General features: G+C 32.8%; 4 protein-coding genes across 4 annotated transcripts; 2 read left to right on the top strand and 2 right to left on the bottom strand.

Annotated features, from left to right (window-relative positions):
* The first annotated feature begins 14620 nt into the window (after positions 1-14620).
* Positions 14621-23296, top strand: LOC129224372 (tectonic-3-like). Its single transcript, XM_054858813.1, has 2 exons — positions 14621-15440; positions 22080-23296. The coding sequence occupies exons 1-2, from the start codon at positions 14663-14665 to the stop codon at positions 23294-23296; spliced, it is 1995 nt and encodes a 664-aa protein (XP_054714788.1). The 5' UTR covers positions 14621-14662.
* Positions 23297-26681: 3385 nt separating this feature from the next.
* LOC129225230 (Fanconi anemia core complex-associated protein 24-like) lies at positions 26682-60059 on the bottom strand. Its single transcript, XM_054859805.1, has 5 exons — positions 59817-60059; positions 57585-57724; positions 53206-53358; positions 30961-31105; positions 26682-27173 (listed from the first exon to the last, which is right to left on the bottom strand). The coding sequence occupies exons 1-5, from the start codon at positions 59935-59937 to the stop codon at positions 27076-27078; spliced, it is 657 nt and encodes a 218-aa protein (XP_054715780.1). The 5' UTR covers positions 59938-60059; the 3' UTR covers positions 26682-27075.
* A 6536-nt stretch (positions 60060-66595) lies between these two features.
* Positions 66596-176655, top strand: LOC129224370 (calcineurin-binding protein cabin-1-like). The gene is given in 44 exon segments (XM_054858812.1): positions 66596-66673; positions 76699-76812; positions 78947-79084; positions 83904-84005; positions 84869-84947; positions 89885-90014; positions 90094-90142; positions 93895-93995; positions 94109-94175; positions 97342-97477; positions 98297-98517; positions 98745-98827; positions 103698-103804; positions 104392-104542; positions 105188-105265; positions 105374-105413; positions 106263-106342; positions 106913-107052; positions 107147-107217; positions 112497-112581; positions 122961-123100; positions 123871-123951; positions 124027-124142; positions 126068-126244; positions 126799-126984; positions 132844-133048; positions 133273-133374; positions 133578-133717; positions 137987-138049; positions 139557-139668; positions 139924-140085; positions 140981-141121; positions 141123-141164; positions 141166-141186; positions 142307-142396; positions 147005-147159; positions 147237-147300; positions 147613-148705; positions 160978-161231; positions 166106-166213; positions 167244-167407; positions 171227-171470; positions 172145-172216; positions 174566-176655. Coding segments are annotated over 44 exon segments (6129 nt in total). The 3' UTR covers positions 174713-176655.
* Positions 176656-186636: 9981 nt separating this feature from the next.
* Positions 186637-216742, bottom strand: LOC129225228 (actin-related protein 8-like). The gene is made up of 13 exons (XM_054859803.1): positions 216619-216742; positions 213077-213247; positions 210156-210266; positions 209249-209353; positions 206463-206636; positions 204739-204849; positions 200718-200833; positions 198430-198583; positions 196612-196686; positions 194717-194863; positions 192502-192706; positions 191311-191468; positions 186637-186780 (listed from the first exon to the last, which is right to left on the bottom strand). The coding sequence occupies exons 1-13, from the start codon at positions 216688-216690 to the stop codon at positions 186637-186639; spliced, it is 1743 nt and encodes a 580-aa protein (XP_054715778.1). The 5' UTR covers positions 216691-216742.
* Positions 216743-237866: the final 21124 nt, after the last annotated feature.

Below are 237866 nucleotides of genomic sequence, written 5' to 3'. Positions count from 1 at the left end.
AATACACTCGGAACCAATATTACAAAAGCTTTGAGGCTTTTGTCGTAAGCGAAAGCATTTTAAATGTTGCCTTTTTGATTACCTATTCTTTAAGAAATGCTGATGTGTATGAGAATTTTGTGGGATCCTTATTGCGATGAGGACTTTCCTTGAATTTGTTTTTTTCCTTTTCTTGTGGGGGTGGGGGGGGGGGGAATTTACTTGTACTAGTTCTCATGGGTTTTCGAACTAGTATTATAGAGTAGAGTCCCTACATTTTTAGAGGGCGGAAGGGGTTAAGAGCTATGTATTGGAAAGGAGATCTCTTAATATTCTAATGGAGACTTTTGGGGAATGTCTTTCTTTTTATAATATAGCTTGAGTTCTTGAGTATTAAATGTCCCCATTCACAGGGGGTGCCCACCTGGGGGGAGGATCATGGCATTTTTTAGGGGGTGCTTTTAGGGTTTTTTTTCATTCGGGGGGACTCTTGCTCGGGTTGTTTCTTGCGATTTTGAGGAGTTGCGCCCTTGCCCATCGGGGATGAGCACCCCTGTCATTCAAATGAAGTTTTTCAGGGCTGTCCTTAATTTGATGCGTCGTTTGAATAGGACCGTTGACGTTATTTAGGAAGAAATATAAGTGGAGAGAGAGAGTTTATGGTACACAGGCTGCTTTAATTAGGTTTTTAAGGGGTTAGTTTTAAGTGATATGTTTTATCCTCATTTTAGAGGGACTCTTTTTACTGGGGGGGGGGGGGGTGCTCCGGCCATAGACCCCCAAATGGGTGGCAAGTGAAGGCTCAAGCCCTCCCCCCTTAGAAATCACAGAAGTGTTACCCTAAGGGCAAGGGCGCACCCCTCTCAATATTGCGCTCCTCCCCCCAAATGAGAAAAATACGCCTTCTTATAAATATTTTAATGGCGCAGTCTGCGCCATGACCCCCCCCCCCCCCCAGGTGAGCACCCTCGGAAATCAGAACTTCCATGATTTTAGTACTTTTTAAATGTAGTATTAACATTTCTCTAGCTACTATAATGAATAAGTTATTAGAAATGTAAAATGTTTAATAACTCTAATCTGTACAGAAATCGGTTTCCACGGGGAAAATATATCCTGCTACACCATGGGGAAAATATCTGGGCCCGCTCTTCACAAAATGTTGCATATGAGCGCCCATTTTCCGGGATCACAATGATATATCAATATACTCTGGGGTTAAATGGAGTTAGGACATCGCTCATGAGAAAGATTAGGTACTCTTGATACTATTAAACTGTTTCTTCATTCCAAAATTGTCACTTTTGGGGATTAGGAGGTGTCGACGCCCCCCCCCCCCCCCCCCCACCCCCGTCATAAAAAATTTTTTGGACTAATGTCAACTACTATATTTTATCTTAATGAATATTGGCAAGGTCAACACTATTCCGAAACTGTTGACTTTTTTTGTTCAGCATCATTTTTAGTATTTCTTCAGGAGAGAAATCCGACTCCAACACTGTATGCATATCGCGCGTCAGCATTACGTTAACGTCATATGTTCCTAAGCATGAATCTTGCTTTGTAACCGTGGTTCTAGAGCGACACACAGACAGCACAGCTTATTTGGACGATATAGTTATGAATCCCCTACTGTATATATGCACAATGGGAGAGGGGAGCATGAGTGTCCTCGGTTCCAGGGCTGGATCTGCGTACCTGCAGGACCTGCGGTAGAAGGGGCCCCAACGTCCCAAGAAATTGGGGAAAAAATTGAAAAAAAAAAAAGTTAATTAAATAAATAAAAATAAAAAAAATACACAAAGACTTAATTATGTCACACACATACTACTAAGGGAAGAGCCCTACAGATTTTGGGGCACAAAATTTATAGATCCGGTCTTGCTCAGTTCAAAGTAAAATAAAAAACAGAGCCCCTGGTAAAGAAAAAAATTGGGCCTACCAATACAGGACCACCAGAGCTTGAGTTTTCCTTCAATCGGAGACTACCCTCCTTTAAGACTCAACTGTCCAAAATAACGGGCCTGACCCCCCCCCCCCCACCCCAATGGGCCTATTGTGGCAATTGTCCCTGATAAAAAAAAAAGTACTTTGTGCTGATTAACTAATACAAATACGACGACCAGCCAGCAGGGGCGGATACAGAAAAATCATTTGGAGGGGGTACGGAAAATTGAATAGCCCTCGCCCCACCTTCAATGTTTCATGATAAAGTTTTAATGACTTTATTTCTCCTTTATCTAGGAATCTACTTCGAAGTACATGAATATTTTGCACTAATATACTTTTAATGTGGACCGAAAACATCTTTAATGTTTCAAGCCATTTAAATACTAAACCCAATATAATGTCACCGAGATGCTAGACAATGAGCAAGTTTTACTCAGGAACATTTGCCATTAAGATTATAACACAAGGGCAAGGTTATTAAATAAACCCATACCTCACTTGAGTTTTTTAAATTAATTTATAAAGAAAATCATAACATATAAGTTTTACTGAAGAATTCAGAAACTATTTCTGTGTGAATTTCAAAACAATTGCTGATTTGTTCTTGAAACCATGATACAGTCGAGATAACATAATTGATACTACATGCCGTTTTCCATTAAAAATCATGGTTTTTCCAAGAAACTACCATACGATTTCTTTCATTTTGCATTTTTTGTAAGCTGAAAAAGAATCGCAAATAGGTTCCTGGATCAAAATGACTCTTTTAGGGCGCGCCTACAAATCAAAAAAGAAAAATTAAAAATCAAAATAATTATTGATTCCATCAAAGAAGAATTAGTGGACGAATCGCGATAATACGGTCCCTTGAATTCGAAACTAGTGAGTTAAATGTATTCTGCAAACTCTGAGCCTCTGACCCCAGTAATACTTCCTTAGCAAGCAAATATGCTGTGTGTGTTTTGTGTTCTTTTTAATCAACTACGTAAAAAATGCAAAAGAAAGGTACAATTAAAATGTAATAAATAAAGTAGTGAAATTAATTAATCCTTTGGGGGGGGCGGGGGCAACTCCCAGCCAGTGTAGCGTAGATTAGGGTTGGTGACAAAACCCCTCCTGGAACGTTGGTCCCAAAAAAAAAAAAAAAAAAACCCTCAAAACCATTTATTCCTCGAAAGAAAAAAAGTGCGATTTTTCCGTTTATGTCATAGTTAGTGGGAAAAGCAGATTCTCTATGTCGAATTTGGAGTTTAAGTTAGGGTAGGAAAAAAAAAAAAAAACGCCAAGAATCTTTTCACGGATTAATCGGTAAAATAAATTTAAGTGATTGATATGCTAATTAATGGATGTATCTCAACTCCACATCAAGGAAAATTGATATTCCGTTGAGATTCTTGAGTCATTAAATACAAAATTAATCAAAAAATTTATTTTCCTTTTTTCTTCCCATAATAGAAGAAAACAAATATAAAATATGTATACACAAACCCCAAATATATAATGAGGAAATTAATAAAATATTTATAAACAAATAAAAATTTTATGTTTTAAATTTTAGCGAGACTAATTTTCGTCGTCATGGTTACAAATCGTCTGCATTCAAGGCTTACCTCAAATAGTTTTTGCATAAAGGGGTTTTTTTTGTATAAAATCAAGTATTTTTGGGAAAAACATCTAAAAATACTTGATTCTGGTAAGGATAAAGGTATTTATGAAAAGTGCACGAGTGCAATTTGGTCATATCTTATCTTTATTACCCCATCCTAATTACTAGTTTTTTTTAATGAAAATGCCTCGTTTTACCTAACCTAGAAAACCACTGGTCATGATATGAGTGTGAATTTGTCCTCTACTCCCATTCTGTATGTAGAAACAAGAAACTCAACGAGTAGGGTCCTATCGCATTTCGTGATTTTAAGAAACATAATTTGAATTCAAGACGTCAAAATTCAAATGAATGGCGGGGGCTTTTTTTTTTTTCTCCCAAGTTACAACAATTTATACGTTTTCAAGCAAAATTGAAATCAAAGTTTATGTGTGGTCTTTGTATTACTGTGGGATCTCTTGACCAGAATGTGCTATGCTGCAAATGCTTGAAAAAAAAAAAAATGACAGAATCTTGAAAAAGAGATTAAAGAAACAAAATTTTGAAATCTAAGAAATCATGGCTAAAACTAAAACAAGTGAAAATGTCTGAGGGCTATCAGCTAAAAACAGATAATTATAAATCATGTATTAATTTGAAAAAGAAATTCATATCCTCTCTAATATGCACACTTGAAGGATCCATGAGCAGTGCATGTCTGAAACAATTTCTTTTACTCATCATTTGTCCTAACATAACTGAACCAACACTTATTAGCAATATTAGCAACCAAACTTCAAATGATTAAAATGTTTTTTTTTTTCCACCACACTTCTAAGATTTATATGAAATGGCTAGATGTAGCTGTTAAAAAATACATAGTAGCTAATTCGAGAGGTTGCAGAAAATTTATAACAATCTGGTGAAAACATTAAATATACAGACACATAGATTTGATACAAGAACTTTATTTATAGCTTCCAAAAATATACGCATAGTAGGTAACAATTCAAATGATCAAATCTTTATTTCTTCATGAATGAAACAGAAATATAACTGTTTAACAAATTGGAATTGATCAAAAGATCCTAATTCAAGGGAAATGGAGCAAGCCTCCAAACAATATGGTAAAAACCTTTTAAAAATTAACCAATTCCTCTTAAAGGAATTGTTATGAGGCATGTTATGTCTTCAGATACTTCCACCCTTTTTTGATGACAAGCAGACAAATTACACAAAATACTTTCAATATTTTGTCCCAATGTCTCGTTAGTTCTACCATTATCCTGCATCACACGTTCTCTGTAGGATGCCATTAAAGGTGTCTTAACAAGCTTCTAGGCAAATATCTACAAAAAGGAGAATCCAAGCTTTAAATCTTCAAGAATATGCTCCTACTTAAGTCTTCCATTGAGCTTAAAAACTTACTTTCTGAATTTTCATTTAAACTATTTTACAAAAATTATGGGTGCTATTAACAAAGATGGGGTAAGAGATATCAAGACATGAAAGAAACAGGTGATCTAAAGAAGCTCCAAACATCTCTATATGGAGTAAAATTGGGTAACTTTTTCATCAAGGGTGTGTAAAGAGGTTTCAGAAGGCATAAAAATTACCTAACAAATACACAGTAAAAAATAATTTAGGTTAGCTATGCCAATCACTGTAAATTCAAGAGATCAATGAGCCTGAGCTGTTATCTTTCGCTAACAGCTCAGTTAGCTAAAGTTAACACAGTTCGCTTTTGCTCCTCAGATGTGTAGACAAAATACTACATCGTACAGTTAACTCTCAATCACAAAGTCCTGAAAAACCGGCTGTAACCTTTGAGTTACGGGAAGCAACCACAGCCTTCTCAAGAGTTAGGGACCCAATGAAATCTATGAAAAAAATATTCGAGTTAGAGTCAACTACATAACACAAATCAATGAATAATAAAAAGTTAGAACATAAGAAAAGAATTCATGTACACTTGTTATTTGATGATTTTAAAGTTGAATAATTTCCTCCTTGATTACTTATTACAGATTAAAACTCTTGAAATATCACACACATTCATACTTCTGTTGAATCAGTTATTACTCTTCAGGCTCTGACTAAATTGAAAAGCATCAGGGTTCATACCCTTTAGGCAGAAAAAAATTCAAGCACTTTTCAAGTACTTTTCAAGGTAAAAAATTTTGTTTTCAAGGCAATATCATAAATTTGTACTAAAAATATTGTATGCAGATTTCATTTACTACAAACACATAGAAATAAGGCAATAATACAAAAAAGTATAGGAAAACAAAATTGCTTTTTCTACAACGAGAGACACTTTGATGAAAGATCGATCTACTGCGTTGAAAGTTTTTCTGAAAATGTTTGAAAAGTTTGGTCATAAAGAGAAGCAGATACCAAGAGGTTTGATTTTGAGGTTTTTCAAAGGTTGCAGCAGTCAGAGGTTTGTATATTTTCTAGAATCAGCAAATTAATACTTAAAAAAAACCTTTCATAAGTGCTTTTAACTTTTATGGGAAGAAACTAAAATACCCATGTTCAATGGCATTGCCAGAGAGGAGTTTTTGAAGTCACTCCTCCCCCCCCCCCCCCGGTTTCAACATTTATTTCCAATATCTATACAGTGGTTTATTACAATATAAGGGCGGTTAGGACAAAAACACTACCCAGAAAGTTATTTCAGTTTGCACTATTAAGTTCTAAAAATATTAGGTTTGCAAATCATTTATAAGTATGCAAATCAATTATTCGTATGTATTTATTAGCTGTTCAGCCAATAAGGCATTTCAACTGTCCTCGAGTAAATTTAAAAATTAGGAAGTAAGAAAAGTTTATGAAAGTCCACAGTCCAGTCTCTACACCTCAAAATATACAAAAGCAGCTTAAGCAGTGATAAATACTCTGAATGCAAACTTGAGCCTATTCGGCTTTCATTGATTAACTTGCAATAGACAATAAATGTGCAAGTTCAGATTTATAGAGCCATATTTCGAAATTGAAAAGGTTCACAATAAGTTGACATATATTATGAAAAAGTAGTTTTATTTTGGGAAAAAATGGGTTATTGTTGAAATTAGAATTTAAATTTAGAAAGGCAATAATATTCAGGTGTAATTGTGATTTGTGAGTTCATAAAAAATTACCTGAAAGTTTCAAAGAGCAAAATGGGGCGAGGGGGGGGGGGGACTAATTTTTAAAACTAAGACCCCATTACTTGAATATACATATGTACAACAATAAATTTTGCTATGCATACAATTCATAAAATGGTTTATTAAGTCAAAATATTCTGCATTAAAATACAATGCCCAGTGCCTGTTGATAACCAGCAACAGGTACTGGGCCTAGCTAGGCTGGTACTGGTCAATTTATTAGATCCAAATGAAGATGAATGACCCTCCTTAAGCTATCTACCCCTTTGCTGATTAAAGCCTCTTTCAGTAAGCTCCAAGTACCCACAACCTTAATAAAGTAGTAATTTTGAACATTTGAGGAAAAGGGGAAAATTGGAGATATAGGGAGGTAAAAGCATAAAAACGAACACTACTGGATTTCAAGTGAATAATCATAACACAACCACCCCTGTTATACACCTTATTTATTTTAGCAGACATAAAAAATGATGTACTTATAAATAAAATTGTATAAATCAACTTTATATTTAAAATACAAACTTTAAGTTAATTTGTTAGGTGCTCAACTGCTGAAATTTAAATTTTTTTTAAAAAAATCTGTTATGACCAAAAATTAGGTAAAGATAATCATTCAAAATTGCAAAAATAAATAAGCAAATAATTAAACAAGACCAAGGTAATAAATTCTTTAACTCTTTAGTTATTAAAATAAAATAAGCTAATCTGATGTAGCAGTGTCAAAATAACTACTAATTGCCAAAAATATAAAATATTTACAAAATGCAAAAGGATTGAAATCTCAAACAAGGGAAGCAAATTTTCGCGAATTAAGTTTAATGTTGTCATGTTTCCCATAAAATAAACTTATATTTTACTGAAATTAAACATAAAATATGCTAATCTACGGTAGCAAATATGAAAATAACACCCGATTAGTGAATATATTTAAATATTTTCAAGATGCAAAAAGATTGAAATTTCAAACACGAGAAGCAATTTTTCGCAAAGTCTGAGTTTGTTCGACGTGGCATGTTTCCCATGAAATAAATTTATTTGTTTTTTATTAAAATTAAGCAAAAAATATACTAATCTAAGGTAGCATATGCGAAACTAACATTTGATTAGCCAAAATATTTAAATATTTGCAGGATGCAAAAAGATTGAAATTTCAAACACAAGAGCAATTTTCCGCGAAACCCGAGTAAGTTCAATGTTGTCATGGTTTCCAAATTAATTTCTTTGTTAATTAATGAAATTAAACAAAAAATAAACTAATCTAAGGTACCATATGTCAAAATATCTTTCGGTTGTAAAAAACATCAAAATATTTACAAGATGCAAAAGGATCGAAATCCCAAACACAGAAGCAATTTTTCGCGATGTTGCATACTGAGCACATGTTCAGAAAATTGCAGTGGTGAAATACTTTTTTAAAACTTCTAAGCACAATTCGTTGATTTTTGAGAGAATATAAGCACTAAGAAACTTTTTCAAGGTTTTAAAACTTTTTCAAGGTTTTCAAGCACTTGAAAATGAACTTTTTTTTTTCAAGCACTTTTCAAGGTTTTTCAAGGGCGTACGAACCCTGAGCATAAGCAGAGGAAATGACAGCAAATGAAGCCAAATCTCTCTACTATGTGCCATTTAGAGTTTCTGCATCTGCACATGCGAAATACTTCTTGGACTGCGGGGGAAAAACAACTTAATTTAAAACTTAAATGCACCAATATTACCATGCATTATAATCATACTGGAATAATACACAATGCATTGTTTTTTCTACTTTTTCAAATATCAAATTGCAGTTGGTTCTCTGTTTAACGACATTCTATTGAATGACATTTCATAGTCCCAGATACTCTACTGCAGTTTTAGAAGCATTCTATTTAAGTACGATTTTTTTGTGGTCCCCTGAAAGTCGTTAAATAGAGTCAACAGTATTGTATTTCTCATCTATTTCTAATTAAATTGTTTATTTAATAGTTTTAATAGGTTAATAAGCTGTTTTTTATAGCTTACTCTGTTTAACTTTTTTCGAACACAAATCAATAAACAATCAAAAGTTAGAACACATGGGAAAAAGTTCATGTAGGCTTGTGTCATTTGTCAACTTTTAAAGTCTAAAGTTGTATGATTTTCTACTTGATTACCTCTACAGATGAAAACCCTTGAAACAGGCACGTAGCTAGAACTTTGTTAAGGGGGGGTCCAAGGTTGAGCGAGCTTCAAAAGAGGAAGCATGCTAAAGCAAAATTAGTAGCTCATATTCACGTTAAAAAAATAAATCCAATTAAAACTAATTATTAAAATATGATAATTAACTAAAATTAATTAAATAATTGAAATTGATGGAGCAATTGTTAAAATTAGTAAACAAAAATTTTACATTAAGTGGCAAAGAAATTATTGACAGTTTATAAAATTAACGTTAAACTAAAAGTTATCCCATACTAAGTTTTCCAAACATGGATAGAAAAATTCCATCACATAAGCTTCCTCTGTTCTGATGCTTTGAAAATGAGGGATAGTATAATAATTCCTATTAATAAAAAAGTCACAATAAAAAAAAATCGGAAAACGAAAACTGTTCTAGGGATTACTTGGAAAATGCAGGTGATAATTTAATAAAATATTAAAGCTTTGTAATATATTTCAAAAAAATATGTACAAGTCATTTTATTTGAAAAAATAAAGAAATCTATATCTATCGCGTCGAATGTATAACTGTATGAATGCTAAATAACGTAATTCCGCCACCCTGCCCGATTTGATCAAGATTTCTGGCAAAATTCAACCACACTCTCGACGAAAATATTAGCAAGGTTTCATTTAAAAAGCTTGAACTAGTTCTTTATTTATCTACGTTTATAACATTCTTTTGATAATACGAAATTGAATGAAATTTCTAATTTTATCCGTTCTCTAATTATCATTTCTAACCATCATTTAAAATCTTGAACAAACAATTGTATCTCTTTGATGGACGGAGACTTCCTTTGCTGGAATCATTTTTTTTTTTTTTAAAAGGCGTATTGCCGTTTCTTTTTTTTTTTAATCGTTATTATTATTATTTTTTTTTTGCAACGAATTGGTAAAATAAGCTATCTTAGGATCCGCTATGGTATTATTTTTTCTAATGGGGCTTCGTTAAGAGGCTTTAGCCTTTTCGGACCTAGTGCGAACCACCGATGTGGCATCTAGTTTTTCAAATGCTACCATTAAGGCGCAGATGTGACTGGCACAAGAAATTTTGATGCCGAGTTTCCACCAGATGGAGACACTTGAGCTCTCTTCGATGCGAAACTGCACTAGGGGTTCAATTTTGTCAAGCCAAACGACTACCCGAGAGATCTTTTACCTATCGAGTAATGGAATGTATAATGAATGAAACTAAGCATCTGTGTATTTTTATTTTAACAACATTTTGGAAAAAATGCAAATGATTGCTTTTTATAAATGTTTTTTATAAGGTCATGAATGATTTGAACATTATTGGCGATTTTCCTCTGATGTTTTCAATTTGATGCTTCATTTAAAAGATCAAGAGGAGGCATCGCACCCACCTATCTCACCACCAAACACGAGTTCTGTTTATTCTGCTGATACAAAACAACTTCTGTACTTCAGTCTTTTTCAAATTAAAAATATAATTGTAAACAACTACAGGGAAAATGGCAATATGCTCTATTACGAATTATCGTGACAATATTTGATTATAACCTGGTTACTTTACTGTCTTTATTAGCAGTAAGCAAGTGTCAGAGTCGAAAATTTCATAATTTGGAGTCAAACGTTAAATTTTGATCATTAAGGTAATCTTCGTCCCGTTTGAGATTGTGATAATACCGTAGCATCAACTTAGATACATTTTCAACTATATGCAATGAATAAAGCTAGCCAATTTTTGGAATCAAAACTTATACGTTTCTTATAGCCTCTGTTTGTAAATTTTTTGCTCCTCAGTCATCTGATGTTCCAAAGTCTAAAGACAATCTTTTGTAAAAAATTCTTAGAATGATTGTGGTTAAAAATCCAGTAATGATTTAAATCTACCTTCCAAAATTCAAATAACAATAATAACACTTCTGATTCTCTCATTTTCAAATTGGTATAACTTCCATTTTAGAAGCAATTTTGTAATCATCCTGTATTCTCGAAAGCATATCATATTTTATAACGTAGGTATTGACTTTTTTTTCTTTCTTTTATGTCATGTTAGTGAAACATATTCTATTGCAAAAAATAGCAAAAAATTTTAACTTGAAGAAATTAAGAGTTAAAAAGAAATCTAATATAGAAGTGAAAAACACAAGAAAATTTACCTCGCATTCACCTTTTTTTAATTATTTGCTTGTAACTCAGTAAATAGCAGAAATTTTCACCAATTTATAGTTAAATGCACATGTCCGTTTTTTGTTACATTTAATGCTACCATCGCAATTTACTAATGATGGATGCATAGATGCTTAGTAAATAAATCCTCAGTACAATGGCGGTAAATAACGATTAGATAATTTATTCCAAGGAAGCAAATACAAATATGCTTCTCTTGAAAAACGGAACAACATCGAAGAAAGATTTTTTTCTTCAGTTAAAAATGACTAACCGCTCTTCTCTTGGGACCATAGACTCACAATTCAGTAAGATTTAAAAGTACGAATTTCAAATAACTCCTTTTAAATTACATGTGTTTATATGGCCGAACTTGCAATTTCATAAACTGATCACAGTAAAATATTTGAGTAATTTTCAGTTTCATTCTTCGCTTTATAAAATTTTGATAGAGCGAAAAGTAATTTCGTTGCAACAACTTCAAATTTTATTTATTCACTTATTTTACCTTCAAACAAAAATACTTTTTGGACATTTAATATGTTTCACGGTCATGTTTAAATATTGAGTGGAAAAACATCCGTAAAAATCTAGTTTGTGCTAAAGATAAGACACAAATGTTCAAAAAAAAAAAAAAAAAAAAGCATTTTTCAGGATTACAGTTTAAAAGTTGTAAGCTTTCGGGGAGATAATTAATCTAATATTGTTAAAAATAAACTAAAAGTTTAAATAGGATTATTAATCAAAATATAAAATAAATCTGAAATGAATCATACCAAAAATATAAAGAACAAAAATTAGTTAATTAATAATTAATGTTTATTTTTTTCTCATCCTCAGACACGCGAAATGTGTAGAATTTCTTTTTCGTTGCTGTCTGAACTTAGTTTTTAAATGGGAAAACAAATTAACACATAAAATTGCTCGTATTATTAAGAAAACTTTGAAAGGAAACACTACAACTTACCTAGTTTGCGTAAACTTAATTTTCTTCTGATTACAATTTCGTTCAAGATATGTTTCCTGTAAGTGTGTGGTAGAAAGATACTGTGTGTTAAAACAGAAAATAATAGGAATTTCAATTACTGATTCACCAGGGATGCACCTCACTCTGGCTGTCCTTCGTGCAGCATGTGTCTAGGAAATCAATTCCAAACGGGAAGGGAGTCGAAACAAAAAAAAAAGAAAGAAAGAAAGAAAGAAAACCACCCCAAAGAGACTGGGGAATGTTTGTTGACAATTACTTTGCCGATGGCAATCTGGTGGACTGAGGGAAAGGGGCCGAATTTCAAGGTCACAACCCTGCTGGGTTGAAAGAATACGGAAATTCTTCGTTTTCGGACGCAGTACGCAACACAGTAAAAGACAGGCGGCAACTGGGAAACTGCAGTTATTGCACGAGGTTCTCGTGTTCTGAATTGACTCGGATGCGGGAAAACTGCTGATTAATGGGAATATTTAAGGGGAAAATACCGGGTTTCATAAAATTTCTCTCTTTGGAAAATTTTTGTTGACGTGAGGTGCAACAACCGAGAAAAAGCAGACAATGTTCTTTCGGGAAGGGGGGGGTCCGGACCCCATGGACCCCCCCCTTGGCTACGTCCTTGCTTGAAACATTGTACAGATCCATACTTCTGTTGATTCAGTTGTTACTCTTCAGGCTCAGGCTAAACTGAAAAGTACAAGCAGAGGAAATGACTGACAGTAAATGAAGCCAAATCTCTCTACCATGTACCATTCAGTAAGGAATTCAGTTTCTGAAGCTGCACACCCAAAATACTTCTTTAACTGTGGGGGGAAAAAAACAACTTAATTTAAATCTTAAATGCAACAATATTACAATGCATCACAATGGAATAGTACGCAATGCATGAGTTTTCCCTGTTTTCATAAACAAATTATTATATTTCTGTTGTCTATTACACCAGGTTTCTACTTACTCAGATGAACAATATAGAATAGCATCCAAAAGGAGAACAATTATAATAAATTAATATGAATTTCTGCCTTCTGTGCATAGAAAAAAAATCAAGAATACCAAATATCAAGCGGGGAAACACTTTGCACACAATGCATTTTAACCTGGAGTGCTCGCAGACATATAAGATAAACACACCAGTTGTGATCAGTGCTTCAATAGAGGACACTTCAAGGTTAATACTTTAGAAAATAGGATTACAGGTCTCCCAATGGATTCAAAAGTGCATCAAACATCATTTACACCTCAATACGAAATATTAAATACATTGTAACATTTTACCGGCATCAAATCATATTATCCACATGCAAGGCGGAGTGAAACAACTTTGTAATAGATTAACTAGGTGCATCAATTTTTAAATACATATTTGATTCTTTAATAATTGAAGTTTTCAATACTGTTTTTTTTGGCACTCATCTAGTTCTTTTGTGAAACAAAATAAAATTGTTTAAATTTGCCTTACCAAATTATCCTCCGTTTGTTCATGCGAGTGAAACCATTGCAGCCGCCTAACGTCATAGTTGCCATAAACTCCAGGTCAAAATCACCAACGATTTAGCTGTTATTTACATCCACTCGACAAAATGCTGTCCATCTTAAGATAAAAGTAGCCTCACAAAAACGGGACCAGTAATGCATTGCCATGAAAAGAAAAAAGAAGCTAGGAATATGATACCAACATTACAGTGCAACAAGAATAACACACAGTAAAAGAGCTATAAAAACATTATTGAAAAGATATTACATGACGCAATTAGCATTAAGTATAAAATAATAACCCATAGCTATTTTAATTGCCTGTTGAGCTGTAGGAGCTCTTAGTATAAAAAATGGCAGTTAATGCAATAAATGTATCATCAAACAGAAAGCTGCATTTATGTTGATTAAAAATACACCAAATCGAGGTCCCAAAAACAACTGAAATCTTCTTTGGTGACTAAATACGGTTCATAAAACCAATCATCGGCAAACTTAGGCTCATTAATGAATTCCGACACATTTTGAGCAATGTAGTTATTTATAACCTTATAAAACAGCTAATATATGCAACGTAGTATTATTTTTTAAAGAGGAAGCAACTTGTAAGAAAATTAGATTAAATTTCTTACATGTCAGTTCGGTGTACTGGTCAACACACAAAACTTATACTCACTTGGATTTCCTTTCATTTTTGTCTTCTTTCCTTTTTTTGGCACTCTCGCCCGCCAAAAACATTGGTGTATTTTAATTTTTTCAAATGAAGAAAACTTCGCCCCTACTTCAAAAATCATTTCTCCATAATTACAATAATTAGATCATTAAAATACTATCCATATGGGAAAGAATGCTGAGAAAAGCACGAGGCGCAGCAGTTGCTGCCAAAAAGCAACGCGAACGTGATCGCCAAATATCGAGGACGTCTGAAACCACGCCAAGTTACTTCAAAGGTTGCTAGAAAAATCGAGGAGTAGCAGACACTTCCTTCAAGGACATAAATGAATATCTTTATCATCTAAATTGATTTTTTTGAATAATTTTTAAAGAAAAAGATAATTTCGAAGAAGCACTTTTTTACTGCTGAAAGTAAATAAAAAGGTTCGAAAATAAGTTTTAAATTTTTATTCTTAGTAATGGCAGTTAAACTGCCGTTGTTATAGTAACGCATGCTAGGATGCAAACTCTGTTGTGTCGTTGTTTACTCTGAAAACTATACATTTTAATATGATCTCATCTGACTTGTGTCACAAATTTGCACTCGTTTCAAGTATTCTTGGATTTCTTTGTTATTCTTTAGTTTTAAGCACCAATAACGATGAACAGGAAGAAAATTTTACAGTAGTTGAACCGGAATTCAAGTACGATGAAATTGTATTCAAGCTAAATAATTCATCAGAAAATTACAGTTTTGTTAACGACAGTGCTTTTGAAATCAGCAATATTACTCAAGCTATGCTTATAAATGATAGTGACATTGTAATATCAACCGAATTAGATTCATCTATGAGCTTTGCCGATGATCCTGAATCCTGGGAAAATGAGATTTACAAAAAAATTCCTCGCTTTGTGACTCCAGATGAAGACATCTGTAGTTGCGATTTGTTGGTGAATATTTGTGACATCAACTGCTGCTGCGATCAGGACTGTACGGAGCAGGACATGACCACATTTTCAGAATGTTACTCTCAAAACTTAACCCCTGATAAAAATTATTGTTATCAAAAAGACCTAATTTTAAGAAACAATACTCCTTACAAAATGGAGAAAGATCCTGAAAGTTCTCTCTTTTGTATTGTTCACGATAATTTTAAGGAACATTTACGATTTAAAGACATGCCTATCATCGAATCACACAGAGACTTAAAGCTAATTTTAAAGAACCAGAAAGAAAATAAATTTTCTTGGGACAAAGAAGCTTTAAAAGATGAACCATATGCTGTGGAATGGAGACATGGAAGTTTAATTTATATATCTTCCCCTGCAGTTAATCACCAGTCATGGAGTAAGTACAAATATTAATCAAAACTCTTCATCTGAATTTTGAATCAATGAAAATAATTATAAAAAAGCCTAGGTTGTATTGTTTGTGTCATTATTTTTGTTTGAATAAATTAGAGTGTTTCTTTACAACCTTTTTGTTTTTTTACACAATCAGTTTTTTTTTTAAATCTTTCTTTTTACTAGAGATTGAACAAAGGTTTGGCCACTTCACCAAAGCTTTGTCCTGACCAAATTGTGAGCTGATTCAGCCCATAACAGTAATGTAATTTTTAAATAAAAACATTGTCTTTAAAGTTATGTACTATTTTACCCAGTAATAAAACAGTAAAAATTTATATTTTATTTAAATGTTTGGGTGAGTGAACTAGAAAACCCTAATGATTATGCTTAAAAAATAACATGTGACAAGTTGAGAGGGTAGGTTGTTGAAGCAGACATGCATTAATGGACAGCCCCATACCAGGGCGGCAAAAAAGCAAGCTTTTTCTAAAAAAAAAAGGCCAGGCCGGTCGGCTTTTATTAAAAAAGCCCGTCTTGTTTGGTTTCATAAATATGTACTATATTCTTCATAATAATGACCTCTATACATCTTAATAAGTTAACAAATTTCAACTTTAAGTAATAAAACAATACATTTGCTGAAAGTAAAATGTATAAACTGCAAATAATTTCTGACAAAACCCTTATATTTTTGTTGGTTGATCGATCCTCCACCCGAGCTGATGCCTTTAACACTGAAAATAGCTTCATTGTAACCTTAAAACACTAGTATGCAATAATTTGCCACTTTTCATGCCTTAATGTTTTTTTTTTCTTTTTTTAAACCAAACTTAATGTGTATTTGTAAAACAAAGCTAAATTCTGCATTAATTTAACATCATACAGTGGAGTACCGTTTATAAGTTTCTCTTTTGTACGTTTTTATCAATTACACGTTTTTCAGATTCGTCCCTTCAGAGTCTAATACACATTAACGTTTACTTATTATACGCTTTTTTTTTTCATTTATACGATCTTTTCATACATTCCCTTCAAAAACGTATAAACGGTGCTTCCCTGTATTTTAGATTTCTTCTTTATACTAGATTAGCACCTTAGTACATGTGAAAACAAAAACTAAATGAAATAATAAGTGATTTAAACCAAAAAAATCTGTCATGTTTTTTTCTCTAGGTTAAAATCTGACAGACCTGTTTCAAGTACTTTCTTCTTCCCATAAACAAGTACTTATTAAACCCAAAAAATATTAAACTACCAGTTCCTGCTACTATCCTGCCCAAAGTAAAAATAAAAAACTTATTGCATAGTGATCAGTTGGCTCAATTTTTAGCACAGAGGCAACTATTTATGTTATGCACCTATTAACAATTGTAGATCCATGTCATTTTTGCAGAATTTAAATTCATTCACCAATATGGTCTTGTTGGTTTCCTTATATATTCTTTTATTTATATTCTTTTATAGGAAACAATTTTTTCTAAAAATGTTTTTCACTTTTCTTCAGAAAATAAGAAACAGTTTTGATGATTAAAAGAAAAGGTTTAGGTGCATTTTTATTTAAAGTCTGAGCCAAATGACTGGGATGACAGTAGCAGTGTCATGTGATCTTTTGAATTAAATTAAAATTTCTTTATAATCATTTAAATTCCATTGAACTAGACTGACTTCTTAATATAGAGCAAGGTTTTTTTTTTTTTTTTTTTTTGCAGACTGAACAACAACCAAATTTTTATTCTTGTTTCATGAAATTGATTTAATACAGCAGGAATTGCATTAAGGATGCAAAGATAATTTTCATTTTGATCACATTATGATAAAATACCCAAAACAATTGTTTATCTTTAAAGAAAAAAAAAGCCAGCTTTTTAAGCAGCTTAAACCAAAAAAAGTCGGCCAGCCTGTTTTGGTCCGGCTAAAATCGAACAGCTCTACCCCATATCACAAACCATGTTTAATTCAATTTGGCTTAAAGAGTGAATATTTATTTCATGTTTGTTACTAATTGTTGTTTCTGGTAGGGCTGCCTATTGGTTCCTTACCATTTTCAGACCTAGTGCACAGTAGCATATTTTAGGGGGAGCAGGTGGCCTATGCCCCCCTCCAAAAGGAAGAATTAATTTAACTATTTTATTTATTATTTTTTAATTCACTCCTCTTTTGCATTTTTTTATTATTTTTGTAGTTAATTAAAAAGAACACAAAACACACAGACACACAGCAGATTTTGAATAAAAGCATTTTTGAGAAGACTAAAGAAGTAATACTGGAGTCAGAGGCCTTGAGTGGCAGAATACATTTAACTCACTGGTTTCAAATTCAAGGGAACGTATTGTCGCGATTTGTTCATTAATTCTTCTTTGGAGGAATCAATGATTAACATTTTTTCAAAAAATGTGTAGGCGCACCTAAAAGTCATTTTGATCCAGAAACCATTTGCGAAATAGTAGATTTCTTTTTCAGCTTATCAAAAATGCAAAATGAAAGAAATCATATGGTAGTTTCTTGAAAAAATCATGATTACTAATGGAAACGGCATGTAGTATCAATGTGTTAACTAATCTGTATTATGTCTTTAAATACAAATCCGCAACTGCTTTCAAATTCACACATAAATAGTTTCTGAATTCTTCAATAAAACTTTTGTGTAATGAAGTTAAGTTATGATTTTAATAATCAAATAATATTTTATACTTAAAATATAAATTAATTCATAAAAACTCAAATGAATTATGGGTTTATTTAATAACTTTGCCTTCGTGTTATAAACACTATGACAATGTTTCTAATTAAAACCCCACTCCTTGTATAGCATCTTGTGACATTATATTGGGTTTAGTGACATAGAAACATCTGAAAAAGTGGCATTTAAAATGTTTTCAATTTTAGACTTTTTACTTTCACTGTTTTCAGAGTTTTCTTTTAATTTGTTATGGATTGTACAGCCTGTGACATAAAAATACTAATTAATTAAAATGCTAATAAAGGTTAACTCAAACAAATAATTAATTAACAAAGATCCATTAAACAAGTTGTTTGGTTGGAGCTCTTAGAATATTTTGTAGAAATTTTGAGCGTTTGTATACATTTCTTTCAAATGTGAATGTAAAATTTAAATTTTCTTAGCGACATGCAATTACATTTTCTTGATGAAAGAAAATTTTGACCACTGGTCAAGTAACTAGTGCAATACTTGATACTTCAGAGAAAATGAGGAGTTAAAACACCATTGTTATTGCATCATAGAGCCAAATACTATAGCTTTGTATCATTTTCAGAAATAAGTAATTGATGATTTGAAGACATTCTTTCCTTATCTAGAAAATAATAATGGAAAAAAAAACTACTTTTCCAATGGGTCAGCTGTCCAATATAAGCGTCAAAAGCTTTTGATAAATTTGTCTCACCATGAGCAAGATTTTGAAATGCAATCTGATTGGCATTTTTACATCATATTCCACAGGAAATGACAGATTGATTGGACATTTCTAGAAATGCGAGAAAGGTTTGACTCCGGGTCGGACCCAATGTTTTTTTTTTTTAAATCCATTTCAAAAAAACTCTTAGCCCACTTTTGGGGTTTAAAAAAAAAAAAAAAATGGGCAATTTTAAATAAAATGAATTAAATACTTTCACAATTTAAACTTATTTTTTTGTTCTTCACAAGAGACAGTTAACATAAAAAATTAAATGTATTTTGAACTTTGATAGCCTTTATAAATGCATTGTATTTTACTTTTAGTCAAATCAATGTACTTACTTTCTTAAGTCTTAACAGAATATAAAAAAATATTTTAAAGATTTTAAATGCAACTTGTTTTTTACTATAACTTATTAAGAAATAATTCAAAATACTTTGATTAATTCAAGTCTGATTTTCTGATGGTGAAATGTCTACCATCATTACTTTTTTCTTTGAAACTTAGTTTATTGTGTATTACAGGTCTTGTTATTTTTCATTTAAATCTTAAAAAATGGTCCAGTAACCCAGTACATCGTAAGTTGTATCAAATGGGGGTAATAGGTTTCATGTTTTTTTATTGTATGGGATGTGACCAAGATGCAAAATGCAAAGTTTTCAACCTCTGCAACCTCCCGGAATACTTTTGAAAATCGTCAAAACTGCTGAGTTTTCGTATTTTGCCCATTTTGACCATGAAGGAGCACATTTTTGATAAACATTATTATTTACACATTTAAACTAGATTAAATTTGCTACAATTTGACACCAGAATGGGTTTGTTAGCCCTAATAGTTTTCGAGATACAGCTTTTCAAAGTTTCGCAGTTCTCCAAACTTGGAAATTTTCAAACAATTTCCCTTTTTTTTATTATACATGCAGCTGATACAAAGAAGCTGTGCAACTGGTTCTTTTAAGTACCCTCCATTTCCTAAAGTGGATATTATCATGTCCTTAAACAGTGGACTTGTAGGAGAGAAAAGAGTCAACTGTTACATAGCTAAGGATATTGAGAAGAAAGCAATGTTGAAGATTGTAGGAGAGAATTTCCGAGACTTTTAAATTCAAGCGTAAATCAAAAGTTGTGTCTCTTTCCTCTACTCTTCATACTATTACTATTGGCAATAGGGAAGTGACTATTGACACTTACACTGTTTCACAGGATATGCGTTTTGAAGCAGTCTGACGAAGAATTGAAGAACTTCTTCAGAATAAACAAACTTGCACCATTCCCAATGTCTCTATTCACTCAAGGAGGAATGAGGAAGGGCAATAAGTCCTCTTTCTAAGCAGCTTTCCAACCAGTCAATATTGATGAGTCACGTGGGAAACCTAAATTCGTGGTTGTAGTGTAGATGGTTGTCATCTCCTTCAAAGTGGTGTGACCCAAGCATTCCTCATTGGAGTTAATAGTTGAGTTTAAAATATCTCAAGGTATAGTACAGTTAGTACATAGCTGGGTATTTGATAGTTACCCAATAGAACCTGGCAAAAAAGGCACAAAGGGCTCTGAACGCAATCGCCGAGCTCAAACCCATTGTTCTATGGAGGTTATATTTGAGAAAACAACTACTCCTAATGTTTCTCAAGAAATTTTTTTATCCAGTAATAAAATGAGATTTAGATTCATCTGACTGCTGATGGTGAAATTTGAAGATAAAAACGTAGAAGTTTTTCAGGCTGAAGAAGACGTGGACAGGCTAATAATAACTACAGCTATAAGAAAGGCCTCTGATTTTCAGATCGTGGTTATTGCAGGAGAGGGCATCGACTTACTGGTCTCAGAGGTCCCACACTGCCAGAAATTGCCATATACGTTAATGTCATTGTCCATGATTTGGACGAGCTTCACGACTCGAGATGGATAGGCTGCTTGACTCTTTAGTTAGCCAACTCGCCAGAAATGCTATTGAACAAGTCGAGGAACAATTTCAGGTATACTAACACTCATGTAATTGTTTTCTATTAATACTTTTTAATATGTGGGCCACATTTACATTGGGTCTTCTTGGCCAAGAATCGATAGTGTGGTTGGAAAAAAATTTGCAATGACACTGATAAAAAAAAAAAGGTTATTACATGCTAGTTCTGAAATTGCCATAAATTTTTTGGGATAATCCACAGTTAAATAATTTCATTTCTTTTCAGGATGACCAGGACGAGGGAAATGGCACTGAAGAAGACCACTTGGCAAATTTACTTGGCCATGGTTCATGGGCCCCATATGCAAATTTTTAAGGGGGGATCAGATTTTTTCCCCATAGAAACCGATTTCGGTACATTAAAATTTCACATTTTTAATAACTTATTCATTAATGGCTGGGGAAAAAATATTTTTATATTTCTGCAAAGAAAAAGTACAAAAGCAAGGAAGTTCCGATTTTTAAGGGGGAAGGGTGGGGCTTGAGCCCCTCCCCCCTTCCCACATATGGGCACCCATGCTCTGGTCCTTCGAAAAGGAGGAAACACACCTTTGATTCTTATTCCTCTTTTTTTTTTTAACTATCACTTCTTGAAAACACTAAATACAAATGTATGTAAAATAAATTTTATATTTCAATATCAGTCTTCTGTTTGTAAATAGTGACCCCCCTCACCCACCCGATAAACCTTTCCCCTTCCCTCGACCCCTTCATAATGTTAAATTGAATAAATGTTTACTTAACTAACTCATATCATACAGGTTATTGAAGATATAAAGATAACTGCATGTATGATAAAAAAGGAACTTGATTGAAAATTTTTGAATTTGGAGAATTTTCAAAACTTTGAAAAGCTGTATCTCAAAAACTATTAGAGCTATTAAGCCCATTCTGGCATCAAATTGTAGCAAATTTAATCTAGTTTAAATGTGTAAATGATGATGTTTATCAAAAACGTACTCCTTCATGGTGAAAATGGGGAAAGTCCGAAAATTCAGCAGTTTTGGTGATTTTCAAAAATGTTCCGGGAGGTTGCCCACGTCGAAAACTTGGATTTTGCATCTTGGTCACATCCCATACAAGAAAAAAACATGCAACCTACTACCCCCATTTGATGCAACTTAGGCCCCCCTTTCCAGAACAAGGTTACGGGACTAAAATATTTTGACTCTTTATTTTTTGAGCAAAAATAATTTTAAAAGCAAAAATAATACTTTTTTTGCATTTTACCCCTTCTATAACAATATCTTTTTATTTTCAGGCTTCCCATCTTCCTGTTTTTCAGAGATTTGTGCCTGTAATCAAAGAATATATTATTTGCAAGATTTTACATCCTCCTGCTCAATCATAGTAAATAATTTGGAAGATGAATGTGAAAAAAATCCATCTTTGTCTGCAGATGAATATACTGATTTCTGCATTAAGTCTGATACTACATCTTCAGTAAGTCGAAGCAATCTTGCGGATTTGATTGTGCATACACAAGTAACCAATTCTAGTGATGATCTCAATAATGAATATTCCTCCAATAATTTGTGTGCCAAGAGAAGCTTAAGGAGACCGACAAAAAATAATTCTATGTGTAATAATGTAGTAAACAAGATTGAATTTGTAGTTGAAACTGATAGTGTAGCTGGTGTTACAAAACTTGAAACCAAATTTTATTACATAGATTTAACTAATGATAAAAGAATGTTCACGCAACATTTTAGTGTGAATTTCAAGTGGTTTAATACCAGTGATGTTTCCAAGAGAAGTGGTAATCCAGGATACCAAGTAGGAATGCCCATTCTTGCAGGAACTAATAGTTCTAGCAGTGGTTCTGATGAACCTCACTTTATTACAGTCAACCTTGAAGGCTTAAGTGTCTTGAACAAAGACAGCATCGGTGCATGTAGTGAAACACGGAACATCATCAAATTTGGTATTAATCTCAAATCGAGTTGTTTTTACAAAATAAGAAGCCGAAATTGTAAAATCACCCAGGAAAGCATTTTGAATTCATTATTAGGTCCAAGTGGGAAACAGTTATTTGTTGGAATATTTGGTAATGCAAATGTTTCTAATCCAGAGGACTGGATTGAAGTTTACCATGATCCTGAGGAGAAAATTACAGACAGTGAGGATACATGCTTTTCAAGTTTGGAATTAAAAATTGAAATTGTTTATGCTGCTGTTGGTACTGTAGCAAATCCACAATTTAAAATCCTAGGTGTCGGATATCATTATCAGAAATCTAAGCCAATTGATCTGTCATGCTTTCCTAATTGTTTTGATATTATTGTGTCATCATCCGTCTCCTTTTTTGACATAACTCGTCCAGCTGTGCCTCAATATGCAAAGATACCATCGATTAAAGCTGATTTGCCAAAGGATTTCTTCTACCCATTTTTGTATGGAAAAGGAACAACGTGTAATTATTATAGAATTTTAATCTTTGTACTTGTTTTCATACAGTATTTTCTAGTCCTGAAATAAATACCTTTTTAATACTTTTAAGTTGCTGGTATTTAATGTACATGAAATTGTCTAGGACAACATTAAAAAATAAAGTAATTTGAGATATTCAGTATGTTACCGCCCTATAGCCAGGGCTAAGGCAGAAATACATGAAATACACCACCAGCTCAGTCAATTCCAGCCGAGACTGCAGTCCTCGGCTGGAATTGACTGAGCTGGCGGTGTATTTCATGTAATTTGAGATATTTTCAATGTTTGACTGAAGAAAATGAAAAGCATAGTAGGGTATAAAGAGCAATTCTGCTGTTCAAACAGTATTACTAAAAAGGGAGGAGCAAAAAAAAAAAGGCAATAGAAGTGTAGAAAGTTGGAAATTTCATCATAATGTAGCACAGTTTTAGAGTGGGCTGTGACACCCTTTTTTACCTTGACTTTCCCAGAAGTCCGGTGGTGTAGCATAGGTTTCTGTTGTCCAGGGAAGATACCAAATCCATCCCACGGCCATGCAGTACATTTTTATACAGATAGAATATTTCAAAAAAGAAAACATTCAATAATGGATGTTTTTTTTTTCTTTTTCATTTTTTTAAGATTAAAGTTTTAAAAATGCAATTTGAAACTAACATTGGCAATTTTAAAGAAAGGGCTGGGAGATTCAGGAGTTTCCCTTCCTAAAACCATGTTTAAGTTATCTTTAGAGATGTTAGCCAAGTGGTGAGGTTCCATCCCATAAATTATGTGAAATAGAAGTCATGTAAATGCCATTTGAGGTAATAGTTTGCTAAATTAGGGGAAAAGGGGCAGATAAGCAGCCCTTCTCAGGAAAGTTTTCAAAACGGAAGTGTTGAAAATGCAATTTCAAGTATTCTTTGATGACATCAGGAGGAGGCCAAAGGATCAAGGCTCTCTGATTTCCCTCTGGAACTTTACCAAAGTTGAAGGTCCAAAAAAGCAAAGTTCAAGTTTCTGATCTTTTCAAGGGAGTCATGATGCCTTCTGGATCTATTTTGCTTGGGTGCCACACTGAATTTGCCATCCTCAGAAGTTGCTGCCTGGGATATGAGATTTGGATTGCCTGCCCAAGATCTGGCACTGTCAATAGGAAATAAACCTCATAATAGTTGCATATATTTCCAAAATCATGTTTTTGCAATTTTAATCTTCTCTGGTATCATTAATAAGAATTTTACTCTAGGTTTTTGCTGCCTCTAGCAAAGACCTGCTTAGGGTGAATACCTCCTATTACCCTCTCCTTTTCACTATGAGATCACACCCAGAAAACTATGGTAGCAAACACGTTATTATAAGTACGCCAGACATTCATCTTTTGTTTTGTTACAAGGGGGCACTGCACTCTGCTCACCAACCCCCACGGTACTTCAAGCAGTTCCATTTGAATTGTTTCACGATTCAAACTCTCTGCTTTTGTTCAAATGTAACCCACTCTTGGGCAAACTTTAACTACAAATGATTTTATTGAATAAATGAAAAATATCATGCAACAAATTGTATGACTGCTTCTCCAGTATTATTTCAATCTACTGCAAACTATAGCAATCTACTGCAAACTATAGCATTTGATCTTTTTCAGCATTTGCTTGAAATTTTAGAGGTTGACTAAAATAAGCAGCACTTGTCTATGTCATTACATTTCAAAAATTCCAGTAGCTGCTGTAGCACAATCAGATTTTTATAATATAGTAAGATTAAATAGATTATTTACAAAACTCCTAAATAGATTGTTTTAAAAAAATATGGTAATCTAATTAACATTATGGAGTGTTTGGAGTGTGCATCCACTCTAAACTACTCCTACCGAACTATTAATAAAGCTTTTGGAAGACCATGCTTCATTCAGATGCCATTTGCATTTGAAACAGAAGACAGTAGCCTAACTTTTTGTTAAGAAAAGATGTGAATATTTTAAAAATATTTTTTTAATGGTTTTTTAAACACTTACATGCAACTTTGTTACAAAATGTTGTTTTATCATAGTAAACAGTTAACTCTGCTTATTAAGTTTTTTTTTTTTTGCTTATTAGAAACATTTGATACAGTCGAATCCCGACTTACGTGAGGGATGCATTCCAAGACTCCTCGCGTAAGTCGAAATTTCACGTTGTGGAAAAGTGTTGTGTCACATGATTTTTTTATTAACATACCCAATCATTTTAGGCATTTAAACACGTTTTAAACTATTGTTGACCATTTGTTAACTATATATTACCATTTCTTACATACAAAGCTGAATTTTTACCGTTTTTTTTTTTAAAGTTGCATTATTCAACATAAAATAGTGTTACGATGTACAAAATTAATGATCAATGGGAGAGACAATAAGTTACATTTATAACTTAAAAATTGAAATGATGATTTATCCTGCCCAATCTGACCGTCATTCCAATATATTTTTAAATATAGTAGCTTCGCAATTACTTTTATAAAATTTACATCTATGGTAATACCCCTCTGAGGGGGGGGGGTATTACCATAGGCCATACCATATTACCACCCATCCTGGACTTATACAGATTGCCTTCTCTTGACTTTTAATTATAGTATGAAAGATTCACCCATTCTACCTAATTGTCGTGCTACCTTCGACCCACTTTCTAGTTGTTCAAGCGTATTAAGAATCTTTACCTTTTCTTAAATTGTCACAAACTTTTGTTCATTGTTTCCGTCTTCAAACTTTACATGAAACAGCGTGCCTAGGTGCCACAATATTTCATCACCTTTCATACTTAGAATATAGCCATTGTAAATGAAAAATGAGGAGTGGTGAAACATACACACTAACAATGCTATGTTTATAGTGCGGTATGTGGGAACTTGCGCAGTCAGTGATGCTGAAGGGATGAAAGTACATTCACGAATTAGTGTTTAGTAGTCCATAACAAAACCGAAACTTAGCATCACAATTCCTTTCCAAATATTTTCGAGTTGAGAGCGAAAAATTCGCTTTAGCTCTAAAATTCGTTGTTAAGGAAAAACTCACGTTATAGCCGTTTCGCGTAAGTCGGATCACGTTGTAGCGGGAGTCGACTGTATTCTGGATTACTGTTGCAACAGTAAGTTTGAAAAAACAAGGTTGTACATGAATAGGTTTATTTAGGTTGAAAAGTAAAGATTTTGTAATAATGTCACAATACATCTAATAACAAAATCTTTATCCCATTCTTTTACAATAAAAAGAAAAATTAGAAGAAAAGACAATCGCAAAACTGAACCCCATTAAACATTGCAAATACGAAAACAAACTTTTTACTAAAATCACAATCACGAAAACAAACTATTCTCATATACGAGTACAAAAATAAAATTTTTTCATACTTTTCAAAAGAATGTCTTTCAAATTTCACAGAAAGTTAAAAACAATTGTACATTCAAAACAGCACAGCTATTTAGGTCATTGTAGTCGCTAGTTATTGAAGAATTTTTCAAAGCTTATGGCTACAGTACAATATACAACGGGGAAGCTAATTTTGTATATTTTTTTCTAAAATGTACAGTTACTGCTATTTAGGGCATGAGAGAAAGACATAATAAGAATTCACTTCATTGTTAACCACACAAATGTTCTACGTGGAAGAAATATGGTTTTCCTGTAACCTAAATTTTTATTAAAGTGCAACAATAATTATTTCAAGAATTTATTTTTAAATATGTTACATCAAATGTATAAAACGTTTTAAATGAAGGATCATATGGAAGTCTATTTTTTTCAGAAGAACATTTCATTTATCTTACGAAATATGAAAGTATTTATAATACATTTACTAAAACGTATAAGTTATTTAGCAATTATGAAAAAAATTATAAACTTGTTTGGCACTACTTGCACCAATGATTCTTGACAACTCTTCTTCTTTAGCATTACATATGTTATATAAACCTGTAGAAAGAGGGGGAAAAAGCATTAAACTTTTTTTTTTTAATTGCAGATAAAATCAAAATAAAAGCATTTTTTCTGTTTTTTATTTTTATTTTTGAGAGCTAACAATCAACACAAGAAAGAATAAGTAAAAAAAAGGAAAAAACAAAAATTAAAGGAGGAATGGCAAAAATAACTACATTAAGATAAATTGAAAGAGTTAAATGTTTATCGAATTTCGTGAACACTTTTACTCTGGATTATGCAAGATGTGAAGATGTATACTTATCACACATAAGTTAGAAATGATTGATGTCACTAGTTTCATGTTAAATATGTCTATCCACTAGTTTGCATTGCTGTTTCAAAATTTGTTCATAGTTTAAAATATGAAATTCAGTAATAATTAGAGTACATTAAATGAGCATACACTTTTATTTACAAATGTTCTTTGTAAATATGATCTTTTATTGAGTGAAATATCCTTTTGTAATACATAGTGCATCACATATTAATATATGTAACAATAATGCTTTTTTTATAAGTAGTAAATACAAGCGCGTGAATTAGGTCGTCATGTTTCTGCTTTTCATGATCGGGCATGTTTGCGGTTCCTTCATGTTTCTCGTTCCCAGCGCCATAGCAGTTCTGCGTTCGGGAGTCTCTCAGTACTCGTCGGCTTCCCGATCCGTGCCGAATGCGGTGACGGGAGATGCGCCAAGGCGATGCTAAACTACTGTTAGGCATAAATGCCTGTTAACAACAACAGTAAATAATCCTTATCTCATCACCTCACAACAACAATAGTAAAAGAATATGTTTTTCATTACTTACAATGTATTACCAATCATTCTGCATGACTGGGATAAAAGACGTGTATCAGCACTCATTCATATTGGTCGAATCTACCAAATGTTTTGATTTCACTTTTGTTCACCTTTGGTGGAACTCCATAGTGGATGACGTCACATGGAAACTTCTAGAAGGAATCTGATATCACGTGTGCTTAACAATAGCAGTGGCGAGTGTCCATTCATGTGACTCGGATATGCTAATGATCCTGGGGATATATAAACCACTCGCAGCTTATGTTTCTCCTCTTTGATTATCTCTCATGGTCGAAGGCGGTTGCTTGGTCGGCATTCAACAATATAATCTTCCTAAATATAAAGTTGTAATGTGCATAATTGTACATTTGACCTCCAGTTTTGATGATAGTGATGGCATAAGAAATTTTCATTGAAATTTGGAATTACTTATATTGGAAATGGAAATGTGAAGAACTATGGAATTCGAAGAATATTAGCTGACTGACCTGCTGCTGGTCTTATAAGAATAATACCTTAAATCATATTAGTCCATATTAATTTGACTTGGGGGGGTCCATTTCCAATGTATACATAGTACTAATTAAAGTTTCTCAACAATGTTATTGGAATACTGCCTTTAATTTTAATAGAAAAAATATGGGCTTTTAAAAGAGTTCTTAGATTGTACTACAGAGTTCCCAAAAGGAGATGACTTTTAAAAGGCTTGAATTATATCTACAAGTGTTCATGTAGGGAACCACTGGAATAGTTTGATTAAAGTCTTCAGCAACTGCGACGATGACACCTCTTATAATGTTGTCTTAACCTTTCAGTTCTTTTAGAGTTCTATCCATGGCTTCTATGTTCAAACAGTGGCTCATTGAACATTCGCCATGCATTATAGGGCTGACCTCTTTAGTGTGCTTGTTGATCTTGGCCAGTGGTAAATTTATTAAACTTTTTTCAGTTCCACCGGGTATGCGGATAAACATTACTTTGCGTTCTGGTATAATAGGCGAATCGCTGATCGGTTGCGTGATTAGAAACGTACTTATTCAGTAAGTTGCAATCGTGTATCAGTTTTATTACAGAATCGTTTTCGTTGATTCTCTGTGGCGCTGGCAATCAAAACTCCCCTGTTGACTCTTCGCTTCATATGGTCTTTTCCGTTTTTTTTTTTCTGTCTGTTTTACTCTCTTTGGAATGTGTGATCACAGAGATATTTTTTTGCTGTTTGTCAAAGCTAAAAGATCAAAAATTTGATTTCTTAGTAAAATTGTTACAAAAAGTCCTCTTAAGAATTTCTTAAACTAAATACAACTTATGTGAATTCATTAGCAGATGTTTTTTATTTTGACTTTAGTATGCATATAATACCTGAAATAATGTATGCAAAATTGCAACATTTAGATAAAGCTTTTGATGGTTCTTAAGTTGACCACGAAATTCCTTTTATCTTCCTTAGCATATCACTCTAAGAGGATTTTTTATCAGATATATGTGTTCAAAAAGAATTTGTTTTTACGTATATAAGAACGAAACAGTATGAATATACTGGTAGCAAAGATAACTTATTAGTTTTAAAACTTTGTATAAAGACATATATGCATCATTTATAGCCTATGTCACTCAGTAAAAATGCACCTTTCATGTAGAGAAAGAATTTTTCAAATAGGTTCAGTGGTTTCAAAGACATATAAACATACAAAACCTGTTCTTCTTCTGTCTTTATAATATTAGTATAGATGGAAAAACTTCAAAGGATAGGCCGAAATGCATGCGAAATTTCAACTTTTAGAAGCAGGGATTTATATTATCTACCTCCGTAACTTGAGTTCAAATACTAATTTACTCCAAGCGAATGCATAATGATGCGCATTTTGATGCATAAACATTCTGCGACTCTCAATGGTTCGCAATGGTCAAAGCTAATAGAATGCTATACACCTTATCCTATGCAGCCTCAAATACATGTGAAGGTATTGACGGCTCTTATACCGACATCGTAATTTTATTTTCTTTCACGTGTTTCCATCCCCAGCACTCAGTTCAAAGAGAACATTCGATTATTTTATCATTGCAGGTGCAGGACAATCGGTGATAGATTTTACGCTTATAACAATAAAACGGTAAGAAACATAAACTGGTGGTGAAGACAAACTATTAGTTAAAAAAATTAATATAAATACATATATGCATAATTTATAGCCTATGTCACTTAGTAAGAATGCACTTTTCACATAGTGAAATAATTTTTCAAATAGTTCAATGGTTCCAGAGATTACCTTGAACATATAAACACACAAAAAGCCACCCTCTCTCTTTATAATATTAATATACATTATTAGTAATTAGACTTAAATTAAAAAAACATTACGGGAACAACCCTAGAAACTCCTTTCTGTTCCCCAAACGTTGACAAAACTCTACAAAAACGGCGTTTTCAATACTACAATTCCAAGAAAGAGAGAACATCAGAAGCCCCCCCCCCTCCCTCCCAGTCACTCAAAATAGCCTAAAAAGTCTTCAACTTCCTAAAAAAAAATTGCCCCTGCACTTATAAGCCCAACTCGCCGCCTCTGTTGTAAACAACATTTTGCCAAATTTTCAGTATGTTGTATCACAGCTGCCTGTTTAATACATTAGAAGCAATTAACTATTGATATTCAGCCATTTAGCTTTTCCCGGTGTAATGAGTTAGTCATAAAAAAATCTTCAATTTCAGTTAAAGAAGATTTGTATCACAGGCAGCATGTATTTGTAGTCTTTTAAAGTTTAGCATCTTGATGTTAGGCATTTTACAATTAATATAATATCAATTTATCTTGCAGACTATTTTTGGGGGTTTTAATCTGTGTCGGAGACTGCTGTAAAAAATTCTGCTTCTGGTCATACAAATATCAAAAATAAAGTAATAAAGAGTAAAAAAAAGTGGTTAAACGAAACTAAATGAATATTTTAAATTACCTACATTTATTTCAATCAGAAAGACAACTTACTTTTGTATTTTAAAAGCAATGCTTGAGCTTTAGTTTCCCCAAGTGAAGGAACTGTTAATAAAGTTTTCAAGAGATAAGTTTCAATCGGCGGTGCTCGTCTTTTCATCATAAAAGGAACTGATTTATCTTCACAACCCATTCGAACCTACACAAATTAGAACAAACCCAAATTTCTGAAAATGAACTATAAATACAGTCACACTATGATGTAACATCACAATTGTGTCTGATTCTATGATGGTGTTATATTGAGTTAAGTAGTATACTAAATTAATATATGGATGCTGCACTTGCCAAATCGGTTAACTCCATAAAACAAAAAGTCAAGAAAAGTGATGAAGAAGATAGTGTTACATAGGAGTGAACGGGCCCTCGTGTTACATTTTCTGCCATCGCAGGATCAGAAATGTACTAAAGCAAAAGTTTAATATAAATTCACATTCTAAGCATTGATTAAGCACTATTAAAGCGGGAATGAGGATTTTTTAAAAAGTGGAGTTAATCGTTTTGGCAACTGAGGCATCCATATGTATGGTTGCACATATACATAAAATGGACATGTTGAGAAAAATGATGTAACTAGTCGACCCATGCGGAACTCCGCACTGTGCTTCTAATCGTTTCATAAGGCATTTCGCTCTTTAAAAATTTCAAAGAAAGAATATTATGAAGAAGAACCGAAGAAAATAAACGGAAAAAAGTAAGCGCACAAGAGAAGGCATGTAATTTGAAGACATCAGTAACAAATCCTCGTAAAACACAACGTTGCGAAAATTTGATCATCGCTCACCTTTTGGTTGTACGTATTTTCAATGCAAACATAAATATCATTAAAAATGTGGATGTTTGACTCGTGAAAAAGCAGTAATTTTTCATGAGAAAAAACAGGTTGTGGCAAATACAGTCCTGCCCATGTGAGCATCTGACGGAAAAAAAAGAAACATTAAAGAGATATTTATTGGCAGGGATTCGAACTGGCGCCATTCTGATTAACAGCACGACACTCCAACAAACCTAGCAATTGCACCTTCCTTTTCGAATGCTATTCATTGAAGGAATGCGTAATATAAAACAGGAAAAAAGCTTTTTGCCGGGGGAGGGGGGGGGGGAGATTTTTTTGTCATTGCGAGCATGATACGATTTAAAATTATTCGTAAAACATGGAATTTAAATAAAGAATGAGGAAGATCTCACGTAGCGCGATTGAAACAAACATTCTAGAGAAGTAATAAATTCGATTGAAAATAAGTATTTTTATTTTTGAGTATTGAAAAATTACCCATAGCAGGCTACTTTAATCGTTACGGCTTAAATGTCCGCACATGTTTCTCTTTTATTCAAACACTTAGAATTCAAAACCAAAACCAGAGTTGAACTAATTCTGCTTTTTAAGTGTAATTTTTCGAACGTAGACAAAGTGTTTTTTTTTCAGCCGAAAGCAGAGGAGTAGAAAATGATTTCTTACTAATGAAGTTGATAATAATTTTAATGTTTTATATAGTATTCGAATAAATACTTAAAGGTTAAATGGGTGAAACTCGTAGTTTCAATTTGGCGTAGTATTTTTTCATTTGTACAAAAAATGGAACACTGCTATTAAAAAACCTACATTTCAGCATACAATGAAAATGTTTTTCTGCAAAAAACGATTCCTTTAAGGTAAATCTAATACTTTTTTATGCTTACATTATGCGTAGTGGTTTGGACGGAGTCAAAAATTTCAAAAAAAGAAGAACACACTTCGTTTAACAGTCAACTTATCTGAACGATAACTGTAGCCTGCATAAAGGAGTCGAAACAGCAAGTAGCATTCCTACTGCATTTATTTTATTACGTATGTTATCTGTTGTATGTTATGAGTACATGTAATGCGTAATATTAATGTAAATTTGCTATTATGTCGGGCAGCACGAGTTTGCCATTTAGTTGCCGCACGAGTTAATAGTTTATAGCCGAACGCTCTACGGAAAAAATCTTATATCAATTTAACCGAACAAGCAAGTCCAATGCTTTTAAGCTTTGTTAAAAAAAAAACACAAACACACACACACAGGTTAATTTTAATTTTTCTTCTTGCCCAAAGCAGCACAAAAAGTTGGAAAATTGCATAAGAACTTTACTTTTAAAAAAAATCTGCATAAGTACTACAGACTGCATCAAAGTTTTGCAACAGCAAGGGGCATTTCCGTAAACTTGATCTTTAGACCGTAATTCTATTTTCGTCATTTGTCGGTCTGATAAGTTTTAAAATGGGGGGGGGGGGGGCAGGGGCGGCTCTAGCAGTTTTGCCGCCCCGGACAAATTTCCAAAGTGCCGCCCCTCTCCACGGTAAAAAAAATCAAACATTACAATTTTTGCATTACAAATATAGTCCCTTCTTTTTGGTAATTCCTCTTTTTTTTAAATATAAAACATTCTTTCAAAAAAAAAGATAAGCCCCCACCCCCACCCCCTAAAATGGTCATGCTTGAAAGCAGTTTCGCGTTGTCTTCACGTATTCATCAATTCATCAATCCTAAGTACGACCATGGCTTTCCTGCACTTGGGCTGTGCCACCAGAAAATATTTATAGGGGGGGGGGGTACGCTTAAAAAATACCCGTATCTGCTAGAGAGGTCTGGGGGTTCTCCCTCGGAGAATTTTTTGAAATTATAGTCTTAAGAACGCAGTTTTAGACGCTCTGTGGCGGTTTAGACGGTGGAAAGTTTCAGGGGGTCTTTTTGAGGGGGGAATTTTAAGAAACTGAAGTCTTAAAAACACGATTATAGGCGAAATGTGTTGACTTCAGAGTAAGGGTTGGGTCTTCGATTATTTTTTTTTTTTTAAATAGATTTGAGATGACGTAAACTTTTCACCCCAATTTTTTGACACTGAAGTTCCAAAAGGCAGTTACCGACAAACTTTCATGATTACATGAAAGGGCTCTTTGAATCTCCCCAAGAAACATTCCAAAAGAGAAGTAATAAAAAGCGATGTTTTTAAGCCATTTTCAAGGACTGGGGTGAGGGTTAAAAGGTCTCATCTTAATTTTTTGAAATTATAGTTTTTTCATTTTCAGATTGCATACGGGAGCATCGTCTCAATGTATTAAAAGAGGACTTCGCGCTAAGCACCTCAACAAAGCGTCGTTTTTAGACGATTTGTATGATATTAAAAGCAGGGTGAAACGAGATTTGAAGAGCACTTTAATGATTTTAACTGAGGGAGGAGGCTTCCGAAGCGTAGAATTTTAAGTATTTTCTTATTTTTTGATCGTCTAGTAAAAGTAAAAAGAAAAAAAAGGAGAGGTGGGGGTAAAACAAATATGAAGTGTAGTGTGGGGTGTGATTAACTAAGAAATAATCTGTAACTATAGAAAAATTTAATTTTAAGTTTCTTTTGAAAATAAATTAAGACTTTTTCACGACAATCGATATTTTTTCCAATTAAAATTACTTTGTTTCCCTAAGGAGCATTAATTTCTTCTCTTTAACAGCATGGAACATTTTTTTAAAAATGCTCAATCTAGGAAGGGGGTGGGGGAGAGAGAGGAGTCCTGTGCGCGGGATCCAATTCCGACAACATGCAGAAGTTCAAAAACTGGACCGTCAAATATGTATCATTATTTAAAACGTGGTAAATAATATAGATAAATACCTTTGTGCTGAACAGTAAAGTAACATAAAGTAACAACGTCTAAAAAGCACAAATTCTGCGAATTTGTGCTTTTTAGACGTTGTTATTTTACGTTACTTTAGTGGTATATAATAATTACTTGCTACGCAATTGCAATATCCCACGGCGCCCCTCCCCACGGGAAAAAATAAAAAGGGATAAATTGACAGTAAATACATGCCAATAAACCTTTAATAGATCATGCCAATAAATAAACAGCACAATGAAATGAAATCAAATTTATCAAAGCTGTACATTAAACTAGACAAAAAAAAGGGCACTAAACACCAAATTAACATGTCTTGTATTAAAGACCTCGAAACATAGCTGGATTATCAAATTATTGGAAGAAAAAAACAATTATAGTATTTAATTAATTTAACAATATTTCTTGAGAACAGACAGGATTTTGGAAGTGCTATGCATTACTGACAATTAAAGTGACAGCAAAGCAAAATACTAAAATGGACGAAAAAAATAGAATCGTTATTTTAAAAACATTAACTCATCTTTTTTTTTTAAATAATCATAAAGTAGGAATGCAATTAAACAATTTTTGTATTGGTGCATATTTTCATGACAGCTTAATGAAAATTACTTTCTCGTGTTGTACAAAAGTTTTAGAAGTCAGATTACTGTTTACCGATGTTTCTCTTCTTGTAGTAACTTATAATAAAAGTTCAGTCTGCATCAAGTCTGTTAAATAACTAAAAATGAAAAAGAATACCAGGACAAAGGTTAGAATTCAATGTGTACCGCCCCCCCCTCCTCTAAATTATTACTACTGCGCACCTTAAATAAACACATTTAAAAGGCTTTTTTTCTTACTTTTAATTCTGCAAACTTAGTGATTATTTTTTTTAAATCTATTTGTTCAGCTAACTCATGTTCAATAGCCAATGTAGCTAAACCATTTAACCTATCTTGAAGAGTTGTGGAGCGTAAGAAATTTTTTATTAATTTTAGTTTTGAGAAACTCCTCTCTCCACTTGCCACACTTATTGGCAAAGACAATAAAATTCTCAAACTAATAGCTAAATTTGGTGCGATATCAAGAGTTGAAACTAACGACAAAACTTCAATTGGGCTTTGCCTTTTTCGTAATAAGGTGGAAACTGACACTATTTCGTCTGCTAAGTCCACTGCACTTATGTCTCGTGAATCTCCATCCGTCAACACTAATTCTAAATCTTTGCAGTGTTTAATTAACTCTTCTTTTGGGGTGTCCCTTAAGTCATACACATTGTATAAAAATTTAAAAAAGCTGCTGTGGGTACTCATTAATTCAAACCTACTTTCTAAGGCATTAATTGCCTGATCTATTGTAAAAAAGTAAAACTCTATTTTGAATTTTAATTTCGGATCTTCCACTGGATCATCTCGTGCTTCATACACAAAATGAGTACTTTTTCGTCTTACTCTATGACGAGGTTGTGTCAGCTCAAAATTAGCCGGGATGTCAATCTCTTCAGCCAATTCCGTTGCATCAGAGAGCATTTCCTCGAAAGATGCATCGGATCGCAGATCCTTAAAAAAATCTCCACAGTTTTTTATGAGTTCTATTGCGGATGGAAGGTCATAGTCTATGGTCTGCAATAACTTACTGATTGGATTTATGCCATTTAAAATTTTATACCATATAACTATTGAGCATAGAAATTTAAATTGCTTCAGAGCTTTTAACAATCCTGATGCCTCATCTCTGACAGAGTTGTCGATTTCTATGTTGTCATAGATGCTAAGGAAAGCATCGTAAATTCCCCCTAATTCATACCTTAAGGGTTTTATAGCCTCTACGCGGCTTTCCCATCGAGTTTTACTTAATGGTTTCAAGGTGAACCCTTTTATATGTTGTAGCAATATGCCCCATCGGAAAGTTGATGAGGAAAAAAAAGTATAAATTTTCTGAACAAGATTAAAAAAATTACAGGCCTCTAAGGATGCCTTTGCCATGTCGTTGATAACTAAGTTTAAGGAATGATTGCTGCATGGAACATAGACGGCTCGTGAGTTTAACTCCTTAATTCTGGATTGTACCCCTAATTTACCGCCTCTCATATTCGAACCGTTATCATAGGCTTGTCCCCTCATATCCATTAAATTCAGACCTAATTTTGAAAGTTTTTCGACTAATATATCTGAAAGGTCTTTTCCGGTTGATCTTTCAACTGGAAGAAAACCTAAAAAACCTTTCGTTGATTTTAACGATTATCTGATTTGGGTGCGATTTGTCAATTGATACATATCTTACCATGAATGTCATTTGTTCAATCTTACTGACATCAGGAGTACAATCCAGAATTACGGAGTAATATTTGGCTTGTAAAATTTCACTTACAATATGTGATTTAATATTTTGATGTAAAAGGGAGATTATTTCATTTTGTATAATTTTCCCTAGATAGTGGACTTTAGCTTCCTCCTTTCTAAGTACTTTTCGAACATGCTCCTCCATTACTGGGTCAAACTGAGCAAGTAATTGAATTATTTGTAAAAAATTACCATTATTGGAGTCATAGAGTTTATCACTTTTACCTCGAATTGCTAAACAATTTTGAGCAAGCATTTTCAATGTTGCCACAATGCGCAGAAGAACTTCACTCTAATAATTAGTTTCCGCAGCAATAAGTCTTTGTAAATCACAATCAATCGTTTTAGAGCACTCTAATCGCTGACTGAATTCAACCCACGATTTTAGGCTTAGAACATGATTTCTTGATGTCTCATGTTCTTTTAAAGTTTCTACAAGGTGCTTCCAACTTTTGAAACCTTCTTTGGAGAGAGAGCTACAAGAATAACTAAAAAGCTTGCAACAGAAACAATATACACAGTCTTTTTCAACGGAATAAACTAACCATTTACGCATAACTTTTTCACCATTGTTTAGAGCTCTGACATAGTAATGTGTGCTAAATCTTCGACCAGAGTCATTATAAGGAAAATCATAATTTGTTAACGGTTCGGGTGGACCTTCTTTTACCAAAAAGCATCTATCAGCGTCTGATAAAATTGCTGGCCATGATCCTGGATCTGAATTATTGATTATCATCAGCGTATCTGTATCATTGGATGTTACTGGATCTGGTGTAACTTTTACTGGAGCATCAACTTCTAATGGACTAGAGCAATCCATTAAGGTGTGATCTGCAGCAGTGTCACAATTCGTTAAAATTGTGTGATTAGCAGTAGTGTCACTATCCGTTAAGATAGTGTGATTAGCAGCATCAGTGTCACTATCCATTACGATTGTGTGATCAGCAGCAGTGCCATTATCCATTAAAATTATGTGATCAGCAACATCCTCATCTTGAATGTCTGATTCGGATTCTATTGCTAAATCGTTATCATTTTTTCTTGCGCCTTGCAGATAGTTCAGCAAACTTCCAGCCTGTTTTTGAATGCTGACTTCTTTTTCAAGTCTCTTTCTCTTGTACTGCGCTTCAGATAGCTTTTTGCGACCTCCTGTAGACATTCTAGAAATTCAAGGAGAAAAATTATTTTAACTAGGTAGTGGTTCTTTCACAAATGATGTCACACTTTGAGGGGGAGGTTGGCTTGTTAAATTGTGGGTTTGTGACAAGGAGAAGTGAAATGTTAACAGAAAATATGACATCAAATTCTTTGGCTTGTGAAACAAAAATAAGAACATTTAAAATGTCAGGTTAAGTATTTTTATATTTTTGTTTTGTTTTCTCGTTGATCTTATTTTGTAGCGAAAACGGCGAAAACAATAACAATGCAGATTAGGATTTAAAAATTAATAGCTACATGCTTAAATTGAAAAAAAAAAAGAAACCTCTTTATGAATATTTTGTTATTTTGAAATCAAGATTACGTGGGAAATAATTTGGCTGGTGTGTAAAAATTTCTTCTGGTTAATGAGTTTTTAGCGTTTGTTGGACCCTGCATATCATCAGCGTAATTGTTATGTTCACAAATATGTGTGTAACAATAAAACATAGCTAAAGTTGGGAAATAAAATTTGGAATTTGATGCACGAATTAGTTAGTGTTGGTTTTCACAGCTGGGAAAGTACATATTTATGTAATGTAGCGTGACACATGACGACAAGGTGGAAGGGGAATCAGGTGTGACACTTTGATAAAAGGGGAATGAGAGGGGAGAGCTCACAAATACTGAAAAAGAAAAAGTAGCATTTTTATGGACTGCCTCCAGACAAATTATACGTAGTTTGTTTGTTTATTTTGTAATATTTTATTTTATTTTATTTGTTTATTTATTTGCTTCAGAAATATAAAGGTGTTATTAAGATTTAGACCATTCCATGCATGAATAAAAAGTTAATAGGGGGGTGAAGGTGGGTTAGGATTTAATATAAAAAGAAAGCAATTCTTTTCTAAATATATATTTACTACTCATGTTCGTAAAATAAGTGCACCACGTGAAAAATTTAAACATAAAAAGGTACCTTGCGGTACCTTTCCGTAAGAATTTTAGGATTACCATTTCCTACAAGAGTAATTTTTAACAGCTGAATAATTTGTTACAGAAGAATAAGATTTTTTTTTTCTATAAGGAAAAAAAAAAAAAAAACTCGAAAGAAACAGCCTTAAAAATTAAGAAAAAGAATAGAAAACGTTTAATTTCAAATATTTTATCCTCCATTTCGGTTAAATATACTTTAACGGATAATCTGAATAGTTATTAAAAATTATCGATAAAGAAAATAATAGTCATAAAATACCATGTAAAAAAGAAGCATTCGAAATGAAAGCAACTTTTTTTCATGTGAAACTTTTTTCGAATACTTTGGTAACTATTTTAATTTTAAACACGTAACTGTAACGTTTATTTTCTAGGATGGCAAGAATTTAAAAAAATATCATAAGAAATTTCTTATCGAACGACAAATGACCAATATTAGAGACCGAAAACAGCTAAGGGGGAGGGGGGGGGGGCTACTAAATATTTTATGTTTTAATTTCGAATAAAAATTCTACGCATTTCTATCATAATAAAAAAATTAGTAAAAAATAATTGTCACATAACATGATTTTTGTTCAGAAATATGGCCTGTATTATAATTCCCCCTTCCCTATTTAGTCTTTTTTAGGGCGTTCTTTTTATTTTTCCCCTTACTTTAGTGGATTTATCCGGTTTTAATGCCACTTTGACTATTAAATTGCAAATGTAGAAGGGTCATTCTCCTGTTATACACGGGATATTTGCAGACATTTAAAGTGCAAAAAACAGTTAAAAAGGATGTTAATTCATATTTTTTTGCAATTGGATCATAAATCAAGATTCATTCTGAAATTTCAAATGCTATAGTGCTTCTATCCAATTCTCTTGCCTTTTGGTCAAATACATTAATTAGAAAAATTACAAATTTATTTAATTTGTGTCATGCACGGGACATGTATGAATGTTACTCTATCTCAGCTATAAGAATTCAAAAGTTAAAATAGTAGTTGTGTTTATAATGAAAAAAAAAACTAATACTGGCAATAATATATACCATTTTAAGTGAAAGTTCAATAAAAAGTATTTTACATAATAAATAAATATATATATATATATATATATATATATATATATATATATATATATATATATATATATATATATATATATATATATATATATAATATACTTTAAATTGTTATAATGTAACTAGTATTAGGATGATACGTTATTTAATACTAAAACATCATTGAAATATCTACCTAAATCTCCAAGCAGAAAAAAAAAAGGCTACGGTTCCTGCTATTGCAAAACTTCTTATTTGTTTGAATGTTCCCTGCTTCAAGTGTACGGTAAATTGTCGGGGACACGTGGACTACAATCAACGGAAAGAAAAAATACCATGGAAGATACGGCGCCGCACAATAACTGTTATAAAAGAGAAGTAAAAGTGTGAAGTACCTAACCCTGGTAAAATACAACCCCCGAGTCGGCGAAGCAATTGACAGGAAGAGAGGAAGAGAGCATGGAATAATCAGGGATGAAGAATAGGGCAGTAAAGCACATAGCCTAGGGCCCAGCAGATCCCAGAATCAGGCGAGAGTTCTGGTAATCAGACCCTGACCCCCCACCCATTCAGTCTCGTTTCCCAACCAAAACAGGCAACTGTTGACCATTTGCTGTCGGCGACAGCAATTAAGGTACAATAAACGAAGAGGAAAGAAAACCTTCACGTATTTTTCAGACTCCCAAGCTATTGTGCTCGCAAAATACTCTCATACAAATTTGCTCCTAATGTAAAATGTATTTTAGACATTCGAACCAAAATGCCGCCCCTCAAATTTGCCGCCCCGGACAGGGGTCCGGTTTGTCCGGCGCTAGAGCCGCCCCTGGGGGGGGGGATTCTTTAAGAGATAAGAAAGAAAAATAATCCACAGAAATAATATATAAGATAAGATATTGAAGAGAAGTGTTTTTATTTTTGAAAATTTTTACAATTTGTTATCGCAGGCTGCTTGAACCGTTATGGTTTAGATGGCAGCACGTGTTTGTCAGTTAACAGCACGGTTAAAATACAAAATAATTTGAACTAAGTTCTTTTTTAAGCGTAGCTTTTCAAATGTAGTAAAAATGAGGTATTTGCAAATGTAGTAAAACTTATTTGTTTTTTTCCAAAAAGAAGAAAAATATATATATTACCCTTCAAATTGAGTTAGTAATTTTTTTATTTGTACAAAGAGTCCAAAACTAATTAGAAAAATCTATACTTCAATATACGATTTATTATATTTTTTTGAACAAAAAACAATTCCATTGTAGTCTAAAATCTTAAACCTGATACTTATATTTTCGCTTACATTATGCTTTAATTTTTTTACCGGAGCCAAAGCTTAAAAAAAAACCTTACAATTGAAAATCAATTTAGCTCCATTTTGCATCTAGTTTTCATAACAACAAGGAGCATTTCCATCTCTTTTGTTCTATTCCCACATATTTGTTATTCATTATTATTAAGTGCTCATATAATGCGCGATTTGATTTTTGAATTTATTGAGGCAGACTGTCCGGACGTGGGCCCGAACACTCATTCTCCTGGTTACCAGTCGAATGCTCTGCCGATCAAGTTATTCAGCTCTGTCGGTCACGGTAAAAGTTAAAGTTATAAATTTAACCGAAAACCTCATTCTTTTTCTTAAAAACAGGGGTTTTTTTTGCCTGAAAAAACAATTTTTAGACCGTGGGTCTATTTTTTGTCAGTAGCCTGCACGATAAGATTTAAAATTAGGTTTACATCAAAGAAATTGATCAAGAATTGAGGAAAATCTCGCATAGAAACCAAAAACAGTTAACAGAAATAATATATAAGGATTATTTTTTTCTGAACAAGAAACAATTCTGTTGTAGTCTGAAATCTTAAACCTGTTACTTGTATTTTCGCTTACATTATGCTTTAATTTTCTTACCAGAGCCAAAGCTTTAAAAAAAAAAAAAAAACGTACAATTCAGAAGTAATTTAGCACAAAGTCACATCAAGTTTTCATATCAGCAAGGAGCGTTTCCTTCTCTTTTATTCTATTCCGTCATAGTTGTTATTCACTCAATTAAGTGTTCATGTAGTGCGCAATATTTCTCTAATTTTTTGTTGCAGATTGTACGGACGTGGGCCTGAACACGCATTCTCCTGGTTACGAGGAGAACGCTCTGTCGATCAAGCTATTCAGCTCTGTCTGTCATAGAGCAAATTAAAGTTATAAGTTTAACCGAAAACCTCATTCTGGTTCTTTAAAACAGGTTTTTCGGCTGAAAAAAACAATTTTTAGACCGTGGGTCTATTTTTCTTCAGTAGCTAGCACCATAATCTTTAAAATAAGGTGTAAATCAAAGAAATCAATCAAGAATTGAGGAAAATCTGGCGTAGAAACCAAAAACAGGCTACAGAAATAATATATAAGGATTAAAAGCATACATAGTAAAGCATCATTTATGTGTTATTCAAGGACGCAGTGCAGCGACATATAACTGGAGCATTACTTTTATTGTTACAAGCTTAACCCCAGTTACGCAATTTTATTCAAATACAGGGGTCGGAGTAGTGATTTCAAAACATTTCGGACATTTTTAAGACAAAAATATCAAGGTTTGGTCACTTATATGTAATTTGTAAGCTTGATTTTTTTAGCGGGTGATCGAATGTTTCAAATTCAATCTTAAAAACTGCAATACAATGCATTCAATCTTTTATTCTTCAACACATTATGAAGTAGAAATATTTTATCTTACAATTTGAATCTAAACAGGCAATTTAAAGGAAAATCTTCTAATGAATTTGTCTTAATAATAAGTACACAAATAAACATTTTATCACAGAAATAGACTTTTTTGTCTCCCACTACTTTAGATTTCATGAACTTTAAAAATATGCTTCTAATAAATTTGTGCAAATTTAAGTCACAAAAAATGAACAACTGGGCATTCTTTCTGTAAAAGTAGTACATATTTTTTGAGCAGGTCAAAGGGAAGTGAGACAAAATGTAAGTGTACAAGTGTAAATGGATCTTTCAATGAACTTACAGTTTCTATTATATCTATCTAAATTTTTCTAATTTTAAGAAATAATGTTTAATAACTAAATACTGCTCAATCAGTCTATCACATACAGACCAAAGAGTTAAGCATCTTGTTTAATATGTCATTTAAAAGACCTGATCAGCCAAAGCTTCATCAAGCAATTCAACTTGCAAGGAATGAAAATCTTCCCTCGTAGTTGATGATAGTTTAAACCATTGCTGAATGTCTAATGCAAAATGATCTATGTGGAGCAAAAGTTCCCTTGCGCATAGCATTATGCACAATATGCAAACAATAAGTTCCTCTGTTAACCAGATTAGGGAGCTACATCTTAGCTGACATGGTTTACATGTTTTTCATTTCTTTTCAGGGGGGGGGGGCAGAGGCGTATTTGAATGTGAAGCCACCCTGGGCTTTTGAAACTGTCCGTCCTATAGGGGTGTTGAATTACAGAGTTGGAAACAAAAAATCTTTTTTTTTTTTTTTTTTTTTAATACTTAAAGTGGATTTTTTAAAATTTAAATTGGCTTTTTTATCATTTGAATCAATTTTTTAATAAAATTAGATTAAAATCAAATTTTAAATGCTTTATAATCAATTTTAAGTTAATAAAATTATAATCGCTAATTCTAAGTGATAATAATCTTCTTGAAATTGTTCATTACTTTTTAAATTAATGATATTTTAATTTAATTAGTTTATTAACTTATTTTTATTTTCTAACATTATTCATAAGAATATCAAACTTTAACAACAACAGAAGTTTTCGAAATTTTAGATACTGCAAAATCTAATGTAAAAATAATAATGTACTTTTATACAGTTAGCAATTTCTATTTAAAATTGATTTGAAATACGAAACAGGCAATTACATACGCAGTTAGTATGTAAATATAAAATTGGTTGTTTGTTCAACCAACCAATTGGTAAAAATTGGTAGTTAGTAAATCTCATCTTTCACTGTTAAAAACTTATTCTTACATTATAATAAATCAATACTTTCCCAACAGATTATTATGTTTTGAAATAAATAATCTTAGCATATTTGTTTCAAAAATAAGTTAAAAGAATTCGAAAACATATTTAAAGATTTAAATGAAAAAGAAAAGTTTTGAAGCCTTATCAACAATTTGCAATCTTTACTAATAATAAAGCTGAAAGTCTCTCTGTCTGGAGGATGTCTGGATGTCTGTTGGATGTTTGGATGTCTGTGACGCGCATAGCACCTAAACCGTTTGGCCGATTTTCATGAAATTTGGCACAAAGTTAGTATGTAGCATGGGGGTGTGCACCTCAAAGCGATTTTTCGAAAATTCGATTTTGTTCTTTTTTAATTCCAATTTTAAGAACAAAAATATCCTAAGATGGACGAGTAAATTACGAAATTATCATAATGTGGAACCGTAACATGGGCACAAGAAAATTGGCGATATACGAAATTATCATAGCGTGGAACCGTAACATGGGTACAAACCAATTGGCGAGAAAATTCACCATTCATTATTTGAAAATATACAGACGAACCAAAAGACCTTTTAATTTTTCTATTACGGGCAAAGCGGTGCGGGTACCACTAGTTTAAAATAAACTAAAAAATAATAATGATCAAGCAATCTGTTCTACATGAAATACACCAGTCCAACAGATGCAGCGATTGCACTTTCTGAGATGACATCTATGTTTATGTTTTCAAAACATTGATGTGTCTGTTTTAAAACATTGATGTTTTTACCATCGATGTTAGAGGGTCGATGTTTTTCTACATTGATGTGTGCGTGTTTTGCTTTCAATCATTCACGTCTATCACATAGTAAGGGGTTTCCTCTTTGTTTTCTATAGAAGTAGACTTATATTTGCGTGTTATTAACTTAACAAGATACAACAGTAAATTATCAAATGAAAGAATCCGGTTCGATCAGGTCTTTGTATTTTTTGGGTAATTTCCAGTTTCTTAAACTTTCTCCATGTTCATCTCTGTGCTCTATCACTAAATAAGTAAATAAATAAAAAAGGATTTTATTTTATTATAAGAAGAAATAACGTGGCCGCTCCTATGTAATTATGAAGAAAAAAAAGAGAAAGAAAAATTTTTACCTATAATTTTGATATGAGAAAAAGTGCCACCCCTCCAATCCTGCTGCCCTGGGCTATAGCCCAGTGAGCCCATACTTAAATACGGCACTGGGGGGGGGGGGGGATAAAAAATACTAGATCCTATTTCCCTCCCCTTACTCTTTTCCTGAGAGGACTGCAGCACATTTTCTTCATTATTTTATTTTTTTACCTTTTTTGCAGAAGAGGAATGACTGAAAACAGATAAAACAAACAGCTTTATATTGAGCATATGTTATGGTTACATGCACCCCCATACCCCCCATTTTCTCCAGAAAAAAGGCAGCAGCAAAAGCAAGGGTCTGGCAAGTTTATCCCAAAATATAGACATATCACCATGAAAAGTTTCATTTTTAGGTTGAATTTTCTTTTTCTGTGTGAGTATGGAATCAAATAATGAGAATTTTAGGACAAAAATTGAAATTTTAGGACAAAGTTTCGAATTTTAGGATTTTTAGGACAACTCCTACCCCAGCAAATAGCAAATGCATTTTAAAAAAATTTCTATATTAAAAACAATAGTTGAAGATCTGAAAATGTATTTTTTTCACTTTATTGAAATGCTATTCTGTGATGCATTCAGATGGCTTTGTTTGTAGTAAAAAAATTTCCTTCTCAGATATTAAAAGCTAAATTTCTTTAGATATTATGTAAGCAATGTAAGGTATGAAATGAATAAGCAAAGGTAATTTTATAATCCTACAATTTAAAACCACTTAAGTGCTATGCTTCCCTTTAAATCATGATGCTGATTGTGGTCTTGATCAAATTCTATGAACAGTAACCTAGTTTTAAAGATAAAAAGATAATCAGTTTTTAACTTTTCAAAATCCTTTAGGGACAAAATTGAGTGCCCACTAAGTAAGTCTGAGGAAGAAAATAACTTTTTACATAGTAAAACAGAGGTCCCACTAACTTTGAGAAACCAAATTTATGGACTTCTCCAGGTTTTTGTAAATAAACTTAAAAGCTATGGCTTCCTTCAAAACATAAACAAAAATAAATCATTGAGTATTTTAATATCAGAACTTTAGTCTTACAGTAGAACCTCCTTAACCCATACAGGGTTCGTACTCAATTTCAGAAATAAAATGAAGGAGTTTTGAAGGAGTAAAATGAGATTTTGAAGGAGTACTAATGAACTGTCCCTGAATAATGTCGCTCTTTTATTCATCCTGGTGGTACCAGCACGGCTTTGCCTGTAGTAGAAAATTAAAAGATCATTTGGTTCGCCTGCATAGTAACAAATAACAGATGATGAATTTCTCGCCAATTTTCTATGTCAATATGCTCGTCCCTGTTATGGTAATTTGTTTGTCCATATTATGGTAATTTTTTGCCCACATTATGAAAATTAACTTGATAAAATGCTTTTAAAATTTGAATAGAAAAAAAAATCGAATTTTCGAAAAATCGCTCTGAGATGTTCACCAGTATGTTATGAACACATTTTGTGCCAAATTTCATTAAAATCGGCCGAACGGTCCAGGCTCTATGCGTGCAACAGACAGAGATCCAGAAACACAGACTTTCAGCTTTATTATTAGTAAAGATATTTGATCCTCTTCCCCTTTGTCACAAAGTGTCACACTTCACCTTACTACTCCTCTTGTCACATGTTATAACATACTGTTATAATAACTATGTAATGTCACTTTTTGGTCTCCTCTTTTCCTCTAGTCACAATTTATTGAACCTGTCTCCGCCTCAAGGCATGACATCACTTGTGGATGTGGAGAACCCTTTTTACAATACCATAACTGCTATTTACTACACAATTGTTTTTTTAACACAATCACTTAATACAGTAAATCTACTTAAGTATTTTTAGATATTTAAATAATAATTAAACAAACTGATTTTTGCTGCTGAAAGTGAGATAAAAGCAATAATCATAAAACGTGAAAAAATAACCAAGCACCATTTAAGCATGTTTTACTTCACTTATGAAAGATCTTAGTCATCTAATAATATTTTCACCTTCAACTTTTACCACTTCTATGCTCAATTTGTAAATCACATCTTTATGAAAAAAATAGATATACGAAATTACTACGTCAATTATACCTTTGCCCTTGTGAGGATGTTAAATTGTTGATTGAAGTATTTTAAATCACTGTCACAGAGGAAAATTATATAGTCCTGAACTAAAAAAGGAGTTTTAAAGGAGTTTACGAACCCTGAAAGTCGTCTGAATAAATTAAAGTACGGATTATAAAAAATAACCTATAAATTGAGCTAAGATATATAAACAAACTACTGCACATAGTAAAAATTGAATTTCGAAATCAAGAAAATGAAACATAAAACTGAATAAGAGAAAATAACAAAAACACATTACAAAATAAGGCCTACAAATATACGTTACTTTGCTAACTCGCCTTTCATTTACACAATATGTACATCTAAATGGATTAAGCAAAGTGAGGTTTAATAGATTTCAGATTAAATGAGGGTTTGCTGTTAATTCTTTAATGCTTCTTTCCAGTGAAATGATAAGTGTTTGGGTAAGTACTTGCTTCACATGAGAACATGTATATCAGTAGCGTCACTACAGGGAGGAGGAATCATTTTGCCTTGGGTGTCACCCATTTGGGAGGTAACACCCAAAATAAATTTGCGAGATATAAAAAATTCAATTCTGAAACATTTCTCAAATATTTTAATTTATGTTTATTTTTTGAAGAAATTAGCATCACTATTGGGGGGGGGGGGGGGGGGTTGCATTTGCATTGGATGACACCTTCCTGGAGGGTGGGAGTGGCACCCAATTAGGTCTTATGACTTTGTGAAAAACATAAATACTTCATTTCTGAATCTTTCAAATTATATATTATCCATAAAACGATGCAGCATCACTAATTTTATTTGTGCCCTTCAGAGAAGTTACACACAAAATAGATTTTAGAATTTACAAAATATAGATATACATCAGTTCTAAAATGTCTCATTGTAATTATTTGATCAAGTACAGTAACATCAGTACGGACATCATTTGTTTTTTAAAGTATAAAACAATTTTTTAGTTTCTTTGATACCGGATTTTAAACTTGTGGTATAAGTTTTAGTCACCAATAAGCTATTTTCAAAGCATTTGACAACTCCATTATAAAATGATTTGCCAAGTTTTAAATCCAATATCAATGAAAGTAAAATATTGTTTTCTAAATGAATTGAAGAACACAAGACAGTCTAATGTCATGAGGAACTGCTATGGAACTTGGTACCCAATAGATTTGAAATCTTTTGTTGGTGATTGTCAGTGATAATGCCTATCCCGAACCTCATTTTTACAGAACTAAGCTCCTTTTGTTTTGTTGGGATATCATGTTTTTGAAAAGCTAAATTAAAGGTTATGTTAATATTAAATGTAAAAGCTTGTGCACATACATTGCTCCCTTTTCCTCTCTCTACTTTTACGGACTTTTTCCTTTCATCAGTAATTTCGAAGACATTTTGATAACTGGGGGCTTGGCTGACTTGGAAGAGTGTAAATATTTTAATGAGCAAGTGAAGCCAGTCAGTGTAAAAAATGACTTTTCATATTTTAACAATTCTATAACTATAAGAGGTATATTCATGAAATTTAGGATTATAGATCTTCAATGGAACTTTATTAGACATACAAATTTTCAAGCACATAGATCTAGCAGTTTTTGGGAAATGAAAGTACAGGCGTCCCTCGTATAACACGATACTTCTACAACACGGTTTCGATATTACACGGTACCAAATTTGCGATTATTATAACACACGGTTCGTACTCAATTTCAGAAATAAAATGAAGGAATTTGGAGGAGTATTAAAGGATTGAAATGAGATTTTGAAGGAGTACTAATGGGCTATCCTTAAATGATGTCACTTTTTTTTTTTAAACATGTTTGACCCCCTCCACCTTTGTCACAAAATGTCACACTTGATCTTACTCCTCCTCCTCTCGTCACATCATATTCTTAAAAACATATTGTTATAATAACTGCGTGATGTTACTTTTTGTTACCCTCTCTCTTCCCCTTGTCACAATTTCATGAACTCTTCTCTCCCCTCAAGGCATGACATCACATGTGAATGACTCATTTTACAACATTATAACTGCGATTTGCTAAACAATTGTTTTTTTAACCCAATCACGTAATATTGTACATCTGCTTATGTATTTTTAAATATTTAAATAATAATTAGACAAACTGACTTTTGCCGCTGAGAGTGGAGTGGAGGGAAAAGCAATGATCATTTAACTTGAAAAAATAGTCAAGCACCATTTGAGCACGGTTTACTTCATTTATGAAATGTCTCAGTCATCTAATAATACTTTCACCTGCAACTTTTATAATTTCTATGATCAATTTGTAAATCACATCTGTGTGAGGAAAATAATATACGAAATTACTACATTAAAATTGCCCTTGTAACATAGATAAGTTGTCGATCGAAATATTCCAAGTTACTGTCATAGAGGAATATATATAGCTATATATAGTGGTGGTAAAAAAGTTGCATTATCCGTGCCGCAAAGGAGAGTAATATAATCCCGACTGCATTCAACACAGTCAAGCATCCCATATCCCAGATGATTTGAGGATGTATTTCTGATAAAGGAGTTGGTGGGCTTCACTTTGTGCAAGAACAGTAAACGCTCAGGTGTATATTGGCATTTTGGAGGAAAAATTGCTTCCTACTATCCGGGATCACTTTACTTTAGTTCCAAACGTCATTTTCTAGGATGATTCTGCTCGGGCCATATGGCAAAACTGGTAAGTAACAATTTAAAAACCTTTATCCTGCCATTAGACTCAAATTGACATGGGGTTAAGTAATTTTTTTTTCTCTAAAGTCACACACAGGTTCAGCGTAGCCCAGAAACAGCCCCGATCTACGTAAACAATTATCAGATTCCTGCTGCTAAATGTTTATTTCATAAGTTTTGCAGAATTTCACATACATTCATCGTTAATTGGTCGACCAAAACTTCTTGCATAATCCCATTGTTGTGAAAATGCAAGGGTGATGCAATTTTTTTTACCAGCACTGTAGTCTTGAACTAAGAAAGAAGGAGTTTTAAAGGAGTTCAAACTAAAATGATGGAGTTTGAAGGGCCCTTCAAAATAATTTCCTAAATGAAGGAGTATTGGAGGAGTTTTGAAGGAGCGTACAAACCCTGTAACACAGTTTCGATATTACACGGTACAAAACTTTAATTTATAACTACACAGTTTTGATGTAACACGAATTTTAAAAGCAGAACTTGAATTTTTTGTCCAATACACTGTTAAAAAAAAGTATGAAAACAACTGTAATAAGCTTTAACTTTTTTTTTATGAAACTTTTACGAAAAATTGTCTGTCTTGGGCTCAAAAGTTTGATTTCCCCATATAACACTAACTTTTAACTTTTAAATACATACTTGATTTTTGTCATCAGCAGGGTTGCCAGATTTAAAAACAGTAAATACGGGACAGGCTTCTAGAAGTGAAGGGGGGGGGGGGGTATTTTTGAGGCTGCAGGCAAACCCTGGGTATTTTTAAGGGGTGATTTCCACTGTAGAACGTCTCCTCATGATGAATCTATAAAATTCAATCGTAACAAAGCATTAAACCTTACAAAATGTCGCCGATCAAAGTATAAAAATCGTTTTCATTGTGATTGACGACGCATGCGCATGGATATATTTCCAACATTAGTCAATGAGCAAAGAGGAAGCAATCATTCGGCTCCTCATGATCTGCCGCCAAAACAAAAACAAATTTAAAACGAAAATAATTTTTGTGTTTGCTGCCACAAGATTTTCTTATTGCTCTTTATTTCACTTTTTTTTGTTTTACTTTATTTTTTCTCCCTTAAAATGTCTCGTTTTGTAAAATATTGTTATTAGCCAGAATACGGGACATTAGCCGTCCTGTATGAAAGTTCCCCGGGACGCGGGACAATTTTTTAAATTACGGGACTGTCCCTTGAAATCCGGGACGTCTGGCAACCCTGGTCAACAGTGTTCTAAAAGCAAAAGGGTGAATATTATTTTGTTTCCAATGCATTGTAAGAAAATAACATTAGGATTAAACATAAGCTAAATTTGGAAAACGGTAAATAAAAAATGTAGTCGAAACAAAGTATGAAATAAAATAAATACAATGATTCAATTTATTTTATTTTAAATTTTGTTTTGTTATTGTTGCTCAGATAAACTTTATAGCTATGGAAAAGCTCGGATTTTTTTTTTCTTATACAATGCATTTTGTCCTTTGTACAGAAAGAAAAGCGGATAAGGTTTTTCTTGTTGTGCATAAGTTTTAATTTGAGGTATGTAAAATAATTAAGTTTTATCATTTATAATAACTCTTCTTGTTAAATCAATGGGTCTTGGCTGCCAGTTTTTGTTTGTATGTTCTACTGAGCCAAAATTTCAGCTATTATAAAATTAGCACCTTATGACTCGTTTTCGATATAACATGGTACACATTGCTTGATTTACATTATTTCAAGATCTCCTATAACACGGTTTCGATATAACATGGTACACATTGACATGATTATGATATGTACATGATTAATTAGGTTAAAAAATGAGTAAAAAAACATTTATAAAAAAAGTCTTGAATAACACGGTTTCGATACTACATGGAACCAATTAACCATATTATATGAGGGATACCCCTGTAGCTTGAAATGCTTTGTGTAAGATACACACTTGCAGATGCGTTGCCAGTTTATTTCCTGACTTCTGAACTTGCACGACACACAACCGCATTTCTAAATTTTGCAAGCACATTTTGTTTGAATTTCTGTGCGCTTTTCGTTTATTTTTTATTGTAAATATTACAGATTATTTTCTTGAAACTAATCTTCCCAAACTCTGATGATATTTTTCATAAAATTCAATAACATTTTCAGGATTTGTGTCAAAAAATAATCATGGAATCCCAGCAGCAGAAATAGCAATGCTGTGACATACGTTGCAAATTGTTGACAAAATCTACAAATTTTTTTTAGTTAAAGGAGAGAAAAAAAAAAAAAAACCTGAATTTTTTAAAGAAAAAAAAACTTGAATTTCAGCTAACGAAGATTTGTTACATATTTTCTGAGGTTTAATACAGGTAGCATGTACTTGCAGTTCAGCATCTTATTTTTAAGTATTTCTCAGGGAGGATTTAGGTTCAGCGATTAATCTAATGTTGAATTATCCCGCAGACTATTTCTGAGTTTTGAATTTACCTCGCGTAAAACTGAAGAAAATTTTGCTGCCTGGCATGGAAATTATCACTGATAATGTTACAGTTATGACAAATTTCTCGCAACATCCAAATGCAAGGGTCATTTTTTCATCTTGAATCCTATGTGGATCTGAGAGAGTTGACCATACGAAACAATGTAAATTTGTAATTAAAAAAAAATCAAGCCATTGAACACACAAGTTTATGTGCATACCTGCCCTGGGCAGGTTAAAGACAGTATCCGCAGAAATGAGCTTTAGAGATATTTAAGGAAACGCCTTTTGGATTCAATACTAACAATAAGGAATTGTGAGAATTAGACTTTTTTTTTCTTCGGAAACCAAATAAGCAAGCTTGTACAGTAAAGCTGACATACAATAGATGACAAAGATGCAAAAAAATTTAAAATTTGCAGTTACTGCCTTTTACTTGCCTACAGCCAGGGCTGGATTTAAGGGAGGGCAGGTGGCGCTAATGCCCCAGGGCCTCCACAACAAAGGGGCCCCCACAGTAAAATTTTTACAAACTATCCTAACTTTCACGGGTTGAAAATATCGGATATATACACATATATTAAAATATTCGGGTATATATCAAAGTATCGGATATTTTCGAAAATATGATGACCTTTTCGAACCCTGATTAGGGGCCTGCACTCCTTCGTTGCCCCGGGACCTCCACACTTCCAAATCCGGCCCTGCCTACAGCAGTATAATCATTAGGTGTTACTAATAAAAATTAAATTTTTCAGAAACAATGTTTCAAATTCAAACCATACTATTGCAACTAAAGCATGTGCACATTCTTGAATCCCAGACACAGGAATAATTCCTAATCCAAGCTCCAAAACAGCAAACTGTTGCACAGAACTGAAATGTTGTTCACTAATTTCAGTCCTTTCAATGATTGCTGCACTTTTCTCAAATGCGGCCTAAAACAGGAAATAATATTTAATTTGATTTCAGGAAATACTATAGTATAAGCTTAAATAAAATGTTCAAGCCACTTCAGTAGGGGAACGTGGGGTAAGTGAAATGGTGAAATATTTACTCCGCTTTTAGTACCACTTAACTAGTAATATTTTACCTATGTAGTAGTATATGTAATCTATTCCTGTCACGAAAAAATTACCTCTCAAAATCAACGCATATGATTTTGAGATATACAAGCAATTTTCAAAAATTGATACTCAAATTGTAAAACTTTATTGTAAGTGAGAAATTATTTTGATATTATCAAATGCTAAAGCTCTTGTTACTAACATTTTTAATATTAATTGGGAACTTCTAATATTCGGTACAATATTAATTTAGTTAATGTTTAACTTATTTGTATTTTTATTATCTTTTGCAATGAGTCAAGTACATGAGGCGCAAAGATAAATACAGCCGACTCATGCTACAACGTGATTCCACTTACAAAAAATGGCTAAAACGCGAATCTTTCACGCGTAACAAATTTTAGCATTAACACAAATTTCTAGCCCATAACACAAAATAATTTGGCAGAAAACAGATCAACTCATTAATCTTTCTTCTTCTTCCTCTTCTTCTGACGAGTTGATTTACATGCACGTGTCTCTCTTCCTCATTGATCAATAATTTTGTGCAACCTAAGAATATTTTAGGTGGAATAATAGAACATTTTTAAAATATAAATTCACTTCTTTGTGTAAAAATTGGAACTATATGGTCAAGAAATTATTTTAAAAAGGTTGAGTAGTGTTTACAAATTCCTAAATAATTAGTTATGCTAATAAAAAAAATCTTATACCAACTCTTTTCCACAACTCGAAATTTTGAGTTACGCAATGGGTCTCTGAACGCATCCCTCGCATAAGTCGGGACTCGAGTGTAGTTCATTTCATTACCTCATTCAATCGTTTACTAAATCACTTACGCATTCATTTATTAACAAATTTATTTACATTTCTTCATTTAATAATGCACTTATTAACTTATTCTTTTACTTATTTTCTTAATCCTTCACTATTTTATTCACTCACTTATTTATCCTTATGTATTAATAAATTAATTTATTAGTTTATTGTTTCATTATCTTTTCATTTATTAAATTATCCTTTTATTTGCTCATTATTTTGTTGACAAATATTTTTCACAATCGAAAAAATAATATTTTATTCGAAAAATATTTTTCACTTTGCTCCATCAAAAAAAAAGAACATTTTCCACTTTTTTTGAAGGCACAATTTTACTGCCAAAAATAAAAAACAATATTTCAATGCAAGTTTTATTATAAAATACAATGTTCTTTCTTTATATTGTAATTTTCAAACAAATATCCAATCAGTTAATTTTGAGAAAGCTCAGTCATCTTAACTATTTCACTTTGCTCCATATTCCCCTACTATTTAAAATTAATAAACTGTTCAGTTATTCTTGTTTAATACAGGAGCTCAGTATAGTGAGAAAATTTTAATGGGGGGAAGAAGATGAGGGGGATTTCGTTTGAAAATCCTACATGTAAAGGCACATATGTTGATAGAAAAGTCATTCACATGAAAATGGTAAAAATCATGTCTGAGACTGGAATTTTTTTAATAAATTCTAACAATTACCACCAGTTAACCATATTTTTTTGTTGATTCTTCATTTATTTGTACGTAATGAAGTATCAAGTGTTTGTACATTAGTAATTTATCAAACATTCAAAAATATGTTGATTTGAAACAATAATTAGAATATAATGTGATCCAGCTTCAAATAATTAGGAGTTAAAGTAAGATATAAGATTTTGCTGAAATGCAACAGTCTAAATTATCTGACATATTTTATCTTTTACATAAAATTAAAGCTACAACACAACTTGAGAAAAGAAAAAATATTTCAATATATTCATATATAATAGAGATAGGTTAGGGTGTTGTGGGAAAATTCTAACTCTTCCAAAGGAGCTGTGAATCAGAAAAGCTTGGGACCCCTTGTCATAGAAGTTGTTTTTGTACTACGAACCAAAGTACCCCATGCTCAGGGCACGTTGGTGCTCTTCACAGAGTTCTGTTAAAAAATTAATATAAAAAAAGTTAATGAATTGAACATTTTCAAAAAAAATTGAGGTGGTGTTAAATGAATTTCATGGTGGAAAATCAAACTGCTCATTTAGTTTTTTGACAAGATAAAAAATTAAAAGTAGAAAAGCAGACCAATGTGCACCATCTCCTCCTATTTTTTATTTTGTAGATTTCTGGCATCATAAAATCTTACTTTTAACCACATAGACATTTGTTTTCATAATACTAATAAATACCTTCATTCTAAATCTAATTTTCATTTTTAAATTTATTATTCCAGCAACTTAACACACTTCTGGTTTTCATAAAGCTTACTTTTATAACTGATTTTAAAGCTGCAGCATAAAATAGATTTTTTTTATTTTTTTTTTATTTTAAAGTTAAGAATTCTAATAAAAAAATTTTACATCAAGTAATTGGCAACAGGGTTGTTTGGTTTAAACCATGTTGTTTTAAACCGTGGTTTAAACGAAGTGTTTTTTTTTCTTTGAAACCATGTGGTTTTTTTCAAAAATGTTTTTTTTCTTTGAAACCATGTGGTTTTTTTCAAAAATGTTTTTTTTCTTTTTGAAAAATTTCATTGTTTTCCCCCAAATGTTTTCATAAATTTTACATATTTTGCAAAGAGCAAAATCTAATTAATGCAAAGTAACTAGCAAAGCTTTATAGATAAATTACAGATTCAATAAATTTAGAAACTTACATTTTTTAAGGTAATGCAGGTTTGCTAAATAGTTTTTTTTTTTTTTTTTTAAATCTAAGTAGCTTTCCTATTAGGTACATAAATATACAAGGCAGACTAACTAAGTTTTTCTAAAATTACACCGAGAAAAAATTCAAGTAGCTCTTTTATAATTTTTTTGTTATCATGATTTTTCAGTCTTTTGCATTTCAAAATAGTCCAAAAAGCATATTTCAACCAAAACTTCATATCTAATTTGCATGATTACTTAAGATTTATTGAGATAGATTATGTACCATTAAAGTGATGCATAGTGTAAAAATATCATAACACTAGAATATTTGAATGACAAGAGAAAAAAAATAACTAAAGAAGTATAAGAATTTAGTAGGCATAGAATTGCGCTTATACATGCACACTTATTGCATCCCCGATAGACAATGCAGTCAGGACAAGAAAAGAAAATGTATAAAATTATGAAAACAGAAAACATCCATGTATGCTCTTATTTAAAAAAAAAAAAAAAAAACGCGAAATTTTCATTTTTCAAAGAATTTTTTTTATTCCAATATACTAAAAGAAGTCTCATGATGTATGAATGGTGGAAGAATCAATAAAAAATTAATTTTTATGAGTCATCATTATTAAAATATGTTAAAAAAATATTTCCATACTGAAGCTTTTAATTTTTTTTTTCCTTTGCTAAAAAAATTGTATTCCTAAATGCATTAAACCAGGTCTATAATGGAAAAAACATAATGATTTTCTTAAAATCTACTCGTCCTGTTTCTGTAATTGTTGTCACTGACACATTAGGTTTGATTTTTAAAGTTGTATAGTGTACATCAGACTTATGATTCATTTATAGATACGGCAAAATACTTTCTATGTTTAAGAATGCGTGATTTTAATTTTACTTAAATTTTTTTATTTATAGTAGATAGCTATGATTATGAGAAAATTAATTTGGAAGAATTTATTCATGGTTATTTGTAATAAATAATTTCTGAATATCACAGTAAATTATTTATTTGGTTATTAATATCAAGACCCATTTATGTATTGTAATTTTTAAAAAAATTCAAAGATTTTCAAACAATTTTTTCCTATAGAAATTTCTAAGTATGAAGAAATGAATTTACAAGATTTTACTCTTAATTGATCAATTAATTACAAAGAAATTAAGTACAAATACGAATATTAAACATTCCTCAGCACTCAATGCATAAAATCCTCATGATTTTCCTAAAATAAAATTGTTTTTCTTACAAATAGTAATAAAAACCAAATAAACCCATTTTAAACCAAAAAAAAACCTGGTTTAAAACAAAAAAACTGGTTTTCATACCAACCCTGATTGGCAAGTCATACAATGTTACATACTGAAAGAAGTTCTTTCAATGATCACTAAACTTGTCCAAATTCAGAATTTAAAAAAAATTACTTTTTTTAGCCTGACAAGATTCCTTTTGTACCTAGTTCCAGCAACAAGATTACCTTCAGTCACAAAAACTACACCAAAATCACTGCATGGGAAAAAATCAATAAAATCCATGGAAGCCATAACTTGCACTTGAACTCGACCTATAGAACATGAAATAAGATAAGTGATCATTTTGTAAGACTTACATCGAAAAGTTATTATTAATGCAAAAACAATCAAAACATAGTTAGCAAATTCGCAATAAATTAGCATATGAATGAAATTCTTACTTGCTATAGTTCAGTGCATTAAAAAAATGAAAAACACACATGCACCTAAATGACCATTGTTATCAAGTCATCAATAAATACTGCCATAATGATACATCAATATGGGAAATTTGAAGTCGGAAATATTTTATTAACCTAATCTCCCGATTTTTCATTTATATTTTAAAAGTGGGAGCAAAAATATGTCAATATGTAGGGGTAGGTGTGGCACCTTGGGACACTTTTTAGAAATTTAATTTTCATATCAATTTTCAACAAACTTAACATGTATTTTGGACATTTTTGCTTCAATTAAATTTCATTTTACTCCATTATTTCATAAAATTATATTTTCATAAAACAATTTAAAAGCCATTACACCGTTCCAACCTGCCCTACTAGGTGGAGTAATTTCAGACACTAGCAAAAAAACTTAAATGAATAAAAAAATACTAATCCTAATTGATTAAAAAATCTTTATTTACAAACTTACAGTCAAACAAATTTTATTAAGTTCCATATTTATTTTCCAATTTATTGATATAGCGTCTAAAAAGTTCTTTCACTCAATCCATATGTTTTAGCAGCCTCTCTAATTGAAATCTTATTACTAAGCACATTTTCTACTGCTGTTTCAAGAGCAGAAGCCCTATTCTCAATTTTAGTTCACTTAAACCCTCGTCAACTTTATTAAGTATACAATGAAATAGCCTTTTTCTGTACTGTACACTGGTGGGACAGCATCCCAAACCTGCCCACTTAGATTGCTATTATATATCAACTTTTTAAAAGTTAAGCCTAACAGTACAATACATTTTTTAAACCTTGAAATTATTATCAAAGGAAACATTTTAATTCCTAGATGCTCTGATATAAATTATTTCATTTCCTACTTGGAATTTTTAATAATGAAACTAACCATTAATGTAACTCTGAACCTTTGAAATCAGAGAAAATTAGATTAGTCTTAGTTGTTTGTTAATGTGAGAAATTCCTAAGAACACTGAAGAGTAGATCCTGCTGTCACCTATGATGTCCTGAAAGAACTGATTTCTGTTTACAAAATTAAAGCAGAAATTTATGGAAAATTATTCCCACCCTCCGATACACTAGATGTCGGGGGAAAAAAGTCATTCAGATGTCAAAATCATATTATTTTTGATGAACTTGTAGCTGCAATTTATGCTGTTATTTTGAAAAAAAAAGACGCTATGACTGAAATATTAGTTTGCGTTATCCTCAGTCTGGAGGGAGAGGGGTGCACCCTTGCCCTTGGGGGAGGGGGGGGACACTTCTGCAGAAATAATCTTAATTCTATCATCTCTGCAAATGAAAAAAAAACAACATATTTTTTAGTTTTCTTTTTGTTGAGTACAACATAGTTAGTGGTAATATTCAACTTTATGACCCTAATTACAAATGGAAATATATCATATAATTAAGACCTTCATTAGAAGCATCATGCATAAATTTTGATTCCCCCCTTCCCCCCCCCCAAAAAAAAAAATCAGTGTTATGAACCTTTGGTTATAGCGAAAGCGATTCTCCAAGTCAATCTGTTGAGGGTTCGCTAAAGTGGGATTTGACAGTACAGTAGAACCTTGTTTATTCGGATCAAATTTGCAGAGTTAAGAACAAGGTTTATCTTCACAAAAAAAAAAATTGTTTCAAGTTATGATAGCTGAACTATAAGTGCAGCAAACGTTAGTTTTTTAGTTTTATTGAATGTACAACTCCTGCATAGATCGCGAAACTAATTATAGCAAAAAGCAAAGTATAAAATATCAAGCGTCAGACCGAAAAAACTACTGCAGCTGAACTATAAATGATAAAGTGATTGATTGAATAATATAAATGATAAAGCGGATTGTGCAAAACAATCTTATGTAGTTTTGTTATTATTGTTTTATGCAATAATAAATCTCGAGTTATAATCCGCAGTTAAATTCAATTTTTAGCAACAAATTTCAGTTTTCTTTCTTACGGGAAAGCAGAGATAATAGTTCCGAGTCATTCCATCTATCATTAACAAAAATTTTTCCTGGTGGGACTTCGAACCGTTTAACTATATCTTCTTCCATCTGTTCCTTTACTTCTTCTTCCATTACTGAAATACTTCTAACAAAACTAAACACTCAAGCAAAAACAGCTTAAACTTTCAACAGATTTGAAAGTGTTTTCTATTATTGGTAGGCTTCTAAGTATTCTAAGTATCATAGAGGAAGAGACATCAAACACTTGTGCTACAGTTACAAACTCAATGTTGGGAGTGAGGAATATACTGATAACAACGCAAAACCGTTGGATTTGAAACTAATGGAAACGTTTTTTAAAACAATCAAAGTGAATGGATAATGAGACTTTCGCCTAAATCAAAGAAAATGACTCAAATCAGAAAAAAAAGTGACATTGTTTTGTTTATAATTCGTGCTCGTTGACATCATTGCCAAACTAAAAGTCGTTATATCAATATTCTACGAGACAAGAAAGACAAAGGGACTCTCCTTCGAGGAAACGGCTGCAACGTTTTAAAACTTTTTTTTATTCTTATTTTGAAAAAGAAAGAAAAAACTCACAAAGCACCCATTTATGTAAGAAATTAAATTGTGTCGTTTTATTTTGGTTGCGTTTGACGAATCTCACCGGTCGACCGGTAAGTAACCGGTTACAAACCGCAGCGTTCTATCATCTATCGGTTATCTCACCGGTTACCATTTTCAGCTATTGATTGGTTGATAATTGGAGCAAGTGATCATCAGTTGTCACGTGATTAATTAACCGGTCGCTCCCGGTCGACCTCGTCGAACGCAACCTTTTAAAGGTTTATGGCAGCACTCTTGTTAGTAAACTGACGTTTTGCGAGCATTGAGCTCTATATAGTATCCTGGAGAGAAGCTACAATAGTGGAAACTTGAGCTCGCTTGGCGGGAGAAGGGGTAGAGTGAAAGACTAGATTCGTAAGATTATCGCTGTTTCGCTGGCATTACGATTTTTGCTGATGCACTGTGCGATCGCTGATCTCATTGGATGCAACCAGTGGTGCAATAGCTGCGCTTTTTGGGAGGATGGCAGTTTTGTTTTTCTCTTGAAAGGAAATAATTGATGCAATTGAAACTTAAATGAAGTAGTGTTGTGTTGTGTACCGTATCCTGTTGTAAAACCATAAAGGGTGGACTTGACACTTATATTTTATGTGAAATATGTTACAGTAGTTAGTAGTACAAGTACTTATATTAAATTAAAAAAATAAAATAATCGCGACCTCGATTACCTCAACTCATTTTAAGATGAATCTCGCGGGGAAAAGCGCGCATCTTAAATTCAAATATTTTTTACAAGAAATGAGAAAACAAGCAAAAAGAAAGATAATCACAACTACTGAGTTTTGCTAGTCGTAAAAGCAGAATCATAAGAGAAAATTGAAAATTCCTTACTAAAATCAATTACAAGTGTTTTGTTTGTTAACTCATAAGAATTGACAGTAGATAAGAATTTTAAATGATTAAGCTTTCTACTATTGTGTGCCAATAATGAAATCGTTACCAATCGCGTATATAAAGGCTTACAATTGTTCTTAAAACTTACTTCAGAAAGGTTATTTATACCTTCAGTTCAATATGAATCAAAAGCCCCAAACGAATTCTTTTGTAAGCAGGAAAAATGTGTTCTTTCGATTACTATCAACGGGTCAGTCCGAACACATATAAAATAGAATACTTTTTTTTTTTTTTTTTTGAGTAATCACGAATTGCGTACTATTCTCACTTATTTCCCAAGTTTGATGTTGCTCTGATTTTTCAGATTACCATGACGATGGTTGTTTTTAGCACTTATTTAAGAGCGAAATTTTCGCCTTCATAGTTACAAATCATTACCATGACGATGGTTGTCATTAGTATTTATTTAGAGAGCGAAATTGTCGTCATCATAGTTAGAAATCGTCAGCGGATTGGTTTTATTCATATTTATTTATTTTATTTTTTTTTCAGAGCCCAACTCAATCAGACTTTACATTTAAAAAAGAAGGTTTTTCTGGGTAAAATTACGTTTTTTCAGGCGAAAACACCTGTATGGATGAATTTAAACAGTAAAACTTTATCTGAATTCAAAATTTCCCGATTACTCATTTCCATCAGTTAACACTGATAAGAAATAAAAAATACGTAACGTAATACGCTGTAAATAATCTTTATGATAAATGTACTGGTGGACATCGGCCATAAAATCACAATCTTAATTACTGCATCCTTATCGCTATTTTATTTTTCATGGATATGCTTTGCATTATCTATTCTGGAAAATCATGAGTCATTCTTGAACGGGTGCAGATTTCTTTGCCATTTACATTCCATTTCATCTGTAGAAACATGAACTTCAACGAGTATGGTCCTATCGCAATTCGTGTTTGCGAAAAACTCAAGATGTCAAAATTCGAATGATTTTTTTTTCTCTAAATAACAGAGAACAGCACGGAAAAGGAAACGTAACTAAACTTCCAAGTGTTGCTACCCCCAAAAGTAGGATCAAGGGAAAATTTTAAATCTTTTTCAAAGCCTTTCTTGCTGAAATAAATGAGAAGTATTTTGTTTATTTAACAGAAACTGGCCGAACAGATAAAACTTTTAAATCAATGATCTTTCCCTCGTCACCAATCGCATACATGAATAAAAGCTTAGGATTAAAATGGATGATAAGGCTTATGACTGAAAAGACATCCGAAAAAAGCTTTTGTTGAATGTCTTTTCATCCATAAGCCCATTTCTTTTGCATTGATGAAGGCGTTCCTTGTAACACCGAAACACGTGTCTGCAGTAATCTGCAATTTGTGCTTTCTGACGTTGTTACTTCTTACTTTACTTTTCAGCACAAAGATATTTATTTATCTTATGTCATGGTTTTGAAAAACTGTTAGATTTATCAATGTGGTATATTTTCGTGCTATAATAAGTCACCTTTTACTATGTCTGTAAAGTTAATGTAACAGTTTTAGACACAATGCAGATATTTTAGTTCGATGGGGTCAAATTATGATGACATAGTCATTTCCTTTGCATCAGGTTTGAAAGCAACCTTTTATTTAAATATTGTTCACAGACAGTAGCGTAACTAGGGGTTGGCAGGAGTGGCATATTTTTTTTTACAAATGTATTGAGTTGAAATTTAATTCTTTCTTTCATCTTCATTTTTAGGAACAATTGGAAGTAATTGTACTATTATACATAGCATACAAGAACATGGACTTGATTGAAATAACGAGTTTCAATTCAGTCACAAACCTATTTTAGAAATATAAAAAAATATTTCACAAACAAAAATCCCCCATACGTGCAAGGGCGGACACAGAAATAATTTTTGGGAGGGGCACCGAAAGGTAACCCCCCCCCCCCCCGATACAATTAAAAAATAAAATAAACAATATCATGGGTTTTTTAATAATGTTTTCAAAAAGCCTTTAAGCCAATAAATCTTCTTTAAAGAGCAGAAATATTGTACAGTAAATTATTTCTAACCTGGACACTTATGGAATGGAACAAAAATATTCTGATTGGGGGGGGGGGGGGGTGCACCATAAAGGGGGATTGGATAAAACATTGTCGCCGCAAAAGCAACAGCAGGATATCGTACTATATGGATTCGCCCTCAAAATGTGTTCAAAATACGGGGGTGTTCACATTACGGAGTGTTTAAAGAGAAAGTCAATATTAATTTCTTCCAATGTGGTCGCAAAATCTTTTCTTTTTTTTTTTTTTTTTAATTTTATACCTATAAACTGTTTAACCTTATATAATTTCACCATAATTGTATAAAAATACACGGTATTACTTAGAAACATTTTCATAATGATTAAACCAAGAGGATATTCATACATAATTTGTACTTTTTTCTATCAATGAAGAATGAATGAATAAACGATTTAAAATAATTAATAATAAAGTTGGGAATTTAGACATATTTTTTTTCCAACTATTTCTTTACATTGCAAAAGAAATAGTTCTCAAAAAGATGAAAATATAATGCGATACGTCACAAATCTGTAAAAAAAAACTGGGAATTGTGTAAAAGGAAAATTGATAAGTTCTTTTCTTCAATAAATTCTTTTCTAACGATAAAAAAAAAATCTGTGATTCAAAAATTAGTATGTACCTCATAATTATAGCTAAAAGCTAAATTAAGAGGGTTTTTGTTTTAATGCTTTTGAAAAAAAAAAATTTTTTTTTAATAAATATTATGAAGACAACACAATACTTACAAAATATCTGCTGAATATTTGAGAAAGAAAACCTAAAACTTCCCTGCAGAAAAGAGATAAACATACAAAAACAATATTGTGAATGTGAAAACCCTTGTTTTCGTTTTACTTTAATTTTCGCTAGCTCATCATTATCGCGAAATATTTAAACTTTCTGTTCTATTCACATACAATTCACTAAATTTTTTATCTCGCAAAGTCACCGATACGTTCATTTTCGCAAAAATTACGACTCGTGTAACTGTTTTTACAGAAGGTAAATGGTTAATAAATTGAAATAAATCTGCATTTGTTTAAAAAGTACTGTGTTACTGTGTTAAATAATCCTACATTCTCGATGAAAAATACTAAAATTTTTAATTATACAATTAAAATTTGAATGAACAAATTATCTGTTAATTCTTACTCTTATTAAGCGAAACAAACAAAAAACGAAGGAAAAGAAAAACATATCTCCGAGCGCTCCGAGCGATGGAAGTTCCCTCCCTCTCCTTCTACGTCATCTCACGTCACCCTGAGTCTTGGCAATAATGGTTGCCGAAAAAGAGCCAAATTTTTATTCTTTTACTAAATAAAAGTAAAGAATTGTTTTGTTTAGTGATGTATATATTCAGCAGACCGACAACGTGATGTAGTTAAAAACCGGTCATTTGATAACAAAAAGCAAATGGGTTATTTTTAAATATTTTTTAAAGCTTGCGAACTTCCTCGTAGACTCCAATGCTAAGACCATCTCCTAAGCCTAACGAGGGGAACATTGGCGAGATTCGAAGGTTACACTCTACCCCAATCCGATTCGACCCCATCCGCTCTCCAGGGTTACTATACAGCTCAATGTTTGCGAGCGAAGCTTGATGTCTGCTAAGAAAAATATTAAAATGTATTGTTTGCTGTGCAGTTATAAAAATTATAAGTTTTTAACATGAAAAAAAGCTCACAGTTTTCTTCCTTTTAATTCGGAGTAAAAATGGTGCGCAACTAATTTTTATGAATCTCATAAATCAGTATTAGCTTTTAATGTCATTTTATCTCACATATATACAAATGTAATGCTTCATTATGGAATTGAGTTGTTGCTGTTTTAAATGTGCCTCAAGACTTTAATCTTACGTGCCCAAAAATTTTTACTTCAGTTATTTGTAACATATTGCTTGCGAATCAACAGAACTTTCAGTATTCTTTAAAAAATCTTGTTTTGATTTTTCATCATCTTTTTTGTCCTAGCTTCAAAAAAGGAAAAAAAAAAAAAAAAACATAGTTTTACAAATAAAACTTCAAAAGATTGCAAAATCTTTGCCTTATGTCTATTTTTTTTCCCATTAATGCAAGGAATAAACCATTCAGTTTCAAAATTTGGAAAACTTGAAGTCTCCTTCTTTAATGGTTTTCCATAAAAGATAAAAAGTAAAAGTATAACCGCTTATTTTATATAAGGTCTCCTCCTCCACGGTTTATCTGTGGTAAATGCCCACGAGCATAGTTAGATACCTGTAGTAGAGTTTTAACTTTGTTTAAACGTTTCACTAAAGGTCTGTCCATAAGTGATGTCACCCTTTGTTTCAAAATTTTCGACCCCCTCTCCTCCCTTTTTGTCTAAGTATCACACTTTGCCATACAGATCCCCTCCCTTCTCATGTATCAAGCGATTTTTCATTGTCATATTGTCGTAAAAAATGGTGCCAGATGTGTGACATCTTTGGAGGTGTACGACCCGTAAATGTACCCATTTTGAGAGAAATCAAACACATGCATTAAACTGTTAAACAGCTCTTTTAAATGAATAAATAAAATTGTTTGACTACATCTAAGTCATTCTTTCATTAAAAAAAAAAACTAACAACATTCAACTCTTTTGTATTTTAATTTTAGCTTAAAATATGTTACAACTGAAAACTCAAACATATTTACATTCGATACAGAAAGTTATATGACAGATCGATGATAAATAATCATGTACGTTAAAGCATGAAAACAGTGGTGCCTAACCTGCGAGCCGCCAGCCATACATGGCCCACCAAGCTAATCCATGTAGCTATCAATAAGTTCAATGTTACAAATCAAAAAATATATTCTGGTACCTTCCAAAACAAACCAATCATTTTCATTCAGTATTAAAAATAATTGTTCCAAATTTTCGGCAAAACAGTCAGAAATTTGGATTTAAAAAAAAAAAAAACTCAAATAAAACATGTATTAATGACAACAACAATTCATGATTCTCTCCTCCCCCCCTCCATGTTTTGCCATGTTATCTAAATATACTGAAGTACATTCTCAATTTTATATTATGTTCTTACCTGCAAGATTCATCTTGGTATGAGGTGTAGTCCTCGGGTAAAAAAAGGTTGGACACCTCTCCATTAAAACTATTAAATCATTCATAATTGCAACAGAAAGATTTATTTGTTCAAATTTCTCTTTTACTATTTTTAGGCGTATTCTTTTACAGATTAAGAATGAAGGTTTTCTCATTTTTAAAGTTAATTGTAATTTTATTTCTTTCTCTCTTTCAGATGAAGTTCAGTGCTTTAAATGAATCATCTTTATCAGATGATGATGGAGATCCTGAATTGGCTACTAGAGAAGCACAGGTATTATCGATAAGTATAGTTCTGCACAGTGCTGTAATTGGGGGGAAAATATTTGGGAGAACTCATCTTGCAGTTTGGGGAGACTCACCAGGTGGTTTGAAACCAATTTGCATAATTTTTAACATAAGACAAGAAATTTAACTTGCAGGAAGCCGCTCTCCCCTCCCCCTAACTGAGCCATTGGTAACACATAGTTTAATGCCTCAGGTGGGGGCCGCAATATTGATGTATTGCTGCAATATTGATATAAATTTCTATTTATTGCTCTACAGCTGTATTGTTAGTATCCTGGTTTTATTGTAAACTGACAAACTCAGTTTGCCATACAGAACACCTGCAAGAACTATTGCCTTCAACAGTAATGGGGAGATGTTGAATATTGATAATAATTAGTTGTCCAGGCATATTTATTACCATCCTAACTTTAATATCTTAATGATAAATAGAACATCTAACTTGCAGCAATAATGGAAAAAAATATTTTGCAATCAAACTTGAATCTAATTAATTGCATTTGCATATTATTGCTACATTTATTTTTAATTATGGTTTATTTGACACTTAGTTGATGAAAGAGTAGAAGAAAAAAGTAATTCGTAATTAAAAATGGGAAAATGGTGTTAGCTTTTGGAAACTAATGTTTAGAATATTTCTACAACAAAAATATTATGTACCTACCACGGCTCGAAAATTATTCTGACCAACATGCCCGGGGCATATAAAAATTCCGATTGAGCATGAATCTTTTGCCCTTACATGCCTGGCCAGACATGTAATTTTTTGATCAAATATTTTTTCCTAAAACTTTATAATTTCGTATTATATTCAAAAATTACTGTATCCTTACTTGGAGCTCAAAATTTATTTCAAGCCCTACTGCTAAGATGGTTTGCTGTTTCCCCCAAAGCAGAATACTACTAAATTTGTGATGTATGTCGCAGAACAGACGTCTGAGCTGCAGAACAATTCTGCTCAAATATGAGAGGAAAACTCAAATTTTTTGCAGAAATTCTAGAGATTTCTGTGAAATTTCTGCAGAAACTGCAGATTTTCTGCAAAAATCTTCCAACTCAAGATCGAATATTGCATAAATTCTGCAGATCTGTTTAAATTTGAAGAAAATCTAAAATTCTACAAATAAAGATAATTCGGCGAAAAGCTCGTAAAAAATGTTGAATTTGATAAGTCATCTGCAGGAACTTTAGATTTACTTTGAACTTAATGATTTCTGCAGAATTTGTGCAAAATTCTATCTTGTGTTGGAAGATATTTGTAGAAAATCAGCAGTTTCAGCAGAAATTTCACAAAAGATAAGATTCTGATTTTGCTATCAGTTTTGTTTCCTCTTTTCCATATTTTTCCCCATGATCTTCATCCACTGCAATTTTCTCCATAAATGTATGTTTTGGAAAGATGTCAATATTGAAGCACGTACATCTCCGAAAATTGCGTGTCTCGTTTGAGATCTAAATCCCTTTGCATCTTAAAAATATTTCAATTACTTAGGAAGTTTTTATTGGGAATTCCAAGAAAAATTATCAATTATTTAGGTTTATTTTGATACATTTGGCTTTAATTAAATCCCTATTTTCTTTTATCTTGCAAATCCTTTTTCATTTGATTGGCCGCCATTCTCAAATTGGGAAATGCGCATCTCAAATGCATGTGTTTAAATTAATGGAACCTTGATTAAATAAATGACTCTTCATTAGTCATATTCCAAATTTATCAACAATGATTTTGCATGTTTACTAAATTATCTATGCTTTGAGAGAGCTTATTTTCCTATTTCATATGTAAATAACTTGCCAAGGATATCATTGTCTATCACCATGGAGGAAATAAATAGAAATAATTTCAACCACAGGTATTGTTTTCTGCAAAGGACTCCAATTACACTCTGCAGCTCAAAAGGGCACTAATTAAATTAGACATTGGTACGATAACTTCATTGGATCTAATCTCATAGATCAACAGTTTTGATGTGTTTTATTATATGCTACTCGAACTCAACTCATTTTATTCATTATTTTAGTAATTTATTTATTAACATTATTTTTATTGCTCCTTCATGCTATGTAAGGAGGGGTGCGACATCAATATGGATGTTTTGGAAACATCGATGTTTTTGGACCATCGATGTTTTGGTTTCGATGTTTTTCGATGTTGATGGTTTTGCATTTAATTGAAAATTATCATAAAATGTGCCATAATTTTCTCGCTAGGTAATTAAGTTTACTTATAGAGTTGCCAAAAAACATTTTTTTAACCCATTTTATAAGATCAATTTTTCTATGTAGAAGATGATTTTTGGAAAGATCACTACAAGATAGTTGAAGATTAACTTAAGAGTGAGGAAGAGGGCAAAGCTATTGGAAGAACCTGACACTGGTAGTCTGGTGCCAAAACTTGTAGTCTGTTTCAAGGCTCCATTTCTTAAACTAAAGAAAAATCCTATTCGTTAATACGGTGAAAATTATAATTTTAAAAATTAAGAGCTGATAAAAGTTGCTTTAAAGTATTTGATAGTGATGGCAACTTCTGTTCCATCGGGAAAAGATGTTTCTTTGAGTGGTGGGATAGTCTGCGAAAAGAGAAATGCGTTTCTGGGGGGACAAAGTAAACAAACTTCTTTTTCTCCAAACTGTCAAAACCAATATTCGGGGTTACTTATCGATTTCCCATCAAGTCGTCCCTCTATTACTTACAATTTGTGTTTAATTATTAACTAACAGTACAACACATATTTCTTTCCATTAAAAATAATTGTTGGAATTAATTTTGTATTTTAAAAATAATTAGCACAACTTTTTCTCATCATTCAACTGACTGCTATGATGCATTTTTTCTTGGATTCTTTTTTGATGTAAATTTACTTTGTTTCATTCAGTTTGACACTATTTCCTTATTAATAACTAGTTTGTATTAATCGGTGCTTGTCTTATTACCAATTTTTGTCCTATTATAATACCAAGATGTTACGAAATTATTCTTATATTCATGATTTGAGGTTCAGTATTTTCAATATATTTGTTGGGTATGTATTCTTTTGTATTGCTTAAATTAATGTTGTATATTCAAAAATTATGTTATACATTGATAAAAATATCGATGTTTTTTTTTGTCGATGTATCAATAGCATCGATGTTTTAATTTCTAACAATGATGTTTTGAAACATTGATGTTTTACCATCGATGTCGCACCTCTACTATGTAAAATTAACCAAAAAAACGTGGTTTGACACCTAGGTTCAGATTTTTATAAAAGTGTATCTGATCTTTCTATGCATTTTAGAAAACATATAAAATATTTTTGGAGCAATTCAGTCAGTTTAGGTTCCACAGAAATGCATAGCATCAGTCAGGTTTTAAAAAACTGGGAAAAAAAAAAGGAAAAAAAGAAACCTCCTACATGAAACGATTTTGATTTTGGGCTCCCGATTTGTGGAAAAGGTCACGTTGGTTGCTTGTGTGTACAATGCTTGAAGTACTTGCAGAACAATTTTGGTCAAATGATTTTACGTTGCTGAACATCGTCAAGTATTCTGTAATTATTTATTTAAAAATAATTCGTCTGATTAATGCTGTACTACAAATTCAAATTCTTTAATAACATGGAGTAGGAAAGCTGAGCATGTAAATATTCGGGCATGTATCTTTTAGACAAACATGCCCGGTAGGGCATGTAAACTTTTAAAGATTTTTCTAGCCCTAATACCTACACAATAAGAAAATTCAAGATTCAGATTTGAGCTCCGGTGGCATAGGAGGAAAGGGGACGATCCCTAGGTCGGAATTCTTATCTGAAAGCTAAAATGAAAATACTTGTAATGAAAAGAAATGTTTTTCTTTTTTAATTATATTTTTCATTGTCTAATAAAGTTTATGCATGGCTTGGCTACATATGTGAAATTAAATATAAAATTATGATAATGCATTTTAAAGATTTAGAATAGTCTAATTATAGTCTGGACCCCCCCCCCCCCCACCGCCCTTATGCTTGAGAAAGCTGTTGACATGCTTATGAAGATAGACAAGGCCCGATTAACCCCTGAAGTTAGGGGAAGCGGAATCTTACTTCAGGGTTCTGTACTTTTCCCTTGAGGAATTTTTCTTAAAATTCTGTGCTCATTGAAACAAACTGCACTAAAAGGTATCAATTCCAAAAACTTAAGCTGTTTCTGTTCTTAACTGTAATGGAAGAAGAGTAAGACCCAATATGAGTATGGCATGATCATTGAAGAATTAGTTTCTTTTGCATAATGAAGTAAAACTCGAGCATTATTATGGTAGGGGCAGGTCGGTCATTTAAGGGGGGTCAGGGGGAATAGCTCCTTTTTCCCAGACTTTGAAAAGTTGATTCTTTTTCATGGCTTTTATAGCTTTCCGATTTTGGTGAAAGGATTCAACAGGATGACAAATGTTTTCAATTCTCAACATTCACAATATTTAAACATTTGATAGAACACCAAAAGGATAGTTCAATGCTAGCTAATCGGTTTGAAAGATCATACTTGCAGGCTTGCAAAGTAGCACTTGTCAGCTGAACTACTTTTGCTAATATTGAGTTCAAAGGGAAAATTTTCATTATGTAGGAAGAAATAACTGATACCTAGATGATGATTCAGAGCAATTTTGATTAATATGTACATCTAACTTGGTCCACAAAACTAGACAAGAGAAGGATAGAAAAAGAATATTTCCATGATAGCTGTATTTGATGAATAGGAATGGTTTTATACTATATGAAACTTAAGCACTTTTTTCAATTTATTAGTTTTTACTTTTATTTCTTGATTAGTCATATTTCTTATAGAATTTTGGTCTTTTGTAATTAAAATAAACATTTTTTATTGAATACTGAAAAGTTTCATTGGTGGGACTTATGCCCTTTCTGAAGTAATTGATTCGAATGTATTCTGTTTATCTCTTTGAAATGCTTGGAGAATAATGCATTTCCCAATATGCTTTTGAGTCATTCCGCATCAACTGACTTGATTTTTCGTGGCAATTGCCTTCCATTATACTTTGTAGAACGAGCTTTTCTCATAAATGACAGAGTTTTTCAAGCTCAGTTTTGTATCCTTATCTTGATAAGAAAAAAACTTGTCCTTTCATATGGTACTAAAGAAAAAATATTGAATGTGTCAAATTTGAGCTACAGTGCATTGAAAACAAGACTATTTTTTATGTGAAGTATATTGATAACTTATTTAGATGACAACCTCTTTTACAAAATTAATATTTACTGTCTGCATCTGTAACCCCTTAAAAACAAGCATTTTGATGATAGAATTTCCAAGTACGAGCTTTTTATTTATTGACTTTTTATAAATATAGATTTATGTGGCTTGATTGTCATTAATTTTAATTAGTGATAATTTAGATTGGCATTGACTTTGTATTTTACATTTTATTAAATCAGGTTAATTACTTGTAGCTACAGTCAACTCTCAACTGTAAGTTAACAACTCAAATATAAATGTTTCTTTTTTTACACAAATGCTATTGTTTTTTCCTTTCTGATAAAAATAGATGTTCTTTTTAATTGCTAATAGAATGGAAAAAAATTAAATAACAATTCAAAATTTAAGCTTTGTTTAGTTTTGCTATTGTGAAAATTTCTGCCGCTACAACTTTTTCAAAATCATTAGGGAACCATCCTTGTCAATTATCATAATTATGGATAAGAGATCAGACGTCCTACTGATTAAGTGATAGGAGACTTTCATCAGAAATGAAATCTCTGACCTTGGCGGGGAGGAGGGAAGGGAGAGAAAGAAAAAAAAATTCTGTTTTAATTATTCAAAAAGAAAATTAATGGAAACAATCGTTCTTGCTTGACATTGCTCCAGCTGGTGATACTTTCCGCAAACCTCAGTTTCAAACAATAAATCATTTCTGACCAAACAAAAACCAGCATGACAAGGCTTAATTAGTAACTAATATATCTCTAATTAAAAAGGAAACATTTGTACAAAAAGAAGACATTTAAAAAGACAGAAAATTGTGAAGGATCTGGATAAACTCTTTTGAAAGTGTAATTTTTAGCCTCTGTTGTAATTGAATGTACTTCAACTAATCCTGAAGAGCAAGAATTTACATTAAAAGTTATATATAGATTTAGTCTTATGTTGTTAAAAATCAATTTCACTTACAAGAAGGAAAATGCCAAAATTTTAATTGTTGCTTCAAGCAGTCTTATTTCGACATCTACTTGTTAGAAGTTGATGGTGTTCTTATTTGTTTTGAAGGCGACAGGGAGGCTAGATTTCTGAGATGCCATTTCTGAAAATAGAAACTCCAGAATAGTTTTTTCCTAAACAAACAACTTTTCTGGTGAAACGCTGCCCAGCAGATGATGTAGAATTAAAATCCAAGGTAACATCAAGTTTTAGAAGAGACTATCAAATAATCTGGATAATAAGCAACAATCAGTGAAAAGTTTGCATTGTCACATAGAAATAATAAAGAGAAAAATTACAATATTGCTGAATGTAAAAGACCGAAAGTGTAAACCTGTGATATGAATAGAATTAACAAACTTTCGGATGCTTTTTTGACATTATTACATAAAATGACAACCATGAAATGCTTATTATTTTCATGTATATATAAGAAATAGGTATTTGTGTTAAACCCAACCAACCTAATTTCATGTTGATTAAAAATATGACACAATATATTGGGGAGTTGATTTTTACACCATTTTTCTTCACAATGAATGTAATTTTAATCACTGGTAGCACCCCCTAAATTATGTTCAAATTCTATGAAACTATTTTTTTGTAAAAAGGAAGCAATTAAAGCGGTGCCCCATAAGAAATTCAAAATTTTTTTAAAAGTGCATTATAAGACACACCCTACTGTACAGAGGGGAGTCAAGGGTATGCATTTTTCGGCTCCCTTAGTCATTTCAATATGCTGAAAGAGAGGAAGATTTAGCTTCTGGTTTCGGGGGGGGGGGGGGGGCGGAGGCAAGGAGCCATAATACTCGACTTTAGTACAAACTAACAGAACTGTACGTTATATTCTATTATGTCTAGGAATGGATGGCCGGGGGAAATTTTCAAGATTGTAATTCGAAAAACAGTTTTAGGTGATCTATTGTTAGGAGGGAGCAATTCAGGGTTCATCCCTATAATTTTCAAATCCAAGTACGCAATTCTGAAGCATTTTCCGATTGTGACAAGAGAAGGGGGGGGGGGGGGGATCCGAGGGCTCTGCCCCGGAATTTTTTTAAAATTTTAGTTTAAAAAATATTTTTAAACGATCTATAGTGACGTTTAGGAAAAAGATTTGGAGGCTATCCCGAGAAATTTTTTGAAATTGAAGCCTTAAAAACGTGATTGTTCTTTGTCAAAAGCTAATGCACCATCAGTTTCTTGAAGTTAATACTCCGAAAACGTAATTTTTAAGCCAACCTTCGATGACAGGGGTAGGAGTTTTCAAGGGGCTAGTGCACAGAAAGTTTCATAATTGAAGTACTGAAAACGAAATTAAAGACGTCTTTTGAAGATGTTGGTGAGGGGGGGGGCATTCTTCCGAAGATTTTTCGAAGTTGTAGAAAACGCTGTTTAAGAAGAGTTTTGGAAACGTTTATGGGGAGTTGAGTTTGGAGTCTTCTGCTGGAAACAGAATTGAAATTCCATTAATATAATCTTCAATAATGTTATAGGGGGAGGGGAATTGATGTCATAGGGTTTTCGGGATTGAAAAATTAACAATTTAGTTTTAGAGGATTTTCGGTGATATTAGGAGGAGAACAGATTCAGGGGAGCTCTAGAAGTTTTTATGAATTAAAGTCCAAAAGAAAAATTTATTCAATTTTGAATGATGGGGATAGGAGGGCATTTCTCAGGAGTTATGATGTGAGCACTTTCTTGGGAGTTTTTTGAAATTGCTGTCCTAGTCATGTGTAGGCCATTTTTAACAGTGATGGAGCAAAGGATGGTGTTCGAGAATATTTCCCCAGAATTCTATTAAAACCTAAGTTTCGGAACTCTCTTCCAGGCTACAATCAAACATTTAGAACTTCTGGTGTAAGTATTAAGGTAACCCCCAAAAACTGAAAGTCGATTTTTCAAGTCGCACACCTTCTTATATTTTCCCTTTTAACAAATGTGAAAATAAGTTTCATGTTATTTCATAGGATGAAGGGGGCATTTTTTATCGCAAATTAGCTAACTTGGTTTCTTTAAGGTGGTGGTTAATCAAGATATCATGATAATGATCTACAAAACTATAACCCAACACACAAAAGCAGAAAAAAAACCCTAATATTTCCTGCACTAATTTTATTGATTAGGATTCACTAATGGATAGAGGAGCCCATAAAAACCTGCGCACAGACGCACAAGTCCCTACCTTGACATCGTAAACTGTGCCGCCTCCTAAAATATGCTGCCATAGATGGTAGCACGATGCTTACACCAGAAGCCAGCTGATCAACAAGGAAGCAATCAATATTTTTTAGATTCTTATTTAATTTTACTAAGTGGTTAGTGCATATGTTCCAGTTCAGTCCCACCAAAAGTTCTTACTAATCCCCCTCCATAACACCTAAAAACGCCTGTGTAGAGAGTCTCTTGCTGCTCTCCGCCCCGTTTTACTGACTTCTTTTTTTTAAACATGCAGCTGTTTTTGAAAATAAATGGCTCTATAAGTCAATTTCAATTGCCAGCAAAATAAACGAGAAAGCATGAAATCCCACCTAAACAATTTTGTCATATCTGTTGAGTTAAATTCTCTTAGTTTACTATTGTATTACTTTCTCTTCTTTTTTTTTCTATATTCATATTTTTAATATTTAATACTTAGAGTATTTTCCAAAATTTCTTAGTATAAACCTCGTTTTCCTGCCAATGGCACCACTCGAATTTGCCGCCCCCTGAAGTTTGCGAGCCGGGGACCCCCCCCCCCCCCTCCGCAAATCGGCTCTGTTCGTTTCACAAAGTTCACGTTCATCAAGTTTCACTGATCAGTCATTTAAGGGGTTTTCTCCACTTCCCTTTGTTAAGAGTTTACTTGTGGACAAGAGGTAAAAGCTCAAACTCGGAAAAATACTGGAGCCTATTAACAACTAAAAGTACTTAAAGCTCCCAAAATTTTAGGCCTCCAGTGTGATAAAATTTTCTGCAACTTTTGCCTAAACACGGCAGTTTGTTTCACAAAGCTGAGCTGCCATTTTGGGACGTTTTTTTTTAGTCATCCTAGATTGTCAGAATTTTCATCTCAGAAGCTGAAAATTTTGCATAAATTTGTTTTAAAGGCATGTCTACACCTCTACAAAAGAAATCCGAATTGGAGATGTTCGAGTAGTGACCACTACACCATTAGGTCACTTGTCATCTAAGAATTCAGTTTTCTAGCTAGATTTGCGCAAAGGGGCATTTTATTCAACTTCTCATCAGTTATTATTTGATTAATTTTTGACATAGCAAACAGCAACTTTAAGATATTTTGAACTACTTGAATCAAGACTGGATCCAAAATTCTTTTGAAAACAATTTTATAGTAAGTGAAAATAGCTTGTGACCACATTTGATGAAATGTGTCTTCACTTTTTAAAGCTCTGCTAAATAATTTTGGTGACACTGCCTGAACTAGGGCTGAGCAAGCAAGGGGCACTTGCCCTTGCTGGCAAATTTACCCTAATTCTCCCCCCCCCCTCCTCATCCACTGAAATTCAAGCTTAGGGGGGTTTGAATAGAAACTTAAGGAAGATTGACTGGGTGGCAGTTTTAAGACTTGCTCCTACTCGTAAAAATCGTAGATCCAGCGTTGTTTTACAACCCAATTCTAAGTTTGCAATCTCTTTAAAAATGTATTTATAGGTAACAACTCAAAATGTTAAGCAGTTTTCCAGTCATTTTTGGGTCTCTCAAAGTTTTGAGGGAAAGCTCAAGTTTCCCGAGCCTTTGGACATTAGTGAAAATACCCTAATGTTACAATGAACTGTAATTTTAACTAGCAATATTAACGCAGTATGAACTATGTTTTATTTATTTGTTTTCATTTCGCAGGAAGAAGAAGCTTATGCTTCATATCATTCTGCTCTCCGCAAGCAAAGCGCAGGGGAAGTAGAAGATGCTGAAAGTATATTCAAAGAACTTTTGGAATCTGAATTTCTTGAACAGGTTTTAAACATTTTTTATCTTTTTGAAAGGAATTAGAACCGGAAGCTATACAAACTTCTCTTTTTTTTTTTTTAATAATAGTTTTGTTTTTGATCTATTTTCATTTTAGGATAAAATTTTTACTTAATTTTATGCTTTTCTCATGAGATGTTATAAAAATTTTTTATTAATGCTCATAAATGATTTATTCATTTATTATTATGATTTTCGTTTAAAATTATTATATATAATTTGTAAGATATTTGTTTGTTCTATTTTCATAGAAGGCGTGAAGTGTTAATTATTTAGAAATAGATGCAATCCATATTTTATATTATCTTCCTAATAAAGATATACGTTCAGTATTTGCTGTTTAAAAAAAAATCCTTTCTGCTTCATAACTGCCAATAGCATTCTTCCTTCTAAAGACCAAAAATTATCTAAATTAGTCAAATCATCATTCAATCATAACTTTGGGATAGGATGTGATTTTTGTGAATTTAAGATCTTTGACAGTAGTTTCCAGGTGTTGTTTTATTAAAAAAATTGTAAAAATGTTGAACAAAGTTTTTTTAGTTGGTTACATATATTTATGCAAATGTGTGAAAGAGTATACAGACACATTAAATGGACTACTAGCTGCTAGGGTGGCTAGATTAGCAAACCTTAGTGCCCGGCTCATGAAAACCTCCTGCAGCGGGTTGGTGTACGCTGCCTTTGGAGGTGTACTTTGTGGCTTCTTCATGCCGCCACCTGCTTCAGAGCAGCCTCACTGCCTTTGGCAGCTCGCCAAAACGTAAATTACATTCCTTTACAGGAAAAGAAGAAAAAATTATTGCATCAAAAGTGTGCTTTACTTAAGATATTCGAAACATTATTTTCCCCTATACTCTTATACATCAAAAAACATGCTTCACTTTCCCCACTTGAAAGATTCATTTCCCTTCCACACCTCTAACTTATTTTTTTTTTTTTTTAATGATATTTGTACCTTTAGAACATGGCAAAAAGAAGGGGAAAAAAACTTACCTCCCTATTTTCACCAACTTTTTACAAATTTTACGATGGCCTATTGTTTGTAGACTTGCCGCTAGTCCTCTGAACTGAACAAGCTTGTACATACATAATTGATTATGCTATTTTCTCCATCCTCTGTTTTTAATGTCAGACCTATAAATCCTTGGGATTTAAAACATGTTTTTGATCCAATATGTAAATATAGGGGAGAGTGGCCCAAAGCAGGTAGGCCTTCGTATGCCGCCCCCCCTCCCCCAATGTGTGTTAGCGGCAATGAATACATATGTCGTGTTTACCTGAACCCTCGCCCGTTATTATCAGTCCCAGTGAAGCAGCAGTGAAGTGACATGGTGCAACCAGGCTTAAAATTTAAAAAAGATACTTTTTTTTTAATGAAATTTTGTAACTTGTGATTAGTCGAAGACCAGCTCATTTTTTTTTATTGTCAATAATATTAACTTATTCTGACACTATCCACCTATAAACTATGATGGTCATTCCGTTTTTTTTTTAAATTAATTTATGGCTATAATTATTGAAAAAAAAAAACGTGCTTTTGAGCAAAGCAGGTATAGGATTTAATCATATATTTATTTAAAATTTCTTAACTCATGTGCTGACTCATGTGCTGACTTAGATTTTCTTTTTCAATAGGATAAGTATAACTTTAAAAAGTTATTTTTTAGGATAGCAATTAATTAGTCTATTAAATAACTCAGTTATTTCCTTATGTTTTATAAACAATTGTACTGACTTTAAATAATCATTTATAACTTCGTATTTGATTGGAAAATGTACCAAACCACAATTAGTTAAGTTTACCCACTCTGGGCTCATTGGTAGGGCAAAGCATGTTTTTCACATGTTTGGTAATAAATAAATATTGGGTTTGAAATAATACAAAATTCACTTTTTATTTTGAAGTACAAGAACCCTGCTAGGAAATAAAACCGAAATTGATGCGATTAAAATCCAAAAACTACAATTTTCAAGCGTTCTTTGAAAACCCACCCGCTTTGGGTGACTCTCCCCTATATACTAATTGTGATTGCTATATGTTTATGTCCCAACCCCTGTCAAAGAAAAAGAACTTGTAGGGGAGTCACTGTTTTTTTATATACATATTTATGTGTCTTAGGTACAAGTCAATGAAGATGATGAAGAAGATGGGCCCCTTCGTCCTGCCTTGACGCTGAAATATTTAGTTTACAAAAATCTAGCAACAATTTCTAGTGGGAAAGAGGATTTTAAATCTGCAACTGAATACTATTTAGAGGTAAATTCATAAGATAGTTTTGATGCAGTTTTTAAAATTTGCGATCAACAGCTGTAATATATGCATTAGGGTGGTTCAAAAATACATGTAAAAAAAAAGCTTCTCCTAGATACCAGGACACCCCTCAATATTTTTAGACTTTCTCACTTAGACTATGATTCCAGGCTTAGAAGGCTAAAAATGTACAGTCTTGAGCAAAGGAGAGACCGAGGGGACATGATTCAGTTGTTTAAATTTATTAAAATGAAAGATATTACAGGGCTGAAGTCTAGCACTGAAAACAGGACAAGGGGTCATTGTTTTAAGCTATTTAAATCTCAGGCTAATATGGATGTTAGGAAAAATTATTATTTTAGCAGGGTAGTGGAACCTTGGAACAGTTTACCAGAAGAGGTGGTGATGAGCAAGGGAGTAGATAGTTTTAAGAGGGCCATTGATCTTCACTGGGGATTGTAAATTGACTAGGAACCAGTCTAGCTAGGCCCAGAACCTGTTGCTGGTCGTCACTTTTGTATTTGAATTTGTATTTGGATAGCAATATACTGGAAGAATTTTAGCTTCCTATTTCAACTGAAAGAGGGTGCTCAACCCCCTCCCCCGAACTTCAAAAGTATGGGGAAGGGGGTTAAAAAAAATACTTCAAACTGAAAAAACAATGCTACATCTTATAATATACACTAGAAGTATGCATATACATTGCAATAAAACAAATATTTACAAAAAAACAGCTGGGGAAATTAAATATTTCTCCATTTGTAGCATTTTCTAACGGCTTATATTAAATTAAGGGGTCATTGAGCACCGTCTTAAATTTTGAGTAAGAGGCTAAAACTTTTACAGCATAATACTATTAGTAAGTGTAAAAAAATAGGGGGTGTCCTGGACTCTAGCTGAAAAAAAGCTTTATTGAACCACCCTAATATTCATCGCAATGACAGTGCACTGACTATTGCGAATTTGCAAGGTTTTCTGACAAGTTCTTTATCAACACTTATCAACAGTTAAGATATTTTCATATCTTTATTTTTGATAATACCCAATTTTAATCATTAAATAACTATTAAACATAATACCTTTGTGCATCATAAAAAATAGGAATTAAATCAAATGTCACATTGGCTTTCATTCCCGTCTTTATGTGTTGGCATTTTTAAAAGTTATTTAAGAAAAATACTTAATGAAAAAAAAACTGAATTGAAGCTCGGTTAACGGCACTTCCCTCTTCGGCATGTCCTCTGTTCCCTTATGTTAAACATGACCTTGCCTTGACAGATGACAGAAAGAAGATATCGTGATCAGCAGTCAAACTTTACTCCCCAGTCCCCCGCATTTTACTACAATTTTTGTCTGATGTCCCGACGAGGGCGCCAAAGTGGCCAAAATGCTCATCTTCCACCTTTTTTTTCTTTGGCACTCGCCACAGCTAATAACAAGAATAAAGCTGAAAGAACACTTTCTTGTTATTATTAAATGGTCTCCTATGGGAGAGGGTAGAGGGGGCACTGTTTTAACGTTTTAAGTCAACATTTTTTTTTGAGAAATTTCTTTTAATTTGTCTTTACTTTTATTTATTTATTATATATTTATTTTCTGATTTACCAAAGTGAGGCTGAATTTGGCGCCCCTTGAACATGGAGCACGCATGCGGTGCACGCCTTGCACACCCGCTTTCAGTGGGCCTGCTTTCCAAAACCAGAAGCTGAATTGGACCTTGGTTCCCATATGATTTTTGTTTCTTATCATTCCCTCTAACCTCCCTTCAAATTTGGACCACATATTCTTCAATCATCATGCGTAATTTTAAAACAATAATAAATTATTTCATTGAAGCATTTATCTGAAAATCTTTAATACTATTTTGTACATCAACACAAAAAGTGGGAAAAAGCTAAAATGTTACTTTAACATGACTTATAACTGTGTGCGTGTGTATTCCATTTTAAACACCCTTCACAAAAGTCAGTATTATTAAAAAAATCTAGATATGAATCACAAAAATGGAAAGTCAAAATTTCATCTAGCGATAAACTTGATTGTGCCATGTTACAATAATTATGAAAATTTATGTTTGTGTACCAGCTTAGAATTTCAGCAATAGCTGAAAAATTTTGGAAATTGGTTCAGCTGTTGTTGTATAAGCAACATTAATAAAATCATCGACGGACCATTTGAAAACTTTTATTCACATCTTTAGAACAACAGAAAAAAGCAAAAATTAAATATGGTAACTATGGCAACTAACAGCCTGTGCCATCTCACAAGCAAAGAGGCACTCACAAATAAAGAGGTCTCCCAAGTGGAGAGATATTCAACATTTCCTCCCGCCTTGACACATTTTGGCAAAAAATTGTCAACCCTCTGACTTTAAAGTAACTAATGCACTCTCTTTTCCATCAATATTAAAATTTGCAACATAAAATGAAATTGCACAAAGTTATATACTCAAAATAGTTCAAGTAATACACACAAAATAATATAAAACAGAAGAACAGTCACAAGATTACTCAAGTTTCCAGCCCCAAGACAGCAATTTTTGCCACTGCTCTTTTGAACTCCCCGTGTTGCATCCGAACTTTTACCACTCGAACTTTTTCATCCTCACCAGGGTACACCGAAATAATCCTACCCAGCTGCCATTTTGTGCACGGCAAGGAGTCTTCCTTAATTAGGACCATCAAGCCAAATTTTAAGTTTTCTTTCTCGATCATCCATTTGGACCGCTGCTGTAACCTGTTCAAGTAGTCTTTCTTCCATTTTCGCCAAACACTCTGAACAACCTTTGTAATACGCTGCCATCGACTTAACCTGTTGTCATTCAAGTTCTTCTTAGGCAATATAATAGGGCATTTTTGTTCATAAGGAATGTCTGTTCTTAACAGCCTTCCACCTACTCTCACTATTTCCTTTTTATCCACAAATGGCTTTAAATTACTTAACCCTTCGACGGTTTTCTTGTCAAGAGCTTTCTGAGCGTCTCGAATCAAATGATGCTCCGCGATTCTAAATTCTTCAATACACCTGAACAACACTGACGTCTTTTTAAATTGTTTATGAATCGTAATACATAACACAAAATACGCACAGTTTTAAAATAGTTATTACTGCAGTTCAATACATCATCCAGTACTGATGAGCTTGCAGCAATAATCATCGTAGTATTACTAGACTCCTTTGCAGGAATCTTAATTTCACGGTAAAACTCTTCATTATCGGATTGAACTTCAGTGAATTTAGGTACACTTGTTGAAGATTCAACATCTTGAACTAGAAATTGTGGACCATTCCACCACCGGTTGCTACATATTAGATCCTGTGTTTTGCATCCTCTTGAAATTAAATCTGCAGGATTTTCCGCTGATTTAACATATCCCCACTGTTTTACATCACTAAGAGATTGAATAGTTGACACTCTTGAAGCTACAAATGTTTTTAATTCAGACGGTGATTTCAGAATCCATGAAAGAACAATTAATGTCAGAATAGTAGTACACTGAAAAACGGGGTACTTTTAGAGCTGACATCACTTTATGCATTAGTTTTTCCAAAAGTGTTGTACCACAAAGTTCCAGTCTTGGAATTGTCAAGGTCTTTATGGGCGCCACACGGCTCTTACTACATAGTAAATAGGAGGCAAGTTTACCAGAATGGCTTTGACTCACGGCATAAATAACCGCACCATAGGCAACTTCGGATGCATCCTAAAAACCTTTAAGAATTAAAACTCCAAAATCCTCACTTAATACAAATCTACTGATCTTTATCTCATTAATAAACTCTAGGGACGCTCGAAATTCTTTCCACTCTTTCAGTTTATCTTCAGGTAACTTATCATCCTACAGAGATTTTAAAGCCCAAAGTTTCTGCATAAATACCTTGACAACCTATTCTATTATGGGACCTAAGAGACCTAAAGGGTCAAATATACGTGCAATTACTGAAAGCACCTCTCTTTTCGTAAACTGGTTTTGTTCTGTCATTGATAAGTGAAATTTCAAAGTGTCGCTCTTTGGATCCCATATGAGACCTAATGCTTTAGTTTCTGTTCACAAATATTGACATCTTTAAAATCACAACCTTCTTGTAATTTTGTAGCAAGTTTGGTTAACTGGGCCTTTTGGACTTGTTTCTTTGCCAGCGCTTGTTTTAAGACAGTAATTGGCATGTTTAGACAATTCTATCACTAACCTCAAAGCAGGTAGCACTATTGACTCAAAAAACACTAATTATTATAAATTATCCAGAAATAAGTTGCGTAACAACATTACCATTCGGATTCTCTTGAACTGTAAGCACAATGTTTCGACGCAAATCGGCAAACTCAAACCGAAGTCACTCGAAGATCACACAGCACATAATGAATTTAGAATATTTAACTACTATTCTTGTAATTATCCATAGATCTAGTCCTCCTGGCTCGTAAAGGACCAAAATTATGTTGCACAAGCAACTTTAATAAAATCATCGACGGACCATTTGAAAACTTTTATTCACATCTTTAGAACAACAGAAAAAAGCAAAAATTAAATATGGTAACTATGGCAACTAACAGCCAGCGCCATCTCACAAGCGAAGAGACACTCACAAATGGAGAGGTCTCCCAAGTGGAGAGATATTCAACAGCTGTCAAATGTAAAAAATTAAAAAAAATTTTAAAAAAATCAAAAAAAAAAAAAAATCATAGGAGTTCATTATACCACATACTTTTACATTTGATTGTTTTGTTTGTAATTTCATCTGAAGTGATGCTTGCATTGAAATTGAACAATCAATGCAGGTGCAGTTTCATGTATGTTATACTTATTTCTGTTTCTCTTTAAAGGCCTTGGAAATTGATTCTTCTGATGTAATCATGTGGTATAGAATGGGGAAGTCTTCCATTAACATTGTAAAATATTCTCTTGCCAGACTTTGTTTTTTAGAGGTAAAATACATTTATAAATATTCAGTTTTGTATTAAAAAAACTGAAACACAATAGCAAACCAATGTTTTCAGCTTTTTTATTTTGAAATTTTGAATCATTTTGATAAATTAACATTTAATATTGTGATTATGTTCTTGCTGTTCAGTGGAACTCTGATCCCTCTTTTTAGCAAGCTAAATAGTCAGTTATTCTAATCTTAATTTTCATATACCCAATTAATAAAAGCAATTGTTAAAAATTAAAAAAAAAAATGTTATGAATCATTATTAAACCATTGAGTCAAATCATTGACACCTTTCATTCTTGTGTTAATTTCAACTATGCAGTTTTTAAAACAGAGTCAGGTGCTAAGCAGTGCTGGGCAAGTATGGAAAAATGTATAGAAACTGGACGATTTTGGGTTTATATATTGCATCTATTATTTTGTTTTAAATCTAATAAGTTCTTGTTGAAATATGTGCAAACGTTGCTTACTTTTATCAATGTTGATTTTTTTTTTTATGTTGTATTTTTACCCCTCCCCCTTTTTTTTGTGTGTGTACCTCAGAATGATCTGATAATCCTATGCTATATTAATTGTATCCTGTTTTTGAAAATAATGATACTCTTAAGTACCTTCTTCAGATGTCCCAAAATGTGCAATACAACTACAGTCGACTTTTGATAACTCGAATTCCCAAGGGATCGGCCAAAACGTTCAAGTTATTGATAGTTTGAGTTATGGTTAGTTTCCACAGTAGTCCCAAGTTTGGGACCCGATGAAAACTTCAAGATAAAGGAATATTCGAGTTATGGAGATTTGACTGTCTTTAGTATGCTTTCATACATTTTTTTCATTCATTTATTCTATCTTATTTTACAGGGCTTAAAATGCAACCCAAATCATTGGCCTTGTTTGGACAATGTTATTACCGTCATGTATACACTTAATGATTATGCAAGTAAGTTTTCAATTTCATAATGGGATTTATTGTTATTTATTTATTTAAGTATTTATTTGAGGCAATAAGGCATGTCTTTTTTCCTTGACTAACAAGTTAGCAGTTTTATTTATTTATTTATTTTTGTCATTATTATTATACCAATAGGTTGTCCTAGTTACAAATTCTTTGTGCTCTGTGTTTCCAAAAGTAAAATCTGTGAACAGCAGCAAATTAAAAAAAAAAAAACGAGCTGACGTGTGCATCACATCACCTCTTTCTACTCGAATTTAATGTCATTTTCCCATTACTGGCAATTTTAATGTGATTCAATAGTTTACTCTCTAAATATCACCGACAGTGGCCAAATTGAAACCAAATTTTAAAAAAAATCGCCAAATTTTTTATTAAGTTGACGACCAAAAGACTGCCGATACATCGGCAAGTGTCCACCAAATTGTAACACCATTTAAGTTTACATCGAAATTAACAATGGTTCCCCCCAAAAAAGGACAAAATACCCCTTTAGAAACACCCGAATACAACCAAAGGGGAGGTGCACAACTAGACCCCACTAGGAGTCTACGTACCAAATTTCAACTTTCTAGGACATACCATTCTTGAGTTATGCAACATACAGACATAATAAGAAAACTCATCGTAATTAACTTGGGAATCGTCAAAATGGATATTTCGCGTGTGTATACATTCTTAGGCACTTATCCATGGAGGGTCGAGTCGAAAAAAAAACTCAACATTCATTCAGGGGTGAACAAAATGGAAATTAAGGTTGATTTTTGAGTGAAAATGTTTTTGCGAATACAATACTTCCTTTTTTGTAAAAGGAAGTAAAAAAAAGACAATGAAGAAATTTAAGTATAATTTCTGCCAATATTTAGACTTTTTTAAATTTTTAATAGAGTACTTTATAGTTGAATTATTCATATATTAAAAGTTCTATCACGTTCACAAAAAAAAAAACCTCCTCATTACCTAAATTTTCTACCAATTACTTTTGTGTTTTTTATTTTATGGTGGTCTTGATAATTGATTTTCTTGTTCTTTGAAATTTTTGATCTAAAAGTAATTGTTCTATCTATCGATAAATGCACACACACAACACGCATGTTGGGTCTGCTCACATATGAATTTACTATTATTAATATTATTATAATAGTAAATTCATAGGTGAGCAGACCCAACTAATACTATACTATTACCCTACTAATACTATTATTAATATTATTTATTTATTTATTTATGTATTTATTTATTTTATTTATTTATTTATTTATTTATTTATTTTTTTTTTTGAAAAAAAAAAACTTTTAGACTTTTTTTCAAAGACTACATAGATAAATACAAGGTTTTTCCAGAAAGAAAACGACTGGAAATTGCTGTATTTAGCAGTAAGTTACCAACCCAAAGCCAGGGTGAAGGTATAACTACGTGCAATATTCCAGACAGCCCGGTTATCACAACCTGAGACTGCAGTTTTGCTCTTATTAGAACTCCTCAGTCAGGAATAGTGAATAACCGAGCCGGAAACAGATGTCATCTCGTTGAAGCTGAGAGTGCCTACAAACTGGTAGACGAAGTGAGTTTATCTCACCAACGAGTGTCGGCAGCATGGTTCAGATGAACTCCTGAACTGAAGACAAAGCTTGGGTATTTAAAAGGTGGATAATTTATTACTTGGTGAGATTAATTTTATCTACTAGTTTGTTGACACTCTCAGTGTGATATAGTAATCACATATATTTTCTTAGATTCACGTTTTTATTTCATGTGTTCTGATTTTTTATTTAATGGCGTCGTTTCCGAGTTTTCGGCGGCCATGTTTTCCCTTCTTCCTCCCGTGATGTGTTGTCTCCCGCCTTTTTTGCTCATTGGCCGTAGGCGTGGTCTTGTATGTGATGTCATTTTCCCGCGTTCCCATTCGCTGCGCTAGGTGACGCCGCGTATGGATATCTGTTTTTCACGCGACCGCGTGGGTTTTTAGCTTGATGTCTCATGAAAGTTTTCGTAGAGAGTCGTGTGCTAGCCGTGATATGTGATGGAGCGTTGGGTAGTTAGGAGCGCGGACGCTTCACCTGAGAATGGGTCGGATGCAATGGCGACGACTGCGATGCAAAATCTTGATGCATCTGCATAAAAAATGATGTAAATTGTAAAATAATTGCACAGGAGCCTTAGAGCCCTGTTTCTCTAAAAAAAATGATAGTTTAGTTACGAATGAGATCCTGTATTTAATCAAGATTTTCTAAAAAAAAGATTGAAAAATGTTCGCGTCCACGTGGAAGTAGCTCCGATCATGCACGGATGAAAACCCTTTTTTTTTACTCGATGATCATTGCATATGATCAGAGAAGGCTGGTGATGCACCTGTAGCTGGTGAGACCCAGATAGTGAAAGCGGTACGCGCGGTCGACATGAATTTAGTTCTGATTCCCGCTGCGCCATTTTTTTTTCCTGAGTAATGAGATTTCTCAGTCATCGCCGTGGTATAGCGGCCAGCTCCATGTGGTTTTACATCATCTTCCTCGCTGATGTCTCTAGGATGAGTTCTTTCACTGCAACAGCAGGCCGCGCCTTTTTTTTAGCCTCCCCATGTACAACGCACATCCCTCTGCTGTGACAACGTAATTCCCTGCAATAGACTGGACTGTGAACTTAACTTACCTAAATTTGTCATATTGTAATCTTTTATATTCCCTTCCATGTTTTGATTACGCCGCGAGAGCTCCCTAGGATCTTGATATTCGTCGTGTAAGTGATGATCATCGGAATAAATTTTCACATGTGACGCGAAATGAGTTGTGCTTATTGTGTCTCCACTACATGGGGTAAGTCAAACCTTTTCTCTGTGTTCCACGTAGGCACCAAACATTGAGACGTCCTGGAGTTTTGCGGAAACACTTAAAATACGATCGGCCTAAATTTTTTTTCCTCATTTGTTTTTTTTTATTTAAGTTGGTGGTTTATGTTTCTCTAACAAATTCGAAAGAATTAACCACTTTTCCACCACACTCAGCTTCAATGAGATGATATCTGCCTACGGCTCGGTTATTCACTATTCTGACCTGAGGAGTTCTAATAAGAATGGAACTGTAGTCTCTGGATGTGATAACCGAGCTAATTGGTATATTGTATGTAGAAAATGCTGTGTTAGTTCTCCGGTTGGGGCGTGCATTCACTGAGCTTAGTTCCCTTTTTTATTCATTTCAAACCCAAAAAAAACCTGATGCAGAACTTTAAAACTCTTCCCTTTTTTTCTTTTTTTAAATAATTACATACATCATCTAAAATGTTTGTATGTCGCGTGCCAAAACTTACAATTTTTAGCAATGTTATGATTGTTTTAATATGAAATTGCGCTTCATTGTTCATTCACTGGTGGATCTCCCCTTTTTTATATTGTTGCAAATGTAGTACAACAGTCAGGTTTGGAGGGGGGGGGGCAAACAATGACTTGGTACAAAAACAGCAACTTGATTTTTCATGTTTACATACATGAAAAATCAAGGTGCTGTTGTTGCTAAAAAATCATGTTCAGTTGCTGAAACATCCATCAAATTTGTCACATTATAACTAAGTATAACTATCGTATCATATTGTAAGTGTAATGTTAAGTATGTATTAACATCCAAATGCTATCAAACTGAATAACAAAACCACTGCACGAATGACTGTTTTACCAAGCTACAAAAACTGTGCTCTTCATTTATGCACAGCCATATAACTGACTGAAAATCAAAGAAAACACCTTTCTTTAACTTTGCATAGGAATGCACTAGAAATTTCTGAAACATGTACAATAATCTAATATATGGTCAAAATGTTGCTAAACCCAGTGGTATTTGGCGATTTCACACCAAATTTGGTGCCAAAAAAAAAAGATATTTCTTAAATTTCTCACCAAGCCTTTAACAGACATTAATGTTAAAATTACTTTTACTTACAGTTTAGGCATTATAAACTAAGGTAATTTTGCATGAGAATTAGTGGAGTAAACCTCAAATTTAGAAAAATTAGAGCAACTAATCATGTAAAAACATAAAAAACACCATCTATTCAAAATTTGTAACAAGTCAAAATTTAAAAAATATATATTTATATAAATATTTTTAAAAAGGTCAAGTTTATATGTATTGTTGTGTTTTGTTAAAGGCATAGTAAATTTTTAAGAAAATGTTTACTTTCAAATCAAAGTTTTGGTCAGAATGAGTTTGAAAACAAGATAATCAAGTTTTTCAAAAAAATGTACATTTTTTAATTTTGTTTGTAAGGAGAAAAGGGAGGATGGAAAGGGGGATGAATGACGTAAATTCGTTTCCTGAATATTTATTAAATTGTACTTTTATATCATTCATATGTTACTCTTTTGTAAAAGCTTTAGTATTTATAGTAATAGGGGAAAATGTAAAATATTAACTAGAAGTTATTTATATTCAGTAAGTTACCGCCCTATAGCCAGGGCTAAGGCAGAAATACATGAAATACACCACCAGCTCAGTCAATTCCAGCCAAGGACTGCAGTTTCGTGCTTATTACCATTCATCAGCCTGGCATAGGAGTGACTGAGCTGGAGGTGGAAAACCTCTTAAGAAAGCCAAGAGTGCCAAACGGTAGCTAATACAGAATTAGCACTGACCAGACGAGTGACCGAAACAATGGTTCGGTTCAACTCTAATATTGAAGACAAGGCAGGTATATTCAGTAAGTTACCGCCCGAACCATTGTTTCGGTCACTCGTCTGGTCAGTGCTAATTCTGTATTAGCTACCAGTTTGTTTGGCACTCTAGGCGTCCTTAAGAGATTTTCCACCTCCAGCTCAGTCACTCCTATGCTGGGCTGATGAGTGCTAATAAGCACCAAACTGCAGTCCTCGGCTGGAAATGACTGAGCTGGCGGTGTATTTCATTAGTAGTTATTTATTTCCCTAATTATCATTGCAGATTGTTTGTACTATGTTTCAAAAGCTTTAGAGAAAGAATGCTTTTATTTGAAAGGACTTGCTTTTAGAGATCAAATATACAAAGAAGACCCTAGTTTGAAAGAAGAGTGCGAGAGCTACTTTGCAAACTGGTAATTTCCATTGTACTCAAATTAATTTGGAACCAATCAGCTTAGCCTCATTTTACTCATAAAAATCTTTCTTTTGTAGTGATTCTTCTATAAATTTTACTCATTACGATAAAGAGGAAGCAGAAAAGGTAATTTATGTTCAGTATTTTTATGTTTGCTTCCTAATAAATTTCTGTACTGTGCTACTTTATTATTATTAAGTTTTGCTTGAGCAGCCACACACATATAAACTGTCTAGATTATGGACATTATATTGTTAATATCGTAGTGTGCCATTTCTTCATCTGTAATTTTTGGACTGCAGAATTATACCGGCTTCTGTTGTACATTCAGCGATTTTGAAGCATTATTTTGTACCTACTCGTAATTTGCCTTACACAGCTCCCCACCTTTTTTGCCATAAGAATAAAATTCAAAGTCACTGAAAATTTTTCTTACAAAAGTCATTTTCATGTTATCTGACTTTGTTTTCATGTACCTCACCGTTTTACTATCTTAATATTCAAAATATCTTGATTTTTGCGAGAATAATATAATTGAAACAATAAAAAATAATAATGCTTTAAAACCTGTCTACAACGATGCTGTTGGGACCAAAAAAAATAGTTACAGACAGATTATCGTTATAGACCAGGGGTTCTCAAACTCAGCTAATCTTTCTGATGAAAATACAGTCACGATCTAGCAAATTTTTACTCTGCCGCATCAAAAAATGCTATATTGATATCATGGACAGTTCACGGCACCCCTAGCCTTGGCATGCCAGGGTGCCGTGGCACCCAGTTTGATAACCCCTATTATAGACAGTTTGATAATGTATGCTGATATTTTGCTGGGACCAAGGAAAATATTGTTATAGACAAGTTAATTGTTATAGACAGTATTGTTATGCCACAGGTTTCACTGCATTCAGATACATATATAGGCTGTGGCGGCAAAAAAAAAAAAAAAAGTGAAACATTTTTTAATGCAATTGTGTTAAACATAAATGCATAAACAAAATTTAACAAATAATATAAGTGTAGACTTTAACTTACAAATTTAATTGATTTCAAACTGGCTGCCTCTGCAATGAGGTAAAGGCAAAAGCTTTAATTGAAATTTTCTGCAATTGGCCTCAAGTCTTCTACCTTTAATCTATCCTATTCCTACAAAATTGCTTTAAAGTGCAAACTTTTATAGGCCTTGCACTCAAAAATGGACTATACACATACACTGTGATCCATGGAATTGAGATCTATCGAATAGGATGCCCAGTCTACAGTTGATATGTTTAGAAAATGCACCTTGTAACACTCTTGTATTCTTTTGGCCTTGTGAAATGGCGCAAAGTGTTCACTTTACATTGCCAAAGTGCTTTTTCTCCCATGGAAGTATAAAAAGCTTCTAGAATGTCCCATATGTACATTTTATGGTTCGCGAAAAGCATCTATTTTTTGTAAAATAGACTAGAGGTTTTTTGCCACTTGCACAAACTCCACCCTAGACTAACTTTGGGTTTTGGTGATGTTCAGAAATTGTCCTGAGGTATTTGGAGCGTGTCTTTTGAAAGCCTTAGGATTTTCAGAAACGCTCTCTGTACCTTTTCGTCCCATATCTGAACATCACCTGCCATTGTGATGCTTTTTCAAACAACAGAGAATTGCCAATGCACATTACACAATCGAATAATTTCATTGTTCTTTTCACTGCTTAAACAACTTGAAAATAGCCAACCTTTTGTTTGGGGTTGTAGAAAAACCAAAGAAAAACAACACATAAACTAAAAGATAAGTATAAAATATTTTGTAATTAAAGTAATCGAAGGAATGAACTCACAAATGAAAAGTATTTTAGATAATTTCTATTCTATGATGCAAAAACTTTGTTCTCTTGTCCCACCCTGTGTATACAAATGCATATTTAATATTAATTTCCAAAGTAGATATTACATTAAATTATTAGTAAAAATTTGTTTTTAGACATGGATTGGAAAAAGTTCAGTAGGATTGGATTGCAAATGAGAAAATGTTTAGGGAGCATTGGACTTCATGACTGCAAATTTCTTCCTAACAGTTTCAGCTAAAAATATTGAAGAAACTTCATTGCCGATCCTTTTGACAAAATTTTTTTATTGATTCAGCCCTGGACTATTTATTTGTGTCTTTTTTTTGTGTGTGACAAGCAGCTATAATTTACTCTGTTTTATCTGCACTGATTATCAGGGCCCAACTAAAATTTTTGAAGACACTGGGCACAAAATTCCTTTTGTGTGCTCCTCCCTACCCTGTGCTTATTTTATATGGAGAAGCAGTAAAATATCTTGATGCTTCAGTATTAACATCTATATTACTAAAATCTGTTCGCGTGTGTCTAAAAGTCTGAAGCTCGATCTTCTCGAGAACCGCTGCGAGTCGAGAACCGAACGAGGCACTTTCCAGAGAAAGCAATAAGACCAATGTCGTAACTGTAGGACTTGAATTAGCGTAGATATTAATTAAAACGTTAATTAACATTACGTTATTCAGGCATTTTTATTTATTTCCTGTTGCCATTTTGCTTATGGGTGAGCAAATAAAATTCTAATAATTGTTTTAAAAGGGATTTTTTTGGCTGCTGCCCAGGTCTAAAAACAAAGTTTCCATCTGGAATATTGTTTTAAATTAGTCTAATTTCTCTTTTATTCTGATATATAAATCCTAAAACTACTATTTAAAGCATTTTTTTTTCCATTTATAAGATCTCTATTTGGACATAAGCTTTCTCTATCGTCTGCCCTTTTTTTTTATAGCGAACGTTCTCGACTCTTTTCAGCATATGAAAAGTATTTATTTATTGTTGTGTAAGTTTTTCATTACCAGCCTCTTAGTTTGGTAAATTTAAGATGTGCAACTAATATTTATTTTTTGTTGAACCCTTATTATTTTATATATATATATATATATATATATATATATATATATATATATATATATATATATATATATATATATATATATATATATATATATATATATATATATATATATATATATATATGTGTGTGTGTGTGTTGGGTTATTTTGTTTTCCCTTCACATATGGGTGAGTATCCAAATTATAATAACTCTCTTTTTTCTTCCTGTTTAGCTAAAAGAACACGTGAAATTAAAATTGTTTGGATTTCTTTAATGGAAACAGAGTTGAACAAAAAAATTGCTTTTAATGATTTTAACTAAAGCTTGATTAAAATCTGATGACTTGGTATTAAATTAATGCTTTGTGGTATTTATTAAATCTTAATGCTTTAGTTTCACGTGTTTGAAACTGTTGTCAGAGTACTACAAAAACTTTAACTACTGGACATCTCTCATTTTTTAAGGTAGCCCGTGCAACGCCGGGCATGCAGCTAGTATCTGTACTAAATTTGGTGGTACCTTATATTACAAAAAATTGAAGTGCCATAGTATTACGATAACTAAACATGATAATGTAAGATGTCATCTAATTTTGCCCATTTGCAAAAGCCATTAGTATCAAAATTATGTATGGTATAACTTTAAATTGTTTCTGGATTTATTATTTACATCTTGCTACGGTGCGATATGGAATGAGTCCAAAATCAAAATTTTACCTACAGATTTGGTGCCCCCCAAATGTTGGTGCCCTGGACCCATGCCCCATGTACCCATGCTTTAATCTAGCCCTACTGATGATAAAGCCTATTTTCACCTTCAAAATACTTCATGGCTTAAAAAAGTATTTTAAGTTTTTAAATTTTGGCATAACATTTGTTTTCATTTATTTATTGTACCCTAGTCTTATTTGATTGTTAGCAATCGTTTGTAATGTTCAAATTTTGAAGTGCAGAAAATATGTTAGAATGTGTTGTGCATTTTATGGAGTTAATGTTTTTCTTTTAGTTTATCCAGGAGTGTTTGGACATGAGAGAAAAAAGCCGAAGTTTTTATAAACCCACACCTTCACCAGTATTATCTCTTTCCCTTCCAATTAAGGAATATACGTAAGAGTTTTTTTTTATATTTTTATAACTATCTTATTAAAAAATGCTAATCTTATTAGTTTGAACTTAACATTTTTTGTACTGTTCTTTTATATTTTGTTTTCTTCTTTTAGATGGAAAAATTTAGGTGACAGTCTGATTAATATGTACGATTGTGTAGCTAATGCAACCTCTTCTGTTGTAAGCAATTTTTGTATTTTTGTTCTTGATTTCCATTTCATAAATTTTAAGTTAACTTTTGGTTCTATATGAAATGTTTTTCAATTCTAGTTATTTTTTAATTAAAAAAAAGAAAAGAAAAAAAAACATTTTTTACAAAAATATTTGTTAGAAAATTCTTAAATCTTAGAGTCAAAATTACTTACCAATTTTGTACTGTAAAAGTTAAAAGTTATATAGACACTGTAACTTCCTGAAACTGACTTTAAAAGCAGCACAGGTGACTGTATTTTGGTCTTGCCATAATTTAAGTAATTTTCATGCTTTGCAATCACAACCCTTTAATTGTGCTTGTAATGTTTATGGGAAATATTGTTACTTCTCATATTTACTGACTCACTCATCAGTGTTGCATTGCTTATCAGAGTTGAGTTGCTTATAAGTGTTGAGTCACTCGCCAATGTTTGACAGACCTTATGAATGCTACTATTATGCTTCATGTAATGTAGCTTTAGAAAAAAATTAAAAAATAAAACCTAAAAAATTTAATCTTCTAGTGTGGTTTTTACAGTACTTCAAGTTTATTTGATAAATCTCTTTTGTTTGATTAATTCTGAAACTATTCATAAGATTAGAGTAGTTTGAATAAACAGCAGCTAAGAATTAATTCTTACTCCCAAACTTTATCAACTCTCAAAGATTGTTTTGCTGTTTCCCAATTTATTTTTAAAAGCTAAATTTTCAACAACCTATGATCTTCTATTTTTTAATAAATGTATATTCATATTGCTACGTCATTATTTTTTTTTATAAGTCGTAGCTGTTTATGCAAGTTACTGATGCATGTTCAGATATTGATTTCGGATTGATGCTATTGAGTAACGCTATATAACCAAAAGTATTGGGACACTTTAAAAAATTCACATTATTACAAATTTCTGAAGAAATAAAAGACCAATTGCTTTGTAACTTTTTTCACATAACAGGTGTGTTCCAGTTGTCAATTTCCAATAAAAATTATGTCACCCTTGCTTTTTGGGGGGTCAGTAATAAATTGAAGAAAACAAAAATGTTTTCTGGTCATCATTCATCAGTAAATCGGTCAGAATAAGCTGTAAATTTCAGAAATTGTTTAGCTTACTATTGACAATCATTTTTCATACTTTTGAAAAGGTATCACTGATATTCACGAAAATATAAGCATTTCTTTCAAAACTACAATTTTATTTGAAGGTTTTTGGTTCATAACACGTAAAGTTTTCCGTCAAAGCTTACCAAACTTTCAGAAAGCTTGACAGCATTCAAGAGAAGCATAATGCAAAAATTTGAAACAAATATGTTTAAAATTTGATAAAATATGGACATTTAAAGCAATTAATCTATCACTGCGCATGCGCGAAAGATAGCAATTTATAACTTTTATCATCTAAAAATCATCTAAATTACTCAACTCATAAAAAAAATTCCAGTTCAATATCTCAAAAATTCAGAAAGTTATCAGCAATCTAATGAGTTGAATTTGAATAACTCTTGGATAGGCTAATAATCGCGAGGGATCGTTCGCAAATATGCTGTTTTTATCATGAATCACACTGAACGACTGCAAGGAAACGTTCCAAACTTCCGAACAACCCCTCACAGTATGTCCCCCCCACCCAAGTGTTATTGAAATTCGGCTCTTTAGATCGTCGATAACTTCCTGAATTTTTAAGATATTGAACAGGATTTTTTTTTATAAGTTGAAGAAGTTAGTTGGGTTTTAGATTATGAAAGTTTTAAATTGCTAACCTTCGCACATGCGCAGTGAAAAAATAATTGCTTTAAATGTCCATATTTTCTCACATTTTCAACAATTTAATTTCAAATTTTAGTATTATGCTTCTCTTGCATGCTGTCAAGTTTTCCGAAAGTTTCGTTAGCTTTGATGAAAAACTTTGTGTTATGAGTCAAAAACCTTCAAATAAAATTTAGTTTTGGAAGAAATGCTTGTATTTTTGTGAATATAATGAGTACCTTCTCAAAAGTATAAAAAATGATTGTACATAGTAAGCTAACTAATTTCTGAAATTTACAGCTTATTCTCAGCTATTTACGATGAATGATGACCGAAAAACATGTGTCCCAATACTTTTGGTCATATAGTGTGATGATGAAAATTGTTTCAAATTAATAAAAACTCTATTCAGTTATTTTTAAGTTCTTAAGAGGAGGGGAGGGGGAATCAGGTTGTACGTTTGTCATCATAAAGCAAAAATATACTGTAGCAGTTGAAAATTGTTGGTATTTTAGCAAAAGTCACTAAGCCCAAAAATCCAGTTTTGAGACTTTGTGAATTTCAATTCATTACAAATAATAACAAAGATCATTTTACAGACCCCTTAAGTGTTTCAGTAAATTTATTTGTGCAACTTTTGAATTGTATGACTTATTTACATCATGAAATAACAAACTGAAGTCCAATTCATTTCAGTGATCATCAAATTCTTTGTTGGACTGAATCAGGGATTGATTATTACACAGGCCAATTAGGTCTTTGCCTAAGGTCCTATCTTTATAAGGGTCCCAAATTTTTCAAAAATTTATGCATAGCATTAAAAAATTATGTATGTTTAAGAAAATAGTAAAAAATTAATGATTTATTAATTAGAAGAAAAATGTTTGGATACTTTATTCTCTTATTTGGTTGATTTCATATGAGTAAGAAAGCTTTATTTCTTGAGAATTTCATGCAAAGTTAATTATTGTTACTTTTTTTTCGATGAATTAAACTAACTAATGAAACTAAAAAGACTGAAAAAAGAATTGTCTGGTAAATGGCTCATTTTTTCTTTCGAATATTTGCTAAGCCTAGGAAGAGGGGGGGGGGGGGGGCAATATGCTCTTTACTGTTATTTAAGTTATAAAAGTATTCAGTTGTAAAAGGATATAAAAATCAGTGGTGTTGGTCGGCAAGTGCGTAAAGTGCTGTTGCTCAGGGCTCCATAGTGCTTTATACAAGGGCCTCACAGGCTAACACCGACGCTGCAAAAGAGTTCAACATTATTTGCATTTACTTAAAGTGATAGAATATAGAGGGACTTCCAAAGTATTGTCATCCTCGACCTTCACTTCAACTTGGTTTTAATGACTTTTGTCAGAATGCTGATGGTATTTTAGATTTTAAATAAGTAACAAAAATTTAATCTAGTCTTTTAGCTGTAAAGTGGATTTATCTCAATACGCTGAGAGTAACAAGGTATGTGATAGTAACGGAGAGAAGAGCTCTTTGTCATCACCTGTGTCTTCCTTATCTGAAGCTTGCAGTAGTAATTCTGCCACACACCGTTCCAGCCAACTCAGCCGCCTGGATTACTACAGCTGGCTCCTAAACAGCTGAGTGATGTACAAAATCAGCAAGGACAAAGTGCAGGTATGAATAAAGATTGAACTGTTATTACAGTATGAGGGAACTCCAATTTTAGAATCCTAAAATACGGAAAACCTGAAATCTGTAACTTTTTCCCTTAAATGTTTTACTTTTTTTTTTTTTTGTTTTAAAAGTGTCAGATTGATAACATTTTGCAATTAATTTTTGAAAACACATTACTTTCCGTTCAGCTTTTTTTTTTTTTTTCAGTGCCACGTGTTATGCATAAATAAGCATTTTACTTATTTGTTATTAATTGTGCAACAATCTTTTAACATCCACTTTCTATTCTCAGTAATTCTTTTTTTCTTCTCGTAAGTATGCAATACAATACCTATTGAACAAAAGTACAAAATTGTTTTTAGTAAAAATATGATTTTTTATTGTATCAATCGGCACATTGCATAATAATAAAAAAGCAACATCCACAAACTATACACTGCTGCAAATTATTTCCAAACTTTTTTTCTAACATAATGAAGTATACTTTCCCTTAGATTGATCAAGAAATTAAAGAAATTTAGTGCAAACATTAGCAGAACCAGGAAAAATGTGACAAATACTGCATGACAGGGAAGTTTTCACATGGGTGAGAATCTAAAATCTTGAAAATTCCGAAATCTGGAAAGGTCACAGTCCTGAGCATTCCGGATTTGGGGTCGAACACTGTCTTTATTTTCTTTCTTTATTCAAGTCTATTAATATTAATGACATCTGTCTTTTCCCCCTTCATCAGTTGATACTAGTCAGACAGAAATGGAGGTTGATGAAGTGCCAAATGCTTCTAGTACAAATGTGAGTTCTAATACATACATCTTGACACTGCCACAAGTTGAATCCCAAAATACAGAAGTTACAACTTGCAATGATTCTCCCACGCATGGCAGAAGATCTTCTAAAAGAAAAAGACTTCTCTCAGAACTGAATGATATTGCTGCTAAACGCCGATCTACCAGGGTATGCACTTTTTGTATTTTGATTCTTTCATTAGGTTATGTTCAAGTTCTGAAACGAAATCAACCAACTTTTTTTTTCATGATTGAACATACAATGATAAGTTATTATAGTCTATCTTTGTGGCTTGAGTTTAAACATAAATTCCTTCCCCCAAATCTAATAATCCGTTCATCCAAGTTATGTAAATGATTTTTATCTCGCTTTATGTTACAATATTTCCGTTTCAGGTAAGGAATCCTGCAATTAAAAAACCTCAAGATAATATAAATTACCAAGAGCTTCTTCATAAGTTCCTTCCATCAAAGCTACTGTAAGTTTGTGTTACTTTATTTTTGTTTATTTATTTATATTTTTAAACCTGCTTTTGTAATTTTTCAAAAAGCTTACTGTGTGCAATATCGATCCTGCTGTAATTTTATTAATGTGATCCAAAATTCAAAAAAAAAAAAAAAAAACCTTCCTATATTTTGAATTTATTATGAGACTGCCAAACAGGTTTTTATATTGCTTTCCCCCACAATTTTTGGTCTAATCAGGAAATTTTTCTCCGTATTTTAATTTCAACACCCATGGGTAAAAGTCACGACCTTTTTTTTGCATCCTGAAGAGCAATGGATATTTTTACCATCAGGGTATTCTGCAGTTGTCTTCAAAATGTAGACAAATATTTTGTATTTTTTGTCTACGTTTTGAAGACAACTGCATATTTTCTTTTAAATCCAAATTTTCTAGATTTTCATGTGTGCGCAAGCAAATTACAAAAAATAGTGATTCCCTTATTTTTCCTTATGGGACTAGAACCAATGTAACTTGAGTTCTACAAAACTAAAAATTAAATTTAGATTTGGTTTTTTTTTCAAAACATTATTGAAATTTTGAACATTTGTATAGTTTTGGCAGATTAAAAAGTTATACACGAGCCTTTGGCACTTGTGCAAAATTCAATTTCTTGCTTCATCTTGATATCAAAATATAAAAAAATCCTGTTCGTCTGCCAAGCTACTGCAAAATTTATGTTTTCAGTCATAGAATCAGGGGTCTGGCCAGAGGATATTTAGGTCCATTAACGGACCCTTCACAAAAATCCGATCAACCAAAACGGACCCTTCACAAAAATCCAATCAACCAAAACGGACCTTTCACAAAATCCCCATCAAACAAAATGGACCCTTCACAAAATTCTGATAAACAAGATCGGATCTTTCACAAATTGTTTATTGAAAGAGCAAATCTGAAAGTAAAATAACGCATATTTCTGTGTATAAACCGATAATTTTTTGAACCTTTTTTAAAGTCAAATTAGAGGGATCAGATTATAATATATTAATATTTAATGTAATATATTTAATATTTAATATAATATTGATATTTAATATAATATTTAACATAATATGTATTGATATTTTTTTTCAAAATCGGCTAATTTTGAAAAAAAAAAAAAAAAAAAAAAAAAAATCGGCACTCTTGCGATGCTCCTTCAAGCGATAAATAATTCTAACTGCCAAATAAATATAATGGTTCTTTGTTTTATCACAGCTAATTAGCAGTGGTCCTGTTGTAAGCTTTTCTGAAAAGGCATTGGTAAGCACTTTTCTCCCCTCTCATGATTTAATAAACAATAATATACGTATATCTGCGAAATGAACTTAGAACTGCAAAGGGATAGTAAGGGTGGGGGAAAAAATATGATCGCTTCAGATAGGGTTACCAACTTCAAAATTATCACCACTTAGCGTCTGGCGTTGAACCTTTGTAATGACTTGATTAGAAAATATTCCCATCATTTTACCAGCTTGTCAATATTTGCGTTTTTACGGTGGGTGTGGTGCGATGTTTAATTGTTATTTTGGGAGAAAATTATATGGGTTTTGATTTTTCGATGCTAACAAGGATGATTAACTTTAAATAAACTCTTTTAATTACCGTTTCTTTTTTCTTTAGATGTCTACATTTTGAAATATGCAATCTTTTAACATCCGATATGAGAATCATATTTTGTTCTTTTTTAAAGCTAACATCGCTTTATTAGGATGCAAATAAATGAAAAGTCTTTTTATTTCTGTTAGAACTCTAATTTCAAGTTTTTAAAGCAAAATTCCATTTTCTGTTATTAAGTCAAAAATTAAAATGCTGAATAGATGGTTTATTTTATTTATTTATTTATTTATTTTTTTGCTTCAACTGTGTCCACAGATATTAATGAAATGTTTATCATAGGACTCTAAAATGCAATTTTAAAATAATTTTATCAAAAATATTTCTTTCACAAGCTGTTTTTATACTTTTGATGCCTTCACTTTGAGAATTGCGATCTCTTTGCATCCGCTACGGGAATCCGATTTTTAGAATTTTTGATGATTGTTACGCTTTGTTAAGAGGTAAACAATTAAAATATCTTTTTTTTTTGTTAAAATCACGGAATTTATAAGTTTTAAACGAAATTCTGTGCTTTTTAAGAGTGTCTTGGGTCAAAAAGTTAAATGCTGAACCCTATTCTGAATTTTATTTTATTAATTTATTTTTTTGTTACAATTATTTTAAATACTGTACCGAAATATTTCTAGTATAATTTAACATAATGTAGAATGGTAGATAAATATTGATACTTGAGAGAGCGATGTCCCCCCCCCCCCCCCGCCAAATATCAGACCACTCCAGAATGATTTTCTCGACATAGAAGAGGAAAACACTCAACTTTAAGTTTAATTGATGCAGTTTGTGCCATCTCTACATTCTAAAATTTCGTTTTAGCAAAAAAAAAATTTTTTTTTGCAAAATTATTTGATTTTTCACAAAATTATTTGATTTTTCACAAAATTAATTCATTTTTCACAAAATTATTTGATTTTTCACAAAAAACGGACCCTGTGAAAAATCCTGGACAGACCCCTGAGAATTTCCTTTTTCTCAAAAAAATCTGCATCTACATGTGCTATATTGTTCCACATGAAATTGTGTACCGCATTTTCAGGAATAAGTGCCACGTCGCATACAAGAAAAAAAGTTAAAAGATTGCTAGTGCAGCACATATCACGGGTGCAGCGGATACAGTCTGTTTTTTTTTCAAGTTAAAAAAAATTCTAAGTTTAAAAAAAAAAGTTGAAAACTGCATAATAGATTGCATTACATCGTTTCCTTACATTTTGCGAAATCTTTCGACCTTGGGCGACAAGTAAAGTAAAGAGGGGGGAGGGAAGGTGCATCAGCAATTGCACATGTTTCACTGAGGAGAGAAATGCTGATCCACGTGGGCAAGCAAGCCTTACTGCGCCTGAGCGATAGGGTCAAGAAAGCCTTTAACCTTGGGCAACAAGTAAAACAAAGAGTGGGGAGGGAAGGTAAGTCAGCAATTGCACATGTTTCACTGAGGTGAGAAACGCTGATCCATGTGAGCGAGCAAGCCTTATCCCATTTTAGGAAAGTGGTCAGGGAGAGGAGCATTGTAAGCAAAAGTACTAGTTAGGAAAGGGGGATGGATGTCCAGTTTTGTAAAGGGAATTTACCACCCCCCTCACAAAAGTGGGTTGATCGGGATTGTCAAGCAACCTAATGGAAACTTGTCTCCTAGCTCTAATTTTACTATTCACTCACATCGTCACGTTGCATCTTTTGCTGTCGTTCGTGCTTTCTTTGTTTGTCTTTTTTTAAGGATCTTTTTCACAGAGTCACTTTTGAAATGGCTCTTACGCAATTTAAAAGCAGGGTGGCGACAGACCAGGGAGATCAGGGAAAAGTCAGGAAACTTAATTAATCAAGGAAAAGTCAGGGAAATATCAGGGAATTTTGAAAAAATAACAAAAAATCAGGGAAAATTGATTTTATGAAGAAAAAACTCACTATTACTTGTCCTTCTTTTAATTATTATACTGTTTGAAAAGTTAGTTCAAAATAATTTCAATTACTTTTAGTTCTATCATAAATACACATATGTTTTTAAGAGTAATTTTAATAGTTTCTTAAAATTCTTATGCTAAGTAATTTCTGGAAGTAAAGTTTTTTTTTTTTTTAATTTCTATAATCTTTCCATGTAGAAAAATGTAATATACTGTTTTGTAGGTTTGCCCCCCCCCCCCCCCCCCAAATGACTTAATATGTTTTTTTAACCATTTTATTAAAAAGGTAGCATCTTTTTAAAATATATCTTTACTTCAACAACTTCAAACGTTTAAAATACTGCATTTTATACAAACATACAATGGATTTCAAGTAGAGCATAGAAGAAAAACCATTATCATTGGTAATGTAAATCAGGGAAATTTGGTGAACTTAATCAGGGAAAAGTCAGGGAACTTTTTTTCACAGGTCCTGTTGCCACCCTGTAAAAGCCTTTAAGTTTAAGGTAATAAAGGCAGAAGCAATTGGAAATCTTCTTGCTGCCAGAGAGTTTGGCATTGACAAGAGATATTGAAATCAGAATGGATAAATTAACCATTGAAAGTGATGGCCAATCAAGAGATTCCGAAGGCAAAAGGTGCAAAATGTTTTTTCTTTGAGAACATATTATGAGGCGGCGCTTATTCCCGAAAATACGGTAAGTATTTTTTGAACGAGTATGAACAAAGATAGGGAAAATAGATAATTAAAGAAAACTTTTTGATTTTCATCAACTACAAAAAAAAAAACCCGATTTAAAGCAAAAGTCTTGGATGCTTTTGCATGCTGATTCTGTTAAATTTATCCTGTTTTTTAGTTTATATAAATTTTCTCTTTTTTTTCTTTTTGTCTAATATATACTTATTGTATATTATTATTTATTTATTTTCATATAAATTTTCTCTTTTTTTTCTTTTTGTCTAATATATACTTATTGTATATTATTATTTATTTATTTATTTTCCTTGAACTGACCCATTATAAGTTTTTACTTTGAAATGTTTCCTAGAAGACAAATATTGTTGTTCTTCATTTATATACAGTTGTGTTTCGTGTATGAAACAAATGTTATGTATTGTGTGATGTGTATAAATTTTTAACTTAATAGCTTTGATTGAATTAATATTTCTTGCAGCTGATTTTCATGTTTAAAATTTAATTGATTTCTTGATTTCAAATTTTAAGAGAAAGAAAATGATGTTGTTAATCCAAAAATTCTGTTATTTCTTAATTCATGCTATATGAATAGTTAACAAAAATTTAAATATCTTTGATAACCATCTAATATATATTCTCATTGTTTGTAGTGGTGATGGTAAATTTGATGAACAAGATGATGATAGCGATCCATTATCTCAAGATAAAAGTAATAGTGATCACACATATGGACAATCAGTCGATAGTGAAAAGAAAGGTGATTTTTTGCATGATATTATGGTTAATTATCAATTTTTATAATCAATCTGATCTTACCTCAGGCAGCTAATATTTTGTATTTTCAAATGTTTTTCTCTCTACCTGCTGTTTATCAAGTTTCTGTGAAATAATATTGCATTGGGTTGTAAACTTTAAATACAGTGATCAAAAAACATTCAAAATATTCTCAAGTCTTTTAAAATAACTGTTATGTATCTGTGAATATGCATATTTATTCTAAGATAAATGAACTTAAAAGTATAAGCTACAATGAATATACACATAAAGTCCTTTTTACTGGGTAAGCCCAGTTTTCTTTTTTTTTTCCCCCTTTGTTGATACCCTCTGCTTGCTTTCAGGATTAAACCTTTTGGAATCAGGACAAAATATATGAGGCCCTATATGTTTTTTATTCCCCTGAAGTTTTAGGATAAATAGTCAAGTCTTTTTCTGTAAATCTGAGGAAAGTCTAAAATCAAAAGTGGTCAGTTATTTTAGGAAATATATTGCTGGTTGGTTGTTAGTTTTGTCACTTTTTTTCTCTGTTTTCAAGAAGTTTTCTATAATGTTTCAATTTTGTTTCAGATTCAAAATCTCCTCCAAACTCTTTTGATTTAACTACAACAGAAAAAGCAGATGTGAAAGAGTTTGTCAACAGTTGCATATCCAATTCTGGCGTTATAGATTTATTGTATAAATATGTTACTATTCTTGGATCAAAAAGTAATTTTATATGGTAAGTGAAAAGTTTTGTCTATGAAAATACTAATTACAATATGTATATGCTGCTCAACACTGGATCATGAACACTCAAAGAAAAGCATTGGAAATTATAGGATTGTTGGAAATGTTAAGGATATGCAATTGATCAAAAAATGAAAAGAAAGCATTCAAATCGATTTCATTGATTTATTACCCATTAGGACACATTTTACATAAGTAAAGGCATTAATTCTCTTGGCAGACTATCCGTGAGAGTGTTGATGGTTTCCCACAGAATGCTTTCTGCTTTATGCAGGCCCTGTCGGATGCCCTGGACTTGAAAAATGGATTGGATCTAAAGCTTCTTTTCCCCGACACCTTACCATTGAGACCCTCAATTATTGCAAAGGAATGAGAAAAGAATATTTAACTATGCTGTTTTTTAGATATATGCATGCATGTGCAACATTAATTGATTCATTTTTCATAACTTAACTTAATTTATTTATTAGAAATGACAAGTAGGTTTTTTCATTTTGACACCTAAAAAACGTATACTTGGCATCATTGTGAAACCTGTGTTAAAATTTAAATTTTTAACTCTGTTTACAACTTGCATTGTTTATTGTATTCACTGAGTTGAGTGCTAATATTTATTTTCATTCCTTTGTTATTTCAGGCCGAAGAATCTCATCGAAGTTTTCTGCAACGCATTTACTCGACTTAGACGTCATATCACTATTCCAAACTTATTCAGGTTTGATAATTTTATATATTTAAACCTTTTTATATTTTTAGCTTTTTAAAAATATATGTTCTTTTCCTTTTTGTCAATTATTCTCAATTTAAAATTTTAATCCCCTAGTCATGAAGCTCAATCATCTCGCATTAAAGAAGTTGGAATGGTAAAGATTTCATTATATTCAATGTAAACCAAATCATGTGTGATATTATGAATTCTCTATAACTCTAAATTGTGCGTTTTGAATATTCATTTCAAACATTGTTTGACAACGCAAAGTACACACCTTTTGCTTTAAAGATATTTTGCTTTTGTTGGATTTCCGAAGAAGAAAACCTAAAGTTGAATTTATTTCCTAAACAGCTAGAAAACTGTTGAAGCTAAATCATACTTAGAAATAAATCTTTCTTCTTAGAAAAAATTCTCTTTTGCACAAACATCTATAAATTTTTCTCTATTTTATTTTTGCTTAGGAAAATATCTGAACTAATATTTGTTAAAGCACTCATTGAAAATTTTGTGATGTTTTGTTATGAAAGTTAATTGCTGCATCGTATGACTAACAGTACTCTAAATTGAAATGAATGACAAATTTAGTGGGAACAGTCTTTGCTTTCAAAATTCACAGTCCACATTGACAGTTTTCCCAAATTTTTAACAGCGTTCAGTATATCAGATTTTAAACAGCTTTATCTTTTAAATGAAATTTAAAAAGTTAGTTTTTGAAAAATGCCAGCTATACACAAGAAAATATTAATTTTCAAAGTAGTGCATTAAAAGGCAGTATGAATTAACTAATGAAGTTAAAATTCTAAATACTTTTTTAATAATTAAACCCTGTTATCTTTTAATTGACAAAAAATAAATAAATAAATAAAAACTTACAAATTGCTCTAAAGTGTTTCTATTCTATCATTTGTTCATCTGCATATTTTTCTTTCCCAAAAAATAATTTTGTACTATAAACTTTTGAAAAATTCAAAGTTGCTTCTTCATAAGGTTTGATTTTCAGGCTTTTCTGGTGTACTGTGAATTTAAAGTTGATCAGTGGTTCCTCTCTACAGGGCATTCCATGTCATTTTCTCCAAAGTTGTAAGAAACATTAAATCTATTATGTATATTTTTTATTACTTTTTGTCATTTGTTATTATTATTATTATTACTCTAGAAAGTCGCCCGTCAAGGTATGACGGGCGAAAATTGCTTCTACCCTTCTTAAAAATGTAAAATTTCCGGAAATTTTAAAGTGGTGGGAAAAAACCCGTTTTTTTTTGGGGGGGGGGATTGGAAAAAATGGAACAATTCATTTTTTTATGAATAAAAATAGTGTTTCTTAATAGCTCTGTGTTTCTTGGACCATATAAAGAGTTAAGTGATAAAAAATTTATGCAATCAACACATCTTCTTTTTCTGCTTGACAGAAATAAACATAAAGTTTAATTAGGAAAAAAAATGTTTTATAACCGAGAGCTTTCTTGGTCAAACACCAGAAATAAGGCAAGTCATCATTCAACCAATAGTATTGGGTAAAGAATTGGGTTTTCTCTATTGAATTTTATTTATTTTGTTGTCAAGTGTGGTTATGGTACCTAGAATGAACAGGTTACCTGAGTCTGCCTGTACAATTTTGATGGTGTTAGCTGTATATTTGTTTTTATGTAGACCATCTTCTTGCTCAAGTTTTCAAAGCAGTCCTGGAAATGGGATAGCCAATGATTTTCATGCTGATATGGAATTTCTTGTTCAACTTACTGCTAGAAAAGATATTCTTGATGAAGACTGGATAAATTATAGTGCAAGAGGTATATTCCTTTTCTTCTTGTGGCATACTAATGAAAACTGCTCTATGTATGTAGTTAATATTTTTTACATCATTATTATTTTTTCCTGTTACAGCATTGTGGCTAAGAGCAAAATTTCATTCATTGGAAGGGGAGGTAGATTTAGCAGTGCACTGCATGGGAAAGGTGAAATATTTATCTTTATCTGTTTCTTTTTACATAAGTTGATCATGATAAATTGTATTTTTCATTACAGTATAAATTGTTGTTTAATATTACTGTTAACATTGTTACATTATAAACTGTTGATTAATATTTTATTTCAAGAAAACTATTTTTATGGTCAAAATAGTGCAGACATTTTTTAAAAAGTTCACCTTATTTTATATTTTATTTCATGTATAAAATTAGAAGGAAAATAAAACATTTGAAAAGAATCAGTAACATAGGTTATTGGTATATCCATACTTGAAGTTTAAAAAAATAATAAATAGACAAAACTGAAATTTTCATACAAAAGGAACTAAAAGATTACTGCTGGTACATCTATGAAATGACCATTGGGAAGACTAAAAAAAAAAGAAGGAAGAAAGAAATACAGACAATGATTGGTATTTGTCATTTTCATAACTTTTATATTATCCCGCTTTGGGGGCAAATGCCCCAAAGTGGGATAATATAAAAGTATTTAAGTAAGTAAGAGTATTTAAAGGTAAATAATAATTTTAAAAAAACCCCAGCAAATATCAGAATTGAAAATGTATACAAAAGGGATTCTTAAGGGTTCAGACAGGGAGTAACAAATTAAAAAATAGCGTTATGTGTTTGACACATTGCTGCTCTTTTATTTATTTTTATTTTAGTTATTTATTTATTTATTGATTAATGGTTAATTTTTGTTCTGTTTTATATGTTCGAAGAGCATACTTCTCTTTTATAACGCAGTCTCATTAAATCGACAGAGATGTGAACTGTTTCTCTTTTATGAAGAACTTTAAATAATATTTATATTTATGCAAATGAATTAAACCTTGCATGTTTTCAAATTTAGTGGAGTTCATTTATGGGAGCATAATTATTGTAAGCTTTGAGTTATGTTTTTAAAAGTGATTTTGGGAGTGCTTTAGTTGGCCAAACCATGTGGAGGAATTTCATTTTTTATAGGGTAGATGTCATAGTTAATTGATTTTTGTTTGTGCAAATAAAATCAGTTAAACTTCATTTTATCAAGTAATTTAAAAAGCAAACATTTTGTAGAGGTATTTAAAAACCAATTTATATTAAATTTGCATCATTTTTAGAGTCTTCTTCCTCAAGGACTAGGCATATAGCCTGTTCCGGCTTCTTGATCGCCCCACCACTTCCTGGGCCTACCACGGTCTTGTTTGCCCCTTGGTCTATAATAAAAGGCAGCTCTTGGAAGTCTCCCTCGTGTCATACGTTGAACATGGTTTTCCCAATCGTTACGATATTCCGTAATTTTTTCATTGACGCTGAATATCTATAATGAATTTTTAATTTATTAATCTGTTTTAGAGTAATAAACGAAATATTTCAGAGAACAGCCTTTCCCCCAAATGCTGCACTGGATCTTTAGTAAAAATATCAGTTCATCCTGAACCAATTTTTAATAAGATCCAAAACAGAATTATTTATGTCGTTTATGATACTGACATCTGTGTTCATTTTTCTGGAAAGAGTAGCATCTAGGAAGAGAATTTGACAATAGAAATAATATTCAACGTCCTTTTGGTTAAAGTATGTTGGTAGAATTTCTAGTTCAAGGCTTAATCAGTGGTTTCCAAATGTTTTGTACCCCTGCACTCCCTTTTCTTTCATATAGAAATTTTTCTGTCCGCCCCCCCCCCCTTTTTTGATTTTATAGTTATAATTAGGTTTCATATCTGCTAGTCATATTTTTCAATTTATTTAATGGGATTATAAAAACAGTAACATATTTTACATGAACTAGTTTTTATGCTCCAAACCATGTTTAGTTATTATACTAGCTGCGGGCCCGGCGTTGCAGGGGCTACCTAAAAAATGAAAGAGTGTCATGATGCGCGCGATTAATTTTGCAAAGTTATTCGAAAACCAAAAAGATAACGATTTTAGGGCCGTGGAAGTGGAAGCATCGCAGCCGCTCATAACCTCAGACCAACGACTGCCTTGAATTCCCAAAGAACAAAATTTAAAAGAGACTTACCCGGGGGTTGTGTGTTTGAAGATTATATTAAGCACAAAATTCATTACCATACATTCTTTATTCTATGTTAACTTCTAAGCAGACACGAAGACAGGCACAAGGCGTGATGATCACCAGAACATTTCTTACTTAGTAAAAAAAACAAAAAAACAAACGCGAGAAATACAGACTTAAGAGTTCAAAAAAGAAAAGGCGGAGCTGGCAGGGGTTGCAAAGTTCGTTAAAGGTCAAAAAAAAACGTAGAGTTCTCGCGGAGGGTGGTGAAATATTTAAATTGAAATGGACGGAGGACGGACAGTTCGCTATGAAGATGGTGGGGTGTTATTTAGGGATGGCTTATGGCTAAAATGCCCGTTGCAGGTCGATGTACGTTGAGACGAAAATGGTGCAGGCTGTAATCTCCATGGTGACAATGTTGAGCTCGTCACACGCTTAAAAAGGAATCAGGGTACTTTCGAGGTAATTGCGGATCCATGCCGTCACCTCATGCTCTGTTGATTATCGAAAGCGTAGTTACTTAAGGGAACGATTCAGGTGCACTCTGCGTGCCGCCATCGGACGCCATCATACAAACAGGTGATGGATCTTCTATGCTCTCCTCTTCGGCTGCGACGAAGTAACGATCTTGATTATTATACTTTAAAACATATATAAAAAAATAAGACTTTCACCTCATGTTGAGGTCTTAACAATTTCGCGGCGAGCAACGGCCGTCCCCTGACGCCGTGCACCGATGCTTCATTATCGCCATCGTAGAACAAAAACCGGAGCCGCAAAAATTGCGACCGAGCGGACAGAGAGCAGCAAGTAGAGTGAAGTGGGGTGGAAAAACGAATCGGCAAATGAGCGATCAGATCCGGGTACGCGGCAATGCGCGGGAACCAATGAGTGCGTTTGGCGCCCAAACAACGTTGCTCCGATGCTTCATTATCGCCATCGTAGAACAAAAACCGGAGCCGCAAAAATTGCGACCGAGCGGACAGAGAGCAGCAAGTAGAGTGAAGTGGGGTGGAAAAACGAATCGGCAAATGAGCGATCAGATCCGGGTACGCGGCGATGCGCGGGAACCAATGAGTGCGTTTGGCGCCCAAACAACGAAGGGAAGGGGACGCTACGCCATTTTAATGGCCGACAAGAAGATGCGAAAAATCGGATCGACGCTTGAAAAAATGACAAAAAGCTAAACGATGGGAAAAGTGAATAAGTCACATATTTGATATCTTAAAGTGTGCGAAATTTAACGGGGGAACGCGGGGAAAACGTGGAATGCACAAGAAAATAAAAAAACAACAAAATGGGGGAAGAAAACGATTAAAATGACCGAAAAGATGGGAAAAATGTAAATGGGTGAAAAATGTGATATGCATTATCACAAAGAGATGTCCAGCGGATGTTTTTGTAGTACTCTGACATCAGTTTCAAATGCGTTAAGGAGTAAATATATACACTTAATGCAAAGTTTACAAAACACCAGTAAACCCTATTTTTGGCAAAAATCTCATTAACGGTAATAATAGTTATCAATGGTACAAGTTATGAGTATTTCTAAAATATTTATATATATATGTTCAATAACATTTTTTTTTACACATAACATGACTCACACTGCTTAGTTGATTGCGTGAAACTAGAGCATCAAGACTTAATAAATACCAATAAGAATTACTTTAATACTAAGTCATCAGATTCCAATTAAGGTTTAGTTAATATCATTTAAAAGCAAACTTTTTTTTTGTTCAACTCTGTTTCATTTAAAGAAATCCAAACAATCGTAATTTAAGGGGTTCTTTTAACTAAACAGGAAGGGAAAAGAGAGTTATTATAATCCGAAAACTCACCCATGTGAAGGGAAAAGATCCAACAACACAAACAAAATTAGTGTCACGTATCTCCTAAATTTACCAAAATATGAGGCTGATAATGATAAATTTACACTACAATGAATAAACATAACTAAAGATATAACTTTCACTTGCAGAAAAGAGTTAAGAACGTTGGCTGTAAAAAATAAAAATAAGGGCAGACGATAAATAAAAGTTATGTCCAAATAGAGCAACCGGTTGTTCCGGTTGGTGGTCTTGATGACGTCAGTCCCACTGAAACAATTGTTAAAATGTTATTTATTAACACAAATGTAAAATGGCAACAGAAAAAGATAGAAATCATTGCTTATAACCAGGGCCCGATTTGGAAGTGTGGTGGCCCCGGGGCAACGAAGGAGTGGAGGCCCCTAATCAGAGTTCGAAAAGATCATCATATTTTTAAAATATCTGATACTTTGATATATATATCCCGATATATATGTATATATCCGATATTTTCGATCAGCACTTTCATAGTAAATGCATCCCCTGACCCCTGAAAGTTAGGATATTTTGTAAAAATTTTATTGTGGGGGCCCCTTTGTTGTGGAGGCCCTGGGGCAGTAGCCCCGCCTGCCCTTCCTTAAATCCGGCCCTGCTTAGAACAAAAGAGAAACGAAGCTAGTTTACAACAAATTTCTAAACAAAAAATTGCTTTAAAGAGTATTTTTATGATTTATATATCAGAATAAAAGGTACATTAAACTCATTTAAAATAAAATACTGGATGGAAAAGTTGTTTTAAGATTTGGACTGCAGCCGAAAAATTCCCTTTAAAGCAATTATTAGAATTTTATTATTTGCTCACCCATATGAGAAATGGCAACAGGACAGAAATAAAAATTCCTGAACAACGTTATGTTAATTAATATTTTAATTAATATCTCCGCTAATTAAAGTCATACAATTACGAGATTGATCCTATTGTTTTCCTCGGAACATTTCGAATTGATCCGTACCTCGTTCGACTCTCGACTTGCAGCGATTCTCGAGAAGATCTATCTTCAGATGGATAGACAGTAGTACGGATTGTAATGGGAGTAAATAATTGTACTACATGAGTAACTATACACATTACAGAAAAATAGATGTTAAAGTACAATATTGCGGAAATATTAATACAATACTAATAGGATGGATGAGTTTTGGTTGCAAATTTTATCACACTGTGGTGTCATTGAAAAATTATTGCTATTCACTTTGCGCTCACTTTCCATAGCAATGAAAATGATTTTGCTGACGGGTCCCCCCCCCCCCCCCAATTATAAAATGCTTATCAAACCCGGCTCGACTTACAGGTTAGAAACTTGGTTTAAATGGTGTGTATAAAATATTTTATGTATAAATTAGTGAGTTCTTTACACTACTTCTTTTTTTTTTTCTTTTCTTTTTAATAGCTTAGTAGTGTCTTGTGTGAAGATGAAGAAACTCCAGTGAAAATAACTGTTCAGAATTGCAGCTCTACTAATACCATAACTGCAGGTAAAAATATTATTGTTTTCATATTGCAAAGAATTGAGTGCCATTCATAGAAAAGGATATATGTGGCTCAACATTTATGGGATCAATAAATAATGATAGTCCCCGCTCCTTTTTGATTTTCTTTTAAAATTATGTTTTAAAAGTGCCTTTACATTATAATTAGTTGCTTTATCTTGCTAGTAAAAATAGGACCATGTTCAAATATTTCTGCTGTTTTAAAGTCCATTGAAGAAATGTCAGTGATTGTGTCATACTTATCATGGCCCAAGCACTAAACAAAAGCTCTGAAGTTCTGAAAGCACTTTGAAATTTGAGCACTGACTCATAAAACGGAAGCTGTTTTCTGTGATAAAAAATAAAAATTTAAGTACTCTCTGTGAAGATTAAGTAAGGATATTAGAAAATGTTTCAATATTGAGTTTTCCCTTTTTAGATAAATCAATTTTAACATTATGGATGTCCATGTCGAATATAATCCATATTTTATTAATGATTGCAGATGATCTTAAACTTAATAATAATGGTTGTGTTCCTTTCTGTTATCTTTTCCCATTTAAAAAAACCTCGGCAAAGCTGTAACTATAAAGTTAAATCATTTGCCTTCATTGAAAATTTGAGACACTAACCACATTGTGCAAAATCTCTTATGGTTACTAGACCTGAATAAAAGACTTGACAAAAGTTTGGATTGTCTTGTGTTAGTTTAAGTACATTACCAGAAGATCCAGTGAAATACATGTTGGTGAGTTAGAATTCATATCTAAATTGGATCAAAATTTGCTGTCTACTATTCCCATAGTTAGTTTTAAAAGAGCAGATGCTCACCAGAATTGTTATTTGTAGTTTAAAATAACTTTGTGTAATGTTAACTTTTTTTTTTCTTCTTTTATGCACTGATCATGTTTAGAAATATAGATTACTGACATGAATACTTGTGTGTTTCTACGCAAAAGTGCATTCTATGCCAAGGGTGACTAACAGGTAGAGCGTTGAATGATTCTTAGTTGATCTAAGTGATTTATTGGATTATTTTCTTGCAGCTTATTTATCTGAAACAGTGTTTGCTTTTTTTACACTAGAGGACTCTACCCCCTGCTCGCTAACGCTCACCAACCCCCGAAGATTGCTTCGCAATCTTATTTAATTCGCAAATATTTAAATCGTCAATTAGAAAGAAACAGATTAAAAACGCATTATGAGCTCCCTTTGGATCAAAAAGCACCCCTTCCCCAGGTTTCAAAATAACTTGTACCAACTTGTAGAAGCTAAGGGGCTCCTGAGCATTGCAAAGCTGCAGTTTTGTAAATTTGAAAAGTAGCTTTCATATTTGTGGTCTCTAGTAATATATTTTACTCTTTAACTTGGAGCTTGACTTGAGTTGAGCCTAAGATTTTCCGTTAAAATCGAAACCCTTAAAGTTTGTGAATAAGAAAGAAGAAACATGTGAATCAAAAAGACGTAACTAGGGCAACGCCAAATAAAACATCAATAATTTTAATGAAGATGAAATTATTCAAACTTGATTTTTTACGGCTTGTAACTTTTTTCCTTTGGAGATAGAAGCTAAGATTTTCGACCAAAAGTCGAGTTAGATCTGGAGTAAAAAAAGCCGCTCTTTTCAGTGGTGTCAAAAAAAAAAAAAAAAAACTGTAGGACAAGAACTTCACTTTTTACTGATAGATTTAATGAAGAAAATAGTACCTAAATTTTGACTAAGCCTAAGAAAGTTCAAGCTTAAAACGCAAATAACTCCCGCTGTATTTAAGTTGGAGCATTGAAATAAATTGCATAGAACGCGGGAAATTCTACCCTTTCCAACAATATATTATATTAGTATATGCAAGTAATTTTTCACCCCTTTGATAGGCAATAATAGGCAATTTATGCAAAATTTGAGCTTAAAAAATTAATTACAAAGAAACTAAAAAACTAATTCAAATTTAAAAAAAAATAAACCCCAGGTGCACACCCCCGTGGCTCGAAGTAATTTAGTACAAAATTTCAAGACTGTAGGTGCTATGGGGTGTCCTGGACGCAGGTCTGCCAGAGACTTCCTTCCAGAATTTCTTTGAAGCTTTTATTAACTACTAGCAGTACCAGCACAGCGATGCCTGTGCAAAAAAAATTAAAGAAAATCCGTTGAATTAAAGAAAAATAAATTACATCAAAATTACATTTGCAGTAGCTTTCAAATGTAAAAAACTCCATAATTCGCCAAATTCGCCAAGCGACTTTCTACTTAAAAAGAAAATCAATTAACATATACACAATGAATGACAGTAAAATATTCATAAGCAACAAAGGCAACTTCCTCCAAAATGTTTAAAAAGAAAGTAATTGAAAAATTATCTGGAAAATGGACCTAGTGTTGTAGTAGAAAATTGTCCGGAAATTGGACCTAGTGTTATAGCAATTTCTCGAAAGAGAAGCCTTGATGATTGGCTCAATTAGAATTGCTTATCTCCGGTTCTAATTAAGTGAGAGAAATGGAACAAACACCTTCTTATTCAGAAAAAAAAACCCTTTTCAACGATGTATAATGTTAGGGGGTAGGGGGATTTTTTCAACTACGAATTTGGCGAAATGTGAATTTTTAGCTTAATTAATTAGAAAAAAACTAATTTGAAATTTAGAATTTGGGCTTCGAGGTGCAGACCCCTGGGGTACGTTCGAGTTTTGTGGCAAGTTTCGGAGCTGTAGGTGCTATGGGGGCTTCTGGCCATCGGGTACAAACAAAGAAACAACTTACATATATAGATAAAGAGATAACAAGGGATAAACATTTTTGCTTAAGAGATTCTCAAACTGAAGATCTTTTAAAATTATTGTGTTCGACACACTCCACAATACTGCCTTGTGATGCAAGATGCTCAAATTTTACACCAATTTGTCTCTTTGTATGCATATGTCTCATATTGGGGTCATTTCCGAAATTTTAAAGTTATTTTTTTTCTGAAAGAGCATGCTTAAAAACAAAGGATTTGACCATTTTTTACATAATTTGACAAAGTTTAATATTTTTTAACAATTATTTTAATTGGTGTACAGATTCAATTTCAGTTTTTACTCTTCTGCACATGACATCACAAGTGATGAATTGCTATTCACTGATGCCATTAGTGCTGAGTGCAATATTTAATTCGCTTCATTACTCATACTCATGTGTACTGGCAACAATATGGTTGAGAGCAAGCCTACAGCACAGTATTAAATTCACTTCTTAATTCTCATAATCTGAAAATGCGGTAGAGAGTAAGCATAAGCGAGTGGAGTAGCGCACCCAAGTTCATCACTTGTGAGGTCATAAAGACCACGCCTTATTTGAAAAATCAGACATTAAAAAAGTTAATTAAAAATTGAACATTTTGAAAATAAAAGTTTTTTGCACTCCATGTTGTCTGTTATATTCATTCTACCAACTTCAGTAACTAAAAGTAGTACTTTTAGCTCGTGGAAACAACCCATTGTTATCTTTCATGTTTTATTCAATTAAGTAAACCGCTAAGCTGATATTTTTTATATTTTTCATTTTTGCTTCTCTGCTGATCAATTAGCAAAAAATTTTAAAGTTTTATCATAACACATTGCTAATATGTAAAGTTGATCTTAATGAGCGACACATGGTGGCCACTTCTGTTTTAAGAGATATTCGGTTTGTTTAATAAATTGCAATTTTTAAATATGTTTACTGTTTAAAATTATTTTCTGAGTTAGCTATTAAAAAAAATCTATCTTAAGCAAACAGAGCAAGCTTATATATTTTTTCATAGCAAAAAAGTTGATATGCCTACATCAAATGTTTTGACTTCTTGCTATAAAGTGTCATGATTAAGCCTAAAAAGTGCATGGAATACAAAAAAAGTCTAATAATTATCTATACTAATATTATAAAGAGAGGGAGTGGATTTTTGTGTTTTATATGTTCGAGGTAATCTCCGGAACCACTGCAACTATTTGAAAAATTCTTTCACTACGTAAAAGGTGCATTTTTACTGAGTGACATAAGCTATAATTTACGCATATATGTATTTATACTATTTTTTTTAATCAATAGTTTGTCTTCACTACCAGTTTTTGTTTCCAACTGTTTTGTTCTTATATACCTAAAAAATATCCTCTATTACCCCGCATCCATAATAGCAAAATGATTGACAGTTCTCTTCAAACTGAATGCTGAGGTTTGGGAACACATGAAAGAATTAAATATTAGATGCTTACTTGAGAACTGAAAAAAACTTTACATGTATTTGAGGCTGCGTAGGATAAGGTATATAGCATACTCTTAGCATTGAACATTGCAAACCATCTATACTAATATTATAAAGAGAGGGAGCAGATTTTTGTGTGTTTATATGTTCGAGGTAATATCCAGAACCACTGCAACTATTTGAAAAATTCTTTCACTACATAAAAGGTGCATTTTTACTGAATGACATAAGCTATAATTTATGCATATATGTATTTATACTATTTTTTTTAACCAATAATTTGTCTTCACTACCAGTTCTTTTTCCAACGGTTTTGTTCTTATATACCTAAAAAAACATCCCTGATTACCCTGCATCCGTAATAGCAAAATGATTGGCGGTTTTCTTCAAACTGAATGCTGAGCTTTGGGAACACATGAAAGAAATAAATATCACGATGCCTGCTTGAGAACCGAAAAGAACTTTACATGTGTTTGAGGCTGCAGAGGATAAAGTTTATAGCATACTCTTAGCTTTGAACATTGCAAACCAATTAGAGTCACAGATTGCTAATGCCTCAAAATTTATCTAAACGAATTGTAACTGAGATTTGCTTCGAGCAAATCAGTTTTTGAATTCAAGTAGTGCAGATAGACAATATTAATCCTTACTTCTAAAGGTTGTAATTTGGCGTGTATTTCGGGCTATCTTTTAAGGTTTTTTATTCCTACAAAAATTGAAATAAAAAACATTTGCTAATGAGGTCACTTAAGTACATGTAGTTTAGCAAATTCTAAACTTAAAGAGTAATTGTACATAATTAGTCTACATTCAAAGTCAAGTGTTAAAACAATGACGAACAAAGAACATTTAATAGGAAATAAATTAACAAAGAAGGAAAATAAGTAAAATCATTTGGAGAAATATTCTTCCTTGTCATATTTAGGCATTTAAAACGATATAATTAAAGAATATAGCTCACAAATACAATATCAGGAAGAAATTGTGAAAAAAAAAGGGGGCATTTGAAGAAAACAAGTTCTCTAAAGAAAACGAGTACAAGAGGTTGAAAGGCATTCCAGGATTGAGAAAGACTCAACTCTTAGTTCAATTACAATATTTATCCTATTAGCCAATCGGAATTTTGTCCCAAAAGAGTTCCTATAGAACATTTTGTTGGTCCAACATATTTCAAAAGTCTTTGGACAGTTAAAGCTCCTGCCTACATATCAAGCAGCAAGTTTAGAACTCGATCTCTTAGAGAATGACAAACCTTTGAAACTAACCTTATTTGATACATGTAACTTTCTTACTTCGCTCCTAAGCTCAGAGAATTGTTTATAACTATGTCAACTTTTAGATCCTATTGCTGTATGGCAAACATTTTAAAAAGATTTCTGTGATGACATACTGCAAGGAGAACATCAGCAGAAATACTATGATTGTCATTCAATGTTAAATGACAGACTGAAGAAAAAATCCTAAGCGTTACCGATTACTTCAGCGGAACATTTCGAGATATCACAGGATTTTATTCTCTCTCTGAGAAAAATCAAGTATTTTTGCCAAAAAGCTTCCTGAATTTCTACAAGTTAGACCAATGCATACTTCTCACTGTTGTGAAAAATATTTTGAGCTACCAGTATAAAGGTTCACTGAACGTATTTAATAAGTGTATCGGCATCAGTTCGATTACAGGCAGTCCATACTGACTAAGCTCCTAATAAGAGCCAATAAGTTTCTAGATTCCAAAGCTCTGCAAGAGAGTTAGATTCATGGTACTCGCTTTCAATTTTGTCATTGCTGTAGCCATGGTTGTAAAAAAAGCTTTTGGACCTGTTCTGACGAAGCTGTTACTTTGCACCTATTTAAGATTTAAGATAACACTATTGGCTTTAACCAGGAAGGTTACGGAATTCTTCAGAAATCTTCCAGGATAATTTTAGGAAGGTTACAGAATTTTAGCAGAAAACACTTTTGTTTTTTTGCAAGATACCTTCCTTTCAGAAATTGGGGACATCAGCTGAACATTATTTTCCATTAACGTTTCTGAATTGTTTTTACAGTGTATAAACGAAATTTTAATTTAAGGCAAAATTTGTCAATGAAGTGGTAACTCAATGAGGGACTTTTGTTTGTGCCATTACCACAGAGAATCAGCGAAAACAATTCTATGAAAACAAGATTGGTACATGAAAATCATAATGCCAGTCACTTTTTCTCGGCATATCCGGTAGAACTGGAAAACTTAATAAATGTAACATTAGTCGAAAATCAATCAGTAGGCTTTTGAGATGTTTATTTTATGGAACTGCCGGGACTTTACTTAGTGCTGAAAAACTGATCGTTCCACATTTAGACTACTTTGAATATCTCCTCCTGAAAGTCCCCGCATGTTCCACCAGAAAAAACGGACAACTGGGAGAACTTCTTCAAGAGGATGTCTCATAATGTAGGACAAATGTTCGATGAGCCACCGTTTGGCTATAGAAGGCATTGATAGAACTCTAAAAAGCCAAAAAGGGTCTGACAAAATTATGAGAGGTGTCGTGTTTGTATTTGACGGTCTTTCATTTAACTCTTAATGTGGTGCCCTAGAGAAATGCTTGCAGATATACTTCAAGCCTGATTAAATTCGTCTCCTCTTAGGACACCTTTACAATCTCTGTAGCTTAAGAAAAACTATTAGAGCCCGTTTAAGAGATGGTTGTAAGCATTACTAGAGTCTTACTGCAAGAAGGTAACCTGAAAATACATGGTACAGGGTATCGTATCAAAATAGAGGTGTAGGGAGGAAATTCTCTCTAAATTATTTGATCCTAAATGTTTATCCTGAAACCGAGACTCTTTGTCAAAAAAATTACATGTGGATGTGCGAGAGGACAATAGTTTTTTCAACAACGCTGTGCATCATGCACATGAATTCCTCAACTACCTTAACTCCTCAGGACTTCTCTTCATACTATTTAAATTAAAGACGGTAGCCAAATGAATTCTTTTGCACAACTTTAATTTGCATAATCTATATGCAATGGAATTGGACCCCAATTAAAATCACTACCGAATAATATGATAGAGATTATTGTTCTTACATCACCAGCAGCATATCAGTTTGCTCATTTTGCTTGCATCCCCATGCAAGATTTGCATGCAAGTGCAATGCCACCATGCAAGTGCATCCCCCTGCATAATTGACTTCCCAATTTAAAAGATCACAATTTCCAATGGAAATTTCTTATGCCATCACCATCATCAAATCTGAAGTTCAACCGTACAACTATACGATACTTAGTACAACGTTACATACGGAAAGATTGTATTGTTCACTGGGGATTATATACAGTGAAACCCCTCTATTACGGACACTAACGGGACAAACTTTTTTGTCCGTAAGAGAGGGGTGTCTGCTTTACAGAGGTTTTTTTAATTTAATTAACTTTAGTTATTTGTTTATGTTTTTTGAAATCTTAAATGAAATATGTGTGAATTCTACTCTTTCATATGCAAAGATTTTTTTTTAATTTACTAGTTTTTACCAACATATACATAATAAACAATTATTTTATCAGGTTAAATTCAAATATTACAGTTTTGCACACTCAAAGAGATTTAAATAACAGGTTCACATAAAAATTACATACCTAATTTGTACTTTTAAAAAATTGTTCGATTGATGTCTGTTGATATGTTTTGATCGATGAAAGTCTTTCATTTTCGAAATGTATCTTAAGTTCTTGTACCAAGTGTAGTCCTTTAGGATCGTTGTGTTTAATTGAAAATTCCCTGAGTCCATCTAATACACTTAAAGCTTCGTTAACATTTTTAATTGTTTTAACGTCTTCTTTTACGGACAGTTCATCTTCATCGTCATCCTCAACTGTATGATCTTCGTTAATTTCGCGCACTATGCTTGCAATTTCTGTTTCGCTTTCTTCAGAGAAAACTTGGTCGTCGATGGGAGCATAGTCTTCAGCGGTCACATTTGTGAACCCTGCTTGTTGCATTAACGACTGCAAATCGGATCCATCATTGTCACAATCAACTTCGTTGTCAATTTCCTCTGTGGCAGATCCTTTTTTGAATCCAACGCGATTAAAGCAACTTACTATTGTTTCTTTTTTAACTTCCTTCCATGCGTGCTTAACCCAGCTGATTGCATCTAACACATCAATTGTTTTGGACAATTCGCTACTTGTTTTAGTTTCTTCCATTTTATTGATTAAATGCTTCATAACTAGTTGTCTGTATTGAATTTTAAATGCTTGAATTATCCCAGCATCCATAGGTTGGCATTTCGATGTTGTGTTTGCTGGCAAGAAGACTATTTCTATATTTTTCAAGTGAAAGTCTTTGGGATGGGAGGGCGCGTTGTCCATAAAAATAACAATATGCTTTTTTTCTCTCCCCAACTTCTTATCAAAAGTTACAAGCCAATCAGATATGACACTGGTTGTCATCCACGCTCTTCTATTTGAATACCAGTCTACAGGTAATTTTTTTTATATCCAGTCCTTTAAAACACCGAGGTCTGGCTGCTTTTTCGATGACAACTGGTTTTAATTTTGTGCCATCCATGCTGGCACCCAACAAAACTGTTAAGCGTTCTTTGGAGATTTTGCCACCAGAGCAGTTTTCTTTCCGTAAAGTTAAGGTTTTATCTGGCAGAGCTCTATAAAACAAACCGGTCTCATCAATGTTATAAATGTCACATGGCTCGTAATTTTCAATCAAACTAGGCACTTTCTCAAACCATTTCTCGCAAACGTCAGCATCCACATCCATGGATTCACCACATATTTTTTTAAAAACGATATCATGTCTCGTTCGAAAACGATCTAACCATCCATTGGAAGCTTTGAAATTTTCTATACCCATTTCAGTAGCTGCTTCTTTCGCCTTTTCTTGTAAAATAGGGCCAGAAATCGGAATATTTTTGCTTCTTGCGGACACAAACCATTTAAACACAATTTCATCCACTGCAAGGGCATTACTTTTAGGAAAATCTTTTTTCTTCTCTTGGTTTCCATTTATGAACCATTCTTTCTTAAACTTCTCTTTTCCTTTTAATATACAGCAAATTTGTGTGCGTCCCACACCAAACTTTTCAGCAATGTTCCGTATTCCAATTTTATTTTTTTCTGCGAAATCTATAACTTCAATTTTTTCTTTAAGAGAAAGAGTACGACGCTGACGATGAGTATTCAGAGCCATTTCAATGAGAACGATGAAACAACTGAATGCTTTTACCCTTAAGTTTACTTTATGATATTGCATTGGCTTTACTTTTACTCTCTATAAAATATTTTTGTTAGATGGCGCGTCAACTCGGCTCCACTTAGACACAACACGCCTGCTTGTTAGTCATCTGAAAAGGAACAAGGCAACGGGGGAGGGTGGGGGTATACAGACAGAAACTTGCAGAATAATCATTTTCTTTTTTCTTTTCTTTTATTTTTGACGATTTGATGATGTTTTTTGGAATGAAAAATGCATTTCGGTGTCAAGCTGAAAATTTTTTGCTACGCAGTAGATGCAAAGTAAAATTGCAAAGAAATATTTTTTTTATCTCCGTATAAGCTGGTCGACTTTGCATTAAATGAAGCCTTTCAATGGAGTAGCTATTTAATTCTCAAGTTTTAAATACTGTCCGCAAAAAAGGATATATCAATATAAATGACTTCGAAAAGGGTGTCCGTGTCCGTATTTGAGGGTGTCCGTACGAGAGAGGTTCCTTATACATTAGGTTTAATGTCTCTCTGCCGGGGAATTAAAAACTGTCCGCATAAGAGGGGTGTCCGCATTAAAGGGGTGTCCTTTAGGAGGGGTTTCACTGTATTTGTCTCTCTTGATTAGGAAATGAGGTAAATGAGTTTGTTTGAAATCTCAAAAACCAAGTAAAAAATGTTACTTATTATTAAATTTTAAATTAAAAAGTACCTGCATAATATTTATTTAAGATAGATAGTTTTTTTTTAAGTCGAACAAGGTCAGGACAGGCCGCTAGTGTATGATAAAGTAATATATACAATATTGTTTAAAACTTCTAGATAAAGAAAAAGCAACTAAACATAACAGTATTTTTTTTAAATTCCCTCTTTGTTGCAGCATTATTAGCAATTTGTAATTTGTTTAAAAAAAATGTGTAATGTTATACAAATCTTTCGCTTTATCATGGAATCAATTCTGCTTTAGAAAATGTTCAACAGCAGCTGGAATCACTTCAGAGATGCCAGTCTTTGGAAGAGGTTCAAAGGCTGTATGAACATGGCGACTATGCTGCTGTTGTTGATCTTCTTATAGTTACTTTCCATCAACCACGAACAAAACGAAAGGTAATTTTGTTCAAGTTCTTTGACAACAAATGCATTGTGTTGTTTGAATAGAATTTTGAAACGTAACTTTAAAGAATCTGATGTGACACCACACTACTTCCCTTCACATCTATTAAATAATGCATGGTTTTTTAATGACTAAAAAAAACCAAGCGAACACTTTAATTATTTTATCTTCTAGTTTGTCTGGAACCAATGCAAAAAAAAAAAAAAAAAAAAATTTCAGAGATCAGTTTTCCCAATATCAATGACTTCAATGTAATTCAACGGATAACTCTAAATAACGGCAAATTGAAAACAGATTCAAAAAATATTTTACTCACCAAATTTGTGCAACAAAACTTGGCAACCAAAAGATTGGTGATGTATGTTGTTGCCAAATTATAACATTACTTGAGTTTAAATTGAAATTAACACTGACTTGCCCCAAAAAGGTGTAGAAGAACCCTTTTGGAACACCAGAATGCAGCCAAAAGGGGTAGCATTTAAGTCTCTTTATGTAAAAAAATCTGTAAATCAAAGAGTTAAATTTAAAAAAAAAGCATGCTATGCTTTAGTAAAAGAAAAATATAACATATCGGACGTCTTTTCATCTATAAGCACACTTCTTTTGCATTGAAAAAGGCATTCCTTGTGATGCCGAAACACGTTTATGTCGTTTCCTGCAAAAATGTGTGCCTTATCTATTCAATTCTTGCTTTAGTTCATTGCTGAAAAGCCTTGGTTTTTTATTAATGACCCACCACTTACTTGAACTTTTTCTTTTGCAGCAAAATCTTGAAGGTGTACCTGAAAGACATGCACAATTATTACTTCTTCAAAATTCTCTGTTGAAGCTTGAAAGATATAAAGTAAATACAATTGATTTTTCTTTGTAATATCCATTTTGTATCAAGCTTTATCTAATAAGAATGTTTTCAATATAGGAATGTGTTTACTGGAGTGAGGTTTCATTTAATGAAGCATTGCAACAATTCATGAATGCAACGAAGAACTCCGAATGGTCAGAAACAATGGCTCATTTGTTGTCTGGTTTGGACAAGTAAGAATAATTTTTTTTGTCAGTTTTTATTTACAATCTAGTTATAGATTACACATTTTCTCATATGTTGACGTTTCATCTGCCCCAAATATAAACTGCATATCAGCTTTTTTTTTTTTTTTTTAATTCATAAATACCCCCCTCTCCACTCTCATTTTTTAAAAATGTAAATCAAAGTAAAAATTATGAAAAAAAATCAAGTTTCTATGTATTAGTAAATTTATTACCCAATTAAATATACAACTTTTATCATTAAAAAATTGTGTTGCATTTTTGTTTTGAATTGTTTTTATTGTTGAATTCAATTTATCACATACAACCATTTCGCTTTATGAAATAGTAATCCTATCACTTATAATGAAATATGAAATCAAGTTTTTTAAAAGAATTGTCATGTAGTTCACATTTTTAAGCTCAGTGCTCTTTTTAAAGCTCAAGTTATAAACAGCCAACCGACTTATTCAGGCTGCTCACTTCATTTTTCCTTTTTTTTTTTTTTTTTTGAGTTTTAAACGCTTTAGAGCCTTATAATGACTAGACACATCAAAAATGGGAAAATTATAAAATAAAAACTGAATGAATGAAATTAATTTTGATAATACATAATTTTTGTTGATATTGGCTCTCCTCCATGGCCTCCCCCCAACCTCCTTTTTTTTGTTCATGAAATTTGCTATTTGAATAACATTTCCATAGAACTAATTTTTTGTCTTTTTAAAATCGTATTTATCTTTCGTATGATATTTTGTACACTTTAACAGGCATGTTTTATGTAAATATGTTGAATTGAGGTAATTAATTTGAAAAGCTATTTGATAATTTTTTTATTGATCAGTTTTATGTTAAGCTATACAAAACACATAACTTGTTTAAGGCATTGAATTTCTTCTATGATGTTTTATCAATTATTTGTTCATTTGTAAGTACAAAAAAAAAAAGTTTTGAATGAATCTTTAATAAGCACAAGATAATGCTATTTTTCTGATCCATGAAATTTTGCTTTGAAGATTGTGTAGCAATGTCTGTAGCAATTAACTATATCCAATATAGGAGCACAACCGAAATCCTTTTCAATGGACAGGCATAAACAATCTGAATGCATTATATATATATATATATATATATATATATATATATATATATATATATATATATATATATATATATATATATATGAATGCATTACACATATAGACTTCAAAAGATTTGCTCTTATGGCTCAAGATTATCAGTTCTGTAGTCGCCCTTCCCCTCTGATTATGTCCTTGCGCTGATGTATATATCATATGCCCTAAAAGCAATGGTGCATGGCCTCAGTTATTATGGCGTAACCCCCCCCCCAAAAAAAAAAAGGTGTTTAAAACATCTCCTCTATAACTTTCAATGGCCTAGTGTTCACCGTGACTCCCTCCCCTCTGTCAGCTTGTGCTTCAATTCAGAAAAGGCATCGTAATTAATCCATTCCTTTCATATTCTGACCAATGATAATCTTCCAAGTGTCAAATTGATCAAGTAATATGTAATACAAAGTCACAACATGTGCGAGGTCAATTACTATTATTTGAATCTTCTTGCTTCATTGATTCATTTTCGTATTTTTTTAACTGAAATTTTCAAAACATATTAGCTTATTTTTAAAAATGACATGCTTTGAGATCTATGGATCTTTTTTTCCCCAAATAGTAAGTAACATTCAATTCTGCAACTTTTCTATGCTTTTATGGTAGGAAAAAAAACAATAAAACATGATTCCCTAGTGCAGGTATTGAATGAAGAGTAAAGAGTTAAACTCATTCTTTTTCTTTCTATTTGAATTATATATGTATATATTATTTTGTATTGAACACAAATGAGATTTCTTTTTTTTTTCTTGATATGAAAATAGTATAAAGTGATCTTGCATTAATTAAATCTTTTTATTTCAGCTGTGCAAAATTAAAATCTGAATATCTCAGTGAACTTGAAGAATCAAAGCTTGTCCGACTCACACAAAACTTGATTCTCGTCATTGTAATCCAGATGGAAAATTATGACTTTTCTGCTGATAATGCATCCTTGCTTGTCATCTTACCTTGGATCATATTGTATCGTTTAATTTTAAAGTAAGTTATTCTCCAAATGTATTAGCTATTATTTTACATATTTTTCAGTACTTTAGTATTTTCAATGCCTAGTTTTGAAAAGTGGGGAAAAATAAAAAGTTGTTTCAATTTTAGAATCCACACACAGCCTCGATAATATGTATTAAGCACTCGACAATACAATATGTAAAAGAAACAATGTATGTTTCTTTACGCAGTTTTGTGCAATTTTTTGGTACATTACTTTTGAGTTACTATTGAAAAGTTATATTTCCGAAATCAATTTTCACATCTGTCTGTTGCTAAAGTCTAGTTTTTAACCATGTCTTTTTATTTGTAGTTACATAAGAAATTTTATTTTTGTTCAAACTCTTTTCATATATAGCATGCATATTGTGTAAAACTTCATTTATTTTAAATGAACTTTAAGAAATTTTTAAAATTGTATTTTCATAAATATTCACCACTGTAGATCTATTTTGTTTACAAACATAGTCCTTTTTTTATTCATATGCATGTGTAATTTTTTTCGTACTAAAATTTAGTATTTCTTTATAAATATTATTCACTTTCAGTGAGGAAAAACGGAAGGCGAAAAAAGGATCTTCACCTGAAAAGAAGAGTACCATTGAAAGTGCATCTGCTGGTAATTCTAGCAACAAGGCTGCTGCTGTCAGCAATTTTTTGATTGATTTTGATTTGAGTGCTTCAATGCCATCTTCATTAATGTTGCTCTTTACTGCCCATGAATATTTAGGAAGGTTTGCTATTTCTTTTCCCTCCAAAATAGAAATTAAGGCCATTTAACTACTGCTAAAATTTTAAAATAAAATCCTAATATATTACAATTGAATCCCGACTTACGCGAGGGATGCATTCCAAGACCCCTCGTGTAAGTCGAAATTTCGCGTTGTGGAAATGAGTGTGTGTAATTTTTTTTATAAATATACCTACTGTCTGGGTTTCACGAGAAAAGCTCCCACCATCAAGTCTGAGCCCATCTACTGCCATAGAAACAGAGTTCATTCATTTTCTGCAAGGGTTAGCAGCAAGGCTTTTTGGCGCCATTTCCCCACATGCCTGCTCGCCTTTGTGCAGGCGTACGGTTTTTCCAACATTAAGCTACCCTTGAAAAAATGAGACACGCCTCGTTACTATAGCTGTAGACAGACGCAGACATTTCGGTAGTGGCTTTTCTCGTGATGGTCGGACAGTAGTTATTTTAGACCCTTCCTAACACCACCTCAAACTGTTTTAAACAATTCCGTAATTATTCATCATCGTTTCTTAAGTAAAGAATTGAATTTTTATTTGTATTTTTAAACATGCTGTTTTAATTAACATAAAACACTGTTATGATGCACAAAATCAGTGATCAACGGGAAAGAAAAACATAAAAAAACTCTAGTATGGTACATACAGTATGTAGTAATAATAAAATGATGTACCATAATCATACTGCATAGTAGTAGTAGTAGTAATGATATTTGTAACTTTTTAAAAAATGAAGATGTTGCTGATTTTTGATGCATGATCAAATTGTTATTCAAATGTATTTTTAAATAGTTGCTTCACTAGTTCTTTTATTGCGCTAATGCTTCCATCTACGGCAACACACATCTTCCTGGTTTCTTTACTTCTTAATACATGAGCAGTTTCCATTTTCATAATTTTTGCATTTTGCTTCAACACTACTCGGTGAACTTTCAGGGATATCCTTTTCTTGACTTTAATTCTACATATAAAGGATTCACTCATACCTAATTGTTGTGCTACCTTCAATGAATTTTTTAGCTGTTCAAACGCATGGAGAATCTTTAGCTTTTCTTTAATTATCTGAAACATTCTCTTTTTCTTTCTGTCTTCACAAAGTTTTGATGGAACAGTGCTCTTAGGTGTTATCATATTTCATCAATTTTTGCATTTAATATGAAAAAAAATATGGTAGATGCAGAGTAGTTATTTATATGCATAAACAAAGCTCTGTTCCGACTAGTGCGGTGTGGGAACTTCCGCTGCCGGTGATGCTAAAGGGATGAAGGTCTATTGGTCTATTCCATAAAATAAATATTTTTAGTAGCCAATAATAAAGTCGATGCTTTCACAATGCGATTCGTTTCTGAAATTTTTCGTGTTGCAGTCGAGAATTCGCATTAGGTCTAAAATTATTTACTGGTGAAAAAATCGTTTTATAGCCATTTTGCGTAAGTCGAATCGTGTTGTAGCGGGAGTCGACTGTATATATTTTCACACACTCGAGTAATTCGTGTTTGTAAAATGTCTAAGCTATGGATGCAGAAAAAAAGTACCAAAAAAAAAAAAAAAAATTATTGAGTATTTCATAGGTTTTTCTAATTTGCAAAACTAAAGCAAGCAGAATTGTGTTATCATAGTGTAAGTATGTAATTGTGTTTCAGAATAAAGACAGTCTTATCTGAGCATTTTGTATTTAAACAGTTTGTATTTTCATTTCTCTTTTATTTCCATATGAGATAAAAAGCAATAAACATACACAAACATACGAATTCATAAGCTATAATTTCCTATTTTTTGGCGACCTTAATTATTGTGTTAATATACATAATTGTGGCAATTAATTAAAAAATGCATTTTTTTCAAAAAAATCAGTTTTATTCAAGTTTTTCATGACTACATTTGAAACTAATAATTAATATGACATCTTCGAGACTTAAGAACATCATAGACACGTTTTGGCATAGAATGTACTAGACTGGCACATATAGTTTTAATTTCAACGTCATTTTACTATATGTCAAAAACAGAGCAAATTAGCTTTTCCATCGTAGTACTCTCAAATTTATGAAGACTCTTTTTAACGATAGCCCACAAATTTTCAATCAGATTTAAGTCCGGGGAGTTTCCAGGCTAACCCAGTACAGTAAGTTTGTTTTTAGAGCAGAAATTAAAAATTTCCTTCAATGTGTGACATCGCGCCGTCTTATTCAAAAACGTAATCTTCATTTGACCAAAGTTTAGACATGGTTGGACGCACATTTTGGGTCCAAATCGATTCTTAGCTGACACTGTTCATCATTCCTTCTACGGGAACAAGGGATTATGTCCCTGAAACGCAGAAACAACCCCAAAACATCTTTTTGGGTGGATACTTGGGTGCCTGATTAATTTGGTGCCGACGAAAAGGTTCTCCTTTGATCCTTCTCACGAACCTAGACCTAAATCCCTGAACCACAGAAAATAAAACCTTTTCCCAGTCCTCCTCAGTCCATGTTTTATATTTCCCTGCCCATTCTAACCTTTTTTTTCTTCATACGAGTCGTGAGAAGCTGCTTCTTTATGGTCGACATGCTCTCCACCCGCGTTCTAAAACCCTGTATCTCACTGTTGAAGGTGTAATGTTAACACCAACTGTCACCATGGACTTGTAGAGATCAAAACTAGTTAATTAAGGATTCATAACACTCAATGTAAACTTTTGTCGTCACAAGCCTAAGTTGATCTTTTACCTTCTTATTTTTCAATCCGGTTGGTTCCAACATTTCCTATTGTCTTAAACCACAGCCATATCCTCCCGACAATTGATTTATTCACTCCACATATTTTGCCTATTTCCTCTAACGTTTTAGAAGTGTGTCCTCTAAGTGCAATCACTTTAGCACGTGTTTCAGGGCTGATATCCATAACTCTAATTACTCCCACGGCAAGCGAGCAACTAACACTGCCGATTTCTAGCCACTTGGCGGAAGAATTTATATGCCTGCAACGTACCTGATGCGTACAAACAACCACTAGTTTGAAAATAAGTGTCATTTGAACTTTGAGCTGAATTTGAGTGCTTATTCATTCGCTTACGTGTGATAAAACGAAAAAAATAAAATTTCCCAATTAATTGCCACAATATTGTAGTATGAGACCCCAATTTCGAATTCCCAAAATCCGGAAAACCCAAAATCCTAAACTTTTTTTTAATATTTAAAAAAAAGAAAAAAAATTAAAAATTAATTTTTTTCCTATTTTAAAAGTTTGAAATTATTAACATTCAGCAATTACTTGTTGAAAACAAAGCTTTCAATTCAGCTTTTTTTTTTTAAATCTTTTTCTCGATATCATGTGTTTTATTTAAATAGGTGTTTTGCTGTAATTGTGTAGCAACCTTTTAACATCCAATTTCAGCTAATTATAATTCTGTGTTTCTTCTCATAACAATACAAAGCCTATTGGACAAAGCTACAAAGTTATTTTTAATAAAAATATGATTAATTTGGTGTATCGATCCGCAGATTGCATAATAATGAAAAACAACATCCGTGGACAATATGCCGCTGCAAATTATCTCTGACATTTGTTTTAGCGCAATAAAGTATACTTTCATTCAGATTTATTAAAAACTAAAAGAAATTTAGCACGAATATTAGTGAAACCAGGGAAAATGACAGATATCACACAATAGAAGTGTTTTCACTATTTTTTGAGTCAGAACCCAAAATCCAAAAAATTCTCAAATTCGGAAAGATCATGGTTTTGAGCATCCCAGATTTAGGGTCCCAACCTATAATAAAATCATTATATTAACTTAAGAATAACAAATGGGCAAAGGAGCTCTTAAGTCTGAACCGCAACAGCGTCAGAAGAGCTATTGGCCTCCTTACTGGTCACTGTACCTTGAACCGGCATCTTACTATTATGGGCATCACTGATGACCCAGTTTGTAGAGGCTGTCGCTTTCATGAGGAAACTGTTGCACATATTCTGTGTGATTGTGATACCTTTTCTGCCTATAGGTTTGAACACCTTGGCCGCCACTTACTTGATCCTTGGGAAATCTATGATATTCCCATTACTGATATATGAGCCGCTCAGAAGCCAATGCGGTTAAGTCCAAATCACAAAATTTGAGAAAATTCATGTTTTTTGATGCATTAGTTTTTAAAATTCTTGGTGTATTAATTTAATTAGAAAAGTGTACAAAATCTTTTTTCGAAATGAAAACTCTGCGAAAAAACAAGATATGTTCAGGATGTGTAAATAAAAACGTAAGTATTTATTGAAATAATGACAGCATCTTAAAAATTTTAGGACTTATACCTTTTGGCTAATGAAAAATATAAGAAATTTATGTAAAAATAATAAAATAACATTTATTGTCATAAGTTTTATGTTTATTCATCATAACAAACACCATCTTCTTACGAGTTATTTAAATGTAAATCTTGATCTCCATGTGTTGTCCTTAATGTCCTGTAAAAGTTGTGTTTAATTGGAGGTGTATACTTTAATAAACATAGGATGTCTTTTTTTGTTTCTCTTGAAATTGTTCTGAATATAGATTGAGTTATATTTTTTAAATTCACTGGCCACCTATTTTTTCTTTTTTTTTATATCAATTACATGAAAGGTATCATCCTCGTCAAAATTATGTTTGAACTTAATGCTGCTTGGGTTTGACCTTTCCAATTTTATGCATCTCATACTAAGCCAATTAATTGACTGTTAGTCCACTTGTTGATTTTTTTCTGTTGGTAAGAGCTTCTTCCAATGGTTTTGTGGAAAGAAATTCTTCTGGATTCTGTCCTGAACATGAATCTGAATACATTATAATTTTTTGAAAATCCTTTGCGTACAGTTTAATGTGTTTAGTTAAACACGATGACACTTCTTGTGAACCCCGCGATGCTTGGGTTATAGGCCAAACATACATGTAGCCCTCGTTAGTCTTTAAATCATGGTAACCAAGTTTGTATATAAATAAGTTTCTCTTGTAATAAGCCACTGATGTGGATAGTTTCGGAAATGGTAATGCTTTTTCTAAATCAAAACTAAACACGTATATTTCGTCTGAAGCTCTTAGTCGATCATTAGCCATACTATTCTATTACGGGCAATTTCTGCATTTCGCAAGTGTTTGTATGTTTAACTTCAGCTGCATTTTTTTCTTCATCTATTGTAGATTGTTTTTTATTACCAAATAATCAGATTTTGCACAAGTATCTTTTGAAGGTTGCTTAAATTGTAAGTTAACTTTTGTCGAAAATATATGGTAATAAAACTTTTCCTTTACTGGTACAATTTGCTCTTCATTACATTGTTCGACATACAGGTTATACATTTTTGCAATAGAAAGATCTGAATTCAAGTATCTGCCACTGGATTATGACTTCTTGTACAATGAATTTCTTGTTTTTCAGTGTTGCCAACAAATATCGAAGGAAGAAGAATAATTTAATTTTTATTTCAAAGTTTATGTAAAAAAATATTGATAAAAGGTGGACTCATTCACAATGGCTTCTGAAATTATTATACAATATGTTCAGAAGCTATTAAAAAGAGTGCTGTATAACCATGAAAAAAATAACCAACGAGTAAATCCTTTAATAACTAAAAAGATTGATATTTATTTCGTCAAAATTTCCAAAAATCAGAAAATATCCAAAAATGGACTTAACCACATTGGCTTCTGAGCGGCTCATATGATATTCCACCAGTAGCCTGCTAATCTTTGCTACGGCTACTGGTCTTTTTTATGGTTTTTGTTTGGGGTTTAGTACAATAGACCTCTGGTCGCAGTGCTTGGCTCTGCTGAGCCCCCCTCTCCTTCATTTCATTCATTTCATTCAAGAATAACAAATTGTGTATTCCATTAGACGATCTTGGTGTACATCTGCAGATGGATTACTGCTTTTACATTGCCTTGATGTAATGCTGGCTGAACTCCAAGATTCTCATGGAGAATCTTACTTATACAAGGAAGATTTAGAAACAGGCCTGGAGCAATGCATCTATTGTTTGTATGGACATCCAAATAAGCGAACACGTGCTAAGCATCTTCAAGAACATAATACTAAGCAGGTATGCATTTATTTCAGTGTTCAATACTTTGACAATATTAAGGCTTTAAGAGTCCCACAAAAAATAAGCAATAAAATAAATTAATTAATAATACGGCTATGCTACTTCTATGAATGTTACTTTGAGATCATTATTGTTGGTTTCCTTCCCTTATTAACTGATTCATGTGGAATATTGGACAGTTTTGAATAAATGTATGTATATATATTTATTTTCCTTTTTAGATCCCACTCACTTGGGAAAGAGCTGGTGTAATTTTTCAATATTTTAAGCCTAATATTCTCCCTGAGTTCGACAGTTATAGAACAAGCACAATATCAGCGGAGGTAATTAATAGATTTGGAAATTTTAAGCAAAGATTAATAACATCAGTAATTAGTAATAAGTGAAGCATCAATAAAAATCTTACATATGTTTTTCTTTGCAAACATTAAATGTTTATACTTGTATATTAATATAAATTTGTTTTTATTCATTTTATTGTAAGTTTTAAGAATCCTTGAAAAATTTCATGCACAATTTCTTTTAGCTTGAAAGTCTTTTAAAAAGATTATCAACACTGGTACCATCCGACGAAGATCCAACAACTCGTGTGGATGCTTATACTGCTTACATTGAAGGAGGAACAGATAAATGCCCTGATCCACCATTTAAAGATAAGACCCCAAGGTTGCCAACCTTAAATTGCATATTTATTGCTGCTTTTTGCTACTGAGTCTAGTTTAAAATAAAATTAAATTGTTTTCAGCATCATTTTATTATATCCTTTAAAAAATTGACAAACTCTACCATAGTCCTTCTTGATCTCTTGGCTGCTTTCGACAGAGTCTGGAGGCAGAAACTGATCAACATCCTAAATAAAACAGGCATTACTTCAAATGCTCTAATCTGGATCAATGATTTTCTCAGGAAAAGAAGCTTTAAAGTCAGAGGGTTAATGGTGATTTCTCCACCATTCACCATACCTGGGCTGGAGTTCCTTAGGGCTCCGTACTTAGCCCTCTTCTTTTTCTTCTGTACATGAATACGATAGACCTCCACATCAGTCAAGAAATAAACGTTGCCTGTTATGCCGATGATATCGCAGTCTGGCACACTTATTCAAATCTCGAAGTCTCACAAAGATCTCTTAATATCTGAAGGGCATTGAAATCTGGTTCAAACATCTTAAGCTTAAAATTAATCCAGACAAAACAAACTTTTGCTTCCTCAACAGACAGGAAAAATAGAAGCTCGTTCCATCCTAGTTTAAAGCTATTAGGTTCAGAAATTAGACAAACTTCTAACCCCAAGCATCTTGGACTAACTCTAGATGCAGAGTTAGGATTCTCTAAACACCTTGAAAACATTTCAAATAAAGCATTGAAAAAGCTTAACATCCTCAAAAGATTTTTTTTCTGCTTCCTGGGGATCAAATCCAAAAACTCTCAAAAATACCTACACTGCTATCGTCAGGCCTGTTCTCGAATACGCAGCACCCATATGGGCATCGGCAAGACCTACTGTTAAAGAAAATATCGACAGTGTTCAATACAGAGCCTCTAAAATCATCACTGGGGCTGTTTCTTCAACGAATAACATCAAACTTGAAAAGAAATACGGCCTTGCCCCCTTGGAAAGCAGAAGAAAATTAACAACCATTAAATTTACCAAAAAAATCCAAACCCTTGCTGATCGCCATATCTCAAGTAGAACATTGGTGCGTGGAGTGGAATGTGCAGGCTGAAGATATCCTCAACCCTCCAATTTGATCATGATATGAGGGATGATATCAACCTCCAATATGAGACTTTCAAAATTTCTAAAGAGCCTTACAACATCCTGTGCCCTCTCCCCCAAACTAAAATATATTTAAATCTCTTATGGCCTTTAACCAAGAAAGAATGCACAGCAATAATCAAAGAAAAAAGGGACCATACCATAGAAAAACTCATGACCTCAACTTAAGATCTGACGATTGCCGACACAAATGACTCTTCCAACTCGAATCTGGATAGAGGAGGAGCAGGAGTATTTTTCATCGGACCAGATGGAGCGTAGGAATGCCACGGTATTCCTGTTGGGAAAATCGCCTCAAACTACACATGCGAACTTGTCGCCATCAAAAGCACTCTGGAGATTTATCTTTTTAGGGAGGACCAGAGTTCCAGAGGCATCATCATTTTCTCTGATTGCAGATCAATATTGCAGGCGATCCAGAAGAGCAAATGTCAACTTAGCCATCAGATCATTGAGCTCACAAACAAAATCATTGCTGCCCAAAGATCCTGCATTTTACAATGGATACCGGCTCATGTAAATATTTTTGGTAACAAAAAGGCCGATGAGCTTGCAAAGGCATCCTGTAATTCTCGTCTCCCATCCAACTCCCTAACCCTTGTTGACGGCAACGCTGTTGCTGGCCGAAGACTAATCTGTCAACAAGCTAAAAGAAACTCTATTTTGGATTTGAACTGTGACAGAGCCATATCGACTACTATAACCAGACATAGAACAAATCAACCAAACATAGGACAAATCACTTAAAGGGGATGAGGATTTCTGCGGACGGACAATGTAGTTACACCAATCTTTGTCCTCGTTGCCCAGATGACATCCCACTGTCTCATCAACACATCATCAGCTGTCCAGCAATCCAGGCCAAACTTTTTAACATCGGCTTAGAAGACCCGTTGGACCTACTCTATACAGATAAGCTGTTAAAGTTGCAAAGGTTGTCTACGGCAGCTTTGGAGCCATATCATCATCAGTTGACAAACTTTTTACGTGCAGGAATAGCTCACTAATTAAAATAGCCTATTTGTGCCTGTGAACTGAAAGATTTATATATAAATCAAAGGCTAGACTATTCCTTGTGTCATAATTAACTTACTAGTGATCTAGTATGTAAGTATGATCTGAAGGGGTTTACAGCTTAGTATTCAGTTGAAAAATATATGTTTTAACTTACAATTTTTTTATAATGAATATTTTGCATATTGTACTTCAAAATCAGATTTTCTTTGATAATGTATTGTAGGGGTTTAACAAGGGAGTTGTCCCCTTTCCGCAAACCTTACAAAATTCTGGTTGCACTAGTGAGCACTCAAAGTAAACACCACAACAAGGACGGATCCAGAAATGTTCAAGGAGGGGGTGGTTGATTTTTCAACTTACCTTTTACTATGTATCTGACTAGACATGCTTCCGGGAGGGAGGGGGGAGCTGATGCACAGATAAAGTACAATGATTTGGCCAAGGAGGTCCCTAAACATATTTCTTTCATTTTCCGTTGACAGAAGTAGTGTAAAATTGCATTTTCGAATTTCAATTTCTTAATAATTCCCACTCCTTACCCTTACACTACCTGAGGTGTCTACAATCACGTTTTTAAGACTTATGTTTTGCAAAATGTCCGGGGGAAGGTCATCAAACGCCTTCTCCTAACATCATCAAAGATCATCTAAAATTACTTTTTTAAAACAATAATTCAGAAATTTTTCTGGGAGAAAATTTTTAACCTTATTCCATTCCTTAAAGACATCAAAAATTGTCTATTTGGGTTTTAGTACTTCAATTCGGAAAAATTGCTGGTTCAGACTCTCTCAAGGGAGGGGCAATCGCCCCTCCTACTAATTAATGTTGAATTAAAAAATTACTAATTAATGTACAAATTAGTAATGTAAAAAATTACTAATTAATGTTGAATTAATGTTAACTTTTACTAATTAATGTTGAATTATAGCTAAGATTCAAGCCTTGTTGAACTCCATAAACATTCACTTTTTATTTTTAAAAATTACCAATGGAATAAATCACTTAATCAATTTTGAGGATTTTGTAGATGGTGTTTTTTGGACTATTGTGCTCTAAAATCATCAGTAAACCTTTAAGTGTCACAAACACATACGTTTAATTGATTGTTTGAAAGTATTTTAAGACAGTTTGGAGAGCGAAACAAAAAATAATTTTTGGGTGGGGCTCTAGAAATTGAAAAGTGCACCCCTTCCCCTCTCCCTTGTCCCATGCAATGTTTCATAAAAGGAAAAGATTATTAAGTAAACCCATACCTCATTTGAGTTTTTATAGATTAATTTATATTTTTACCATAAAATATTATGTAATTAAGAAATCATATCTTCATAACATATAAATTATTTAGGAGAACTCGGAAACTATTAGTTTGCAAATTTCAAAGCAGTTTCTGATTTGTTGTTAAAACTATGATACAGTTGAGATAACATTTTCATACTAAGGCTGCTTCCATTAATATTATGTTTGTGCCAAGGAACTACCATGTGATTTCTTTCATTTTGTATTTTTTTAAAAGCTGAAAAAGAAATCTATCATTTCACTAGCTTCCTGAATCAAAATGACTCTTCTAAGTACAGCTACACATGTTATATACATCTTTATGTTACAGAGCAGTCATTTAAGAAGTATAAATGAAATAGTTAAATTAACTTGCCCCTTTGCAAGGGGCCCGGGCCCGCTGCCCCCCCTCCCCGTCTGCCCCAAATCCGCTGCTGACACTATGCCAGTGTAATCAAGGTGTGGTTCAAATTATCTAGTGTAAAAAAAGTCACATATGCTCAGAATTGAAATGACCAACATTATTCTCCACTTTTTAATGTTTGAATCAAATTTAAAATTTAAAAAAAATCCAAGATCTTGCATCAAAAAAATGACTTTGGAATCTTCTAGATCTGAAAACCATTCACTGCAAATTGCACATTTGGCTTTATTTCCAGTTGAAAGAAATCAAAAGAAATTCTTAAAAACATTTGGTCTCTTTCCATGTATGAAAGCATTTTATATCAATATAGCCAATGTTTTAATGCATGAATGGTATTTTTCTGTTAAAAGTAATACAGAAACTACATGTGTGTAAAAATGCATTCTGAAAAACTGTTATGGCTGTCAACTTTATTGTTTTTATTAATTTTTTTTCCCTCCTAGTGCTGTTGTAAAAGACCTGTACTATTTACTTGGTGATTATTATTTCAAGAATAAAGAATTTAGGTTAGTATTTGCTTTTCATGTTCTAAAATATTTCCAAATGTTGCAAAATCTCCAAACGGCAATAAAATTTTCAACACTTTTTTTTTTTATTTTTAATATCTTCAAAAAAATTAAAAAATCAAAATTGCCTTTTGTTGTTAAATGGTTCAAGAATTGTATGTATCAATAAAATTAGTTGTGTTTTTTAGCATTTACTGAAAGTTGACAGTAGGTCTACAATAAAAAAAAAACTATTGAAATGATATTTATTATTTTTGCCTAGACGATTAATTACTTTTTTATAAAAATTCTTTGTTTTAGTTTTGTTAAGATAATGGCACAAAATTTGAGCTGGTTTAGGAAGAAATCGGTCTATCTCATGGTTAAGATACAGTTGAGCCCGCTTATTAGAATATCGGTTAAGGGAATACCTCGCTTAATGCAATAAAATTTCAATGCACCAAATGTTAAAATTCGTTCTTTCGATCCCAGATAATGGAATATCATGCTTATTAGGATAATTTTTCTTAGTAAATTAGCTATTCCATTAAGGGGACTTGACTGTACTAAAAGCAAAAGTGTAGCTGAATCAGTTTTTTTTCCGTTGAACGTTTCGGTGAGAAAAATGCTCCTCTCTCTCTCTCTCATCGGTATATAAATCATAAAAAATGGGCAATGACATATTTACAAAACTTGAGCATTGTCAGCATTTTATTATTGAAAGTGTTGTTTAAAAGTAAAGATATTCAGATCATAAATTAAAAAATCAACAGTATTAAAGCACAAATTGCAAAATGTTGATTTGCTTATTTAGTGTATCTGTTACAAAATGCAATAATATATTGCTTTGTTGAATGGACCAATACTGCAACTACTGAGAGATTTCAATCTGATGTATGTAACGATAGAAATTCTTCAGTATGCGGATAAACCCTACCAAGGAATAGCAATTTTTGCCCTAAAGGCCGAATTCTAATGCATGTGGATCAGCTTTTCAATTTAATGAATATCTTGAGAAAAAGTGTAAGAAACAAAATGCTTCTGATCAAGCTTTTATCAAGTCTTGCAGTAAAAAAGCCTTACGAATGCAAAATGAGTGCTGCAAAAACTTATGTAATAAAATCTTTGGAAAATTATAACATTGCACTCGTTATGACTTAAAAATGCTTTTAAAATACTACACTCTGATTAGTTTAAGGCTCCAGGACTATCTGACAGATAAAAGGCTATTTAAACCATAGTTTATAAAACGTAATTCATTAGACTAAAATACTTTTTGGCATTTTTTTTTTCAATCAAATACAAAATATTATCTAGTATTTTTGATTTTGAATTCTTGCATATAAAGCATTTTTAAATTGCTCTGTAACTAAAATCACTCTATTCAAACAGGTTTCTGTTTCAAATGGGTGATTCTAGTTATTGAACTCACTGTGTATCATATAATTATTAGAAAATTATTTTGTTAAAATGCTTTTGATTGTAAAGTTTTGACCCATATATATTTTAAAATTTGTGTTTTTTTCAGCAAAGCCATACGATTTTACCTCTTCGATATTTGTATTAATCCGGATCGTCAAGATTCTTGGGCTGGTATGGCTTTATCCAGGAGCTCTCAGTTGGACCAAAAACTGAATTCGGTAACTAAGCATTCATATTCCATGGTCACATTATGTTCATTCAAAACAGGTCTGCTTTTCATTTGTATACATTTCTGTAATTATAGCAACATCTGTTCAAAATGTTTTGTTATGAATATTGATTTTTGATAAAGTAACTAAGTTATAATTTTCAATTTCTAAATAGTAATCAATATGTTTATTGTAACTATAGTATTGTATTACTCTGGTTTCATGACTAAAGCTTTTTTTTTAATCTATGCTTTTATCTTTTAGTATGAATTGAGAAATGAGTCAACAATATATCGCAAATCATCTGCTGCATTGAGGTGTTTTGATCATGCTCTAGAATTAGACCCAACAACTACATCTTTATGGATTGAATATGGTTCACTTGCCTATATATTGCATTCTCATGCTTCAAGACAGCTAAAGCAGGTATTATTATTAATGAATTTCAATTAAAAAAAATCAAGAAGTCTGACATTGAGCTTTGAAAGAAGCATCCTCTTTACATAAACCTAATGTATAAGCAAAAGTGAATTTTTATCTAATGTATGTGTGTGCATCCTGATTTTTGCTAGAGCATGTAGAGCCTACACTGTTTAGGGTCCCCCAATCCTGTTATTTGATTTATATGTTTTCCAAAGTTTTAGACAGTTGTTTTAAAAATTATTTGGTGTCAAATAAGATTTGGATTCCAATATTTCACGCTATTATATTTCCTCAAATTAAATATTTTCATTTTCATAATTAATATTATTACTGTATTTTTAAACTTTATTAAAATTCAAAGCTGTACATAATTTAAAACAAAAATAAAAATTAAATTTAAAAAAATAACACTCAAGTGTGAATTTTGGTTAGAAAAGTATTCTTATGCAAAACCATGGAGGTTTAGGAAGTTCCTTCAGGATTTTTTGGAAATATATCCATAAAAAAATGGGTGGTAATGCGGAAATAAATCTTAGAAAGAACTAAAACCCTAAGTGTTCTTACCTCAAAAGATGAGTTCATTTGATTAAAGTGCGTGTAACTAATTTTTAGTGTATTGCACATAAAAATATCCTTTTTTTAATGCCGTGGGGCCAAAAAAAGTCAAAAACTCTGAATGGCTAAGTAGATCTTGTGCATTCAAAAAGCAAAATTATTCTGCTTTGTAAACTTTTTGTTTTGTGTTTGAAAAAAAAGTATGTAAAACCATAGTCTATAGGGATCACTATTTCTTCCCATTAACTGGTTTGTCATGTTGAACATTCTCATATTAAACACTTTTTGCTGTATTTTACTGTTTACAGTTTTTATGCAACGTCTAAAAATGTTACTTTTTTAGGATAGTTTTTGTGATGAGCTCTTTGATTTGCTGAAAAAGAAAAAACTGGAAATGCTTCAAGTGGCAGAAAAGTGTTTTCGAAATGCTAATCACTGTGATGATGGAGGTGAACCTGAAGAGGCATGGTTGCATCACTACATGCTTGGGGAAAATTTGTGAAAAGAAAGGCGAAGGACCAACAGTTTTTTTTGGACCATTACAAAAAAGTAAACGCTCATGTTCAAATTATTCAGTGTATTTGTTCAGTGTTTTTCTAAAAAAAATTGCTTTTTAAACTATTTTTGGTTAGTAAGTTAATTCTTGCTAATATAGAAGAAGTCAGGATTTGCCAATTTTTATCTTTCAATATATATCACGATATGTATCCGATACTTACTTTGAAAATATCATGATATTTTTATATATTTGATAGTTGTTTTTTCAATTATGGTATTTTCAATGTAAAAAATATATTAATCATAGTAATATTGTTCATTTATTATTAAAAATAACCAAAAATTTATGTACTATATTTTTATGATGTATAACACATAATTAATGTAACAAAGTAAAATATAATATTCCTTTTTTACTTGTATTTTATAGTCAGGAAATTAATAGTAGTATAACAATTTTAATTCAAAGTAAAAGTACCTAATTAAATATTAAACAATGCTCAGAAAAATGTCTTATGACTGTGCACCTACTAATGCATATTATTTATTTCTGAATCATATAACTTACATTAGCTAACAGAAAAAAAAAAAAATGTGTAAAACAGCTAATGCTCAATTAAATCCATTAAAATTGATAGAAATGTAAAATGAAATATTATTTATAAATAATGAAAAAAAGCATTAATTTTAAGTCTACGTATTGTAATTATAATATATGAAAATAAAGAGTGATTTGAGGGTGCATTTACTGTTTTGAAGACTGTAGTTTGTGCTGATTGAAAATATCGGATATGTATCAAAATATCCGATATATATCAAAACATCGGATATTTTCGGAAATATCATGATATTTTCAAACTTGGGAAGAAGATTTGGCATTGTTTTCTGAAGAGCATTTTAAAATTAAATACACAATCAGAAAAGCATACAGACAAATTTATAAAATTTGCTTTAGAAATGTTGTTAGTAGTTTTTTTTTTTTCAATAATTATTAAGAGAAGTTTATCAGCATATCAGTAGCTTCATGTTAATCTGTATGTGGTAATGTGTACCTTCAAAATTACCTTAAATATCGAAAAGATATTATGAAAACAGAACACTTTTATGGTAATTTTTTTAAAAAATGGCAAATTTAGATCATTGCAGTCTTTAAAATTTATTTGAATTTTAGGCTCTTATGTATTTACACGAAGATTTTGCAAGATATCCACAAAAAATTTTGTATCATAATCCAGCTGAACTTTCTATTGAAGCTCTAGAGGTATGTGTTTTTCTCTTTTATATAAGTATCTTTAATATTCAAATCTCTACACTGTAAAAATACTTTAAGCAATAGTTTTGAATAAGTATGTTTGATTCTCTTTGTAAAATAAAAAAATGAGAGGGGGCAAAACAATCAGAAAATGCAGGAATATTCCAGTGCTGTGGTAAAGTGATGCAAAATGTTATCTTATTTAACCAGATCATTTTTACTCTCACAAAATGTTGCAAGTACCAAAATAAGCAAACAAATGTTATAAGTTTCTGATATTGAGGTATTCTCTCTTTTTTACTGTTTTTGGCCTTTCATAAAACTGAAGGCAATCGTGTCATTTATTGGAATTCTTAAATATCATAGCCCACTAGCCCAGTCAGGATCAACCTTGAAAGAGAGCAGGATTATAATCAGCAGGGGCCGCCAAGAGCCAAAGCGGGCCCCTCGTCACACCGGATACCCCCCCCCCCCCACACACAAAAAAAATATGAAATTTGACTACTCCGAATAAAAGCCGGGCATTTGGTTTCCGACTGGGCTGACATGGCCTTTTTTTTTGGTCTTGATGATTTTGTACATAAAAAACCATACTGAAGTTGCCTTGAGTATGGCCAATAACCAGAGGTTCTGTGGAAGGTTGAGCCCCCCCCCCCCCCCTTAGTCCCATCTCCTGCTCTTGTCAGGGTCGGATTTAGGGGAGGGCAGACGGGGCTACTGCCCCGGGGCCTCCACAACAAAGGGGCCCCCACAATAAAATTTTTACAAAATATTCTAACTTTCAGGGGTCGAAAATATCAGATATATACATATATATCAAAATATTCGGACATATATCAAAGTATCGGATATTTCAAAAATATGATCTTTTTGAACCCTGATAAGGGGCCTCCACTCCTTTGTTGCCCCGGGGCTCCATACTTCCAAATTCAGCCCTGGCTCTTGTCATAGCCTATTTCTAGTGCAGAATCCTTAACTGATGTGATTTTTTACCAGTACCGACTATTTCAAACAAAACTGTCAGCTGACCCGCAGAGTTTTTTACAAAACAGGATAGACTATTCAAAAGGTATAAGTCAGCAACTACTAGATGTCGTCATTATTCTATTTAATTGAAAAAGACTGACTCATGGGGTTCTGCCCTCGTATTCTTCATATTGAAATGCCCTATTTTAAAACACTTTTTAAGCCTCAATTTTTTTCTTTTCATGTATCCAGCATATGTTTCTGTATTTTGTACATGAGTGAAATTTATTTCTTATATTTACTTTGAGAATATTTTAAAAATTCAGATATTGCCTTTTGAGTGATGTTCAGAAACATTTTTTTTAATAATGTATATGTATATTGTATAATAGGATAGTTAGGATGTTAATAGGATAGGTTATGCATAAAAAAATAGCCAGAAAAAGTGTTCCGCATTTTTTTTTGCTAAACAATATCATTAAAAAAAAATGTATTCACTAAACAGAAACACAAAAAAATAATTGGAAATGCCTATATAAAACAAAATATTACTTTTTTTTTCTATCACTAAAATAATACATTTCTATAAAATTGTGAATAGAATTAATTCTGTTGAAACCTTTTCCAAAGAATTTCTTCTATAAAATCGTCTATAGAGTTTCATAGAAAACTTTTCGAAAGAACTTTCTTATAAAAAATGTTAGATTTTATATTGCCGTGGCAAAGTAAAGAAGAGCATCTTCAAAAATGACGTTTTGAGATATTTGAAGAAACTTGTTTTGAACTCCATACTAACAATGGGAAATGTTAGAATTTGATGTTTTTTTCTTGCTTTATTTTAGTGGAAACCACAGAAAAACTTGTAAAATAAAGCTAAAGTGCAATAGATGACAAATATGAAAAAAAAAAAAAAAAAATGCAGATACTGCTCTTCACCTTTCCAGAGCAGTAAAGAACTCTATAATAATGCTATAATTGAAGTAAATATTCACCTTTTGATAATGGTGTCACCAACTGGCCATTTTTTTCACTCCTATTTTTAGAACGCATCAGTTGTAGATAGAAAATAAACTTCAAATATACTTCGCTTAAATTGTGACAGTATTTCGATCAAGTAGAATTTTTTCTGCTGCAGATCGACATTAACTACTATCATGCCTAACAGAGGAACAATACTGAAAAACTTTGGACAGCTCTTTAAGAGCGTTTTATAGTTGAAAATAAAAATATAACCTGCCTGCTGCAAAAAAAACTATTAAATCATGAAAAAAAAACTAAAATTAGTGTGCGGTAATATGTTTGAGCAACATCGGCTAATTTAATATTTTGGTGCTCATATTTTAGTGAAACAGAAGGATATCTGACTTAACCTAGTGTTGCCCTAAACTAAGATGAATTTTGGAACTTCTGCAATACAAAGTTATGATTTGCACACAAAAGATTTGAATATATAAAAAAATTTCAAACACTCCACTAAATAAAGCCACATTTGGTAATATTAACAAGACCATAAACTCATTTTTAGCCTACTTTCCCAGTAAAAGTCAGAAAAAGAAGAAAAAAGCATGAAAGAAGGCTTAATGCATCTTAAAAATATCCCAAAAAACAAAAAAAACTCAAAAATAAATAAAATAATTAAATAAATATCGAAAAATTAAAAATTGGAAAGTAGGGTATTGAGATGGGGAAAAAATGTCTGTCGGTCTGTCTGTCTGTCTGTCGGTCTGTCTGTCTGTCCCCCCCTAATAACTTTTGAATGAATAGTCCGATTCGAACAAACTTTTTTTTGTTCGAAAGATCTCGGCGAGGACACCTCATTCCCATATTTCACTTTTTGATTTGAACTATTTTTTGTTCAATTTTGAACAGTTCAAAAAAACTTAACATTAGCGCCTACGGGGAAATTCAAGGCAATTCTGAACTGTGAGGCGAATTTGCTTCAAACAAACTTTGTAGGAAAAAGCTTTTGATAAAAAACTTGTATATAAAATATCTTTTTGATTTGAACAATTTTCCGTTCAATTTTGAACTGTTCAAATCCCTTAACATTAGCGCCTACGGGGAAACTGAAAGTCAATGTAGATTCCATACTTGAAGGCGGATTTACTTCTAACAAATTTTGTTAGAAATAGCTCTTGACGCCAAATTCCAGACTCCGACTCCGAGAATTTAGAGGCACCTGACTCCGACTCTGATTCCTGTGCCCGACAATTAATTGGACTCCGACTCCCCGACTTCAACTATGACTTTGTAGCTTTGGCAAAAATTTATGGACAAATGACTAACTCCGATTCTTGGATATTCGACTCCGACTCCTTTATCTCAAAATGAGATTGACTCCGACTCCGCAGCTATGGTTTTAACTGTGAAATACTTATTGTTGATATGACTTGTTTTTATTTTCACGCTAAAGTTTAAATTTAGGTATTCAGTTACTGACCAATAAACTCAAAGTCATTTATGTTTCTACATAAGATATGCGCAGACGATTTTTTTTTTTTGACAAAGAAAATTATTTCTTTAAGTTGACATTTTATTGTTTTTTTTTTTTTTTTTTTTTTTTTTTTGTTTTAGTAATTGCATTAATTCATTTTAAAAAAATGTTTTATGCAACAGGGCAAAAAGAAACGATTTTTTTTTTTTGATATGATGTATTTATTTTAATGAGCTTATTAATTTTACTTATTAATTTTTCATTTTGAAATAGTTTTTTAATCTAAGTGTATTAGCTGCTTTGTTTAAAAGTTGCTGCTATTTTATTTGTTCGTTTTTTTTTTTTTTTTTATGAGTGAGGAATATTTTATTCCTAGAAATCAGCTTAAAGTATTTTAAACGTATGTTTGAAAAAATTTGCAATTTTAGCTATTTTTGAGAATATTGATCAGGTACTAGAAAGTAGTATGGGTATACGGGAAAGTAGGCTCATCTAGTTCTAGACAGAACTTCTTGTTGTTTTTTTGAAGGTATCTTTCTGAGGCGATGATATGCATATAGCTGTGAGTTTTTCTTGAGTTAGCCAGATTTTTTTTTTTTTTTTTTTGTGCATATTATGGCCAAGAATAAAAAATGTAGGATTTCTTTTTTTTTCCTAATGGGAACTGCGTTCTAACGCTATTAAGCCTTTAGCAGACCTAGTGCGACCCCGATACTGCATCTAGTCTTTCATATGCTACCATTAAGGTGCAGGATGTCAATAGCACGGATAATTTCGATACCCAGTTTCGACCAAATGGAGACACCTAGGCCTCTTTTGATGCAAAATTGCAATAGGAATTTAATTTAGCCGAGGGATATTCTAAGCCAAACAAACATCCAAGGGTTTTTTTTACATGCCGCATAACCATACGACATGGGTGCTGATGATTTTCTGATTTTCGAAAATCCATCGACCGGCCATCCCAGGTCATAACCTGAGTCCACAGGCTTAGAAGGCCAGCGTCTAAAAGTCACGCCACCAGCCAGGCAAAAAAGATAAATAAATAAATAAATAAAGTGCTGGAATAAAAAGGCCATTTGTGATTTTATCCAGATGTGAAAACCTTTATTTGCATGAACAAAAAAATTTTAGTTCATATTTTGATGATTTTATTGTGCATGTAATCTAGGCTCTATTAATCTGCTTTTGCACTTTTTTTTTTTTTTTGCATTTAGGTGTATTATAGAGTACATGCAAGCTGTATAAAATTTTTATGGAAGCATGAAAATTCTGGTTTTGACCTCAGTACCTTGAAAATTATTAGAAAATGTTTGAAAGAGGTTTCAAACAGTCCTTTTGCTCATTTTCAAGAGAAGTGCAAAAAAGAATAGTATGTATTTTTCAATGTAATTTTTACTTCAATTTAGCAAAAAGTCATTTTATTACATTTCCTATTTTTGATTTCAGTACATATTCATCATCTGCTTCGGAACCTGATGATAGTGTAGTTCATGTACCTTTAGTTGAACCTGCTGAGAACCCAGCCTTATCAACAGCCAAACCTACAATCCAAGAACAATTTATTGTGTCCCCAATTCATGAATCTGTTATCAAATCCACTTCTGGGGAACCTGTTAAACCTTCTCATGAACTTCTAGTACATCCTGCTACTGAAAGTCATTCTCCAGCCCAGGAAACTGCTCAGAAATCGCTTGAACCTGTAGTGAAATCTTCCATTCTTAAGGGGGAGGAATCCAATCGAGAATCTCTTGACCCAAGCCTCAGTATTCTTTCCTCAGCTCACGAACTCATTATTGATTCTTCAGTCCAGGGAGTGATACAGACTTCTCAAGTAGATCATAATTACTATGGCAGTGAAGTTATTCAAAAATTTAATGGCTGTGGTCAAATTCGTCACAATCGTCCTTCTACGGATTCATCACCTGAATCCCAAGATTGTTCTACAATTATGGAGGTGATTGAATCTCTGGTAGGTGTTGTAGAAGCTCATTTTATTGATGAAGCTAAAGAAATTGCATACCTTAAGAATTCATCTGAGTGTTCAAAAACAACTAAAACTGATTCAGGTGTTGTGTTAGAATTTGTTGCTGAAGAATCGGTATATACATCTAAGTCATTACAAGGCTCTGTGGAAAATTCTGAAGTAAGTTCCTCCGAAAGTAGGGAATTAAATGAAGAAAAGCCAGATGTGGAAATGGTAACCATTGTTGAGGAGAAAGATGAACTGGCTAAGTTGCAACAGTTGGCAATGGAATTGGAAACTAGAACTGCTGCTTTGAAAGATGAAGAAATGAAAAGGAAAGCTGCTGAAGCCAATGAATCGTGTCCTATGAAAAGTAGTGAAATGGAAGTAAATGTCATAAATGGTAAATCTACTCAAGAAAATGAGCTTAGTTCCAACAGTTCTGCTGTAACTGTTGTCCAAGAAAGTAAAAATGAGGAAGTACTAAATGCTTTGTCATCCATTCTTTTTATGTTAGAAGATGCCCAGAAAAGTGTTAAAGATGAGGAAAAAACACAGCTTAGTCAAAATGAAGAGAAAAAATTGCTCATTATTGCTGGGGATAAAATTGGTGATAAAATTACAAAAACTGAAGATGACTTAAGTTCATGTCATACTGTTCCTATGGAAATATCTGGTGAGGAAGATCAAACCCCTGCTGGGGAAAATGAACTTGGCCTTTCTGAATCTGTAGAAAACAATTCTTTGACAAACACTCATAAAAATTCTACAGAAAAAATCGAAAATGTAATTGATGAAACTGGGATTAAAAGCTCTATGAGTGTTCATGAATGTGAAGTGACCTCAAAGAAAGAAATTGATGATACTGCTATGGATACATCTGATAACAACAGCTGCAAAAATGGAAAAGAAAACGAAATTAAATCTGATGATGATGATAAAACTGTCAAAGGTGAGTAAATACGTCATAATTTTCACTATGAAATTTTTTCATTAACCCATTAATGCCGATTTTGAAAAAAAAACAATACCTTTTGATAATTTTATTGGTATTTATTTATTTTATATCTAGTAAGTGCATCATATGTAAATTTAATTTTTCCCGTTGAATTTTCTATCTTTAGTTTTATGGCAGATTTTTCTACCAACTGGTGTTTGTATAGTCTAAGCACATTTTTTATGCAAATTTTACATTTATTGTTTGATTGCAATAATGGTATAGATTATCGATTATAAATATCTAAAATTGTAAAATATTACTTAGACTTACATAATGAGTTTTTTAAATAAATTTTCATTTATTAAAAAAAAAAAAAATTCATAATTTGTAGAATAAAATTTTATGAAATATGAACTTAGAAAAATCTACAACTAAAAAAGTAAAGACATTTAAAAAATAATTAAACTGAATTTCTAAGCAATATAATCATATCGGGATAAATAATGAATCATTGTTTCAAAGATTCTGGTACATTCGCCAATCTTTTATAACACTTTGCATAAATTGCCCAAAATAAAAAGTAACTTCCACATTTTTTTTTTTTTTTTACCAATTTCTAATACTTTATTCATCTACGGATCAAAAAGATCTACCCCACAGATGCACTTGCTATGTGTTTCAATAACTATGACATAAAAAAAAAGATTTTTTTTCACAGAAGCGCCTCATTTACTGCCCGATTCACGTACAGTAAAAATAGGGGTCGGACCCAAACATCCAAAAAAAAGCTAAACCTGGTGCAAATTGTTTATTATCCTCCCAATAAGAACAGGTAAAAAGTCCCACCCCATTGTGCGTCGGGTTTTGGAATGGAGGGCATCTAAAAATTGCCGTTTTGGGTATTTTTCCAGAATTTTTAGAGTAAATTTAAAGTGAGAATAATATGTTATACTAAATTTGAAAGCATGAAATTAAAGGTGTTTGACCCCAAGAGGGATGATATAACTCGCCAATGCTACAGAGCCCCCCTATCCCGGTAAAACGAAGCAGTACCCGAAACCCTCTCCATAAATTTCATATGGAAACATTATGTTATGCTAAGTTAAAGTTAGAAATCGAGTGTGTCCATCCTCCAAGATCGATGGTGCACCTCCTCTCAAAGCTACAGCATCCCCCCTCCGCAAAATAAAATAAATCCTCACCCCCCCCCTTTTATTTCAATTAGAAGTATTATTTCAATCAAATCTATAAAATGCATTAAATCAGGACTGTCCACCTCATAAGAACAGTAGCTCACCTCCCAAAATGAAATTATATACTAAAATACTATCCCGCCCCCTCTGATGGTGCACATTTAACTAAATGGCCAGAAAAATTACGCTGAACTGTGTTTTGCTTTCAAATGATTTCTTCTAAGCTTGTAACAAAAAGTCTTCGTTATCAAGATGTTTTTTGGAATCTAGATCCTCAGCAAAATCGTTATTGTTGCAGATATGTCTAACACAGTTTGTGCATATAATTGAGCACTTCAGTGCACTTTCAGACTTTTCAAACATTCACTATATCCAATGAACCCCTCAGAGCAAGCACACGATTTGAGACACAGAAAGTCTTCTAGAGCAGAAGGCTTGGCTGTTGTAGTAGGACGCACATTATATTTCTGTAGTGCTTTCTTTGCATCCATCAAAAATGACACTAGCTTTCCCATACTTACAAGTTACCTAACCCTGCATTGCTGGCATATTTCCTTGAAGCTTACAGAATATTACCAAAAAAATGATCAAGCAGGTATCTCCTATCTATTACATATGAGGCAGTAAGAAGCAAAGGGATGTAAGTGGCAAATTAAAAATTTGGAGATAAACAGTATAAATGGTTGGTGAACCCCTCCTCTATCTTGGGGCAAGAGATGGTACTAGTAGACCTGGTAGTTGCTTCTATACAGCATGATTTAGAAAAGAAAATCAATGAAAGCCTATCTAGGATTTTATCTTTAAACACGTTTTATTCAAAACTTGAAAATGTCCACTTACATCCCTTTGCTTCTCACTGCCTCATATATGACACCAGCTGTTCATTCTGTGATGGTGGATGAACCTTTTGCTTCAGATAATAGCACTTTAACGATACAAGATTTCTTCCCTTCTGAAACCAGATTCATCGAATACTGATGGAGGATCAGCGCATAACTCGCACCAGAAGTTTTTAACAATTTGTTATTCCATCTTTACAGATAGTAACTACTCTCGTAACAGAAGCTAAAGACATAACTGCTTACCTCCTTTACAAAGAAATGCCACAAAATTGTTTGCCTTCAATATCCTTTGATGCTACTACCCGAACGTTAAAGTTCTCATCGCAACTCACCTTATAATCAGCGACCAATACCACTACCAACCTGAGAGGTAGGAAACTTCTGGGGGCTTTAGAAACGGATTGTAATTTCCAAACTGGGAGACAAAAAGCTGTAAATATTTAGCATTCTATTGTTGTATTGCTCATTGCTCTCATCAAGACTTGTTCTATCGTTGAATCACTACAGGTTCTAGACCACTTGAATTTGTCACTGCGTTGCATCGTTGGATAGCTGATGTTTTAGCTGATGTTTGATATGATCAATTTTTTTTATTGCATAATATACTCAAAAGTTTGAGATAGTGTTGCAAGTATATGTCTGCATATTTAGCATAATTCACATAACCAGCTGCGTAAAAGAGAGGTAGCTCGGTGTTTGCAAATGAGAACCCCCACCGACTTAGAGGATGCAGAATTGCAGCATTGCCCGTCTCACTGTTGGCAATTTTGGTTTGTCCCCTCTTATGATGATGGCAAAAGATTTTAGAAAAGTTGAAGTAAGTTAATCAAGAAGAAGTAGGGAAACTTTGGTCAGTTTGGACTCTTTTTATGCTGCACAGGAATTTTGTTTTCCAGCGCTCTAAACAGTTTAATAGCTTCAAAGACAAATAATTTGGTTACTGAGCTCGCTTAGATCTTTTAGAATTATCATTCTGACATTACCATATCATTGTGTGGCATTTTGTACTTCGGAAAAGTTTAAATCAGGGAAATTTTTTTCGCGAACTTCACTGCAATAGTTGATTTTAGAATGTAAATTCAGGGTCAACCCCCCCCCCCCCAAGCGATGGCGCACCCCTTAAGTGTGACGGAGTATCCATCCAGAATAAAAACCCTCAAAAAAGCAAGAAATAGACCTTGAAAAAACTGCCTTAAAAATTCCAATCACGCAAAGCTGCTCCATAACCCCCCCCCCCCCGCCCATTCGCCCCCCCCCCCCCCCGCCTGTGCACCCCTGTTAATTGGAATTTTTTTCTGTAAGAGTTTATTATTTTACTATTATAGAGTGGTTTCTGCGAGGTTTGAGAATTATTTTTAAGTAATAGAAATTCTATTTCTATTTCTATTTAAGAGTCACAACTGACTACAACTGTATTTATGTCGAGGTCTGCATACTAGTGCCTTGCCTTCATTATTTTATATACCGATAGATGGCAGCACCATCACCGGATCGAACAGTTAATGAGAATTTAGAACTAGTCCAAGAGCTAATAGCTACCTGGTACTAGCACCCCCAGAGGTATCGTTTCACTTGGAGGACATTGAGACCACGAGCATATTTAACGTCGCCCAGTCCCCTTTAATGACGACGGTGGGTCTTCGACCAGCGGGGATCGAACCCGAGCCCCTCCGGCCCCGAGTCCAATGCCCTACCGATCAGGCTACCACGGCCCTGTAATAGAAATTATTTTTATTTAAATAGAGGATTATTTCGTCCCCCCCCCTTTCCCCCAAAACCCGACGCGCAAAGTGCTGGGACTTTTTACCCCTTCTTGCTGGAAGGGTAAGAAGTAATTTGCAACAGGTTTCACTTTTTTTTTTTGGATGTTTGGGTTTGGCCATTTTTTGGCCTAATTTTACTGTACTAATAATGTCCTGAATACTTTATTGCTTGTAACTGTTACAGCAGTACTGCCTCCATTTTACAACATCATCTTCATTGCAGCATTATTACATGTTATTATTGGTTGATTGTGTGTATGTGTTTCTTCATTTCATTGCTTGAACTCAATGGAGCATCTAATTGTATATTCTTTTTCAATGCATAAGTTGAAAGAATACCCCTTTTAGAAAGTTCTTTCCGCACAGGAATACCAGTAAAAAATTGTCCATAATGGCATGATTTTCCTCTGGTACTTAGGTACTTATTAATTTTCCAAAACTCCAAGTAAAATGTCAGTCTAAACCAATTCACCTAGGTGCCGCAATATGGTTCCAAAAAAAATAAAAGTCCGTGTGATGAGAATAATCTCACCCATAGCTTATATCAAAATCAAACAGAATTTCTTCTTTTCAGCTTTTTGCGGTCATGACGTCTGTAATAAAGGATTATCGACTCATCTACACTGACGAATTCTGAGTCTTCTGAATTATTGTAGCTCTGTTGAAAGTTTCAAAAAGGACTTCACAGAAGTAGAAAAAGCTATCATTATCTTGAATTTTTTACTTAAAATATAATTTTTTTAATAAAATTAACAGCAATATTAAAATATATTATTTTAAAAAAAGTATATCCCTTATTTATACAAATTTTATGTCAAGCAGTTCATTTGCCCAAAACAAGACAGAGACTACACATTCACCGGTTGATACAATTTTCAACCATTGAAAGTAAAAGTAAATTTACAACACGAAACAAAGATAAAAACAACTTTTTAAAAGTATATTTAAATAAAATACACTGTTACAATTATGATACAATTTTAAAACCCTCTTGGAATTACTTAAATGTATGCAAAACTTGTATTTTACTTTTTGACGGAAAATTAATGCTGTTTGAGTTACTATTTATTCAAGTTTTAAGCCTGCTGTTAGTCTGTTTCTAAGAAGGATGAAGTAATTTTTTTTTCCATTTCTGTGATTATTTACTATGTAAAATGCATAGCTGTTGGGCTGATAGCACCATGTAACGATGAACTATAGTTTTTTCCCCAGTTGTTATATTTTTGTACCGACCGGCATTAATGGGTCAAAACGCTGCCTCATTTGTCTTTAGAGAGCCTTTTTAGCCTACTTTTTAACAGTGAAAGTCAGAAAAAGAAGAAAAAAGCATGAAAGAAGGCTTAATGCATCTTAAAAATATCGCAAAAAACAAAAAAAAAAGTCATAAATAAAATAATTAAATAAATGTTGAAAAATGAAAAATTGGAAAGTAGGGTATTGAGATGGGGGAAAATGTCTGTCGGTCTGTTTGTCTATCCCCCCCCCCCTAATTTTTGAATGAATAGTCCGATTCGGAAAAACTTTTTTTTGTTCGAAAGATCTTGGCAAGGACACCTCATTCCCATATTTCACTTTTTGATTTGAACTATTTTTTGTTCAATTTTGAACAGTTCAGAAAAACTTAACATTAGCGCCTACGGAGAAATTCAAGGCAATTCCGAACTGTGAGGCGAATTTGCTTCAAACAAACTTTGTAGGAAAAAGCTTTTGATAAAAAACTTATATATAAAATATCTTTTTGATTTGAACAATTTTCCGTTCAATTTTGAACAGTTCAAATCCCTTAACATTAACGCCTAAAGGGAAACTGAAAGTCAATTTAGATTCCGTACTTGAAGGCGGATTTACTTCAAACAAATTTTGTTGGAAATAGCTCTTGATGCCAAATTCCATACTTCGACTCCAAGAATTTAGGGGCACTTGACTCCGACTCCTACGCCCGACAATTAATCGGACTCCAACTCCCCGACTTTGACTCTGACTTCGTAGCTTTGGCAAAAATTTATACACGGAGGACAAATGACTGACTCCGATTCTTAGATATTCAACTCCGACTCCTTTACCCCAAAGTGAGATTGACTCCCACTCCGCAGCTATGGTTTTGACTGTGAAACAATTATTGTTGATCTGACTTGTTTTTATTTTTATGCTAAAGTTTTAATTTAGGTATTCAGTTTTCGGCGAATAAACTCGAAGACATTTATGTTTCTACACAAAGATATGCGCAGACGATTTTTTTTTTTTTTTGACAATGAAAATTATTTCTTTAAGTTGACATTTTATTGTTTTTATTTATTTTGGTAAGTGCATTAATTCATTTAAAAAATTGTTTTTGGCAACAGGGGAAAAAGAAACTTTTTTTTTTTTGATATGATGTATTTATTTTAATGAGCTTATTAATTTTAATTATTATTTTTTCGTTTTGAAAGCTGTTAAAGATTTTTTTAATGGAAAAAAGTGTATTAGCTGCTTTGTTTAAAAGTTGCTGCTATTTTATTTGTTCATTTTTTTTTTCGCATCTAATTTTTTTTAGATAAGTGAATAATATTTTATTCCTAGAAATCAGCTTAAAGTATTTTAAAAATATGTTTGAAAACATTTGCGATTTTAGCTATTTTTGAGAATATTGATCTGGTACTAGAAAGTAGTATGGGTATACAGGGAAATAGGTTCGTCTAATTCTAGACAGAACTTCTTTTTTGTAGCCTAAAATGGTTTAAACTTTTCCAAAATTGGCAGTTGTGAAAAATTCCCCTCCCACTCTTGATTCAAATAATCTTTATAGTAATTGAGCAAAAACAAAGTCTTGTGGAGTATTTGCCCAAGGAATAATAATAGTAAAAGCTGTTATAAAGTTTGTTATTCTGTCTATGACAAAAAATAGTTTTTGGTTTTGAATAACAGGGTGGTGACAGATCAGGGAGATCAGGGAAAAGTCAGGGAACTTTATCAATCAGGGAAAGATCAGGGAATTTTGAAAATTTTTTAAAAAATCAGGGAACATTAATTTTATGAAGAAAAAAATTTTTTTTTTGTTTTACAAAATTAAGTACTCTAATTCCCTACGCATTTTCCGCCAATTATCTGTTCAAAAAATAAAAGTAAAATTAATGAGAAGCGATTATATACTGCCGTATATTTGTGCATCTTTTTTCCTCAACGTCAAAGTATTGAATCTTATTTATTAACCACTGAATGTATTTCCTAAGATTACTTCTGTGTCTGTTAGGTTTTTTATTTTACCTAGCTTGAAATTTCCTTTTATGCTTTCAATGCTACATAAAATAAACAACCATACAGGCAAAGAGGAAGCCTTCATTAATGCCTGAGCTCCTTTGCTTTATTCCATTCTCTGCGAAGTAATTAGCGTACTGTAATCACGATTTCAAGAAGGAATCTTTGGTTTTTGAATTAATACTATAAAAGCTTAAAAGTTATTACTTCTTCATGTTTTTAATTTAATTGCTAAAATTGAACTTTCAATAAAAAAAACTTTGTTTTTTTGCCGTTATACTATTTGTTGTCACCACAGATTATAAAGGTTTTCTTTTCTTCAGACTTAAGTGATTCTTTAATTTTATAACCGAGTTGTATTCTTCTTTTATGTATTTTGAAATTAACTAATTGCTTTTTTTTTTTCTTTTTTTCCCTGCATTTCAAAGTTGTTTGTTACAAAAGCAATCTAAGATTTTTTTTCCCGTTACATCCTGAAATCGTTTGAAATAGAGTTAACTTGTGTACTTAAGTAAATATCTTTATTTTTTTATTGTTAAAATGCTGTATTCATTCATTAAAACCTATGTTCTTGATTAGAGAAAAGCTCCCTGTGAATGGATGTCAAATGGTTTCATCTGTTTTGCATAAATATGTCAATTAGTTATATAAGAATAACTACATTATTTCTATTCTTTCACTATTACTTGTTATTCTTGCAACAATTATTATACTGTTTGAAAACTTAGTTCAAAATAATTTCAAATACTTTTTAGTTCTATCATAAATACGCATATGTTTTTAAGAGTAATTTTCTTAGTTTCTTAAAATTCTTATGCTAAGTGGTTTCTGGAAGAATTTTTTTTTTTTTTTTTAATTTTCTCTAATCTTTCCGTATAGAAAAACTTAATATACTGTTTTGTAGGGGTTTTTTCCCAAAAAAATTGACTTGATATGTTTTTTTTAAACCATTTTATTAAAAAAGTAGCATCTTTTTAAAATACATCTTTAGTTCAACAACTTTACACAACTTAAAACGTTTAAAATACTGCATTTTATACAAACATACAATGGATTTAAAGTAGAGCAAAGAAAGAAAACCATTATTATTGGTAACATAAATCAGGGAAATTTGGTGAACTTAATCAGGGAAAAGTCAGGGAACTTTTTTCACAATTCCTGTCGCCACCTTGAATAAAGCCAGACATAAACTTAGTGGCGAATCTAGGGAGGGCGCGGACCGCCCCGGGCCGCAATTTCACACTTTTTCTTGTGGTCATCTTAGCACTATTGTTTGTTTTTTCTCTTCCTTCGTCCGAAGCTACAGACTAAGGGAGGTGGTAAGTATCAAGTCAAGGGACCATGTTTTTTTTTTCTTTTTGCCGTTAAGGTTAACTATTATGGTGGAAACAATGTTATAACCTTTCGTTATATGATGAAGCTACCACGTGATTTTAAGTAAGTTCCTAGGAAACCACCATATTTTTAATAAAAACCACTGTTTTTAAAAGAAAGTGAGAACAAGAGTAAAAGGAGAAAGGTCTCAAATGGTTGGCGATTCTTGCTCATTTTCAGGATAGCAGTAACTGTATCAACAATTGTTTTGATTAGTCACTGAGTACAAAATTTTCACTAGGACAATGAATTTTATGTTCGTTTTATAAAAAAATTATTCACAACTCGAATAATAATTGCTTGTACTACTGTATTATAGCAACTAATTCCTTTATACAATAAGTTTCACATTTAGTCGTCATTTTAAGGAAAGGTTTTCAATTAGTAAAATGATTTCTAAACAAAGCCTTTCACATTTCGACCTCTATTAGTGAAAATGAGAATAATTCCAATTTGGTAATATAGCACTACCGGATCAAGGGAAGGGGAGAGGGTGAAACTTGCTCGTACCCTGAGTGGCAACTTCCAAGTTTGTCAACATTAGGTGAGTCTCTCAAGCACGGATCCAAAAAGGAGTTATAACTCCCTTTGAGAAACCAAATTGACCGTTAACTTGCGTTTCTAAAACTTTAAATTACGAATATTTCCCCGACCTTTACGCTTCTTCCTACTGTCACAAAGCTTAAAATGCATTTTAAGGACTTTAATTCTGAAAACAATCTGGAGGAGAGCCACTTACCTTCCTTTCATCCCTTAATTTGGCGAAACATAGCCTAAAACAGCATTTTGGGGTGTTCCATTTTCACCCCCTCCCCCTCTTTTTGCTGTCTAAAGTGTGCCAAAGATAACTTTAAAATGTGTTTTGAGGCCGTAGAATTTTGACCTACCGAAGACAGCTTAAAATTGCATTATTAAACCCTGAATAAATGTCACATTTTTCGGAAAGAGCAAACGAATCTTCCAATCCCTTAACGTCACCAAACAGCCCAAAAGTTCAGTTTTAGGGCTTGAGTCTGGAAACATTTCCAAGGGATAACGCCCACCCCATCCTTCACATTTCATCTTTTTGCCTAATATTTAGTTCAATACCAATAAATTCCTGAGGGAGGACAAGCCCTGCCACTTCCTGTATAATGATTGAATATAGTCTAAATTGTATATTTAGGAAACTTCAAACATTTAAATCCCCATCTCATCCAATATCTCAAAAAATAGCTTAAAGTTGGGTTTTTGAAACTTTAACTTTAGGAAAGTCTAAGATAAAGACGCCAGATGTGCATGAAATCACCTAACGTCATCACAGTTGACTCCAAATTTCGTTTTTAAAAATTTCTGTGGAAAGACCACAAATAATTTTTTTCTCATTGGTGAAGAGCTTAAAATGAGCAACAGTTTTGAAACAGATTTTGGGTAGGAAAATTCCTTCCGAACTCTCTCTCTCTCATAACATTGTCTGTCAAATAACGGCTGAAGTCAAGTTTTTAGGACGTTATTTTCAAAAAGTTTCAAGGGGAGACAATAAAACCATCTGACTTTCCAATATTTTGAGAAACATTAGAAAACTTATGCCGTCAAAGATAGCCTACGATTGCATTTTTGAAACTTCTGCGTCGAAAAATTTCCAGAAAGCTCCTGAACGTTCCCTACTCTCTTTAACGTCATCAAAGATATACTAAAATTGATTTCAAGTTTGAAAATATTTCAGGAGTAAAATCCAGTCTTTGTTGGAATTAGGGGAGGCACTTATACAACTAGATACGGCATACATTTACGTGTTTTTCAGTTTTGTTGAAAAGCATTCCGGATAGCGCCCCCGAACCTTCAGCAATATCTTCACATATCCAAAGATAGCCTAAAATTGCTTTTTTAACACTTCAGTTTCAGAAAATTTCATTGAGAAGTCCCGACCCTCTAATGTAAAAGAATGCATAAAACTAATTTTAATTTTGAAAGCAAGAAAAAAAATCTGGAAGGAGCTCCAAGCATTTTTTCTATAAGCGTTACTAAAAATTGCTTAAAATTTCAAATTTTAAGAAGAAAAAAAAAGTATTTTTTCTTGTTTATTAAAATTTTATTAAAATACTTTTGACTCTTTTAAAAAATCAACTATTTCCCATCAAAAAGGGCTGCAAATGGAGGAACCACCGCGGGCGGCAGAAAGTGTAGCTACGCCACTGCATGAACTGAACACTTTTTGTTTTTTTCTCTATTATTTCTCAAACTGTGAGTCACTATTCCCCTGGTAAACTGCTGGTCAAATTTTAGCTGCTTTATTGCTACAATAAATGTGTATGCTTTTTATCCTACTTTCCCAGTGAAAGTCAGAGAAAGAAGAAAAAAAGCATGAAAGAAGGTTTAATGCATCTTGAAAATATTGCGAAAAACAAAAAAAAAAGTTTTAAAAAAATAATTAAATATTGAAAAATTAAAAATTGGAAAGTATCGTATTAAGATGGGGGAAAATGTCTGTTGGTCTGTCCACCCCCCTCCTCAATACCTATTGAGTGAATAGTCCGATTCGAACAAATTTTTTTTTGTTCAAAAGATGTCGACAAAGACACCTCATTCCTATATTTCACTTTTTGATTTGAACTATTTTTGGTTCAATTTTGAACAGTTCAAAAAAAAACTTAACATTTGCGCCTACGGGGAAATTTTAAGCAATTCCGAACGTAGAAGCGAATTTGCTTCAAACAAACTTGTAGGAAAATGCTTTTGATGAAAAACATGTGTATAAAATATCTTTTTGATTTGGACAATTTTCCGTTCAATTTTGAACAGTTCAAATCCCTTAACATTAGCGCCTACGGGGAAACTGAAAGTCAATGTAGGTTCCGCACTTGAAGGCGGATTTACTTCAAACAAATTTTGTTGGAAATAGCTCTTGATGACAAACTCCGACTCTGAGAATTTCGGGGCACCTGACTCCTGTGCCCAAAAATTAGTTGGACTCCGACTCCCAGACTTGGACTCTGACTATGTAGCTTTGGCAAAAATTTATACATGGAAGAAAAATGACTGACCCCAATTCTTGAATATTCGACTCTGACTCCTTTATCCCAAAATAAGTCCGACTCTAACTCCTGAAACATTGGCAGAGTTGCGTAAATGACCGATTCCAACTCCGAGTCTTTGAAGTAAATACTTTCGGCTTCCAAATCTGACTCTTTTATCCCAAAATGAGATGAACTCTGACTCCGCAGCCATGGTTTTAACTGTAAAATAATTATTGTTAGTATGACTTGTTTTTATTTTCACTCTAAAGTATGAATTTATGTATTCAGTTTTAGTCGGATAAACTTAAAGTCCTTTATGTTTCTACATTAAGATATGCGCAGACTTTTTTTTTTGACGATGACGAAAATTATTTCTTTAAGTTGACATTCTATTGTTTTTATTTATTTTGGAAAGTACATTAATTCTTTTTTTTTTTTTTTTTTGGCAACAAGGGAAAAACAAACTTTTTTTTTTGATGTTATGTATTTAGTTTAATGAGCTTATTAATTTTAAAAATTATTATTATTCTTTTTGAAAGTGGATAAAGATTTTTTTTAATGAAAAAAAGTGTATTAGCTGCTTTGTTTAAAAGGTGCTGCTACTTTATTTGTTCGTTTATTTATTTATTTATTTTTTATGCATCTAATTCTTTAGATGAGTGAGACATATTTTATTCCTAGAAATGGGCCTAAAATGTTAAAAAATTATGTTTGAAATTATTTGCAATTTTAGCTGTTTTTGAGAATATTGATAAGATACTAGAAAGTAGATATGGGTTTATGGGAAAGTAGGCTTGTTTAGTTCTAGACTGAATTTCTTGTTATTAAGTCTTACAGAAATATAGTTTTAGATGCTATTTATTTCTTTTTTTTTTTTCAAAGATCCGCCATCTGCCTGCTCTTCATCTTCATCAAAGGAGCAAACAAAAAGCTCGGATATACCTGCAATTAATACCACCAATACTTCAATTACCAAAACACCAACAGCGGATGAATTAAAAAAGAGTCAAGCTGAAATTATGAAACTCATTCCTATGTGCTTAGATTCGATGAGAGAATGCTTACAAAGATTTATTCAGCATTACAAATCATTGTACAGGATGGCTCATTATTATTGTCACTCTACCAAAAATAAGGTAAGTTATATCTTGAAGTGAAGGTTGTTGTTTTTTCGTCTAGTGCTTTGAAAAGTACTAATGGAGTAATGCATTATGGTGTTAATATGTTTATCTTTTCCAGTATAAGTAATAGGTGATATTGGAAATGACAAGTTTTTTTCAAGTACAGGGTGGGGCAAGAGGTATTAATCGGTTTTGAATGGTCAGCGCTCAGTCTGTGGTGTTGGGAAGGTGGGAGCTTGTTGTGGCAGTGGGAGAATCTATTTTCATTTTCAATCATGTTTTGGACAAGAAAGCGTGGTGGGTTTGCTGTTAGAACTTTTTTTTAAATGGCCATTCTGTTATCACCACGAAGAGGGCATTCTGACAGACTTCCCAAGAATGCATCGAGGCTGATGGCTACCATCTTACTGATGTCATCTTTAAAACTTAATGTAAAAAAACTAGATTGTATTTGTCTACTGTATTGAATAATATAAACATAATTTCCGTAAGTTGAATTGTTTTTGTTTTACATCCCTTAACAACCGATTCATATCTTTTGCCCCATCCTGTATAACAGCAGGTACATGAGCTGAGGTGGGATTTTTAGTCTCACCAGGAAACCATAGAATTGTGCAGTAATGAAAAAAATCCAAATTGTAGCAACAAAGGAGTATAGTATAACGTGTTTATAGATGCATAAATTATTTGCCCCTGAGTCCCCGTTATCCGAATATGAGGACTTGAAGTCTGCCGAAACTTTAAGAAAAGTCACCAAATTTTGCTGGTTCCGTGAGTTATTGAAGGCACCTTTCACACGCTTTGCAGATGGATATCCTGTCATATGCAGACAATGAAATCGCAAGGTAGTTTCGTTTTTTTTTTCTAAGTCTTTAAATTTGGTGCTTTTCTGAAAATTTTGGCTGCCTTAAAAACTTTATATTTCGATAACAAAAGCACAAAGGCAAGTAATTTTTGCGTAAAAACAAGTGTTAATGTGCTCTTTTGATTGCTACCTATTTTAATTATTTTCATTATTACACTCTTTGTGTGGTTCCCTGGTCAGAAGCCCTTCCATAGCTAGGTAGACATGTGTAACACACACAATTTCTATCTCTATCCTAGAAACATATTAAAATTAATAGATTCCTCATTTTTGGCCATTTTTATGCTGTTTTTTTTTTTAATCTCAAGGGAAAAAACATTTAACAGGAAAAGTAACAAAATATTGTAATGCATATGTTATTTGGTATGTAATTTAATCAGTTTGTGAAGCTTTACATTCCTTTGTGTAAAGAGTTGCGCTGAGTTGAGGAAAAATTGCTGCTTCAATAAGATTTTTGTATTTGGAATAGTTCAGCAGAAGCATTTGTTACTTACAATAAAGCAGCTTTTACTTGTAATAGAGTAAATACAGGTAGTCCTCAACTTATAACCTATCATTTGCACTTATGACCAATCAAGTTTCAACTTACTGTTGCAACAAAAGATGGTGCCCTTTTTTAAACTCATACAGCATTTCGAAATGCAGTAAAAATAGGTATGTACTTATGCATGTTTTTTTTGTGTAAAAATAATGTTCACATTTGTTCCATAGTTTATTTAACTTGGTAACCCTCCTACATCTCAGACACTCGCTCCTTTTCGAAGAATTGGCTTTCTTGCTAGTTTCTGCATTGGAACTCTGTTGTAAAGTTCTTGCAGTTCTAAGAAAAGGAGCTATTGATCATGTATGATTAATTCTAATAGAAGATTGATAAATTGGCTTAGCACAGCAGCCTAGTTCGGCCCAGAGCCTGTCGCTGATTTAAGCACTTTTGTAGTTACTTTATGTAGGGCTCGACCAATGGCAATTTTTGGCCGATGGTTCAAAGACGGCCGAGGGCTAATTGTTTTCTGTTTCAAATGGCCAATGCCAATGGCCAATGGAAAAACCTAAGGATGGCTGAAATATAGATTTTAAGCATGTTTTTTAAAAAGAAAATAGTATTCAGTATGTTGCAGAAAACAATGGCAAGTCATATTTCAAGAAAATGAATGGATAAATAAATTTGATAGCTAAGACCTCTGACACATTTATATTTCTTATTTTTTTAATGGAAATGTTATGTCAAAAATCACAGCAAAGTAGAGAAAAATACATGAGTTTCAGAAATATTTTTCTAACAGAAGAAAAGATGTAAAGAACTGTAATGAAGAGTCACGGTATTACCCTAGTAGTTAAAAGCTCAAAGGTAAAAAACGGAAGTAAAACAAAACTTTAACTAGAGATTTATTGTATTTCAATAAATACAAATATAAGAATGGAAATCTAAAATATTAAAATCAAAAAACATAAATTTTAAACGTTTTGGGAAAAGAAAAACTCTAAGAAGTTTTCCCACAAAATTTTTATCAAAAATTAATAAAAATAGGATCGTAGCCAAGGGGGACCCAGAGAATCAGTTCTTGAACTCAATCCTATCCTTAGTTGCCCCGATCGTGGCCTGAAATTTCATTTTTGGAACTTTAGTTTTGAAAAATTGCTGTGGTTGAGTACTTAAGCCCGACTCCTTCCTTTGAAGTTTTCATCGATGGCCTGCAATCGCATTTTCAAGACTGCAATTGAGGAAAAATTCCGGGACAGATTCCCATGTAGCTCTCTCTTTGCAACATTTCCGAAAATCGTCTAAAATTCATTTTTGGAACTTCACTTTCTAAAAACTGGCATAAGAGAGTCCCTGAACTCTTTTTTACCTAATACCTACCAAAAGATGGCTTACAATCACATTTATAGGCCTTCAACTAAGAAAAAAATCCATGAAGCGTCCCTAAAATCCCCCTTTAAACATCATTAAAGTTCTTCGAAAATTATTTTAGGAGTTCAATACATCTGTGGATACAGTCTAAAATTGTATTTTGAAGCTTCTATTTTAAAAAATTGCTATGGGGGAGCCATTTAGAACTCACTCCTTTCCTTCAACGTTGCCAACATAACTTACAATCCCGTTTTTAAAACTTCTATTTTGAAAATTTTTCTAGAGAGGGAGAGAGCCCTACAAATTTCATCGTAGATCCTCTAAAACTGCGTTTTTATAATTTCAATTTCCGAAAATTTCTCTGGACAAGTCCCTTTACCCCACCCTTTTGGTTTTGGTACCAAAGCTGAGGCCTACAATCATATTTTTAAGACTTGAATTTTGAAGAATTTTTGGGGGAGGGGCACCACCCGAACCTCTTCTGCCACCAACATTACTGAGGATCTTTTTAACCTTCTTTTTAGGACTTCATTTTTTTAACCTACATTTCTGTTGAAGGGTGCCTTAACACCCCCCCCCCCCTAATATCATCAAATATTGCCTAGAATTGCACATTTGGAATCTTCTTGTTGAAAAATTGCCGTAGAAGAGTGTCTAAAAATCCTATCCCATCCCCTAACGCTTCCAAAGAAGGTTTGCGATCGTGTTTTAAAAACAAACTGGAAATTAAATTGTAATAATAATGATAAATAAATAGTTCAAAAAGAACTTTCACTTATGAATATCTCTATAACTAATATGTATTACGTTACAAAAAAACAGTTCTATATAACACACTATAACACAATAGCTGTAACACCAAGTGCAGAGCTTTTCTAGCAATATACTGAACGTGAATATACTAACTGTGTATGCTAAATGTTGTTAAACATTATTAATGGCGGATAATTATTTTTTGGTTGTAAGAGTTTTTTGAAATGTATTATTGGCTTGAAATAATAAAAACATTTAGGTATTTTTTTAACATTTTACAATATTAAATTTAGGGAAACATAATATGGATTCCCTAAATTAAATTTCTTGATTCTTCCCCTTCTTTAGCCGCTCACCTTAATAGCTGTGGAGAAATGATTTTCTTAATTAGTTCATGGCAATATAATCTGGGGGGGAAGTTGAATGTAGAATTTAAGAAAACCATTTTTCTAAACTAACAAGCTATAAAGTCATAAATAAGGGTTTTAGTGAAAAAACTATTTAGACCTTAAAAGCTATAAAGAAAAATTAAGACTTTTTAGGGATTTTACATCACTATCTACAGATCCTGAAATCGGAATTTCCTGACCTATTTTCGTGATTGAGCTTTTGCTACAGTTTAATCTTCAATCAAGGCCCAAATTATGTGTTAGAATATGCGAGTATTTATTTGTTTAGTTTTAAGTTAAAAGATCTAAGCTAAAATCAGGAAAATTTCGAGATTTTTTATTTCTTGGGGAAGATAAAATTTCGGAAATTTTGTCCCCCGACATTGGTTGATTCCTCAAATTTGAGCCTTGCTTTTTGCTCTAAATTGTCTGACTAACTTCCTAATACATACTGTAGTTATTTCAATTTAAGAGCAGAAAGTTCTTGAAACTAGCATCAAGTTTTGATAGAACTTGCTTTTAATTATTCAGTAAAAAATAGATAAATAAAAGTGATATTTTGTTTTCTTTTTTTTTTTTTTTTTTTTGCCCAAAAACATCGGCAATACATCAGCCTTTAGATGTTTTTCAAGACTGATAGGCGGATGTTTTATCCAAGTTAGCATCGGCCGCCAATGCCGATGGCTAAATTTTTAAACCATTGGCACCGATGCATCAGTTGAGTCCTCATATTATGTAGACTGGGCCAAAAGTCATAAACGAATGCACAAATTACGTATTTCATAAAGCAGTAGCTTGTGTAAACTGATTTTTTTTTCCTTATTGAATCACATTAAATTTCTGTGAGAAAGTGCCTGTGCTTAACCAGCTGTTCTTATTGTATTCAAAAATATTTTATTTGATATGATTATACCATGCACTTTACAAAAATATGAATGAAAAGAATTTCCAAAAAAAATTAATGCCTCCGCTTTTCTTGATTATTTTATTGAATAGTACCACTTATTTTCATTTTTGTTCTACTTTTCAGAATTTGCAGTGGGCTCGAGAAATCCTTCTTGCCGCTACTCCTATAACAAAAAATTATCCTTCAATGCCTGGCCTATTTGCAGATCGTAAAAACACAAACTTTTTCAATGTTAGTTTTATTATTATTACTAGTATTACCTTGTGATAGTTTTATAAATTATTTCTCTTAATCACCATCTCATTGCACTTAATTTTTGAAATACTTTTGCTTACTATCAAATAATACTATCTTAAACATTTAGTGTTTTTAATAGCTGATCTAATATATTGGTGATATGCAGAAATATAGTCAACTTAATTTAATGCTTAAACTCTTTTAATTTTTTTTGTCAAAGAACCTGATTTTATTATTTTTTTAAATTGTTTTTCTACTCTCATATTTGTGATGATAAGCAATTCTTATAGGACCCTTAAGTCATTTTTTTTTTGTGCAATCACATTGCTTATTGTTCTCACTTGACTGTTTTGAATTCCTATCATTTTATTTTCCCACCAGCACCACCTTCATGTTGACCGGCCTCACGATGCTGCTCCTCTTGTGAAAACCGTCTCCAGGTTGCGTCCATATCCTACACTTACACGCATACACACACACGCCTACACACACACACACACACACTCTCATGCCTGCGCACAGACACAAACGCACATTCCTACACACACACAAACGCCTACACACATGCGCGCGTACACACACAGCACTGCATACATAACACGCACACACATGCATACATACACACACACATGCGCCTACACAAACACACGCACATGCACCTACACATAATTTGAATTCAAGATGTCAAAAATTCAAATTAATATAATTTTTTTTAAATTATTTTTTAATTTTTTCAACAAAAACTGGACAATATTCATTGTATACAGGGAGAAAAACAATTGATTATTTTTGCTAAAATGTAATTTAACTTAAAATAAGAATGTGGCAAAAGCATCCTTTTTTGACAACAAAAACATGGGAACCTCCTGTGAAATGAAATGATTTATTATATTTATGATCATTCAAATATGCTTGCTGTATCATTTATTGGAAAATGTGAACTTTGTACAAGTGAGGAATTTTTGAATTTATGTAAAAAAAAATTAATTATTTTTTAAATTATTATTTTATTGTTTTTACTTAGGGCATTTGGCGAGCACCAAGCAATGAAATAGATAGACCAGGGAGCTTTGGAGCCCACATGTACCGTTCTGTTCATCTACTTATTGAAGTCCTCACTCAACAAAGAGATTATAATATGTTAGTTAACCTTACTCAACAGTTGTACAGGACGCCTGAACTTGGAAAGTAAGAACGACAACTTTAAAGGCATTTCTATTGTTACAGTAAATGCATTGAAAATAGTTCTATTTTTTAAGCATATATAATAAGAGAAACTCAAGTTCAAATTGAATTGGTGACAAAATTCTGCAAAAGGGATTTTTTCCACTAGCAGGCATTATGTAAAAAGCTGAAGCAAAACAATTACATAAAAGCAAGGATAATAGGTTGGTAAGAGCAATTGAATGTGTAAGAAGACTAATCATGTTGCTACTTCCCTGTCAAATAACTCTTTTACAATATTCCTTTTATTTTTGTGAGTGTTTTCTGTACTCTAAAAATAACGTTATAAATCTCCATGATTGTTTTCATTTCTTTGAAAATTTTTTACTACCAACTTTAACACATTAGACATAAAGTTCATGCAATTTAGCTGTTTTTTTATGCCTCAATCCCAATTTTTGTGCATTTCATAATCTGATTGCATCTACTTATGCTAAACATCTTTATCTGTGTTTAATATGTGATTCTGCAGCATGAGCATTTGTAACTTTTGTGTTTACCATTATTTTCAACCCTTCACATATTTGCATAGGTTTTGGTAATTGTTTCTTTTAACCCTTTCAGGGGCGCGTCATTAATTTTTGAGAAATCTTTTTAAAAAAAACACCACAAATGGGTTTATTTGATTATCTAGACATAGATTTTTCAGTTTAAAAAATTTTTTTCACTGAGGGTAGTGTCCCCATTTATTCACCCCCCCCCCCACCTGGGGAAGGACAAAAACATGTTTATGCATGTAAAAATGAATTTGAATCTTTTCGAACAATATGATTGACTACCTCAGGAAAAAAGAAGAAAAATGATTCACTCTTTCAGCACTAATTAAAAATTTTAAAATCTGAAAAAAATTCCAATTTTTGGGGTAAACAAAAAATTGAAAATTTGAAGATTTGAACAAGAAATTGAACCTACGAAAAAAAATTTTTTGTTATTCTGCCATCTAATGTTGTTCATTGAACTTAAAAGAAGAGGACTCAAGCGATTTTGATTCAAAAAATTCGGAAAAAAGAGAGAAAAAAATTCATAAATTAGTGGTTTCACAGCCCAACCACTGCCCCTAAAAGGGTTAAGAGGTCCCCCTTGACAGATAGTTATCAAGAGTGTGCATTACCTTCATGCTGAAATTTTTCCCTTAAACATATCAAACTGTCTTCAAATCATTTAAACTAGAACTTTGTCCACATGCAGCACACATCTTTTGAGCAACATGACTAGCATTTCTACTTTTGGTTAAATAAAAAATCAAGATACAAAGGAAATTAACAGTTTGGTACCTTGTTTATAGTATTGTTTCAAATTCTGTAAATAGTAATTATTTTTACGATCAATTTGTTGTAATCAGGCTAAATTTGGCGTTTATTCCATTGTTTTTCATCTAAAATTACCTTAGTAACATAACCTGTAAATAGTTTCTTATAATGATTAAACATCCTCCTTATATTTGAATGAAGTATACGGTTCCCATTTTTCTCAAGAACAATGTCGTCATTAAAGAATTTCTTGAAGTGGCCGGACTCATAACAGTATATATATTTATAGAAATGTAGATATCTGCATCATTCTTTGACACCTTTTATGCACAGTATTAAAATAAGTAGTCAAAACTGCCCTTTCTTTTTTAAAAAATCTTTAATTTTTTCAGTATTGCACTGTATTTTTTTTTTTTTTTTTTGACCATCGTACATGAAAAATCTAGCCTTACATTTCATGATGCATTCACAACACTGCCAAGTGGGTATTCAGCCAAGTTGGAAACTAGGGGCCTAGCTCAGTGTTGGAAAGTGTTAACTGTAGGAGATAAGGTTAGTGTAAACTAGGAAAAGGAAGTGTAAACTGTAGGAAATCCTCCTACAGCCCAGCAATTAAAACTGACATGGAGCCCTCCATGTTTCTCAGCAGGCTAGTACATTCAAAGAACATTTTTCACTTGACATATTTAAATTCATTTAATAAAAATTAGTCCTTTTATCAATGTCAAAGCTTAAATGTTTATGCTAAGATATGTATTACCTTTTTTTCCACTTATGGAACTTTTTTTCCTTCAAAAATTTTTATTGTAACTTTTAATTATTCTCTTTGCCTATCTTCATAACAATAGTACTTTATCCAAAGCTCTATGATAGTATTAAAACCAGTTCCAGAGAAATAGTTTCTACTGCAGTGTTCAAATTATATTGTATCATTAATTGATGAGGCACATGAGCTTTTGCCCAATTTTCAGTTTTGTCATCCCATTGCTTCTTAGTGCTTTAATTCACATGTACCTGTTACATTTCCTAATTTTTAACTTTCCCTGTTAATTCACATTGCTCTTTCGATATTTTATGCTTTAAGTATGTGCCTGAGTTGCTTATTTTTTGTGTTAATTTCGAATATTCATTATTAATGGTAGTGGGTAATTACTAGTAAATTAATAATTCCGTACCTCAGAACCAGACTGATAAAATTGAAAACTGTCTGTGAACTCAAATGAGTGCTTATAAATTTTCTGACAAAAAATGCAGTATTCCTGAGTCTTAGATCAGGATGACAGAAAAAAGTGTAAAGTTGGAAGTGAGTAGATTAGTACTATGCAACAAGAATGTTTTTCCAATTATATTTACTGCTTTTATAATATTATTAATTGGGGTACCTCAAAATTGGAGATTAACAATTGTTGCTTGTCAAAAAAAAAAAAAAAAATATTACAGAAATTTGTTTAAAAAAACATCAAAATTTTCTGCAAACTTTGGAAATTTTCTGCGAACAGTATTCGCGTGTTCGTCTGTATTATTTTGGTCTGCTCAGAGCCAGGCTCATGTAAGTCACATAATCACTACTTTACAGGAGAGAGGGAAAACATTTCTCTGGCACATGTGTTAGATTTTTAATTTAAACTTTCACAAAAAGTGAAAGAATCACTTAATTTGAAAAAAAAAATTAATACGTTTTTGCATCATGCAGAATCAATCCTTTTTCGATGTAAACATTGCATCACGTTGTGACGTCATTCGTGAGATCGGTTGCGAAATGAATGAACTTTTGGGTGAACCGAGTCACCAGTTAATTGTATCTTATAACCGCGAGGTTTTTTTTTTAGATTGAGTTACTTTTTGATTGGCAACATATCTTTAACTTTCTTGCATTGGCAACACATCTTGTGTTTTGCATATTCTTAATTTGAAAGCCATGTGAAGACTTGAAATACTTTGAGCGATCTTTTTCGCTCTCTCTCTCTCACCTCTCATAGCTGTCATGAGTTGAATGTAGTAATTTGCCGTAATTTCGTGATGTCTGCCAGTGCTCTTTACTCCTGGCAGGTCGTAATACAACGTGATGTCAAATTTAAAGTTATAAAACGCCTTTAGGCCTATTTTGTGTGTTACGGTAATGCCTTATATTCCTTGGAACCAGCATGTTCGGAAATTGAATGTTTCGTTGTATCATAGCGGCTAATATATATTTATTTTTCAAAATGTTTTTTAAATATCAATGAAGATGTTGTTCTACAACTTAAGAAATCTTCTGAAGATAATAAATACAGATTTTCTTTGAGGAAAAATGCTCCATGTGTTTTTCATTTTCTTCAACTTCAGGTTGTGGACATGTTTTGCAGGTTCACTTCTACTAGCGGTATAGTCAGTCTAATTTCAAACACCAAGGTTTTATGGTCGAGGTATACATACATTTATATTTTTATTTTGAAACATTGATGGAGAAGTCTGGGTGTTGTATTTCTAGTACTTGTAAGTATCGTATGTATGTACTTGATTTAATGTTGAATTTTTTTTAATAACTTTTTAGGAAATACATGAGGGACACAGATCGAGTTTACCTCGTAAGAAAATCTTATGATTGTTGTGTAAATATCTTGAGAGACCAAATGAATTCTTTGCTTCAGGAAGAACCTCCTCCAGAAGAAAGTAGACTTATATGTTGCTTGCTGGAAATTTATAGATCTTGTCAGACCTTACTGAAATCTGGGATTTTTGTTGACGAGACAAATGAGCTTCTTGAAGAAGCATACACCATGTATAGAATAGGAGAGGTACATGTTTAATTATTAAATTACATTGTCATAAACAAAAGCAAAATGTATAGCAGAGCTTTTTTTTTTTTTAATTCAACCCTCTTACACTGTCCAGAAACCTTTGAGCTCACTGTTTACTTAAAGGAAACATTTAATCTAAAAGCAGGGAAAAAAAGAATATTAAAGCTTTTTGCTATTCAAATTTACAAAATTATTTTTGCTTCTTTATTTTGTCACAATAGAAGCATATTGATAACATAATGAATGAGTAAGATAACTAATAGGGTTTTTTTTTTCCTTGAATATATTGTATGAATAACAAAGAAAAACAACAAATATTTGCAATTTTTGTGCTTAATGATGTTGGATTACTGATTTTTTGAAATAGAATATTTATTTATATTTATTTTTACAAGCAAACCACCTTTTAAGAGTTCTATCTTTTATAAAACAAAATGTTACTAAAATTTTGATGCTTTGATTCGGCAAATAGTGGTCACTCGAAGAATATGTGTCAAAGTTTCAGGGTATGTTAGAAAAATTAATATTCTCTAAAAGATAATTAACAATAATTGAAACATTATTATTATCGTATAAATCAGATTTTTTTAAACTTTGAAGTTGTGATTTTAAAATTTAACATTTTCTCAAACTTTTTATACTGATGTGTGTTTTTATGAATGTCTTTTCAGGTTGACCCTTATCCATCTGTTCTAGAGCAAGCAACTAAATTCTGCCAACTTCAACTTGGGAAATCATATTCAGTAATTTTTTAATTAATTTACTTTTGAGATTTAATATCACTAATCCAGAAAAACCCTTTCTCTAGGTCCTGGCTCTCCAACCTTTTTCGCCCAAGGGCCACATTTTAAGTTTTTGGAGGCAAGGCGGGTCAACAATCCAACATAATTTCAGTTCAGATGGTTTAGTAATTTTTGGCCAAATGAGAGTTAAAGAACAGGTTAGCGTGTGTCCTCCAGAAGTCCCAAAAGTGTAATTTAAAACTATCTTTAGTGACTTTAGGGAGGAAAGTGAAAGTTTAGACTATTCTCTAGGGAGAGGTAGTTGCCCCTTCTTGCTATGATCATGCTTAGTAGTGGTTTTTAAGATTTTCTTGCTTTTGTATTCTTCTAAAAAATGTTTAAAAAGAAATATATTATCAAATAAAAAAAAATATATGTTCATAGTTTGTAAGCTTTCCACGAGCTGGGAAGGTTGGAAAGCCCTGTTCTAGGTGAAAATGTCTAATGCTCAATTCCAGTTCCTCTCAAAGTACTAATTGAATATCTTCCTCAAAATTAAATTCTATATTTACTGCACTTTTGATGAACAGACATTTCTCTTTTTTTTCCAATTTAATAATGTTTGTGTGCTATCAAACATTAAAAAGCAAGAAGTTCCTTTGCTGTTTTGCAACAGTAAAAATCATTAAAAAAGCTATGCTTGTCAGAAAAATTTAAAGTGATGTGAAGATTGGCAATATTTTGATTTATTGAATCAAAGTGATATAAAATGCATAACAAAATAATAAGTACATGCATAAAAACAATTTATTTGAAATTTATTATTGCAATATTTTGAACCTGATAAATAAGATTTTAAAGAGTCAAAATGAGAAAAGATGCTGTTCCAACATTTTTCTTTTATATTTATTTATTTATTTATTTATTAAATGTTAAGGTGAGTTTGACTAAAGTGAACTACTAAATTTTAAAAACAATCATTGTTACTGTATTCTTAAAAATTTACTAGCTATTTTAGAAGGAAGGTTTTATTTATTTTTAATTTTGTTAAGCTCTCATATCAAAACAACTTTTCCAAAGTTGGGCATATGCCCCACCACAGGAGATATTTTGTAATTTTCATTTCATCTTTTTTTTTTTTTTTAAGAAGTTCATTTTAACGACTAAATTTTGAAAACAGTCATTGTTGCTATTCTTAAAATAATACTATCTGTTTTAGAAAGAAGGTTGTATTTATTTGTAATGTTGTTAAGCTATTATATAAAAACAACTTTCCCAATATTGGGCGTATCGTCGCCTCAGAACAACAGTAGGATATCTTAGTGTTATTCCTGGGATTAGATGTCTTACTGTTGCCCTGAGGCAACGATATGTCCCATCAAGGGGGTATTTTTCATTTTATCTATCTTTTCCCCTCAGGGGGGTCTAAGAATTAGTTACAATTTTTTGACTTTCAATTACTTCCTTTTTTACATTACTAACTTTTTCTTTTCTTTTTATTCTTACGTATTATTTCAAAATTTCTAAAAAGCAAATTAATAGTGCTTTAGCATTGTGCCACATGAAAATGCATTTGTGTTTTGCGTAAAACGAATCATAGATCACTATGGGGAGCATGATCACTTTTTGAAATATATCATGAATAAGGAAATATTGCTCTCATATTAATTTCACTACTATTTTTGTACTCTATATATTTACTTGAGTTTCATTTTACACACAAACTAAATACATCCAAAAAAAAAAAAAAAGTTCAACAGTTTAATTACACACATGATTGAAACCAGAAAATACACAAAGTGCTTCAAAAATAACTCTTTCAAATTTATATTTCTTAACATTTTTTTAAACTTTAGGAACTTAATGTCTTGCTTGTCTTGAACTTGTTTCTTTTGATGAATTCTCATTCAAAGTTTTAAAAATAAGACTTCTTTTTTCATAAAAAGCACAAGAAAAGAAAGTACTTATAATTTTATCGAGATTTTGCAGTTTAGTTTAAGGCATAATTTTCTTCGGAAAATGAATCTTTTTGCATCGTATGCTGTTTTGGTAAGTCAGTCTAGAAATAAAAGAATGAAGTGAATGATTATGTGCCGATCCCTCTGGTTTTGAAAAATTAATGTTTTTCCATGTAAGTGATCATGATTTTCATTGTTTGTCAAAAAAATTGCATTGACTAATGAGAATACACCTTTCGCTGAAAAACGTTGAAATGAAGAACCTGTCAGTAACTCTCTTGGTAAAGTATTCAATTATATTGCAAAACTCGGAAACATAGCTTCTATATAGAGACTCTAGTCCCAGAGTCTGTATTTGTATTTGAAATTTTTTGTTTTTTTCCCCTTTTTTCATTTCTTTTTTTTTTTTCAGCACAATGTTCATGATTTAAGTAAACCATACTCATCTTCAAAGTATGGGAATGCATCTGATTTGAATGAAAGTAATGCTAACATGATTTCATCGCCTTCTACAAGTTCCTTTGCTCCAGAACCTTGGCAGAAAGGTAAAAGAGCATGACAGCTGCTAGTGCTTTAGGTGTTTCCTCAGTGTTAATTTATTTGAAAGATTTTTTGTAAAAACCAAAAACTTTCTTTTATAAAAGAAAACTGTGTGCCTTTTTTTAGATGTTGAGCTTAAAAGAGTTCCATCACATAAAAAGTGCTAAAGTAATAAATATAATGCGGCCTATTGGATCTTCTATGAAATTTCATAGTTTGACATCATTTTGCTCATGAAGATCTAGAATCAGTTCACCGGTTTGTTAACCATTAGGTAATGTTACATGCAAAAATACGACCACTACTTTGTGACAAGGAAAAAAAAACATATTTAAAAGGGAAATACATAAAGGATATAAAAGCAAGGGTTCTTTTAAATGCACTAATTTTTGGCTTTTCTTCACTATTACTATTTTTAGGCAGTTCTTGTTTGAGTGTAATTTCTGCTAATGATTTTTTAGTCTCAATATAATCATGTAATTCCAGCGATATGGTCAGTTGAAACATGAATGGTGTAATCAATCTTTAAAGTAATTTATTGATGCAACTTATACCAAAATGTTCGCATAAAAATCTGAACCCCCTGTCATACTTCTGAAGCGAAAAATAGTACAAAAATCATTATGATTTTTAATTTGAATTGTACTTATGCTAATCAAACTTTAAAGCTGGCATGCATTTTTGGTTAGCCTGTTTGAGAAAATTGACTGTACATACATAGTAAACTCCCGATTACTTAAAGAATTCACTGACTTCACTATTGTGGATAGCCGATTTTACGGATAATATGTACGGATGATAATACAAGTTTGCGTTTGGGTCGTTTATTCACACAATAGATAACATAAACACACTAATTAAGGAATAATAAATTATTCACCGCTTACAAATTTTTAGATTTTTTTTCTTTGAAATTCAGTCAAACTTTTCTGCATTTTTGCATTGAAGGAATTTTATTTAGGACTTTTTTGCACTATTTGGTCATAAAGTGATGCATGCTCTTTGTTCTTTAAATTCTGAATATGGTCCTTAGTCTGAGCTAAAGCTACATTTGTCGCTCATATTTGTACTTTATCATCTTTTCATCATTCTCTAAATTCTTACCTTTTGCTTTGCTTACTATTTGCGCATTAGCGTCCCAATCAAACTACTCAATATTATTTTTATTGACATTTTCTCCACCACCAACAAATTTCTCTATGAAAATTGAGAATCGTGAACGAAAGCTTCCTCCTTCTTTTCAGAATCTACATAAGGTTTTCCATTTTCAAATGTGTTATTAAAAAGAATAAAAAACCCTGTCTTGCATCACGGAAATAAGCTCTATCTAAAAGATGAGAATTAGTGAAACAAAGGAAATTTAATGTTGCTGATAACCAAGGCTTTTCTGATTATCCTTGATGTAAATAACATGGTTCTCAGTTCGGTACATTTTGTTCAGTTTGAATTCAATGACATAAGCAATAAGAATTTAAACTACTGATACATAAATGGAGGTCTTCAAGTTTCAAATAAAGCACAGTTTACTTTTTTTTTTTTTGAATTTCTGTACATAAAAGTGGTAGTATTGTTACGTGTTCCGGTGATTCATTTCTACTTTGAAAGTAGGTATTCAAAACCCTAAATTCTGTTTACTTTTCAATTGAATAGGGGGGAAAAATATATTGCTCTAAACATTAATAATTTTTTGATGCCCAGATTCATGTTTGTTTTGATTCATTTTAACTGCTGTTCATGATCATCATATTCATTGTTGTAAAAAAAACATTTTCTTTATTTATTGGTCCTGCATGATGTATATAGTATGCAAATTGTGACTTTTGGATTAATATGTAGTGAAAGCATCCCAATTTTTGATTGTGTAAATTTTTATTGACTCTATTTGCTCAATATTTAATGTACTGTCAACAATTCATTTTGTGTTGCACGATTTTATGCATTAATTTATGCTAAATAAATGTATTTTGTTTTGCTAAATTGTTGTGTTTTTATTTCATTACTCCAGTATTTTCATCAGTTCCTTGCCTTTATTTATCACCCAAAGCATGAATGAATCCTTTTTATGTTGCCTTTTCTAATTATGTGTAAGGTTTTGTATATTTAAAATAGCAATATTACTTTAAAACCTTGCATTTATAGCTGTAATAAGAATGATATAGTAAGTTCAAAATCAAAAATATAACTTTACTCGTTTGTTAAACTTTCCATGTAGGTTTAAGTTTTAAGTTCTAGTATGAAAATTGAATCAAAGTTTAAAATTAAAAAAAGCGGTAATTTTAAGTTTTTTTACTTACACAGAATTTTCAAAGCCATATGTTGTCCCCATTGTTCCTTGTGAAACCAGAAGTAAGCAAGAAACTAAAGTTGTGCAAGATCCTCTGATTTTAATTCCCTTAGACTCAAATTTTAACCCAAATGTGCAAAAAAGTAACATTTCACAAAATCCTGCTGGTAATTCCTCACAGATGGTGCATGTGGAAAAACCTAAAGCTGAAAATTTACAAGCTTGCTCAGTAGCTTTCTTGCCAGTTACTCCTCTGTTTTCCAAAGAATCAGTAACTGTACCCAACCCTGCCCAAAATACTTCTCTTTTATCATGCAAAGCTTTCGAGTGTTTTGATGTTCTGACATCAATTATGCAAGCTTCAGGGTATAGAGTTGCTCATCAGGCGACAATACCACAACTGCCCGATCCGAATAGTTTGAAGATTGCTCAAGAAATGCACCAACTGTATGGAAAGCAAAAATCTTTCAGACCTGAAAGAGGTCGAAGACGAAGAAAGTTCGCCAATCGTGAGATGCAGGGTTTGAATTTGACAAAGCGCTTGTCAACTAAACCAATAGTTAGCAGCACCATTGCTCATTCCATTACCGAATTGAAAATAGATACTATTGTCAGTGTTCCAAAAACGCCTTTCCCCGAACTTGTTCAGACTGCTCCTTTAGCCCTCATTAAGAAAAATGTTGCAACTGAACGGGCTGATCCCAAAAATAATGTTAACACAAATGAGGATGCCTTTAAAAACAACTTTTCAACTCAGAACTTAGATGCTCCTTTGGAACTAACTGTGCCTACAGCAGATATTAAGCATTTTAATGTGAGTAAAGACCCGTTTGGAATATATGAACTTGATATTGTATCTAGTCAGTTCAAAGAATTTGGCAAAGATGAGAAGTTGAGTGATAAAACATCTCATGAGGAACCCCAACCTGTTGGACATGAATCCCCAAATGAAACTTCAATTATTGAAAAATGTACACAAGAACTACTTGAGATGATTGACAAACGAGTTGATACAGTAACTGAGTCCAAATCTTCTGTTAGTTCAAATTCCTCTACAGAAGGCGACAGTAATAACAGCCTAGAAAGCAAAATTGAAGAAATCATTTCAAAAATTTCAGTTGATGAACTGTCTGATAAACTTGAGATAGATGAGCAAATCTCGTCAGAATCGGAGAAAGAGTTTTCTAAAAACTCCTCTGAAAGTACGGCAATTGAACTCAGTTTGGAGGATCTAGATGATGCAAATAAAAATGCATCCCCTGCAGATAACAGTGAATTGAGCAAAGATTCAAGTACACAGTTTGCAATATGTTCTCCAAAACCTCAAGATGAATTGAAGCAAGTAGAATCTGATAAGGATGTGGTTGATACACCAGAAAAAGAATGAATTTCACTGGTGTCCAAATAATGTATAAAATACTGTAAAGAAATTATTTATGAATTTTTACTCAGGAAACGAAAGTTGGCCAGGAAAACTTTCAGATCGTATGTTGATGTGAGTTAACTCTAAAAATTGATGTTTAAATTATTCTATGTAACATTTTAATTTAACTTAATGACTTCAACATGCATGAGTACTCAGAAGCCAGTTTGGTTATCTACAGAACAAAAATTTTAATAATTAATGTTTTTTAACACACATTTGCTACACAACCAATGATGCAGCAAGAAAGAAATTGGTTACAGTTAAGAAAATACGGTTATTTTACTCCTTTTCCATGGTCAAAAAAGAAAATTTTCTGAGTTTTGGAGGGGGATATCCCCAAATCAACCCTCACCCTGGCCACACAGCAACAATACATATTATCTTTGTACAAAACACCCTATAAGAACTCCAAATATGTTGGATCTTTGTTTTATTCCATGTACCTGATGAAGAATATCGACTTAACTTCTATACAGAGTGTCCGTTTTAACCTGCAAAGCCTCTATTTTCGCAACCGTTAGTTCTAGATGCATACTTCCAGTTGCAAAAATGTTCAATGTCAGATGCTGGGTTAAGATATTGAAAGTTTGAAGCAAAAATAAAAATGTGTCAACTAATATAAAATTTAACTTTTTATACGAGCCCTAGGTCCCCTAACTTATATTCAGGGAAATAATCTCCATTGGAAACTAATCCCAACACAAAAAGTTTGACATTGCACAAAAAATATAGATATGAAACGCAGCGTTTTGTGACTTAGACCACTTTACACTCACTGTCATAACACCTTTTTGGGGGGAAATATAGCAGTTAAGAAGGGTTTAAAATTATATGTGCATAGAGTGTGGTTCCTCAAATTGATTAAGGTTTTACAGTGTGTTTTTGAATATCATGGCATAACTTATGCATTTATTTTTGAATAGTAACAAAAAAGATAAATATTTTGTTTTTTTTTACTTCGACAACCTATCATTCTTCTGAAAGGGCGATAAGTTCCAATCTCATCTTCTACTTGGTCCCTTAAAACTTTGAACTCTAATATCTCATTGAGTTTTGGTCGCACTTCAAATTTTTTGTGTTAGTATTATCATTCAATAGAGATTATTTCCCTAAATATAAGTGAGGCTACCTAGGGTCCGTGAAAAAAGTTGAATTTTGTATTTTTTGACTCATTTTTATTTTTGCTTCGAACTTTCAATATCTCAACTTTGCATCTGATTTTGAACTTTTTTGAAATTGGAAGTATGCATCCAAAACTAACGGTTGTGAAAATAAGAGTTCTTGTAGGTAAAAACGCAACACCCTGTACAATGCAATAAAAATTTTGAAGATTTGCATAAATAGTTACTTCTAGATAACTCAAAGACCAGCTAAATTCTTTGAATTATTAGTCATTTGATTTATAGGGAGTTATCAAATGCTTTCCATGAGTTTTGGACCCAATAAAAACTTAGAGATAAAAGAATATTCGAGTTATTGAGAGTTGACTATATTTATTAATTTGGTTTTGCTGAGTAACTGACAGATCGTATAAGATTACGCAGCCAAAAGTTTGATTTTAGTATTGTTTTTGCACTTTTTCAAAGTTTTAATTACATTTTATTGGCATAGAATCTATGTTCTTCATAAAGACAATCCTATGAAACAAATATTTCGCTGTTCTGGTGGAATACTGACAAAATTAATAAAAATTGCAAAAAGTAATTTTACAGGAGAACCAAATATACATGAAGCAACCTCATACAATGAAACATAGTTGAGTTACTGACCTGATGGCTAAATATTGAAAAAACAAATGTGTTAAGTGTTCCTCTGTAAGGGGTGACCACATTTGGACTTGTGACAATAATAACTGATTTTCAATTAATTTTGCAGTTACGTCAATGTTCCACCGGAACAGCGATACAGGGTCCATTATGAAAGTAATGAGCATAATCTTATTGTGACGCGACGATAGATGGCAGCACGGTAAAACTGGCTGAGAAATGTGATGCGGGATATGCCCTTTCAATGCATCCAGTCGTCAGTTGCTTTCGAGCAGTGTGAGCGGAGATAAGTGCCTCCGCTTGAAGTATGTTTTCAACTTTTGTAACATAACGCAATGGAGCGTTCGCTTGAACAATGATACGCCATAAAGTTTTGCGTGAGGTTTGGAAAAAATGCAACCGAAACATTCCAGATGCTGCAAGAAGCCTTCAAGGACGATTGCATTTCAAGATCACAGTCTGGGAAGTGGCACAAGGCATTCAAAGAGAGCCAGGAGGAGGTCACCGACAAACCCCATTATGGATGTCCCTCCCCCACCCGTTATTCCTCACCACCTTACAGTCCCTACTTAGCTTCATGTGACTTCTTTTTGTTTCCGCGACTCAAGATAGAGAGAGAGAAGAAAGGAAAACATCCAACACCATGTTACAACGTTCCTGAGAGGCATTCCTTTGGAAGAGTGTCAGGGTGCCTTTCAGGCGTAGCAAACACGTCTCTGCAAGTGTATTAATGCAGGAGGAATGTATTTTGAAGAATATTGAACATTTGTGCAAATTACGATCAATAAATATATTTGCCAGTAAATGCTCATTACTTTCATAATGGACCCTGTATTTGTAGTCTTTGTTGGCGGTTTTGTGCAAAAATTGGTAAAATTTATAAAAATAAAATTTGTGCCTCACCCCCCACCACCCCCCTCCCCTTTGTATAACCGCATAGTCAGGGCCGGATTTGGAAGTGTGGAAGTCCCTAACAGGGTTCGAAAAAGATCATATTTTCGAAAATAGCCGATACTTTGATATATATCCGAGTATTTTGATATATATATGTATATATCCGATATTTTCGATCAGCACTTTAATAGTAAATGCATCCTGAAGTTACTGCTAGTTATTTTTTTATATTATTATTTTATAATTAATAGGGAAGAAAAAATGTAAAATTTGCTCACCTGTGAAAGTTAAAAATTTATTGTGGGGGCCCCTTTGTTGTGGAGGCCCCGGGGCAGTAAGCCCCACCTTCCCTCCCTTAAATCCGGTCCTGAGTCGGAAGTCATTAAGATTTTTTAAAGGCTGCATGTCATTGGAGCCGAGTAAATATTTTAATGAGATTTTTTTAGTGTATTAAAATTTACTAAAATTGGGAAATGGCCTAAACAAACAAAGACTTCTGAGTGACTCGTATAACAATCTATTTTAGCTTCAAAAGTATGTTCTGCAGCATTATTGCCAAATGGGAATCACACTCTCTTTTTGATGTAATTTTTAATTTGGTTAGTTATAATGCATAGTTCACTTCAATGATTTATATTTTATAAATGAAAGCCAAAGAAAACACCCGAGAAAAACACGAGGGTATTATAATTGGTAGAAAAAATCATTGCAGAGAAACTTTTACCTACAACTTTGATGCATGATTTTAGTTTTAGGTGATAGTATACAGGGTTAAAACTCACATACTTTGGTATTTTTAATTTATTAATATCAATAACTGTGTGTTAAGAAGTTTGAAACATTTGATGTAAGTTGGAAAATTTGAATTGTAATTTCTTTAGAATGTGCAATAAAATTATTAAGGTTTGTTCAGGAAGTTGATTATTACAAAAATTTGTAAGATTATTGATGTGTATTAAACTTCTCCATTAAAAAGTAAAATATTTTAAAGTATGTTGATATCTATTTATATGATAGGAATTATTGCTGATTTGAGGTCAATATTTACACTGAAGTAAGATAAGTGTTTTAGTAGCTCAAAATTAGAGGTTGCAATAAGAATGTATTCTATGTTATTAGAAGAAAACCAGAAATGGTGTATGTAATACCTCAGTAATTTATAAGGATGGTTTGGTTAAGATTCAAAGATTTATTAGAACAGCATTTATCATCATTAAGATGACAGCCCTTTATACAGGGGTGATTGTGAGTTCATCAAAAAATACCTGAAAGTTTCAAAGCAAGAACGGGGGGGGGGGGGGGTTAATCTTTGGCCCCTATTACTTAAGTGCGCCTTTGCCATAGTTTTAAATAGTTCTGAGTCAAAATACTGCATGCACATTTCATTAAATTTTTAATGGATTACAAAGTTACTTTTGAGCTGGTGTTATACAAATTATCTTGACATTTGTCCATCTTAAGGGATAGGTGTCCATCTTAAGGCTCTTGCAGGTATATTTGATGAGTATTATATAATTTAAAATAAATTGCGGAGGTAGGGAGATAAAAGCATAACGAAAAAAGAACATAATTCCGGTATTTTCAGACATGAAAATACCGGAAATACGTCCGAAAATACCAAATATTCGGTAAAATACCGGACCACAATCACCCCTGTTTATAGATCTTGGTGCATTTCAGAAGTTTCTCCAAGACCACCCTGTTACAGCAGTAACTCTTCAATTTGAGTCACCCTGAAGTCCACATCCGGACAGTTCTATCATCTATCCTTAGGTCTACCTTTAGTGTTTCCGAAGTGAGGCTACACGGCCCACCTGGGGGCATTTTTATTCTTTCAGGCAAAATGAGTTATTAAATAACAAGCAACTCTATATCCAGGCGGGGGGGGGGGGGGGGGGGACAATGCTCTGGGGATAGGCACTCCTGCCATCTCAATCCTTTTGTGTGATCAACTTCATCAATTAAATTTAATGTGAAGTTCATAAGGGGGCAAATCAGTAAGTTGGTTACAAAAGTCAACACATATACTTGAAAAGCATGTTTATTTCCTATATAGTTAAGGTTGATGTACTTCACTTCCCATAATTTTCAGTCTTAATTACCTGCTGTATAAAAGTTGATACACTATCATCTCGGTAATCTATCTACGTCATATCCAGCATCAGTTGCAGTTTCAGATGAAAAATTGGTGATAATTGCTTGGAGTCTTGCTTGGTCTGAGTTGTGAGATGATTGTTGAAACTGCCATACAGACAGAACGATTCTCTCCTGGGTCTTCCTTGAACAGAGTTTGCCATTCTCAAATGCAGCTGCTCATTTCCTATAGAACCATTGTCTCATGCATTTGAAATCTGACAGTACTGGCACTAATTGACACATTTAGAACCAATTTACTGTTAATTTTTGACCTTTAGTGCCGGATTGTAACTTCTTAACTGACTTGTCTCCAAAACAGGCGTGATAATACCGCATTTTTCTTGATAACAATCTTTTTCCCCCATTTTTTCTGTCATTTTAATCGTTTCCTCCCCCCCCCCCCCCATTTTATTTTTTTTTCAGGCGCATTCCCTTTTTTCCTCCGGGCCCATTCATGGGCGCCCATATGCAAAATTTTAAGGAGAGATATTTTTCCCATGGTTTAGCAGAATGTTTCCCCATAGAAACCGATTTCAGTACAGAGTAGTTATTAAAGTATGACATTTTTAATAAATTATTCATTAATTGCTGGAATAAATGTTTTTTACATTTTTGCAAGGAAAAAAGTACTGAAAGCAAGGATGTTCCAATTTCTAAGGGGGGCTCCTTCCCACTACATCGCTGCGTCCCCCAATCTGATCACTCATTTGCCGATTCACTTTTCCACTCCACTACACTCTGCCTGCAGCACTCAGTCCTGTCGGACGTGTCACTGAGCTCTTCATGCTTAAGACGATGGCGAAGATGAAGCGAAACTGCCCGGCGTCCCTCTTGGATGACCAAGGGTTTTCGTTACCTGAAATATAAGTCCTCTGATATGAGGTGAAGATTTTCGTTTGATTCCTTTTATCTGTTCCTATTTAATCAAGAGATTGGCGAGTAAATGTTTACATGATGATATTAACCATAATCCAATGACCGCCAAAAATGTGCGAAAAGAAGCCCATGACTTCACTCATATCCCAACTTAAGAGATGAATCCCGACTACAAGTGAACCTTTTTTTTTGCGATCGCGTCATGTGGAACCAAAATTCTTCCCCATGAGAGGCTGGTTTAATCCACAATATGCATTACCCATTTTTTCCTGTGAACTACCTGATGTCCGGAGAAGCTGTGCCATTTTTTTTTCAACTAAGCCTGGTGCGTCTCGCATTTTCAAGGCTTCATCCAACCTGTAATAGTAATGAAGTAACCTGCACATTCCCTCATCCATACTATGAAATTTTCTCAAGATGTTTCATTTTTGTGCAAAAGTTGATGTTAAAATTTGACTTACGCAAATGCTCCAATTCACCAGAACTGTCCATACTTCTGTGTACTTTTAAATTTTTTGCAAATGATGTGCACAATGTTCTCAACTATTTCTTTTTTTAATTTTTAAGCGGTAATCACCCTAAATATCTTGTTTGTCGTCGATAAATGATTACTTCGCCAATAAATGTGATTTTGTGAAGTAACAAAAAAGCCTCTGCGATCCCTTCGATTAAATATTCATGCTACATTGGGGTCGTAAGTCATTAGATTTTTATTTTTGGGCATTCAAGGTAGTTGTTGGCCTCAAGTTATTGCGGCGGCGATGCTTCCACTTCCACGGCTCTAGAAAGTTAATTCCTTATCTTTTGATGAATTCTATAAAAATCTTCTAAAATTAACAAAACACATCATGACAAAATGGTGTCTGACAGTACTGGCACCAATTGTACATATTTAGAATCAATTTACTGTTAATTTTTGACCTTTAGTGCCGGATTGTAACTTATTTACCGACTTGTCTCCAAAACAAGAATTCTAATTTCAGATCCATTGAGCAGGCTCATGATTTCAAATTTTTGGAGGTTGTGGTAAATACAGGGGAAGCAAACTGGTGTGCCCTTACCATGAGCAGCAACTTCTCAGAGGTGGCAAGTTAATTTTTTTGAAACTCAATACAAAAACTTGGAAGAACATTTTGTAAGGACAGCGGTTTCAAGATTTACCCCACTTGGGAAGTCAAAGATCTGACATGGGAGAGAGGGGGTGCGAAGGGTATACTCAATGCAGATTACATAGAAAACCAACAAAAATAACTCCCACCTACTTATAAATACATTGATTTCTCAAAGCCGGGGTTGAAAACGCCTTTCCTACCCCCCCTCCTTCAAATGACATCAAACCCAGGGGTCCTTTGTTTCTATCACAAAGTGACGTACATATGGGAGTCTCTCGGGAAACCCTTCAAATGACAGGACACCCAATGAGCTTTTTTTCTTCCTTGACAGCAATCCAAATTTTACTTGTTTTGATTTTATAACCTGAAATTTTTGTATGGGAAGATTATCCCCCCTCCCCCCACACACACACACTTGTTCCTAGCTAAACTGGATGTTGAGCTATGCCAACAGATATCGAATACTAATTCAATCAGCTTTTACAACATATCCGCATTCAGACTATTTTCACAAGAATGATTGAAACAGCATTATTGAACTTAATTTGTAAACACAATCTGTAGCTCCTTTCATAAATTATTTCACTAACAAAGTCACCATAAAACAAGTTGAACTGCTCTCTATTTTACTTTGGAAGATTAAAAGAATATTATCCTTCATACCTTCATATATGCATTTTATAAGTATGACCTCCATATTATAAGGTTAGTCATCTAATGTATGATGAAATTTGGAAGTTCAAACATTTTTTTACTCCTGAGATATTTTGCATTAAATTTTTCTTTGAACAAAGTAATAACATGTAAATAATTTTCAAGATCTTGCTGCATATATTTTATGTAGATAATAGATGTTAAATTTATTTAAAAAGTTTTTTTTATGTTCTTTGTAGTTTTTACATTTAGTGTGAGGAGAGGAAATTTATTTATGTTAATAAAATTAATTCATTTTTACGGCCTCTAGTTTTGCTCCTATACAAGAAAACAACATTTGAGAAAACCTGATGAGCTTGGATTAAATTATTAGCATCAAAACAAAAGAATACTTAATTGTTATTGAAACTTTTACTTAAAATACAATTAAAAGATTAATTTCTTCATGAGCACAATGAAATTTAATTACTGAATGAAAGTGTTGTAAGCAAAATATGATTCTTATAACAAATGATTTTCTTCAAAAGTAATTTCATTTAAGAAAAAAAAGTATTTTATTACTTGCTTATCATTTAAATATTCTTAAAACAGTCAAATATTCTTATTGACTTTGATAGCTAAATGTAACTTAATAGGTTAATAATGAATGTCTAAGAACTTTTATTATATTTCGTCTGATAAAGCCAACACCTTTTAAGTGTAAGTGATAAGTTTGATAAATAAGTTTGACAATATATGTTCAAGAAAAGGAATACAACTTCTACATATGTACAAAATTTATTTATAGCTGAAAAATCACCAAGTAAAAGGGGCTTTTTCTCTCAGAATTTTAACATTGTACTTTAACCATTCTTTTTGTTTGATCCACAATTCTTGGGCTGTGTCAAGGCAGCTCATCAAAGCAGCCCCTTTCCAAACAGTATATCTGGGATCCATGTCCTAAAAAGTAAGACAAAGATATTATATTTGGACTCAATGATGTGGATTAGTGATGTTCTGAGAAATGAAGTTTGATAATAGCAAGCTCGGTATCAGGAACAGCGCAATGTTATGACATACGTCACAGATTCATGAGAAAGTCTGCAGAATCTTTTTAAAAAATCTTAACCTGAAACAAATGAAAATTTGTACAGAACTGGAATGTAATTCACAGGTAACGTAATACTTGCAGTTTTTAAGTTTAGCATCTTATTGTTATGCATTTCGCAATTTAAGACTTTCAATTAATCTAGTGTTGGGTTATCTTGCAGACTATTTTTGGATTTTTTAAATCCGCATCACAGACTGCTGAAAAACATTCTGTTATGAGATAGCAAATAAAGGTAATCGGATTTAATTTTGTTACACAGGAAGTAATGCAAATGGTCATTCTTCAAAAAATGTAACTTTTCTGTCACAAGCCTTTTACAGAAAAAACTTTAAGGAACTATTCATTTAACAATGCTTTTTAATTTCATCAAAAATATATCTATTTAAACCTGCCAACAATTTTTTAATAATAATTTTTATTTTAGTATATTTTTGGTTCACAATATGAATTCTCACCTCCATGGCATGTCACACACCTTGTTTTTACTGTTTACATTGCTTAATAACTTGTTTATTTAAAAGTATTTTTTTATTTATTTATTACTTCTTTCACAAGTGTCTCAAATACTAATTGTTTAAGCATTAATTTTTTAATATTGTGTTTTAGTTCATTTTTTTAGGATAAGAAGTCGTGTCACACAAATCATTCTCACCTCCATTACCTAAACACAAAATGCCATTCCTGGTTAACACATGGCAGTACTTGACATCAAATTTAATTTTCCATAATACAAGGGAGCTCAGTTGTTTGTTTTCAGCCTTAAAGAAGTTCCAAGATTTTTGTTGAAAAACAAGATAGATTTTGTTTTAAAAACTAAGTGTGGTTATTGTGACTTCTCACCTTTGTGAACTTGAATTTCAGGGATGTAAATTAATGTAAAAAAAAAAGAAGTGAATATCTTTTCATATGCTTAACGTGTGCAGATTGTAGCAATGAAGGAAAAAAAATATTTCTCTGAAAAATGCATCCATTAGGCCTATATTAATGGAAAATTCCTCACCTCCATGACAGACCTTATCAATGTCACAGGGCTCCCAACACATTTTAGCCATATAAAAGTGTAAAAGAGGACCACTTTCAATTAAAAAGGGGACTAAAGAGAACCAGTTAGGATTAAAAAGAAGATCTTGAGAGGATCATTCATAGTTAAACGTTAAACCTAGGGAAGCACCAAAAAGCAAATTAGCTGCCTGTTGCTAAATCCGTGAAGATAATTCGTTAATTAACCATAATAATGATTTTTAATGATACAATTCCTTATCACTTTCTGTACAACTGAACTTCTGAATTATATTATTTACAAAAATTTGGATGAGGGGAGGGACTGCAAACATGTAACTAATGATCTTACAGAGTAATTTTTCAGAAAAGTAAATTTTCTACTAATTAACAACCGAAAACTGGCTGATTATAAATTCAGCTAAGTAACCGATGAATCACTGCATACCTAATTAAGACCTTTTAGATAGTTATTACAGTAAACATCCTAGCACATAGTAATTTACAAAATTTTTCACGTAACCAGTTTAAACAGAATTCATTTTGATGTAAGGTACTGCAAGAATATATAGTTTAGGGCAGGGGCGTACACAGAAATTTTGGGATTTGTCACAAATGATTTTTAAGGCTGTACTTTACTCCTACGACTCTACTAGAACTGGGCGATATACTGATATACCGTCATATATCGGTATGCATCTACTACCGCGATAACAATATTTAAATTTCTATCCGTACAATGCATCACTTGAAAAGGAAATACGGGACACAATTACGGAGAAATTAAAATACTGAATCAAAAAAACAATCTTTCATAGTTCGGTAAGTTGGGCAAGTGTTTGAAATTATCTGCTTTCTTCAAAAAGTTATTTAATTATAGTAAAAGGGAAAATTAACAATGGCGTCAAAGGTCAAGGTGGACCCGTTGTCAGTTAGGTCTCCGAATCCTCTCCCCCTATCAAGTTTTCAAAACTTATACTACTACGACTTAGAGCGAGGCCCTTCCAAGGACCGGGCACCTAATTTCTGACAAAGATGACATAGCCACTCGTAGGCTCTGAAAAATGAATATATATTGGTTAAGAAAGCATCTGAATGCAACAATTAAAAAATAATCAATTGAGGTTTCAACACAATTCATAGTTCAAATTACACAAACCGCTAAATAAATGGTTTTAAAAAAATATTGAACAGAAATATTTTCATTGAAAAAAAATGAAAAAACCCTAATGAGATTACTTTTGTGGCATATTTATCTCACTAGAGGGAGTGCAACTTATCTGAACGAAATAAAAAGGAGAAACATAAATTCCATTCATGACACACGGCACCACTTGAAATGATGATACATTCTTGCCATTGCCGGCAGCTCCGAGCGATGTGCGAAAATAGAGATTTTAAGTAAGTTCTACGCATTTACCACGATATGTGCAAAAATTGGGTTTCTACATAAGTTCTACGCATTTTCGGCTATGAAGCATATTTTGGATGTATGTGCGAAAATAGGGATTTTATTTATAAGTTCTACGCATTAACGGATTTGAAACCGTAATGATTCATTGCAGCTCTATTGCTTAGTATTTTTTGAGTTTTGTTGATAAGAGTCGTCGTCAAATACCGGAATCAAAAAAGTGAAGAATTTTTCGTATTCGTTTTTCTGTTAAATTGCTTGTGAAATAATGATGCTGATGAGAAAATTGATTTACCTAACAATATGCATTTTGGATTGGATCTGCTGAAGGAAAATTGATTGCACTTTTAAAATAAAAAAAATGTGTGTATCATTAAAAAACAATTAGAAAAACAATAATTTCATATGTGTTATATATATTTAACTAAATGACAATTTTACTAATGCAAATTCATAATTTGCGTCAGATGTTTGCCAAATATGGCGGAGAGGTACTTTGATTTCACATCATTTCATGCTCAAGATTTCACATAGAGTAGTTTTCGTTCGCAATCGGAACCACCCCACGCCCCCTCCCACCGGGGGTTTCCTTTTACGAATCCAGTTTATGACGGATCTTTGCCGAATTTGGCACAGATTCTTTGATGGTTAAGAATTGCCATAGGGTTTTTCGCCAGCCTAAGGGGGGAGGGTGCGAATAAACCACAAGAAGGGGGTTTCCTTGTGCAAATCCAGTTTATGTCGGATATTTTCCAAACATGGCACAGAGATTCTTTGATGCTCAGCAATTCACATTGGGTAGTTTTCATTCGTAATCGGACCCTCCCACCAGGGGGTTTCCTTTTACGAATCCAGTTTTCAACGGATCTTTGCCAAGTTTGGCACAGCAGTTCTTTGATGGTCAGGAATTGTCATATGGTTTTTCACCTACCTATGAGGGAAGGGAGGGACGTGTGCGAATACACCCCACAGGGGGCTTTTCTTATGCAAATCCAGTTTATGTCGGATTTTTTTCAAACTGGCACAGCAGGCTTTTGATGCTCAAGAAAACATATTGGGTATTTTTCGTTCGCAATCAGAGACCCCCCCCCCCCCCCCCCGCTTCGGGGGTTTCTTTTTACGAAGCCTGTTTTCGATGGATCTTTGCCAAGCACTGCGTTTCTTTGATGGTCAAGAATTGTCATAGGGCTTTTCGGCTACCTGTGAAGGAAGGGGGAGGGTGTGAATAAACCACACGAGGGGGGTGGGGGTTCTAATGCAAATGCAGTTTACATCAAATTTTTTCCAAACTAGCACAGCAGTCTTTTGATGCTCAAAAATTCACATCAGGTAGTTTTCGTTCACAATCGGGACCCCCCCCCACTCCGGGGGTTTCCTTTCAGAACTGGTTAAAGCTGAGACTTGGTTTATTGAGGCCTGTTAATATGAAGTCTACTGTATATAATGCAATCACTGCACAATATCCAAGTAACTTAAATCAAAATAAGAATTGGTTTCTGGTGAGATTTGGTTTATTGAGGCCTGTTAATATGAAGTCTACTGTATATAATGCAATCTCTGCACAATATCCAAGTAACTTAAATCAAAATAAGAATTTTTAAAGTCAGCGAGCTATGTGTTACAGTACTTCAGAGAGTGCCAATCAGACGTTCTATGAATAACAAAGCGAATAAGCTATTCAGAAACAAAAGTCCGAGTTTTATGCCCTATCCACTCAAGATCAAGATACCATGTGGGGAGTTGACTAAATTTCCTTTAAATTTACTCATGCTCTGAAGCAACCAGCAACATTTCAAACCAAATGCCAGCCAGAAGCATCCTGAACAAATCATGGCCTACAAGCCTGGAAAAGGTTAAATTAATTTAACACTTCAAAAATTATTAGTAAATTAAGCTATTTGAGAAAAGCAAAAAAAAAAAAAAAAAAAAAAGCACACCTTATTCATTTAAAATATTTAAAGTATCTTACTTTTGGTCGCGTAATTATTTCAAAATGTTCACTGCGAAATATAATCGGAATTTGAACTTGTAATCTATTGCGAAGCCATGTATGAATTCCATGAATCATCATACCACCTCCAACAACCAAGATGCAACTGTACATTTTTGCTTTTAATTCATCACTATCTGTAAAATTAAATATTAATTGAAACTAGGATGTATACATGCATATTTGAAACATATGTGAAACAATAAAGAACAAATGCTTGAGAAATATATATTATAAAATGATTCAAAAATTACCGGCCAAGAAAATTTATGAGAAAATTTTTAATTTGCTTAGAAAAAAAACTTTAAGTTTCTTAACTATAATAATATGTAATCTAAATTACGAGTAAGTTGCAAAAAGTAAGGTAACAAGAGCTTTGACATGGGTGTGCAGATTCTCAGTATAAATAAAACTCATGCTGAAGATAATGAAGATGATCCGAGTTTTCAAATGGTACTGACAGATAGAGCGGGGTGTCCACTAACAGGACAAAATGTTAGTTAGAAGATGGCTACCTCGACCAAAACATGTCCCACCAATGAAACAAGAAGTGAGAAAAGGTTTTTATATTGGGAAGTATTTGACTGCCCTCCTAACAGTCCCGACCTTGCACCAATCGATTTCTTTCTCTTTGGAAAACTTTATAACACCTGTGAGGTTGAGACTGTAAGCTGGAATCAAAAATTGCTTGGTTCTTGGTTTGGATAAAAAACGGAGCTGTCTTTAGTGCTGTATCCAGCCAGTTAAACGACGTGAAGAGGTAGGTATGGCCTTGAAATCTAGAGAATCTCTGGATGTCTTTACCGGACAGTCAATTTTTTCTTGTGATTTTGCCCTAGCCCCAACTATGGTGTGGAAACTTACAGCTTATAAAGTGTACCAGCTTTCTTCATTGTAAAAATTTCCCAGTAATTGTATTAGCTTTCCAACTTTGAAGTTCTGTATGAATATTATATATAAACTTTTCCATGGGGAACTTTTAGGTGTATCTATACTTTGGAACAACAAGGTAAAAACCTCAAAACTGAATTCTTTTAAAATAATCCAATTTTTGAAAAATGCATATTAAATATAAATTTGTACAAAATAATGAAATCCTTTAAAATATTTATTCATTTGTTGTTTCTTTTAAATTGAGTGTTAAACTCAGTTAAAAAATCATAACATTACCACAGCGGTCTATGCTCTGCATAATAGCTTGATCTATACCAAAAATTTGATCATAGTTCAAATCTTGGTCACTGTCTTTCAAACTGATGTTTGGAGGTTGATCAGTTGAATCTAGATCTTCATCCAATACACTCGAATTTAAAGGAGTCTCTTCACAAAATGACTGCTCACATAACCCTTCTGTAGTATCCTTAACAGCTCGCCTCTAGAAATAACTCAAAAATAAATACATTACGAATCCACAAAAGTTTTGAAACATTCATGCAATAATTTATGGAACCTGTCATTATTTTTGAATTACTTAGCAGTTGAATGATCTTAAGAAACAAAAATACTTATCTTTGTGTAGATAGTATAAAAAGTAAATGAATTATACAACATTTTTTCAGCAGAAACTTGCAAAAAATATTTTATGTGCCCTAAAACATAGTAACTTCGAAAATGTGAGATTACATTGTCTTATCACATTTCTCACAATTGTGGCAGGCTTTCTTTTAGTGCAATCGAGTTTCCTGATATTGACAAAATGTCAAGCAAGGTAATTTTTTTTTTTTTTTTGTCAACATATCAAAATTGTTTTCAAATTTCTAATTTTGCTGAAATAATTATTTTTACTCTAGCAAATGAAAATGTGAATGTAGAAAGTAATACTGGGTTACATTGTCATTATTGTTCAACTGTGAAGTTTAAAGGAGTAATTTTGGATTAAATAGTTTTAGTGACCTCTTTTGCTGCTTTAAAGTTTTTGTGAGTCAGGATGCTTTGAAAATATCTTGTTCAAACTTTTCCATTGAGTAAAACAATTTTCCTTATTTTCTGTTCTTGGCTGCGTACTCTCCACCAATATGAAATTTCTCTACCAAAAACAATTAAGTAGATCTCAGCAGAAAGAACTCGTCACAAAACATTTCATTAAAATGTGAAAGCTATTTAGCAGGCATTAGTGAAACACAAGTCAAAACAAGTATGAAAATGGCCTGCAATAAAAGCAATTGCATTAATTTTTCTACTCAACCAGGGCTTATTTTGAAAAAACTCATGGAAACTAAGCACTTGTGGTTGTTTTGAATTTTATGTAAATTTCAACATTTTAGTTCAAATTCAGGCTATTTATGCATAGAAATATGCTGTGTAAACATAACAAGTGGCAGTTGCCACTAGCCAGTGGTAACAATTTTTTTTTTCTTTTGACGACTAGAAAATGTCATGTCAGCCGTCAAAACTTGTAACCTCCTATTTATTTAATTATTTTTTTAATGAACAGAAATGCAAAAAGGTCAATGCATCACCACCGTTTATTTATTTACTTTTTTTAAGCAATCAACCTTCATCGTTATAGGAGACCAATATTAATCTGAAGGGAAAACATTTAATGCTGGTGTTTTTAATTGAAAGAGGAAAAACATAAAAGCTTTGCATTGCATGCAAAAAATTAGTACATGGGTTTAAAGCTGAGATGTACAGTTTTTGTATAGAAAAATTATTTTTTCAAATACTCAAATTACTAAGAGAGATACATTACAAAATATTGAAAACCTGTGCTAAAGTAACCTCGTTTTACGGTATATGTTTTGTGGTTACAACGAACCTCCTTAGTAACGTATAAAGAAGTGAGCTTTTTAGGGTTGTCCGCAATGATGTCAGGCTTTGAGGGGAGGGAGGCACATGAAATTGTGAGTTTCTTACAAGGGAGAAGGTGGGGATAACAAGAAGTGTGACATCACTTTAAAAAAAATGGTGCGACACCCCATGAGGGGCCAAGGCCTATTGTGCCCATCTCAGTTTTTCTGACCAAGGGCTTTGGGGTGCAAGGCAGTGTTCTGGGTAGGTGGTCAGCCAAATGCAAAACCCATAGGGTTTAGTTCCCAAGCACGCTTGGTACTCATTTTATTGGCCCACTGAAGGGATGAATGGTTGAGTCGACCATGCGCCACCTGGGAATCAAGCCAGGCCTGTGGTACGGAAGCTAGAAGCACTACTACTGACCCACTAGGTTTCATTTTATACCAATATGCTTACGAAAAACAGCAATATGTGTGACAACTGAAAGGGTAGAGGATAAGATGACGAGTGAGACTTTTTGTCAGAGGAAGGGGGGAGGGTAAATTTGTTTACAAAAAGTGTTACATCATCAGCCCCTTAGCTGGAAAATCTTCTTAGTTAAGAATTTGATCTTTTTTTTTCTTCCTCATAATAAAATTAACAATTAACTGACCTGAGTCTGTATGAGATAAACTTCATCATGTGGATCTTCATGCGATCCTTCATACCTTGGCTGTACTCTTATTTTTTTAGGACCTGTTAGACTCAGCAATTCGGGATGAAACAAAGCTAACGGAGCAATCAAGCATTCATCACCAACCTAAAATGAATTGATTCAAAACGTTTTAAGTGACTGACAATGAATTTAAAAAAAAAAAAAAAAAAAAAAAAAAAAAAAAAAAAACATAATAAGTTTACTTAAAATATTTGACAGTATATTTTCTCAAAAACAAAAAGGGATAAAATGTATAATAATGAATATTTGTGAGGTTTAAGAAACAGAGAGAGAATGTGTGTATCGAAATGATTTTTTAAAACTCTTTCCCAGTATTTTTTCATCCTTAAATCAAATAACATTTGTACAATTTAGGAAAATCCATTAAATGGGGGAAATCTACCAAGAGAGTTAAAATTAAAATAAATAACAGAATTTTTTGAAAAATACTAAGCACTTTTTATAATGCACTCAAAATGTCAAAACTTTTCTGGGTCAGAAAGGACAATTAAAGTATTTCTGTAATTTTCAATTGTTCCAAGAAAAAGACTTCACAAATGAAGAATAGTGCGGCTCAAGTCATGTAGAGAATGTGTTATCATTATTTAGCTTGAAATCATAAATTTGAGTGTTGAAACATGCATATTTTTCTTAATGGGAAAGTTAGGTTTGAAATGACTTGAGCGCACTTATCTTTGTTTGTGGAGTCTTTTTCTTGGAATAATTGAAAACTACAGGAACACTTAAAATGTCCTTTCTGACCCAGAAAAGTTATTTTGTCTTTTTAAGTGCATTATGAAAAGTGCTTAGTATATTTCAAAAAAAATTTTCTATTTTAAAGTTTTTCGTTTTCAAACAAAATTTGTTTTAGAATTTAATTTTTTAGCATTAAGTTGTACCATATGATTAAACAAATCATGTAGTGAAATTCCGAAGTCTTTAAGAGGTCTAATTGCTGAGATATGAGCAAAAGAATGGTTCACAACACTCAAGTTAATTGTGATAAAGATCCTAATATGTTTCTTTACTTAACCCCGTTATCGATTATTGGCATCAATGAAGATAAAAACCCTAAGAAAGCAAGGACTGTGAATAAATTTCACTCTTGCTCCAGAAAAGCCTTGATTCAAAATTTTCATTATGATTACTATTAACATTACTGTAGCAAGGCAAAAAAAATTGTAACAATGGGTTTTATTTTTAAACATTTAATGGGGAAATTACATGAAATTGGCTGTTTTCCGTTCCAACCGAAATGATAATTTTATTTTAGAATTTTTAATTTTCAGCTTTAAGTTGTACCTTAAGATTAAGCAAATAATTTAGTGAAATCCCAAAACCTCGAAGTGGTCTAGTTGTTGAGATATAAGTAAACGTAGGCCTTTGATTTTTATGCGACAACCGTAGCTAAGTATAATAAAAGTGCTTAAAAAAAAAAAAAACACGAACACACACTCCTTACAAGCCTGTGATTTCAGAAATTAATTTTAAAATTTAAGTGAAGTAAAAATAAAAAACAATAGAACAAAATTGTAGTTAATACTGGAAAAAATCAACACTACATTTTTAGTTTCATCTATAACAAACCAAAAAAAAAAAGTGCATGAAATCTGGAACTAATATTTGCCAGATGAAAAAATATTTTACAATGAAGCTGTTCAATACAGCATACACAAATATGAAGGGTTTTCTTTTCTTCGCATTTTATTTTGAAACTTTATACATGGCTTAAATTAGTAAAGTTATCTAATTTCCTGATTTGCTTATTGTTATCAATCAATTATTGTGATAGTGTTCCAAAGTAACCACATTAAACAAAGACTAATTTAAAGAGAAAAGCAAATTAAACTTACTTTCATGGAATACTTAATAACAGGCTCACAAGGTCTTATTAGGTTAAAGCTTCTGTTCTGAGCACCACAGACATCCTAAGACGAAAAGATGTTAGCAAAACCAAAAACATTTATTTCACTTAAAAAAACAATGCTGTATAAACATTTTAAAGGCACACATCTGTTCAGGCTATTTTGCGTAGCTCATATTTTCAGGAAGATCAACAGCTTGTCAAAACTATGAAGAAGAAATCAGTATTTTGAGGATGAGAAATATGTTAAAGTAAAAATAGGAGAGATGTTCAGTAATTTTGATGGGAAAACTAAGAAAATTAAAATAAAATTAATTTGAATTTTTGGCATCTTGAATTCAAATTATGTTTTCCCAATCACGAGCACGTGTGTGTATGTCTGCGCGTGTGTGTTTGTACAATGCTGTGTGTGTATGCACGTCTGTGTGTGTAGGCGTTTGTGTGTGTATATGTAGGCACGTGTGTTTGTGTCCGTGTGCAGGCATGAGTGTGTGTATGTAGGTGTGTGTGTATGTATGCGTGTGTGTGTAGGATATGGACGCAACCTGTAGACTGTTTCTCAAGAGGAGCAGCATTGTGAAACCGGTTGTTGGTGGTGCTGCAGAGGGTGGCAGGGGGGAAAATAAAATCATAGGACATCAAAACAGTCAAATGAGAACAATAAGCAATCTTGATTGCCCAAAAAAAAAGTTAAATCACACCTATTTTTAAAGAAATTTAAAATTAAATATTAAAAGCACATTTTACATTTAAGCTTAAAAATATGAAGGCTGCATATAAAATATTTTAGATGACAAAAATATAAATTCAAGTTTATTGTTTTAACTGTTAAATGTAAAGTATAAGTGCATAAGATATACATACTAATAGTACTCTACGGTAAACGGAAACAACATTTCAATGTTCCACCTTTGGATTATTCCATTCTTTATGGATAAATTGAAAGATAAAAGTCATTTTGTACAAGACACTCCCTGAGAGTAACTGGGTATGATTAATTCAACTTCATGACTATTTCTTAGAGAATTAATCCTGTTCCCATTTACTGTAGAACCTTGAGAGTTAGTGAAAACAGATTTCCTTTTCTGTGAGGTAATTGTAAGCAGATGTCTATTATATACACAATCAGTTTAAATGCTTTAAGAAGTTCCACATCAACGATATGAATTTGTGTCCAATAGGTTGCGTGACCCCAGAGCCTGTTGCTGATCGGCACATTTGGAACTTGAGAGAAAAGGAAAAAAGCGGCTCTCCTCTGGACACTTAAAAATTTATATCATAAAACTGTATTTTTTAAGGTTACACTTGATATAATTAGAGAAGGGCATGGAGATCAAGGCTCTCCCAGGAAATTTTTCGAAACAAAATAACGAAAAGAGCAGTTTTAACAGTTTTAAGATTTCTTTGACCTTCTAGGAGTTCATGACACCCTTTTGTACCTCCTAGAACTGTGACTAATAAACTGCGCTTGAGCGCTTGATACACGAGCAAGGACCCTGAGTTGCTCTTCTCTAGATCTGGCAGTGGCAAAGACTCGAATTATTTTGGAGTATTTTTGTTTCAAGATTTCTCTGGCAATAATTCAAATGTCTGGCCATTTACTGAACTATCTTTGGTAGAGTGTGGTCAAATTGTGCCATCAATTAAACAGTTGAGACGAAATTTTCAGAATTGCTTTGGATTTTGGAAGGGGAACGTTCCTCCAGTTTCCCTCCCTTGAATCTGTGCCTGGGTCACTCTAATAAATATATATATGTCCCCCCAGGCCCTCCCCCCCCTTCCAAAAGAAAGGGAAAAACAAAATTACCAAGTTAACATGGCAAAACTTCTCCTTTAGTTCTTGCATCAGCGTGGAATCAAGTATGATTTTCTCAGGATGGCACCGGTAAGGAAAGTTTGATTTCTCAAGAAGCCAGCTAAAATAGCGAGTTATATCATTTCCACCATAATTAAGAGACAACCTAGAAAATATTAAGGTAGAATGTATGATGATAGATGATGCAATAAGTTTAAAACAATAATATCATCATTACAAATAAATATGTCAAATACAAAAATAAAAATAATGTCTTAATATAGAAGCAAAGAATTATTCGCATGTTCTTGTTGTTTCTAATTCTACCTGGTTTAGCTCTTGTCTAGATCAGGTCCTGGAGCCTGGAAGTCCTCAGAAAATCAGCAAATAGCGGAGGACATTTTAAAAGGTACTCCTCATCTGACAAGCCAGTATATTATTGGGACAAGCCTGCTTGGTGTTACATTTAGTGCAGGTGGGATAGATTTTGTGACCTAGTCCATATCAGGTGGCCAATGACAGGTCTGGAGTTGGTATTTGTAGTCACTGTCTGTAACAAAGTCAAGAGCACCACTAAGGCAGTCTTTGGTATACAAGTCATGTTCCTAGAGGAATCTTACCAAGTTTGGAGACCTAAAATGTTTCCCCTTGTGAAATTCTCAAAGACAAGTTAAGCAGTTATTATTTAAAAATGAAAGAAGGAAAATTTTACTGATTTTGTTAGTCTTGCAACCAGGAGCATCAATAGTAGAAGACCAACTTTGCTCTGACGCCCATTTTAATCACATGTTATGAGCTACATTGGAACAATTCTTTCACACTTGGTTACTACATGGGTGAAATTATTGGCATAGCTAGAACACAAGTAACACTCATCAGTTGCTAGGAAGTCGCTTCCTCGTAAGCACAGTAACACTGAAGATGGTCGCCGCAGAGTAACAACACTCAGGCCACGGCACACAGCCCAGAATCCTACAACATTTTTTTTACAAGTAAGACTTATTTCACCCATGATGATACAGTTGAATAAATGTTGACTAAGTTAATGAATGAGATAAATAATTAATGACTAAGACAAGTTCTTATCTTATACACTAACCAGTAAGCAAAAATGCATTTTTTTTTTTTTTTTTTTTTGTGATTGCAAAAGGTTTTATTAGCTGAAGGAAACAGATTATTAGTACAATTTCATCATCTAGTTTTAATGTTATCTTAACAAGAGACAAATCCTAGAAATCATAGTGAAGAGAATATTGCTACACTTCTTAAACCTAATAAATAGACAAGTTACGAAGGTTCGTCATTTGGGGGATCAGGTGTGGGAAATTGGTACCCTGGATTTTAGAAGCAATATATTTATGCATGTATGCAGGGTTTTTACCTCTCTATAATATGCAGAGTATATACTTCAAGGAGTATACTTTAGAAATAATAATTCTTTCTGCTTTACAAAGCAATAAACATTTTATGCATGATTTAATATAATTACATGCTCTGTTAGTTTTAGTAATTACATTGATAACGAGCTCTAATGTAATTTTAAGGAGGAAAATTATCTTTCAGTCACTGTAGCTCAAGAATCATTGGGATTTTTTCAGATCCTAAATGGAAAAAACATATAAAAACCATGAACATTTTGAAATTAAAATTACTAGATAAAAAGTAAAATAATATAAATAAAACAAAATAAGATGTTTGAAAGAAATTTTTGAAAACAATGTACCTTCTTTAAAAATATATGTAGCATATGCAGTACCTAATTTTTGTTACTCTTTAATGTTATGAATTCTCAATTTTTTTGTGGAGTGTTTATATACTCAAGCGTCACCTATATTTACACATATCAATCAACTCACTTTTGTAAATCAATCTCTTACATTTGAAACTATAGCTATAAGTAAATATAAACCATAGCTATAAACCATAAAGTCTTTATTTTTGGTTGGCTTAGACCAGGGCCGGATTTGGAAGTGTGGAGGCCCCGGGGCAACGAAGAAGTGGAGGCCCCTAATCAGGGTTCGAAAAGATCATCATATTTTCGAAAATACCCGATACTTTGATATATATCTGAATATTTTGATATATATGTAAATATCCGATATTTTCGATTAGCACTTTAATTGTAAATACGTCCCATTACCCGTGAAAGTTAGGATATTTTATAAAAATTTTACTGTGGGGGCCCCTTTGTTGTGGAGGCCCTGGGGCAGTAGCCCCGCCTGCCTGCTTAGACATTTATTGGTTGGAAAAGCTTGTGCCCAATAAGACAGAAACTTTTATGTGCAGAAGTTGTTAATCACCTGGTGTTTCTGTGTGAAATTCCATCTTCAACACATGATACTGCTGTTTTCTGATCTCCAACATCAACAACACAAGCATAACTGACACCAGCACCAAATGTTGCACAAACTGATTCCTAAAATAAAAAAAAACATTAATGTTAAAAACAATCAGGGTACATAAAACATCTCCAAAGAGGATACTCAAGAAAACTTTGCTGATACACTTAGGGGTCCTTAAAGGATTAAATGAAGGAGAGAAAAAAGCTCAAATCAACAAAATTAGAATCATAGAGAAACTTTAAAACAATCATGCTTTATTTTTAAATTGCTTAAAATTTGGTAAATTACGTTAAAAATTCAAAAGAATTTTCAATGAAATTATTACTGTTTGTTACATCAAGTGGTTTATGGATTTTATTTTTAATAATTGTCAGAAACTATACTATAAACAAATCTATATGTAGGCAAGAAGGAACAAAATTCTTAATAAAGTAAAGGGTAGGAAAAAATTTCTGAAGTAATTACATTTGTTTCATCAAAATTATAGTAATTGTGCATATTTTATGTTTTTAAGTATTTTTATTAATTATTCAGGCAATTTAAGCATTAAAAGTATTAAGTACAAAATCCAATGTATTTACTATAAAACTTTTAAACTAAAATGAAGCGAAAATTCAAAAACCTTATTCACAAAGATTTTAGACAAATTACCGAATACAATTAGAACAAGTAAACTAAAAGGTTGAAAATAATTTTAGAATGCAATTTAAAGTTTAAAATATAAAATAAAAATGGAAGTTCTCATTTTTTGGTGTGAAACAGTTCAAAGCAAGTGGGCCCTTCTTTTTGTCTAACACACAAAGGCACATTGCATTTTTTGCACATAGTTTGTGTTTTATTCACATGCACATTCTTTTTTATGCTGCACAATGCACATCTCCGCTGGTTACACTTGATGGGCATATGCTTAATATTTTTCAACCGAGTTTCTTCTGAAACAGATGGTTTATTTTTTTAAATTTTCAACGGCACTGCTGAGCTGCATCGTTTCAAAAGAGAAGTCTCTTCACCCATCAACATCAGTAGTGAAATGAGTTCAACTCTAAAGTCTTTAAGGCCTTTTATCCAGGTGCATCCGGCGAAACTGTGCAGTTGTTTGTTCTGCAGTTGCTTGTGTATTACATATGCATTTACGACACAAACATCGAAAAAATTAAAAAAAATTTGGTGCCACCACTTCTGACTTTTTCTGTCAATTTGGTATAGGCTTTTCAGATGGTCAAAATAGTACACAAATCCCATATTTTTGCAGTACATAACAACAGAACTTCCTTTTTGGAGCCATCTTTTTCTTTTCTCTCTACATCACACTCTTTTTCCGGATTTCCCATTGTGGAAAGGATGTGTACACTTCATCGATCTTTCTATTTTATGCATGCTATGTTGTCATTACTGACCGCCCAATCAAAGTCACCTCTTTGTAAGAAATTATCAGGGCTTAAATTTTTGGGCATACGCTTGCGTTTCATGTTCACTGTTCCACGCGCAAATATGTTCTTTGTTTCTAGAAACTTAAACGGATCATAGGAGGTGAAAAAGTTGTCCATGAAAACTCCATAAATTTTTCCACAGACTTGTTCACAAAGAGTTTTAACTACTCTTGCACCAAGTTCTTTCTTCACAAGCACACCGTTTTTGCCAGTATATCTTCAAACTGGCACACAAAGCCAGTTTTATCGCACCTCATCCAAATGTTGTTTTTTTTTGGCATATATTGCTTTAATGAGTTACGGCCTTTGAATTTGACCATAGACTTATCAATAGATTGCAACTCAGATGGGCAAAAAACTGACAAGAACTTTTCTGACAAATATGTCAAAAAGGGGCGCAACTTGTAAAGTTTATCAAACAATGGTTCACCTTTCTTTGGCTGCAAGGAATTGTCATTAAGGTGCAGATGGTCAAGTATCCACGCGAACCTCTTCATGCTCATTGCCTTGGAAATATAAGACAGGAAGACCAGTAGTCCCTATAGCTGGGCATTTTTTTGATTCCCATTGCTAAATTAACTGCAATGAATCTGTAAAATTCCTTTGGGGTTAATGGAGAAGAAGAGCTGAATCCAGTATAAATTTGTCTGGAACACTATTTGATCCATTAGTGAAATGGAAAACAAAGCTAAAAACAACGCTAATAGAGAGTGGTCTTCCAGTTCTAAAATTTCCTCCGATGGTCCAGACTCTTCAGTAAATTTAGGAACTTCTTTTCTCCCCTTTCCTTTACGAATCCATTTGACTTTGGAAATTTTTGAGGGTCCAGGAACATTTATATCAATGCATTCTTCTTCAGAATCAGAAGAAATGGGAGGGGGAGGAACATCTTCATCACTTTCAAAATCAGATTCAGGCACTGCTTCCTCATTGGAAGAAGTCTCAGCTTCTGAGACAGATTCATCATCAGATGGAAGCTGATTGAAAAGCAACAGAGTTTCGTCTGCACTTAAAAATCTTCTAGGCATTTTGAAGATTTCAGCAATTAAAACATTTCAAATGATAAATTAATACTATATAAAAATAAATATTTACAGACTAAAAATATTAAATGAAAAAATATGGATGAAAAATACTATTTACAGAAGAAAAATATCAAAGATGAGAGCGTCAAAAGTAAGCAACTGTCTGGTACGAAAAGCAAATCTGAAATGTGTGTGCAGTCATGTGCCTTCAAACTTAGCTGTTCTGTCTCAAGAACCCCCCAAGATAAATTAACAAAAACTCCCTCTTCACAAATTCCATTTGTTCCCCCTTCTCTGAAAAGTATCAAGTTACAACTTCATCCACTGCAGCTGTGAAAACGTTGAGACGAGGAAAATCGGAGCTCTGGGAAGAGTGGACAGTGTCCACTTTTGAGGACACCTGCAAGAAAACCTTGTTTATGCATTCAAAAATAAATTTGAATCTTTAGCAAAATTATCATTGAATGCCTCAAGGGTCCTGAAGGAAAATGGTTGACCGTTTCAGCTTATGTTAAGAATTTTAAAATCTCGAAAAAATTATTATATTTGAGGTCGAAAATCGAGGTAATTTAAAAAAGAAATTAAGCCAACAAAAAGAGACATTAGTAGTAGTGCTGACATCTATGAGCATTAAGAAGGAAATAAAAGATAATAATGCAACAATTTTTGAGGTTTTAAAAGGAAAAAAAAATTTACAGAAATTTTTTAAATTGGTGCCCTTTTTGTGACCACCGTGCTGGAAAAGGTTAAGTTGAACTTTCAAATTTGCATTTTGGAGCACTATTTCACATTTTAGGCTAACTGCATTTATTTTGTGACTGAAAGGGTGAGATTTATAAAGACACCACATATACACAGTCACATAGACAAAATATATACATTATATATGTTTTAATAATTACAGATAAGAGATGAAAGATGTGACAGATAAATATATAACTTTTTACATAATTAAGAACAATAAGCCGGCTTAATGGCGTAGGGATTAAGCGTAGGCTGTGTGCAACTTTGGTCACACCCACGGTCCCAAAATTTTGCACTGATGAAAAACCGGGCATCAAAATTCTCTGGTGCCATTGATGTGTGAGCCCTAACGGTGGCACATGAAAGACAGGATTCCATGTTGGGGGAATCCCACTTAAGTTTTCAAAAGGCTAAGGTATCATTCCCAGCCCCCATTGGAAAAGTATATAGACAGTTAGTGCTCTGTTCAACGACGCTCTATTTAACAACTTTCTCTACTTAAAGATGACTTTTTACGATTCCGCATGCTCCATTGTAGTTTTAAAAGTACTTTATTTAAGGACGAATTCTACTTAAGGACAATTTTTTTTGGTCCCTTGAAAGTCATTAAATAGAGAACCAACTGTACTTAAAAAAGGAAACAAAAGAATGTTTTAGCAGAGTTACATGATAATGCTTTTTTTTATTGGTCTATCAATATATCTTTATAAAAGCTAAATTATACTTAAAAGAAACAAAAAGGTTATTAAAACAGAATTATTATAATAAAATAAAGCTTACCAAATGAATAAAACAGCTCAAGAAGCCTAATTTGGTTAGTAATACATTAACCATTTCTTTCACATGATCACGTTTATAAACATCTGGAATAATAAGCACTGCTCTATAAGACTGAAAAAAATATTCTATGATGAGAAGAAAGCAAATACAAATTAACAATACAGAAATATAATGATTGCTTTTTAAGCAAACTAATTTGACACAAGTGTTTTAATGCATTTCAAAATGAAACTACAATAAAAAATAAATTTTCAAAGTTTTTAATAGCTTGATGCCTTTTTTGTAGCAACTATGGCATGTAGCCCTGGAAATTCAACTACAGTCAAGACTCATGAATTCGATGGGGAAGCAAAAAATTGGGGACTAATTTCTACATTTACCAGATTTTTTCTAAACAGACCAAAATCTGGTAAATATAAAGTACATAGTTAAGATACAAAATTCTATAACTATATCTTCATCTGTCATTACATCTGACATCAAAGCTTCGTTATCTATTTTTACATATTCTTCAAACAACACAACCGAAATGATGTCTCTTTTAACAGCCTCTTTGATATCAGAAGAAGTTATTGTTTCATGTAGCTTTACCTTGAGTTTCCTCAAATCCTTCAAACCCTATACAATGAAAGTGCAGGTCTTTCAACCTTCTTAAGTTAATGAAACCATTTTCATGTAAAAGGATGGGGCATTTTTTCCTGTATATATTTTTCTTCTAATTTATGATATTAAAAATTTGCTTTTCATCTTAAGCAAGATTTTGTTTAAATCAACTTCGTTTTAAACGACTGATATAGCACTAATTTTTAGCTTCATCTGATGGGGAATGGCATTTAATCTACATTAGGAGAAATTTTGAGTTAAAAGAGTGGTGTTAACAGGGTTTGTGTGAATGTATTCAATTTGCAGCCAGGGATCAGTAGACTTTCACAGCTTGCTGACCATTTTTTCAGCAAACTTAACAAATCAATGGCTGGCTGATGTTTCTCATTTTAAGACTCAGTGTTAACTATGAATTTTTTGATGATAAAATATTCTTAACAATACTGTTTATGCAGGGCCCACTTTCAAAATTTCAGGACTGTAAGCACAAAGAACCTGTGCGGGCACCATTGACTTACAGAACTGAAAAACGTGCTCAATCTCGCATCTTTTTGTCTTTTGTTATGTGTCCCCAAAAATGTTTTCAAATGTCCCCAAATTATGCTTGGAAAGGAAGTTCTGAAGCTATTTAATTTCTGAATCAATGTATTTGTAATTTGAAACTTACATAAATAAACAATTACAAAATATTTAAACATCTTAAAATACTGTAAATCAACAGAAACAAAATAAATACCTTCAGCAGTAATAGTGAGCTTTATACTAAAACGGAATGACATCTGAGTGGTAACACTTTATGCACTACATGTCACTCCAGATAGTTTTCTTAATCCATGGGTGAGAGTTTTCCGCTGAACTCATATACCTTTTTAAATCAGAGCTGCATAGCATTTCTTAAAAAATGTTACAAAATATATTATGCAACGTTCATATAAAATCGCAGGTATATTTCATATCTTGAAAACAATATAGTCAAAAGTATAACGTTTAATTTCTGATACTGTTGAATGGGTCTGCGCCATAAAACTTACAAGTGCAACTTTTATGTTTATTGATAAAAACACAATTTGGTATTAGAGAATCTTACAAATAAATGCAATGAGATAAAAAAAAACGCTTACTTTTAGATCTTTCACTGGAATTTCCAAATATTTATGTATAACAGTACCCCATATGGTTTCTAAATCACTTAACACTGATCTTAATGATCCACCTATACCTGAATGTACATTTAGTTGACCTCGTCTAATTGGCCAATGTATATTAAAATTTTCTTCGGGTTTCAGATACAAAACCTGAAATAAAAACAAAAGTATTTTATTCTTTTTTCACAAATGACAAGTAAAATATTTCAGACGTTATCATTTTAAAAAGTATTTCATGAAAAAAGATGTTTAGTTAAAAATATAGGATGATTATTCCACAGTATTTAGGTGTTATACATGGAATATTTCTCAGACAGCCAAAAATACAAATAAGAAAGTTTAAAATAATTAAAATTTCTTTCTTTGTATTTTCAGGGGAAAAAAATCAAAATAATTCAAAATTTGGCTGTGAAATGCCTTGTGCAAAATACATGAGTACAATTGGAATGAAACAGAAGTAAGAAGTTTCACGCAGACAAATGAAATATCATTTTTACAAAATATTTAATGAAATTTGGGCAACAATCACCCAAAATGCCAAGGAATAAATATAATGCATTTTGACAATTAACAATTCTTTTCCCTCCCTCAAATGTACAAACAAAGACCTTAAAAAACATAAAAAAAATTAATATCATACAAATGTAAGACCCTTATCTACATTAATTCTATCGTAGCTGGAATACTCTAGCAAAATATTTTGCAAGTCAAAATGAATATCATTCACAATGAGATTTTAGACACATTTTATTAGTAAATACACATGTACATCTGGTAGCTTAAAAAGTCTAGAGCAGTGGTTTGCAATGTTTTGCTCGTGTGACCTAATGTTTGCCAATTAAACAATCCGCAACTCTAGATGTAAACCAGCATAAATAAATATATAAGAGTAATTCTCCAGAAAACAAACTTTTAAATGCAAAAATTTTTCAATTTCGAAATCTTTTTTTTTTTTTTTTCATTCTTTCATGAAAGTGTTACCTACTAGAAGTAACCATAAACAATGGCCCAACTAAGTTCCAATTATTTTATTTATAAATAAAAATAATAATAAAATTCCTTGTTCACGGAACTTAAAAAAATGAAAAAACTTTTAATATTAAAAAATTGAGGCCAATTTAATATCAAAATAGTAATTTTGTTAATTGTGCATACAATCAGCAATTTTAATAATTAGTGGGAATATAATATTTAAGCTCTCTTAATTAAAGTACGGCTGAAATAGTAGTTTCAAATGCCTGTTAAAAAATAGTATTTAGTAAATTTGAAGATATACTGGCAATTTATAATTTTGGTGGAATGCCTATTATTGATGTATTTCTCCTCCATCATTTATTTTCACCTCAGAAATAATGACATTGATAAGGTCTGTCACAGAGGTGAGGAAATTGCCATTAGTAAAGGCCTAATAGATACATTTTTCAGGGATTTTTTTTTCCTTTGTTGATACAATCTGCACATGTTAAGCATATGAAAACATGTTCACTTCTTTTTTTATATTAATTTACATCCCTGAAATTCAAGTTCACGGAGGTGAGAAGTCAGTGTAACCATACTAAGTTTTTAAAGCAAAATCTATATCTTCTTGTTTTTCAACAAAAATCTCACAACTTCAACTATGGCTGAAAATAAACAAGAGGGGTCCCTTGTATCATGGAAAGTAAAAATCGATGTCATTACTGCCACATGTTAATGAGGAATGACATTTTGAGTTTAGGTAAAGAAGATGAGAATTTTTTGTGTGACAGATCTCATTATCCTACTAAAATGAATTAAATCAAAATAGAAAAAAATTAAATACACTTGAGCATTTAGTGTTTGAGACACCTTGTGAGGAAAACGTTATGAAAAATAAGTTCATTGTTTTATTTAAACAAGTTATTAAGTATCATTATGAGCTACACCAGGTCTGCGACATACCACGGAGGTGAGAATTCACATGTTGTGAAGCAAAAAAAATAAATAAATAATTTTTTTTTTCAAAAAATGTTGATAGATTTAAATGGATACATTTATGGGGAATGTAAAAAATATTGTCGAAGAAATAAACTATTCTTTAAAGCTTTTACTGTAAAGTGTGGGTGACTTAAAAGTTACACTTTTTGGAGAATGACCCACAACACATTTTATGCATAATATTTTACATTTACATATTTTACATTTTATATATAACACATATATAAGCACCTTTTGTATGATAATTCAAGGTCAAGTATTTGAAAAATATGAGTTATTGAAAATTAAATTTTACAAATAAGCAACACAATACAATTAATGGTATAAACTTAATGACAGCTTTTTTAACACAACAGAAATTTAAATACTACTTTTATTAATGAAAATAATCTCAATTAACATCAATAAAAAGAAAAACAAAAATGTTTTTTCTTTTCTTTCCTTCTAGTTTTTAAACTGTGTAGTAGTAATATTTGAAAAGTGAAAATAATGCTGCAACCCCATGAGAAAAGCTTTGTGGTTACATTTGGGGTTGCAACCCACAGGTTGTCAATCATTGGCCAAGAAAGGTAATATCACAATACTAGAGGCCTGAAGAATCACCAGAGTTAGTGTGTGGTAAACATGTGCATACTTCGAATATTATATGGGATCAAATATGAATATTAAGCAAAATGTCCATTAAAAGAGCTAATGTTATATTTGTTGGGCATTCATTTAAAAAAAAAAGAGTAGTTAAGCTAAAAACAATTTAATCATTATGAATTTATCATGGAAGTGCCTAAATATTTGTATGAATAGCTTACTTCATCCCCAATCACATATTCTTGACCTTCTTCCAGGGAAGTCCAATTTACATCAGATTTTCCACAAACAACATCTGGCCTTGTGTCTTTATTGTATTCAGCAATCTGTAAGAAAATAATAAATAACTAATCTTGTTAGGTTGGAGGGTGCTAAAAGTGAACAAAAATTTCTGAAAAGAAAAAGAATAAAGTGCCATAACTGCAATATAAAAATTATTTGAGAACAAAATGATGAAAAAAGCTTTATTGTAAACTGAAAACCATTCAGAAGAAAATGCCTTATAAAACTAAAATTATATCAAGGGTTTGCCATCACAAATAAATATTACTATGATTTACGGAAAAGTGCATAGAATGTAAATGGTAAGACAAAACGTGTATGAAAAGTAAAAAACAGGAAATAACAACACATAAAAAAAAATTGCTCAATGCACATAAATCGCAGATTACTGCATACATGGGTTTCGGGGTTACAAGTAACCCCTTTTTCAATGCAAAATAAGTGAGCTTATGGATGAAAAGACATCCGACAAAAGCATCAACTTCTGACAAAAGCGTTATCGGTGCTTTATAGCTTTTGTTGGATGTCTTTTCATCCATAAGCTCACTTATTTTGCCTTAAAAAAGGGGTTCCTTGTAACCCCGAAACCCATGTAAGCAATAATCTGCAATTTTTGTGAAAATGTTGTAATTTCTTATTTTTTACTTTTCATTCACAAAGGTATTTATTCAATTTCATATCGTTGCCTCAGAGCAACAGTAAGTCATCTAACTTCAGGAATAACAGTAAGATGTTGCTCTGAGGCGAAGATGTATGAAGAGTCAAAAGAATTTCTCATATCTAGGAGAAATTACTATATGCATTTCAGGTTTTTCTTCTGATTGGCACAATATAGGAAGAACTTACAACTTGGAGTGGCACTGAATATCTTAATCTCCCTTCTCTTGTTAAGCATGATGCAAGTACGGAGCTGATCGCATTGTGAATTTCATCAAGCTGGGAAACCAATTCTGGGGTCTGAAATATAAAAAAAAACAGATTAACACATAAATGAAGAATACATTCTTCCAGTTCAAATACTTTAATTTACTATGACTAAATTTCAGTTTTCTTCGGAACTTTGGAACAAAGATAGACTAAATAAAATATTTAGCCACATCATCAAGTTCAAAGTTTGTCGAATCATAAAAATTACAGAGAGAAAAGTAAAAATAGATATACCGCATAAAATAAATAACTTAATAAAGGACCTCGTAAGATGATTGAGAATTTCATAAACAATTTGCTTGTGCAATAAAAATTTTGTAATGGCTTTGTTTCTGGCCCTAAAAGGAAGCCCTCAAACAGACTGTTTCACTGATTTATTTTTTCCCCCTCCCTCCAAGATAAAATTTGTTTGAAGCACAAAAATCAAGCAAAACCACACAATTCAATGTTTAAAGGATAAAAATCCTTAACGCTCCACTAGAACATAACTAATTTGTTTTATGCCATTGCTACGAAATTTGAAGGAGAAATTTTCGATGCCTCCCATGGTTTTGCTTTATACAATTTTGTTCCCTCAATATTTTGTTAAGAAAGAATTTTCTACATTTAGCTACTTAAGCTTGGTGGTAGCAGCTGCTAAATTTACCTCTAGAATGTTTTCAATCAATGATTATAACTGTGATATTATTTTCAAAGTGAAAACCTACATGTTTGTCTAGAAGTTGGGGGAAAATATATTTCTGCTATGCTTCCAAAAAGGACACTAATAGGTGAGGTTAAAAGGCGAAGAAATTTAGGGTAAGACACTAAACACTATTAGTTGCATTTTGATCACAAGCAATGCTATTAAAGAGTTGATGGTTATTGGTCAGTAATAATTAATTTAACTTTATTGTAATTATTTTATTTTTATCTCTCCCTTTAAAAAAAATGCTCTCTTTTAAAATGCAGAGTGAATTTCATTCTTGTCCTTGTGTTCTACTCAAATCACCATTGCTAACTTTGCCACAATTAAATCAAAAATACAGAGGAAAAAACACTCACTAAAATTTAATTACTAGTAGAATATCCCTATTAAATTAACAGAAGAAAAACACAATACGTTTCTGAGATTCATTAAGTAAGAAGGTTAAGGTTTACTAATCTGTTAAAAAGGACACCCCCCCCCTCCCGTTGGAGATTAAACAATTTTGTTAAATTCACTAAACACAAAATAGATAAAAATCTTAATCAGTTTTTAATTAATAATTTGTTGAAGAGGAAAACAAATTAAAATAAGCTAATTATTATTATTTTAATCAATAATTACTTACTTAACAACTGCAGGGATGTGCTAGCAGAAGCCCACTTTTGGAGCAATCTCAGGCACAGGAAAATAGTGACTTTGGAGCAGCTTGGCTCAGAAAAATAGTGAACTAGGAGCAGTTTGGCTCACCAAATGTTTGTCTTGTAAAAACTTGGAGCGACATAAGTATGTTTTGAGGTAAGCAGCGGTGTTTCCACAGGGTATACTCGGGGATGTGCAGAACCAAAACTCACTTTTGGAGTGATCTTGGAAACAGGAAAATGGCGAGTTTGAAGCAGTAAAACCGTGAATTCGGAGCAGTCTGGAGCAGTAAATTTGCAAATTTAGAGCAGCTTGCAGCAGCAAAAATTTGAATTTTGCATCAATTTGGAGCAACAATGTATATTTCACACACAAAAACATGTGTGACATGATAAAACAAAGAAAAAGGAAATTAAGGATGCAAAACCACCATAATTCCAACTACTAATCAAAGCTCTCTTGATTACATTTATTATTATTGCTAGATTATTTTTTCTTTTCCTTTTTTTTCAGTCTAATATTTTCTCAAAAGACTAGTCATGTCCTGCTCTACTTTTTTTTTTATAATTCTTCTGATTAAAATTTAGTTCACACATTTACTTTGAATAATACATCACTGCTTAAGTGCACATTTATGTTAGAGTGCAGTGATACCTATTTTAAAAATTTGTTTGCTTCATGAAACTCAAAAAAAAAAAAAAAAATTGGAAAAGGCTAAAAATAAAATAATAAAAAAAATTTAAATGAAGCAATAAAGAATGGTTAAATTTAAAAGCTTAACTTCAGCAAGCTACAAGTCAGTTTTAAAGAACTATCAAATGAGGCAGTGAGAAGCAAAGGGGTGTAAGTGGCAAAATTAAAAATTTGGAGATAACCAATACACATGGTAGGTGAACCTCTCCTCGGTCTTGGGGCAAGAAATGGTACTAGTAGCCCTGGTAGTTGCTGCTATACAGCATGATTTAGAAAAAAATTTCAATGAAAGCCTACCTGGATGTTATCTTAAAATATGTTTTACTCAAAACTTGAAAATGTCCACTTACATCCCTGTGCTTCTCAATGCCTCAAATAATCTTTTTTTCCTTTTTTTTTTTTTTGGTGTGTGTAAGTAATTTACTTATATTTGACCTTATATAAAACGCACACACACGTATATATACATAGTCTTTTGGAGAAATTTGGCGCAGGAGCGGTGATTGGCTCAGTTTGGCTAAATTGGCACAGCTGGCACATCCCTGCAACTGCTTATAGCTTCATTAGTTGATAATTTAATAATTAATGGATAATTTATTGGAGAGGCACAAATTACTCAATTATCTGATAGAGAATTCTAACCAAATAATTAATAGCTAAACAGTTAGTTTGAGAACAGCACTATGTTAGGAGAGAAGAGGTGAAGGTCCCTTTTATGGTCCTGAATTTGCTCACAACAATTTGCTAATTTTTTTTACAACCACCTTCAACAGAACAGTACCAATATAAAAGTAATAAGAAGAGAAATTAAAAATCCTACCATATTAGTTAGTGGCATTAAATATTCATCTTTATGAACAGGGACAGGTCCGATTCGGTTTCGTCTAGCTATCACATGGCGAACCACTCGTGGAAACTGGTCTGATGCACGTCCTATTCTCAGATACATTGACCCAGGATGAATGACAATGACAGATGAAGGTTGAATTGGCTAACATTAGAAAATAAGAAATATCAGAAAATATAGTTAAATGAAAAAAATAATAACAACAATAATAAGTCTGCTTCAGTTTATTCATGATTTCAGATCAAAGATGTTTAGTTTATTTCATAAAACAAAAAGTTTTTGTAATGCAAATTGCTGAACATGAAAACATTGGCAACAAACTATCTGTTGCAAGCAGTACCGAACAGTTCAGTTATATCATCGAGAGACTACCATTTTGCCCAATCAATCATTAGTCCACAGCCTATTTAGGTCTGTAATTTCACAAGGCTAGATGAACACATAAGATAAATAAATACTTTTGTTCTGAACAGTAAAGTAAGGAAAAACAACATTAAAAAAAGCACAAATTGCAAATTACAGCAGACACGTGTTTTGGCGTTACAGGGAACCCCTTTTTCAAAAAGGCGTTCCCTGTAACGTCAAAACACGTGTCTGCTGTAATTGGCAATTTGTGCTTTTTTTAATGTTGTTTTTTCTTACTTTAGATGAACACATGTTTCTATAACATGACATAAACACAGTCATTTAGTCTGAATAGGTTTTATTTTTCTATTTATAGGTGCCATGAAATTGAATATTAATGCACACATATTTTAAAATCAATCTTAAAACTATATTACTCTCATACATAATTTAGTCTATTTTTTTTTTCCAAAGAACTTCTTTCATCTCAAGTTTACTTTACTACAAAAAATTTACAAAATGAATGCAAGTATTCAGCTTTGACTGTTTATATACAATGAATTCTAATTAACAGAACTCAGAAAATATTTTTTCCCCACAATACTGGAGTCATTCCAGACACAAATGGCATACACTGCACACAATTCTATAGTAAATGGGTCTCCCTCACAAGCTTTCATGTTTTAAACTTCATCCCTCTAAAAAAAATTCATTTGTAAAAACAAGCTCAATCAACTCAGCTGAGGAAAAAAAAATTGTAAACAAAACCTCTAGCTTCTAAATCATTCTCAACGAAATCCTATAGATAAATGGGTTTTCAGATTAAAATTTTGATAGCTAAAAATTCTATTTATATGATAAGCCAAAGTTTCCCCAAGAAGATTTCAATAACTGGGAATTGGTGATTTTTATCCACTGGTGTCACATATTTGGCATCAATGCTGGCAGAAGGAATGTCTTTCTTTTTACATATGCCAACAAAGAGTAGTGAAATATGTATTTGCATAAGGTTAACATCAGGGGCAACTTAATTTTTGAGAGAGTCGAGTTTCTCAATTAGCTGAGTGAAACTCCCAATTATAAAGAATGATTACAGTATGAAGATTGACACATACCTAAGCAAAATAAGAAGAGATATTATGCAGTAAAAAAGTAATATTTCACCCAAATCCGCTGAGTTGTCAGCCAAAATGTGCCAAAAAAGGAGGACACAGTGACATCTTATGCCCTCCCCTCCATTGGGATCAGGGTTGGCAAAAACCCGGGTTTTTTTAAAAAAGCCCATGGACCCAGGGTTTTTTGGGTTTTTTTAAATAAAACCCAAAAAAACCCAACTAAAGCTGGGTTTTTTAAAAGAAGTGTGGGTTTTTTTGTCTTTTTTTAGTTAAAATGTGGGGTACTTTTAGCATATTGTAGTGTAAGTATATGGACAAAGCGCAAAAATTGTCTTGGGGTAAAAAAAAGCTGGAAAACTAGTTAAAATTCAGCATTTTCTGAAGAAAAGTATAAAAGACGACAAAACCCAAGAATGGTGAAGTTTCAGATTTTTTAGTTTTCATGATTACTAACAAATAAGGCAAAGTTACTTCCCGAGTGATAAAATCTATTGTTCGTTTTTAATTGCTACATTTTTTTTTTTTTTTTTTGCATTTTACTTTACTGTATTTCATTCTGTTATATAAAACTACTGTAGAACCTCAAGTAGTTTAAATCCCTTTTTACTGAATCCCAGCTTAATCAAGACATTTCTTTAAATTTTATGTTGCCTGTTTTTCTATTTCTGTGTACAGAGTAAGAAATATTAAACTTTTTCGTAAGATAAGGAAAATACTGTACATCCTATTCCGTTTTCTGTCCGACTGTTTGTAAAACCTGTTAATTTCTGAAAAATATACCTAGTTTATTCGAGATTTGTGACATGTTGGGTTTCCGAAAATAATCCACATGAAAGCCTTTTTGCTAGAGTAGTTTCCTCTGTACAACCTATAACTATTGAGAAAATCAGAAGTGACAGGACGTAGTCAAGATAATTTGAGTTATTTATTGACCAGTTAAAGAAAAAAGTTAAATATATATTTTTAAATCTTTGAGGTATTTTTTTTAATGCCGTTAAGAGTTAAATACTATTAAAGTTCAAAATTCATTTTTTATGTCCATTGTCTGTGGTGCAGAACAAATAAAAAAGAAGTTTAAATTGTAAAAGTATTTAAATTAATTAATTTTTTAAGAAACTTCTCAGAAAAATTTAAAAAACCCAAAAGTGGGCTAAATAATGGGTTTTTTTAAATGGGTTTTTTCAAAAAAACCCATTGGGTCCAACCCAATTGGGTCCAATCCGGCCAACCCTGATTGGGATGGTCCTGGTTAACTATAAAGCAACTATGTTATCAAAATAAAATTATTCAGGCCAAATATCTGACAACCACATCAACTTCCCAAACATTGAAATAACCTTTTTTCTTCAAAAATTTTAAAAGGAAAAAAAAACTGTTCACAAATTTAGAACTATTTTTTCACATATGAGGCAGTCAGAAGCAAAGGTATGAAAATGCCAAAATTAAAAATTTGGAGATAATCAGTACAAATGGTAGGTGAATCTGACTCTGTTTTGGTGCAAGCGATAAAACTAGTACCCTTGGAAGCTGATGTTCTATGCACCATGATTTTGAAAAACTTTTCAATGAAAGCCTACCTAGGACCTTTTCTTCAAACGCGTTTTACTCAAAATTTGAAAACGCCTACTTGTATCCCTTCTCTTCTCACTGTCTCATATGCAGATCTAAAGATAAAAACCTGTATCAACCTCTCTACAAAAAGGAGATTACTGTAATAAAAAGAGTTATGTATTAACTACGATTCCTTTCAACTGACAGTTTTTTTTTTTTTTTTTGCTTAATTTTTCACCACTCACAAGAATTAATTAACTTCACTCATCGGCCGGATAAAACCCGAAAGTTCACAAAGTTTTTTTTTATTAGTTTCGTATTTAACAAGAAAGTTATACCCTTCAAAACAAGTTTTGAATATCAAGCAACACTCGTTTGCAATGCCAGAAACGTAAAGCGTTAACATGGGAAACAACTAAAATTGTAAAGATATTTCTCTTTAAAAATACCGCGGAACTTCCAATTTTATTTTTTATCTTTTGTTTTGACTACTTCAAAACATACTTCAACAATTGGATCTGGTAGAACGGGAACGGACACTGCTGGCTTTTTTAATATTATAGGTGCCATTTCCATAAAAATACGAGTGTCTATTTATTAGAATAAAATTAATCCATACGACTTCAACTCATTAAAGTTTTGAAAATACGTAAACAATAACTATGGTGGTTACTGTTGCCATTAATCTATCATAAGTTATAGATATTATATTACATTATATTATATTCGATAGCATTTGCTCACTCAATTTGAAGAGGATTGCGTACTAAGTCGCTTCTGTTTTATTCATTTTATTTATTGTTATTTATTTGACCCACTTATATGCTACATACAAGATATCACAGAAGCGATTTCATCACAAAGAGATGGATATTTTTTTAGGTCAGACGAGAGACCGGCGAGGCGACCAAACTGAGATGATGACAAAGGGTCTTGGCTTTCGGCGGCCGTGCATTTACTGGAGAAGTCGAGAATCGAGCCCATCACCTAGAAGCCAAAAGATCTAATTAGGTGCCTCCTGAGGCAGCAACACCTAGCCACTCATGTAGGGATTCTAGTTTCTAGTTTTACATAGAGTAAGGGACTATAGTTCCATGATGGACAAAAGGGGCCCCCGAAAATGCCCCACTACGACCCCCTCCCCCCCCCAGACCTGTAGATAAACCCTCATCACTGCCGATAAACTAAATTTAATGCAATAAACAATGCTCCTGCTTATAGGAACATAAGTATCTATATATAAGGACAAGTCCTCGACATTATAGAATGAGCTTAATTATTAAGTCAGCAAGTATTTCTTCGGGTGTTTTATTATATACAGCCCGGACGAAATCGATATTCGGGTTCAGAAAAATTCATACAGAGCTGAAAATTGGTACAAACCTCAAAATGAAATGCCAAAACTCTCCTTTCACCCCTCTGGTCCCCTGGAAATAAAAATTTTATTGAAAGTCAAATGTCAAAAAAAAAAAAAAAAAAGACAGAGAGAGAGAGAGAGAGAGAAAGAGAAGAAAAATCCAACCATACACCAACGCATTCATGTCAGTTTTGACGTCTTTTGCATTTAAATTATATCTTTTACAATCGTGAATGGACCTTATTCACGGTTTGGCAACGGTCCCATCAGCTGTCTATCTGCGGGTATTTTGACCACTTACGTAGTGTCAGTAGTGCTAAAAAAACTCGTTTTATTTAAGGATTACTGGACTTCATGCGCATAATGAACATGTTAAGGGCTTAAAAAGACTTACGAATGCATGGAAAATGCCGAGAAACAGGGGAAAATAAAAAGAGAATTCGAGTTTTCACCATATGTTTCTGATAAGAAACCAAAGAGGCTTAAACCCATGAAAATACGATAATAAGAGAGTATTTCGTATCAAATGAATCGTTCATCATTCTTTTACGTTTCTTAGTTAAAAACGTAAAAAACCTCCCATTTTTAAATAGAAAGAGTTTATAAGCCACACAAAAGCAAGTATTATACGCTGTAGTGCCGGATTTTCGTCTGCGACAGTTCCCACAATGCACTGCAGTGAGGGGTTTTTACCCGCAGTGACGTCAGGTGAATACTGTCCATTGTGATTGGGTCCTACTCGTTGGGTTTCTTGTTTCTACGAAGGGAATGTGTAATGGAAATGGAGAAGATATTCGCACCCCTTATATTACAACAGGTGATTTTCCAGATTAGGTAATCAGGGCTGACGCCAAGGGGGGGAGTGCTACCCCTCCCCCCAGTTTTTTAGAAGTGGGGCCGCCAATTTCTTTTCGGCGATGCAACAAACGAAGAAAAGAGAAACTCTTCGTTGTTTTAAAAAATTAAAATAGTAAATACAAATGAACAATTGAGATAATAGTGACAAAAAGTATTTTTTCGGCAAAATTTGAATGGAAAATGTAATCTTAAAATACAATTTATGAACATCCATGATTATCTTTTATTAAGATTATCTAAGTAAGGGTCGCGGAAATGTACGCTCAAACATTTTTTAAAGTAAAAAAAGTATTCAGTGCGCAATTCACAAGGCCGCATAGTGGGTACATCTGCCTAATCGGAAACTATGGGCCCGGCTCAAATTCAAGTATTGTGCATAGAGTAAAATTAGCGCAATGGAATGGAGGACCGGCAACAAGACATGCACACCTTGTCTCTCGGCGGCCCTAATTATACAAAACTAAAGCTTCATGGTTCTTGAGTTTAAAAAAAAATAGATAAATAAATAGGATGGCTTCATAGGGGCCGCCGAAACATTCCCATGCATAATTTTTTTGATGAAAAATATTGTTTTGAAAATCGATGCTAAGTGGAGATAAATGCATGGATCGCAGAAATATATTTTAAACAGAAAGAGAGAGAGAGAGAGAAAAAAAGCAGTTTAAAGATAAGAAAGATTTAAAGTATTGTGATGAATACTCACACCAGAAGTTCTAAATGTTTGAACGTGAAAATCGTAAGTAAATCAAAGCTTAATCAAGAGATGCAGAAGGAGCATTTAAAATAAAATGAAGTGCATTTAAAATAAAATGAGACCTAAGGTATCACAGAAAATTACCACATCCCTTTCAAACTGTTAAAAGTTCTCTTTCTTCCAATCTCCTCACCCATTAACATTACTAAAATTCTTCAAAAACTACGTTTTCTACAGATCGGAAATTTTCGAGAGAATGCTTCCCCCCCCCCTCTTTTACAAACATCATTGAAAATACATCTTAAATCTCGTTTTTAGTGCTTCAATTACGAAACATTTCTGTACGCGAGTCCCTTCAACCCCCTTTAGTGAAGGTTAACTTAAATTACGTTTTCGGAGCTTCAATTTCAAGAAACTGGCGGTGCACTCCATTTTAACAAAAAAAAAAAAAAAAAAAAAAAATCCTACAACCACGTTTTTAAGGTTTCAATTTCGAAAAGTTTCGGGGAGATGTTACCCGCATCTCTCTTCTCCTTAATAACACTATAGTCGTCTAAAGCTGAATTTTTCGAACTACAATTTTCAAATCTTTCCCGGGCTAGGGCGAGCCCTCGGATCCCCCTTTATCCGTCACAATGAAAAAAAAAAATAATAATAAAAACATAAAAAGAAATCGGAATTGTGTTTTGGGAGTTTGAAGTTTTAAAATTATCGGAGGATGACCCCGAGTCTCTTATTCCTTCCTTAAAATGACTATAGATCGTTTAAATCTGCTTTTCGACTAACAATCTTGAAAATTTCCCGGGGGAGAGTCCGCGGACCCCCTCTTCTGAACATAATCAAATTATAACGTACGATTATGCTTTGGAAACTTAAATGGGGGGGGGGGTTTCGGGGGAGGACCTCTTCTCCCCTTTATCCCCAGCTTAAAGTATAGTCTAAATCTGCGTTTCTATATCTTCAATTTCGAAAAAATGCCAAGAGGAAGACCTCCAACACCCTTATTTCTGATTGAATGTTGTCCTTACGATTAAATTTATATTGCTAGCACTAAGGCCTAGTAATATGACTAACCCTGCTAAATCAGAAGCTAGATCTAATCTATCTTTCTCTGCATATTAGAACATGCGTTTGAAACAATTAAGGGTCCGCCAAATGCGTACCCCCCCCCCCCCCCAGTTTTTTGACCTAACGACGGCCCTGTAAGTAGTTCATGGCATATACGTTATTATTGAAAAAAAAAAGTAGTTATAGAAAGGTAGTAGGGTCATTCCATATCAAGTGATCCAAAATTTGAGAAATTTTTTCAACACATTTTTGTATTTCTTTGAAATTTCTCTCATCGATTGTACCCTTCAAGGTTATCAAAAGTCCAAATTTTTAGAGTTTTATCTCTTTTATTTTTTTCTTTATGAGACTTTGATTTTTAGAAAAACCCTGTTTTTTTCATGGATGCTTGAACATAAAATGGACGATAACTCAGCACCAAATATAGCTAGAAAGATTTGGTAAAAAGCATTTCAAAGTACATTAGTTGCTGTTTAATATGATATTCAGCAGAACTAATTTAAAAACAAATTTCATTTTTGAAAATTTAAATCAAAGTTTAAAATTTTAATTTTTTAAAAAGCATGTAATGAATTTTTTTTTGTAAAAATTCTCAAAAGTTTTTGTGTATTTTATCTTTGTCTGTTCAAAATTTCAAGTTCGGATCTCAATGGGATCATATTTTCATGAATTTTTGAATAAAATTTGACTTAAGAAATAATGATATTTTTCAGATTCTATTTAGTTATTTATGGGATTCTCGTCGAATGAGTAGTAAGTAAACTTGACTATGCTTGAAATGAATTGGCATGAACTTGTAGATTTTAAAGCCCCCTCCCCCCCCCCCCGACTAAACCAATTTTAATCCTTTTTTATTTTAAGTTTTCAAAATGTAAAAAAATAAATAAATAAATAAATAAAACAAAACAAAATGAATAGTAAAATATTCTTGAAGTAAATGTTCTTCTTCAAGACGAAGTATATCCCCCTCTCCACCCAAACATACAATTAACACTATGCTAGTATCACGCCTTACCTGGGGATTAAATTGAGAATTATTTTTATCCCATATATTTTCTTTTTTTTTTCAGACCAAGCGTTTCTTTTTAGATCATAACTTAACAAAGTGCACTTGATTATTTCAATATCTGATAAGGAAAGTTATGATTCATTTCATCGCCTACCCCAACACCAACCTTCGATTTCGGAAGGAGGAAAGAAATAATTTGCCCCAAGATCAAAGCAAAATAGCGTTTCCACCATGTTGTTTTAATCTTTTCCCATACTTTTCACACAAAATTACAAATAAATCAAAGTATCAGATGATATGTCTGTCTTACACATAAATAACTGTCTTTCTACAACATCTGGAGTGCAGCTGTTTTTTTTCTTCTTTTATTTATTGTTTTTTTTTTTTTTTAATTAAGTTGTAAAGGAGAGTAATGCAACAAGATCTATCTATAGATATATTAAAAGCAGTTACAAATCAAACTAACTTTGCTCTTTTGAGCTAACCTTCCATATTGTTAAGCTTCATTCCAGATTGCTCCCCCCCCTCACTCTACCATCCCACTTTCCGAAAAAAAAAATGCAAATGAGTGTGGTTCTATTCAGTGATTTTCTCATCAATTTTTTTCGGACAGTATACTCTCAGTAATCTATTATGCATAAATATGTGTATGCATATCATATACATCATGGTGTGTAAAAAATGTTTGAGAGAATGCGGCGAATATGGAGTATAACCCCGGTTCTCTTTGTCTGTTAAAATTTTCCCAACTTTTAGGGTTTGTGATTCTTCCCTCCTCCCCTCCCCACTTATGAGCTTCAGTCACTACTGATGTTTGGCAGCGTTAGTTATGATTATTACTCTTACGTACCAGCATTTTTTTTTTTTTAAATTTTGATAAGAGTTTTGAAAAAAAAAAGATAAGAAAAAAAGATAAAAGGTGGTGGGGGGGGATCATCCCAGCTCGTATCAAGCATAGTCATGGCTTACTTACTACCAGTGGCGGATCTAAAACTCAAGCGGGGGAGGGGGGCTAACCTCGGTTCAAGTGGGGAGTCACTGCTTTAGAGGGTTTTTTCGTCGTTTTTTGCGGGTACTCTCAATCTCGGGGGGGGGGGGGGGGGAGAGGCAGGACCTGATTACTGAATAGGCTGACTAGACCGTGCCATTGGACCCCCACTTTTTAGAGGCCCCCAACTGACTAGGAAAATTTAGCCAATGACCAAAATTGTATGGTTTAGCTACGGGGGGGGGGGGGGGACTCCGTAAAACTGTTTGGCCAAAGGCCCTTCCAGACCTTAATCGGGCCCTGGGGGGAGCATCGTTCTTAGAGGGACAGACACCCCTGTTTAACCAATATGAAATTTTCTCTACTAGGGGTTCCTCTCCCGAAAAATTCAGGACTTTAAATACGACTTTTTATTTGAAATAAACTTATATAGTATACTGAAGAATATAAATAATTTCGCGAACATTTTAAAGGTCTGAAAACACTATATGCACCTCAGTTGGATATGAAGCTACAAATTACCGCCCCATGACCAGAGCTAAGACGGAATTGCAAGCAAACACCGGTAAGGTCAGTTTACAGCATCCAGAGATTGCAGCTGCGCTCTAGCTTTATGCTCATGAGTCTGGAGTAGCTAAAACCGTGCTCAGGCAAAGAAATCCTCATATAAAGATGAGTAGATTATCACATTGGTAAAGAAAAAAACTTTCGCATAACAAAAAGAGGTGTGCAAACATGGTTTGACTCCCTATCGAAAAAGTGAAAATAAAAGCTAGGGTATAAAGACTATACCTCAGCTATTGCTGGAGAAAGGTAGTAAAAAGAAGCGGATGCGTGAAGAGGGTCAGAGATCCTCTCGTAGAAATTTGAAAAATTAATGTGAAAAACGCAAATTTCGGAACGTTTTGGTGGTAAAGTTAGGTGAGATGCGGTTGAGGTTCCTTCCCGAGTATTTTTCCTTGCTATAGTCAATTTCAAGCTTTCACTGGCGATATAGGGGATTCTTTCCAGAAATTTGCAAGATAAAAGGTTAAAAACACATTTTTGTGCTATATGTGATAACGTTAAGGTGACGGGGAAAGTCCAGGGGCTCTCTCTGCAACGTTTTTTCGTTGCAGAACTCGGGAAAACACGTATTATAGATTATCTTTGGGGACGTTAAGAGAGGAATTGCTTTGGTGAGTTATTTTGAAAATTTTTCAAAATTGGAGTCATTAAGAAGGAGTTTTGCGCAACTTCCGGTGAATTTACATTACTAGGTCGCTCTCCTCCGGAAGTCTTTCGACATTGAACACTCCAATTTAGGCTGTAACTGGTGACGTTTGGGAAATGAAGAGGGTTCGGAGGCACTCCCAGGAAAAGTTTTGTCTGTGAAGTCTGAAAGACGCAATTTTAGTCGATGTTAGGTTAAGTTTAGAAAATGGGAAGTTTTGGAGGCTTTTTATGAAAATATTTTGTCAACTTAGTCTTCAAAAGGTGGCGTTTCGTTTGGGAAATGGAAAAAGTTCACGGGCTGTCTCTGGAAGTTTTTTAACCCTAAAGTTCAAAAAAAACTCAACGGTACTCCTTCTTCGTCGACGTTAGGGGGATCTCCTGACATCACGAAAGTGAAGTCAGGTCTTTATTCCGATTTTTTTTTCCCAAATTGAGGTCCTAAAGATGTGACTAAAGGTTTAGGTTTGGGAAAGATAGAGGAAAGAGGACTCCCTGCCTCCTCTTGACTCTACCGGCCTCCTTCCCTCCCGAAATCTCTTTCTAGAAGTTATTTTTAGGTTGTATGTGAAGAAAAAATATTCGGGGATTCTTCAAAGGAATTTTCTAAAACGAAATTAAAAGCTATCTGTGCTAATACTAAGGGGGAGGTGCTCGGAGGAACCTCCGGAAATTTATAAAAGTTGAAGTCTTAGAAGCGCAAAAATTTGTCTGTGTTTAAAGACGCTTAGCGTGTACTGCCGTGCGCAGGTAAACGGCAGTATCTGCAGAAATAAGTTTTCGAGATATTTGAAGAAATACGTGGTGGATTCAATACTAACAATAAGAAAATGTTTGAATTAGACGTTTTTTTCGTGCCTTTGTTTTAGCGGAAACCAAATAAGCGAGCTTCTACAATAAAGATAATGTACAATAGATGACAAAAATGCAAAAAAATCAAATATGAAAAATTTGCAGTTACTGCCCTTTACCTGCACACGGCAGTGTAGTTTGGTATATCTTCTTCGGAATAAATTTAGAAATTGAAGTTTAAAGGCACAATTTCTTCTATCTTTTATAGTAATATTAGAAAAAGAGTGAGTGTTCGGAGAACTTCTCCAGAACTTTTTTGAAATCGAAGTCCTTAAAAACACATTTCAGGCTCTCTTGGACGATGCTAGAAGACGCTTTGTGGTTCGGGGACTGTCTTCTGAAAGTTTTTGATAGTGAAGTTCTGAAAACACAATTTTAATTTATATTTGATGGAATGGGTTGTCTCCAAAGAAAATGTTTCAAGCTTGAAGGCCTAAAAATGAATGTTTTTAGTCCCGTTAAGGGAACGGAGAGGGTTTTGAGGACTTTCCCTTCAAAATGTCGACATTAAAACTAGAAAATATTAAGCTTTCATAATGGTGTTGTTTGGGAAAGGAGATTCGGGAGCTCTTCTCCGTCCTAAAAACATGTTTTAAAGCTCGCTTAGGCGATGATAAATATAGATAGGTGTAGTTTCACACCAAATGTAGTTTGAAATTGAAAAGCTAAAATAAAATTTGATTCTATGTTTGTTCAAATAAGGGGTAAAGATTATGTTAATTGGGGGGGGGGGGGGGGGAACTAGAAAAAATTTCTTTAGAAATATTCGAAAATAGTGTATTAAAAATGCAATTTTAAGTAATCTTTGATGACATTAGGTGGAAGCGGGAGTTAATTCAACAAAATTTTCCGAAATTAGAGGCCTAAAATCAGTCTTAAGCTCTCTTTGTAAAAGTATTGCAGCATTTAAATCTCCGAAAATTCGGTTTTATTCAGTGCGAGATCTGATCTCAATTAGGAGGGGGGCTATAGCTCCCATAAATAAAATAGTTAAACATATATGGCTTGTTTAATTTGAAAATTATAACTTTAAGATTAAAAAAAAAAAGATTGCAGAACGAAACTATTTCCTTCAAGCCTTTCCATTCCATTGCAGATCACAATTTAATCTGTTTTAAGTTTTGACCAAATGGGAGAATGGGAGGAGTTACAGTCTTCTAGCTCCCCCCCCCCCCCCATCTATTAATATCTATCTATCTATATATATATAAAAATCTCGCGTCACGATGTTTGTTCGGGGTAAACTCCGAAACTACTGAACCGATTTTTTTCAAATTTCATACCTATCTGTAATTTGGTCCAACTTAAAAGATAGGATTGTTTTTTATAATTTTTAGTTGTAAATAAAATGTTTATTTTGTACTAATAGTATGTATTAATTGTTTAGTTCTATAAATTCTTAATAGATGGCGCTGTAAGTTAATTCTTCCTCGAAATTCTTTATTTCTTAAGTTAATTAAAATTTACAAATGATACTATGCTAAGGATATCGATGGCAGTTGTATCGCCGTAGAAACAATGAGAATAGTGGCTACACTTTTCAATGTAAATGTCAATTTCTACAAATCAAGTTGAAAATGATTAGCGGCGGGTACTTCCTTACTCACCACTGCTTTTAAAAACGTATGAGCCTCATATTAATGTCGAGTTTGAGCTCCATTAAGTACTTTTGCGATTACGTTATGAATGGTCCCTATTAGGTCGCATTTGATGAACGAAATATGGACAAAAATGACAAAATAACACGATGAGAAATGAGTAAGTTATAGAAGCAGCAACGAAGCTATCTTTCATAATTTACTTTCCCCATATACGAAAGAGACCCTTCTGTCCAGCATCTTGCAGTACGAAAGGAAATCTCGAAAACGACAAACGAGTATATTTAACCGCAGATATTTTCTACGAAGAGTGCTTCAACCACCAAAAACACTTTTTTTTTTACATTGTGTCGAAAAACTAATGTGTTCGGCCGACTCTCAGAAATAAAAATATTTACTAACTAGCAAAAATACCCGGCGTTGCCTGGGTCAGTAATAATTATGAGAAAAAAATCGTTACTTGCTTTTTTTTTTTGTTTTAAGTGAAAGAATTTAAAACACATCTTTTTGACATGATTAAAAGTAGAGTTTCTTCCTTACCCATAAAAGTAAAATAGCAATAAGTATAAAGAACAAAATAGTATTGATTTAGAAACGAAAGCACTATATTTAAGCATATACAAATTTCCAAAACATGAAATTATTCTTCTCATGTTTAAAAAGATTAATCTGTTGATACTTTTTTTTTTAACATGGAGTCTAAAACCTTCTCTGTATTGCTATTGACGTTGCTCGTTATCCCCTTATACTTGCTTTAGTTATTTTGGGAAATTTCAATCATTGTGGGCTCTTGGTGCGATTTTACCGAATTTGCGGGAATCGTTTTGGGATACCTTCGATGATGCTCCCTCCTTCTTTCCTTACTTTGTAAAAACGATATACAGTGAAACCTGTGTAAGTTGACCACTTGCGGTGCAGTACTTTGGTGGTCAACTTAGACAGGTGGTCAACTTATAAAGGGGGTAACGATTTTTTTTTTTGTCATTTCTTGTACCTTGTATTCATTTTTTGACTAATTGACACCCTTTCCGTTCAACTCACTTTCATTGTTTAACATTACTTTGAAACAATAATTTAAAATGTTATTCAAATAGTTTTAGATGTTATTTTCTCAGAATGACGTATAATGTGTCATGTAAATTTAAAATTTCAGCAAATTGATCAAAAAAAAAAAAAAAAAAAACATTGTTTATAAAATGTGTTTTGATATTAATAGCTCCTAAAAATTCATAGCTAATCAAAAATAACAAAATTTTCACTTATTTTTTTTTCTCATATACATTTAATACATTTATAACCATGATGATCTACTTTCAAAACTACTTTGGCCTACTTTGGCATCAAAAATATTCTTGGAAAGATATTAAAAAAAATTATAATAAAATAAAATAATTTGCTTCAATAAGTTTTAAAAAATAAACCAAGTGGTCAACTTACAAAGGGTTTTTTACAATACTCCAAACCAAATTTGGGGTACATTAGTGGTCAAGATAGACAGGTGGTCAAGATAGAAAGGTGGTCAAGTTACAGAGGTTTTCCTTCATTATACAAGATAGGACTGATTCCGTTCCTGACAAAAGCGGTCAACATAGACAGGTGGTCAACTTACAAGGGTGGTCAACTTTACAGGTTTTACTGTATTAATTTTCGTTACAAAGATATTATCGCCAGGTGCTGAGATACTTTTGGTCACCATAAAATGGCGCTAAAGAGTTTCATTCGAAATGTTTCCAAAATAAGTAGTAAAATTTGGCGATTGATTGAAATTGTGCAAAAAGGAAAAATTAATGGAAGTTTTTGTACTGTTTATGGATTTGCCTAATTTAGTTGCTGGATTATTTAACACAGTAAAAAAAGTTTTTTAAAGATTCTTTGATTGGCGATATTTTGTTTACATGGTGAAAACTGAGAAACATTATGACGTAGTCTTCGACTTAAAAAACAGCGACATTGAAAAAAAAAAAAAAAAAAAACTGCCAAATGCATCAGCTACGGAAATATTTCTGCAAAAATTTTGGCGATCTGCTGGTTGATTGGATAATGAGTAAGTGTTCAATCAGCATAAATAATAATAAAAACCATTAATTACATTAAAGTTCCGTTTAAATGGAAAATGATCAGCCAAATCATGTATTATTTGCCAATCTTGTGCAAAAATCTTACTTCAAGATTTGACTGGAGAAAAGCCTTGAACAGTCACGAAAAGCAAAGATAGTCAACAATACAACAATAGTTCGCTATCGACAGGGAGTTGAGATGAGACACTAAATACTGTATTGAGTTTAGGAAAGCCTTCGAACATGGAACTAAAAAGCTCATAACTCGTTTTTTATTCTACTTAGAAATTTCGAATAAGAGCCATCTTCAGCAGAAAAATCAGAGCTTTCGATGGACATATAATGTAAATGTGTGCAAGTATTTTTTCATCCCTATATTAGAGAATTTATACAAAATTGTATTTTATTGCTCCTCTAAGGGGGGTTTTGCCCCCCATAACGGGACGAAAACTACCCTATGTGTTATTCTGATGCATAAGCTATATTATTGTAAAGTTTCATCAAAATCCGTTCAGTAGTTTTTGCGTGAAAGAGTAACAAACATCCATACATCCAAACATCCATACATCCATACAGACAAACTTTCGCATATATAATAGTAGTAAGATGTTCCACGCTATTTTAAATGCACTGTAAAAACATACGTAACGTCACTGATTATTTCCGCGGAACATGTCACTCCCAGTTTAAAGATCAACTGAGTTTATTTATTAAGTGTATCGGCTGCAAATCGATTACGTTCCGTCTATCAAGCTCAAGCTCTGAATGAGCCTCTGAATTCCGAAGCTTTGCATGAGTCGCTGGCAAGTAAGTCTCATAGTACGTGCGTGCAATTATGTCTTACCTTTCGTCATGCTTGCAGTAATACTTTTGGAGCTTTCTTGGAAAAGTAGAAAGGTGTCAAGCTTTTGTATTAAACTTACCTAAGTTTTCTCTGAAGGTCCAAAGGCACGACTGGGTGTTAGCCAGGAAGATGACTGAATTCATCAAAAAGATTCCAGGATAAGTTTCAGGAAGGTTAATGAATTTCAGTGATGAGAATCGACTTCAATACCTGCGTCATGGCCCGTCCAGAGTGACGTAACTCTCAATGGGAGCAAGTGAGTCTCTGGATTCCGTAACTTTCCAAGAGTAACAAACAAGTAGAATTCTTTGTGCATGCTTGCAAGTCCTTAGCAGTGGCTATGGTTGCGATTCTTATTTTGGTACTTTCTTGGTGAGTCGAAAAATCTGCCTTAGTTACTCATGCTACTTAGGTTATCACTGAAGGTTTCAGTGAAATGATTGTTTCGAATCGGAGAGGTTTCGGAATTCTTCAGAAAGATTTCAGGATAATTTTAGGAAGTTTTCTGAGTTTAAGTGGAAAACGTTCCTACTTTTTAGCCTACTTTCCCTGTAAAAATCAGAGAAAGAAGAAAAAAGCATGAAAGAAGGCTTAATACATCTTAAAAATATCCCGAAAAACAAAAAAAAGTCAAAAATAAATAAAATAGTTAGATAAATATTGAAAAATTAAAAATTGGAAAGTAGGGTATTGAGATGGGGAAAAATGTCTGTCGGTCTGTCTGTCTGTCGGTCTGTCTGTCTGTCGGTCTGTCTGTCTGTCCCCCCCTAATAACTTTTGAATGAATAGTCCGATTCGAACAAATTTTTTTTTGTTAGAAAGATCTCGGCGAGGACATCTCAATCCCATAATTCATTTTTTGATTTGAACAATTTTTCGTTCAATTTTGAACAGTTCAAAAAAACTTAACAATAGCGCCTACGGGGAAATTCAAATCAAAAATAAATCTTGAACTTAGAAGCGAAGTGGCTTCAAACAAACTTTGTAGGGAAAAACTTTTGATAAAAAACATGTATCGAAAATATCTTTTTGATTTGAACAAGTTTTCGTTCAATTTTGAACAGTTCAAATCTCTTAACATTAGCGCCTAAGGGGAAACTGAAAGTCAATATAGATTCTGAACTTAAAGGCGGATTTACTTCAAACAAACTTTGTTGGAAATAGCTCTTGACGACCTACACCCGACTCCGACTCCGAGAATTTAGGGGCACCTGACACCGACTCTGACTCCTGTTCCCGACAATTAATCGGACTCTGACTCCCCGACTTCGACTCTGACTTCGTAGCTTTGGCAAACATTTATACACGGAGGACAAATGACTGACTCCTATTCTTGGATATTCGACTCCGACTCTTTTATCCCAAAATGAGATTGACTCCGACTCCGACTCCGCTGCTGTGGTTTTAACTGTGAAATAATTATTGTTGATATGATTTGTTTTTATTTTCACGCTAAAGTTTTAATTTAGGTATTTAGTTTTCGGTTAATAAACTCGAAAAATATGCGCAGACGATTTTTTTTTTTTTTGACAATGAAAATTATTTCTTTAAGTTGACATTTTATTGTTTTTTTTTATTTGGTAAGTGCATTAATTCGTTTAAAAAATTATTTTTGGCAACAGGGGAAAAAGAAACGATTTTTTTTATATGATGTATTTATTTTAATGAACTTATTATTATTATTTTTTCGTTTTGAAAGCTGTTAAAAAATTTTTTTAATGGAAAGAAGTGTATTAGCTGCTTTGTTTAAAAGGTGTTGCTAGTTTATTTGTTCGTTTTTTTGAAGAAAAGTAAGGAATATTTTATTCCTAGAAATCAGCTTAAAATATTAAAAAAAATATGTTTGAAAAAATTTGCGATTTTAGCTATTTTTGAGAATATTGATCAGGTACTAGAAAGTAGTATGGGTATACGGGAAAGTAGGCTCGTCTAGTTCTAGACGGAACTTCTTGTTGAAATATATGTTACTGGCAGAAATTGGGCCTATTCGCTAACCATTAATTTTTAGGGCGTTTCTCCACCCAAAACAAAACTTTGCATCCCAAACAAAGTGAATATTTTTTTTGCATTTGTTTTCGGTAAACACTCCCGAACAGACAGGAATATTTGCGGACCGTTAATTGTCGAGTATTTAATACATACCACGATGCATGTCGCAAATTGTATTTATTGGTCGCACACAGTTATTAGGAGTTGACACTTTCTAATGCAGGTTTGACCTAACGCGAAAGTCTTTGTCAACTGTTTGAAACAATTTTACGACATAATATCCAACACAATCATCATTTCTGTGGAGAAACTATATAACTTTTACGACTGAAGACGTATTTCATAAAGTTTAATAACCACAAAAATGTCCAAATCCAGATTTTACACCAGAGATGAATGTGAAGCTTTAGTTTTGACTGAAGGTTTTTGCATTTTAATTTCAAATTTGTCACTTAGTCATTATGGTATGTCGTCACTTGATCGTTGGACCACCGATTTCGTTAACACTGATTTGCCACGAAAAAAAACAGTGCAATGACGCTGTCTTAGCTACAATATTTGCAAATAATGAGCCATTACTGACGGCTGGAAAAAAAATGCTGACCGTTAATGATGAACAAGGCTATACAGTTGTCGATGAAATCAAAACCGTAAACATTCCAGCTGAATTTTTAAATTCCCTGAATACATCAGGAATGCGATTACACGATTTTCGGTTGAAAATTGGTACCAATTATTCTTTTTCGCGATTTAAACCCACATAAATTATGCAACGGTGCACGTTTTTCATCAAAAGTCAACAATTTTGATGAGAAAGTTTAAAGGAGAAATGTTTGTGTTGGCATGCAATCCATTAATGCCGTCATAATTTTCAAACACATTTGGAATGCTTCAATTTTCGATTAATTTAGCTTTTGCAAAGACCATAAACAGATATCAAGACCAAACAATGTCTACTTTCGGTTTGGGTTACCTACCTAAGTTTACACTAAAGTTCCAGAAACACGACTAGCTTCAAACGGAAAGATTTTTGAATTTTTCAGGAGGCTTCCGAGATAATTTCAGGAAGATTGCTGAATTTTATCGGAAAACGTTCCTGGTTTTGGTAAGACATGTTACTGGCAGAAACTGGCCACATCAGCTGCCCATTATTTTCCAGGAACATTTATGAATCGTTTTTACATTGAAACACGCCCATCATCAATCTCATATGATTTAAAATCGACTATACTATTTTAAGCTGTATAAAAAATATTAATTTGATTCTATCAAAATAATGAGTAAAAGATTATTTTTATCCAACTACTTTGCCACAGCAACGCGTGGCTGGGTCAGCTAGTGCCACTATATATTGTAGTTATATTTAAATGTATGCATATTTAAAGTCGCAAATGTATTGCAGTATTAAAAGTCTTAGAAAATTCGATTTTGATCTAGTGTAAGTTCGAACCCTAAAAGGGGGCTATAACCCCCTTAGCCCCCCTTGGATACGCTTCTGCTTACTACTCACTAGACCATCAACCTTCCCCCCCCCCAGTAAGAGAACCCCATATTTAACTTAATAGAATCTGAAAAATATCATTATTTCTTAAGTCAAATTTCATTCAAAAAATCATAAAAATAGGATCCCAGTGAGATCCCAACTTGAAATTTTGCACAAATAAAGATAAAATATACAAAAAATTTTGAGAATTTAAAAAAAAATCATTATACGTTTTCTCAGAAATTTAAATTTTAAATTTAAATTTAACTTTTTTAAATTGATTTTTTTTTCAAACTAGTTATGCTGCATATCATATTCAACAGCAACTAATGTACTTTAAAGTACATGCTTTTTACAAAATCTTTCCATCTATATTTGATGTTGAGTTATCATTCATTTTATGTTCAAGCATCCATTAAAAAAACAGGGTTTTTAAAATAAAAAAAATCAAAGTCTCATAAATAAAAAAATAAAAAAGATAAAAACCTACAAATTTGGACTTTTGATTACCTTGAAGGGTGCAATCGATGAGCCAAATTTCAAAGAAATACAAAAATGTGTTGAAAAAACTTTGGACATGGAAATGACCCAGTAACAAAGATATAAATACATATGATGACCAATTTGTACCCGCACACTTATCATAAAGGTTATATTTTCAGCTTATTATACGTTATGATATTTTTATTTCTTATCAAATTTAAATTATGGGAATTAGTAATCCGGAAATTTTACATTTAGATGAAGTCTTGCTATTAGTTTATCTAGATAGATGTTTTTCCTGAAAAAGCGAAATTTTACACACACACACAAATTGTATTGCTTCAATATATAAACTAAACGGAAGGTGAGGGGGGGGAGACACCTGTTGGCCCGAGCCTGAACCGGAATGGGGCCCGAGATTTTTAAAATGAGGGGTGAAATATACGTAGGGACGAATGGGGTAGACAATATGGGGAGGACGCATAAAAGTCATTTGTGATGGGCCCCAAAATTTCTGTGCACGCCTCTGAATGGAACACCAAATACATTTCGTGTCCTGTGTCTTTAAAGATCATACCCAAGCCATGACTGGAGGAACTGAAATTAGCTATCAGAAGTGAGATTAATACATTTGCTAGGACCGTTCACACTCCAGCAAGTTATTCAGAGTTTTAAAAGTGGCTTTATAGCACTATAGCGGGGAGGGTGGATATTTCGAGTGTATATAATGTCATTCATATCTTTACTTAATAAAATTTCATGTTCTTGCAGTTTGTCTTTTTGCCACTACTTTCGTTTACTTTCTTTCATACTTTTTAGACCATCCTGTAAAAAATACATTCATTCAAAAAAATAACATATATTTAACACCTTATAATAGGCTCGCTACCCCCCCCCCCCCTCAAACATCCCTTCCACTAACATCGTCAAAGGTCGTCCGAAAACTTTCATGGGGAAAGCCATTGAACCTCTCTTCTGTCATATGTAACCAATGATAGTTTTAAATTGCGTTTTCGGAACTTCGATTTCGAAAATTTTTGGGGGAATGCTCCGAATCCCATATTTTTCTCTTATGTCTTCAAAGATGGCCTACAATTGTGTTTCTAGGACTGCAATTTCAAAAAATTTACCGGGAAGAGTCACCGAACTCAATTTCTCTAATATCATCAAAGATCGTCAAAAACTGCGTTTTTGGAACTTCAGTTTCAAACTAATTACTAAGAAAAAGAGGCTCTGAAGTTCAACATTACCAAAGAAAGATGACCTGCAAGCATATTTTCAAGAATTTGTGTCCAAAAAATCTCCCATACCTCCTCTTTCTCTAACACTCTATGATCGTCAGAAAGTACTTTTGGAATTTCTATTTCGAAAAACTCTGAGGGGGAGTTTTGATTCCCATCCTCTTAACGTCATCAAAGATTGCTTAAAATTGCGTTTTTCAGGACTGAATTTCCAATAATATTTCGGGAGACAGCAGTCGAACTGCTCTTCCAAATATCACCAAACATCGTGTTAATATTAATTTGCATTTTTGGAGCTTCATGTTTGAATAATTTCTGTGTGTGGGGGGAGGGGGGGGGGAGCGGATTCCTCGAAGTTTATCTATTTTTTCTAACATTAACAAAGATCACCTACAAATGCGTTTTCAAAGACTTCTGTTTCAAAACATTTACTAGGAAGAGACTTTGAATTCCTCCTTCCCCCAGTGGAGCAGTCCTGCGTTCCTATTTCTGAGCGAATGCGACTTTATGTCTAAGTTCATATTGCTAATTCTCTTCGCATACACGTTTTCCTTTATCTTTTAATCCATTCTTCTTTTTAGAGCAACATAAGTTGAGGAGTAATTTATCAAAAGGGAACATATCAACTTTTTAGAAAAATTCATTTTATGACATTTTCTAAATCTTTCAGATGACTTTTATCAAATCACTTACCCTCAAGAAGACCAAACGTGGTAAACCCTCTTTTATTTAAGGGTAAAGTGTGGCTTTTTGATCAAAAGGTAAAAAATCCGTCCTCCGCAAGTTTTATTTTGTACAAAAGGAGACATGTCCTGAAAGAATCTGTAGTACAAAGACTTTTAGATCCAAAAGAAAACACATGTCCAAAATCCTCAAATTTTAATCCACTACTTTTAGGTTCATGTACTTCGATAAGAGAATATGAGAAGGCGAAATATTAGAGTTTCGGTGAAATTGTAATTTTCAACATTCAGGTTTTCGTTCAAACGGGCACATATTCAAATTTAATATGGAGATCCTTGGGTGTCTTTTACACAACATTTCTTACTTCGGGCCATGATTTTCTGTGACTTTGTGCTCAATTCTGTACCCAGAGAAGTTGATAAAACTATTTTTCTCTTACCGTAATGCGTTTTTCTCACCTCCTGAGCATTTTTGGAAAATGGATGTGTTCCCTTTTGATAAATTAGTCTTCAGTTGTAATTGTAGCCTATTTGCCGTTTTTAGTACGATTTTTTTTTTAATTTTTACAAAAATGAGTCAAATTCTACGATTTTACACAAAAATCTATTTTTTAATGATTTAACCAATCACTTTTATTTTTTTAATGTTTTACTTCACAAATTGGCGTTTTTGTTTTAAATTTATTTTCAGCAATCTTTCGAAAACTTTTGATGACTGCATTATTTATATTTTTGTAAGGGCGATTAAGACAAAACATATAACGTGGGAGATTTTATTTATTCCACTTTAGACAGATTACCTCACGAGGTTAATAAAGCCAAGAGAAAAAGGAAGGCATACAAGGGGGGTGGGGATCATGGGGGTCATGATCCCCCCTTCTCAAACCGCGGTTAAATTTTTGAATGTTTGCTTGAAAATATATAAAAAATGTCGAAACCATGAGAAAAAGTAAATATCTTTTTGTAAGCAAATTCAATTTTTTGGGGCATTGCATGAAGTGGTGGATACATCACATCACACCCGAGAGTCCCCTGTTCCTATCACAGTAGTGCCCAGATTAGGGACCCTCGGGAAGTTGCAACTTTTTTTTATTTAATTCCAAAGTAACAGAATATAGAATTTAAAAAACAGTAACAGAATACGGAATACAAATAACATAATACAGAATACAAATAACAGAATACAGAATTTTGAACATTTTAAAATTTTAACAGTGGTGGATACAAAGAAAGGTTTCATGTATGTCGTGACCCCCCCTCCCCCAAGTCTGTGACAACAATTTTTAATCTGTTATAAGGTTCATTGCATTTGAGTAGTGAAAATGACTGCTTGAAAAAGAAAGAAAAGAAAACCTGACCGAAACCGTAAGAGAGAGTAAATAATTTTTGAATTCTCTTTTATTTGGGTTATTATATATATACATGTCATTTTTCTATTTATATGCAGGCAGTAAATTAGCTCTGCTTGAGACAGTCTCTTCTTCGCGGCAGCTGTCTTCAAGCTCCAGTATAATGAAAAGAAGTGTCTGCCGCCCGATCGCTTTTTATAGAACAAATTCGCCGATAGTTATTGTAATGTGTCAAATTTTTTTGTTAAATCTCTGTAGATTACTCTTTTCTGTTGTGATTTTTAGATAGTTTCGCTTTCGTTTGTACTGAGTTTATCTTTAAATGAACAGTAAATAATTAGTTTAAATCAGTGTTTTGGACTTACTGTCGGGCAAGAAATGAAAAATTTTAGTATAGTGTTTGCCAGAAACCTCGTTACACGAGGGTTTCCGAAATTAGTCCATCGTATTAGGCGGAAACTGTGCTGAAAAAAGCCGCGTTTGTTTAAGAAAAAAGGACTACCTGTAACCAAAATAATTAAGCGTTCGGGTGACAAAACTTTGTTGTCTTTTTTAAGAAGTTAAAAAAAGCTGATGAACTCAAAACCGATGGAAATTTATCTGGAGTTTTTGTGTCAAACTCTGAGACGGCTTCATTCGCTTCTGATTTTTCGACAGTTGAAAAGAATCGGTGAACATTCATCAATGTCTGAATTGTACATATTCATAAAATATTTATTTTTAGAGAAGATTTTCACCGCATTTTTTACTATTATTTAGTGAAGTTTATTGTATTTTTATGCATACGAGGTGGATGTGTGTCCTGTGCCGAGGATTATGCTAAAGTTAAATCAATATCTTAATGCATCATGTTCAGAAAACATTTAATTTTTATTAGATTTTCGTAGTATTTATTAATTGTATTGTGCTAGCTGGTGTAAATACTGGTCTTAACAGGTTATGACACAACTTAAATAGCTCATGTTAATGTATTGATTTATAATTAGTTAAGTTCAATCAATAATAATTTAAGTATTTATTTTATGATAGTTAAAATTAATTAAGTTTTCAACCAACTAATGGCCGTCTCTGTGCTTTTGTTGACACCTAAAGAAACTTAAGTTCAAGAAAATTGTCGTATGTAAGACTACATTCTTGAGCATGACCCCCCACCCCCTTAAAATGAAATCCTGTATCCGCCCCCGAGTATGAATGGTTATTTCTCTCTCCTAAACACAAGTTCCTGCCAACAACTGCAAGACAACTGTTGAATCACTTTAAATGGAAAAGGAAAAATTGTATGAAAGATACTATGATGTAAATCCAATTGCACTCTTTTGAGAAGCTCATGTAATTTATCCTTATAGCCACCAAACCCGTCATCAAAGGATGCAAGATTGACATCTAGGACAGAAGATTGAAATGAGCTTCATGAGAATTCCACGCACAGTGATGACGAGTATTGCTTGTGGACATTGCTTTTGCACTGAGTTTTGGATCAAATGACCTGACAAGTAAAATTATGGACCAAGGCATGTATCAGAGCCAGTAGCGTACATTGACATCGGTGCCCCCCCCCCCCTCCCGCAAGATTTTTAAGTGCGCCCCATTCCATAAGAATTTTCTCTTTTTTTTGGCAATCACGATTGCTTATTGTCCTCACTTGACCGTCTTTGCTGTCCGTGCCTTTTCCAGCTTGGACCAGAGGCCTCTGCAGCACCACCGTCCTCTGCAGGCGCGACTCCGAGCACTGCCCCCTGAAATCAGTTTCCCCTGGTTGAGGTCATCCATGTCCTATACACACGCACGCTCATACACAAGCCTTTACACACATATACACACCCCTACGTGCTTACACACACCCCTACGTGCATACACACACCCCTACGTGCATACACACAGGTCTACGCACACACACAAACCTACACCAGCACGCACGCGCGCCTGCACACACACACACACACACACACACACACAACTATACACACGTAACTGCCCAGGAGGAGGG

The sequence above is a fragment of the Uloborus diversus genome, chromosome 6, assembly GCF_026930045.1.
Source record: "Uloborus diversus isolate 005 chromosome 6, Udiv.v.3.1, whole genome shotgun sequence".
Taxonomy (NCBI): domain Eukaryota; kingdom Metazoa; phylum Arthropoda; class Arachnida; order Araneae; family Uloboridae; genus Uloborus; species Uloborus diversus.
This window is presented reverse-complemented; position numbering and strand designations above follow the sequence as displayed.

Coding starts and splice junctions, on each gene's coding strand:
- LOC129224372 (XM_054858813.1), top strand. CDS start 14,663: ATGATCTCATCTGACTTGTGTCACAAATTTGCACTCGTTTCAAGTATT. Junction 15,441..22,079: donor AGTTAATCACCAGTCATGGA/GTAAGTACAAAT, acceptor TTTTATTTTCAG/GCTTCCCATCTTCCTGTTTT.
- LOC129225228 (XM_054859803.1), bottom strand. CDS start 216,690: ATGGAAATGGCACCTATAATATTAAAAAAGCCAGCAGTGTCCGTTCCC. Junction 210,267..213,076: donor TAATGCCACTAACTAATATG/GTAGGATTTTTA, acceptor TTTATATTTCAG/ACCCCAGAATTGGTTTCCCA. Junction 209,354..210,155: donor ATTCAGTGCCACTCCAAGTT/GTAAGTTCTTCC, acceptor ATTTTCTTACAG/ATTGCTGAATACAATAAAGA.
- LOC129225230 (XM_054859805.1), bottom strand. CDS start 59,937: ATGGAAGAAGAAGTAAAGGAACAGATGGAAGAAGATATAGTTAAACGG. Junction 57,725..59,816: donor ACTATTATCTCTGCTTTCCC/GTAAGAAAGAAA, acceptor CATGTTCTATAG/GTCGAGTTCAAGTGCAAGTT. Junction 31,106..53,205: donor CACATGCTTTAGTTGCAATA/GTATGGTTTGAA, acceptor TAATTTGTGTAG/GTTCGAATGGGTTGTGAAGA.